The 272,286-nt window shown below is 36.5% G+C and overlaps 2 protein-coding genes, 1 long non-coding RNA gene and 2 pseudogenes across 4 annotated transcripts; 3 read left to right on the top strand and 2 right to left on the bottom strand.

Moving 5' to 3' along the window:
• Positions 1–18,350: 18,350 nt before the first annotated feature.
• Positions 18,351–18,459, bottom strand: LOC120608612 (uncharacterized; annotated as a pseudogene).
• Positions 18,460–44,310: 25,851 nt separating this feature from the next.
• On the top strand, positions 44,311–213,536 carry SYT14 (synaptotagmin 14). Its single transcript, XM_039870318.1, has 8 exons — positions 44,311–44,335; positions 55,146–55,193; positions 94,683–94,847; positions 101,541–101,756; positions 162,493–162,764; positions 167,149–167,598; positions 207,782–207,971; positions 211,830–213,536. The coding sequence occupies exons 1-8, from the start codon at positions 44,323–44,325 to the stop codon at positions 212,141–212,143; spliced, it is 1,668 nt and encodes a 555-aa protein (XP_039726252.1). The 5' UTR covers positions 44,311–44,322; the 3' UTR covers positions 212,144–213,536.
• Positions 48,930–49,045, top strand: LOC120608655 (uncharacterized; annotated as a pseudogene).
• A 39,990-nt stretch (positions 213,537–253,526) lies between the features above and the next one.
• Positions 253,527–254,901, bottom strand: LOC120608496 (uncharacterized). Its single transcript, XR_005654406.1, has 2 exons — positions 254,767–254,901; positions 253,527–253,838 (listed from the first exon to the last, which is right to left on the bottom strand). It is a non-coding gene; the product is annotated as an uncharacterized LOC120608496 (long non-coding RNA).
• A 22-nt stretch (positions 254,902–254,923) lies between these two features.
• On the top strand, positions 254,924–266,062 carry SERTAD4 (SERTA domain containing 4). Of its 2 annotated transcripts, none has more exons than XM_039870320.1 (4): positions 254,924–255,081; positions 260,059–260,250; positions 261,481–261,596; positions 263,556–266,062. In XM_039870320.1, exons 2-4 carry the CDS (start codon positions 260,076–260,078, stop codon positions 264,309–264,311), a joined length of 1,047 nt encoding a protein of 348 aa, XP_039726254.1. In that variant the 5' UTR covers positions 254,924–255,081; positions 260,059–260,075; the 3' UTR covers positions 264,312–266,062. The 2 variants fall into 2 exon arrangements, with proteins under 2 accessions (XP_039726254.1, XP_039726253.1); XM_039870319.1 differs by lacking the exon at positions 254,924–255,081 and adding an exon at positions 258,399–258,702.
• The last annotated feature ends 6,224 nt before the right edge of the window (positions 266,063–272,286 follow it).

Consider the following 272,286-nt stretch of genomic DNA (forward strand, 5'->3'; position numbering starts at 1 on the left):
AAGAGTCCTTTGGGTTATCACTAGCTCCCATCAGTTTTCTCCAGTCCTGCCTCAGCTTGCCGGGCTTTGTTCTATTACAGAGATCACATATGCCAGTGAAGCCACCTGCAGACAACCACATACCACCACACATGTGCCAAAGCCACCGGCACCGGGGGCACAAATCCCCTGTACCGTCTCATGCCCTCCACGCCCCTGCCAGACTGTGGAACAACTCACTTAGTCTTCATGCTTTCCTCGTTGCAGCCCTTTCGCTGTGGGACTCGGGCACCCATCCTTAGTGCCCAGGGCGGGAACCATCACATTTCTCTGCTCCTTTTGCGTGGACCCAGATTTGTGCAACTCTACGCTTTGCTCCTAAAGATGAACTCTTTCCTGAGAGGCCCAATCCGTGGTTCTCCAAATGTGCCCAAGGGCGTCTGAATCCAAGGTGAACAGAGTTCCGCTTCAGGTTGAGACCGGAATGGACATGCACGGGAAACAGGATGCCACCCGTCAGCTCTGAGAGGCTCACGGGTATTTCTTGACGAAGCAGAGGAACTTGGGACAGTTCCCTGGTTGTTCCAAATCCATCTTCAAAAGGAGCTTTTATTATTCAGGTGAAGAAAAAGTAGAATATTAAGGAAGAGAAACAGGAGGTGGAGACCTTGAGTGTCATCTCAGCTACACTGTGGATGCGTCTGGCCAAGTCATTTCTTCTCCTTGGCCTCATTTTCCTTACATAGAAAATCAGAGTGGTACTCTGTCTAGATCAGGGCTCGGCAAACTCTTTGTATACAAGGCCAGGTAGTAAGTATTTTAGGCTCGGTGGGTTATATGGTCTGCTAAACTCTGCAGTTGTAGCATGAAAGCAGCCAGAGATAATATGTATATGTGTTCCAGGAAAACCTGACCTACAGAAACAGGCAGTGGACTGGATTCAACTCACAGGCCACAGTTTGTCAACCCCAACTTTGGGTGATCTCTAAAGTTCCTTTAAGTTTCAACAATTCCTTTAGGTTAGAAGTGAATTACTTTGATACCATACACAATACATTTAATGTAAGATCTCAGATATAATAACATCAACACTTTGCTCGTTTTTTTTTTAGATGGCAACTTTTCTCCAGTGAAACTGAATTTCCGCAGCATTTATCAAGAGTCTGGATATGCCAGGTGATGCTCTTGCTGTAGAGGAATCTAACAACATACACGATTAAATCATGTACCTCAAGTTATTTACAAAAAGGACATAAGTAATTACATAATTATAAAACATTACAATTATTGCTATAATTGTGCTATAATCGATTATAAAAACTGAAATCAAGTTCCATTACGTCCCAAGTTTAGATGCTAACGGGGACCAGGTTCAAGCACAGTGTAGTGTCACGTGTATAGGATATACAGAAGATTGGTTGGGCCATCTGCAGTACATTTTTGTGAAAACTGTTGGTTATGACTTCTCAGAGAAGTCTGGACTCAGACTAGGACTGGTCCAATGCTGTGACAGATTGCACTTCAGGCCCGAGAGGGGGCCAGTTGTAGTAAAAATCAGACCTTTGTTCAATTACAGACAAGTAAGGAGTAGCTTGTGATGCAGAGCACGTGAGGAGAACTTCTGGTTCTACAGTGTGGCATATGACATTCCACGTGAGTGGGAACATCCGGTAAGCTGCCTTTTGACATTCACAGGGCATGATCCCTAGCTCCACAAAGCTTTGTATTTCTTGTTACATTTCTTTTTTCAAGGGAGATGAAGTGTTGGTAGAGGAGATGCTTAAACCACAGCAGGTTATTGTGCCCAGAGTTTTGACTTTGACGTTTTTATTTCTAAAATGTCATCAGGACTTGATATATCCTTTCTGTAAAACCTGCGGTAAACTTAAAGTTCCTTTGACAATGTGATAGGTGGATCAAAAGACTTATTCAGTCAGGTCTTGGGTAGCCACGTGGATGTCATTGGAGGAGCAACTGTGCAGGTACTTCAGAAAACCTTCGATCCATTTCTAGTTGACTTTGGGATGTAGTACATTTTTGCAGGAATACATTTATATTTTTCTTGTTTTATGGAATCACAGATGTTTAGAATTTTACCAGAGTTGTTCATTTTTCAGATGCTGAAAAGAAAGTTTGGAGAATGGACATTAAGTACTTGCTTAAGGTCACATAGTTAACGGAAGAACCAAAATTAGAACCTCGGTCTTCTGATGCCAAATTTAGAGCTCTATGAACTAAAGTAAGAACTACATTTTACACCGCGACCCAGTGTTCGTGCAAGAACACACGTACCATCATGAGCCGGTGTTTTCTCTTCTTTTCTGTTTGATTATTTCCTTTGAAAAGTGCCCACTCAATTGACTTCACGACCCCATAAAAGGTCTCAGCTTAGCTCAGTTGTCAATAAACACTGCTCAGATGACAGTACTAAGCATGTGCCATCATGACCATAAATCGAACAAAAAAGCAACGCTTTCTTACAACAGTGTGAGCAAATATTTCCCTTTGAAAGATTATATTTCTCTGCCACTTTTCATAGGTGATTAGGAAGAATTTGTAGCTATTTGGTTTTCTTGGACAAAAAGTTTAAATATGCGTACGGGAAGCCACAGATTTGTCAAATATTTTCCAACCGTGTTCAGAACTCTCTTTGTGAATTCTTTCCAGACTAATCTTATGGGGCCCTGAGCCTCTCAATACTGATGCACAGTTTTTGCAGTACATTTGGCCACTAATCGTAAACCTCATCCTTATTCCCTTTCTTTCAGGAAAATTGCACAAAAATAAAAAATTCCCATTGGTGCCTTGGGGGCTCTTGCCCTGCTTATTCCCGAATTTATGAGGGGGGATAGAGGCTCCTTTGTATGATAGAGAATGAGATCATCTCTACGGATCAAATTTCTGTATATTTGAGTGCTGAAAATGTGATGGGGATGCAAAAATGTCAAAATCAAGCTGGTCCAGCATGGAACAGAGGCTTAAAAATAAATAATCAGATTGCCAATGCTATTTTAGAACCTTTTCAGCCTCTGGATGGCACAGACCCAGCTGGATTTAACCTCCCACTAGCCCTCCATCCCAAATATCCTTCAGAGTTACACACTTCCAACAAGGATCCCTTTGAAATTCGTTTTGTGTTTTTCAGCCACCAGGGCTGCAGGAGGTCGTGGCTTGGGGTGAGGAGCAGCAGGGAGAAGTACAAGAAGTAAAAGTCTTTTAAAATTTTTGTAAAGGTGAATCAGCCTACAGATTGGCGAATCACAGCCTGAGACGGTGGACTCTCCTTACCTTACAAAACGGCCCTCAGGCCTGATCTGTCTCCTTGTCCAGCTTGAACTGTTCTTTCCTAAAGTGGTTTCGGTTTCTTCCTTGTCTAAGAGGTGGCTGCAGAAAGGAGGCAGCCAAATGCTCTTCTCAGTGGCTGCCCCAGCCAAGCCCTGACAACTGAGCTGATGGGAAAATGGCTCCTAATTAAATCACTTCGTAAAAAAGAGACCGTTTTCCATCTGAATGCACTCCACAGTTCTCATGTTGGATAATTGTTCTAATAAGCTGGAGAGGTTGAATTCCAAGGTTGCAGCCGCTGATGGTTTACAGAAACAGGGACTATGTTTTGGCAGTGCCCTTGCTCTGTTGAGGGTACCAAGGAAAGTTGACAAATGGTGATTTCTTATAATAATTCTGTTCACTGGAGACCTGGGGGCTGAGAATTGTGTTTCCCGGTCTGTAGGTTTAGGATAATCCTATGCCACTGAAATAAAACAAAAACAAGCTAGAAAAAGTCCCCTGTGCCTTTTGTTAATTGAAAAATAAGCAGGGAGGGCTCCCCTTCTGTAGATATTGGCGTGATGGGGGAGGGAGCGTGCTCCTCCAGCTGTAATTGAACAGAAGCATGGAAAATCTCCATCTTTGTTCTGCTCTGTGGTTTTAGGATAGCTGGAGAGGCGATGCCACCCAGTTTGGGGCTGTGGACTCTGAAGTTAGACCAAGTGTCTGTTCCAGCTCTAACACTTTCCAGCTGTGTGACCTTGCACAAATTGTGGCAAGCTCTCTAAGCCTCATTTTCCTCATCTTGTTAAAAGATTATAATAATACATCTTTGGGTGGTGGTGAAGAGTAAAAACGATTGTTATTTGTAGAGTGCATAGTGTCTAGCGATAGAAAATACTCATTAAATGGCAGAGAGAGAGAGGGATGTTTTATCCACTTTACAGATGAGGAAATGAAAGGTTAGAGAAATTAAGTAGCTTGACTGAAGTCATAAAACCAGTGAGTGGTGGGGTCAAGATTCTGTTTGACACTAAATCCAGGTACCACGGTTTCATTTGGGGCAAAGATGGAAGCAAGCATTTAAATGCATAGAATTTTATTGGCTGTGAACGGAGCAGAATTGTTTCTGATACACTTGTCTAGAGCAGGCCAATCCCAGTATATCTTGGCAAAACTGAATGCCAATTCCCTTTGGTTCTTGGGCCTATCTTTTTCAAGGATTTCATTGCTCAGACTGCCTGAGTCCATTTCTCTCTGAATTCTGGAACATTTGGTCTCTTGGGTTACCTGGAGCCAGAGTCTGCTACTTTACTTTTCTTCTTTAACATCTAAAAAAGACTTCTTCACTTATTTCCTGAGACCCAAAAGAAAATTGGTGGTCCTGGCTCCCTACCTCCTGAACTCTGCTTCACTATCAAGTTTCCATTTTGGTTTGGCTTCAGTGGAAAATTCCACTGCAGCCTTCTATGGATGAATGCAGGCCCTTTAATTATATTGACTCTCCAGAGATCAATTTTTATAACCCTAACAGAGTTAGTCTCTGAGTTCCTGTGATCATTAGATATCTTGGACCCATTTTTCTGGGTATAGGAGTCCCTTAGGGAGGCTAATTGATGGTGGCCAGTCATCTGTCATGAGTCATTTATATCGTGCTGGAAAATAGAAATGTATGGCTTCGATCAGGATCTTTCTTTAGGGCTTGGCATCTCCTGGCTCCATTCTCTTACTGACAGGCTAGAGCAGCGGCATCCTCCCCCTCTCTCCTGGAATAAATCCCTTCTTGCTGCAGTTTCTCGGAGGGCCGAACGGCAAAATGAATCAGAAACTGGACCATAATTTGAGGAGAGTTTAGTTCTCTTTCTCTCTCATTCTCATTTCCTTTCCTCCCCCTTCCTTTCCTCCCTCTTTCCCTCTCATCTTTTCTCTCCCTTCACTTCCCTTCGTCTCTACACCTCTCCCTCCCTCCTCTTATCCTCTCTCTCTGTATTTCTCCATTCTCAGTTCAACAAATGTTGAGTAGGTACTCAATCGTTTAGGCTAGATAACTGAGCACCCCAAAATGAGATAGTTTTTGCTCTCAAGGAACCCACAGTGTACAACCTAGTAAACATTTTTCCTATATGGCCTTCTTTTTTCCAGTGTATATTGAGGACTGAAAAATCTAGCTATCATTTATGGCTAGTAAAGATTCTCTTACAAAAACTCTTTAAGGATTATGTGTGAGTTAGTCATTCACGCATTAGTATGAATTAATTCAGTAAGCTTGCTTTCTCTCTCATCCCTGGTTAAGCAGCTGCCTTGTAAGAGTAAAGATTCTGGTTGGAAAAGGAGAAGTAGGGCATTTGGGTTCATACAATAATTTAGAAGCTTGGCACCTTCAGGAAAGTACTTTGAATAGTATAAGGGTCCTGTTCATCAAGATAGAGATTCTTTTCACTCAAGGCTTGTCAACACCATTGTGACCTATAGTTATTATTTGAACCAAGGCTGAATCAGAGAATTTGAATGGCCTGTAATTTTTATTTCTTGAGCTATAAAAAATTGGACCCTATTCTCAGCAATGATAGGTGGAACTTGTTCACTGAAACTCTTCCCCTACTAGACTGTAAGCTCCACAAGATCAGGACAGATTCTATCTTGTTCATAACTGTCCTCACTGCTTAGAGCAATGCCTGGTCTACACATAATAGCTGCTCAATAGATACTTGTTGAATGAATGAATGAATGAATGAATTAGTGTAGTTACAGTAGGGTACAAACTGGTATAGGAGGACAAAGGAGGGAGAAATTACATTATGTTGAAGAGTTTGGTTTAGAAAGAGCTGCATGGAGGAGATTTTTCAATGAAGAGTTAGTGGACTATTTGCCTGAAGTGAGGGACAACTGAGGAAGAAAATAACTTTGCTGAGAACCAATAGGAAACAGAGCCAGTTGGAACAATAACACTTCGAAAGAATGAACACTCTATTAACTCTTTTTTGAGTACAGTGGGAAGTAGAGTCAGACGTGTGCACGTGTGGGCTTGTGGGATGATTTAACCTCTCCTCCGACCAGTCTAAAGATTGTCAGGAAAATGGAAGTAGCTTCGGGCCAGGAGGGGATTGCCAGGGAAACTACCTGGTGGCCTATAGGCTCACCTCATACTCCACAGGGCAAGGCTTCTCATGGAGGGCTCCACTGACCATTGAAATTCTCACAGAGGATGACGGGTGCTGTCTTTCTCCAGGGTTGTCACTCCTTGAATCCAGGAACCCGCCTCAAATTTGTTCTGTGGGGTTGTGCCTGCCCAGAATGAGGAATGAAAGGACCATGCAGTCTCCTTTCAGAGAATTCTTCCCAACCCAGGCTGGCGTAAATGTGGGCCTGATTCAGACCCAAGGTAGGGAGGAGACCAAAGGTCTTTCAGTGAGCCCATTCAGCCTGAGAATCCAGGACTACCGTGTGCAACTGACTGCACACTGATGACCTTTTTTTCAGCTCCCTGGGTGGTGGCAGGTGTGGTTAACTCAACGGTCTTCTGTCTTCTTCTGTGGATTACCCTCCCCTCTCTCAGCCTAAACCTAGAGATTATTCTTTCCTTCCGTCCTTTTTTTCTTTGTCTCAGAAATAATGAGATGTCATGAATCTGCCATACATCACCCTCTCAGCAGCAAGTGGCAACTTCTGATTAGTGAGACTCCACAGGAGCAGTGGGAGGGACCGTGGCAACAGTGGCTGCTCTGCCTGGCAGCCCTGTCGTCCCTCAGAGGCTGGAGTTCCGTCTGTGTCAACAGGAATCTGTCTGGGGATTATTCATGTAGCTGGACATAATGAATTCAGCTGTTTGCTCGCGCAGCAAATGGTTTTTTTTTTTTGCCAGTGATATTAGGATCAAGCTGAGTAATAGGATGCGTCTGTACCAGAGTAATGTCCATTTATTAGCTTCTGTGGGAACACACACATTAAGAGAATCGTATTTTGTGTGGCTCTGTAGCTGAGGGAACTGCTCGTTAAAAATTTCCACTCAAGCAACCTCGAGCTAGGGATTTGTATTCCAAAGAGCTGGATTTGTTTAACCAAAAGTATTAACTTGAGAAGCAGAAAAATCCCACAAGCTCAATGAGCACAAATGAATGCTTTATATAAAATCTCTATGGATAATTTTACCTTTGTGGAGGAAAAAAGCTGTAGGTCTGCAGAAAGGGCAACTCAGGGCAAATGGCTGATGCACACTGTCTTTCAACATCATGTCAGTTGGTACTTTTTAAAGACAACATGGAATTGACTTCAGTTGCCCATGAGGTTACACAAGGAGCAAGAATAGCCTGCTAAGTCATCGGGAGACGTAGCTGCCCATTTGGTTCCGGGGACCGAGGAAAGATTCCTTTAGTCCTCAGAAACCTCTCATCTGCTCAACGGAAGACTAAAATCCCACCATTCAGATTTATCCCTTGGTTTGAGATTTGCGTTTGCCCAGTGAAAACTATCACTAGGAAGTGTCACACATTAAGCCTCTTAGAATTGTACGGTGCCAACCTGCGCAGTTGTCTGTGGTGGCCCTGTTAAGCATTGTCAGTATGAATGATCTGAAACTCTTTCCTGTGAATGAGTTTTGATGGACAGCTCCGGGACCTGGTGGAGAGGAAGGAGAATGTAGACATGGTAGAGAGGGAGTGAGTGGCAGTTCCAAAAAGGCAAGGAAAAGTGGATTCGAGGACAAATTTTGCCTATTTCATGGTCTTGAAACGGAAAATTTAATAAGAAGTCCCAGTCTTCCAGTCTTTGTCATTAGGGAGCTTACAAGTCTGGGACACTTTAAAGATACATCTCATGCAGCCTACATAGCTGGTCTCCACAAAACTAAAAGTGATAGGCTTACAAGTATCTCCATGGTATATATTCTCCCAGTAGGGAAGGAAAAAGCAGATGGGAAGGTGAATTTCTGGAGTGAAAAAACCTACCTCTTCTTCTCCAACACAGGGGGCTCGTGTCAGTTCTAGGGGAAGGGGTGTTGAATGATTCCCTGTTCCTCCGTGAGCCTGTCAAGCCGTGTCTACCAGAGAAGGAAGCCCCCTGGGCACCAGCGTGGCATTTGTAGCAGACTTCAGTGGTCTGGTGACATGTTCCCTGGAAGACAATGAGGCAATTCCTTCAGCTCAGACCACCAGGTCAGAAAACACAGGGGTCTCCTGCCAGGCCAGCTTCTCTCTCAGCCCAGCTCCAGGGGCTGGGGTTCCCCTTCCATCATTTCCCACATGCCCCTTCAGGGATCAGCTTGCTTTTCTTCCCCTTCACAGGTGTTCCTCATACTTACTCTTCTCAGACCCCTTTTCAAGACTAACTTCTAAGTAGGTCATTAGCTCATCAGCTACACCCTTCCTTGCCATCCTCAAAGGCAAATATCAGGGCCTTTTGTGTTTTTAACCAGTTGCTACTAGGAAGACACAGCCAGGGTGCAAAGATGTTACAAACATGGAATGAACACGGAGGTCCCAGAATTTTACTCTGTTCCCCTGAGCACTGTCCCACAGCGCTGTCACCAGCTTATTCTCCCCATGACTGCTCAGTCCTTGGCCGCCTGTTCTTCTTAGACCATCACATGAACCCACTTCATCTGTTCTCTTTAGGCTGGAACCTTCCAAGGCTCCATCTCTGGTCTCAGCTCTTTGAGCACGAATCCTCCCACATCCAACTTCACTTCATGATGGTCTTACGTCAGTGTTCTCCATCCAGCATCAACTCAGCATGTCCAGAACAATTCATTAAGGTTTCCCTGATTATTTTTATTGGTTTCAGCATCTATCCAATCACGTCAACCCCAAACCTGGGAACTTTCCCAGAAAACTCCTCTTTCATCCCCATTCCCCCTTATTTACCTACAAAGTCTTACACCTTCTTACCATCTCTGTTCCTGAGTACTTCCTTCTTCTCTACCACTGTCTCCAAACCTAGTCTGAGTTCTCATTATCTTTCCCGTGCTCTGCTTCAACAGTAAGAGTTGTCCCTGATCCATCTTTGGTGATGCTGCCATAGAACTGTTCCCAAGAGGCAGATCTGTTGATGTTATCCTCCCGATTAAAACCCTCAGCATACAATCCAAGTTTCTTAGGATGGTCTTTGAGGTAGCCTATGAAGTGTCTCTGCTAACTCTTTGACTTTACCTTTAGTGGAGCTCCCTCCTGCCTCATCCCATTTCCCTTGGACGTCTTCCAGGCCGCCCGGCCTTCTTTATACCTCTATGCCATATTTATTGTGTATCTTCTGCCACTCACTGATCACAATGTTTTTAAGTCACTCTTTCTAAGAGGGCTTCTTCCTTCTCTAGCAAGTAGGTCTGAAGTTAAATTTAGGGTAAGAGAATAACTGTGTTGTAGACAGTTCAACTGTTTTGTCAATCTAAGGTCCGTTGTGGTAGTTTGACATAATGAAGGTGGGCTGACCTTCCATGTCTATTATAAATAGAAATATTCTTTAGCTTAGCTAGTGTAAAGAGCTTAAATAGATAGAATAGCAATCTCCAGAGTCAGAATACTTGGATTCTAATGCACATCATGTAACCCTTAGTTTCCTTATCTTTAAAATGGGAATAATAATAATACCTATTTCATAAAGTTGTTGTGTGAATAAAGGAATTAATATAAGTAAAGATCTCAGTTTTAGAACAGCGCCTGACAGAGAGTACTTGATAAATACCAGCCATTGATGTTGTTATTAGTAGTGGTAGTTAATATTTATAGAATTCCATTTCCCTATCATAATCGGAAGGATCTGACTCTGTATCTGTTGGAGAGATCTTGGCGTGACTGGGTGACTCAGCTGTCACGTTTGCATTCTGATTGGTGGCAGGAACTGATTGGCAGGTGCAGTGATGCAAATGAAAACACACAACCCATTCCTCCCCACCCCACCCTGCTTTATATTTTATAAAGGGAAGTCATGGCCTGGTAGATCTGGTGTTAGGTAAAAGTATTTCCTGCCTTTTTAGGCTAAGGCCACCAGAGGTTCCCACAATTCAGCTGGAACCCAGGCTATTCTACATCATTTCATGGTCCTCCATCTCCATAGGCTATAGTTTATAAAGCACTTCTACTTCCATGATCTGTAATTCGCGGTGTCCCTCCCACCCTCAGACACTGGGTCACAGACCTCTGGAAATGCTCTAGTTGCTGCTATTTGAATAGACCCTCCGAAGACACCTTTTCTGATCTAAAATATTTGCTTTGGTGGTTTTATGTAGACCCACCAGGGGAGACCCATGGCAGGTAGGCTTAACTCAAACCACTGGGCAGGGAAAATGCCTGGGAATTTGGTCTGCTTTATAAGGAGAGCCATGTTTTTCAACTGAATAGGAAGAATCTTTAAAAAGGAATAAAGGAAGGAAGGAAACTAATGAGACATCTCTTTCCCACAGATAATGGGGGCAGCTCACCGAGTGGTCTGTAGTGGCGATAGCATCTTTTACACTTCACTGACAACCAAATGCCTTGGAGATAAGGCAACAATTATGAGACCTCAGAAGAAATGAAAGAAAACCCAATAGCAGCCAAATAACACTGCCATCTATTAACAAATTATTATAGGCTGAGGCAGGCTTTAATGAGATTTTAACAAAAGAAATCTAGTCATGATCCTCTGGGGCAGAGATTTTATTACGATCTGAATGATTAAGCGGGTGAGAGGGCCTCCCTCAGAGCCTCAGTGCAGAGGAAATGTGCGAGCCTATGCCCTCGCGTTCCGAGGGCTTTGACACCCATTCAAGATGAAGAGCTCCTGGAGAAAAGGACCCAGGAAATACTGTTCCATAAGAAGTTTCTATTTGGTACCTGGCCTGGTGAGCCAAGTGAGTCTTTAGGAAAATTGTTCTAGACCTTCGTGTTGTGATTCCAATACTTACTTCATGGTGCTTTTGGCTTTCTGAACTGGCATTGTGAAATTCTCAAAGAGATTCTTAAGTCAGAGTACGGGATAGTGGCGGCATTAATTTGGGAAGACAATGAGTCTGGCTAGAGTCAGGATCTGCCTGCCCATGACCTTGTCAAACCACAGGAGGGGCAGAAGAGAAGGTGATATCAGTCTAATGGTTTGAGAGAAGAAAGAGAAAATAGGCTGCACACAGTAGGTCAGAGGGAGGGAGGTGAAGGCGCGGTTCAAGAAGCCTGTGAGTACTCTGCTCAGACTTGCTGGACCGCTCACATGGAATGGGGTTTTCCTTTTGTTTCTCCCACCCCTTTCATTTATCCACTAAATGAAAACTTTGAGGCAGTTATAATATCAGGGAGAGGTATAACCATCTCAGTGCTAATATTTCTGTTACCCAGGAATTTGTTGTGTTTGAAATATGTGCTTCTCATGCCTCATTGAAGGAAACCGAGGAACCGGAATGATCTAATGATGCCTGGACTATTAAGAAGCGTAATTTCTTAGGAAGGGATGTTGGACTGTAGTAGGATAGTGAAGGAACAGTGAGTAAGCTGTCTCTTTCTGACAGATTCTTTACTTGAGCAAATTTTAGTCAGGCTCCTGGACCTTCTTCCCAAGCCCATCTGTGCACATCCTTGTAAAATCTAGTTTTAGCAAGAACCCTGCTGAGTCAGTTTAGCAAGAGCCCCTGCCCGACCCTCGGTACCTGACCCGGTTCCTCATCCTCCACCATCCTGCAGGTGATGTCGGTCATGGCGGCCTGTCTTCAGCAAGAATCTTGTTAGGACAGTTTAGCCAGAGTCTCCCTCACCCTGATGTTTCCTCTTCGTAATTTTTCATCTACCGACCCCCACCTTCCTCCTCTAAATTCCCACTTGCTGTGCTGTATTTGGAATTGAGCCCAGTTCTATACTGAGGTCTCTTTTCTTTTATTGTAATAATCCTGAATAAAATCTGTCTTGGCCACTTTAACTACTGTCTAGCTCTGGTTTTCTTTGACACCCACCTGCCTACTCAATGATGAATCAGGGAGGCTGACCCATTGGCAGCTGGGGCACAGTGTAACACTATGTCACCTTTTGTGGCGGGTAACAACCAGAATAGCTGTAACCTCTGCTGGCTATACTCCCCTTGGGGCCAATGGCAGACACTGGCTGTTAAAATATTTAGTGTCTGATAACATATGACAAATGAGTAAGGAATATAGTAGCACTTCCCTTAATGGCTTACTCTGTAGGAAAGAGAGTTAATAGAATTGAGGATGAACTTAAAATGACATGGAATATAAATCTCAGGAACATACATCTTTGGGATAGAATATCGCTCTGTTATTACTATAATTTTCTATCTGTCATAGACAAGTACTTCTGTAGAATTCGATAAAAATTAATTGCTACAAAGTGAAATATTTTAAAATGCAAAATTCAAGTTGCATTTTTTTTCTTTTTTAATTACATTTAGATTTAACAGACAAAAAATTACTATGGCAAATTGCAGTAAAAGTTTCCAAATGCTTATTCTTAATTACTATAAGTATCTCCCATGGACTGGTACAGACTGGCACCTATTGAAGAGGACATATGTTATACTAACTCATTCGGCCCTCATGAAAATCCTATGACGTAGTTAATGTCACCACTCTACTGATGAGGAAGCTGAGGCACAATGCAGTTATCTTGCTGATGAAGCCAGTTTATGTCCTTTATGTCAATTAGCTTTGCAAAGAGAAAAATTTCTATTTTATGACCATAAAAGTATAGTCTATGCAGTCACTGTAAAATTAAGAGTGGCTTAAGAAAAGCATGCCTTAACCAGAGGGTATGAATGGAGCTTTATAATCTAGGCCACTGTAAGGAACTGTTAGAGCAACAGGCCACACATTTTAGGAGCGTCGTCTTTCCTATATTGAGCCATGCAGTGAAGTGTTTAAGAGTGCGGCCTAAGAGCTCGGCTGCTTGGCTTGGCCACCTATTTGCTTTATGAACTTGTTAGTTCCTACCTAAAAGGCTAGTTAGAAGGAAAAACTGTGTTAATATATGTAATGTACTTAGAAAAATGCCTAGCAATAAATGTTATTATTTTTTACATTTGAAAAAACAATACATCGCAAGAATTTCAGATTCCCTAAGTGCTTCCATTTATAATGGCCTGACTTCTGACTAAGAAAGCCAATCATCCCTGCCTTCAGCTAGAGCCACTGGCACAACTCAGCAAAGCTGCACTGGTCCCTGCCAGAGCTAAAGTACAGAGTGGGGTTTCTCGACCGTGGCACTATTGAAATTTTTGTGGGGTTCATTTTGCTGTCGTGTGCACTGTAGGATAGCAGCATTCTTGGCCTCTACCCACCCAGTATCACTCCCTTCTGGTTGTGACAACAAAAAATGTCTTCAGCCATTGCTAAATGTTCCCTGGGAGGAAAAATTGCTCCCAATTGAGAATCACTGTTACAGAGAAAAGAGAATACTAATAATAGTCTTTTATATTTTTATAGCTTTTCAATTCAAAAAGGCTTCTGCATGTTTTAATGCAATTGAGAAAAGGCAAAAGAGAGAAAGGATGAAAAAGATTAGAAGAGGAAAAGAAAGAGAAAGAAGGAAAGAGGGAGGAAGAGAGGCAGGGAGGGAGGGGGCTTCAGAGAGTACACGGAGATGAAGGGACAGGTGCTAAGTATAGGAAGGGATGACTGAACGGGTGTTAGTGTGATCTCCCATGGGTGCATCTACGTCTGCATATCCTGCCAGCACCTCCGACTCAACGTGTTCATGTCTGAACTCAGCAGGTTTCTCCCTAAACATGCTCCTTCTTTGTGTTCCAGTTTCTGTTACTGACCTCACCATCTACCCAATCACCCAGGTCTGGAAATGTGTATCCTCTTCAAAGGATACTTCCCACTAGCCCTCCAATGCTTAGTGATCAGGTTTGCTGCTGCTACTTCTCTTGTCGTCCTCAGGGTCAAAGAGTCATGCATGCACCCGATGCGCATGCCAAAAAGGACCTCAGACCTAGTCTATTACTATCATTTTAAAGATGAGGAGACTGAAGCCCACAGAGGTCTGGGGCGTGGCCTTAGACAGATTACTATTCTGAATCTAATTTCCTTGATTGCAAAATGGGGACAACACCATGGGCCTTATAGGATTGTCATGAGCTGGCACAGAGCTGACCTATCACCATGAGTCCACCTGTCTCATGTCAGTGAGTGACAGGGCTGGAACCCAGTGCTCTTCCTCCTGCACCACACTGCCTCCTGGATCATGGTTCTGTCCCTCCACGGGACCCACTGCTCCTGTCCATTTCACCCTGCCATCCTGTCCCATTGCTACTGCCTCATTCATTGCCATCCCTCAGGACTGCCCACCTACTGTGTTGTGAGAGCTCCCTAGTTGGACTTCCTGGCTCCAGACACCCAGGCCAATCCACTGTGCACATTGCTATTGGATGAATGCCCTACAACAGCACTGGGATGAAGTCACTCTCATTCTTTAAATCCTTTACTGGTTCCCCATCACAAAATCTAAACTTCCTGACTTACCATTAAATGTCATCCTCAATCACATCTCCCACTATCTGACCTCAACCTGTCTTTATAATTTTCACTCTCCATTTTGCTTATCTCTTATCAAATGGAACCTGCGGTTTCTTCTTTCTTTTTCTTTCTTTCTTTCTTTCTTTCTTTCTTTCTTTCTTTCTTTCTTTCTTTCTTTCTTTCTTTCTTTCTTTCTTTCTTTCTTTCTTTCTNAATGAAATTCAATTAGTTTCTGATGAACACTTTAACAGTAAGGCATATATATATATTTAAACTGCGTGAACGCACAGTTTAAATATATATATATGCCTTACTGTTAAAGTATACATACACCCTATGTTTCCCTGCCTCTGCCCTTTGCTCCGGCTATTCATCTCCTGGATACCCTTCCTAAAGGGTATCCAGGAGATGAATAGCCGGAGCAAAGGTTCATGTGTGGACATTCCACTTCTACCCATCCCGCATTTCCTTCGTGAAGTATAATTTCATCTTCCTGGTTCACATGTATTCATTCAATCTCTCTCTTCTCTGGATTCTTAGAGCATTTTGTCTACATCTATTGTATGGCATTTATGTCTTTCCACCTTTTTCATAAATATTATAAATATCTACATACTTATTTCATTTCCCCCACTAAACTGGAGGCTTCTTGAAGCCCCAGTATATACAGATTGATTTGTTTTTTTATCTTCCATGGGGCCTATTACAACAAATACCCAAATGCCACATATTTAACTGTCATATTTATTTATCCCTTATGGAACCTTTACCTGTCTGTCTGTCTGTCTATCTAAATTTGGCAGTGCTTTAAAAAAAAAACAACCTTAACAAGCCATAGTAGCATGAAGAGAGTCCCAATGACAACAAAGATTCATAAAAGAGACACGTATAAGTCAGGAGTTTGTGTCATATGAACGGCCGATCCATGTGTGTGCACATGCATGTGTGATGGTGCAATACAGTGGCACAGGGTTCTGAAATCATACAGGACTGGTTTTCATTCCTAGCTCTAATGCTTCAGAGCATATGACCCCAGACAAGTCACTCTGCACGTCTAACTTCGTTTCCTCACTTGCAAAATAGAGATAGCAATACATACTTTACAATGTTATTTCGAGGATCATTTATTCATTTCATCAACAAGTTCTTACCAAGTCTTCACTATGTGCCAGGTTCCTGGTAGGTACAAAATAATACGCATGATATATTCATCCAAGTACTTGGTACATATTGAATACTTTAGTATATTTAGCATTTAGCATTAGAACATTTGAAGTAATGTGAGAGCAGCTACTCTCTTACACATACTTGTACAAGTAAGTAGAGAACTACAGGTGCCAACTAAGAGTCTTTATTTTAAAATCTAGACCGAGCAATATACAGTTTTACTCTTTAGCCAGACTTTTTCTTTTCCAGAAAACGTAAATATGTGTTTTCTCTTTCATTCTCTTAGTATCTGTACCCATGGACGAAATCAGGAGCCATTAATAATGCTATTTATTGAGTGTCTACTGCTTGCTATTAATCTTGCAGCAGCTCTCTAAGATAGATTAGCTGGTCTCCATTTTATGAATGAAGAAATAGACTCAAAGAAGGTAGTATTTTCCAAGGGGCATAGTGGAAACCTTCTCCAGATTTCACACTTGCCCTCGGCTCTACTGGTGAGGCATCCTCAATGCCAGGCCACAGTGAGGAACAATTATTTGCTCTATCAGTTTCCTAGTAGTTTCTGTCAATAATTCTTCTGGCTTCAGAGTTCTCTGAAATACCGAAATAACATCGATTTCAAATCTTATCTAAAGAAAAAACAACATTTTCAGTTGGAAGGAGACTTCATATTACTTTCCCCACATTCTTACATCTTCTTTGAGGAAGTAACTTCCATCAGTTGTTCAAGTCTCTACTCTCTGCTGGTTTCTCCCCAAACAGGGAAAAATGATTAATTCCTGACTTTTTATAGCAAGCAGAGTGATTGGCCTCAAAAACAGGAATAGTCCCAGCAGGCCATCTGGTGTAGGCTTCCACATCTATCTTCCTAGGTGAAGCAGAGCCCATTGTATCTCCCCTGTCAATTTGCAAAAGAGAATGGAGCTTGCCCTGCTGCTGTGTGTGGGATCTACAGTGCTCAACCTTGCAGCCATTTGCTTTAGGGGGTTCACTCAGGCCCGGACCCCCCTAACCCCACACCTCCCAGATCCTCGTGCTTGTCCCAAGGCCCAGATTCCAGTGTGGAGGTGAAAGTCTGCATCTGGCATCAGTTCTAAGCAGCTTTCTTGATTCTAAGTTGTGCCATCGATCCCCACATTGTGGAGATTATAGGGCACTTGCCAAGCCATTAATAAACCTGATATTTTTGTCCTTTTTTTTTTTTTTTTGGCTAGTGGTGCTTATATATATTACCTAACAGTCAGAAAGCAGAGGAAGGAAGAGGGTCATTTTAGGGCCAGAACTCTTGGCTCCATTACTAGGTCAGAGTCTTTCTGCATAGCTTTATGCTTGTCTGTCCTATATCGAAGCTAACCTTATTTTCATAGATCAGCTCACCCGTAAGACTCTTCAATGATTTTAAGCCATACTCATAAATGCTATCAAACAACCCTCAAAAATGGCCTACCGTTGTAAATCTGTTTATTTTACAGTTAACACAGGTTGGGATGATGGAGACTTTTTTGGTAATTTTTGTTTAGGGGCCCAGAACTCAAAACTAAAAACCGCTTATTCTAATTTTGTCAGAAATAGCTCATACATGTTAACCAAATTAAATCTGACTAGTCAGTCTAGGCGGTTTCACTTATATTTCTACTTATCATCTTAAAAATAAAGGTTTAGCTCCAACTCATCAGCCACTTGCTGTGACTTGGACAGGTCCTTTTCTGGGCCTCAATTTCCTCATCTGAACAATGGGCGTTTTGATCCTGACCATCACTGACACCTGCCCTACTTCCATATTCTACTTATATTCAGAAGTTAGTATTTGGGCCTGGATTCCTTCAGGGTGTGTTGGTGGTTCTGAGAGGTTTTGGGAGATGAGTGAGTCTGGAGGAAAAAAAATTTAATAAATGAAAAGGGAGAAGCTTGCCAGATGCATAGTGGGAGTCAATTCTAGGCATATTAAATTATCATGAAACACATCCATCTACATTTATTAAGAACAGGAAACTCAGCTCTGCTTGCCTAAAGCCTTCATTTCCAAAGCATTAACAAATTATTCATTTCCTTCATAAATTCTTTAGTCCTTGGGGTATTTAACATCAGGAGTCTGACCATATTATTACTTATCCTCATAACGTGCGATAAAAATGATACTAAATATTTTACACAAATGATGGTGGATATAGTTTATGGATCCTCATTAATTTATTTTGCTTTTAGCCTAATAGCTTAATACTTTGCCATAGACTTTTTTCACCCAAAACAGAACTGGTATGTCTTAGATTTGCAATATTTTTATAGATAAATACCACTGACCACATAACAAAAATATTCTTCTTTTATGCAAACTTGTGTCAAGGATTATTCATACGAGAAAGCATTTTACTTTCTAAGCCATTTTAAAAAATAAAATTTTGTTTGTTTGTTTGTTTGTTTGTTTGTTTGTTAGGCTAGGCAACCCTTAGTTGACCTCATAGATTGCAAGGACCTTGTCAGTTTACAATCTCTTATTTTTTATTTTTTACACCTACAGCATCTGGTCTTCCTAGGTGGTCTCCCATCCAAATACTAACCAGGCCCAACCCTGCTTAGCTTCTGAGATCAGACGAGATCAGAGTGGTATGGCTGTAGACAAATATATATATAATTTTAAAATAACTTATATCTCTATTTAGCTGTTTACTCTGTATTAGTTTTCTATTGTTGCATAACATATTATCACAAACTTAGCTGCTTAAAGTAACATTTACTTATTAGCTCACACTTCTGTAGGTCAGAAGTCTGTGTGAGTTCTACAGAGTTTTCTGCATAGAATCTGACAAGGTCAAAATCAAGGTGTTGGCCATCTAGCTCTTGTCTTAAGGATCTAGGGAAGAATCTGCTTCTACATGTTCTATATTTCAGTTGTTGGCAGAATTCAGTTTCTGTGGTTGTAGGACTGAGGCCTCGTTTTCTTGCTGGCTGTTGGCAGGGAGCTGCTCTCAGTTCCTTAATGTTGCCCACATCCTTGGCACATGACCCCTTCCTTTTTAAGCCAGCAATGGTGTGACAAATCCCCTTCATGCCTTTGACTTCTTATTTTGCTGCTAACTCTGCTTTTAGAGTTCATCTGTTGGGTCAGGGCCACCTGGATAATCTCCATATCTCAAGGTCGACTGACTTTGTATATCTGTAAAATCCCTTCTCAGCATTACCTAGATTAGCATTTGACTGAATAACTAGGGGACCAGAATCTTGAGCAGCCAATTTTAGAATTCTGTCTATTACATACGCTAACACAAGTAAACAAATTACCTAACCCCTATAAGCCTTGGGTGTTTTAGAATCTTGCTGACAGCTTTGATGACTAGAACTTCAAAGGGGTTATACTTACTATGACTTTACAGCACCAGCTAATTAAAAAAAAAAATAATTAAAAACTAAAAACAAACAAACAACCTCTAGACCGGCTCTACGAGATGTCAAAACATGAATGAAAAAGAATCAGATTTAATTATTATCAGTTTTACTCATGGCTATTTGCCTAGCCCTTAAAACAGTACCTGACACAATGTTGGTGCTGATTAAGCATAGTATTTGCTGAATGAATGAATATATAGCACTAAATGGAGCCCTTTAATCAAGTCTTTATGGAGTGCTTACAGCATACAATGTATTTATGCTGAGTTAAGTGAAGAATACAAAGATTCATAAGGCTTCATCCTCCAATGTGATGGTTACTTTTATGTGTCAGCTTGGCTAGGTTATGTTGCCTGGTTGTTTGGTCAAATGCTAGTCTTAAATATTGCTGCGAAGGTGTTTTTTAGATCTAGTTAACGCTTAAATCAGTACACATTAGAACCAGAGACTAGAATGGTTGTTGCTAGGGGCTAAAAGTGGAGGAAAAGAGGAGATGTTAGTCAAAGAGTTCAAACTTCTAGCTATAAAATGAGTAAGTTTTGGTGGTCTAACATACGGCATAGTGATTATAGTTAATAATACAGTATTATATACTTGAAAATTGCTGAGGGACTAGATCTTAAATGTTCTCACCACAAAAAAGAAATGGTAATGATGTGACATGATGCAGGTGTTAGCTAACATGCAGGTGGTAATCATTTTGCAACATAAAAGTGTATCGAATGAACACTTCGTACACCCTGAACTTTCACAGTGTTATAAGTCAATTATATCTCAATAAAGCTGGAAAAAAATCAATCAGTAGACATTGAGTAAAGTAGATTATCCTCCATAAAATGGGTGGACCTCATCCAATCATCGGAAGGGTTTAAGATTGAAGATTGAGGTCCCCCAAGGAAGAGAGAAGTCTATCTCTGGGCCTTCAGACTCAAGACTGCAATATCAGCTCCTCCCTGGGTCCCCTGCCTACCAGCCTCCTCTGCAGATTTTAAACTTGCCAGTCCCTATAATTGTGTGAGCCGATTCCTTAAAACAAATCTTTCCCTATGTATATACATATGTATAAACATCCTTTCGGTTCTGTTTCTCCGGATAACCCTGACTAATACACCACTCTTAAGAGGTTAGAATAACGTTGGGAATATTGAAATGTGTACAAAGGAAAACAACTAATAACGTGATTACTCATAAATGGATGGGAACAAACTGTCTTGCAGTTAGGAGGATTTGTTATCTAAGAAGGCTTATGAGCAAAGTGGGATTTAATCTGGAGCTTAAGGAATGGATATGAGATGAACGGATAGAACAAAGAAAGAAGGGTGTTGCATATAAGCAGACCCAGAGAGGTGGGCAGGGAGTGCTGTGTTCTGGTAACAGGGAGAACAGCCTACTTAAAGAGTCCTAAAGGGCAGAGGGAAATGCTCTTACAAAAGTTGCAGAGAGCTCTGATAGGCCCTGGGCAGCCCTGGGCATAGGAGATAAGCTGCAAAGAACCTTAAAAGATTCTCCTTTTAAATAAACAGTGCTAAGTGTCTCCCCTGTGGCAAGCTAGAGTTCACATCATCCTGTCCAAGCCTCTCATTTTGCAACAAGGAGACTGAAACCCAGGGTGACTGTCCTCAGGTCATACAAAAAATCAGTAGCAGAGCCCGGGGGAAACTGCAGTCTCTCAGGGCCTCAGCCAGCGCCCTGGCTTCCACATCTTTCTGCTTCCCACTTCTCCAAACTCATCTCCTACCCTCTCCCCGTTGCTTGCTGCATTCCAACCACGCTTGCTCTATTGCTGTCCCTCCAACACTCCAAAACCATTCCCACCTCAGAGCCATGGTACTTGTTCCGTCTGCCCAGAAGGGCCCTGCCTTAGGTTTTCACACGTGGGAGCTTCTTGCCTCAGGTTTCGGTCAGCTGTTATCTTTTCAGACAGGCTTTCTCTGACCACCAGCTCAAACCGCAACTCCTCCGAACCTGTCCTATTACCCTGATTTACTTTCTTTATAGCACTTATCAATGTGTAGAATTGTCCTTCTATTTTTCTTCTCAATTATTTGTCTCCCCAAGTAGAACGTAAGTCCCATGAGAGCAGACATTGTTCACTCATGTGATTTGTTTACTACTCTAACTCCAGCACCTTGAACAGTGTCTAGTGCATATCAGGTCCTCTCCAAATACTGAATGAAAGAACATTGACTGTAGATCTCAGTACATCCTCGCTGAGTGATGGAAAGGGGAAAAGAGATCAAGAGACACGAAGAGGCACACTCCTGGGGCGCGTATAGCAGAGGTGCCTACAGTCGTCACGTCTGGTCCCTGAGACTTGCTCTTTGCTTTTCTTTTTTTTTTTTTTTTTTGACTTTTTCTCCAAAGCAGATGCCTCTAGACTATACTGCTCAGGTAACAATCTTGCTGGATAAAAAGCCCTAATCGGACTTCAGCTGATCATTCAAATTCCCCAGGACACCAGTTTCACACTAAACTGCTTTGCCAAAGAGGAAACCTCATGCTCCTCCCTTGTCTCCCTCTCACTGGAGAAGTTGGAGACCATCTAAAATGAACTCTGTGGGCTTCCCTCACCTCACTTCACTTTTCTGTCTCCTTTATCGCCCCCTTTTTTTTAATAAATAGAGTTTTATTGGAATGCAGCTATGGCCATTCATGACAACTTGTTGGTGCTGCTTTCACACTACAGTGGCAGAGTTGAGTTGTGACACGCTCTTTGACCTGCAAAGCCCAAAGTGTTTACGATATGGTCCTTGACAAAAAAAGTTTGCAAAATTCTGAAGATTAATAAACTAAGAAGTTAAATCGATAGGGTTTGTACTGCCTTCATCACCAACTCTTCTTTTTCCCGTTTCTGCCTTAAAGGAAGATGTGCCCCCTTCCATTCAGAGATTTTCCCCTTCACTTGTTGTCTTCACTCCTTCTTAAGCGACATTTCCCTTGGCCCATTCACCCTTCACATTGCTGTCCACGGATCCTCTGCATGTTGCTCTCTCTCTCTAGTAGCTTCACCAGCAACTCAAACTCCAATCCTGAGTATGGCGCGCAAAGCCAACCTAGTAGGCAAGTCTACCTTACCTATTGAACTTTACTTCTTCTGCCTCCGAGGCTTAGGCTGGTGTCAGAGCATAAGCGGGGTAGCTAATCACTTGCAATTTTGATGAAGGGAGCTGTGGACCTACAGTTGTGACAGTAAAAGACATTTGACCACAGGGAATCTGGTGTAAGGGTGTTCTGGCAGAGCAAATTCCACGTCAGTTTTACTGGTTTCCATGATGATGTAATCCATCCTGTAGAGAGTCCAAATCAATTGACTTCATCCTTTAAACCCTTCTTAGTGGTCTAGCAGTTGGCGTGGGGGTGTGACTTCATTACTGAGTGTACAAAGCCTTTCCACTCCAGGATTTGGGGTTTCAGAACTGTCGTTTATTTTAGATCAGTCTAAACCTCCCCTCCCTTCCGTTAGCATGGGTAACCGAAAGTAGATTGAGTGTTAGAGTTGCACAAACGAGATAAATTCATTCAACAAATATTCAGCAAACACTCATTAAGTACCTAATGTGTGCTACTGAGGAGTAGCAAAATATGCCATCCCCAAATATGCCACTTTGGTATATTGATTATATTGAGCAAGAGGGGTGCTCAGATCTCCCCTTTCTTCCTAAAAGCAAGGGATTGAACCCTCATGGGAAAGATACCTTTTGCTCCTCTATCAGGAGGAAAGGAACATTCTCATCAACAGAGATAGGGAGTTGAGGCCGAGAGAAATCTGTACAAACAGGTCTCATCAAAATAACCCTTATCTTCCTTTAGCCTCCCATGTATTTTAGTTACTTTTCCATGCTTACTACTCTTTGTTCAGCCTAATATATAAACGCTTAGGCCTAACTGCCTTTTGGGTCTTCATTTTTCTGTAGACTCCCATGTTTATATAAAAATATTCAAGAAAATTGATGCTTTTCTCCTGCTAATCTCTCTTATAGCAAGTTAGTTCTTCGGCCCAGCAGCCCTAAGAGGGTAATTTTTGCCTTTCCTATACTATCTTGAGAAGCTCTTAGTATAGAATGGAATAAGAACATGTAAGCATCATTACTTCAAAAGAAGAACTGCTGTAATTAAGGTCTGTGCAATATTATACACACCGAGGGAACAGAGAGACAGTGTTCTCATAGGCTGAAGAGGACTGGGAAGACTTCCTGGAGGAGATGCCAGGACGTGGAGGGTGTGAATTTGAGGCAAGGCTAGAAAGGGAAGTAGATTTTCTAGATTTCAATCGTATCATCCATATAATTTGAGGAATACCTTCAAGCTTCATGACAGAACAAATTTTTTAGTGCATTACTTTGGTCAGATGGAATGATGACTACATGCCTTTCTTTTACTCCTTCGACCAAGGTGTCAGCAGAGGTTCGCAAGCAATAGCTAAAAGAATGTTTACGGTATATCAGTATGCAGTTTTGAATTAGAGGCTTTCGGGTTGTGCTGAACCTGGAGGTTTTGTAAGCTGAGAAAACACATTGCTAAAGCTGTGAGACAGAAGCAGAAGGAAACATGGCAGGGCTAAGGAGGAGGGAGCCCAGAACAGTCCTAATACAGAATCATAGGACTGGAGCCTGAGTCATTCAGGGAATTTTTGAAAAGCAGATGCATCAGGCTGTTTCTGGAAGAGCATATCATTTAACTGAGAGAACTCATACACTTGTAAAATTATAAGGCTGTGATTAACCACACAGACAAGGAGCTGGAGGGAGGGAGCCTTCTGTTAGAGACTGACTATGTAATTTTTATTTAACAAAATAACTATGGATACATTTTCAGGACTGGCGGCAAAAAGTGAAAACAAGAGCACATCCAACACGGCATTCTGGATCAAACCGGTTTTGTTGCCAAAGGACACTTCACAGCACTGGTAGAGCTGCCCCTAAGATTATCATCTAAGGTCAGAGGTATCCTGTACCTTCCTAACTTCTTTCTATGAATTTCCAATTTCGAATGACTGAGTCATAAGCAATAAGCATTTGAACCATTTTTGATAACTATCTCACATTGCTTTCAAAAGGGCTGTATTCATTTACCATGCCGTGTATACTGGATTCATCACAGCCTCCACTGCATTTAGCCAAAGTTGTTGAGTGAATAACTGATGGTTAAGTAGATTTAAAACAGTAACTCAACATTGGTTTAATATGCATTTCTTTGGTCACTGGGGTTATCTCTTCAGGTTGGCACAAAGCCACTAAAAGGTTTTCTTGAGGAGCCGTGGGCATTTCCATTTGAACAGGGCGGCATCTTTTGAACAGGTCACCTATTTGATGACTCCTCCCTTTCCTTAATTCGCCCTCTGTAGGAATCAACACACCCAGTCATTGGATTCTTCTTTCTTTCAAAGATCTCTGACATCTAGCTATACGTTATTTTTATTCCCACTACCGTCAGTATATTTCAAGTCTTTCAAACTTGAATCCTGTGCTGTTACAGTTGTCTTCCACAGGTCTCTGTGCCGTCAGTCTTTCCCATGGAAATAATAACTCAGTTCTGAGCAACCACTATGAGCTGAGCAGAGTGCTAGGTGTTTTATAGATATTATCTCAAGACGCTCCCCTAAGGCAGATACTATTAACTCCATTCTACAGATGAGAAAACTAAAAACACTGAAAATTAAGATAATCACCAAACTTTATAACCACTAAGCAGAAGACCTGAGTTTCAACCTGGGTTTGACAGATTCCCAAACCTGAGTCCATGTTGGAACACTTACTTCTTCAATAAGTTCTCTAACCATCCTATGCATTTCTGTACTCATCAGTAAGTCATTGTCTCTTAGCTCCAAACCTAAGCTTTTATACTCTCCTTTGTGATGCTGGAGCTGGGCCCCTCCCTGTAAACTCATATTCTGCCTTGCCAGCTATCTCTGTGTTGGGCTCTGTCAATAGGGGCACTAGAGAGAGAAACCAGGGACTTTATTCTTCCTCCTTGTGGGAGCTTAAGTTCCGGTGAGCTTCACCCTTGTAGTACTTCCTCCCCCCGGCAGCGGCAGGTCCATCCCAGAACAGCAGTTAAATTCGGTTTGCAGTTTTCCAATGATTGTGGAAGTTTCATCACACCCTCCTCAGAGAATCCAGCATCAGCCTGCAGGTGCCTCTGTTCTGAGTTTGGGTCCCAGCCCCACAGAGCCTCTCATCCTGACTCAGAGACTCCAGCATGAGCCAAGCAGTGTCCCCTCCTCGAGGTCTGAGCTTTAGCTCCTCAGAGTGGCGCCTCTTGTTTTTAAGATTGAACAATTCCCACCTCTTCCATTTGTTCCCTTGGCCCTCGGGGTGGTAGTGCTCCCTGCTACTGTTCACTTCCTAATATCTTAGAGTTTTCTTTTACCCTTTCAGGTACCTAGTGAACAATTTGATACCTTGTTAATTCCGGAGAAGCTGTTGCCAGGAAGCAAGAGAGCCTGAGGGAAGCAATGAACGAAACGTGTTGGATGTTATGTTCCTTCACCCAGGTCCCCTCTTCAAGGTCAAAGCAGCCATCTTCTAGCTGCTGGGAATATCAGTTGCTTATGTCCCAGGACTGTATCCCCACAGGGAACTACCTCAGTCAAGGCTCCATCGCTTGCCAGAGGTGGCTCATGGCCAGTGACTAGCTGAATGAAGGGATATAAGGCCAGCCCTCCCTTGCCTTAATTTGGGCCCCAGGTTTCCTGTAAAACCAGCTGAGTCCTTAGGAGATACCTCATGTGGGCCACTTTCTCCCTCTGCCCTACCCAGCTTTCCTCAGTTTCTTCTAGTTGTGTCTTCCTAGAATACTACCAATAAACTTCCTGGAGGCACCTGTCCATATAGGTTTTTCCCCAGGTAGCCCCAGTATGCCGGCCTAAGTTAATGACGTCTGGCTCGAGGGTCTGCAGAGATTCAGATGGGCACTACGATTGAGCTTGGAGTGGTGGAGGCAAATAATGAGAAACTACTATAGCTACAGGAATGGTTCATAACTGCATTGCTGTAAACCCCGAACAAAATAAAAACAAAGTATAAGATTGCAGTTCCTAAGAAATAGCCTAACACGGAGGGGCTGTGGGTGGTCGCACTTCAGTATCGCTCAGGACATTTTTGTTGTTCTGTTTTCACTGACTTTTTAGCTCTAACAAATCAAATTGCCTCGCTCCCCCGGGGCCAGTTCATAATGCATATGACACATGGGCACTGCAAAACAGCACGTCTTATTTTTCTTTTCCACTGCCGATAAGTCTACAAATAAAAGAGAAAATAATGGATGAAATTGCTATTTATTTTCAGTTCACATTATATAGAAAAACATTAACTTTTGGTGAGAAAGTCATTTTAAATTATTAAAACCCTAAAAATGCTAATGAACAAAAGTCATTTTCCATAACATTATGCATTCTAAAAAGTTGCTACTTGAGTTTTTCAAAGGCTTATTCATGGACTAATTTTCTTAGTCTGCAAATAAATGTAAGCGTTCATAAATGCCATAAAAATTATATCCTGCAGTTTTGAAACAATATTCAATTAGTTTTTAATGAAAGAAAATTTATACAAAGAGGATAAATTATTCTTCAATTAACTGCATTGCTTTACCTCAAGCAATGAGGTATAATGAATGTCCTCTAGACATTTTCATCTAGGAGAATTGACTATTTTTGGTTTATTTTTAATATCATTTTAAGTTATAACTATATTTTGTTAAGGGGAGATAAAAGTTTATAATAACTAAATATTTAGCTGTTAGAAATTTGGTTATCTGAACAAATTCAGGATGAAGAATATTTGATATGTCACTTAAAATCAATGACTTGAGAGGTCTCAATTCAATCCTAGATTTAATGATAACTTATCATGCTTCATCTGATATGATATTACTACAGTCATTCTTAAAGCTTTAAAATAGTGCTGTGAAATAGTCTAGTCTGGTTATTTTTATATAGTTTGCATTTTGTTTAGATAGATTTTATATATACTTATTTATGTACTGGATTATACACCCTTCAGTTTTCCATTTTAAATTTGATTATAAATATCCTCCAAGTAATAGTTTCTTGATTTTTCTCTTTTTCATTCCTCCACATTTTCCCTTCACAATAACCTCTCAATTTCTTGTCTCCATGGACAGCACAAGAAAGTCACACTGAACAAGGGGGAGGAAGGAAGGGGTGACAACGAGCCCAGGCAGAGGTACAATGGTCAGTGGAATATTCTTGCCATCCAGCATCTTCTCTAACATTTAGAAAGGTGTGATAAGGCAGCTTGTCTGCAAGAGTAACAGAGTGAGAAGGCTGAGCACATATAAGCATAGTTTAGTATTTTAACCATGTGAAAACTAAATTTATATACAAACATAAGATTAATATGATTACTTGTTAATAGGTTCCATAGCAACTTAATTAATTAAATTAATATAATTATTGTTAATATGCTACATAGCAGCTAGGCCTAGCTGGTAAGTAGTACACATGAGAAACTTGTTTGAACTGTGTTGTTTTCTTGAACTGTGTTTAAGACCCTCTGATAACATTTATATGTGTATGTGAATATTTGTGTATGTGTGTATTCATACTGTTCCCCATTCTACAGTGGATTTGAGGAGACTTTCCAGAACCATACATAAAAGGAAATAGGAAAATTGAATTAATAAAAAAAAAAAAACCAGTGTCCTGGTGTTTGCTGGCTACACAGCAACCAGTCCCCTCTTCCCTTTTCCTACCATTACCATTTTTTTATTTGGTTATACACTATTCCCCCCACATGACTGTGTGAAAACTCACCGCACTTCCAGGTCCAGACTGACTAGTCTAAATCAATCAGGGCTGTGCCATCTCTCTTGCAGCAATGAATGGTACTCTCCCGTTCACAGTTTTAAAACATGGGCCACAAATATTTTGACAGCCTAAAGATTAAGGTACACTACACAAATGTGACTCCTAGGGTCTCACCCCTGATGGTTGGGAAAACTATTCTCAGAAAAGGGGAGATATCTCATGGAATAAGAAGATATCTCAAAAGATTTGTTTCTCTAGTGTTTCTTACTGAGACATTGAGAAAGTAGTCTTCAATCCTTTTTATACTTGAAAAATTTAGTATGTGTTTGCTGAACTTAAAATCATCTATAGAAGAGAAAATATTTTGCATTTAAAATCAGCCTTTATGGAGTAAAGCTTTGCTTTAGAAAGGGTGCTTTTTAAAAATGTGAATCCTCAGGCCCTACTGTCCAAAGGTTCTGATTCATTTGATGTGAGATGGAGCCTGAAATTTGTGTTTTTAACAAGTCCCAGTTGGTATGATATAGTAGTAAGGGCCACACTTTGAGAAATACCTGTAGATAAGGTCTTTTTTATTCCATGTTGAAAAAAAATCTGATTTTATTTCAGGAGTCAAGAAAACACATGAATTCATTAAGGCAGGTATTTTTTTAAAAAAAAGACTTAAGTATTTAAAACCTTTTGGGGGACATTTTGCTTAACTCACTAGTTTGGGCGGCCACCAAGGTAAACTCTTCCTGGCAAGAGTTATGAGATTGCTGCCAAAAGTTCTTAGTAAAAAATTCAAATTGAGAATTCAGATCAATGAGGGCATGACACAATATCGTAATTATCACAGCTACTTCATCACCATTAGATTAATCAATTTTCTGAGAAGGAGGTTTCTTATCTCTTATTAAAGAGAAGTCATATATATTTTTAAATTCTGTGTCCTTAAATGTATCACTGTTATAACTTACATTTTTTAAGACAAGTGCAAGATATGCTATCATGTGACTTAGAAACAGGATTCATAGAGGTAAATTTTAAAAAATTTAATCCATTGTTGACTTAGTTTTATGATGAGTTAGGATCCAATTTCCTCCTTTTCTTAGTTTTTAAAAAACAATTGTGATGCCAAATCAGTAGAATATTTCCTTCTTGCTCTTCATTCACATTCTTTCAGTTATATGAAATTATTATTTAAAGTAATTATAACTTTGCCTCTTCACCCTTCCCCACAGAAAACACTTATAGTACACACTATTGTTTAAGTTATTTAATCATTATTTTGGATTTAACCTTGTCTAAACTTTGTTATAACAAATAAAACTATAGTTAATTTAAACTAACTACCAAATTACATTAATGAAGGATATGTATGTTAATAACAATTTCATAGAGGTTATGCAAAATAAAAAAAGAAGATACAAAATAAAAGATACAAAATTTAAAAAAAAAGAAATGATTATCTCATTACACTGCAAAAGCCCAATATACTACCTTGGTAAACTGATTTTACATTCTAGTTTCAAGTAGTAAGTCATGCTGTATCTGTATCTTGTTTCTGAGACCTCTCCCTAAGGCTTCAATCCTTTTTTAACCCTAATAACCTACAGCACATTTTTATTTGTGTATCCTGTTGAGACTCAATCATCTCCTGTAAAATGTTTCTAATTCCCATATTTTTGTGAATAGCATCATATTTTGGCCTCTTATGCTCATAACATCAGAACTAATTTTTTTCCCTATATTTAATCCTATATCTTTTTTGTCACTATATATATTAGTTAGGAATCCTTTGGTTGCGAGTGATCGAATTTGAAACTCCAATTAGCTTAAGAAAAAAAGGGAATTTGCTGGAAGGATCCAGAGGTAGTTCACAGAATCAACGAAAGAGCTGCAGGAAGTAGAACAGGTGTAGGAACTTCCGGAACTGGAACAAGCAAATTGGTGCCACTAGAATGTGGTCTTTCTATCTGAATGATAGCTATACTTTCTGGGTGTTTTCCACAAGACTGGGACACTGGTAGAAGACTTGATATCACATGCCTGCAGCTCAATGTGCATAAAGAAAAACTGAGTATGGCCTCCAGTTTAAATTCAGCCAGTATTCTTTCATTCATTCATCCATTAAAATATGTGGGGTGACATTGGTTAATTCAGCCAGTATTCTTATTGGACCACTATGGGTCATGTGCTTATTCTTTGGACCAATCACTGTGGGATGTTGTCCGAGGTTTGGGATTGGCAGTTGTATTAGTCTTTGTCCTCTAAGAATCAAATGCCAAAACGGGATTAAATATACAAGGATTTTATTTGGGGAAATGCCTGTGTGAAAGAGAGGGAGGTGGAAATGGCTGGAAGCCATCAGACTCTGGTGCAATCTGACCTTGAGGGAAAGAGAGAGCAGGTTACTAGATTACTGTGCATTCTTCAGAAGGTTCAGCAAGGCTATCTGGTAGTTCTTGAGCCAAAGTTGGTTGAAGAGGAACTCCTTTATCTCTCAGAAACTGATCTGCTTGGTATTCTTGACATAGTCATTGGCAGGAGCAGCTTGTGGAAGGTGTGGCCTCAGTACAGACACAGACATGGCTTTCCAAGTGCAGCAGCTGGGGCCCTAGTCAAGTGAGCGTTCTCATGGCTGCACCTCAGTCCTCTCCAGAATCATGTGGCTGGTATGGGAGGTAGGCAGCTCCTCAAAGAAGGTACACATTTTTCCAACAGATAAAACAATAACATCTAGTACATTAAGTATTGCCAAAATTCTTCTACCATGTCTCTCCAATCTAACCCTTTCTCTTCACTTCCACAGCTGCTATCATTGTTCACACTTTTATTATCTTATTCTGGGACTACCAAAGCATCTTTAGTTAGTTTCTGCCTTTAGTCTCAACCTTCTTCAGCCAATCCTATACTCCAGCTTATAATTCTCTGCCCAGAACACCACTGTGAATGTATCACTTTCTTGCTAAAAGATTTTGGTGGAGTGTCAAATTCCCCGCACGGCATTCAGAACCTCCTAATATGAGTCGCACTATTCCCTAATACAACTTTTGTATCTTGCAAATATCACTGTCCTTCAAGCACATCGTTTACTTCCACCCCAAGCTTGTTTTAGAATCGCAGAATCTCGGAGGTAGAGAGTCTACATGAGCATCAATTGTTCTCCACGTTAGCTTCTTGGCCTTAAGAAGATTAGAGGTAAATTTTGGGAGGTTAAAGCAAAAGTATAAATAAAGAGGAGGAAGATGAAAGAAAGAGAGACAGAGATAGATGAGAGTGTGTGCAAAGTTTAAGGTCTGGTCTATGTGACAAAACCAGCATGTGGTCCTTATGATTTTGATAGCGAGTGGCTGGAATAAAATGAAGGCTACTGGGAAGCTAGACTGTGGGAGAGGGAGCGGTAGAGAGAATATGTGATGAGTTCCAGGAAGTGTCTTGGAGCAAGAAGAAAGCCCACCTGGGAAAATGTCATCATCTTCAATTACGCCAAGTGCCTCCACAAACACAGGGTGAAAAGGATAAAAGGAAAAAAACAAAAACAAAAAAACCAAGCGAATAAGAGGAAAAGGATAGAAGGAAGGAGGGGTGGCAGCTTCTCAAATCTGCCATCCACCTAATGTTTTGTTGACTAGGCCTGTTAGCTTTATTCTCTTCCAACAGAGCTTACATGTCAGGGTATGATTGCAGTCTGATTTACTGTGGTTAAAAAATCCAATTATTTTACATATTAAACCAAGAAGGATTATCCGTAACATCAATAATCTGGGCACCAGGGTTTATAACAAGCCAAGATCCGTTTCAGTGCATCTGCCACCCACTGGTTTTGGCCCTAATCTTTGTGATCCTACAGAATAAGCCTGATTCCTTTTCATCTGGCAACCATTCAAATATTTGAAAACAGTTATTATGGAGTTCTTGAGTCATTTCTTTTCCAGGCCAAACATTATCAGCCTTTTAAACTTTTATTTTACAATATAATTAAAAATATCTTGCTGCTGGATTCACTCCAGGTATTTTCATACCAGGGCAGGGAAGAATGGGATTACTGCTTTCTTTGTAACAGATAATAAGCATCTAAAGTTGCAGCCTAGAATCACATTGATAATTTTAGTAGGCCCCCTACATATGAAAATTAGACTTACTCTCAATGAAAACTCTAGGTCTTTTCCATATGTACTGCTTTTGGCTTAGGACTTCTCTATTCTGTTAGTTTTTTTTTTTTTAATTAAATTTATTGGGGGTGACATTGGTTAATAAAATTATATAGGTTTTAAGTGTACAAATCAATAACACATCTTCTGTATATTGCATTGCATTTTCACTACCCAATGTCAAATCTTCTATCACTATATATTTGACCCCCTTTACCCTTAACTGCTCCCCCTTCCCTCTGGTAACTTTAGACTGTTGTCTGTGTCTATCAGTTTCTGTTTGTTTGTCTTGTTCATTTGTTGCTTTTAGTTTTTTATCCCACATATGAGTGAAATTATATGGTCCTCAACTTTTTCTGTCTGACTTATTTCTTTTAGCACAATAATCTCAGTATCTACCCATGGTGTCGTAAATGGCAGTATTTCATCTTTTCTTATGACTGAGTAATATTCCGTTTTTATTCATTTATTGGAGGACTTTATTGAAGACTTCTTATTAATTAAACACTTTGTTACTAATGGGGAACACTGCGGACTTGGCACTGGAAGTGGAAAAGATTGATTCCTCTCTCATTGCTGTGATCTAGGGAGGCTAGAGTTGGCAGGATCCGGGGTCAGGACTACAGGTGAGGTAAGCAAAATGTGTAAGGTGCAAAATTTAAGGAGGCACTCACTTTCAGGTTTGTGTAAGTGTATTCTGAACAGAGTTCTTATCCAGTCTTCTGTCTTTGGTTTATTACTTTGGATAATCTGAGAACACAGATCAGGTACGCTAGTATAGGTATTGGCCATTTTAACTACAAAAGAATTTTGTATATTCTGCACAAACAACCACCCAAGCATATACTCTTATTTAATAAACACTGGGGAAAATGATAGAGGTATAGGGTCAGGGTGAGGGAATTCAGAATAGAAGATTGGGGTTTTTCCTAGACCTTCCTATATAATAAGGAGAGAGAGAGGAGAAGCATACCAGTCTAATCTTTGTCCCCAGTTTGGAGATATTTATACTCAGGGGTTTCCTTTGGGCTGTGGATCTTTGATATCATTGTCCAAATTTTTCTTTCAAATTGTTCCCTGGATCCAGATTCTCTCATTCTTCAGAGACATAGCTCAGAACATTAAATGACTTCCCAATGACTAGCACCAAAAGAAAAGCCCTGCATAGGAGATTTGGACAAAATAAAGAGCTTTGGCTATGATTATATAACTAAGCCTCAGGCATAAAAGGAAGCCAGATCAAAAGGGAATGCTCCCTAACAGAGAACAGTAAAACCCTTTCCAGGAAAACAAAGAGAAGGAGAGCACAGGCAAAAGTGGGTTGAAGGCATACCTCCTCCTTCAGGTTAGGTTGTCCTGTCTAGCTCAAACCAAATCTTTTTGAGGAACTCTCCATTTTAGCCCTTTCAGTGAAAGGAGACCAAGAAGACAGATGAAACAAGGTTACTGATTTAGAACTCAGTCTAGGGCTCTTTCAATTATGGAGAGATACTCTAACTTTTATAATACATGTAAATGCAAAATATCAGAAGTTTTCTCATCTCTGATTGGGGGGAGGGGTAGGAAGGCATCACAGAGCAGGGGAGGAGCCATTCGAAAATTTATTTTCGTAATATAATTATATGCTTTTAATTTAAATGCTATTCTTGCTAGTTGTGAAAAATACAAAGATCACAGATTGATAAAATGAAAGTGAAAGTCTATTCTATGCTTCTGTCCCCCAGAGGAAACAGCTGTTAACAGTGTGGATATATTCACCCAACACTCCTGTGCCTTAAAAATGTTTTATTTCATGTGTATTAATATGGATTCTCCAAAGAAACAGAAGCAATAGAGTATATATATATAATAGATAGAGAATTAACTCACATGATTATAAGTTTCAATATCTGCAGTTGGCAAGCTGGAGATTCAAGAGAGCTGATGGTGTAAATTCTAGTCCAAAAGCTGACAGGCTGGAGTCCCAAGGACAGCCAGTTTTCAGTTTGAGTCGAAAAGCAAGAAAACATTGCTATGTCAGCACTAGGCCATCGGGCAAGAGAAGTTCCCTCCTACTCAGCTTTTTTGTAGTATACAGGTCTTCAACTGATCAGATGAGGGCAATCTGCTTTACTCTATCTAACAGTTCAAATGTTAGGGAGGGCAATCTGCTTTACTCAATCTAACAGTTCAACTGTTATTCTCATTCAGAAACACCGTCATAGACACACAATAATGTTTTACCAAATATCTGGGCACCCCATGGCCCAGCCAAGTTGATACATAACATCACAACATATATTTATTGTATGTAATAAATAGGCTTATAGCATATGACCTGGCCTATAAACTGTATACAGTATGGCACTGATGTTAAGAACATGGCCCTTGGCATCAGTAGGCCTGGGTTTAAGATGTGACCTTAGTAATTCACCAAATGTCTCTGAAAGTCTGCATCCTTATTTGTAATACTGATCTAATAACATGATGTAATTTACAGAGCTGTGATGAGAATTAAATGAAATGTTGCAATTAAATTGCCAGTGAAGAATAAGCCTTCTAAATGCTAGATTAAAAAAAAATCCTAATATATCATAAATGTCTTTGTATGTCAACAAATGTGGCTCTACTTTATTCATTTTTGATAAATGCACAGCATTCTAGTGTAGGAATGAATTCTAATTTATGAACTGACTCCTACTGATGGACATTTAGGTTATTTCTAATTTTTAGTGTTATAAACAAACAAACAAAAAGATAGTCTTGCCAATTTAATTATTTATTTAGGAGAAATTAATAAAATTAGAATGGCTGGGTCAAAAATATACAACATATTTTTAATTTTGATTAATATTGCCACATTGGTCTCCAGAAATGTTACATCAATTTATCTCTGTCACTCCCCTCCCCCATCCCCACATTGGGAAGCATGCTCATTTGCCTATATTCCTGCCAAAACTAAGCACTATCAATCATTTAAATATTTGCCAATCTGATAGTTAAAAAAGGTCTCATTTGTTTTCATTTGCATTGCTTTTATAAATGATAAACGAGAGTACTTCTTTTTGAACTGACTCTTCATATCTTTAACCCCTATTTTCTAGAAAATACTACAGTATTGTTTTCTTATTGATTTTAAGTGCTCCTTAAAATTCTCAACAATGTAATAATATCTAAAACTTATATACCACATAGTATATGCCAGGTGCTGCTCTAAATGCATGAATTCTGGGACACAAGCTTGGAAAGGTCATTGGAACTAGATTGTCAGGAACTTTGTAAGTATGGATTGTATCCTGAGGGCAGTGCAAGTAGGAGCCGCTTATGTTTTTGTTTTCCATAAAAGTAAAACATTTGGGTATAGAATGGTATAAAACAAAACATAAATAAATATTTTCCAATTAAGACTCTTTGTACACCTTCCATATTCCCAAGAGGTAAGCTTCTTTTACATGTTGTTTTGGGTTCTTGCAATTATTACCCTGATTCTAGAGAATATACTTATAATTATATTTTTTGATTTATAAGTTTAGACAACACCTATTGACTCCAGGTTATAAAAAAAAGGAATTTGGCTCATATATACTATTTCCCACCTCTTCTCCCTTGGTCCTCTCCATACACACACACACACACACACACACACACATATACATACACACACATATGTATATGCTTATATAATAGAATAATATATACATATATATTCTTCTATTGTTCACTTATATCAAGTAAAATATATATAACTTCTACTATCTTTCATCAATTTTTAATAACGACTTCTAATTTTTATTATGTAAGATGAGGGAAATTACCCCTAAACTCTTCATCTCTCATTCCTTTGCCTCATTTCTTAGCCTCTGATGGCTATATCCTTACTTCGATGTTGTCAGGATTGATAACATTTACATCTGTTATGTACAGTAAATAGTCTATACTTTTTCTAACATCTTAGAACAAATAAGTGGTACTTATAATATTATGATTAAATAATATTGTCTGTGATCCAAGTTGTATGACTAGAATCCTAAAATTGAAAAGAATATTCCAAGTGTCAAGGTTAAATGGATTTTCTTGTCTTAAACTCTGACAGCTACTCAAAATCATGCCATATTTAATTTTTTTCATATGTGGACCAAATGGTTTTCCCCCTCTATAATATCTAATTGCCTTTTTTCTATTGAGAGAAGAAAACATATGCCTTTTTTATGATAATAATAAGATCTTCCAGCTTTGTAGTAGATTAGTTGTTGAGGGAAAGAATTTTCTTCCTGAACATGTTCTTCAGACTTTCTTTTCTAATTCGAATTTGTCGCTTTCTAGGCCTGCTGCCCAACTGTCATCTATGATTTCTTTTCATTGTAGTTATAGGTTATTTTCATTGTTTCTTGGATCCATAGCTTCCTCTTCCTTGGATTCTGTTCTCATTTTGTTGGGCTATATCATCAAGTTAAATTTTAAAAACTTAAATGTGTATGAGAGTAGATTTTTTGAATTCATGCATTCCTTAAATAATTTTGTTGTTACTCTCAATTGAGTTTGATTTCACATGGAATTTGAGTCACATCATTTTTCCTAGTGTTTCGTGGGCATTGGTCCATTTTTTTTCTAACATCAACTTTGTCATTGAGATTTCTGATGCCAATTTGAATCTCATTGTTTTTGGAATTGACTTTTCTTTTTGGTTTTACCTTTTTCCATTTATGGTAGTTTTAAGAATATCTTTAATCTGAAATTTGATGGGATGCGTCTAGATGTGGCTTTTTATTTATTCATCTTACTTAGCTCTTTGATGGGATGTGTCTGGATGTGGCTTTTTCTTTATTCGTCTTACTTAGCTTATCTGAAGTCTAGAGGCTTTCCTTAGATCTGGGAAATATTGTTTCCATTGTTCCTTTAACTATCTGTGCTCCATACTCTGTCCTTTCCCTCTGGAACTCTTATCAGCTAAACATTAGACTTCCAAGATCGACCTATGAATTTTAATTTTTTCTCATATTTCCCATTCATTTACCTTTTTTCTCTTCTAGTTCTTTTTTCCTTTATATTCTGTTCTTTCCTTTTTTGTTCAAACAGCTTTACTGAGATATAATTGACCTGTAATTATAATTGTTATATAATTGACATAATTATATATATTTAAAAAGTATAATTCGATAAATTTTGAGATATGTATGTACCCATGAAACCACCACCACTATTGCAACCCAAAGCTGTCCTCTGCTTTCTCGTAACCACTCCCTCCTGTCCTTCCCTAGACCATCTTTCCCTCTCCCAGACACCCACTCATTGGATTTCTGTCAGTAGAGACTATATCATTTGCCTGTTTTAGATTTTTGTGTAAATAGAACCACACAGTATTTTTCTTTCCCTCTGACTTCTTTAACTTAGCATAATCAGTTTGAGATTCACCCATGATGTTGTATCAATAGTTCATTCCTTTTAATTGTTACATATTATTCCATTGTATGGATATACCACAATTTGTTTACCCAGTCACCTATTAATGAACATTTTGGTTGTTTCAGGATTTGACAAATAAGCTGTTATGAATTCTCGTGTACAATTCTTTATATGGAGATATGCTTTCTATTCTTTTGGCCCAATACCTAGGAGACATATGACTAGATCACATGGTAGATGTGTTTAACTTTTTATGCAACTGCCAAACTGTTTTCCAGATTCCTGGTGTCATTTTCATTCCTTCCAATAGCAAGCATATTTTTAAATTTCAATAAGTCTTTTTGTTCTTGGATTTCTTTCTCTTTTTTCTTTCAATAGCATATTTTGTTTAATGGCTTGTAATATCCCTTGGGATCATTTATCCAGTTGTTTACCTTGGGCCTTTAAAAATGTCTAGGGATCCTTGCCTCTGCTCATATATATATATTTTAATCATTTAAAATTTTTTTCTCACATCTACTTACGTTATTATGGCTTGTATTTTCCTTTTAATTTTTATATGTCTTTCTCCTACTTAAGGGTCTCAGAACAAATAAATACATACATGTGCATGTAAATGTTTATATTTCTAGGATAATAAAATTATGTGTATTCTCCTGCTCCCCTGGTTAAGGGAATTAGGGGTTAAAATGTAGTAGGTAGTGGCATGCCTCTACTCATATTTTAAAATAAAGGACCAGGTTAAATAGCACAGGTCGCTACTATATCAAAATATGGAGGGTTTTTTGGGGGGTGCCAACACTAGGAGCCTTACTACTTCCTAGGAAGATGTTCAATTTCTTTAGAGTTCTCTGATTTTATCATAAGTACAAATTCCACCTCTAGAGTTAAGTTTGATGAATATTTAGTAATATAGAAATAAATTCAATCAAACATATTTTGGTTGGGGAAGTAGTCTGAGTGGAGAAGGAAAAAGGGCTTAGCATCTAGTAAGTACATATTTTTTTCTATGGAAATTGATAACAATAAGGTACAGTAGACAGAAAGTGATAGAAGTAGCAGGTACCCTAATAGCATATATATTATTTTTATATTATCTTTTCTATTGAAAGTCAAACAAAATATCTGTGCATATTGTTTTAGGAGAGAAATCAGATTGCTAATGAAGTTACTAACAAGTATTTTTTAAATCAGAGTTTATAGTGTTTTTTAATTCAACAAGCATATTCATGAAATGCAAACTTTACCATGGTGATAGAAACATAAATTATGCTTAGAGTCTTTACTTCTAAACTTTAAGATATCAAGTAAAACTAAGAAATTGTATCCTTATAAATCATTGTCTTATAATTGGTTGTTGTGGCCCATTTTTCAGAATCCACAAAAGATGTTCCATAATTCCTTTAATAAATTGCTTCACCTTTAAGTAAAAACACAAATTAACTTTTTATTCAGAGTATGACATGTCATATTATGCTAAACTCTATGAAATTTTTTCCTTTTATCCGTAACAATATACAGTTAAGCAAAGAGAAGTTCTATATTGGGAAAAAACAATTGGGAAGATGATAATGAGAAATATGATACTAGATAAAGAGGTCTTTAAGTTTCTCTTTATCACGATCATCAACGGCTATTTTATCTGTTGTATAGAGGAACACATCAAAGTTTAAGAACTACTAATATAAATAAACCATGACACCTAAGCCTATTATGATTTATTTATTCATTTAACAGAAAGTTATTGAGTATCTGCTTTTATACAAAGAATTATGTTTGACATTCTTGTATTTGGTAAGACTTGAATGACTTTTTCCAGCAGCAGATGATTTTTCTCATCTTAGTCAAATTATCAATTTATTTTTTAAGTATAGAATTCAATGTCTTTCCTACAAATGTACATTGTTGAAGCCTTCTACAAGTCTCCTCCTGCTTTATACACGATAGGTGGCTGTATTTACTTATGTGTGACATATTTGTCATTTAAAAGGTTGTGGCATATTTTTTGAACTTTGAGTAAAAATTATTACATAACTGTCACTTATTATTATCATGGGACCATTCAGCTGTGAAAAAAGGTTTTAAATATAATCAAGTACTCCTATTTAGAACAAAATAATACACTTTTTTGTTGTGAATAACAATGGTTACCTACTGTAGTTTCTATCCTACTAAGCCTGTATTTGTTGAACATTTTTTTGTTAAACTGGTCTATGCGTTTGGATGTTCTGTTCACTCTTCCATGCTGACAAGCCAGTATCATGCTGTGTTGTAATTGTGTCAACAAACCACAGTGTACTGCTCTATGCAGTCAGTCAATAGAAATAACTTCATTGATCAATAAGAAGATAGAACAGAGATTATATAAGAGCACATCATATTTAGAGAGGAAAAGGAAGAAAAGTGTAGGTAGCCCTTCTGTCTGCATGAAAGGCTCAGGAAATTAAATGGAAAGGATGTGTAGGCTAATAAATTAGTATCTGCTATTTGCTCTGTTTTCTCTCTTCTTTGTTAGAGCTTATGCTATTTCTAAAGCTTTAGGTAGCAAGAAAGAAAATTATCACTTGACCTAAGTGAATAAAAACAACTGTAGAATGCTCCATGTTTAGTTTTTCTCTTAGCTATTACTGTGCTGTCTACGGTGGGGTAAGTGACAAGTCTTAAGATAAATAATTGCTGGAAGAAATGTAAGAGAGAAAAAAAGAATTATTCTTGTTTATGTTTATTTATATTTTCTTCCCATTTTAATCTTTAATTACCTGCACACAGCAAGATAGATACATTTCTTACTCTCCCAAGTCATTAGAGTATCCACACAAGGGAAAGTACTATTGTTCTCCCACCAGAAATGTTACAGTTTATCCCATCAATTACCTATTAAATAATCTTTGACAGTTTCTTCCTGAACATCACCATGCCATTTTTATAGCTCCAAGACTGTGTTGTCTGATACAGTAGACATTAGCTGTATATGGCTAGTGACCACTATGTTATACAGTACAAATATAGAAAATTTTCATTATCGCAGACAATGCTTATGAACAGATCTGCTCTAAGGGAACCTCGGGGGAAATGTGCTGAGGTAGAGTACCCTTGTAGTCATCATTTAAGTTTTCTCTGTCCAAGAATTCCCTTCTGGGAACTATCTTCTCCTCTCCCCAGTTGATCCATATAAGTCCCATGGGGGCTGCTGTATTCTTTTATTATGGCCGCAGAAGTTTCGTCAGAGGTATGTACCTGATCCAAGTTGGGCCAATTTTAGTACCTGGCCTCCTGATTGGTCTGGGGTAGGGTATCTTATTTAAGTAGAGCCAATGACACCCTCCATTTTTTGAAATTTATGACCTTGGGGCCCAGAAAATTGGCAAAACCTGTGAACTGTAAAACTTGGAATTTTTCAGGGGTGATATTTTCCATAGGGATAAAGTTGGCCCATGGAGAGCAAGCAAAATGAAGCCAAAGTGCAGAGAGAGGTAGAGATGAAGCAGAAAGTATAGTAACAGCATTCAGGTCCCCAAGTCTAGCTGATACTGAGGCCCAGCTTTATTGCTATACTCGTATCTTTATAATTAACTTTTCATTTTCCTTAAGCTAGTTCAAGTTGAGTTGTTCTCACTAGCAAAATTACCAGAATAAATAACTAATATTATAACTGTTTCCCTGACATGATTTCTGAAAGGAATGCAATATTAATGGTTTTAACTAGATTTTTCATGAGATCCTTATATCCAGCTACATCTTCTCAGATAATTGCAACTGCTACCTAAGCTTAAAGTTTTAAAAAGTCTCTCTTACTCAAGAACTCAAAATCTCTGGATAACATAATTTAACACCTACTAAATTTTCTAAAATGTAATTTTTTTGATATAGGTACTTGTTAAGTCTTCGATTTTATATATGCAACTATATATTGCTAGATAGTATTTTTAAAAATTCTTGTAGTGATTTTGGTCTTTTTCTATTGAATAGCTTAAACAAAAGAAGTTTCCAAATTTAAAAATCATTTGTTTCTTAAAAGTACATTGGGTACTTTTGTAACTGGGAACATATTTTTCCATCAAGACAGTATCACTATTAATGGTGGGAGGTTATTTTGGTTGGCACATGAAAACTACTTATCTAACATAGATGAAATTACTTTTCACTTTCCTTTTGAGTTGGTCTTTCCACATGATTCCTATTCAGTGCTTTTTTCTCCCACTGTTTCAGCCACACCACTGGATAATTAAGCTTTGTCAAACTATCATTTTAAATAATAGTTCTATAAAATATTGAGTTGAAACTTAAAAGACCAAAAACACATTTCCATTTCCTACTCTCAGGGGAGGGAATTACTTTGACTTTATTTCTTTTTCAACCTGAGCCCCTATCTCCACAACGCATGATAGGCAAACTAGATAATTACTTGAGATATATGTCTTGCAAATAATTCATTAATGAAGAACTGAAAACAAAGCAGTTCTTGAACATCCCCTAGTGCATAAAGGTGTATAGACTAAAGATAGTTTCGAGGTATAAGGTCAAAATTTTTTTAAAAATTGTGTCATTATGTAAGATCTGTAATTAATAAAATATAAAACATTTAAACTATAAATAATTGACACTCCCTAAAATTAAAAGTATCAAATACATAGCATACTTTAAAAATAAGAACCCAAAATCTCAATTCCAAGTGGCTGCTAAGAAAACTCAGAATGTTGGAAAGTTAAGGTAAGCCATATGATATCCAACATTAGTCTCATAGAAGTTTTCCAACTAGTATTTGGAGAGCACATTTTTGTTTATTTGTTTGTTTGTTTGTTTGTTTAAGGCAGTGTTGGCAGGGAGAATTCTGCATTCTATTCTAGGGGAAGATGTTATCAATATTGAGTAGTCATGGCCTAAACTCCCAGATTTGACAAGTTCGAAGCTCAAATTCACACACACACACACACACACACACACGCACACATACACACTCATTTCTGAGCAAATTATGGTAATATGAACCTGGGTTATGGAAGCTCTCATAATTTGGTCACATATATATGTATATGATATATAGTAACTTATGTAATTGGTGATGAAGTGATAATTAAGTTTTTCTTTCAGTATGAAATTCTTACAAAAGTTTGAACAATTGGATTACTCAGAGACTCAGGGCCAGCCAGAAAACACAACCCAGAACTGTAGTTTCAAGTTTAAACCAATGCCTTAGAGTTCAAGACTGTTGTAATGGAGGTTGCCTGGAGAAAATATCTTTGGCATGATATTTGTTTTACTTGAATTTCATCGTGACCTATGGTAAACACACACACACACACACACACACACATCACACACACACACACACACACACACAGAGCTTTCCTAAAATACAGAAATTTTAGTTTTCATTTGCTCCTTCAATAACAACTCTTGATTGTAGCCAGCTTTTAAAAGTGCCTGGTTCAGTAAATAGTCACTGAACTAAAAAAAAAAAAAAAAGATAAAGAATGATGTTTATTGAACACAAACCATGACTGATGGAGAGATTATATAAAAGCAATGAAAGACAGTTTCTGCCCTAGATTTACAGGCCAACTTCACTTACATAAGTGCAAAAATATTTTCTTCTTTGCGTTATTCCCCAGTATAGCTATTTTGCACTAGGAGTTAGCATTTTCTTCACAAAAGAAGAATCACGAACTCCTTATTCCTCAGTATTGCTTATGCCGTTGATAGTCTAGGTCCTCAGCAGTACCAAATGAAGTTGGGAGTGGGGTACATCGTTGAGTGGTTCAGGTACCACAGGTAAAAATTAAGGAGCCAGTTGTTCCCGTGTTCAGGGTTGCCCTGTGGTTGTTCACATGCTCATAGGTTTCTGAATTTTAAAAACCGGCATGTGACATACTTTTCAGGCCCTTTGTCAAAACGTTTGTTTGATTCTTGCTTTTGTATGGCCCCAAATGCGTGTTTATAATGTGTAGACAAATGCCAATTCGTACTTCCAAAGGGAAAACGAAGCTCAAGGTGGTGGCAAGCTTTATTAGGAGCGAGGCCAAGGGGTGAAGTGTGCGCGTGCCTGTGTGTGTGTTGAGAGAGAGAGAGAGAGAAGGCGAGAGAGGTGGAGAGAGGCGGGGGGAAGAGGGGGAGAAGCTGCTGTCCTCAGGATCCCTTTCCCCAGTTTGCTGTTTGCCAACTAGCTGTCTCTCCATCCCACAGCGGAGATATAAGGCGACTATTAGGCCGTTTCAGGAAAAACAAAACAAAAACAGAACAGACCTTCAGATTACAGAAACTGAGGGAGCCACTGAGTGGGAATCCTTGAGCCCAGGTCTCAACCGAGACCTGTCCATGGTCCTGACCACTTCCTTCCCCACTCCCCTCCTTCTACGACTTGGGCTGTTGCAAATGCCCGAGGACCGGACGCCGCCGCCCTGTTCCTGGGCCTCAGGAAGCCCGGGCCGAGCGGGTCGAGCCGCCCGCACATGCTCAGTGCGCCTTCGGCCGGTCTCGGGCGCAGGTGCCCGGGCTCTGCCGACCAAGCACCTGTTTTGAATCCCCGCGCGGGGCTCTGTGGGGGCGGCGGGGTGGGGCCGGGGGGGTTGGGGCGGTGTCACGTGCCGGCGGCGGCGGCGGCCCAGGAAGGTTCCATTTCCTCCGCTGCCCGCGCCCGCGGCGCTCGGGGCCCCTCCTCCGCCCCGCCCCGCCCGCGGCTCCCCGCCGGGCCCCGCCACCCGCGAGTGCGGGGCGGCCCCGCCCCTCCCGCTGGCGGCCTCGGCGCATCCTCCGCGCTCACGCCCGCCCGCCGCCCCCTCCATCCAGTTGGTGCGGTCCATGGCAAGCACATCATGGCGATTGAAGGTAAGTGGAGGCCGACCGCGGGCAGGGAGGATGGGGAACGCCCCGGGAGCGGGAGGTCGGGGGCGCCCCGGACGCCCGTGGCGTGGGTGGGGCAGTCTCCTGCGGGCGGGGAGCGGGCTGAGGAGGCGCAGGGGTCCCGTTCGCGTCCTGGTAGGCGGAGCGGCGCCGTGGGTCGGTCAGCCTCGGCCCGTGGCCGGGCGCCGAGAGGAGCTGGTCCGGCCGAGAGGTGCAGTGCCCGGGCCTCTGCTTCCTCCTGGCGGCGCGGAGTGGGGCTCCGGTGCGGTCCTGCAGACCTCGCGGGATGGGCTGGGAGAGCAAAAGTGTACCCGTTTCCATTGACCTCGCCCCAGCAAACCATCCTCTCGCAGTGCCCGCCTTCCTACCAAACTGGGAGTCCAGTTTTGCTGTCCCATTCCTGTCCCTCCTCTGGAGCTCATGTTGGGCTGCACTCCCCGTCCATTCCCTTTCTGATTGTTGTGGGGGATCAGGAAATTTGGGGCGCGTGTAACTTCCTTCTCAAGTGTTTTTTTTTTCTTTTCTAACACTCAAAACTGCTTTTTCTCTACGAAAGAGAAGGAAATACATTTTTCAACAAATACACACTCTTAGAATCTAGTATATATTTCAGTCCATTAAGTATTAAAGTACAAAGAGTACTCATATTTAGTTGGCACTAAAGTGTATTTTTCTCTTGTTTCAAAAACGTAACTGGAACGAACTGTCTATTTTGCTTTGTTTGTAAGGAGACTATTTTGAAAATTAATATCACATGTCTAGGATATTTATGTGAAGGACTGCAGCATCTTCCAGCTCCTGTCTTTTAGGTTAACTGAAACAGTGAAAGTAGTTTGTAAAATTTCTCCATGTATGTGTGTTCACCTGTACAAACGTGCAAGGTACCTCTAGCTATATCATTATTAGCCTGAATTTGTGTGCTGCTTTAAGTAAAACCTCTCAGAGCACTTCCCAGCTTGATGACCAATCACTGGTAGTACGCATCCGGGGGCTCCTTTTTGTCAGATCCCATGGACTCCAAAATTGCTTCAGCTGTGAACCCCAAGAAGTGGATCGTCCTTCCTTTGTATAAAAAGTCAATGACGATGAGTTCATTGAACTCATACGCCAATGAAAATTGAACAGTGTATGTCAGTGTGGAACTATTCTTATAGTTCATAAATCTTTGTGTTTGACCAAAAATCTTCCATCCAGTAACTTCTGTCTAGCTGCTCACCCTAGTTTTTCTTTCTGGAGCAATAAACTACAAATCCACTGTTCTCTGTGTACCATTTGTAGACAACTCTTGACCATTTTCTTTTCTAGACAAAATTCCAGTTCTTCCTCGGGATGGTATGTGGTTGTATGTTTTAAAGTTTGGAATGTGGTTTTCTATTCCAGATGTATTGTTGAACAGCATACGTTAAAACTCATACCACTCCCTGACTTGCGTATAATCCTATTAATGTAGCTTAATGTTTGAGTAGCCTTTCTGGAACTTCATGTTGACTCAGATGGAGTTGGAATCAACCAAAACTACAGAAAGAGTCTCTTTCACGTGGACTACTTTCAAGTCATGTGTCTTCAATCCCTCATATAGCTAATCAGTGTTTTGAATTGCAAAACATAACTTATACCTGTTAAGCATACTCTTATTAGCTCTTGCCTAAAATTTTAGCCCATGAGTTTAGATTCTTAAAGTACTAAGGGTTACTTTTATTTCCTCCTCTGTGTAAAACTCTTATTCGTATTGCCTTTTATCAGTCAGATCACTGGTAGTCAGTACTTCAGACAAATGTAAGATGATGGTGTTACCACAGTGAGCTAATATAATTCTGGTCAGATGTGAAGAAGTTAGGCCTCTCTTAGGTAAAGTACCATTTTTAACAGCATTTTGAAATATTAAGAATAGTTTACAGATCTTTATTTTTACCCTAAAGGTCTGGTGATCCCAGGTTGGGAATCATTGGTGTAGCCTCGCCGATCAAGACCTGTGATTGTTATCCAGTGTGTTAACGCTTCCAATATTGGCTTCTGTCAGTCTGACGTTCTGTTCTTTGAAGTTTTCTCATCCTCTCTTGATTACTTCTCAGTCTTCTCTTCATCTTCCTAAGCTAATGTTCTTTGTGTTTCCATTCTCAACCCTATTCTTAGTCTCTATGCATACTGCTGTAATTGCACACATTGAATAATTTTATAATTTTTATAAATTGTCTCCCTGGTCTGACTAAATTACTAGGGGATAATGTCTCATTTGTTTTTGTACTCCTTAGATTTTGCACTGTACCTGAATATAGTTTGTGCTCAACACATGGTTTTTGAATTATTATAATAGAATTCTATGCATTATCTTACATGGATTGCATCCATTTAGCAGAAGTATTTGACTAAAAATCTGCCATTCAGTAATTTCTGTCTACTCATCCTGGTTCTGCTTTCCAGAGCAGTAAATTCAGTGTCCACTATTAATAAATTAAAAGTATACAGAACTTTCCAAGTTTACATTTCCAGAAAGTAGCTCGATATCTTGGATGTCCCACAGCAATCCGAAATGTTTTGCTTAGGGACATTCAGAATGTCCTAAAGTTGTCATCACAGCCACCAAATCCCAGCCTCCATACTCCCCACTCCATGCAAATTTACCATCTAAGTAGAATTTTTAAATAACCAGACATCCAAGTTAGAAATCTGGAAATCAGTCCTGCCTTATAATTCATCCCCCCTCCTCTCCCCACCCATCTTGTTGATGACTAAGTTTCGCCAGGTCTACATCTCAAAATAATTTTTGATGTCTAGTTTATTCCCTTATCTCATTAAGGCACTTGTATTAGTTTCCTGGATAGTCTTAGTATCAACAATCTTAAGATTCCTTATAATTCATTTTCTAAACTATTGCTAGTTCTCTTTGTAAAATGCAAATGTAAATTATTTAAAATCTCAGGATAAAGATGGTCTTTAATGATCTGGCTTATGCCCTTCCTTTATCCAGTTCACGTTTTTCTGTCTCTTCCATAAGAATATCAGAAGACTTCTTGCAAAAATGTTTTGCTGAAGTAAAATTATTCACCTTTATTGTTAATTTGCTATATTTTAACTTTACTTAACCCATCTGGGTAGCATTTCTTAAAATTGTAAAAGAGTGAGAGAGAGAGTGTGTGTGTGTATGCATGTGTATACTTTTCATTCATAATGCACCTTATAGTTAACCACTTTCACATATATTTTTAAAATCACTAGTACAATTCTGAGATGCTCTTAAAAGATTTGTTATGACTCTTAAGATTTCTAAGGCAGAATTTGGAATATTAAGTCATTTGAATTTTGAATTTAAAAAAAACTGATACAAACATGTCATGTAATTAGTCTGGAGGGAAAATATCACGTCTTTTCTGCTTTCCATGTTGTTAGATGTCATTACATTGTAATATGTTACACCTATCCACAGTCTGTGACAGAGCGGGGAAATTTATTGAACGGTTTATTTTTGGAGAACTTACAGTTCAGTTTAATCAGTGATGTTCCACAAGGGATACTTTGACTTTCGGCAAGAATAAAATTTTCTGTGGTTTCACAGAGATTTAAGATGTGTTTGGATATTAGGTAGATTTTTTCAGGGACCTCTGCAAGTACTTTTGAGTAATTTACAGTTTATTTAAGGTTCCTTTTCTAATTCACTGAACAACAAAAAAAGTAGGGAACACTAGAGAAATAGTTGTATTTCATTTTTTCTTTTAGGTAGTAGAATGCCAGTGTGGAAAGCAGAACCACATGTTAACTTATTTTTACAATTTGTTGAGTAATAACTGTTTGCAGTGTCTTTAAACTGATTATGGTGTCTCTACATAGAATATGTATAGTAGTGTAGTAGATTGTCATCATGGATTTGACGTTCATTTAGCTGACTTCATTCTTTCCCCTTCAAATCTTAGCCAGTTAATACCTAATATGAAACTGCCTGTATAGGGATAACATAAGATTGGACAAACTACTATAAATAAAACATTACAAGATGTTGAATAAAATGATTATATGCATATTTTGTATGTACATGTAAAATCTTAATTGAAACCTGACCAGTTGGAGCCTCGATTTACCATTTTTTAGGAGAAAATAGTGACAACACAGCAAGCCATCATTAGGAATTTATTTAAAAACAAACTTCTTGGATCTGTATGTATATTCAAAACAGTTTCTTATTTTCACACTTTGAGAGCTGTATTAGGATTAATATTTACAGCAATATTGTGAGTCATCAAGAGGTAGAGGTTTTTAATGAAATATTAAATTATCTTTAGTATACTGAACTTACTAATGTAGTAATGTATATTAGTAGCTTTAAAAAACGATCTGGTGCAGTAGTCAAAACAAAAAGATATTCTCAGTTAACAAGAAAATTAAGTAGAACACCTTTTTGTAAGGATACACTTATTCAGGGTTTTGTGGTATGACCTTAATGAGCTGCTAACAGTCAAAAAACAATGAATTAAAACAATGAATTAAAAAGTGGGTCAAGGATGTGGTTCCATAGTGTAGCGGTTAGCACGTTTGCTTTACACACAGAAGGTCCTGGGTTCACACCCCAGTGGAGCCACAGTCCATGGTCTATGGCCATGCCATCCTGAACAAGCCTGATGTCTGATCTCAGAAGCTAAGCAGGGTCGGGCCTGGTTAGTACTTGGATGGGAGACCACCTACGAAGACCAGGTGCTGTAGGCATAAATAATAATAATAATAATAAAATGGGTCAAAAGTGGGAAAAATGGATTGCATTTGTGAACAGTAAATTTACTTTAATACAATAAAAGTTAACACCTCTTAGAAAAATTATTAAATAAATTCATAGGCATATATATGGATCAAAAGAGGTACTTATGGATCAAAAAGTATTTAATATGCTTTGCAAATTATAAAGTACTCTAAGATAGTGTTATGAAAAGAGATAATAGTTGGTTATTCTAGGTGATGCTGGAGTGGTGGTATGTGTCTTAAAGTTTAGGCTGTTATTGAATAGGAATGTTACGGATAAAATGAATTTGTAAAAGTAAATATAGAAAAGACTAATTCAGACTATTTTAACTCGACAGTAATTGCATAGTAACAGCAAAAAGAAAGTAGAGGAATTCCAATTTGGGAGGATAACTCCTAGAGAGTTGGAAACCTGAAAGTTTTTTAAAAGAAAAATTCTGAAAAGAGGACAAGTTGAAGTTTAAGATTAACGTTTATTTTGGAATATTTACACGGGAGAGTGTTTGAAATTCAATGATAACTGATGCTGTGGAAGAGAAGAAGGTATACAGAGTCTTCTCTGTTTCCAGGGTATAAATCTGAGTTTTCTCTGAATTTTGTATTCTACTTGTGAGGAATGCAAAGGAAATTAACATATTTTGGGTGCTCACTGTGGACCAGGCGTCATCTATCCATCATCTCAGTTATGGATAGCAAGTGCATGGTACTACTTCTCCCTCTCTTGACTGTAGCAGACATCTGTTTTGTAAAAGTATCTTTTTTTCCTACCAGTTATGGACTTGGTTTAAGAATCCTTCACAACATTGCCCTCCACCTCAACTTTAGCAGCTACTTTTATAGGATTGGTATATGGGATGAAAACTATTTTCTATCCTGGGGAGGTTATTATTACTACTTTACAAATGACTTTATTTATTTTTATTTTTTTCTTACTTCAAAGATTAGGTAGCAAGCACAAGGCTTAGACAATACTAGATGATGTTGACTTTAAAATTGAAGAAACCATGTTATTTCTACAACACTGTGTTTTCAATGAGGGACTAAATTTGATACTATTTCTTGAAGGACATAATTAGGGACAGAACTAAAAAGTGTCTAGAGATTATTGACTTGTCTAAATAGAGGGAAGTTGTAAATATTAATAGGAAATATTTAAAGTTTCATGCTTATTATGTACAGTATAGATGTCTGCTTAAGAATTAGCTATAACAGCTTTTCAGTGTAAGCTAGACATTAAAGGCTGTGGCTACTTTAATGCATGTGTTTTGGAAATGCATCTTTAGATTAGATGGAACTTAAGCTATTTCTAAAGTAGACTTATAGTGTTTGAGAAGAAATTAATAGAACCTGTAAATTGTAGTGATTTAGGCTAATAATCAAAATAAATGTGGTAGAAAAAGTCAGTTTTTAAAAAGGACTCCTAGATTCAGTTTGAAGGAACTAATAAATCTTTGGGTTTAATTTTTAATTCTAGTTTTGTATACCTGGGTATATTTTGATGGGAATACAACATCATTATGTATTTTCCTTCTGTAGATGTGGAAAATCACCTACTTTATAGTAAGTCCCCACATCTCCACTTAGAAACACACTCATTTATGTTTGTGCTCATGTACAAACACGCACATGCACACATTCACAGCACACTGGTGTGCCCACACACATCTCTTTCTTCTTACACCCCATACGTAATGCCAGTTGTAGAGGATTATGCCAGTTTACTATTATACTCCTACATGGGTTTGCCTGAGGGAAAAGATGGTAACTTTGACTAAGCTTGTCATTTTCTCTCTCTCATTTCCATGTCGCTGAGATGATTATTTCAAGAGCAACGCTACAGTATTATCTCCAAGAATAGTTATGAGAAATTTACTTTTATTTAAATTACTTTAAAGGATTAGAAAACAATTGTATAATTTTAATTTTTTTCACAAAAAGTGAAGAAAATCAGTTTTTGCTTTCTCAACCTATTAAAAACCTAGTATTTTAATTATTTTTTCCTGACAATTAACTAATGACCTGGGCAACTTAACCTTGGTTTGCTTATCTATAATGAGCTAGAGAATTTTATTTCTGAGTTTTAGTCTCCTATATTCTGTCATTATAATATGGTCTCCAATTCTTCATTATTGTTATATCTTTAGAGTAAATATGATCTTGAAAAATATACAAGAGTTTTTTGGGGGGATCATTTTAGTGGAACATTCATCTCTTTCTAAAGAGATTGACTAACAGATTAATCATCCCCTCACATTGGTTCAGCTAGTTAAAATTTTTGGAGGTTCCTCAAAAAATTAAAAATAGAACTACCATATTACCCAGCAATCCCACTCCTGGGTATGGTGTATCCAAAGGTAATGAAAACAGTATATGGAAGAGATAGTTGCAGTCCCATGCTTATTGCAGTCTTATTCACAATTGACATGATATGGAAACAACCCGTGTCTGTCAATGGATGAATGAATAAAGAATATGTGGTATGTATATATAATGGACTATTATTCACATAAGGGAAAGAAGGAAATCCTTCCCTTTGCAGTGAGATGAATGGAACTTGAGGGCATTAATGCTAAATGAGATAAGTCAAACAGAAAAGATAAATACTATATGTATATCATACGTACTTGGAATTGAAAAAAGCCAAACTCATGAAAACAGAGAATAGAATGGTGGTTACCAGGGACTGGGGGTGGGTGCAGGAATTGGGGAGCTGTTGTTTAAGGATATAAGTTTGCAGCCAGTAGATAAATAAGTCCTAGAGATTAATGCGCAGCATAGTGATTACAGATGACAATTCTGTGTTATAAACTTCAAAAGTACTAGATCTTAATTGTTCCACATGACAGAGGTATTAGCTAATACTAAGGTGGTAATCATATCATAGTTATAAATGTATCATATCAACAGGTTGTATACTTTAAACTTGCATAATGTTATATGTCAATTATGTCTCAATAAAAATAGTCATTCCCCTATATATTAGATATATATATTTAATTATGTGTATCAAATCACCACATTGTATACTATCTTACAATTTTATATGGCAGTTATGCCTCAATAAAGCTGAATAATTTAAAAATCAGTAATTATTCCCCTTACACATTATACTCTTAAAATCAGGGAACAGACTTTTGGGTTACCACCATATCTAAGTAAAGGTATGACTTACCTTTTGCTTAAAAATGGGACATTTTTCTTGGAAACTTTTCAGATTTACTTTTTAGAGATTTAAAAAAAAGCATAAAATTTGTACAAAGTTCACTGTATCTCTGATCAAAAAAATATTTAAGCCTTTTGATTCCCAAGCATATGTATTTAACATATAGAATTCATATTTTTTTCTTTATACTGGAGTGTTGACTTCAGTGTGCAATATTATAATGAAGTTTAACTTTTCGTGTTTTTTTTTTTTTTAATACTTTTGAGAGTATGTTTTTTCCTGAATTTTACTTTATTGTCTGGCATTTATTTTTAATATTCCTTACTTTATTTGTCTGGCATTTGTTTTTAATATTCCTTTCCATTAATGATAGTGATTTTCACGTGAACATCAGTGAACTTTCACTTGTTGGTTAGAATTTTCAGAACAAATATTAAGAATAGTAAAGCGCAGTCTTTTTCTAGTTATGTGATTTTTGTGCATTACTTTGGCAAATTTGACAATTGTCAGGTGACTAAATTAAAACAGTAATTATTTAACTGAGCTTTTTATTTGATTCTTTCATTTGCTGTAGATAAATTGGGAGTTAGCTTTTTTAAAATTAAATTTGTTGAGATGACAGCTGATTAATAAAATTATATAGGTTTCAAGTATATAATTTAATAATACATCATCTGTATATTGCATTTGTGTGTTCACCACCCAAAGTCAAATCTTCTGTCACCATATGTTTGACCCCCTTTACCCTCATCTACCTCCACCTCCCCACTTTCCCAGTGGTAACCACGAAACTGTTGTCTGTGTCCATGAGTTTTTGTCTTGTTCATTTGTTGCTTTCAGTTTTATATTCCACGTGTGAGTGAAATCATGGTTCTCAACTTTTTCTGACTTATTTTGCTTAGCGTAATAGTCTCAAGATCCATCCATGTTGTTGCAAATAGCAGTATTTCATCTCTCCTTGTAGTTGAGTAATATTCCATTGTATATATGTACCACATTGTCCTTATCCAGTCATCTGTCGAAGGACACGTGGTTGTTTCCATGTCTTGGCCACTGTGAGTAATGCTGCAGTGAACATCGGAGTGCATATATCTTTACAGATAAATGTTTTCAAATTTGGAGGGTAGATACCCAAAAAAGAGATTGTTGTGACACATAGTAATTCTAGTCTTAATTTTTTGAGGAACTTCCATACCGTTGTCCATAGTGGCTATGCCAGTCTACAATCACCAGCAGCATTTGAGGGTTCCTTTTCCCCAACCACTTCTCCAACACTTGTTACTTGTCTTGTTGATAATAGCCGTTCTTATAGGTGTGAACTGGTATCTCATTGTGGTTTTGATTTCATTATCATTCTGCAGTGTTGAGAAAAGTGTTAACAATAGTTTTTATTGTTACTGTTAATACGAAGTCTTCTAAAAACTATGCAGTTATATTTAAGATTAGATGTGTGTAGTAAAACCTAACCAATTTATATTAAATACGGGAGAAAGTCTAGTTTTAATTACAGGCTTTAAAAGGTGAATTAAATGTGTAACTCAAACTAAGCTACAGGTGTTACCTTCTAGAGAACAGGCTTTAATGACTATGTAAGAAATATTTCTAAGCCTATGCAAACATCAGTGATGGTGTCAATATACATTATAGTTTATGTTATGTTATTGTTATTACATGATTCTTCTAAATTTCTTGAAAATGTCTTATAATTTGATGAGTATTTTCCTTCCAGTCGTTCGACTAGTGTCTTCTTCATTTAAAGACGTGGTGTATAGGTTTCGTTCATTCTACCCTTCAGCAAGTGATCAGTGGTTGCTCATTGGTAATATTTTAATTAATAAGGTTTCACTGTATTTACACTGAGGTTTGCTGCATAATAATTCTTTTATAATCATAGCTAAGTTATGTGCTTCTTCTTGCTTAGTCTGTATTCCTGATAATCAATGATTCATCTGTAGTGTTGATAATAAGGAAGCAATGGCATGTTACAACCAAGTTAGAATGTAGATCTAACCTACTTTAGTGATTGAAATACTGTTTTCTAGTTTTTTAGCATGCTTCCTGGATGACCTACTTTTTTTTAGTGGATATCATGGTTTTTATTTCTCATCTTATTGCTGTAAGGTTCATATTATTGCTGTTTCTTATAACTTAACTGTTCATACTCATCTTTATAATGAGCTAAGATGATTAGATTATTTAGTATTACGCAAAGTCTAAACATAATTTACAGCATTATAATGTCATGAATATATGGAACGCTACAAAATTTTGTTCAGCTTACATTCATTTAAAGTAGTGGTACTGTTTCAGAGAGAAGGAAATATCTACTTTTGTAATAGCTAATTAATAGTATTACTCTTATGATAAAGTCATTTCTGATAAGAATTATGATAAAATAATGTTTTGGTTAAATTTGTTAGCTTTTGTCATACAGTCTATAAAATTTATCTTATAGATTTATAATAGTGAGTAGCTGGAGAATGGAGAAAGGAGCACATTTCATTTTATACAATATGCGTATATGTGATGAAATATAAATAATATTTTTATAGGTTTGACCCTTCCATAATAACTTATCTGTGGGCCCTCCCTTGCAGTGTTTCCGCCTAGATGATATGGAGAGGAGCTTAGGAAGTGGTGATTTGATTTTTGCTCTTGAGAGGCTTGCCATTTAAAATAAATAATTGAACAAAGCTTTTTCATTCCAAGACTCTATGAGATCTTAATTTATAGCTTCAGGAAAATTCTGACTATCGAGTTATATTCATATCGTTAAGTTTAAAGAGAAGAGTTAGGAAACTTTTCTTCTGGGGTAATTTTATGAAGGTAATTAAAAATGGCTCTTTGTAACAAACTCAGGCCGTTTTCTGTTTTTAACCTCTAACGGATTTTTTTTGTTTTTAACAGGTGGAGAAAGAACCTGTGGAGTTCATGAACTTATCTGTATTAGAAAAGGTAAGTCAGTGCTCTGCATGGACATTTAGATACAAAATGAGCACTTCACAGTGTATGATAAATTTTAGTAATATGACAGATAATTTGGACTTATAAAATTTAATAAATATTAATATTTATTATTTGTGTTACAGACTTATGCAACCATAAAGTGCATATTGCTTATTATGTGGTTACTGAGAGTCATTACTTTATGTTTAGTTTTGATGGACTGATAAAGCCTGGTTTCTAGCATATTGGTTGTTAGACATGGTGAAGAGGCAAAGAATGGAGGGTTTGATTTTTGTTCCCTTTCAGAATCTGGAATCTGGGTGCATGCTGATCTCCCATTGACTTCTGTTCTATTACTGTACCCCATCAGAGAGATGTGAGGAGTTGGTTGAAATTCAAATCGGGAACATGTCCAAAGACCACAACATCTTTTGACACCAACAACTGTCTGTGCTTCCTTAGAAGGAGCCACCTGACAACTGGGTGGTTCAACAAGGTGGCCCCAGGAAAGGTAATTCAGTTTTTAGGTGGGAGGCAAGGAATCAGGTATTCTCTTTATTTGGAAGAATCAGGAGAAACTTGGGAGACCCCACACTCATAAGTAATCAGGAATCTGTGAAATGGTGTGTGAAGAAAGGAAAAGATGCACCTGGTGAGGTCAGGGGAAGAGATCCTCGTAAATTTACTATTTTTTTCCTTTTTAAACTTGGGGGACTTTCTTTTTCTTGCATCTTTCTTGAAAACCGACTTGGCCCTCCTGCGTCCGGCCAACTAGCTGCACTCCCTGCTCTAACATTTCACCCTAGGGAGGTTCGAGGCAGTGTCAGTATGTGACACATGAGTATGATTGGCATGCCAGGGAAATGTCGGCATATTTTCAGTAAATCTTCAGCCGGCCTGGAAAGTTTCAGCTTATTCAGTGTGGAGAAAAAAATTAGTGCTTTTTCGGTCAATTTGACATGGTCGTACTAGTTTATGTATATCATTGCTTACAATTGCTATTCATTTAAAAACAATCTCTTTTCTTTATTACGGTATAGTTTATCTATATACCTTTTCTCTGGTACCATAAAGGAGAAAATTGAAATCAGTTCCCTGAAATCTCAAATTTAGGACTGTGATTTTCATGCTATAAACATTGTTGATTTGTGCTTCTCTAGAACGGGAGAGAGAAGGGCCACATTTTACATTATTTTCTTCCACTACATAAACATTTTTAGACTTCTATGACATAGTAATCCAGAGTTAATAAAAATGTTTAAAATAATTTTAGTTATTACCCATCTCACTAAAACTTCTAAAACACAATTTATTTGACTGGACAGCAAATGTCACTATGCAAATCAGTTGGAATCAAAAGTTATTAAAACTGTAGTCAGGTGAAGAGAGAGTCAAGCCAAGAACATAGATAACTAGAAGGGAGAGAAATAAAATGAGCAAAGGCCTTTTGTAGCTGCAGTGAGAACTGAAAGCTACAATGGGAGAAACAGCATAGATGGGGATCGATGACGACCGCTCCTTTTTATTATGGCCCCTCTTGCTATTGTTTATTGTGATCTTCATTCCCATCCAGGTAGTTCTCAGACTATGCCTTGCCCACATTTTCTACATGAGTTTAATCCTTTTCACTTCCTTTCGTTTTTCTGTAGGATTTAAAATCTATGATTAAAAACGTTTAAAATTACTCCACATCGTAGTCATGTCATGGAAAAGTTTCTGAATCTCTTTGTCTCCCCTCAGCATTCAGTACAGCGTCCTGTTCTAATGGATGTTCCATAAGCATTTGAATCTTTTCAAAGTTAATGCTCAGAGGTAAAGCTTTTGCATTTTAAGCTGGACTTTCCTAGAGTAGAGCATATGACAGTTATATAAAGCAGAATAATTATAATTAGTCTCAGCGATTCTGTTAAAATGGCATCTCTGACATTATATTCCATTTCTGTTTACCTAATTGGCTGTTCCTTCTTTGTCTCCTTTGCTGGCTTCTTTCCTCTGTCAGACCTCTGAATATTGGAATATACCAGTTTGGTCCTGGGTTTGCTTCATTTTTCCATCTTTTCCCTCTGTTTGATTTTATCTAGTTCAGTTGTTTTAAATGCCACACTGAGCCCAGCTGTCCTTGAGCTCCCGGCTCTTAAACTACTTACTTGATATTTCTGTCTGGATGTCTGTTGGGATAACAACTTGACAAGTCTAAAATGCAAGACTCAGTTTCTTCACAGGAGCCTGTACCTTCCTCAGTCTTCTCCATCACAGCTAATAAATAGAACATTCTACGCAGTTGCTTAAGTACTAATTTAAGAATTGTCCAATATTTTTCTCATTCTCTTATCTTTCACATTTAATTTGTTAGCAGGTGTTGTCGGTTCTGCCTTCACAATATATTTTTAATCTACCCTCTTTTTTCCATCCTGCTGTTATTATTATAGTATAGGTCCTTTTTGTTTCTTGTCTACATTACTGTACTAGTTTTCTAACCGGTTTCCCTTCTTTCCACTTATGCCCTTACCAGTGATCTTTTAAAATGTACATTAGGTGATGTCACTTTGGTTGGAATTCTATTGTGGAATTCCATTATACCTAGAATAAAATCATAGTCCCTTACCCTGATCTACAAAGCTTTACGTTATAGCATCAACCCAAAGTCCAAAATGTCATCTAAACATCAACTCAAAAGTCTCATTATTGAAATCATTTGCATCAGGTATAGGTGAAACTCAAATGATCCATTCTGGTTCAGAATTCCTCTACAGCTGAAGACTTGTGAAACCAGAGAACAAGTTACCTGCTCTCCAAATTCAATGACAGAACAAGCATAAGTTAACAATTATAGACATTTCTATCCCAAAAGTGAGAAACTGGAAGGAAGAAAGGAGTCACTGGTACCAAGCAATTTTGAAATCCAACTGGGAAAAAAAATTTGGTTTCAGAGGCCTGGAAATACCACTCGGTGGCACTTAGCTCTGAGGGCTGAGTGAGGCTCCACCCTCTGGGTCTAAGACTACCCAGAGCCATCCTTCCGTTTTCACGGTAGGTGGTTTTATTTGCACCTAAGTAGAACTTGCAGCCTGTTTCCTGCCTGTAGAATTTTGGTGGACTGTCAGTCTTCTTTCATTTTGCCCTCTCTTATCCCTTTCAGGATAATAGGCAGTGTTTCTGCCGGCATAATAGTCTCATAAAAGATGCTTGTGAGTCTTCTCAGTAAGTCGTGAGGATTCAGTCCATTAGACGAGATGCTCCTCCACAGATCTTTCCTAGATAATTCCACCTCTGTTTTTTGGCTTCTGCTCAGATGGCTGAGGGGAATCCATGAGTCACATGTCTTAATTTCTTCAGTGAGCCCTCTGTGTCACTGAATATTATGACCTTTTTTTTTTTTTTCCATTTTGAGGCACTGGCGAAAGGTCTAGCCACCAATCTGGTAGATTTTAGAATGTCCCACGTTCTAGATTATTTGTTTACACATAATACAGAAAAAATAAATAAGATATATAAGTTTATATGAGAAATAAGTGTGTGTATTCTTATTTCTCCTTTCTACAAAAGGTAAAATGTTGTATATTTGTATCTTGCTTTAAAAAAAAAACCTTACTGTATATGCTAGAGTTAAATTCAAATCAGTAGGTAGAGATTTCTTACAGTCTTTTTTTCTGGCTGCATTGTACTCTCATTATGTGAACATACCATAATTCAACTGATTTCCTACCAATAGAAATTGCTCCGTTTTAAAATATTTTACTGTTAAAATAATGCCGTGGTGAATACTCTTGTGCATATGTTATTAGAGATCTATCTTTAGGTAGATTCTGAGAAGTGGGGTTGCTGAATCAAAGATTATTCTTACATGATTGTATTAGAAATTGCACAATTCCTGTTCTTATGCATTGTACCATTTTGCATCCCCACCAGAAATACATGAATTCACAGCCCTGTCAACAGAGTACCGCAAACTTTTGGATTTTTTTGTTGTTGTTGTTAGTCTGGCAAGTAAAAAATTGTAGTTTGGTGTCAAATTTTCATTTTTTATAAGTGAGGTCGAATATCTCTAACTTCTGTTTATAGAATATACAGATGTCTGCGTAGTATGATTTGAAGGACACTAAAAGAACATACTTCTTCTGAATTGTCTTTCCCATCAGTGTTCGATGGTTTCTCATCTTGACATTTGCTACAATTAGGATCTATCTAAGCTTTAGAAATTCATTTCAAACCATATTCTGTGAGAAGAGACGGTGGGGAGCTATTCCTTGGTCCTCTAGCCTTTTCATCGAAACACCTCAGCATAGTATATCAGGTTTTTTTACTTTCATTGTGGAAACTGGGGAATTATGGACCTGGAGGCACGATACCTAGGACAGTATGGAGAAGGGTTTGGGTAGGTGGGTGAAAAGCAGAAGTGGAACAATCTTGGACAGTGTCCACATGAGCAAGTCTTAAATGCCAAGGGCAATCTAAATAGAGGATGCTGAAGACATACTGCATCTATACTCTGGTTTTCTTGTGAGTCGCTTGGCATTGTCTCTTTTCATCTACATCTGGAGGAGACCCAAGCCCCTTTGAGTATTCGCATCCATTTTTTGACTTGGAGTGAAAAAAGAGTCTGAAGGGAAAGGTTACATTAGTAATATGGTGTTTGCTAGATCCACGTTTAAAAGTGAAGCTGCAACAGGTCCAGACTCACACGAAATTATGATGTATGTAACATTTGTCTCCATTATCTCTTTTCTTTAAATGTGAAAGCTCTTATTTTTAAATCTTAAGTAATACCTCTTACATAGTTAGTAAGAGCATTCCCTAGCCCTTCCATTCTTTATACTAGTCCCACTCCGCAGAGACAGAAGCTTTCAGCTCTTTTAGCTGCCTTTTTTTTCTTGTATACCTTCATATTCTAAATAAAGCTTCTCTGCTGTTTCTTGATTTTGAAAATATTTTTAGATCTCTGTTTTCCTGGTATGGCAGGTGACAAGTTGGTTATAGTAGATTAGCACAGTGATTAGGTATGTGGTTCCAGAGGCAAGACTGCTGGGTTCTAATACCATCCTGCTATCACTTAATGACTGTGTGATGCTGGGCAGACTTCTGAGCCCTTATGTATCTCAGTGTTCTCATCTGTAGGACGGGATAGCAGTATTGCCTTCCTCACATGTTGTTATGAAGATTAAACTAGTTAATATGTAGGAAATGAATATCAATCAAAACCAATCAATAAAAGTAAATAGTAAAGTGCAATAATTTTAATCATTGTGAAAAATAATAAAATAGTATTTCATCCTCCTCCATGCATTTGTCCACATTCTCTTTCCCCAGTATAGTTGTATTTGGTTGAGTCAATTTTCAGAATTTAAATTTTTATGATCAGTATTGTTTGCAGTAAAGACATATACAATATTTATATTTCCTTTTTTGTACAATTTTCACCTCTCCTCTAAAAATATCCTCTCTCTTCACCATCCACTTTCAGGCACCCACCTCAACTTCTCATTAACCAGAATTCAGAATCTCTGCTGATTCCTCTGTCATTCACATTTTCCTTCTGCTGCCGCCTCTCTTGTATTGATATACACCTCTTCTGTATATCCATAGTTAAGGTTTTTCTGCTTCTCTAGGAAATAATTAGCCAGCATATTGTCTTACTTAAGGTACTGTTAGCTGCTGTCCCAGGCAGACCGCAAACAAAACCTGAACTGGATAAAGGTTTCTTTCTCACCGGGGTGAAGCCTGAATCAGGTGTATCTATTTGCCACATGACCCTCCTCTGAGCAGCGATGCAGGGATCTGGCTCCTTCTGTCTTGTGGCTCTGGCATCTTTAGTGTGTGGGTTCAGAGGATGCTGGGTTCGTCTGCTTTAAGCAGGGGCTACACAAGAAGGAAGAGGAAACGAGGATGGTGTCTAGGAGATTATTATGGGTTGGGCCTGGATGTAATGAACATGGCCTAAGATCCGTATCTCATGTTGATAATTCAGTCACATGGCCACATCTAACCTCATAACAAGCTGGGAAGTGTTAGTGATCCAGGAGCCGAAGAAGTATGTTGAGCTACTTTCTCCCATTTATCAATTAATCCCCCTAATATTATATGTTTTCCTTTTCCTAATCTTATATATGTTCCATTTATGTTAATGGTAATAATCTGGATAAGTCTCTAGATGTAGTTGTGGGACTTATAAGGGGCAACTTCAGTGAGAAAATTTCAGACTGGGGGAAGATATAATAGGGGTTTTTGTTGAATTGTTTCTGCAAAGAGATTGCAGAATCCTCTCAGATCTCCTCCTTGGTCTTGTGACTCTATCCATTGCTTTTACCTGTCTCACCCCTTAAGATGGTTTCCTTTTTCTTTCTCCTGCGAAACCAGGCCTTTGTCGGCCCACCCCTTTCGCGTACCATTCTCCCATATTACTTCGAAGTCTTCCCGTGCTCAATTTCAATTTTTAAAAAATGATTAGCTCGAGATGATCTTATTCTTTCAAAAGGATCACCCTTTCCCTCTTCTTCCATCTCATTAGCGTTTCGTCTTCCTTTGCTGATAAGAAAACCTTTCGGCGGGATTGGAGTGGGTAGGAGCGTGAGAAATTGTGTCCTACAATTTAGTATGTTTTATCTTTTATTAACAACTATATTGAAATTTCAGCATTCTCTATATTCAGATTATTCTGAGAACATGGTTTTAATGAAGATTTACTTTTTCCTTCTTGTTTTATACAGTTTGGGGAAGAGAAATTGGAAGGCATGGAGCTTACATGGCTTCTGTTTTTTTTCAGCTACTCAGATGTCAGTAGTGTTTTGATGAACAAATATTTTAATGTTAATTCAGTCTTCTAAATATTCTTTTTCTTTTCATTCTTCTCCTCATTCTTACTTTTAAAAGTTTAAAGTCTTACTTTTAAACCTTAAAGTCATATTAAGTCATTAATCCATCTAAAATTAAGTATTTAGGTGGGTATGTGTGAATGGCTAATATGTCCAAGTCATATTTACCTGGAAGGTGGTAGCTAGTTTTATGATATAGGACTCTCTCTTTGGCTCACCGTGTAGTATTTTCTATGTACTGTATCTGTCTTTATTTCATTACTGAATTAAGTTTACTTAGTATAGTTGACCCTTGAACAACATGGGGATTAGGGGTGCCAACCACCCACATAGTCAAATATCCGCAAATAATTTAAGTTGACTCTCCACATATGCAGATTCCCAACTGTGGGCCAAAAAGACCGTTGACCCTTGAACAACATGAGTTGGAACTATGTGGTTCCACTTAAATGCAGATTTTTAAGTGAACCCACACTGTTCTAACCTGCATTGTTCAAGAGTCACCTGTATACACAAGTCAATGTATAATATGCCATACGAATGATAATTTGTTTACTAAACTCTAGAAAAAAAATTCTTGTCTAGAGTATAGGAGATATCAGTAGTGAATTTTTTCTTTTTTTACTTTAAAAATGAAAATGATTTTATTGAATCCATGAGGAAAATGTATAGATGTTCAAATTTATTACCTGCTACATTTTTTCACATATTATTTAAATATGTTTTATATATTAATATATACATCTATATGAAAAATTTATATTTGTTGATAGATGATAGTATTACCACATTTCTATTATATTACAGTAACAATAGGAGTATTTTTAAATATTTAATCAAGGCAGTTTTGCCATGAATTTTGAAATTTGCTGACAATACAATCAAATACATAATGTTAAGCATCATATTCTTCCATTTTGTCAAGCATATATTGGTCATTTTTTCTTATTTTTCTATTGTGGTATTTTATTGGTTTATTGGTTAAAATGAGCTTTGACTTGTTTTCTATCATTATTTTATAATACCATCATTCTTAAGTTATTCTAATATAGATAATATTTTATTCACATTAATATGTAAATATAATATATAATGGTTATATTCCCAAAGTTAAAGTAAGATTACGTTTATCAGATTTTAATGCCTGAGTTGCTTACTTGGGTCAGTCAGGGTAAAGAATTGTAAAATATCCCACATATGAGTGAAATCATATGGTTCTCAACTTTTTCTGTCTGACTGTTTTCAATTAGCATGATAATCTCAAGATCCATCCAGGTTGTCACAAATAGCAGTATTTCATCTTTTCTTAAGAGGAAATAGGGTAGAGGAGGTCAATATATGGTGATGGAAAGAAATTTAACTTTGGATGGTGAACACACAATGCAATATAAATATACATTTTTTTCTTGACTAGAAGAAAATCACTTATTTAAGCCAGTGAATTATAAATATCTAATAATATAACAGAGACCAAATTTCTAATCTTTTATCTCTTTTGAACCAAAGACTGTGCTTAAAGCTAAGTCACCTCTGGTTCTTTGTGTGCTGCTCATCACTCTAGGTGACCGTTATGATTTCTTCTAAATATGTTCCTAAATAATAACTTAAACCTCATCAGTTAACATCTTAGGAGGTGTTGTTGTGACCCATCCGAGAGCAAAACCTTATATGATTGTTGACGTAGGGCTTCTTGGTAAGTGGTAAGTTACAAATTATGGGGCTAGATTAGATAGTGTCTTATATCTGTTCAGTTCTAATAGTTTCTTTTCCTAATAAAGTTGCGAAGAGAGTACAAGACTTAGGAGATGAGAATTTGAGACAATAGCTATAATGATTAGAGTTAATAGCCTGGGGGTGGGGTGGAGCTGAACTTGGTGCTGCTTTTCCCAGCTTATGACAATGAAAGGAGTGTTTCTGTTACACCTTTTTCCTTTGAGTTGGCTGCTATTGCTTTGTGGGTGAATGATAATCCAGTTAGGTTTTCATACTTTACTGCCTGTGTCTTTAGATTCTACCTTGTAGCTGGGCAGCTTTGTTCTTTTTTCTTTCTCTTCTCCCTTCAGTACATCCTGGACTTTTCAAAATTTCTTTTGATGGTGTTTTTAGATGTCTTTTTTGAGGGAAACATTAGGTATCTGAAAATGTGGGTGATAATTTTGAATATAGACTTTGCATTTCCCAAAACTATACATGTGTATAGGGAAGTGAACTATATTTTGACTTTGAAGGGGCTGGAGTTGGGTAGGAATTTTTTGGTTAGTTACCAAACTTGACTTTTAAACCTTTGTAGTTCTAATGATCCAGAGTAGAAGAACAATAAGGTACTTTGCCTTCTTTCTAAAGTATTTAGTAGGAAGAAAATAAGATCTGGAATCAGGAGACATGTCTTAAATCTCCTAATTTGCTTCATCCAGGCTAGGCAACTGAATAAGTCACTAAATTGTTTAAGTTTCAATTTTCTTACATGTAAAATGGTACAGTTAGTGCTATCTGTACTAATCCCACAAGACTTTATGAAAACAAAATGAAATGAAGTACATGAAACCCTCTGTAGCCAGTAAATTGTATATACATATTATTATCTTATTGATGAAGAAGGTAAGGGACACTCTGGGAACTTGTAGACTTAGGGATGGGCCAGACATATTCTATATGTTTGAATTTGGAAGAAATGTTCTGACTGTTTTCTGTTGCTCATTTTTCAATGATTTGACATTCAGGATTTTCAATATTTGAGAATTAATAGTGAGCTGGTAACATGAACCTTCCACAAATGTTTCAGTAATTTGTTTAAATGATGAAATAGGTACACAGGAGACACTTTGCTGATCTCTGAACAAGGAAGTGGCTCCTAGTATGAAAAATTCTGACCCTTAATCTTCGGATCTTAGCATATAAGCAGACCTCCATGTCCAATTTCTATGTAAATCCGGTGAAGTCATTCTTCTTCTATTGTTAGATCCACACTCAGGTGTGAAATACTAAAAATTATGTAAAAATCATAATTTTGTCCTATTCCTCTGTTTGTTATAACTAAACAGTATGTTATAATTTAGTTGAATTTATTTTAAAACTATCTGAAGCAGTAATATAGTTTTCCCTTTGGTAGAGCTAAGTGACTTCTAGACAGTGCTAATAGATTTTCTTGAATTGAAGTGACCAGTATATTTTTACAGTTGCTTCGTTGGAGTACATTTTAAGCTTTTTTTTTCCCCTGGCTCAAGAATTTCCAATTAGGTTGTGAATTTATACAGCCTTGATGGTAACAAACAGTAGAGCTTTTGCTACTATAATTAAAATGACACTTTCATTTACGATTTAATAGAAGGTAGAAATCATGGAGCTATATTTATTTTGATTCATTCTCAGCTTCTTTGAACTTCTTAATGAGAGGTTTATATGCACCCAGAGGGAAAAGGGCCTACCGGCCTACCGCATTGACTCATGCTTGTTATTTTTAGTTTTATGTTCCAAATTGAGGCTGCTGTAAGTTAATATCAGTATTAAGTAAGACAGACCCTCAGCATTTGAGTGGGCGGGGGTGGTGAAGTTCAAGAGATAAGGGGAGAGAATATATTGTGAAGGTCACAGGAGTACAGACTCGAATGAAAATGGGGAACGAAGTCATGATGAAGACTCTGAGAGAATCAGTTCTGCACTTCACCTTGCCTTTCTCTGAAATACTTCTGTCTAAAAGTACCATTTTCTCTCTTCTCTTCTTTTTTGAATCCAGTTTTAGTTGGAGTTTTGTGGGTATAAAACTAAGGTGTTTTGCAGAATGATATCTGTGGACCAACTTCACAAAGTTAAAGCCTGTTTCAGTTTTTCTAGCCCATATGCCTCGTTCAGGTGTATTATATACTCTTTTCACTGACACTGAAAAAGGAAAAAGAAATTCATTTTGGGTGCTAGGACAGAAGGACCAGGATGTTTTAACTGCTCAGCCCTTGGCCCAAGGGAAGTGGTCCATGCATACTTTTGCTCAGGATAGATGTCTTCCTGATCTGAAGCTGAGATGTCCAGGATGTATGTACCTATCTTTTTTTTTTTTTAAGTCTTTGAGAGGATTAGAGATGGATTTCTGATACCATCCTGACAGAATTGATGTCTTACATATAAGGCCCTATAGCTGCTTTCAGTGATAAAGAGTCTAAGCATTTTTCAGAATACCCCCATTACCAGTTTAGTTGGTTTCTCTCTCCTAACGTTAAGGGAGAATTTTTTTTAATTTTTAAATTATAGTTGACATACAATATTATATTAGTTTCATAGGGATTAGACATTTACATAACTTACACAGTGATCACCCAATAAATCTAGTACCCATCTGATACCATATAGTTATTACAGTATTATTGACTATATTTCCTATGCTGTACTTCAGAGTAACTGTTTTGTAATTACTAATTTGTACTTAATCCCTTCCCCTTTTTCACCCATCCTCCCAAACCCTCTCCCATCTGGCAGCTATCAAAATGTTCTCAGTATCTGTGAGTTTGTTTCTGTTTTGTTTGTTTATTTTGATTTTTAGATTTCACATATAAGTGAAATCCTATGGTATTTGTCTTTCTCTTTCTGACTTATTTCACTTAGCATAATCCCTGTAGAGCCATCACGTTGTTGCAGATGGCAAGATTTCATTCTTTTTTATGGCCAAGTAATATTCCATTGTATATACGTACCACTTCTTTATCCATTCATCCATTGATGGACACTTAGTTTGCTTCTATATCTTGGCTATTGTAAATAATGCTGCAATGAACATATGGATGCATATGTCTTTTTGAATTAGCGTTTTGGTTTTTTTTCAGATAAATAGCCAGAAGTGAGCTTACTGGGTCCTTCTTTGTCTCTTGTTTTAATGTCTGTTTTGTCTGCTATAGATATTGTTACCCCAGCTTTTTTGTTTGTTTCCATTTTCATGAACTACTGTTTTCCATCTCTTTACTTTCAGTCTGTGTGTGTCTTTCAATCTGAAATGAGTCTTTTGTAAGCACCTTATGTAAGAGTCTTGTTTTCTTATCCGTTCAACCATCCTATGTCTTTTGACTGGAGCATTTAATCCATTTACATTTAAAGTAATTGTTGCTAGATATGTAGTTATTGCCATTTTATTATTCATATTTTTTATCTTTTTTTTCTTCCTTCTTAAAGAAGTCCCTTTAACATTTCTTATCATACTGATTTGGTGGTGATGAACTTTAGCCTTTTCTCGTCTGGGAAGAATTTTTTTCTTATGGACCTGTTTCATCCTAAGAACAAGGCAGAAGAGTGGGATATACTCTGACTGATATTAGCTTAAATACTTACTTTACTTAAATGAATTTCTTATATAAAAATAGGTATATGGTTGGTTTCTTTTGATCAGCAAATTTGATTTTTTGGTTATTAATGCTGGCCTATGACCATTTTCAAGAGGAGGGAAAATTATTTGAGGAGGACAGTTCTATATATCAGCTAAACTATGCTTCATTTTCCCACTTTTTAACCCCCAAAATTAGACAGCCACAAACAAACCTTTAAGAAATATACCCACAAAGTTACAGCAATGTGTCTGGTGTTATGGCTTAGGTTTGGAATTGATTTCCATTAAGACTTGGTGGTTCAATTCAGTGAATTTCTAATTACTATAAAATGTGGGCATCAGGAAACATTTAAGTCTTTAATCCACTTAGAATGTATTTCAGCCTAAGGTGTGAAGGAAGGATCCAGCCTTTCATTTATCTCTGATTAGTTACACAAATGCCAGTTATTGAATAAGTCTTCCTTTCCTTGATAATTTGAAAAGCCACTATCATATCCTAAATTATTATATATATGTGGGTCAGTTTCTGTATTTAAATTTTTTCTTTCACTCATCCGTCTTTTCTGGAACCACTAATTTACTGCTTTTATTATTATGGCTTTTGTTATCTGACATAAAAGGGCTTTTTTGCATTAATGTTTGTTTTAAATTTTTCCTGGTTATTCTCTTGTGTTTATTTTTCCAGATGAACTTTGGAATCACCGGTTAAGAATCTCTTTCCACAATTTATGTTCTACTCTCTCCCCATAAAATGATCCTAATGGGATCAAGTTAAATTGTTAAATTTATCTTTCCATTCAGGAACATGGCAGCTGTTTTTTCTTATGTCTCCCATTAGAGTTTTATAGGAATGCACATTTCTTATTAAGTTATTTCTATTGTATTTTATTTGTTTCGTATGAGATTTTTTTATTTCTACTTAGTTATTTTTTGCATTTAAAAAAGTTACTGATTTATATATTTATTTTGCAGCTGACCAGGACTGTGAATAAATGCATGGTTTAGTTAGGGAAATCAAATAGCGTGCTATAGTGTTGATTTAATGTTTTGTGTTACAAGGTGTTGAGGGACCCCAAAACCAACCTCTGTGTTTGATAATTTGCTAGGACTCATGGGACTTAGCATATACAGTTGAGCCTTGAACAACATGGGTTAGAACTGTGTGGGTCCACTTATGTGTGGGTTTTTTTCAATAAATATACAGTTGTCTTTCTATATCTCCACGTTTTGCATTTGCAAATTCAACCAATCGCAGATTGAAAACGCTATTCTCAATCCATGTTTGGGAATCTGCAGAGGTAGAGGGCCAATTGTATGCACTGCTCTACACCATTTTATATAAGGGACTTGAGCAACCATGGGTTTTGGTATCTGCAGATGTTCTGGAACTAGTTCCCTTTGGATACTGAGAGACGACTGTAGTTAGTTTTTCGGGAGTCAAAAGTTATACATGGATTTTTGACTGTATTGGCGGGGGACGGTCAGTGCCCTTAACTGCCATATTCTTCAAGGGTCAACTGTAATTTTACTTTCAGCTAAGATTTATTACAGTGACTTAAAGATGCACAATTGGATCATAAGGGGGAAAGACACAGATAGAATCTCGGGGAACTCATGTGCAGTCTTCCTTATGCTCTTTCCCTCACACGAAGGGTCACGCAGAGGACATACATCTGAAAGCAACAACACAAAAAATTCAGCAACACATATGTGATGGTGCTTTTTGTCTGTTAAAAACCCCGTTAAAGATTCAAAGCCTAAAGTTTTTACTTGAGACTGATCATATAGGCACACGCTAGTTTGTAGCAAGATTCCAGACTCCCAGAAGGGAAGCAGAGGTTCAGCATAAACCACAGTGTCTACACAGACAATCTTGGCAAAGGGAACCAACCACTCTATCAGTTAATTGTCGACTAGGAACACTTCGAGGGCCAAGTTCCGAGATGCCAGCCAAGCACCAGCCTTGTAAGCAGGTCTTTCTAAGGATAAGTCTTACTCCTGCTGAGTTAACTCTTTTCTGTACTAAAGGACAGATTTTGAAGAAAGCCATTTTGAGTTAATTTTTATATGTAATCTGACATATGGATCAAAGATTACCTTTTTGCGTACAGATATCTAATTTTTTCAGCATTATTTGTGTGAAATAATTGAAATATCTTTATCTCTTTGGAGAAAATCAATAGATCATATATTTATGGGTCTATCTTTATACACTGTTCTTCTCCATTGATCTATTTATCTGTCTGTCTGCCTTGTTACCAATACCAAACTGTCTTGATCATTGTAGCTTTATTATCAGTCTCTTTGTAAATTGAGATATAATAGATATAAAACATATTAGTTTCAGGTATACAATTTATGATTGAATATATGTATATATTGTGAAGTGATCACAGTATATCTAGTTAACATCCATCACCACACAGAATTTTTTTCTTGTGTTAAGAACTTTTAAAATTTATTCTCTTAGCAACTTTCTAATATACGATACAGTATTAAAACTATAGTCACTGTGCTGCATGTTACATCCCCAGGACTGACTTATTTTATAACTGGACGTTTGTACCTTCCGACCACCTTCACCCATTTCACCCACTCCCATTCCTGTCTCTGGTAACCAATCTGTTCTGTGTCTCTATGAGTTGGTTTGCTGGGGTGTTTTTATTTATATTGGGTATAGTCCATGTATAGTCACCATGCTGTACATTAGATCCCCAGAACTTACTCATCTTATAACTGGAAGTTTGTACCCTTTGACTAACATCTCCCCATTTCACCCACCCCCTTGGCCCCCTGTAGCCACTGTTCTGTTCTCTTTCTGAGTTTGGCTCTTTTAGATTTCAAATATAAATGAGATCATATGGTATTTGTCTTTGTCTGAATTTGCCCTCAAGATTCATCCATGTCGTTGCAAATGGTGAGATTTCATTTTATTAATAACTGAGTAATATTCCATTGCATGTGCGTGTGTGTGTGTGTGTGTCTGTGTGTGTGTGTACACATATCACATTTTCTTTAATTATCCATTGATGGATACTTAGGTTTTCATGTCTTGGCTATTGTAAATAATGATGCAGTGAATATAGGGTGCAAATATCTTTTTGAATTAGTGTTTTCATTGCTTTCAGATAAATACCCAGAAATGGAGTTGCTGGATCATATGGTAGTTCAATTTTTAATTATTTGAGGAACTTCCATACTGTTTTCCATAGTGGCTGTACCACATTACAGAAATCTGGAGTTTTCTTTGTGGGAAGGTATACATAAACCCATTTAATTTTTTAATAGGCCTATTCAGGTTATCCGTTTCTTCTTGAGTGAGCTTTATTTGTATCTCTGAAGGAATTTGTTCATTTCATCTCAGGTGCTACATTTATTGACATGAAGTTATCCATACTATTTCTCTTATTAATATCAGTAGACTCTCTAGTAATGTAATCATTTCTAATATTGGCAATTTCTAATATTAGTAATGTAATCATTCCTAATATTGGTAATTTCTGTATTCTCTATTTTTTCCCTGATCATTCCATCAACAGGTTTATCAGTTTTCTTGGTGTTCTCAAAGAGCTAGGTTTGGTTTCATTGATTTTTGTCTAATTCGCGTCTGTGTTCTTAATTCAGTGATTTCTGCTGTAAGTTTTATTTTCTCTCCTGTTTACGTTGGGTTTTATTTGGTCTTTTCCTGATTTCTTAAGGTAGATGTTTAGGTCATTGATTTGAGACCTCATTTTCTAAAATAGGCATTCAGTGATATAAATTTTCCTTGAAGTACTGTTTTAGCTGCATCACACAAAATCTTTTATGTTATTGTTATTTTCTTTCAGAGAAAAATAATTTCTTATTTTCTTTTGATTTTTTCTTTGACCTCTGGGTTATTTAGAACTACATTTTTACTTTCTAAATATTTGGTAATTTTCCAGATGTATTCGTGGGTTTGAATTTTAATTATATTCCATTGCAGTTAGAAAATATACTTTAAATGACTTGAACCTTTTATCATTTATTGAGGATTTTTTTATGGCTGAGAATATGATGTATCTTGGTAAATGCTTTGTGTGCATTGGAATAGAAAGTGTATTCTACTGCTGTTGGGTGGAGTGTTTTATAAACATCAGTTATGTCAAGATGAATGATAGTGTTTCAGTCTTTTGTATCTGAATGATTTTCTGTTTTTCTATCAATTAGTGACAAAGGGTTGCCAAACTCTCCAGTGATAATTGTGGATTTGTCTGCTTTTTACAATTTTATTATTTATTGTTTCACCTATATTGAAACTTATAAACATTTAGAATCGTTATATCCTTCTGATTAATTGACCCCTTTATAATGAAGTGACCCTTTTATCTGGTGATATTCTTTACTTTGAAATGTATTTTATCTGATATCAATAAAGTATAGCTGTTTCAGTTTTCTTTCGATTATTATTATGGAATATTTTTCTGTCATTTTACTTTTTAACCTATTAACTTTATATTTAAATTAGATTTCTTGTAGTTAGATCTGGCCTTTTTATTGTCTCACAATTTCTGCTTTTTAATTGGGCATTTACATTTAATGTGTGTTTTTTTTATAATGGTTGGCTTTAAAGATATATCATCTTGGTATTTTCTGTTTGTCTCATTACTTTTCTTTGCTTTCATTTGCTTTCTCTTGGATTAATCACATATTTTTATTCCATTTAATCTCATTTTTTGCTTGTTATGATTTTTTGTAGTAGTTCCTTTATGATTTATGGTATACACATTCTTATCACAGTTTAAAAATTAATGTGAAATTTTACTACCTCATGAGTAGCACAAAAACCTTAACACTGCATATTTCTATTCCTCCATGCTGGCTTTGTGCTATTATCATATATTTTATTTCGACGTGTATTTTTTCATTACATTATTATTATTTTTGCTTTAAAGTTGATTATTTTCCCCCACTTTGTTGTAAAATATACATAATATAAAAATTTACTAAAATGACTTTTAAATATACAATTCATAAATATTGGTAAAAAGTATACTCACTTCATTGTGCACCCATCACCACTATTTCCAGAACTTTTTTTATGACCCATTAATCAGTAATTCTCAATTCTTCCCTTCCAAGCTTTTATAATCTCTAATCTCTCTGTCTCTATATATGCCTATTTTAGATATTTTATATAAATAGAATTAGAAAATATCCTTTTCTATCTGGCATATTTCACGCTATATAACATTTTTCAAGATTCATCCATAGTATAGCATATATCAGAGCTTCATTTCTTTTTATGGCTTAATAAGATTTCATTTTAAATGTCTACCACATTTTCTTCATTCATGTGTTAATGGACACTTGGCTTGTTTCCATTGTTTGGCTGTTGTAGATAATGTTAGGAACATTTGTATATAGATGTTTGTTTGAGTCCCTGTTTTCAGTTATTTTGGATGTTACTTATGGATTGAAATTGCTGAGTCATGATAGTTCTATGTTTACTTTTTTGAGGACCATCAAACTCTTTTCTGCACCCTTTTACAGACCTCCCCAGCAATTCACAAGAGTTTCACTTTCTTCATATCCTTATGTGCCCTTGTTATTTTGTTGTTGTTTTGTTTTGTTTAGTAATTATCCCAGTAGGTGTGAAGTAGTATTGTGGTTTTGATTTGTATTTCACTCATCATTAATGATATTGAATGTCGTTTCATATGCTCATTGGTCATTTGTATATCTTCTTTGAAGAAATGTCTTTTTAAGACCTTTGCCCATTTTTTGATTAGGTTGTCTGTCTTTGTTATTGAGTTGTAGGGGTTCTTTATATATCTTGGATATTAATTCTCTTTTATATCTTATTTGCAAATATTGTCTCTCATTCTGTGGGTTGTCTTCTCACTCTCTTAAAAGTGTTCTTTGATATACAAAAGTTTTTAAATTCTAATGGAGTCCAATTTTTTAATTTTTCTCTTTAGGAGTCCTCTAAGAAACCATTGCCATGTCCATGGTCATGTAGATTTGCTTCTATATTTTCTACTAAGAGTTTTATAGTTTTAGCTCTTAAGTTTATGTTTTAGTCTATTTTGAGTTAATTTTTATATATGGTATAAGGTATGAATTCAACTTCATTCTTTTGCAGGTAGATATGCAATTTTCCTAGCATCGGTTGTTGATGAAACTTTGCTTTCCCCATTGAATGGTCTTGGTGCTCTTGTCAAAATGAATTGACCACATACAAGGGGGTTTATTTCTGGATTTAATTCTGTTCATAGGTCTATATGTCTCTTCTTATGCCAGTTTTGATTATCGTAGCTTTGTATTAACTTTTGAAATTGCAAAGTGTGAGTCTTCCAACTTTATTCTTCTTCAAGATTGTTTTGGTTCTTTGGAGTCCCTTGAAATTCTATATAAATTTTAAGATCTGTTTTTCTATATCTGCAAAAACAAACAAAAAAAGTTGGGTTTTTGATATAGAGTTAATTGATTCTATAGATTACTTTGGGTAATATTGTCATCTTAATATTAAGTCTTTCAATTCATGAACAGGGGATGTCTTTCCATTTATTTCAGTCTTCTATTTCTTTCACCAGTGTTTTGTAGTTTTCAGTGTATAAGTCTTGTGGTTTCTTGGTTAAATTTATTCCTATTTTAATCTTTTTTGATGCTATTTTAAGTGGAATTATCTTCTTAACTTCCTTTTCAGATTATTGAATGCTAATGTATAGAAATACAACTGATTTTTTAACATTAATTTTGTATTCTGAAAAATTACTGAATTTTGTTTATTAGCTCTAGCAGTTTAGATATTTTTTGGGGGGTGAGTTTTTTAGAGTTTTATTCATATAAGATCACATTGTCTGCAAACAGATAATTTTAGTTCTTTTCAGTTTGGATGCCTTTTATTTCTTTTTCTTACCTAAGTTCTCTGGCTAGATCTTCTAGTACCATGATGAGTCAGAGTGGCAAAAGCAGGCATCTTTTTCTTGTTCCTGATCTTAGGGGGAAAGCTTTCAGTCTTTTATCATGAATATGATGCTATCTCTGGATTTCTCAAATATGGCTCTTGTCGTTTTGAGAAAGTTTTTTTTTTTTATAGTCATAGTTTGAGTGTTTTTTTAATCATAAAAATGTGTTGAATTATGGTAAATGCTTTTCCTGCTTCAACAGATCATGTGTTCTTTTCCCTTCAATCCGATAGTGTGGTTTATCACATTGGCTGATTTTATATGTTGAACAACCCTTGCATTCTTGGAATAAATCCTACTTGGCCATAGTGTGCACATTTTTTTAATATGCTGCTGAATTCAGTTTACTAGTTGAGAATTTTTACATCTGTATTTTTATGGATTTTTGGCCTCTAATCAGTTCCTCATAAAATTTGCAGTTATTTTATTTTGGATCTTGAGAATAGGCACTATTTCTTGTCCTGTGTGAGATTCGGTCATTCTTTTCTCTAATTCTTTTGAGAGACTCCTTTCCCAGCCCCTGATAGTCTCCTCCCATTAACATCCTGAGCAACCCCCAGCAGTATACTCATGGCACACTCAAAGCAGATATCCAAGTTCTTCCTCTGTGCAGTTCTTTTTTTGGTGGGGGGGGGTACTCATTCATGTGTACTTCAGCCCTCTTAGATTTTTTTGTACTCCCAGGTTCATCTCCTCAGCTCAGGGAGATCGCTGGGATCTATCTGGGTTCCTTCTGTCTTTGCTGTTGCTTGGAAACTCTCTAGGCAGTAAGCTTAGAGAATAATAACCTCATTTCTTATTTCTTCCTCAATGAGCACTGCCCTTTCTTGCCTGTTGTCTAAGTGTCTTGGGGCCATTGTTTTATATATTTTGTCTGTTGTTTTAATGTTTTCGTATGGTAAGGTAAATCTGTTATTCTGAGATCTTAACTGGAAGTAGAAAAAATGATTATCAGATTGGAGTCATTTTTGGTATGTAAATAGACTATGTAAAAATCTGGAGCAGATGATTTCAGGGTAGAGACTGAGAAACTACATTAAATGGTTAGGAATTAAGATTATTTATTTTAAATCATAAAGTTGCAGAAATATGATACAGTGTAGTTGCTTATATCGTTTTCCTTCACTTTAAAACTTAAATTTTAACAATGATAAAAAAATAATGCATATTTTTAAAATTAATTATTTTTTTATGGTGACATTGGTTAACGAAATCCAATGTTTCAGCTGTACATTTTAACAGTAAGGCATATATATATTTACACTGTGTGTTCACCTCCCATAGTTAGATTTCTTTCTGTCACATATTTGACCCCCTTACCCCGTGTACGTTCCCCCTTCCCCCTCCACCCCATCCCCTATCCTCTGATAACCACTAGTCCATTGTCCATGTCCATGAGTCTTTGTTTGTTTGTCCTGTTCATTTGTTGCTTTTAGGTTTCTATTCCACATATAAGTGATATCATGTGGTTTCCAACTTTTCCTGTCTGACTTATTTCATTTAGCATGATTATCTAGAGGTCTATGCATGTCATCGCAAATGGCAAAAAAAAAAAAGTATTATATTTACTTAAAAGTTAAATATATTTTATATTTTTAAGCATGTTGGAGAAATTAGTGCAGTCATGTTAACTAGTAAGTATATGGTGCCATCTAATGGCTAATATGGAAATGTGTTAAATAACAATGCTTAGCAGTTTTATATGTTGACTAAATTTAACACTGAAATTTTTGGTGGTTTAAATGTCGAAGGCACAATTTTTATTTAAACATTAAGGTATTCACATTTTTATTTCAATTTGTAGTATTTTTAAAATTCAGCTACAGGAGTGTTTTCCATCACATATAAAGACATATGTACACAATTAGCATATTGTTAGTTGTGGTCAATATAAATTTTGCAAATAAAACCAATTATAATAAGCAAATCAAGTTTACAAACCTTCCAGTCTGCTTTTTCATTTCTTGTTCCTCTTCCTAGTCCCAATATGTACTCAGCCCAGTGTTTTCTAAATGCATTTCATCATGGAACCTTCTTTCTTTCTTTCTTTTAAAAAAAGAAATTATTTTAATTAGTTTCAAGTATACAGCACATTGGTTAGACATCTATATGGTTAGTAAAACAATTGCTCCCTCCTTCCCCTGGCCCTCCACCGAGCCATCATATTAATGCTGACTGCGTTCCCTCTGCCGTGCTCCCCATCCCCAATTCCTTTCTATTTTTTTAAAAGTGTTAAAATCTTGTTGATCTGGTACTCTTTAGACCTTATATTAGGAATTGTTGTTCTGTAAGAATAAAGGAATCCTTTGTGTATACACACGTACACAAAAAAAGGATTTTATTTATAGTTTTTATCTGGTCATATAATAATCCTCATTCATTATCAAAAGTTTAGAAAATTCAGAAAAATATTTAGAAAATGTGTAACAAACATAATTCCACTTGCCACAGATGACAACTACTAATATTTTAGAATATTAACAAATAGCCTTTTTATATACGTACGTACATACATAATTTAAACAAAACAGTATCATATACTGTAGATTGTTTTGTATCCAGAATTTTCTCTTACTTAATATTATGATTATTTCCCCTGTAACTGACCATTTTTCATTTTATTTTCATATTTATCTGATTTTTTAATGATCATGTATGGTATTCTATTATATGGGCATACTCATTTAATAACTATTATGTAATAATCTATTTCTGGATTTTTAAGTCTAGAAATTCTCATACTGTTACTAATAGTGCTTCAGTGAGTACAAAAAAATGTATAATGTTTGCAATAGTTCTGATTATTTCCTTAGAAAAAATCTTTTATATTGACAAAATATTCTTGGAAGTAGGACAATCTAGGTCAAAGAAAATTTTAATTTTAATTTTTAATTTTTCTCTACCGATTTGAAATTTCTTATCATATATCAATTTACTATGCATACTGGATTATATTGAACTTTTATATTGTTTTAATGTTCTATCAATTCTTTTGTTAATATCATGGTACTTAATTACAATTTGATAATATATTTTATAATGTCTAGTTTAGTGAAACCTAATTGTATGTCTTTTTAAACATCTAGAATTGTTTCGCACGTAAATTCATTTCTCCCCTCATGCTTCCGATTTTCCCAGCGTAGTATATTAAAAAGATGGTTTTTTTCCACTGCTCTGCAGCCATTTCTGTCATACCTCAGAATCCAAATGTGCAGGTGTCTGTTCCTTGCCTTTCTATTCTGTACTATTGATAATAATTCTTGATGTCTCGTAGAGCATCACTAGTCAGGTTTTTATGCTTGCTAAGCAACTTTTTAATTGCTGTTTTAGCTTTTCCGGTACTCTGATACCAGGAACATGAGTGTTCTGAATTGACATTCTGTTAACATTCCTGTTACTGTAAAAGACTTTTCTCCAGTATAAGTTTTAAAAGTTGTTCATCTATCCTCTCCCCATTTGGATTTAGCTGCTGTATACCAGAATCTAAAAGATGGGTTGACCACCTCTGTGCCTAAATTTATTGTTATCCTCACGTAGGTCTTCTAGGCCCTGATAAAAGACAAGATTTTGCCTTCTAAAAGTGAGAACAAGACAGTAGACAGCAATGAACTCAGCAAAGATAATGCTATTCTGAAAAGCCGCTTACAGGCCAGTCACTTGCTGGCAGCGCTCCCTAACTTGCTCCACTTAAACTATTAACGTTACACTTCTTAGCAGTGTTAGGATTTGTAAGTAAAATTTCTAATGTGAATTTTTTGAGCATAGGTTATGATTTTTTATGAAACAAGTTATTCCTCATTCCAAAACAAATTCTTACTGAGTAACCACCATATCTTAGGTCCTCTGCTAGGCTTTGGGAAGGGAATCAGTGACAGTCTCTGCTTTCATGGAGCTCTTTTGGAGGAAGCAGACAAGTACACTGGCAATTTTGATCCATTGTGATAAGTTCTATGAAAGAACATGTTGAGGACACCATGAAGGCATATAATTAGGGCCTCTTAACTATCCATAAAGTCCAAGAAAGCTTTCTGGAGGAGCCCACATCTGAGCAGGGTCCTGAAAGGTAAGAGATTTGAATTGGCAAGGTCAAATGAAGAGAGAAGGGAGGCAGAGGAGGGCAGTTCAGTCAAGTATGTGGAGAACACTGGAATTTCACAACCTGGAGTTCCTGCTTCACAAAGGAGAGCTTGAGACGTATTGGACGCTTATAAGTTAGCAACTCTGTCTTAGAAATTTTCATTCCTGATTTATAGGGCGTAATCACTGATTTATTTACTAATCACTGACAATTAGTAAAAGATATTTCTAGTTTTTAACAGTATTTTTACGGACTCCAATTCCCTTTTAACTGTAAAGGACATTTGCATATAAAACATACAAAGGGATTACTATAGTATTATAAGACATGTCACTGCATCGCATATATGTGGTCCCATAAGATTATAACAGAGCTGAAAAAATTCTGTCATAGCTGTCATAATGTCACAGTGCAAGGCATTACTCACGTGTCTGTGGTGATGCTGGTGTAAACAAACCTACGGCCCTACTAATCATTTAATAGTATAGCACACACAATTACGTATGGTACATAATACCTGATAATGATAACAACTGGCTGTCACTTGTTTATATATTTACTGTACTATATTTTTTATTGTTACGTAAAAGTGTACTCTTTCCACTTAAAAGTTTACTGTAAAACATCATGCCATGTTACACCAATAACAGTCTTATACATCTTCTGTTTACTATGTCTCTTGAGTGCACCACTTTCTCTTTGCTTGATTTAATTTTGTGTTGTTTCGTATAGTAAAATGCCATACAGGCTTGTAGCCTAGGTTTGTCTAAGTGCACTCTGTGATGCTCACACGACGACGAAATTGCCTAATGACACATTTCTCAGAATGTATCCCTGTAGTTAAGTGGCGCATGACCGTACGCCCTGTCCCTTTCATCTTTCAAACTTTTCACTCTAAAAGATCTGAGGGGACTATGTAGCAAACTTCATTAATAATTGACTTCAGTCATCATTTAAACAACAGATAGTGACTTACTCAAAATAGTATTCCAGCAAGTATCAAAGTTAATTGAAATCTAGTTCTCAGAAATATTCTCCTTTAGGAATGTTTCAGTGCTTTGAAGTTAAAGGCTAAGTGGATGAATATATATGTCTTAAGATGTCGAGAGGAGCAAAAACATGGGAAATAATTTTCAAGTGATTTAAAGAGGTTTGGCTGTCACTCACCTGAATTTAAAGAATATTGAAGGGGAGAGATAATAAAAGAGGAACGAATACGACACAGGAAGAAGTGACATCTTTCTCTTTAACTTAATGGTCTGAGTCGTCATAGACCTCATCTGGCCTTTATGTGTTTTTTGCACTAGTAAAGACCTAGAACTTTATTTAGAAAAGATCGGGTTCCTAGCAGTACTTATTCCAAATTGCATAACAAAAAGTGATGTTTAATAGTCTAAAGTTTCTATAAAGGGAATAATACTGTATCTATACCCTATTTTTGTTCTATGACATCCAAATTAGTTTCCCTCTAAAATTTATTAAATTCCGCCAGATTTTTACAAATATTAGTTTTTTAATACTTTTTTCTTTTATAAGCATAGTTTCATTGACATATCCTTTTTGTATATTGATTCTGTGTGTGTGTGTGTGTGTGTGTGTGTGTGTGTGTTTCAGCACTCAGTCACATATCACCTGTTTGCTATTCCCTGACTTCAAGTTGCTGGGCCAGAAAAAGAGATTATTCAGTTAGGGAGGGAGTGACTTTAATGGCCTCTATGGCATTTGGTCTATTCACTAATAAGGGCAAATGTGATAAACCAGCAAGGTCGGTACAAGGCAGACAAAAACAAAACTGGCTCTAATACCGGTGCATGCCTGAGAGGTATCCTAGGTGGTGTGGCCTGCCACGAAGCCTCATGGTTACTTGGGTTTTCAAATCTTAATCTAGAATTTAGGTCCTATCTGTAAGTTTGTTGATTAAACTGAAGTTTCATTTTAGAGAAAATTATAAGATTTATTTAAGAAAGCTGGACCTCATATATATTTTCCTTATCTGTATAACTAATCACTCTTTCACAGAAAAAAATAGTTATCTGGATTTATTTTACTGAAACAAAAAGAGTGCTTCTTGGTGTCACATTTTTCTAGATAGTGAAAGTTGGTATTTTGGTAACTTGTACTAATATTTTCTCCCATAACTTCCATGGTTGTTTTTAAAAAATAATAGCATTTGACATTTAGTCCACAATCTATATTTCATTTTCTTGAATATCAATATGATCTTTATAAAAGAAAGATTATTTGGTAAATCATGTGAATGAACTACCTTTTTAATATGTTCATGAAATCAATAAATAATTTGTGTTTTGTTAGATGCTTGTGATACAATGCCATGGATTATAAATTTTCTCTCTATCATTGGAAATAGAAGCATTAATGAAGCAGGTACAGAAGAAGCATTTAAAAAATTAATATAGGTTGTTATATGTGTTTATACCTTTACTAGTTTGTGTATGTGAGATAGCTTAAAAGATCAGCTCCAAGAAGAGCCTCTTTCTTTCAGCCTGTTCAGTTGAGGCACCTAGTTTGTCAGGCTGTCATCATTTCTTGCTGGGATTACTGGTTACGTTATAGACTGTCATACTAGTTCTCCTCCATTCCCATCCTTATTTCTACAGCTGAGTAATCTTTTCAGTTCCATGCTTGAAGTACTTTATTGAGTCTCCATTGCCTTCAGGATAAAGTTCAAACCTCTTAACAATTTTTATAAGGACCTTCATGATTTTACCTTGGTTTATTATCCAGCTTTGTTTCTTTCCACTTGGCATCTTTTATTCTATTCCCTTAGTGTGTCATTATCTCTTGCCTCTGGGCCTTTTTACTATAAATACTCTTCTTTCTTTTTGCTTTGTCCCTTCCTCTTTCTTATTCTAGGCTCTTCATATTTCGGTTTAGGAGTCACTTTCTCCAGGAGGTCTTCTCTTACCTCCCACATCAAGGTTAAGTGTCCCTGTAGTATTTTACTAAGTCTCCGAGTTCAGGAACCAATTTGTCTTGTTCAGACTTGACTCCCATTGCTTAGTATTTATTGAGTAAATTAATGTAAAGTTAGTACTTCTCAGACTTTTTCACTGACAGAAAGGAGAACATCTACCCTCTAGGCCAGCGGTCACCAACCTTTTTGGCACCAGAGACTTATGTGGTGCTCCTATGAGAATCTAATGCCTGACGATCTGAGGTGGAGCTGAGGCAGTGATGCTAGCGCTGGGGAGAGGCTACAGATACAGATGAAGCTTTGCTTGCTGGCCCGCCGCTCACCCCCTGCTATGTGGCCCAGTTCTTAACCGGTACCAATCCCTGGCCCGTGGTTGGGGACCCTTACTCTATGGGTATACAAAGGCACCTGCTAAAAGGATCAGAGTTTCTTAAAGTTTTGTAATTTTTTTTCCCATTTAAAAATATTTTTTCTGGTCAAATGACTAGTTAACAAAAGTAAATTTAATAAACATGCTCTAATTGTAAGTCACTGTATTAAGGACATGAAAATAAGAACTGGTTTTAGCTTACACAATATATACAGTTGAGCTGCATATATTTTATTTTATAAATTTCAGCAATTTTAAAATTTTGTTTTATTTTTACCAGTTTAAATAGAAAAACTTTCTTATTAGTTAAATTATATAATGTTCCCATAAATCGCCGACTGAAATAAACACTACTGAAATACGTGTCATGATACACCACCAAATTTCATTTCTCTCAGTTTTATCATTCCATTGCTTTTCTCTTTTCGATTGCAGATTCTTTCTTCAGTTATGTGATTAATGCTGATTTTGTTACATGTGATTTGGTTAACTTGAAGCACCATTCCTTATTTTATAAAACATTTTAAGTTGAAATTACTCCCTTCTTTAATGATTTAAAATTTGTATTTACAACCTCTAAGGACTAAGACTCAAACCCCTTTCTACTTGCTTCTGTTCCAGCACTGCCATGCTTGTTCAGTGATTGTTCAGTAACTCTATCTTCAGTTTAAATTAGAGGGAATTTTTTAGAGCTCTTCTACAAAGCTTTTAGTGTAATTTTTTTTTAATTTCAAGTATTTTTGCTTTAATTGTATCTTGATATTTAGATAGCAACAAAAATGATAGAAAGACATCACTTTCCAAATGGAGCTCTGCATTCTTTATTCAGTATACATTGGAAATTCAAGTAAATAAATCTTAACACTCAAATTGTTCTATGGCAGTAGGAGCACAATATGTATGTCATGTGCTGGACTTGTTTAGTGGTAATAAGAAAACATATGCCTTTAAGGGAGATGGACTTTTGATTGCACACATATGTATTCAGACACAGTAAAACAACATACCTTGAACTCTGTGTAGTGTTTTCAGCAAAAGCTGTGTCTTCTCAGAATGGATCAAGTTTAGGGCCAAAAAAAAAAAAAGATGTTTTCAGGTGAGCAAAGGGTATTTTAATTTGACAGAAAAAAAATAGAGAGTGACATCGGTGAGATGACAGGCTAGGCAGTCCCAACACTTGTCCCCCCACAAAAACAAAGAACCGCCGATGAAAACACCTCTAAGGGCAGGTCTGGAATACTGTGAAGAAGTTGCAGCAATCCAGTGGAGCATAAAAACAGAGTACAGCCACATAGGAAAGCATAGGGAGAATTTTCCTTACATCACCTCATCCTCTAGTCACAGAGCTTGACACCAAGGGAGATTCCCTTGGCTATGACCTCCTTTTAGAAGAGAAAAGAATAGCAGACAGGCTGCAGCAGCTTTCACCACTATCATCAAGGAACTTAGTAGTCTCACGCCTGCCATGGACACCTTCAGCTTTTGCCAATGAGGACCTTCACAATCTTTATCAACACTGATTTCACTTGACAGAGCTGCCCAGATTCCACCCCACTGAGCTTCTCTGGAGTAGCCTCCACTGTATCTCCCCTTCCTTAACCCCAAGAATAGAGCCACTGCAGCACCCCCCACATGGGGTCCGGAGCCACCTCTTTGGTCCTTCCTGTTCCCAGGCTGGAGCTGTTATCACCCTCTTTACCCAACTCCTGATCCTGGTACCACTGTGTTCAAGCCCCAGGTCCTGGCTCTACAACCATTCCATTTGCACCCATGCAGTGGTGCTGCAGCTGATCTGCTTGTGCCTGCGCCCCAGGGACTGGTGCTGCTGTGCATGTGCCCGGCACACCCATCTCCAGGACACTGGTACCACCACTGAACTCATGTACATGCCCTGATGTCAAGAGAGATACTCTTGGCTACAGCTCCCCACACTGGCGAAAAGTGTAGTAGAAGGACCCAGCAGCACTTAAAATCATCTAATTAGAAGAGAGAATAACCACAAAAAAAACAAAATAGTGAAGAAAGCCTATAAAATTTATGGGATACCATCGAGGGAACCAATATATGCATTATTGGTGTTCCATATGGAGAAGGTGATTAGGGGAGGGGACAGAAAGTTTACTTAAATAATGACTAAAACCTTTCTAAATCTGAAGAGAGAAATGGACATCCAGATTTATGAAGCTCAGATGTTCCCAAACAGGATCAACGCAAAGAAGACCATATTGAGATACATTATAATCAAATTGTCAAAAGTCAAGGACAAAGAATTTTGAAAGCATCAAGAGAAAAGCAATTTGCCACATACAAGAGACCCGCCATAGGACTATCAGAAGGTTTCTTAGCAGAAACCTTGCAGGTCAGCAGATAGCGAGGTAATATATTCAAAGAGCTAAAAGATGAAACCTACCAACCAAGAATACTATACCTGGAAAAATTATTCTTTAAATAGGAAGGCAAGATCAAGTCCTTCCCAGACAAACAAAAACTGAAGGGAGTTTGTCACCATTAGGTCTGCTATTCAAGAAATACTTAAGGGGGTTCTTCAAATTGAGGCAAAAACTTGCTAAACATCAACGTGACAGTAAATGAAAGCATAAATAAAAATTTTGTTAATGGATGCACAATATAAGAAGCAAACTCTGACTACCAGAACACAAATGCAGGGCAGGAATAAAAGCGTAGAGTTTTTCTATGCAAATTGTTATCAACATAAAGCAAATTATTATAACCACAAGATATTTTATGCAAACCTCAAGCTAACCAAAAATATAGAACCTATAATAGATATACGAAAGATAAAGAGAAAAAAATCAAAGCAAATTACTAGGAAAAACTGTCAGATAACAAAGGAAATCAGCAAGAGAGAAAGAGAGGAACAAAACATCTGTATGACGGACAGAAAACAGTTAACAAAATGGCCACAGTAAGTCCTCACCTGTCAACAGTTACTCTTAACTCTAATGGATTAAATTCACCAATCAAAAGATACAGAATGGTCAAGTGGAATTAAAAAAAACAAGATCAAGCAGTATACTGTCAACAAGATACTTTAAATTTAAAGACACACACAGGCTGAAGATGAAGAGACAAAAAATATGTTGTATGCAAATGGTAACCAAAAAGAAAGAGATTGCATTCATATCAGACAAAACAGACTTTAAGTCAAAAACTGACTTGACACAAATTTCATTACATAATGATAAAAGGGCCAATTCAACAGAAAAAAATCATTATGAATGTATATGCACTGAACATCAGAGCACATAAAGTAAATATTGACAGATTTGAATTCACAAATTGACAGCAATACAATAATAGTAAGGGACTTGAATACCCAACTTACAGTAATGGGTAGAAAAACAATGAATAACTCACTTGAACAGTGTGCTGTGAATCAAATGGACCTAACAGACATGTACAGAAATTACATCTAACAGCAGAATTATTCACATTCTTCTCAAGCAGATACAGAACATTCTTCAGGATAGATCATGTTAAGTCACAAAACAAGTCTTAAATTTAAGAAAATCAAAATACCAAGTATCTTTTCTGACCACAATGGAATGAAATCATAAATCAGTAAAAGCAAGGAAATGGGTAAATTTACAAATGCATGGACTAAACAACACACTTTTGAGCTACCTTGGGTCAAATAGAATCTTAAAAGAAGATTTTAAAAGTGTCTTGAAACAAAAGAAAACAAAAACCAAACATACTGAAACTTAATGGGATGCAGCAAAAGCAGTACTAAGATGTTTATAAGTGACAGATGCCAGCATTAAAAAGGAATATGGATATGGCACATATATACAATGACGTATTAGCCATAAAAAAAGATGAAATTTGCCATTTGCAGCAACATGGATAGATCTTGAGATTATTACGCTAAGCGAAATAAGTTAGAAAAAGTTGAGAATCATATGATTTCACTCATGTGAGATATAAAACTGAAAGCAACAAATGAACAAGACAAAAACTCAAAGATGCAGACAACAGTTTAGTGGTTACCAGAGAGAAAGTGGGGAGGTAGGGAGTTAGATAAGGGTAAAGAGAATCAAATATATGGTGATGTAAGGAGATTTGACTTTGGGTGGTGAACACAGTGCAATATACAGATGACATATTATTGAATTGTACACTTGAAACCTATATAGTTTTATTAATCAACTTCACCTCAACAAATTTAATAAAAAAAAGGAATACAGATCACAAATAACCTAACTTCACAGGTCAAGGAACTAGAAAAGGAAGAAAACCTAAGCCTAAATTTAGCAGACGGAAGAAAATAATAAAGACTAGAGCAGAAATTGAGAATAGAGAAAAACAATAGAACAATGGAAACAATAAAACTAAGTTGTTTTTTTTGAAAAGATAAACAAAATTGACAAATCCTTAACTAGAATAAGAAAAGAGAGAAGGCTCAAATAAATAAAACAAGAAACGGAAGAGGTGACATTACAACAGAGCGTTAGACAGTTATGACTATTATGAATAATTATATACAAACTGTATAACCTAGAAAAATGGTTAAATTCCTAGAAACATACAACCTACCAGAACTAAATCAAGAAGAAATAGAAAGCCTGAACAGATCAATAATAAATAAGGAATTTGAATCAATAAGAAATCTCCCAACAAAGAAAAACCCCAGACCAGATGGGTTCATGGGCGAATTCTACCAGAAATTCAAAGAAAGATTAATAACAATCTTTCTCAAATTCTTTTCAAAATATAGAAGAGGGAACACTTCCAAACTCATTTTGTGAGACCATCATCCCCCTGATATCAAATGAGGCACAGACACTTCAGAAACTACAGGCCAATATTCCTGCGGAATATAGATGCAAAAAAATCCTCAATAAAATTCTAGCAAACTGAACTCAACAGCACTTTAAAAGGGTCCTATAGCATCATCAAGTAGGATGTATCTCTGGGTTGCAAGGATGGTTTAACATAAATCAATCAATATAGTGTAATACATGAACAAAATGAAAAGAAAAATAAAAACACAGTCATCTCAATAGATGCAGAAAAAGCATTTAACAAAGTCAATATTCATTCATGGTTAAAATTCACAACAAAATAGTTATAGAAGGAACGTACCTCACCGCAATAGAGGCATATACATATTCCACAGCTAACATCGTAATCATTGGGGAAAAATTAAAAGCTTTCCTTCTGAGATCTGGTATAAGGTATAACACAAGGATTCCTATCTCACTAGTTCTTTTCAGCATAGTACTGGAAGCCCTAGCCAGAGCAATTAGAAAAGAAAAATAAAAGGCATTCAAATTAGGAAGAAGTAAAATTGTCTCTTTTGCAGATGCCATGATCATGATTATATACATAGAAAACTAAAGACTCAACCAGAAGAAAAAAATGTTAGAACTAATGAATGAATTCAGTACAGTTTCAGGATACAAAATCAACATACAAAAAATTCATTCATTTTGAGCAGCGCACCCAGGAGGCTGGGCCTGCCGGACAAGATGGAAATCCGCGGCCATGGCAGCCTTCGAGGCTCTCTGCAAATTTTATTCAGGGCAAATGATGTGACGGTGGTTACATTAGTGGGGGAAGACAAAATAGAAACAAATACTATGAAAACAGCAAGCAGGTTTTTGGCCGCCACCAATGGGTTATATATATGCTAGTGAAATGAATGGCAAAACATTCTGGGATGTCGATGGAAGCATGGTGCCCCATGAATAGAATCGTTGGCTTCACTGCATGACTCATGATTCTCCAACAACAAAACCATGTACTCAGAAGTTTATTTGGACAAACCATAAATTCAACGTGAATAGCACTCCAGAACAATATGTACCTTATTCCACTGCTAAAACTATTAAGGAGCGAGTCCCACCTGTCTTTTACAAGTAAAGACAATGCAAAATAATTTAAACTTGTAAAATATGGCACTTTTTGTGTAATTGCACTTTTACTGCTTACTATTAACTCAATTAAAATTGTTTGAATAAAAAATCAGCCATTTTTTTACACAGAAAAAATGAACTATTGAAAAGGAAATTAAGAAAATGATCCTATTCACAATAGCAACTAAAAAAATAAAATATTTAGGAATAAGTTTAACCAGAGAGAGAAAAGATTTGTACACTGAAAACATCACTGGTGAAGAAATTTAAAGACAAATAATTGGAAAGATCCTGCGTTCATGGATTAAAACAATATTGTTCAGATGTCCATACTACCCAAAATGACCTACAAATTCAGTGTAATTCCTATCAAAATCCTAATGGACTTTATAGAAGTAGAAAAAACAGTAATAAAATTTGTATGGAACCACAAAAGACCCAAAATAGCCAAAGAAAGTTTGAGCTAGTTGAACAAAGGTGGAAGAGCATCATACTAGTTGATTTCAACTTATGTTACAAAGCTACAGTAATCAAAACAATATGGTACTGGCATTAAAAAAAAAGACATGTAAACCAATAGAAAATATAGAGAACCCAGAAAGAAATCCATGCACCTACAGTCAACTACTCTTCAGGAAGGGTGCCAAAAACATGATGGGGAAGGATAGTCTTTTCAGTGATGGTGTTGGAAAAATTGGGTATCTACATACAGAAAATGAACTGTGGGCCTTCTCACACACCATATGCAAAATCAACTCGGAATGAATTAGAGACTTAAATGTAATACATGAAACTGTAAAACTATTAGAAGAAAACATAAGAGAAAAGCTTGACATTGGTCTGGAAAATGATTTTTTTGGATATGACACCAAAATCACAGGATATGAAAGCAAAAATAGAAAACTGGGATTTTATTAAACTAAAAAGCTTCTGTACAGCAAAGGAAACAACATGGTGAAAAGGCAACTTGGAATGGGAGAAAATATTTGCAAACTGTATATCAGCTAAGGAGTTAATATCTAAAATACTTCAATAGCAAAAGAAATTTCAAGATTGATTCAGGATTTTTTGTTACGATATTTGAATGAAACCAGTTTATTACAGATACTTAGAAGAAATATTGGTTCAATCTGGTTTGACATTTGAAACAAGTTGGGGAGCAATTTTCTTACCAACATCAGATAACTCTTTCCCAGAGGGCAGTTTTACTTCTAAGATCCTAGGCAATGTCCCACATCACTGCCATCTGTGCCATCCCCTCTGTTGCCCCATAAGTTACTCAGAGTGAATTATATTACTTCTGAGTAATGTTTTTTAACTGATTTTTAAAAATAAGATCAAGTTAATAGTTACATATTATACTCCTTTTTTTGATATATATGTCATCTTTCCAGCTTTGCATCATTTATATCATATTGTAAAAATTTCAAGGAAAATTTTATTTGTGTAAGTAGCTGTTACAAAAGGAAATTTAAACATGAAATTAATCTTTTCTCTTTATACATTGTTTCTCAGAAATACTGATAAATTCTCCATTTTAAATTCAAACCACAGCAAATCAAATCGTAGAATTTTTCTGATTAGAATATCAGAAAAAATATTAAATAAAAAGCATTTCTTTTAAAAGGAAAGTTGACTTCCTATGTAGTTCACATTTTGTTCAAGAGATGGAATCGTATCTATTAAATAAATTATTAAAGTCTCCATGACATGTGTTTAGAGGATTAGTATTTCATGCCCAGCAGGACAAGTCAGTAGTACAGACCAGGCCACATAATGCAAATTGTAAGTTGTTTCCCTTTATTCTTGTTTGTTAAAAGAATTATAAGAAGCATAGGTTCTTTTTGTTTAAATTCACATTTAAAATATGACTAGAATAGTTTTGTAAAATTTATATTATAATTTATACTTTGTTTTGATACACATTTTTACTTAGAGAAGAGTATTATTGTATGTATAAATTAATATTGAAAATATGTTGGCTTAATATTTCCCTTATGCTTATTTTTATGTATATTACAGTATTGTCTCATAAACTACATAGAAAGTGTTCTTTTGTAACAAAATGGCAAGTAGAACTTAGGTGAGTTTTACAGCGCTTTCAAGTCAGAATGGATCTGCTCTTGCTTTTACTATGTAAGACTATAATTTTGTCATTTTCTTTCTATGACCAATTTATCTGTAGAAATTTACCACTATTATTGAAGCTTGAATTTTGACAAAAAATAGTATCTTTTACAAATTTACCTTTTGCAAATATATATATTCATTTCTAAATATATAGTAAAGATAGCTACTAAAGGTAGTTAAATATAAGTAACAAATAATTATTAATATTAGGTAACCTAACTTTTTGTTATTTTTTGGTGAAAGATTATGCCTTGTACTCTTTTTTGCTTTGCATTTTGTCTTTAGGTAATTCACATAGAGGATTATATTGCTCACAGAAACCTTATCTATATTTAATCAAGCATTGCTAATGAGCATCAACATACTGTTTTATAGAATACTTTTTTAAACTTTTGTTTATTAACTTTTCAAACATGGCATATAGGGATGTACCATTGATTTTGGTTTCTCAGCATAGTGTTAAAACGAACTTTAGACTATTTCAAAAAGTATCTTGAATAGAAAAAATTATTCGTTTTATGATTTATATATTTATTCTGAAGAAAGCTAGAATCAGTTCCTATCTTTTGATGTATATAAAAGCTAACCCATAAAATATTTTTTCATAATAGACATAGTGAGCTATATTACTTTGCTCACATAGCTTTCCCTTATTTTTTATATTGCAGGTTGGCATGTAAGAAAGCAGTATTGCTTGGTGTTTAAGACGATGGGCTCTGGAGTCAGAATGCCTGGGTTCAAATGCAGGTTCCACCGTTTCCTAGATTGGTGCTTTAGACAAGTCAATTACTCTCTTGGCCTTAGTTTTCTTATCTAAAGACTAAGATAATACACAGTACTCAACTATCATAAAATTCTTTGAGCTTTAAAGTTTAAAATGGAAAAAATTATAACAGTGCCTGACAGGAAGCAATAGGGTTTCATGTTTAACATTTTAGGCTCAGGGATCAGTGCGTCTGCATTCAAAACAGGATACTGTCACTAAATAATAATTTTAAGATCTTGAAAATTCTGCTTACTCTTTCTGAATTTCAATACCCATATCTATAAAACTGGGTTGTATTGAGGTTGTAGCTTTGTGCTGTTAAATAGGGATTTTGAAGGTCCTCCTTAAGGGTAATATGCATTTTAAAATAGCATTTAGTTGCCTGCAGTGGATGATCTAGAATGTTTGAAAAAAGTAGGTTTATGTGTAGGTAGATTAACCATAATTTCAGAAATAGTTATTCAGAATGGCTTTATAAGCAGTTTCATAATATAAATAAGACTTTAGGGGTAAATTCCTATTTTATATTAGTGAGGTCTAAGCCAGTATAATTTTATTCCGTTTTTTAATGGTGTTATAGCATTCATGTTTTTAGTTTAATGCAGTATATTTTTTATTGCAGTTTTATACACAACTGGGCTTTTGTCAAATATTTTTATACTTAGAACTGTTATTGGCCAACTTCTAGTATCATGTCATTTGAAATAATAAATATTATTTTAATAAGGATGATAATAAAAATCTGAAGCTTTCTGATACTTTGTTAGAAATGTTATTTATTTCTTGTCTACAACCATATCACCATTTAAAACTTTTAAATACATGAAATATTTTCAATGAATGTAGGAAATGAGCATTTAGTCAAGTGATAGATAAAAGGGAAGCTGTGTGAGTAGTTTATTTACATTAGGCATTTTCACCTTTTCTTAGTAGGGAAAGATTTTAAAAAAAAAAAATTCGTCCAAAGTCACAGTATATATTTATCTAAAAATTTGTAAAGTAAGAGATTTACTATTAATAAAGCTTAGCACCAATCATTTGTCAGTTCGGTTTGTATTTAGTCAGTGAAATCTTTCACATGGAATAAGATGAGCAGAAGAGAAAACTCCCAAATCTTTTATAACTAACCTGATTTTCACCAGAACACTATACTCATATTTCTCTCCCTTGACTAGGCATCTACACTGAAACGTTCTGCTAACGTTTCTAATGTAACGTGTCAGACACAAAACTCATTATCCACCTTTCTTTCTCTGTTTTCCTCTTATCCCCCATTCCCTAAACCACATACCTTTCTTATCTCTTTTCATTTTTGTTAAGGGTGTTACCCACTGAAGCTAGAAACTTTAAAATTATCCTAAACTTCTCGTCATTCATGTCCTCGACATCTAATAAATTGGGTTATTATAAATTTTCCTTGAACAAAGACTAGAATTCACATCTCTGTCATCACCATTACTCCTTGATTTAAGAACTCATTTTGCCACCGTTTATTCCCTGTCGTATCTCAGTTTTCTCATTGTTTTAAGGAAAGTAGTTCAAGTGCAAAATCTTTAGGATGGCACTCAAGGTTCTTTGACAGTTTGGACCTTGCTTTCATCTCCAGTTACAGCTCCTCTGGTATATTCTTGATCTTTCCTGAACACACATTCATTCATTTACAGACGTTTAGGTGGCATTGTGCCAGGTGCTTTGAGAACGCACAAGTCAATAAGACAGCCATGACTGCCGCCTGTTAGCGCTCATAGACTGCATGCACATTGTTTCTGTGTCTCTCACCATGCTGTTTCACCTGTCCTTTACTGTATTAATCTTTCATGCCCAACTCAAGTGTCACCTCCTTTCTGAAGTGTTTGTAACTTCCCCAGGTATTATTTCTTCTTTGTGTTCCAGTAATACTTTATATTCATACCTCTGCGATAATACTTACCATATCATACTTGTTTATAGTTGATCTTTCTACCTAGATTAAATTTTAAAGTGGGAAGGAGGGAGATGAGAGGAACACAAAAATAAGGATTGAGGCACAGGATAGGAAGAGGCAAAAAGGGAAGGAGAGAAGGAAAACAGGAGAAGCAGTATGAGCAGTAGTTAAAAGGACAGAGCCTGACAGGGTTTGAATCCTGACTCTTCTTAATAGCTGGCATGTTGTTTAATTTCTTCATATCACAATTTATAATGGGGATTATAATAGTATAATGGTGAAGATTAAGAGTTAACATACGTAAAGTGCTTAAAACAATAAATAGCACATAATATTTGCTATATGTGCTTGTTACTATTTTTATTAGCAATAACTAGCTTTCTTAAATCAGGTGAGCTATGTTTTCTCATTGAGTTTTCTAAGAAATGGAAGATTTTTTTTTAGGCTGCCTTTTCTCTAATGCTGTTTGTTCACTTAAGGCATCAAATTTCTTAGTGTGTTTTGGGCCTGAGCTAGAAGGAGCTCCTATACTTATTTGCTATTTACAGAGTAATATCGAATATAGGTATATGGAGCATTTTGCTTCTTCGTAAAATATATGGAGCATTTTGCTTCTTTATACCAGATTCTGTCCTGCTTCTGACATTCCTAGGTTTTAGAAAGCCTGATGATAATTCTTCTGTCTTCATTTTTACCTCATCCTTCCAGCTTGATGCATACCACTGTTTTTATGTCATATACTTAGATCCTTTTATTAAAAGACTGTTCTCTTTCCTGATTATTCTTCAGCCTGATAACAGGACGGGCAGGGCTAATGTCTGGGCATAACTTCTTGGTCCTAGTAGCAGGACCTGTTCCTCTGCGCCAGCCTGATACTCAGACAGCAGTTCCACCACTCCCGCCCCCTCCTCCCCTCGCGCTCACGGCCCCTCCCTCACAGTACCACCCTCTGCGCCTTCCCCTACCGCAGTGCTGTCGCCCCAGCTTTCAATAGGTAGAATGTCATGTCAATTCTATGCCTGGGATGCTTGGCTTTCACAAATAATGAAAATTTAGGAGATTAAAGCACTCATGGACTGGTTGGTGACTTCGTTTTACACAAAAGAGTTAGATGCTAATTGTCCTGGCTCTTTTTGATTAAAGAAATTATATTGGAGATGACATTTTAGTTGCTACTTGAGCAGTGGAGGAAGAATGAGTAGGTCATAGGTTGTAGAGGGTATTTGAAGCCTACGATTCATTCTCAGTTAATACTTAATATTATATGTAAGGCACCGGGGATCCAAAAATTTCATTTCTATTAACTCCAAATAACATGTAGTGACAAATAATGCAGACGTTGAAAGGAAAGAGAGATTGCCGAGGATTGTAGAAATCGAAGACTTTGTTCTCACACTACAAAATCCCCTTGGATGATTTCATGTATTCTCTTGAGATCGGATTATCTTGAGAATGTGGTAGTTCGTCATTAAAAGAGTTTCACTGAGTTTCTGGACTACAAAGTGATCTCCTGTCTCTGGACCTTTGTACATGCTGTTTCTTCTACCTGGAATAGTGTTAACTTGGCTAATTCTTACTAATCCTTAAGATATAATCATACAGGCCATAACTTTCAGAAATGCTTACTTGATCTTTCAACACTGGATTAAGTGTTTCCATGGGTCTCACAGCCTCCATTCTTCCCCCTACTTGTAGCCTTTATTGCTCCATTTCATGACTGTCTTCACCAGCCTGTTCATGGAAGACAGGAACTGTGTCTATGATAATGCCTGATGTATGGCTGCTGCTCAACAATACTGGTTGGTTGAGTGGGTGAGTGGGATACAGTAGAGACGAGACTTGGTCATTCTAGGCAAGGGGAAGTGGATGAACAAAAACAAGGTGTGTGGTAATACATGTAGCTGATTCTGAGGCGATGATTAGAGCCATCTAATTGGTGTATAATGTGAAAAGAGAGGCTGGAGCTGTGAACACCAGGTTAAGAAGCCAAAGTTTGTTTTAATAAGGGGCATTAAAGCTTTTAGAGATAAGAATAATAATAAACGTTCTCACAAATTTGATTAATATATCCATGCATAGAAAATAATTTTTTCTAATTCACGAATTAAACGTAACTGCCTATTTTGTAGACTCCTGTCTTTTAAGATTGTTTCAACATAATTTATATGGAAACTTAGAAGATTTAAATAAATGCCTTTATTGAACAACTCATTGAACTGCAGTTTGTTTTTATAAACTAAACTCTTGTGAACTATGACAGTTTAAAAATGTAATTCAAAGAAGGCAGTGATCTAACATTTCTGTGGGGGTTTCCTTCTTATTTGTAGCGTAAAGAAGAATAAATGCTTACAGCTGTGACTTTTTTTTCTCTAGTATCTCCAGAGGCAGTTGGATTTTTGTCAGCTGTTGGGGTGTTTATTATCTTGATGCTGCTCCTTTTTCTCTATATTAATAAGAAGTTCTGTTTTGAAAATGTTGGCGGTTTTCCAGATCTTGGTTCAGGATACAGTACAAGGAAGAATTCACAAGATAAAATTTGTAAGTATCATCACTGCTTCACTTGTTTGTTCTTTATATCTATACTACCCTATTATTTTTTTAAATATATAGTAAAAAGGTTGGTTTTGACGTATTGTAAATTAACATTTGAGCCACTGTTCTATGAGAGTAAAAAATCTATTAAGTAAATTATTTTCAGTTATCTTTCTGTTGCTCACAAATTGCTAATATGTTACATAAAGATTAATTACACACTTTCACAAAATAACATTTTTATTTTTCATATATAAGGTTTGCTTTTGAGATTATAAGTAGACATGCTTTAACAAGGAAGTATCTTGTTGCTTTATATAGATTAAATATATTGTCCAAATAACTCTCTGGAGAGCTTTTTTCCTGTTTCCCTAGAACACTTTTGAAAGTATTCACCCTTTTCTTTACCTACTGTTGACTTCTCAGCTGATAGATAATTTTATTGTTTGCAGAAAGTGTTTTCTTTAGTAATTTAGTATATGGTTAAAGTCCGATTATAAAAATTAGTGTTCCTCTTCCTCCCTTGGCACCATAGACATTATATCACTTACTATGACTTGATATACTAGGAAAGATGAGGGCTGTAATGTTCTTTCCCTTATGGAAAGGTTTTCTTTGGTGTTATTAAAATTTTTTTTCTTTCTATTAAATTTATTGGGGTGACAGTGGTTAATAAAATTATATGGGTTTCAAGTATCCAAAGAGTTCTTTATTTGCTGTTTCCAAAGACCGGCTTGTATAAATGGTGGCAGGAGCAAGTCGACAATTGTAAAAGCAAGGAAGAATCTTGAGGAGCTCTAGCAGAGGAGCTTTGCTTTTCTTATCTGTGTACATACATTCGAGAGATGTCTTCTCTTCCGATAACTTAAAAAAATGATAGCTTCATTGTTTATAAAAACCTGTTCATTGTTGAATTACATCTCTGACTTGCATTAGGGAACTATAGTACTGGGTGTGGTTTTGATTTGATTAAATTTAGGGTTTCTCATACTTAAGTCCTGCTGTTTTATCATGTGTATAGAATGAACTGGTTAAAGAGATCTCTTTGGGCAGCCTCCAGTAATTCTCCGGTTCAGCTTTTCTGGTGTGTTTGGTCTCATCACCCCTTTACACTCTTAAAATTTATCGAGGACCCCAAAGAGCTTTTGTTTATGTGAGTTGTATCTATTGATATGTAGCATATTAGAAGTTAAAACTAAGAAGTTTTAAAAAATATTTTTAATCAATTCGTTAAAAAAAGCAATAAGCCTATTACATGTTAATATAAATAACACTTTTTAATTAAATAATATATTTGTTATGGGAAGAGGGACATTGTCTGGCATTTTTGGAATTTCCCTTCAACCACCAGCACAGAAGGAAGAAACAGCTGGATTCTCATATCTGCTTCTGCATTCACTGTGTCATGTAGCCTCCGGAAGACGGCAGTGTCATTTGTGAGCAAGTGGAAGTGGCAAAGCTAAATATCTCAACTGTTATCATAAAAATTGTTTTGACTTTGAGGATCTATTGGAAAAGTCTCAGGAACCTTCTTAATTTTTCTGAGCCGTGGTTTATTTCACTTATTTAATAGGTATAATAGTATCTACTTCCTAGAGTTATTATAAGATCAAGTAAGACGGAATTTGTAAATCATAATGCTTTGCATGTCCTAGCTACTGAGCAAATGTTCGCCCTCTGCCTTTCCCCATTCTAACCTCTGCGCAACTGTTTAGATATTTTTTCCTTAATATTTTTCTTAATTTGAAATGATATTGGTAGTTTGTTAATAAGATATAGTAGTTCCCCTATATAAAGTATTAATAAATGAACTGAAAGTATATAATAAAAATCCTTTTTATACTTCTTCTTGCAGGTATAGAATTAAAAACCAATAGTATTTGAGGGGAAAATATTGTCTTGCTGCTGTTATGATAGCTATGGAGTAGGAAAAAGTGTCATTATATTTAAGCCACGTGGTTTGATTTTTCTTTTTTTGGAAGAGTCTTTGCTTCAACACGTTTCCGCCAATGCATAGTGCATTTACAGAAAGATTTAAAAAGCCACAATGTGAAATACTAATATTGAGCTCATGAGTAGCGACATTTAAGTAAATGTTAAATTCAGATTCCAAAGTAGTTATTTTAAGAAGAGAAAATTTCATTATTGCACCTTTTAGGGACAAGGAGATAGAAAATGGCATTTTTCAGAAATTTTCAGCAGAATCTGCCTTCAATGTCTTCTCTGATGGACACAATCAGTAATGTCGTAGAAGATTTGACCACTGCCGTTGGGGAAGTCAGCTATGCTTTAAGTGACTCAGTTGCTGAACAGGTAACCAGTATGATAAATGGCTTTCGCCCAGAAGACGAGAGCTCTGCAGCAGCAGAAGCTGTCGATACTTCTAAACAAGGAAATGCCGTGTCACCAGAAGTCTCCGAAAACACTAAGTGTCAGAAAACACAATCCAATTTAGAGCACAGAGCAAATCAAAGAGCTTATTGTAGTACTTCAGTTTCACAAAGGCAAGATCAAGGAATAAATGAAGAAAGAATATTTAAACATATTGATGATAGGCAGCAGACTCTGTCAGACAATCAAGAGACTGATAATGCTGGTGATTCTTTGAGAGACCATGTGAGTGATGGCAGGACATCAGTTATCAAGCAGAATGCAAAGGCTGGATCTACTTGTCAAGAACTTGGACATACTGACAGATATAAAAAAATAGGATTAGGAATTTCCAGTCATGGTAAGAATGATTTAAAAGAGGTAAGGTATCAAGAAATGAAAGAAAATCATATAAGGAAAGCTGAAAAACATATTAAAAGTAAAGGATCCAAGGGGAATGAGCGTATAGGAAATGAATGTTCTCCAAAAGATATTTTGGCAAGCAATAGACAGTTGATACAGAAACCCATTATGAAAGAAGACATGCATCTAGCACCATCAACTAATTCTAAAGATAAGTTACATGGAAAAATCAAAGAACAAATAAATCCAACAAAATGCTACAAAGTGGAAGGAGTTATAAAAACAAAGAAAAATGAAGCCATTTCTGCCAAGGAAGAAACAGCAAAGAGTAGAGATGAAAAATATTCTAAGATAATACCAGAAAAAGGTGAGGTCTCCTAATGTGGGTTTGAGTGATAAAATTTCTCTTGATTTATTTTTTTAATTAGGAAAACACCATCCACATTTCTGAATTTTCCTGTTACATGCTTATATATCTATTTTAAGACTTTCTTTACTGGAAGACTTTTTTAAAGTAATTCATTTTTTTTCTTTTTTCTCATGGTCATTTCAAGACCATTTATATTATTCGTACACCTCTTAGTTAAGTATTGCTTCTGGTTCCTACATTATTTGGCCAATTTTTCATCAGCCTTAATTTTTCTTAATGTCCATTTATTTTACAACCAGAAACTCAATGGTTTTCTTAAGTAGCGTGCATGCTTTAGTTGGAGTTTATTTGGTGTGCAATAGTGCATTTTAAAATTTTATATTTTTGTAACTAACACCAAAATCCTTTATACAATGTTGCTCTTCAAGTCTGTCCCAGTAACTATCTATATTAACTGTTTTATCTTTTTCTTTCAGAGCAGATTTTATTTTAAGTAACATGCTTCAGGATATGTGTCTATCTGTTTAGCCATACATTAAGAATTTTATATGTCTATTGTGTGTTTACGTGAACAAATCTATTATTATTCATGAGTTCTCTGTGTAGAATTAAGATTCCAGCTAAGCATTTGTACTTTTCAATCACAATATTTGTGACAGTTTTCAAAACAATTAGCCAACAGTTACTTGGTTTTGGTTGCAGAATTGCTTCATACTGCTAGTAATTACTTCTGGTAATACCGTCATTTCCATTTATTGCTGATCTGATCATAAGGTCAAAAGTACACTGGCTTTTATTTACAAAATATGCACCTGGAACTTTTCTATAATTTTAGATTCTCATAAAATAACAAAAATCTGAGTAACAGTAGATATGAGGAAGACTTTTTTAGTTCTGCTACATGACTTTATATGTAGTAGAGATCTGCTATTTATCAATTATATAATACTTTTTAAATGATTTACTAGAGGCTTATCCAGAATGAATGAGCTAACTAAAGAGAATCGCCATTTTTTGGAAATACAATCAACCCTATATATCTGTGGATTCCGTATCTGTGGATTCTACCAACCACAGATCGAAATTTTTTTTAATTTTATGCTGTTGCTAACGCATACTTGTATATAGTTATGCCTATGATGATTGCATCTGTACTGAACATGTACAGACTGTTTTTCTTCTCATCATTCTCTAAACAATACAGTACGGCAACTATTTATGTAGCATTTACATTGTATTATTATAAATTGTCAGATCATTTAAAGTATAGAGGAGCATGTGTATAGATTATATGCAAATACTGTATATAAGGGACTTGAGCATCCTTGGATTTTGGTATCTGCAGTGGTTTTTGGTAGTTTTATTACTTGAAGTAGCAAAAATAAAGAAACATACAAAATTAAGTAGAATAGTTTATACATTATTTTATTCAGAAAATAACAGTAGAACATACACTAGTTAGTAATAAATACTTCACAAGTAGCAATATAGAGTTTTTAATTTCGTTTTGATTTGTTTTTATTAAGAAGCCTGCTAGTACCTAAAGAAACCAAATACCTCTCAAGTTTTCCAGATTATAGTCAGGACTAAACTTAAAAATGTTATGTTCTAGAAATTGTTTTAAAAATTATTTGACCCATAGATTATCCTTTCGTATAGCTGAACTGTAATTTACTAGTTCCTGTTTTCTAGGTTCTGATGTAGAGCTTATAAGGTACAGAAAGAGGAGGAAGCATTTCCTTCTCTATTTCTGAATGCAGGGCTTCTCTAGGCGGTATTATATAATAGATGAAGTGTGACTGTAGAATTTCTAGTTATTGTCCTCAGTGCTCTCCTGCTTTAAGACCACCACCATGGTATCCACAAAGTGCCGGCATCTCTGAACCGGGAGTCACAATGCCTGCGTTCTAGACCAGATCTGCCATCATCTCTGCCATCATCTCTGCCATCCAATAGAGCTTTCTGCAATGATGGAAAAGTTCTGTATATCCATATTGCTCCATATAATAACCACTAATCACATATGGCTATTGAGCACTTGAAATATGGCTGGTTAGCACTGGGGAACTGGATTTTAAGTTTTATTATTTTTAATTGTTTGAATAGCTACATGTGGCCAGTGACTACACATTGGGTAATGCAAAATATGACATTGGTTATATTTTCACCCTTTTATTTTACTGGTTTTATTTAACTGAATTAAAAAGTGAGATTTAGATTAGTGACATCCTGGCTTCTTCTAACTCCAAACATTCAGTTTCTATCCCACATTTTAAAATTACTTATTCTGTCTCCCCACTTGAATTTCAAACCTCTATTTCTTTAGTACAAATGATCTCAACTAAGTATAAAGAGAAAAATATCTAGACTGAACTCATAAATTCTACCTTCTGTTGTCTCTTCATCCTTCTAGAGTTAATTTTCAATTCTAAAAGGTTACATCTTAGTTTAAATGTTTCTCGGCATGTTGCAGTTTCAAATTTTTTACCTTTTTAAAAGATAATAACTAGTGCTTTAAAAAATAATAATAAAATTATACTCCCTAAAAATTTTATGTGAAATTTAGGTATATGTAAGGAAAATTTTCCTGGTAATTCTACTGTTCGCAGATAAAGTTTGGTGTATACTTTTCCACACATTTTTGTATGTGCATACAAATATATGCTGCATGTATGGGTGTGTTTATTGCATGTAAGCGTGTATATACATATTTTTCAATGAAACTATAAATATACCTTCTATTTTATAGCCTTCTCTTTTCTCCTAACATGATGTTATAAATTCTTTTCCTGTGAGTACTTGTAAATTCACCTCATTTTTAATGACCGTGTAGTATATCATTGCATAGATATATCATACATAATTTACGTAAGACCCAGTGATGGATGTTTAGGTTATATTTTCTCTTACTATTAAACAGAATGCAGTAAATTGTCTGAAATACATATCTTTGCTCACCTATTAATTATTTTCTCAGGCTGAATTCTTAGAAACGGAACTGGTAAATTCCTACAAATGGATCAAAGACCGTGCAGATTTATAAGTTTGTTGCTCTCTAGAAAAATTTGACCTATTGTAATTTCACCAATAATATCTGTCTGCTCATTTCTCTCTTGCAATCCTAGCACTAAGCATTGCCAGTGTTGAAAAATTTTGGTCAAGATGATAACCAGAAATATCTCGTATCATGAATTATTTGAATCAGGTCTATATGTACTGGCAATACTTAGAACTACCTTTGTGTACTACTGATCCTTTAAAAACAGTTGCATAAGATGGCGAGTTCTTTTATTTTCTTTATGTTTAACATGGTCGGAAAACCTCTGTGACTAACATTATTTATATAATTATAACAATTCAATCTTTATTAAAACTTAATATTTAAATCTTAGCCTACTTAAATTAAAAAATTATAGTTCTCTAATGCTGAAAATTCAGATTGTGTGTGTATTTGTATATATGTTTATATATATCTGTGTGTGTATATGGGTATATATGACATATATATCTTTGTGTATATGGGTGTGTATATATTGCAAATTCTTCATAGTTTATTGCATTACAATTTGATGTGCTTTCTTTGTCATTGCAAATAGATAATTCCTACATGGACAAAGATGAGCATGGTTCATCCTCTGAAAGTGAAGATGAAGCACTGGGTAAATACCATGAAGCCTTATCCAGAACACACAATTCCAGACTACCATTGGCAGATTCCAGACAAAAGAATTATACTTGGGAAACAAGACAAAAATATAGTCCTCTATCTGCAGAGTATGATGGCTACAGTAGTGAAGCATCAATAGATGAAGGTAAGATAGGTTAATTATTTTTTTAGATGACACACTGTAGTATTAGATTATTTGTATTTAAAATTCTAGATATCCATGGTTGCAAAATAAACCAAATAGCACATACGGTAGAGTCAGAGTTCTGGGAATATAATTTATTCAGATTCAAATCTTTGGGCCCAAGCCAAAAAACAAAACTAAAACCAAAACACCCAAAAGCAAAACACTAAATAATTTAAATACAGTGGTAATTCTAGCTCTCTTTCCACAATAAACTTCTGCCTAGCAAGCATTAGTTGGAAGATGTGAATCTGTTCTCTCAGATGACATCAGTTTTTAAATACCTGTTACAAGAACTGATATAGTCTAAGTATTTAACAGTGTTGAATATGATTCCAGTGTGTGAATGTATGCTCTCTCATTCAATATGGCCCCTAAACATGAGCCAAATACTTCACATGGCACATAGCAGAAGAAATGGTGATCTGTTCTGTATGGGAGGAAGAACTGTCTGAGGTGGATTTATTGAGAGCTGGTACTGCATTATGCTATGCTTTGAGGATGATTTAAGGAATTTTCAAGGATTATTTTATCTCTAATTTATTTTTGCCTTTTGTACTGACATTGACTTTAGAACTCAACCTATATAGAAGTTAAGTCCACTCTCACATGTTTTTACATCTTTCTATAAGAGAAAAAAGTTTTTGCCATTAATTAAAGCATATTTATGTCCACATTTAGTAAGCTGTTCATGTGCTTGTTACAATATATGACTACTTACATAGTAATTATTATCTTTATACCCAGATCTGAAGAAAAGAACAGTATATCTTAGCATCTTTTTATTATACAAAATACAAACTGTCCTTAATTTTATAGCTGTGGTTTGTGTTTTAGGGCTGATTACAATTGATGACTTAAAGTCTTACTCCAGCATATACGGTTGTCAAAGGAGCTACATCATCTTTTTTGTATTTGGCTTAATGCTAATTAAAGATCGATATACATTCTTTTTATTTCTACTAGTATATAGGTGTGATAAGAAATTAATCAGATCCTGAGTGCTTACTATATAGAAGGATCATTATGAGATACTAGAGAAGAAATAAAAAATATTAGACATGGACTCTATCCTGTAAAATACCTTTCTGGTACTAGAGAAAATGAGACATGTGCTTACAAAGATAACTAAATAATGCAAAGCAGTAAAGCTAGTCCTCAACTTATATACACCTCTGGCTTATGGCCAGTAGAACAGAAAAAGAATGGGTTTTGAAGCCTGGCCCTTGTTCACATTCTGGCTCTGTGACTTAACATATTAGCTATGAAACCTTGTGTAATAGAGTTAATTGTTTATAGGATTGTTTTATTGTCTCTAAAATGTGGATAATATCTTCCTATTAAGGTTGTCATGAACATTAAATGATACATGTGGTAGTTTTTAGCATCCTGTCTGGCACCTAATAGGTAAGAGATCAGTAAATGGTAGTTGTAGATGAGGATCGTGAAAACAGAGATGGCGATGATAATGAGTAGTCATGAGCAAGCCTTGAGTTTTATGTGATCTTGGGCAATTCCCTTTTTTGCAGCCTCAGTTTAGGATTTTTATTTTTCCCTATTTACTTCTTCCCATCATTCCCTACACTTCTCTGCTGTCTTGATTCTTCTCTGTTGTCCTGTTATTCTAGTATGGCTCTGTGTCTGTGGCAGATGCAGTGAGCAGGGAAGCATAATCTCAGTGGCTATTCTAGCCTTAACCTCTGGAGCTGGTTGGTCAAAGTGTCCTGGAATCAACTTTGTCATTTTATTTAACCTATATGTGTAAGACCCACTTGTACATTCCTGCCACTTTACCCTAAATTATTTGATAAAACACCCAGGGTAGATGATTTTAGGAATTCTAAAATTAGATTTATTTATTTCATAAACATTCATTGAAAGCTTTTTATATGCCATACTAGATACTATGGATAACAAAGCAGATAAAACAAGCTTATTTGAAAGAGCTCACACACTAAAGGAGGAAGACCATGACTATATGTGTAATATGATGTGATAAGTGGTCTGTTAGTTTCATGAACACAGTACTGTAGAAATACAGAGGAGGAGGTGACTCAGACTTTGTTTGGGAGGTGGGGATATGGGGAAGTCTCATTCAGTCTTCACAGAATAGGTGCACTGGACTTAAGTGAGAACTGTTTCAACAACCATAGAATAGTGATTGCGTGAAAGCAGAAGAGTGTATTTCAGTGTCTTTAATTTAGAATCTGTGTTTGGAGAACAGGAAGGTAATAGGATTGATTACCGTGCTCAGGATTTTGGACATTTATCGGAAATATAGAGTCCTGGAAGGTCTTTAAGCTGAACAAGGTGGCACTTTTAGATCAATGTATCTAAGAAAGATTATTTAACTATTGTAATGGAAGATGAATTGGAGGTAGGAGCTGCTGGGGGCAGAAAGACCAGTTATATAAACAGTGATGAGATCCTCGTTGATAGTGAATTTAGGGATAATGAATTTATATATTTAGGGATGGTCTCAATATATCTTGATGAATGACTGAATGTGTATAATGAGTGAGGAATCAAGATTTTTAGAGAGCATTAGAGAAACAAGTTTGTGGGAAGAGATAATTTAGTTTTGGTCATGCAGAATTTGAAGTGTCTGTGAAATATCCAGGTTGAGATAGATATCCTTATTGTTAAAATGTCATTGAGATTTAGGATGGGGAGATGACCAGGTGATAATGTAAGATACAGTAGACTAGGAGATTGGTTTTTGTATCATTGGTTATTGCTATTAAAAAATCAAAGATTACTATGAGCCCAGAACAGATTCAGTAGAGTGGGGGGGAAAACAGATAAATTTGATTGGAAATTGGGAAGAGCAGTTTCAAGAGAGAGTAAATTCTGACTATGCCAACAGGCAAAGATGCCGAAGTACACATAAAATGCTAAAAGATTTTTAAGGAAGGAAGTGAAATGCCATCTATTGGTGAAGATACGAGAGAGCATCAGAGAAAATGGCATTTGGGTTCAGCTTTGAAGAATGGGTAGAAAGTTGGTGAAGAGAATAGGTAGAGATATTTCAGATAGAGGGAACTTTATAAACCCCAAAGTAAAAAGTGGTAAAATGTAGGAAATATTTCAGGAACAGAGAGAAGTCTACTTGGCTTCAACATATGTAGGAAATAAAATGGAAAGAAAGATGAGGTCTGAAGCCTGGAGTGCCTCTCTGACTAAAGTTTGGATTGTTAGCCAATGAGAACCCACTCACCACGATCTGGGATGTGTTTTGGAAAGGTTAATTTAGCGAGAAAGATTATAGCAAAAGACACCAATTAAGAAGGTCTTCAGAATGGTCTATGTGGAAAATGCTAAAAATCTGAATTATAGTAGTGGCGATGGGAATATAGGAGGGTAAGAGAGATATTACAGAGGTAGAATTTGCTGGATTAGGGAATTGCATGTTTTTAGAACATTAGAAAGGAGGAAATGTCAAATATGACACTGGTTTTCAGCATATATGACTGGGAGAATGATGAGGTTGTTAATATAAATAGGAAATACAGATAGGTATCTGATTTTTGTTGAAAGTAGGGGGGTGGGAGACATAAAAGTGATTATATATAAATATATTTAAATACAAGATAGGATATTTAAGAAATTGGAAATGGCTATGGAGCTTGAAATCGTGAATGGAGTTAGGGAGAAAGGTTTTGAGATCATGTACACTTAGAGAATAGACACCATGGGAATGGATTAAATTGATGAGGGAGAATATATGGAGGGAAAAGATCAGAGAATCATTTTCTTTCATTAACAGGAGAATTAAGGGTATTGAACAGAGAAGAGAAAGTAAAAGCGACAAAGTGGCTAATCAGGAGAATGTTGTATTTTACCAGCGACGGAAGGAGACTTTTGAGTGCTGCAGAGAGATTGGGAAGGGTGAGAATGCAGATAGAAGTCCAATAGAAGTTGATCAAATAACTTTCAACTAAAGTTTTAGTTGCATACAGTAATAAGTTAGATTGAATGTTATTAAGAATAAGTAATAACAGTGTGTATATTTGCTGCCTACACTTTCTTACCAACTCCCCTCTCCTATCAACTTCCAGAGTCAAGAAAGAGGTAGTTGAAGGGATTTGTAACCCGAGTGTCCACCTTCTCCCTCCAACCCAGCAATCTTGTCCTCCTCTGTACATATTTGGGAAGCAAGGGATTTGGTTCAAATACACATTCAAGTCTCCACCAGACGGTTGTGCCTCTGCATAGCTGACTCGGCATAAATATTGCTCGCTTCAAGCCGGTCACCGAAGAGGACGACTGAGTACACAGTTCTCTTGGTGTACGATTTGGTTCATTTTCCTGAGGTACAAGTAAAGGGATGAATAGAGTAGATTATACTTACCCTTACTGCTCTGACCCTCTACTTTGCATATTATTCTGCAAGTTTATAAAGATCAGACTTGACTAATGTGGGTTGAGGTAACTAAATGGAAAGAAAAGTAGTTTTAAATGTACGTTTTTTACCTGATATACTGTTAACTCATTAGTGCTGGTAAGGAACCGTTAGTCCATTTCTCAATGCTGAGTAGATCCAGCAGAGAAGCATTGGAACAGCCAGTATTGGCAACATGAGTAGAGGAGGGTCAGGGAGGGCTGGGCAGGGGTCAGGCGAGACCAGAGCAGAACTTGTGCCTTTGATTGAGCTCCTGCTGTGTGCCTGACTCTTAGTTTCTGTACCCGTTGTCGTCTTTAATCTTCACTGCAGCTCACATGGTAGATGAAATTATCCTCATCTTGTAGAGTAAGAGATTTTAGATTGAATAAGAAATTTTTAACCGAAGGTCACACAGTAAGTTATAAAAACTGTACTTGTCAGGAACACTGCAAAATTAATATTTTAGCTTCTGTTAGATCATCACTGCTACTTTAATATCCTCCCTATTTCATTCCTGAGTAACCCCTTCAGTTGGGTCCTTTAGAACAGTTTATATGTCATAAGTCTGAAATACAGGTATTCTGGTAAAAGTAAGAAAATGTGATAGCATATCTGTTGATCAACTTTTCTCCTCTAGGTGGCCATATTAATCTTCCATTTTTTTGGAACTACAAAAGTGGATGATATCCATAAGAAAATTTTCTGGGAAAAATAAAATAATTTATTAAATTTCCTTTGTTAATAATTTTAATTTATTTTTACTATGTTCTTGAAATTAAGGGCATTTTCTGATATCCTCTCTTATTTTAAAAAGTTAAATAGTAGGTTGTGGATATTTTGTTTAAGTTGATAAGGTAGACTAACCTCTGAAATTCTATTCATACTAATTAATACTTTCTATTCTTATATTATTTAGGAGAAGCTTATTGAAGATTATTTTATATAAAGAGCAAATTTAGTAAAATGATTAGACTGTCTTTTTATTATTTATAGTTATTCTTTCTTAGTTCACCATAGAGATTACCAAGCTATATTTACATATTTTGCCATAGTTGTATTATTAAAATCATATGTTATTTGAGGGGGGGGTGAGTTAATTTAAAATTCTATTAAAAAATAATTTCCAGCATCACTTATGTCTTAGGGTGTATACCTTATAAATATATACATACATGATACCTGTCATTCTCTTTCTTATGACTACATAAGCTCCAGAATTTTCATATTATCTTAAAATTAGGGGCATTAAAACATTTTTTATTCCTTTTATTTAAATGTTACTTTTAAAATAATTTGATACTTGAATATTAAATTCTTTATATTTTCTTTAAGTGCATTTTAACTGCTTTATAAAGATTCCTCTATTAATTTCCACATTTTCTTTTGGAAGAAGGTAAGCACAAAAAAAAATCTGTATTTTTGACACAAATGTTTGGTGCCTTAAAATAATGAAAGATATTACATGGTTTATTTAGGTTTTTGTTAAACTTTTTCTTTGATTTGAGGTTTTTATTCTTGAACATTTCTTTTAAGAATTCTTTATTGTGTGTGTTTGTGGTCCATTTTTAATATGGTCCATTTGAAGAGAATTTGATTTCGAAGTCTTTTCCTGCATCTTTGTATTTTGGAGATCTCTTTTATGTGATGAAATCAATCACTCCCAGTAGTGTAGAATTCTCATATAGTGCTACTTTTGCAGGCCGCCTCTGATCTATAAGATGAGATGTGTTTGTGCAGTTTAGGTAAAGGTATAGCGTGCTGGGTAAATGAAATAGAAAAAGGCATCACCTGTGAACAGACACTCACGCCATGAGAATATAGTTCAATGAGCAGATAGCACCTGTATAAGAAGAAAAAGGCATCTCTTCCTCCATGTTTAAGATTTGACAAAGCCAACACCGGCTGTATTTCAGCACCCACCTCAGCCAGGTACCTTTTGCAGTGCACGAACTGCACAGCCTTACACAGTGGCCCTGAACATCTGTGCTGATACACTTCCAGCCTCAAAGCCAGTAGGTGAGATTGCTATATTTTCCATGGTGAATCTCTCTAGATTCTTCGCAGTTTGGGTGAGGGGGCTGAGATACTTGTCTGGTAGTGTGAGTAGCTAGAATAATAGAAATTAAATGATAGACATTAAAGGTACCCTACTCGAGCGATTATAAAACTGACACCCAGAGACATGCGATTTTACTAAGATCATCTGTTTCATTAGTGGCAAAAATGAGGCTATAAGTGTTTGTAAATAGAGAACAAGTTTACATTTTTCAGGCACTGCTGACATCTTTGTATAGAATATTTAATTTTCTCTTCATAGAGATCTTGGATTTTACTACTTATTTATCTAATTATTATTGTGCCAGTTTCGACAGGACAGCAGCTAAGAGTGGAGCCTCAGCGTGCGTGGGGTTGCACGGCTGTAAGAGCTGGGGTGCAGCTCTAGGCTCAGCCGATTCCAGTAAGGGTGCCTACCCTTAGCAGGTGCTCTCTGATGTAGCGCAAGGATAAAGAAACTGTTTTTTTCTTTCAAGAATGCTGTCTCATTGTTCTAAGAATTTCATGAAGACTTTGGCTACCTAGGAAAAGGAGGAACCATACTACTGGGAAATATCTAGGGTTTTGGTCTCAAACTCAGATGTGAAGCACTTACTATGCCAGCTGTATTGAGCAAAATCGGGGGCAGCTTTTCTGCAAGCTGTACCAAGCAGTGGGACCCCCGAGTTTGTATGCGAACTTCTTATGCTTGGAGCCCAGTACAGAACGTTTGAGGAAGTCCTGGAGACTTCTTACTTTGCTCACTAGGCCTGTTCCAAAAGAGCCAGAAGGGATTTATTAAGATACTATAAAACTTCACCGTGACAGACTCTTATGAGAATTCACTTGGATAAGGGGAGAGATTTTAGGAGTCGGTTCCCATGGGAAGTTTTCCAGTTATCTAGGATACAGATATCTAGAACAAGCTTCCTGTCACCTTGAGTTACCATCGTGCTAAGGATATCACAGCAAGAGCATGTGCCTGCAGTGTCACACCTTAGTTTTATTATTTTTTAATATCGGCAGAAATCTTAACTGCAGACCTGTGCTTTCGAGTTTATGATAGAAGATTTAGGAAGCCCCACCTAATATTTTAAATCTTTGTAATGGTCTCAGCACAATTAAAGGTATTACTGTCAATACGATGCACAAGTATAGATTCAGTAATAGTAAGAAGGCACTTGTTACGACTGTGGGCATCTCTGGTAAGCATAAACTAGTCAGCCAGTAAAAAGCTATGCTTTGTCATGAACTGGTAGGAACTTAAACAGTAAATACAAAGAAGTTCATGGCTTTCACATATGTTCATACCACCTAGAACCATCCATCATTAATATTTAGCTTATTTCTTGTCAGAAATTTTTTATGGTTATAATTTAAAACATTATATGGGAATAGCACGAATATATTTTCTTTAAAAAACTTAATTTAACGTGTTAGAAAGAAAGCTAAACGTTTTCTTATCTTGAGCCCTTCCCCCTTTCTCATTATTTTAAGTTTGGTATATATTCTTCTAGTCCTTGTTTTCATGTTTTATATACACATGTCAGCTCTCTGTAGAAAGTGTACTTTTGGGTGTTTTTAAACATATGAGTGGTTTTATCTTAGGCCCATGGAGGGAGAGAGGGAGAGGGGAAGAAAGAAAGTGTGAACTTGGGCTCTGTTGAGCTGCCAAGTTTGAATCCTGACTCTGCCATCTTACTCTCTGTGCTCGTGTTTTCTTACCTGGTAAATGGGCATGGTGGTGATAAATCTAATACCAAAATAAGCTGATAACAGCGCCAGTCACTGAACAAATGATAGGTAAGGGTCAACTCCCATTTTATTTAATAAAATTAATATTATTATCTTGCTGTTGACTAGGCATTCAACAAGTTGTGAAACTTAGCAGACTATTAAAAAGGGGTTCCCTGTCCAGGGCATCTCCTCAGCCGGGCTTCTCTGATCTCCATCCCGTTGTAGGCATGCCCGTGGTGCAACACCGAGACGGTGCCTACAGTGCCTTGCATTGCCTCCTACCCCGCTACAATTCTTAGTTCTTTCAGAGTCGGTCCTGTGGAGGCTGCAGCTACCATAAGGAGCTACATGAGGGGATGTAGACAGGCAACAGGTAGCTACAACCTAGGTAGACTAGATAGACATCGAGCATTTGTCCACTGGGGCGCCATTGCTAAGGCTGTCTCCTCTTGTGTCTGTGGGCATGCGTAAGTACTGATGAGTGGTAAGGCAGCCCTTAGCCAGAGGTTCTAAGGGAGCCAGATAGGTCAGTCCTCTAGACTGCTTGTGGTGTCCAGGAGGTGGGACTTGGAGTGGCTTCTTGGTTAGACACCAACCAGCCTCAAAGAAGTTTCCAAATGAGAAAACCGAAGTTACACTGGTACTATATGTGGCTGAATGTCAGCCCTGAGCTGATTACTGATGGTGGTTTGATTATTAGTGAAATAAGTGAAGTCTTATAATTTACCAAAGCAGTATTTCCTAGACAAAGAATGTGGGAATGTGTTTGCATATGTATGTAATATGTGAATGCTTAACATTTATTCTGTTATTGAGAGATGTGTAGTATATGTTAAGTGAAAAAAAGTAAGGTGCAGAATAACTTGTGGACTATACTACTTTTCCTCTAAGAAAGGGAGAATATCTTTCTATTTGCTTATATTTTAAAACAATGGAAGGAAAAATAAAAACTTTAAAAAACAGTTAACTATAAGGGAGGGAGTAGGGTAGAGGGGATGGGGATGGAAACTATACTCCTGACAAAACTTGTTTTACATAACTATAAACCAAAATTAAATTTAAAAACCTATTTCCTAAAAATCAAAGCACAGTGCAACAGAGGGACCTAACTGCGTATTCAGTTAACTGAACCATTCAGAGAGGGGTGTTTACTTTTTTTAAGTGGAAGTTGGGTTGATAGGAGGATGTAGTTACTGTAATCCAAGTGGCGTATCATGATTGTCTCAACTACAGTAGCAGCAGTGAGGATAGAATCGGGGAGATTTGAGACATGTTTTGAAACAAGATCAACAAATTTTCGATTCAGAATTTTGCAGGTAACAGAAAGTGAGAAATCTAAGATGGATTCCTGGTTTTTTGGTTGATCAATGAGGATGGTATGAGAAAAACTAGGCCAGGCTTAAGGACTTTCTGGACGTGTTAAGACAGCTTTGAAATATCCACTTAGAATGTCAAGCTGATAGTTCATGATATGAGTCAATTTCTCAGAGTGTAAAGGCCTGGGCTAGAAATAGGAACTTGGAAAACAATTGTATAGGTGGTGTTTTAAAACCAAGGACTCCATTTAAGCATTGCTTCCTTATGTACCACACTGCTCTCAAGCCTGCCTCACAAACTATTCCCGATTTTCGATTAAGATATTATTGACAAGATAAGTTTCTGTACTGTGGACATGGAATGTGTTTTCTCAATTTAAAGCAGTTTCCTCTTCTCTGGGAACTACTTACTACTACTCTAGGGCTAGTCCCCAGCAGTGATGTCTGTTACTCATGTGGCTGTGGTTGATTGATCCCATGTCCTAAAGAGAAAATGCATAAACTTCTACTTTTGGGTCTCTGGAGGATTCCTGGTTCATGCCCTTTTTAAAGTTTAGTTTTTCAGCCATTTCTTGGGTTATGTGACATATTTTTGCATTTTTCTTATACATTTATTTTTTTTTTCAGTTTATTGTAGCTCTACTTAGTTTTTGTTTCTAAAATACAGAAACGCATACAGAGACACTTGTGTTCTATGATCTGAAGCTCTGTAATGAATTTAGGTAATTTTTGAGATCTTTTAGAAATTTCACTTCGATTTTTCTTCCATTTAAGCCATTGCTGGTATCTTGTTTCATGGGAAGCTTCTATTGCTTGAGACAGTCTTTTAGTGAGTCAAGCCCATAAGAATATTTTGTTTCAATTTCAGAACTTACGATGCCTCTAGCAAATGCGATAGATTTATTCTTTCTGGATCTAATAGCATTGATGTTAAAGATATATTGCTGCTCAGACATTTTTATTCTGAAAATAAAAGTATCTTAAAATTTTCCCCTTCCTTGGAATTTCAAGAAAGGGATTCTCTTTAATAATAGTTCAAATTATTGAATATTTATAATTTTTTATGCATTTAGGTTTTTAAGTAACAAGCATTCAGTGGTACTACACATATGTGTTTAAAGATTTCTATTACATTGAAAATTGTAGAAGTTAATTTTCATCGGTATAAATTAATCCACAATATATTTTTCTAATGTATTGTAAAACTTTGTCAAAACAAAGGTGTTTATTCAAAATATTTTGGTGCTAAGTACAAAGTAAATGCTTTTCCTAAATTAATTAGGTTTCTATAAAAATATATGAGATGCTTTGAATACAGTTAATTTGAAGTTCCTTTATTTCAGAACTTAACATTTCAAATTAACACATTTTAAAATTTGTAAGTTTGTATACTTTAAAGAAAGACATACTCGGAGTGTGTGTGTGCGTGCGCACGCATGTGTGTGCATTCAATTAAATTGAACTTTAAAAACAATGATGCTACCAACATTTTTAAAGGAACACTCTTTTCTATGAGGTGAAGGCTTTGGAAAAAACTTCCTCTAGCCATTTCATGTCTCTGATGTAATAGTAAAGTCATATTAATAAACAAGAAAGACTTTTACCAAATGAAACATACTTCTCATCTTCCTCAGTTTTGGATTAGAATAGCATATGAATGAGACCTACTCTCTCAATTTCTTAAGCTCTCCTGACTTTTTCTTACCAAAAAATGAAAAAAAAAACAACAAAGAGGCACGAGGAAACTTTTGGAGGTGATGGATATGTTTCTTACCATGATTGTGGTAATAGTTTCATGGGTATATGCATATGTCCAAACTCATCAAATTATATAAACCAAGTATGTACAGTTTTTGTCATATAAGTTATACCTTCATAAAGCTGTTAAAAAATAAAAATAAAAAATAGTAGAATAGCATTTGGAGGTATCATTTTGAAGGTGTATTTATCAATAATAACTAGTAGACTATATGATATTAAAGGCAATAATAAATGAGTAAAATTTTGTTAAAACAAACTAGATTTTGTTAGGCCTTTAAGGGAAGGTTTGATATTTTTTGTTTCCATTCTAGCTAGGACATATTCTATAGGACTTTTAGAACTTCTAAATCTTTAGAACATTATCATGTTTTAATTAATTTGCTAATATTTAGCTAATTTTATTGTATGTTCTATTTGTCCTTGAGAAAACATTCTTTTATATATTTATATATGTTTGATAATATAAATTACATAATATAAAGAAAATTACTTGATTTATTTAATAGTACTAAAATTTATTGAACACATTTTTCAGTATTGTTTAAATATTGAGATGATTTTACGTGTAAAATTTACTCATTTCAAGTGTATAATTTATTGATTTTTAGTAACTTTACTGAGTAGTACAACTGTCGCCATAAGTCATCTCTCGAACATTTTCATTCCCTAATATGATCTCTTACGCATACTTACAGTTAATCCTCATTCTTACTCTCGGACTCAAGCAGTCACTAATCTCCTTTCAATAACTGTGCCTATTCTGGACATTTCATATAAATGGAATCATAAAATATGTAGTCTCTTGTGTCTGATTGCATTCACTTAGCATAATGTTTTTGAGTTTCATATCTTGGTGCAGATACGTCAGTGGTTTGTTCCTTTTTATTACTGAGTTGTATTTCATTGTATAGATATACCAGTAGTCTCTATGCAGTCATCCGTTGAACATTTAACACATTTCCAGTTTTCAGCTATTCCAGCTGCTATAAACATTCACATTCAGGTCTTGGTATGATTGTCACTGAGTGCGCTAAGATCTTTGTGTGCGTCACAGTCTTCACAACGTCTCTGTGAATTAAGTGGTATGATCAGCCCCATTTTACAGATGAGGAAACTGTAAAATTACAGTGGGCCAAGGATTCGACCAAGCAGTCCTATTCTAAATCCTGTTTTTAATCACTATATTTTCTACTTCTTTAATGAATCAGTTAATATAATATTTATTTTATATTACTGTGGCTTTATTATATTGATTGATGTAGTTAAATGATGATTCTAATTAATTTAGATCCACCATTATCTAGTCCTTTAAAACCAGAATTTAAATTGATGTTGTTTTTTCATTGGATTTATTATGATTAGAGATTTTTATTTCTAAGAATAAAGGCAGCAGTTATTTTGCCAAATTCATCCTTGTTTGCCTAACACCTGTCAAAGAGTATAGCATATAGAAAGGTAGCCTGTAACTGTGTTTTGAATTAATGTAGACAAAAAATTTAAAAATTGTTTTTCTCTAGCTTTAGGTATAATTTTTTCCCTTTTATTATTTATTCAACCTTTTTCTACATATCCTAATTTGAAGAATTTAATGTAGGTTATATTTTCAGTAGATTCCGATTAACTATCCTGAGATTATTACATATGTTTTAAAATACAAACATAGGTTGGCTATAGCTCAAGCATTGGGAATGTGAGTTACATATGAGCACAATATGAATAACAAAATGCCTACTTTTTCAGGTTAATATTTTTTGCAGGAATACTACATGGGTGATGTGGCCTCTGTGTGTTATATTAGGGGCCACCTGATCTGTTGTCTCATTGGTGCTAACTTTGTTTAATTTAAATGGTGTGGTGTCCACTAGATTGCCCCATTTTAAAGGTTTCTTTTTCCACTTTGTAATGAGTAATAATTTCTGGGTTGGTACATTGAGACTGTGTGAATACCCTGTTCCCCAATATCCAATGGTTTTAGCATTCACTGGTGTCTTGCCTATATCAATTACCATTTTTTAGCATTAGTACTCATAGGTTCTTTTGGTAGTCATTGTTATAATCTATTCCTATCGTTCTTCATTCAGATGCTCAGTCGCCCAAGATTTGGCTCTTGGTTGCTCATGCATGTTGACTCCTGTATCTTTTTGACACGACCCCATCAAATCTTGAGCATTTCTTTAAATACTTTTTGACAGAAAAAGTTCTATTTTCCTCTTCTATTTTCCCTGCCGAACCCAAGGATAAGTCATTTTTTATAGTAGCTCTGGTTCCTTTCTGTGAGGAATGGTATTTAGAAACCAAGATCTAGATGTGTTTCATACTACTGGGTGTTGTTGCTTTTAGGCCCTTTCAGATGACAGAATTCATTCTGATACCACTGATTTGACTTCGGTACCACAGGGTTCTTCTTTCTGCTTTCCCAACCCTATTATATAGCTCCTTTCACCCATAGTAAGAGAATGGTTCCCAGCAACATTCTTGTACTTATTTATTTTGCTCAGTCCTACAACACACACAAAACAGTTTGGGAATTCCCACACAGTAGTACTTTCAACAATAAATCTATTAAATCAAATTCAAGAATTGTTTGCATTACATCTATCCTTGGAATACATCCTACTAATAAGGGTATATAAGTAATGTGATCAGAAGTTACCTGGATTAATTCTTTTTATTTTCTTCATCGTGGTTAATTATCTATTTGGTATAAATATAGTTCAGTGCATATTTTTTGTTTCATTCAGTTAGGTTTGGTATCCATCTTTTCAATTATATTTTTGAATGTGTAAAAAAACATAGCTAATTAAAAAGGTATATTCAGATAAATCCCATTTCCTGTTTATTTCCTCCACTTCATTACCACTTACCTGTATAGATAACCTCTTTTATTAGTTTCTGGTTTATCTTTCCTAAGTTTTGTTTTGCAAAAATATGTGTTTTGTTATTTCCCTTTCGTTGTTATATAAAAGATAGTATACTCTGTGTGCGTATATATGTATAGGTATTCTTTTCTTTCTCATTTTCTTTTGTCATTTAATATATTTTGGAAATCACCATGTGAGGTCATAGAGATCTTCCTTTTTTACATCTGCAGGTTATTCAGTCAATGTCCTACGTGTAAAGGAAATATCTTTCAGACTTTCTATAGAATATTAATGTCAAATTTCTTTGTAAGACTAGCTTTATATCTGTTACTTTGTTTCCTTTATAATACTTAACAGGATTGAGACTGCTCACTGTATCTTAATTATTTTTAGCAAATCACTGAACTTTTTTGTTGTCTTCTCTGTATAACTTTCGGACCCTTCTGCGTAATGTAGACAAGTTTCTTGTTTTGTATTCTAGACTGAAATCCATCAGGAGCATCCTATTTTCAAACAGATTGCAGACGATGGCTTACTGAATTCTTTTCAAGCTCTTGTTAAGTTACTTTTTAAGAACAATTTATTTGAACTCTAATTACAGATTTTTAGTATATTTAGGCTCTTGGGGGTTTTTCCCCATGGTAAACTGTTTGAGACCAATTTTAGGTATTAAAAACTCTTTATGCACAGAAACAATAACATTCTTAGGAATTTAATAAATAAAGAGTTGACAAGCAGGAAGCATTATAAATGATTAGGGGCCCATTCAGCAGGTTGCTAACAGGAAATTAATGAGGTCTGTTAATTAAAAAACAATTCCACTTTGTCTATTAAAAATTTTTAAGTTTTCCCTTTTAAAAAATTTAATGTGTTATCTTTTAAGTTTTAGGTGTATTATGAAATGCCAGGGTCATTCTGCTGTATTCTCTACATTTTCTTATGATTTCCACTATTACAGTTTTATACAATACCTGCTACATGACTATAATTTTCTACTTTCATTCATTTACACATAAATACATTGTCCAGTTCAAAGAAGTCCAAATTACACCAAAACATGGAAATTTGATATCCATACATACAATATAGATAAAACATTTTTACATAACTTTAACTCTTTATGTCCATACATAGAGGATATGATTATATTGTAAGAAACTCTTTGCCCTTTTACTACAGTGAATCACCAATTTGTGCCACAGTATTTTTTGGAATGTCTGCTGCACTGTGCACAGAGATAGAAAAGTAGCTTTTTAAGAGAAAATGAACTTCTTTCTGCCGAGTCTGAGAAGCAGCAGGTGGTTGTGTATTGCTGGAGCAGTAAAATATGAGACTGAAAAGTTTACTTGATATAGATCATTTAGGTCTTAGCTGCTGGCTAAGCAATTTGGACTTTATTTTTGGCAATGAAGAACCATTAGAGATTTTTAAATAGGAGCATTACATGCCCTGACATTTGTTCTAGGACGATAGCACTACAAAGTCTATTATGGATTAGAGATGTGAAAAATTAGAACTAACATAAGTTAACTGTTGAGACAAGAAATTTTTATGGTTTAGCAATAATAGGAATCTTGTCAAGTAGCTAAATGTAACAATTCCTAGCATTCATTAGGCAATTCTGTGGATTATGTCTGTAGAATGAATGCCTTAATGTTCAACTTCTGGTGCCAGTCTCATTAAAACCTAAAGCCGTTAACCATTTTTCTAACCCTGGTCTAATCATCAGAATGCCTTTTAGTTTTTATGAAAGTAATTTATGTACATAAAAGTATATAAAAAATCAACAGTCTTATTTGGCTTGCTTCCTCATTTTTGTGTGGAATGTATTTTCCAGTAGCATCCAGAGGAATAGTGTATTGGGGGTGAGCTTTTTGAAGTGCTGCACTTATGAAAATATCTGTTTTATTAAATTTATTGAGGTGACATTTATTGATAAAGTTGTATAGGTTTCAAGTGTACAATTCAGTACTACATCATCTTTATGTTGCATTGTGTGTTCACCACCCAATGTCAGATCTCCTTTCGTCACTGTGTGTTTGACCTCCTTTACCCTTATCTGCTTCCCCCACCCCCACTTTCCCTCTGCTAACCAATAAACTGTTGTCTGTGTCTCTGAATTTTTGTTTGTCTTATTCGTTTGTTGCTTTCAGTTTTATGTACCACATGTGAGTGAAATCATATGGTTCTCAACTTTTTCTGTTTGACTTATTTTTCTTAGATCCAAGATCCATTCATGTTGCCACAAATGGCAGTATTTCATCTTTTCTTATGGCTGAGTAATATTCCATTGTATGTATGTACCATGTCTTCTTTATCCAGTCATCTATTGAAGGACATTTTGGTTGTTTCCATGTCTTGACCACCATGAATAATGCAGTGAACATCGGGAACGCATATGTCTTTACAAATACATGTTTTCAAATTTTTTGGGTAGGTACCCATAAAAAGGATTGCTGGGTCATATGGTAATTCTATTCTTAATTTTTTGAGAAACTTCCATATTGTTTTTCGCAGTGGCTGTACCAGTTTGCATTCCCACCAACAGTGTATGAGGGTTCCTTTTTCTCCACAGTTTTTTCCAACACTTATTATTACTTGTCCTGTTGATGATAGCCGTTCTAATAATGTGAAGTGGTATCTCATTGTGGTTTTGATTTGCATTTCCCTAATAGCTGATGAAGTTGAGCATCTTTTAATATATCTGTTGGCCATTTGTGTGTCTTCTTGGGAGAAATGTCTATTTGGGTCCTCTGCCCATTTTTTTAATTGGATTGTTTGTTTTTTTGTTGTTTAGTTGTATAAGTTCTTTACATATTTTGGATCTTAACCCCTTATCAGAGGAGCTGATTGCAAGTATCTTCTCCCATTCAGTTAGTTGCCTCTTTGTTTCATTGATAGTTTCTTTTGCTATGCAGAAGCCTTTTAGTTTGATATAGTCCCATTCATTTATTTTTGCTTTTACTTCCCTTACCTTTGAGGTCAAATTCGTAAAATCCTCTCTAAGACTAATGTCCATAAGTTTAGTACCTATGTTTTCTTCTATGCAATTTATTGTTTCAAGCCTTACATTTAGGTCTTTGATCCATTTTGAATTAATTTTGGTGTATGGTGATAGATAGTCTAGTTTCATTCTTTTGCATGTGGCTTTCCAATTTTCCCGGCACCGTTTATTGAAGAGGGTTTTTTTGTTTTGTTTTGTTTTTTTACCATTGTATGTTTTGGGCTCCTTTGTCAGCAATTATTTACCCATATATATGTGGGTTTATTTCTGGGCGCTCAGTTCTGTTCCATTAGTCTGTGTGTCTCTTTCTTTGCCAATACCAGGCTGTTTTGATTATGGTCGCATTGTAGTATAATTTGAAGTCAGGCAGTGTGATACCTCCAGCCGTGTTCTTTTTTCTCAGGATTGCTTTTGTGATTCCATGCAAATATGATGACTTTGTTCTATGTCTTTAAAAAGTGACTTCGAGTTTTGATGGAGATTGCATTAAATATGTATATTTCATTGGGTAATATGGCCATTTTAACTATGTTGATTCTTCCAATCCCTGAACATAAGTATCTTTCCATTTCTTTGTGTATTCTTCACTTCCTATTTAATTATGTCTTATAGTTTCAGTGTATAAGTCTTTCACATCCTTTGTTAAATTGATTCCTAGCTATTTTATTCTTTTTGTTGCAGTTGCAAAAGGAATTGTTTTATTCTAATTTCCTGACTGATTAATAGTTTGGCCAGGTATGGAATTTTAATATGGAAATCATTTTCCCTTAGAATTTTAAAGACCCTGCTCTGTTGTCTTCTTACTTCAGTGTTGCTATAAAAAGCCTGTGCCATTTTAGTTCTCAGTCATTTTTAGATGATTTATTTTCTCTGGAAATTTTAGAATATTCTCCTTCTCCCCTATTGTAAAATTTTGTCATGATGTACCTCGGGCACAACTGTATTGTGAGTATGGTCTGTGAGGCAATTTTGTTTTTCAGACAAATCCTCCATTATCCTTTTGGTTGGCGTGTGACGTATTCTTGACTGCCAACGCTTTTGGAACTGAGTAATAAAAGTTAGCTGAGCATCTCACCACTCGTCATACAGAGGTGCATTTAATTCTCTGTTTTCAGTATGATGCCTCTCCCTCTCTCCTTTCTGTGCCTAATGTCCCTTAATTGGTTGTTTCAGTGCTTAGTATGAAGGATGCAGTTTGGGGTAGAAGGTGGTGTTAATTATGCGGGCTTTCATTCACCTTTTCTTATTTTTAGCACACACCTCACCCACCACTCTCCATTGTATCTGAGCCTTCTAGATCTCTGTGGAATGAATTAGTTTGTTTCTCATCATATTCTGACTTAGTCACATGAGTCGGGAAATGAATATTCTGTGGACAAACTTAATTCAGATTTATCTTTGATCATTATTATCTATGTGACATAATTAACTTTTCTGAGTCTAATTTGTTGAAAAAGGTAAGAGTTAATAAACTTGGAGCTATCTTAAAAAATTGGGACAGCTGGCTTTTTATTGATATTTTGTTAGTCAAGAAGGCAGAGTAGCTCATTTTTTACCTATCAGAACGTTACTCTTAAAATTTTTAATTGAGTTTCCAGTTACCATTTATTTTCACTTCACCTCTGACAAACCTTTTAGAAACCGTTTCTAAACAAGGATGTCTCTCTTCGTACAGAACATTTAGAAACACCACTTAAATAAGTTTTTTGATGCTATGTTTAAAACATATTTTGCTTTTTTGCCTAAGACTAACATGGATTTTGGTAAAAGTTCTGTAATTATACAGGTAGAGGAAATGTTTACTTATTTTTAAGTCACTTAAAATACTGATGTAAATTAGACCGAAAGCCTTATTTTCATAAGTTTATGTTCTTTAAAGTTTGTTTGAAGACATTGTATTATGAAAGTTGTACTGACTTAAATATTTCTAATGTTTAATTAGCCTTTGGAGTTGATGTCTCAAGAGCTTGCAGCAAAACCATGAATAAAGGAATCTATAGGGTATGAAATTAGATAAGAATTAGACCAACTAAAAGATACTTGAGACCCAAAAAGTATTTCACTTTATTTTTAAACCTGTGCTCCATGGATGAGTCCTGTGGATTATGGTTAGTGGTTTGCTCTGGGAGTAAGATAAAATGAGGGTTGGAAATAAAAATAAGGAGAATAGAGATGTATCAGCTCCTTATCTGTTCTTTTATTGGTTTAAATAAGTTGGATTTTTATTTGAACAAAGGGAAGTTTTTGGTGTTTTTTTTTTTTTTTTGGAAGCCATTAGTTAAGAGTATTGATAGGTGAAATTAGAAGATTGAAAACAAATTTGAGCATGAAGTAGTATAAATATCTAAATTAAGCTTTCCTTGCTCTCCTGTTGTTTAGCACCTTCAGCTGGTCTCTCTGTTGTTCCCTGTGGTCATCATGCTTATGTCTGACTTTGTACTTTTGTTGATATTATACCCTAATGTGGAGCATCCTAGTCTCTTTCTGCCTGTTGAGCTTGATATTTCAGGTCCGAAGTTAAGACTAGCTCTTGTCATAGAGATTCTTACTATCACTCCCGCACATTGATCTTGCGATTCTAGAATTTCTGTGGCTCTTGCTTATATTGTTTTGGGTTGTTTTTTTGTTACATATAATAATTTATTCACTTTACTTCAGTGTGAATTTCTAGTTTCTCACATAGTGCTCACTGGATACAAATTTAATAAATCAATTATTTTTATATTTAATTGAAACAAAGTCATGAACCCGATTTTTCCAATTAAAAGCTGTTTCCCTCATTACTATGAAGCATTAATTCTGTTGATTTATATATTTGGACTTCTCGAATGTGATTCTTTAACATGCTTTGTGCTTTTTCTCATTTTGCATTCATCTTGATTTGCCCACAGAATGGGCTAATAAATTATTCATGTTTGACAGCCGTTCTCCTGCTTCCCTATAGGTTGACAACAGGATCCTTCTTTACATGTGTAGATTACTTATGACTAGTTAGGAGTAAGGAGGATCATCCTTCAGAATATATTGAATACGTAACTTTCTGTCCCTGTCTACCCTCATATGGGTATTTGATCTTTTTAGTTGGTACATCTGGACCTATACCTGCAACAGGTTACAGTGATGGTTGGGAAAGATAGTTTACCCCTATACCAGGATGATTAATGGGACTTTCCTTGGGACATTTGTTATTCTGGAATTGGTGACTAGCGGTGCAAAGATGGAACGAGGACGAGGTAATACTACATCCCCCCACACTCTGTCATAAATCTAGAGCTAACACCCACTGGCAGCCTGAGTCGGACACTTTCTAAGTATTTATCACAAGGTAGCCCAGAATGGTTCTCTTACCCCCAAATATCATTCTGTCTCCCACATCTCCACTCTCATCCCTGAGACTGAGGAAGGGAAAGAACTAGAGTTTGAAAGCTAGGAGATGGTATATTAACAGCTCTTTTTCCCCATCCCAGTTTGCAGAGGGCACCTGAAATTCTTGGAGGGCATGGAGATATTTTTGAGGCTTCATGACAAGGAGCATGGAAAGCAGAGGAGGAAATAAGAGCTGTGGGGGACAGGCATGTCAAGCATCCAGCAAGCCAGGAGACGTCCTGGCTGTTAAAGGGATTGGGACCATGGAATGCTGATGACTGGGGAGAGAAGTCTTGGCTGCCCTCTTCTGGGGAGGCTTAATGAAGCTGAACAGATGAAGTGCATGCATTACCTGTGAGGCAACCACCTCATCAGCAAAGATACTACAGCAGACCAAAACTAGAGTGAGATTTTGGAGTACTTTCCTACCACCTACAGGCAGCCAGTAAGGCAATCCTAGCAATTTCTGTGATTTTTTCCCTCTACACATAGTAATGAGTTGGAAGAGAGTGGGGAAGAAAGTATCCCAGACCTGAGCTACTAAGGTGCTGGAGTACAAGGAGGTTTAGAAGTACAGACCACACTTTGTCTCTCACTCCAAGTACTCTGAGCAAACACTTAGCTGGCATCCAGGGGAAGGAGTAAGGAAAGCTAATAAAGCGTTTACTATGTAGCTGGCATTGTTTTAATCTTTTAACAGCTCTGTGAGCTATGGACTATTATTACCACTGCTTTACATTAGAAAACTTAGGTATAGAAATGAGATTTGAGTTAGACCTGGGGATGGAGTTTTTAAATTCTTCTAGTTTGAGATTCTTTGCTAACAGAAAGTAACTGGAAATGTATGAAGTCTGCCCCAAGATCAAATGAAGGGAAATCCAGTGCACAGGTAAAAGATAGAGATTAGAGTGAAAATTAAGCTGCTTCATGTTATATTCCACTGAATACAGACTGTTTAATAAAGTGCTTACATATTTAAAACCAACTGGACTCAGCTTTAGTATATTTAAAATATATTTGATAAATGTAAATATATATATCATGAAAATCAACTATATTAATATGAAATTAATGAAATCCAGCATTGGAATTATATCGAGCATATATTGAGTAATTTGGGTGATGGAGAGTTGATAAATTTCCTGCTGATATGAATGAAAGAAATCATGTTTGTGTGTATGTGTATACATAGGTATAACCCAAATATTGTCAGATTTCTCCGTTATATGGACATAATAAATAGGATCGTGTGTACATTCATGTTCAAATCTTCATAATACCAGCTTTACATACTCATTCATATGGAGACTCCAGTCTCTTGCATTGCTCATTCCTTCAACTATTTTAGGCAGCTCTTAAGGGGTGCTATTCATTAACTCACAGATTAAGCCAGGTTGCTATTCCCTTTTTGCCCTGTGTTGCTCTAAACTGTTCTTCTCTGGCCAGAAGTGCCACCCAAGACATGTCAGCACTGCTCTTAACTGTACTAGTCAGCCTCCACCACCATGGCACTCTGTTATCCCCGAGACATGACAGACAGCTCAGCATTCTTTTGCAAGTGAGAAAAATAATTTTGCATAATGCTTAGTTTGGGGAATGCTCTATCTCAGAGTTGTAGGCTCCAGCAGAGTTTAAAGGGGCTGTGCTTTCAGTTCATTCACAGCATGTTCTCTGCTCAGAGTGTGAATGCATGGCCACAGTTGTTAGGCAGGATGGGTTCATTTACTCACCATCACCTTGCATTAGGGCCTCCACTTTTCTCTGACGTCAGGCCCTAAAGCTTAGATTGGTTTTCTATGACGCACATCTCCCTTATTGTGAATGTCAAGAGTCTCCTCATTCCTTTCGAAAGTTCGGATTGTCTCATTCACTTCTCCCTCCAGTATGCCAGACGCGTTTACGTACAGTCTTAGCTTAAGGTGTTTCCTGGGAGGCTTTGCACTTCTGTATATAAATCAGTGGGTACAGGTATATCCACGGGAATGAGGGAGTAAGTTGTGTAATAAGGATGTCACGTAATCCATCTACAAGCTGTGTCTACATCTGAGCTATAGTCTGGTTTTGGCCTCTGCTATATTACCATTAAAACTTTATAAGCAACTTTTTTTTTCTTCACTTAAACCTACTTAAGATAAATGCATGGTTGTACAGATCAGTACTCAGCGGTCCTGTAAGTGCAGACATGGCTTCTGGTCTTACTATAAACTTACTTTGGGCAAGTCACAGATTCTCTGTACTTCTTTTGTAGAAATGATGGGGTTGGGCAGTATGATCTAATGTTCATTCTAGCCCATTTTCCGAGGTCCTGTGGTCTTAAGTAGAACTATTAAAATTTCATTTTATTGCCTTCATAAATTTCAGTGTCATATGTAAAGTTAGTTATGAAAAATAAATTATTTATGCATGCGTTTTATAGTCTGTAAGCATTCTTTTAGTTCTTTTTTGTTGGCTACTTTTCTAAAACTTATCATTAGTGTCTGTCAAAATTAATATGAAAATATTCTGCTCTTCGAGACTTGGTGCTGTAATACAAATATTCTCCTAAGTAGGTTCATAAATATTTGGGGGGAAAAACTCTGAGCTAGTAATTTATTTACCTTTGGAGAGCATTAAAAACATTACTTGGTTGTAATTGTGGGCAAGAAATATGGACATTTAAAGGGTGATGTCCTCTAAAGAAAAGGGGAAAATTCAGTCCACAGCCCATGCTACTGTTACTGCTAGGCGAGACTGAATTTCCTTTTTTAGGGTAGTTTTTAATTTACTGTTGCTATTATAATTTTGAATTTCTGTGCATCACTTTCTCTACCATCAATCAGTGGTTGAATTGCTATAGAACTTTTTTTAATACTGCTTTCTTACACAATAGTTACTGGACAGATGTGGCTAACACTGTTATCTATAAGGTCCTAATTAAATTCAGGTCTTAGGCAATGAAGACATCTTTGATTTATCCACTCCGTCATTTGAACTTTTGTTTAAATTTTCCACCTCTACAAGGAAACTGAAAAGATATATTCTGTGTACCTGAACTGATTCTCTGTCTTCACTGAAAGGACTTCCATGCCTTTACTGTATTTCCCAAAGGCCTGCCATTTAATCTTTTTTTTCATTATCTCAGATACCATTGAATCCTTTCGCCTATCCCATTAATTTCATCCTTCATATTACTGCACCTTGACATTAATGGACTGTCATTGTAGAGGATATTATGTTTGGTATGTCTGTAATATTGAATGGGACTAATATGAAATTTTCATAATTGAGTTGAGTTGCCCGAGCAATGATGTCGTTCATATCTGGAGGGTTTCTTTAAATGACGAGTCAAATTTGAAGCTTCTAAGAGGAAAACTTTTAAAAATGTATACATTTATTCTTAAAAGAATTTTAATCCAGAGGCTAACCAATTATGTGTCACATTTCAAGTTATTGGTAAATATTTATGTTTTTAGTAGCCTCAAAAGTAGACTTTTATAGATTAAGACCCAGTTATCTGTCTTTTCTTATTTTTTAAAGTGCAAATATTCCACTGTGAACATGACAGAGACTGGAGTCTGGTATAGTAGATAGTCAGGATTATATCTTGACATACTTATCTTATAAACCACAATTTAAATTCAACAGACTCAAGCTTTTCTAGACCTAGTCCATTTCTAGACATATCCCTAGTTGTAGAAATTCAGTAAAGAAGTTTTTATTTAAGGAATTTAAATGAAACTAACACTACTGATATTAAAACTATAATTTGAATTTAAGTTTAAAAAGAACCTCCCAATTTACGGTATAACTTAGATCCTTGATTTTGTAATTTTATGTACATTCTGGTTGTTGGCAAAACTTCATAAAATCTATTGTTATATTGTGAGTGTTGCTGTTTGAATCTTGTTCAGCTTTATCTCTTTCACTATTTAGAATTAATTTTCTAAGATTACTGTAGTTGCCTTATTTATTTTTTCAATTATCTCTTTTTTTCAATAGCGTAAAGATCTATTATACGGTGGCTTTGCATTTTTGGCATTTCATTGCAGAAAGTATCAATTTGTCACATAAAAAGAAAAATTAGATATACTTTATTCATGTTAAAGTCACACCCTAGCTTTTTTAAAGGCAGCTTTGACTTAGAGTTGCAAGCCTGAGGATATCGATTTGAATTATGCATGACTGTCTGGTGTGCAGTTGCATTAGCCTGCTGGGTGGGTAATGTAAACATGTTCTGAATTTTAACTACATGACTGTGTATGAGTGGCAGGTTAAAAATAGAACTAATAACCAAGTGCATATTTGGAAATTTGATTTTTACAATGTAAAACTACAGGGATGATCTCTGCAAATGGTTGACTGCTGATTTAATAACTTATTTTATATTTTACAGATAAAGAAGTTACTGTCTGTAGTGTTCTAGGTCAGTGGTTTTTTTCCTAATTTGTTGACAATAGAAAACAAAAACACAGTAATATATAAGTGAATGAGGATTACCTTTCACAGATTATGAGGTGATTGATCAGACATGCCGTTTCTAATATTTTTTTAAAATAAATAGGAAGTTTTTGTTGCTAGTTATAGCACCCCACTATCAACATATCCATTTTTAATGCTTGAATCGCAAATGGCTACAACTAAACATTGTAGTTTACAAGTGAAATTTGACATTCTAGTCTCATAAAATTGTGTACTCCCAGGGAAATTGGAAAATAAGTCAATTCAAAGTACAGTCCATATCTTTGACACCTATATTTTATTATACATTTCTAAATATTAATTTCCTCTAAAGCTATAATAATAGCTCTTTAATTGAGAAACAAAGTGCTAGTTCTATCATTTGATAGTAAATATTTTGGTTTCTAAAGTTTATGTGCTTATATATGAAGTATGTGTATATATTTCTTTGTGACTGTTGGTAAATTTGACCCATTTTTATTTTTCATTGATAGTACTTGATATTTTTCTTATTGATTCATAAGAGCTCTTGAAGCTCTGTTGTATGTTAAATATTTTTGGATTTTTATATTATTGATAGTGATTTTCCAACTCAGAATTTTAATATTAAGATTTTTCAGTGTTTTTATTTATGGCTTCTGGATTTTATGTTATGTTTAGAAAGACCACTGTTTTAAGATTTGAAAAGTTTTTTTTATGTTTTCTTCTAGTATTTTTATGGTTTCATTTCTTACATGTAAATCTTTGAATCAGCTGGGAAATATTTTGAAGTAAGGGCCGAAGTGGAGATCTAGCTCTCTCTTCTTTTCCAAATTATTAGCCTTTGTCACCATGTTATTTACTGAAAAATGTAATATTTTTACCACTGATTTGAAGTACTACTTTTATCATATACTAAATTTTTTTGGACTTTTGTCTGTCTCTGAACTTTATTCTGTTCCAATTACTTCCTCTATTACAGTGTCTAACGACATATTGTAACATGATTTTTTGTCAAATTTGTTTTCTGGTTAATTTTGTACATTCTTCCAGATAAACTTTAGAGTAATTCTTGTGCTATTTTGACTGGAATCACATTGACCTTATAGCAAGGGTTTTTCTTGATTTCTTTTTAACACTGATTTTAATTACCAATGTGAAGTTTTTCACTGCCCCTCCTTTCCATTTCAAAGTATCTTTTAATCTGTCATCTCAATATTTTAAGAGGTCCAACAATTCTTTACCTTTGCTATATTCTCCATTTGGCCTTCAGCTAGGATCATTTATCAGCAATCACTTATCTTTTTTTATTGCACAACTTAATTCTTTCCGTGGTTCATTTCTTTGTATTCTTAAACAGTCTTAGGTCTCCTTACATGAACAATGTCTATCATTCTAACCTTTTTCTGTGGGGTTTTTTTAGGGGGGAGAAGGGTTAGTATTTTTTAAAAATTCAGTTTAATTGAAGTAATATCCTTTTAATCTCTTGCGTTATTCTGTACTAAATCCTCTTTTCTTGTCATATAAGTTCTCTTTAAAGGCTAGTTACCAACACCTTCATATCTTCACTAGTCATTTGAAAGCTGGATTTTAACTTCTCACTCCTGTGAAATTTTTGAAATTTAATGTTATTGTGATAAAATGTGCATAGCAAAAAATTTACCCCCTCAAAGTAGAACCTCGTATAAATGGAATCATACAATATTCGTCTTGTGTGTTTGGTTTATTTTACCTTACATAATGTCTTTGAGGTTATTCTTTGTTGTGCCACATATCAGAACTTTATTCCTTTTTATGGCTAACTAATATTCCATTATATGTATATACCACATTTTGTTTACCCATTTATCTGTCAATGAACCCTTGGGATGTTTCTACTTTTTGGCTGTTATGAATAATGCTGCTATGAACATTGGTGTCCAAGTACCTGTTTTAGTCTTTGCTTTCAATTCTTCTAGATATCTACCAAGAAGTGAAATTGCTTGATTCAGTTTTTACTTGATGTATTTGGTGCTCTGTCATTAGGTGGTTATATGTTTACAATTGTTATATCTTTCTGCTGGATTTAGCCTTTTATTATTATAAAATGTCCCTCTTTATCCCTAGTAACATTTGGGGGAGGGGTTAATGTCTACTTCTCTGATATCAGTATAGCTAGTCCTATTTTCTTTTGGTTGGTTTAGCAAAATATATCTTTTTCTCACTTTTTATTTTTAACCTGTTTGTGTCTTTTAATCTAAAGTGTATCTCTTGTAAACAGCATATAATTGGATCATATTTTTAAAATCCAATCTGATAATCTCTGTATATTGATGGGATTATTTAATCTATTCATGGTGAATATTATTGATATGATTAGGATTATATGTCTGCCATTTTATTTTTCTGTGTACCTCAAGTCCTTTTTGTTCCTCTACTCCTTTACTACTTTCTTTTGTATTATGACATACTTAAAATGTAGCATTTTAATTTCTTTAATCACTTTTCACTTTATTATTTGAGTATTTTTTATGATTGCCTAAGGATTTACTATTTACATCTTAACGTATCCAAGTCAGCTTCAGACTTATACTAACTTAATTCCAGTGATATATGAAAATATTACTCTTATACAGGTCTGTTCCCTTTCTCTCTTTTTGTTGTACTATATTTATACATGTCATACCTATTAATGTTATAAACCAAAGAATACGCCGTTATAAATTATTGCCTTACCATTGTAGTCATCTTCTTAGCCCGATACAGTTTTGCTCCCACCTACCCCCTTTGTGCTGTTACTAGTAAATATATTATACATATCTTACATTTCTATATGATAGATCCAGGAATATATTATATACACATTATTTTAATATATTTCATTTTTAAATAAAAGAAGAAAATATATATTTTATCATCTTTTGTAATTAATTACCTTTACCGTTAATGTCTATTTTTTCTTGTGGATTCAGATTACCATCTAGAGTCACTTGCTTTCAGCCTGAAGAACTTCCTTTAGAGTTTTCTGTAAGGTCAATCGGCCAGTAACATATCCTCTCAGTTTCTGTTTATCTGGGAAAGTCTTTATTTCACTGACCCTACCAACCCCCCTTTCATCTACTAGCAATCATAATTGCCTTTGTATCTATGAGTTTGTTTCTATTTTTGTTGTTATTATTGTTTATTTTGTTCTTAGATTCTATGTGTTCATGAAATCATATGGCATTCGTCTTTCTCTGTCTGACTTATTCCACTCAGCACACTACCCTCCATCATGCAATATCTTTTTCCATCTCCTTACTTTTACTCTGTGTGTGTCTTGTTATCTGAAGTGAGTCTCTTGTAGGCAGCATATGAATATTTTGTGCCAGTCTCTTCTGTCCTGCAAAGTTTCTTTTAAGAAATCAGATGCCAGTCTTATACTTGCCCTTGTAGGTAACGAACTGCTTTTCTCTTGCTGCTTTTAAGAGTCTCTCTTTGTATTTAACCTTTGGCATTTTAAGTTGATGTGTCTTGGTACGGGCCTCTTCGGGTTCCTCTTTTTTGGGACCCTCTGAGGTTCCTGGGTTTGTATGTCTATTTCCTTCACCAGGTTAGGGAAGTTTTCTACCATTATTTCTTCAAATAGGTTTTCAACTTCTTGCTCTCTCTCTCCTCCTTCTGGCACATCTATGATGTGAATGTTGTTACGTTTGATGATGCCCCATAGGCTCCTTAAATTATCTTCATTTTCTTGGATTCTTTTTTCTTGTTGCTGTTCCAATTCGATCCTCTGCTTCATCGACTCTGTTGATTCCCTCTAATATACTCTTCATCTCAGATATTGTATTTTTCATTTCTGACTGGTCCCCTTTTATAATTTTCATCTCAATTTTTATGTTTTTTTTTATCTCTTTGTCAGAGTTCTCACTGAGTCATCTACTCTTCCCCTAAGTTCATTGAGACCCCACGCTGTGCGTATAGTTGCCTCAAGAGGCTACTCCAGAAACCGTTGCCAATTGCCACGAGTGTGGGGCTTGGAGCTGCTCAGCGAGGGGCATGGGGCAGACCAAGGACACCACTGGATGTGGCTTTGTTAGGGCCGCAAGTTGGGAGAGGCGGAGTATCAGGGAATCCTCTGGGTGGAACAATCTCTGATATCCAGTTTGATGACATCTCAGCCGTGGCTACACTGCATCCGCACACTGAGGGCGGGGAGGACTCAGCAGAGGAATGATGGTGCTGCCAGCGCTTCTGCCTAACCTCCAGCCCTTGACCCCAAAGCCCCCAGTATGTTCCCGGCACCCCACCCCCACCTAGCAGCTGACCTGGCACTGGAGCTCAGAGTGAGTGAGTTCGTGCAGCTGCACAGCCTCTGTCTCGCTCAGCCACGTTGGGACTGCAGCCTCTCATCTTTGCCCCCTCCTACCATTGCAGGGACATTTCTTATTCTCTCCCTAGCTGTAGCGCCTCTGTTCATCCAGACCCCAGGTGACTCTGCTTGCTGTTTGCTCTGTGCTTTTGTCACAACTCCGGTGTGGTCACAAAAGGAGGTGTACAAAGCCTCTATCCTCTACGCCATCTTGCCCCTCCTCCCTGTTTGAAGTTTGCTGAGCTTCCTGGATGTGTAGGTTATTGTTTTTCGGTAAATTTGGAAAGTGTTTTAATATTGCATCTTTGAGTTTCTTTTTCCGCTACCTTTTTTCCTCCTCTCGTTCTGGTATTCCCATTACTTGTCTGTTGATGCTCTTAATGATATTCTACGTTTCTCAAAGACTCCATTTTTCATTCTTTTTTCTCCTGGATCTTTGGTTTGCATAATCTCTATGGATTTTTCTCATGTTCCCTCATTCTTCTGCCGGCTCATATACACCGTTGAGGCCTTCTAGTGAAAAATTTATTTCAGTTATTGTAATTCAAGTCCTTACTTTCCATTTGGTTGTTTATGATCATTTCTACTCTTTAATTATATTCTCTATTAGGTGCAACATTCTGATCATACCTTCCTTTATTTCTTTAACCACAGCTTTCTTGAATACCGTGAGCGTGTTTATAATGACTGCTTTAACGCGGTAACTCTGACATCTTGTCTTTCTCACAGTTTCTGTTGCCTCCCTTTTTTCTGGTATGTGATTTATTCCTTCCCATTTCTTTGAATGCCTCATAATTTTTAGTTAAAAATTAGGCATTTTATATAGTATAGCAGCAACTCTAGGTACTGGTGACCCCACCCACCCTGGGGCTTGTTATTGCTATCTGCTTATTTATTCGTTTGACAACTGACTGGGTTGTTTTAGTGAAGTCTGTTTCTCTGCCAGTATGTTCGCTCTCTGATGTCGTTCCTGAGGAGCCACAGCTTCGGGTATGTCCACAGGCACCGTGGGTTGCCACTGGTTTTGGTAGGGCTCTCTTCCCCCTTTTCCCTCACCACATACAGCTATTAAACTCCACTAATCTCTAGGTGGTTGCTCTGGTGCTTTAAACAGTGCTCTGAGGCTCTATAAACTAATCCAGTCAAATTCTGTCTCCTTTCAAGGGACAGCATCTGAGATCAGTGTTGGATTTTTTTTCCGACCTTAGCTCTGCTTCTCTCAGTTATCTTAGTCTCCTGTTCCTTCCTGCAAAATAGCTGGCCTAGAGTTTACCTGCACCCTTATTGAATCTGTAAATCTTCCCATTGCCTTTTATCGCAACCTCCTCGATTCTCGAGAGCACCTTTAGGCTTGACCTTCTTCACTCTCTGTTGCAAAGAAGTCAGTTTTGGGGGGGAAGAGATTAGGAACTGTTTTATGGCCTGTTTCATGCCTAACCCCCCAGCAACATCTCTAAGCCAGGGCTTTGGAGATAGCAATGGGGACAATGGCAAGCTTCTCCCTGAGTGTTCACTGTGAGGGAGGCAGCAACCTGAGGTTCTTTTGCAGTGCCTCCCCTGGTGTGGAACTATGGCTCACCAGCTACAGCAAAGATGCTCGAAGCTGCAGTATTCTCAGCGTGGCCTGCCCAAGATTAGAGCCCTCTACTTCATGATTGGAGTCTGGGCAGAAGAAGGGAGCCCCATCCTTTAATTGCACTTGCCTGGACCGAGCCTCAGCAACAGGTAGCTGGAGATGGGATGAAAAACGCTGACATTTTGCTCCTCCTGGGCAAAGAGATAGAGCCCCTTGTTCTTAGCTGCAGCAATGTGGAGTAGAGCTACTTTGCTCCTAAGCTGGGAGGGGTGAGAGAGGGAGCAGTCTTGGTTCAAACACCATAGACGCTTATCTTTCTTAGTAAATTTTCATAGATGTTCTTAAATAAATATTTCTTCGTTTGTTCATTTCTAGATACTTTAAAGAATCTTTTTTATACAATAGTTTTCACCAGTTTAATTGGGGAATGGATCTGTAGAGCTCCCTGTACTGTCGGGGTAGAAGTTGGTCTATTAATTTGTTTTGGTTCTTTTTTCTTTTTCAGTAAGGGAACTTTTTATTTCTAATAATAATTTTTATTTTTCAGTTATAGTTGGCATACAATATTATATTAGTTTCAGATGTAGAACATAGTGACAGACGTCTATATATCTCACAAAGTGATCGCTCCAATGTATCTAGTGCACCTCTGAAACTGTATATAGTTATTACAATAGTATTGGCTATATTCCTTATGCAATACTTTACATCCCCATGACTATTTTGTAACTACCCATTTGTACTTCTTAATCTCTTCCTCTTCTCCCCTTTTTCACTGATGCCCAACCCCCCTCCCATCTGGTATCCCTCAAAATGTTCTCTGCGAGTTTGTTTCTGCTCATTTGTTTATTAATTTGTTGTTTTTTTTTTAATTAAACGTTTTGAGCATACAAATAAGTACAGATAATTTTATAATGATATATGCATTCTCTGGCTTTCTTAGATTCTAAAATTTTACTATAGTCCACGAACCTTTTATAAAGAAACGAAACATTAGAGTTGAAGACTTCTGTACACATTTTTATAGTTCATAATTTAATGTATATCATTCTCATGCATTTTTTACATATTTAAAAAATTTGCCCTCTGCTAACAGTGTGTGAGCATTGTTACTGATCAACACTTGTAGTTGCCAGACTTCTACATTTTTGGCAATCTAGTAGATGATATTAAATATTGTGGTGGAGTTCCTAGAAAGAACAGATAAAAAAATGAAATTTGTAAAGATTTGAAAGGAAAGAGTATGATTTGGAAATAATATGATTGCCTAGAAGAGGAAAGAGACTGTGTAGACAAATTAATAGAAAAGATTTTATCCAGCTTCTTTGCTCATTAGTTCTCATAACTTCTAATAATTCGCCTCTAGCTCTGGCTAGGAACTCTTGTATAATATTGAATACTAGTGAATGCTTCTTATTCCTGTTTTAAAGGGGATGCTTCTAGTATTTGCCTTTTATGATGTTTGCTGTAGGTATTTGAAAGATATCATTTATTAAGTTAAGAAAATTCGCTTCTCATTTTCTAAGATGATTTTTTAAGCTTATTAATTGATATTTAATTTTATCAAATGCTCTTTCTCATCTTATGAGATCACTTGATTTTTAACTTTTATGTTTGTTTTAAAGTATATTAAAAGATGTTCCTGTGTTCAACCAACCTTGCATTCCTGAGATAGAATCAAATTTGTTTACTCTTGTGTTTCCCTAGGTTTTTTTACAATTATATTTCTAAAGGAGCTTACTGTAAACTTTTCCCTTCTCATATTGCCCTTGTTTGAATTTTAGAATCAAGTTGAGTTTCATAAAATGAGATGTTTTGGATTACTTCCTCTTTCTCATTTTTCTAGAACATTATATAACATTGAGAGTATATATTCTCTAAATGTTAAATAAAATCAATCTGTAAAATTACCTTACTGTATGATTTTTTGTGCATAGATTTTTTTTTTTAACGTCTACAGCACCTGGTATTCCTAGGTGGTCTCCCATCCAAGTACTCTGCTTAACTTCCAAGGTCAGATGAGATCAGGCGTGTTCAGGGTGGCATGGCCGTAGTCTCATTTTTCATTGATTCAGTACCTAAATGTTGTAGGTGTAATTGGGTTCTCTAAATTACTTCTTGAGTCAGTTTTGGTAAATTTTGTTTTCCCAAGAATTCTGTATGTTTTCAGAATTATGACTGAAAGTTAGTAGTATTTTTTTTTTTTTTTGCTTACCCTTGTTAGAAATTTTCTTAGTTTTTTTCAAGGAATCTAGGTTTTTATCTATCTTCTCTATTGAATATATTTTAAAATTTTCATTACTTCTGTGTTCTTTATATTTCCCTTTTTCTGTTTTCTTTGGAGTAAACTTTTCTTTAACTTCTTGAGTTGAATACTTTATTGTCTTTCAGGGTGTTTTGTTTTCTAACATACATTTAAGGATATATATTTCTCTATTTTAACTGTATCACACGTTTTGTTATATAATATTTTTACTTACATTTGTTTTTATGACTTCCCTGATTTCTATTTTTTTTTTTTTTTAGTTCATAAGTTAATTCGAAGTTAAAAAAATTATCAAATATAAGGAAAATTTCCAAATGTAAACTTGCACTTAATGGCTAAATTATTTGGGGGGAGGGGGAGCTTATCAGTGTTCAGTATGTCCAGCAAAAGAATATGTGTTCTTAAATTCTCGGTTGCAAAGTTCTAGAGATGTCCTTTAGTTAAACTTGTTGTGTTCACATCTGCTGTATCCTTCCTAAGTATTTTTTTGCTTTACCTTTTAATTATTAAGAGAGAGATTAAGTCTCTCACTACGATTGTGAATTTGTCTGACTTTTCTCTTAGAACTCTGTTCATTTTTATTTAACTATTTTAAAACTATGTTTTAAGAGTCTTACATGTTTACAAGTTTATTTCTGGTAAATCATTCCATGTGTCACTACATGGTAATCTGTATTATTTTTTATTTTTACGGCTTTTATAGGAGGAACTCAAAAACTATTTTATTTAACATAATATACATATAGAGCTTTTTTCTATTAATATGTGTCAGTAGTATCTTTTTCTATGTTTTAATATTCAATGATTCTATATTCTTAGTTCTTAGTATATTTCATAAAACTTTAGTTCCTATATGTTTATTGCAACGCTTATTATAATTATACATTTTAATTTATTTCTACCATGTTATTTTGTTTTATTCACTTCACTTTTTCTGTGCTGCTTTTTCTTCCTTTTTTTTTTGCCTTTGTCCTGGTGTAATTTTTAGGAGTATAATGTAGTATGCAAAAATTTTTGAGAGTCTTCACATTTGATGGTATCTGTCTCTCTATAAACATCATCAGGAAAGAGGATATTTCTAAACATTCTGAACTGCTTTAGAAATTTAGAAACATTGAAAGAAAACATTGTTCACATTGAAGTTGAAATTACTTATAAGATCCAGCATATTATGTACTAATATTTACTTTATATAATTATTATTATTAATGTAAAATGTCTATAAAATGTAGTGGTCACTTTCATTACTTGGTATAAACATCTTATTCTCAGGAGAGCAACATGGTTTTTTTTTTCCTTCCCTCTTTTAACTCTTAACATGCAACCTTTCTTGCCCAACTTTCTACCTTTTTTTATTATTATTATTATTAATTTATTATGGTGACATTGGTTAGTAAAGTTGTATAGGTTTCAAATGTAGAATTCAGTATATTGCATTGTGTGTTTACCACCCAAAGTTAAGTTTCCTTCCGTCACCTTGTATTTGACCCCCTTTACCCTCATTTACCATTCCCCCTCCCCACTTTCCCTCTGGTATCCACTAACCTGCCATCTGTGTCCATGAGTCTGTTTGTATTTCTTTCCATCTTCTTTTGCATTGTGCGGTCACCACGTGTTTAGTTGTAGAATTACAAAGCAAATAGGATCTTGAGAGTTATATCCTTATGCAAGAAAATCTACATCTCAAATATAAGAAGGTAAAACTGTGTTTGAGCAAATAGACTTCAAGGAAGGTGATTCTCTAGTACTCTTTCATAAGCCATTGTAACATTAGCAGTTTTTACTCTAAGGAAATTAATCCCTTATTTTATACCAGTTCCGAAATGAAAATGTTAAATGTTATAGATTCATAGTAGTTCAAATTGCAAGTATTTTTTTTTTTTTTAATTTCAAGGATCTTAGTGATCTGGCTTACTCTTTTCACTTTATGTACAGAGGACCAGAGTTTAAATGTTTAGTTTCTTAGTAGCATACCATGGATTCTACTTCCTTCCTGTTTTGTGTTCCTTATTTATTCTCCTTATCCCTGACGTAAACGCTTCATAAATTAGGATTTCTTTTGAGGTACTTTGCATAGTGCCTAGCATAAAATAGATACTAAAATAAGTGCATGTTGTTTACCATTTTCTGAGAGAGAAAGACAAATAAATTTGGAATTGCTCTGTTTTAAGCGATGTGGGAACAAAAGAGGCACAGTGAAATCAGATGGGTGCTTTTCAGTACAGGTCTACACGTTATTTTCTCAAACCACTCTTAACACGACATGGCACCGGGTCTCTGGCAATCATGAGAAACTGATTTAGGTGGATAAATTTTCTCTGCTATTCAACTCAATTCAGCAAGGATAGTTTGAAAATGTAATTTTTTCCACAGACTTTTGCTACAGTTCTTAGTGATAAGAAAAACAGGTATTAAACATTTCCTATAAGTACCGATAAGACTTTCAGGGATGTATTTTTTTTTTCCTCTCAGCTAATTCTGATTTAAACTGAGTAATACCATTTTTTTTAGCTGTTCTTATGTTTTCTATTTAGAAATATTTTATAACCTTTCAATAACTACAAAAGATGCTTTCCCCTCTAGAGATGGAGAAACTGAAGCAATATGAGGTTTGACTTGGAACCTCTATATGTAATTCACTGTATCAGACTGAATTTGTATATTGTATGTGCTGTTTGTAAATTCAAGAGCTTTCCCTTAGTAAATCAATAGTCACATATTAGGTAATAAAAACGTTTGTGTTTACCATACACATTTGATCGTTAGATCACAAGTCCTTGTAAAAGGAATAATATGTATTACTAGGTTGATACCTATTAATTATAAAACAGAATAATTAAACCTTCATTCAAAGGACATATCTGTCCACATTTAATAATAGAATTCTTGTGAATCGTTATGTCATATGAAGAGAATGAAATTTATGATTTGTGTATGTACATTGTCTTAAAAAGTAAAATCATATATCTCTGATAGGAAGTCAGCTCACCACCCCTTACTTATTAATACTGTTGGATATGCTGAAAACATTTCTTATTGGAAGTCAAATTTGATATTCAATTTCTGATTTTTAAAAAATGGTTTATTTAGTAAAAGGTTTTAGTATATTAAGAAATAGATTGCTACAGTAAGAAAGAAAAAAGTAGATAGAATGAGATGATTTAGACATAGTCCACATAATTTTTGCTGATAATTTTGCCTGATAATAAAAAAAATGCTCTTCTATTTTACAGTGTTGTTTTCGTTACAAGCCAGCAGTTAATATTGGATATTCTATATGTTCTAACAGATGAGTTCTGAAAATTTTTATTATGGGCTATATAATATGAAGGTTGCTTTAGGTTTTACTTTGGACCCTGATGGACTGTTATATTGGTCTATTTTAATGTTTATATCTTTTCGTTTTTAATCTCTCTTATTTTTTTACACAGTGATTGAATATCTCCTCAAATTTTTAAAATAATTTTTCAGTCAGCTATTTTGTTTAATTAAATATATATACACACACACATACTATTATTTTTAAAGCATGAATAATGCTTTGGTACAAACAATTAGAAATTCATGATGTCTAGATGGCTTGATTCCTGCCATGTCAGTTTTCTTGTGTTTGATGAGACACATAAAGCAGTTGTAGGAGAATGCTTGTCACTGGTATCCATGGTAACTCCAAAGATACTTTGGAACTCAGATGGATAGAGTAAGCCACAGTAATAGGTCTCATTATAAGGGCAAAATACATAAAAGGTTCAGGCATATGCTTTTAATTAGTTGCCAAAAATAGCTAGAACTGGAGAAGATGCAGTGAAATAATATATTTCACTGTTAGAAATAGTATGGGCCGCATTTGAAATTTAATGATTGTCTTTTACTAAAGGAAGAGAGATTTACACTCTGAACACTCATAGTAGTGTAGTTTCTCAATCGTAATACAGACATGGGAGTGCACACTGATAAAGGGAGGCTTGGTTTCATATCGATAAAAATGTAGAATTTGCTTATCATTTTTTATTCTTATCCCTACAATATAGTTTATTCATAACAACACCCTTTAGGCTTTTCCTTGTAGGTTCTAATGTACTTAGAGAATGTACTTTCTGTCTACACAATGTACAAGAATGAGTCCATGCGTTTTTATTTTAAAATGCAAATAAGACAGTAGCCAAAATTCTTATTGTTCAGATATATTAAATTTTTGATCTCTTTTGGAACAGATTAAATTTGAATGAGTTAAAACAAGGTTCAAGGAAAGTAGACTATAATAATTAAGTATTTTCTGTTAGAGAATTATTATGGATAAAAGATTAATAACTCTTTTAAGACAAAATTCTTTCAAGATTTTCTTTTGAATTGCAATCTGTAAAGAATAATCTTGTATTGCATTGCAGTTCAACACATTATTTCTTCCTGTTGCTATAGAAACTAATTCTGGTGCAGCTGTGATTGCTAATCAAAATTCTAACATACAACCTTTTTCCCCCTTAGTGCTTCATTTTATTTTTAGTTACAAAGTAATAAATTTCGATGGTGAGTGGATAACAATGGTCAAAACATTAATGTAACGATTTTTAAGAAGTTGAACCCTTTTTTATGAAAATAAAAAGATATTCTTACTGTATAGGTTCAATATGAATAACAAGAAAACAAAGCCTTTTTGCTGAATTACAAAGATCTATAATTGCTATATTACATCAACATTGTGAAGCACTTAACTGCTTCATAATCCTAAATTGCTACAATTTCAACCATCTATTTTTGAAGTGTCTGGTTACTTGGTGTTATAAAAATGAAAAAAGAAAAAGTCCTCAGAATGCCCGAAGTCTTTTAACACAAAATGGGAATGAAAACTGCCTTATTGTTTTATTCTAAAAGAATTGAGATCACATTTCCAGTTTATGTCATAAGTAAAAGCTAATTAGTTGTTCTCATTCTTGTTTTTATTAGTATATAACCACCACTCCCCACCAGACTACACCATTCATATTATCCAGTGTAAATCTATGTATATATTATAGGCCAGAACTGAATTACATTTTTTGTCTTTCTAAGAACATAGGTTCTTTTACATTTCATAAAACAAATGTAAAAACTTCTCACCAAATTATTAATAGCAAAAAATACAATATATATAAACTCAACAGGACCTAACCTAATTCAAAGATTAGATCTTTGGTGTGTGTTATAATATCAATTATAGTATATCATTACATATATTGCACTTAAATTTTATTATCTGGTCTATCCAATAAGTCAGTTAAAGCTGAAATTTATTTCAGGTTATTGATCGATTTAAATTATAACTCACGTATAAAAGCTATTATCTGTTACATGAATAAAATAAAACAATGGGAAATATAGCAGATATGATTTAATATAATTGTGTTAATTTTTTATCTTCACTACTGATGAGTATATTTTATGTGCCAATTGACAAGAGCATATAAAATTCTAGAAGCATATAAAGTCTTGGAGACTTGAGAAAATGCCAGATATCTAAAATTTGCACTTGGAAATAAAGTCAGCTATATTTTATTAGGTTTGTTGCATCTCTGATGTAATGTGAATATTATAAACCCATGGTTATCTGTATACCTCACAGATAACTGGGAATTTGTTCCTTAAACATGAGAATTCTTCAGTTTTTTACTGGAAATCTTTCTAATTTGTATTTTATACTTAGCTTAATTAAATCTTTAATGATAATATAGGGTCACGATTAATAAACTAGTAGAACCAATGTGGAAGTGATGAATTAAAATGCTCATGCTTATATAGATGGCATGGAGTATATTGCTAAATGGCTTTGCTATGAGCAGTAATCTTATATCTTGTTTTTTGAAAAATCCTTGATTACTTTTGGCCTCTTGTGAGTTGGAATAAGGTGACATAACATTCTATACAGTTTTACAGGGTAGAATTCCTGTAGAATTAATCTGTACAAACAAATTTAAAGTTCTGTTGCTTTTTCTCAACATTAAATGAAGAATGAAAAATAGCTGGTTCTATTTCATTTATCCTTTCTAAGTCTTGCATACCTTATAGGATTATTGTATTAAGTAGTGCTAATATCAATAATATAATAATATTTACTATTACTATGAAGGACTATGCTAAGCACTTAAAACATTAACTCAGGTAATCCTCAAAGTTTTCAATGAAATTGATACTGTTACAATTCCTAATTTACAGGTGAAGAAATAAAGGTAACAGAGATGTATATAAATTGCCCATAGGCAAACATCTAGTAAATGGCAGAAGTAGATTTAGAACTATAAAGTCTAATACCAAAGCCTACATTCTTATGTGTTAAGTATCAAGTATAAAGTATTATTAAGTATTGTATAGACCATAATGTAGCGTATACGCATAAGGTGTTGATACAAACATAGGCATCTCTTTGTCAGCCTTCAACCCCTACCCTATCGTTCACATTGTCTATCATTAATGTTGGAGGAAGTATCTACACCCTTTCAAAATTTTCTGTTAGGATGTTCATGAGAGACTGGTCCAAATTTTATGAATTCTTTTCTATCAGAAGAAAATTCCCCCCAGAAATGCATTTCTTCTAATTCTTCATAATGTTTCCTTTGTATAGATTTTATGATACCAAGGGTATTTCTTTGATGTTGATATGGGACTTAATTTGTGTATAGTAATGCCTGTATCATATTTATTTTTAAATATTATAAAGAGTTATGTTTTATATAATTTCCTTTCCCATTGGTTCATTCCTTCAGCAAACAACTTTAAGCAGGCCTTCATCTTATTTAATGTTGCCTACAACTAGCATATATTTGGTATTCATAAAATATTTATTTATCCTTTGAGAACTTACATTGTAGACTTGGAGAATACTAAGATTCAGTTCCTCTACTCAGAATCTCAGAACAAGTAAGAGATGTAATTCACATAACCATAAAATTCTCTCATGTACAATTCAGTGGCTTTTAGTATATTTACAGAGTTGTACAGTCATCACCAGAACTTAATTTTAGAACATTCTCATCACCTTAAAAGAAATCTTGTACTCGTTAGCAGTTTCTTTTCAATACCATTCCCCAGCCCTAGGTAACCACTAATCTTCTTTCTATCTTTATATATTTGCCTGTTTTCCACTTTTTATATAAATGGAATAATACAATAAATCGCCTTTTGTGACTTGTTTCTGTCACTTACCATGTTATTAAGTTTCTTGCATGTAGTACCATGTATCAGTAAGTACATTTCTTTTTATTACCAAGTAGTATTTCATTGTATTGATAGATATCGTGTATTTATTCATTCATCACTTGATGGACATTTGAGTTCTTTACACTTTTTGAATAATGTTGCTGTTAACATTGCGTACAAATCATTGAGTAGACCTGTATTTTCATTTTTCCTAGGTACATCCAAATGTAGGAGTGGAATTGGCTAGGTCACATTGTAATTCTTTGTTTAACATTTTGAGAAACTGCCAAATTATTCTACAAAGTAGTTATATCCTTGTGCGAACATCTTCAGTGTATGAAGGTTCCAGTTTTTTCAAATGTTGTGAACAATAATTATTGTCTGTATTTTTTTACTATAGCTAATCTAATAGGTGTGAGATGGTGTCTCACTGTGATTTGGGGAAAATATTTTTTAAACAAAGAATTGCATAGTGTGCTAAATACTATGGAAACTGGGTACAGAATGTTGGCACAAAAGATATTAAACAGAGCAGAAAAGATTTTATGCTAGAACTGAAGTCTTGGCTATTGCAAACAAAGAATATCCCTAGGTTGACATTGGAAACAAAGAACAAGGTAATGAGCGCCACGTGCAGTATTAGTGAGGCATGAAAATATTTCAGGGGACCATAAGTAGTCTTGCAAAGCTGGTACATTGATTTTCAAATTGCATAGGGATCATGAAATCAAGTCAGTGGATCTTGACAAACGTTTTTGAAAATGAAATTGTATTGTCTATAAAACAGTTTTTGCACATAGTAAGGATAAGCATTATTAGTGATACTTTTTTCTAGAATTTAAAACATACATTTGTAAAACGTATTTATTGTTGTGTGGGTATTGGTTCAAGAGTTTGGAACCCCTGGTCTAGAGTGCATGTTGAAGGACAAAAAGATGTGGAAACATGTTTTCTTAGTGTGTACTCTAGAATTATCAACTAGTTAAATAGAATGTCAGGGGAAAGTTTCATGACTCTCTTGTGTAACATGTGACACATATATGAATGCTTAAAATGCTAGGATTATAACAGTTTTTTAATCCCAAATTTTTTTAGGCTCAGTAGAATGACTGAAACTGTCTAGACCAGTGTTTCTCAACCTTAATCCATTATTGCCTCCATACAGAGACAATTCAAATTTAATTTTTAATATTCAGTTAATTAACTTAATTTGCATTGAAATTCTGCATAACAAAAGAAAATAAATACTAAGTAATTAAGATTTTGTTTGGTAGGGTTATATTTTGATTGGTCACAAAATTTGTGATAGCCTCACTTTTACCCCCTACTCCCAAACTAATTTTAACCCCTTTGGGAGTAACATTGCCCCCATTAAGAATACGTAATCTAACTTATTCCTGTTTTATTCAAAATTAGAAGACTTGAAATTTCGACTTCAACCTATGAAGGAGTACCTGGCATAGGACTTACTTTTCTGATAAATAATTAGAATATTGTGGGAAAAAAATGTAAGAAACAACTGTCTTGAGAATTTGGACAATAAGCAGGGTAGGACTGTAATCCATGAGAGAAGGCAAATAAATGAGATAACTAACATCTGTTGTGGACTCAGTTTATTGCCTGGAGACAGTTTCCTGACTGCAATACAAGGAGGAGAAACCAGAATGGACTCTGAAAATTGCTTGAGTTGAAAAGACAGAGATTGAAGTTCAGGAAGACTGAGGAAGTTAGAATTTGTGGGCCAGAGTGTTGGAGAGGAGACACGGTGAAGTTCCAGATACCTTCAGTGTGGTTCCCGCAGGTCGTTAGCTGATAAGTGCATGCATGTGAAGTAATTACCCGAGACTTGGAAAAGAACCACCAGAAAGCAGTAGACAACAGTTCCCAGAACTTACACAGGGCTGAAAATAATTCGCAGAATTAGTACCCAGAATAGAGAAACCTTATAATACATGAGGAATTGGATAGAGTCCTCAGAAGGATCCTACCTGTAGTAGAGCAGCTAATTCAGCATTAAAGGATGCTCTAATAAAGTTTAAAAGGAAGTTTCAAGAAGATTAAACCAATCCTCAAGAAATTTCAGTGCGTGCCAGCACAAAGACAAAACACTTTTTAGTAGAATACAACAAAATCTATCATTCAACAATGTAATATTTGCAGTGCCCAGTATCAAATTAATAATTTCCAAGTATGCAAAGAAACAGGAAACTTGAACCCGTAACCCATGGCAGGGAGTGAAGATAAACAATAGAAACACAGACAAAAATAACAAAGATGGTGGAATTAGCAAACAAGGATCTTAAAACAACTAATATAAGTATATTCAGGAATGTAAACAAAATTACAATGAAAAAGAAGTGAAAGATATAAAAAAGACCAAAATTGAATCTGTAGACATGAAAAATGCAATATCTGAAAGGAAAAACAGCAGCTAGACATTAAAGAATTAAAGATCAGTGAACTTGATTTAGCAATAGATACAATCCAAAGTAGAGCACAGAGAGAAAAAAAGACTGAAAATTAAATAAAGTTTCAGTAATCTGTGGGACAGTATTAGGTGCACTAACATAAGAGAGAAGGGAGGAAAGGAACACAAAAAGTTTTTGAAAATGTAGTGGCTGGAAATTTTCCAAATTTGAAGAAAACAGTGTTTCTGCAGACCAAGAAGCTCAACAAGACTTAAGCAGCCAGAAGAAAATGAAAAAAAAAATTTATAGATAGACAAAGATAAGAGATAATAACAGACAACTGAAAAAGCTGGAAAATAATAGAATGACATCATTAAAGTGCTGAAAGGAATTTCTAAAAAGCTGTCAATATAGAATTCTATACCCAGCAAAAAAGTCTTTGAAAAATAAAGGCAAAGTAAAGACTTTTTTTCAAGCAATCAAGATGTTGAGGAATTTGTTGCCAGCAGGCCTGAATTACACTAAATGTAAAAGGAAGTTCTTCAGGCAAATAAAAAATTAATAGATGGAAATTTCGATCTACAAAAAAGAATGTAAATATAGAAGACTTTTATTTTCTCGAAACAGTACTGGTCGATTGTGGGGTTTATAAAATATGTAGAAATAAAAATAGGACAAGCACAAAGTGGGGGAGAACTATTCTATTGTAAGATTTTTATGTTATATATGAAGTTATTTGCAGATAAACTGTGATAAGGTAAATAAATGTTATAAATCCTGGAAGAACCACTGGGAAATAAAACACAGCTTATGGTTAATAAACTAACGGTAGAGAGAACATGAAATCGAAAGTACTTAATCTAAAAGAAGTCAGAAAATGAAGAAAAATACACAGAACAATTAAGACAAATAAAAAGCAAATTACAAAAGGGGGAATTTTGCACTCAACCATGTAGATCAGATGTTGGCAAAGTATGCTCTATGGGCGAGATTTGGCTCACAGCCTGTTTTTGTATGGCCTGTGGGCTAGAAATGATTTTTACATTTTCTTACATCGTGGAAAAATATACATAACATAAAATTTTCTGTTCTCAGTGTACAGTTCATTGACATTAATAAATTCACATTGTCGTACAACCATCACCACCACCCATACATCTTCATCTTCCCAAACTGAAATGCTGTACCCATTAAACTGTATCTTCTGTTCCCCACTTCTCCGAGACCCTGCCAATCATCATTATCCTTTGTATCTCTGTAAATTTGACTAAGTAACTCATATAAGTGGATTCATGCAATATTTGTATTTTTGTTTGGCTTATTTTCGTTAACATAATGTTTTCAGGAGTCATTCATGTTGTAGCATGTGTCAGAATTTCATTCATTTTTATGGCTAGCCTATTTTATGTGTATACCAGATATACAGTTATAAATCACTATAAAACACAATGAATATATGGTAGATACTATATATGTGACCTACAAAGTTTAAAATATTTACTGTATGATCTGTTACAGAAAGTTTGTCAGTCCCTGATATAGATAATTAAACTAAATGTAAATGGTTTAAATATGCCAATTATAAGACATAGATTGTCAGATGAGATTAAAAAAAAAAAACAAGACTACAAATTTACATTATGTATGAGAAACCTAATTTAAATATAAAGGCATAGATAATTTAAGTTAAATGATTAAAAAAACATGATTTACCATCCAAACATAAATTCAGGGAAAGCTGAGATGGCTATATTAATATCAGACAAAGAAGACAAGGATTATTAATCAGAAATAAAGAGACATTTTCACAGTAAAGGTTAATTCATCAAGAAGACATAATTCTAAATAAAAGTTTCAGTAAACTTGAAGCAAAGGAGAAATATAGACATTCACAATTATATTCAGATTTTAATACTTGATAATGAAAAGGAGAGCAGAAAATAAGGCTACAGAAGATTTTAGCAACAGAATCAACCAACTCTTCTAATTGATATTGACAAAACACGCCACTCGATAGCAGAATATACACTTTTTTCAAGTGTATATAAACATTCTCCAAGAAACACCATATTCTAGGCCATTTAAAAAAAGTCATTAAATGCAAAGAGTATTGAAGTCTCAAAGATTGTGTTCTCTGTCCACAGTGGAATTAAGTTAGAAATCAATTATAGTAAGACACCTAGAAAATGTGTAAATATTTGGCCATTAAGTTAAAAGAACTCTTGAATAATGGTCAAAGAAGCAGTCACAAGGGAAATTAGACAGTATTTTTTACTGAATGAAGATAAAAGTACAACAATCAGTATTTGTAGGATTCAGCTATAAGCAGTGCTCAGGCAGAAATTTATAACATTAATTGCTTATAGTAGAAAGGGAGAAAGGTTGAAAATTAGTCATAAACTGTAAGAAATTAGTAAATTACAAAACAATAAGCATAAGGAAGGAAATAATAAAGAGTGGAAATCAGTGAGATAAGGAAATGCACAAACAAAATAGGAAATCAATGAAACCAAAAGCTGGTTCTTGGAAAATTAATAACATTTATAAGCTTCTACATATATTGGCCAGGAAAAAAGAGAGAAGACATAAATGATCATCAGGAATAAAACAGGTATATCATTGTGGATCCTATGGACATTAAGAGCAGCGGTCTCCAACCTTTCTGGCACCAGCAACTGGTGCTTCTATGAGAACCTAATGCCTGATGATCTGAGATGCAGCTGAGGCAGTGATGCTAATGCTGGGGAGCGGCTGCAAATACAGATGAAGCTTCCCTCATTTGCCTCTTACTGTGCAGCCTGGTTCCCAACAGGCCACAGACCAGTACCAGTCTGTGGCTCAGGGTTGGGGACCCCTGATTAAGAGGGTTAAAAGAGAATATCATGAATAATTTTATGCCAGTAAATTTTACCTAATGAAATAGATAAATTTTTTGATAGACATAAATGACCAAACCTCACTCAAGAAGAGAGATAATTTCAAGTGCCTTGTATTTGTAGTTAAAAGCCCTTCCACAGAGTCTGTTTTGAGTACAGCAGAGGGAATGCAGTGAGCATTAATATGATGGCGAGGTAGAGGGCCAGGGGAGGGAGGGAGCAGTTGCAGAGATCATTTTATGAACTATATAAATATGTAACCAATGTGTTGTATACTTGAAACTATTTTAAATAAATAATTTTTTTAAAAAAAAAACTTCCACAGAGAAAACTTTGGATCCAGATAGCTTCATTGATGAATTCTACTAAACCTATTTAAGAAGGAAATATTTCCAATTCAGTACAAACTTGGAGGAAAAAGAAGGGAAATTTTCCAAGTCATTTTATGAAGCTAGAATTACCTAGACAGCAAAAACAGATAAGGACAAGAAGGAGTGGGGGGAAGACCAGTGTTGCTCATGTAGCTAAATGCAAAATCTTTTTAGAATATCAGCAAATTAAACCCTGCAATATAAAGGTAACTTATCATGGCCAAGTGGGATTCATCCTAGGAATGCAAATTTAGTTTAACATTGGGAAATCAATCCGTGCATTTTTTCACATAACAGAATAAAGTAGAAAATCATAATCATTCACTCACCTTGATGGAGAAATACATTTGACAAAATTCAGTTTCCAGGCATGATAAAACCTTTCTGCAGACTTTCTCAGTCTGTGATTATAGGCTCTAACAAAACAACAAAGTAATACAAAAAAAATCACAAAGTTAACACAAGAAATATTGAATGCTTCGTTGTAAAATCTAGAATATGGCAAGGAGTTTCACCCTCATTGCTTTTATTCAGTGTTTTTTAAATGAATGGTCTAGCTCTTGCAATAAGACTAGAATGAGAAAAGTTATAGAAATTGGAAAGGAAAAAGTCAAACTATATTTGCAGATGATACCATTATCTGTAGAAATTTTAAGAAATCTACAAGGAATTTTTAGGACAACAGGTGAATGTAAAGATACCAAATGTATTTCTGTATATTAGCAAAAACAGTTGAAAAGTATAGTTTTAAAACCATTTTGTTTATAGTATAAAACAGAATTCTTAGGAATAAGAACAATAAAGAACTTTACACTGAAAACTTGTAAAATATTGTTGAGAGAATATAAAGAAGATTTAAATGTAGTGGTGTACAATGTTCAGGGATTAGAAGACTCAACACTGTTAAGATGTCTAATGACCTCAAATCGGTCTATGGATTGAATATGACCTTAGTTAATTCCAGCAGGCTTTTTTTTTCCCCCCCCGGTAACGTGACAGGCTAAAATATTTATGGAAAACAAAAGGGCATAAAATAGTCAAAAACAGTTGTAGAAAAGAACAAAGTTTAAAGGACATACTTACACTACTTGATTTCAGGATTTAGTATAAAGCTATAGTAATCAATAAAGTGCTATTAGCACAAGGCTAGAGATATAAATCAATGAAACAGAAGAGAAAGTTTAGAAAGCAGACTCATACATGTGTGACAATTACTTTCAACAAGATGCCCAATTAGGAAAAAGAAGTCTTTGGATAAATGGTGCTGAAACAACTGGATAGCCATATTGAAAAATAAGAAGTATCAAGCCTTGCTTCACACCTAAACAAAAATTCCAGATGGATCATAAACCTAAACGTAAAAGCTAAAACAATTACGAGGACAAGATATAGAAAATCTTTGTGACTTTGAGTTAGTGAAGATTTTATTAATAGGAATGAAATCACATGAGTCATAAAAGAAATCTGAAATGACTGTGACTACATTAAAATAAAAAACTTTTGCTCTTCAAAAGACACTATTAAGAAAATGAAAAGGGAAGCCACGGACTTAATATACATTTTATAAAGGACTGGGACCAGATTATACAAAGAACTCTTACAAGTCAATAATAAACAAAGAACCTGATTTAAAATGTTCAAGAGTTGAATGATGCGTCACGATAGAAGATGTATGAATGACTAATAAACTCATGGAAAGATGCTCAAATCCTTAGTTACTTAGGGAAATGCAAACTAAAACCACAATGAGATACCACTACACAGCCATGGTGAAAATTTAAAAAACTGACAGTCCCAAACATTGGTGAAGATGTGAAACGAATGGAATTCTCATACATTGCAAGTTTGAATGCCAAAAGGTATAGCCACCTGGAAGACAGTTTGAAAAGATAAGTTGTATCCCTACAACAGAAAACAACTTAATAAAAGGTAAGACACTTCTGTTAGATTCAGTGATATAGTTGAATTGCAGAAGCATTTACAGGAAGTAAAAGATGCCAGACACATGCATTCTATTTATATGAAATTCTGTAAAGGCATAACTATTGGAAAGAAAGCATATTAGTGGTTGGCCTGTGGTTGGACTTCTGGGAGACAGAGGGACATGAAGTAATGGAGGATGGAGATGTTCCATATCTCCTTTGTGGTGGTGGTTACAGGACTATACATTTGTAAAGACACATGCAGATGGGTGGATTTTATTGTCTATAAATTATACCACAATAAAGTAGATTTAAAAAGTAGAGGATTTAATTGGGATACTCTAAGCAACCATCACAGGAAGGCACTCTGAATTCCCCAGCACAGTTTTTCTCCAGCACTGATTGGCCTCTAATATCTCTGTGTCCCTGCTACCTAGTGAGCCTTGGGCGCTTTGACATGTACAGCCAGCTCTTGGTACGGACTCATGAGAGCCCACCACACAGACGTTTGAGGCCACCTTTTCTTCAAAGTTGCTTCATATATTTTGTTCAGTTTTATGCTTGCTTACAGCATGAGGGCTAACTCAATACCAGTTACTCATGCATTAAAGTAGAAATCTCTTGATATTATTTCTAATCATTTATTAACAAATATTTTCTCCAGGTAAAATGGAGTAGCGTTGAACACAGAAAAAATGAGAAACAAAAATATTGATTGAAATTAGCATCGTAATTTTGGGCAGGTTTTCTTTCAAAAGTCAACTATGAGTTTTATCCGGAGTCTTGTATTTTTAATATAGTTGAACAAAATAAAAAGAAGAAATCCCACTGATCACTGTTGATATTGAGTTGTCCTTATGTTATTTTAAAGGTGATAAATTATGTATTGTTAATTTAACCCTAAGATTTTCCAATTTGATTCTATAAGGTTTTGTGAGGAATACCAATCATCTTTTTTATTTTCAAAAACTACTGTGTTATTTAGGATGATTCAGTGAATTGATAGCAATAAATTTAAAATATCTGCTCTAAATATTTAAAATAAAATTAGTCTTGTAACAGGAGCAATAGTATAAGTATTTCCTATATGTCATCTCATTTAATGTTTAGGCAATTTCGTGAGTAAAACTTCCTAATATCTCCTGAAAGAAATCCTAAATCATTTTCAGATTCAGATTTATATGACCTAATCAGATTATTTTAACTACTCCTGTTGACTTTTTCACATTTGTTTTTGGAAGGAAATTTTTAAAATGATGTTTTTCTTATTCTCTTTTCTACATTGCCTTATTTCTGTGACATGCTTTAATTAGAAGAGTTCTAAAATATTGGGTAACTTCTAACATCTCTTAACATTAGCTGCTTTTTCATTTCTTTCAAGTTGAAACAAAAAATGCAGTTTGAGTTCATGGTCTGTGAATCCAGGTTTCACTGCTCTGCCAGTCATGTTTAGCTCATATCGAAGAAATAACCTGTGCGACAATTATTTTGCCCTTTGTTCAACAAAGTTTTTTTTTTAAGCAATACTGTGTTTCAGGCTTCGAGTTGCTAGGCACTGAAGACACAAAGATAAAAAGAGACAGTACCTGCTCTTCTCAGGGAGCTCACTGTTCATAACATCTGAACAAATAATTACAGGGTAAATGATGGAAGCAAAGTGTGTGTAGAAATACTTAGTAGAAACACTTAGCCCAGTGCGCATGCAGACATGCACATGTTTGGGGGAGGGCGATGAATACAACTGGGAAGGATAGGAGAGAGGATACCTTTGAAATTTTTCAGAGGGAACAACTAAACCGATCTTTGAAGGGCAAAATGTGAAATTATCGAAAAGGGAGGAGGAGGTGAAGGATATCCCAGACAGAGAAGCATGTACCAAAGGCGGCATAAAGGAGCATAGCACCCTGAGGACACGGCTAGACTATTTCCATGACTGGGTTGAAGGATGTAAAGGTTTCAGGAAGGGAGAGGGCTGAGCAATGAAGCTGGAGCAGTAGGCAGGAGCCAGGTGACTGAGCGGTTTTTGGAGCATGCTAAAAATCATTTAGAATGTCGTCCTGAAAGTGATGCGTGGGCATTTCGTGGTTATAGAACTGGCCCTGTAGTACTATCATCCTGTAAGATAAGAACAAAATATTTACCTTCATGACCTGAACAAGGCTAAGTCTGCTTCTGGGTAGAGTTAAGGATGTAGGTTTTAACATCATATGAACACAGTTGGAAAAATGAACATATGCCTTGGCATTGCGAACGTCATGAACTAGCCAATTATATTAACCCGTGCTTAATTACAGAATACCTAGTTCTAGAGCACATTCACAAAACACAACATATCATCATCATAATATCGTCTGTAGTGAGTTTGAATTAGAACCTGACAATTATGTGATCGTGAAACATCTGGAAAATCTTTTGATTGAAGATTAATATGATTAAGGATAGGATCAGAGATTCATTTGGACAAGTCGTGCTGAGCTCAATTGTGAATTCTTTGATGCTATTCCTAGAATGAATAGAAAAGTTAATGTTAAATGTTTATATTTTTTTTCAGTTGCTATTAAATAACAGAAATTCACCCTAAGGAGCAAAGCCAAGTAGAGTAATGCAGTTGTTATAAGATTTGGAAACTTTTAATCTGGAAGAATTAGACTTAGAATATGTGAGGTTAAATTTTAGAAATTGTAGTATTTGATGCATTTTGTGTTCTAAATTGTATTGGATATGAAAACATTTTTAGGCCCTAGAACCATTCTAGGTGACACTTGACTTTCTCCTCCCAATTCCTTACATCCAGCCAGACTGTTGCCAACCCAGTAATTGAGACCAACTTTTATTCTAAGCAAAGTTGAAAACCAAATGGATTATGAAGAATTGTATCCACTGAGAAGGTTTTCCTTCACTATGTCTTTCAGGGCTACCTCTGGAAGGATTATAGTATCAGAACATTTCACTTCTGCTGGTAGATTTGGCCTTTCATTAGACATAATTTTTAACCCTCGGTTAACTAGTCATCGTGTACTGATGAGGCTGTGCTTGCAGGTTAAGCAGGATACAACAGGCGTAACTGCAGTACCTTCAGACACTGCGTGGCCCTCGCTCAGCATCTGCCAGTCCCCCTCGATGGTGGAATACAGCTTGGCATGCCAATTTTATAGCCAGGTGATCACATGCTGTCCACTTCATAGCGGACAGCTCGGATCACATTGTTACCTGACGTCCCTTAATCCTCCAGTTAGTCTCTGTCCAATACCAGAAGTACACCAGGAGCTGTTTCTCAAAAACAAATAGACAACTTTTCATTTCACTTGCTGAAGTGAGTACGATCTTTTATCAAAACCTTAGAGTCAAGAAATGAGAAGCAATGAATTAGTTTTTTTTACCCAGAAAACAGATATACAGCATAAGATGGTACTTGGTAAAAGTTGCTAGCTATATGTGCAGTATGGTTTGAATCAAGAATTATTTCAAATCATCAGGAAAATAAAGCAAGAAAGGTTAGAGTTTCAAGGCATAGTACAAAATAATCAGAACTCTTCTAATAAAGTGGTTGGAGGAGCAAAAAATCTTATTAAAAAAATCTAGAGGCCTCCAATGCAATTTTGTCATCAGAGCGTCTCAGTAATACTTCTGAGCATGTTGACCTACAAACCAAATGACCATTTGGTTTGCTGGCTCTTAAAGGTCAAGTGTAAAGCTTACTCCATTGTATCCTGGATCATCTGGAGAGATTTATCTTACTCAGGGTGCTGCTCGAAGCTAATAGCTTTTCACTTTACCTTTTAAATGGATCATAGCTGTGTACTCAGATGTAGCATGTGCTACTTTCAAAGTGCGAAGAGGCCAGCCAGACATTCTGTCTCCTTAGTGGGAGGCGGACAAGGGATAGTACATTCTCTTTGACTTTAGGAGGAGTATTCCGTCACACCACTGGATCTCAGGAACTTTGTCGAGGAGGCAAGCCCCTGCATTTTCATAAGATGTGTTCTCAATTCTGTCATACGTGTGTATTTACCAAGGCACTTCATCTCTCAACTCTTCCAGTCCTAATAGCTCGCTGTCAGACACAGCCGGATCAAGGGGATGCAGTGTGGAATGTTGAGGCAGCCAAGGACTCTGCAGAGCAAATCGTGGCACAGAACAAGAAGTTTGCTGCCCTCACCCAGTGAAACGACCTGTTACTTTCATTCTCTGGATTGAAAGAAATAGCATTTGCTAAGTTAAAGCTACGTATCAAATACCAAGGCAGTCTTCATTTGCTCAGGAAGACTCCATCTGGAGTGGCAACTCCAGTTGAAGTCATATAATTAAGTTTATGATAATCTGCCATCATTTATCAAGCCTGTTAATTTTTTCAGTGACCAAACTAGTGAAGCCATTCACCAGACCTGCAGCCCTCAAGTCTCTGATGATAGATTAACCTCTGCTTTTCCCTGGGGATGTCTTGTTGGAGGAAGGAAGCTTCAGTGGTTTCTACCTGTCCTTGCTCTACCACGTAGCCACTGACTGCTTAGAAAAGCGAAGAGTGGGTCTGCCAGTTGTATAGTTTACATTCTAACTGTAAACTCAAGAACTGGAAAAAAAAATAACAGCAAGGTGATTTCTTAGATTTATTCTTAGGTATTTGATGTTATCTGATGCTATGATATGTGGGATTGTTTTTAAATTTCACCCTCTAATTGTTCATTGCATGTGTGTAGTAGAAACTGATTTATTTTGATGTTGATCTCATATCTAGTGACCTTGCTAAATTTGCTTCTAACTCAATCTAATTTATCTCTAATAAATTATTTTCATATTTCTGTATCACAGTCATCTAATAGTAATGTTTTATTCTTTCTTTCCAATCCTTTTACATCTTCTTTTTCTCACCTTATTGCACTGTCTAGGACCTCCAGCACATTGTTAAGTAGAAGTGGTGATATCAGGCATCCTTGTCTTATTCCCTATCTCAGAGGTAAAGCTTTCAGCATTTATTTCACCATTAAATATGATGTTTGCTGTAGGATTTTCAGAGATACCCTTTATGGGATAAAGAAAATTGCCCTCTATTTCTAGTTTCTGCAGAGATTTTTATCGTGAATGGATAATGAATTTTATAAAACGCTTTTTTAATCCATTACAATTATCACATTACTTTTTACCTTTATTCTTTCAATACAGTGGATTAGATGAATTTTCTAATGTTAAATTCTCCTTGCATTTATAGAATAACTTCACATTCCTAGTATAAACCCAAGTCAGTGGTAATGTAGTACTCTGTTTATACAACTCTGGGTTTAGTTTGCTAACATTTTATATAGAATTTTTGTATATATGTTCACAAGAGAGATTGGCTTATTTTTTTTCTGTAGGATATTATATCAGGCCCTGATGTCAAGGTTATGCCGGCCTCCTAAAATAATTTCAGAAGTGTTTCCTCTTTTTTGTATTATCTGAAATATTTTGTATAAGACTGGTGCTTTTTCTTCCTTAAATGGTAAATTCACCATTGAAACCATCTGAGCCTGGAATTTGCTTTGTTGGGAAGGTTTTATATATGAATTCAGTTTCTGTAACAGATATAAGAATATGTAATTTTCCTGTTTCTTCTTGGATTTGTTTTGATAGATTGTGTTTCTCCGGGAATTTGTCATTTGCTTTTCAAATCTATTTTCAAAAGGTATTAAGATGTCTTTTTTATGGAGATGTATTTTAAAACCATGCACAAAATTAACAAAAGTTGGAACAACAATACAATGTCCTTTTTAACCTCTTTAGCCGTTTGAGGTTAAGCTGCCCGCTGACCTGCTGCTTCATCACCCTCAGATGCTTTAGTGTATTTTCTTTAAACAGAAATATTCTCTTAACCACAATACAACCATCAAAATTAAAATGTTAACATTGATATATTATTACCATTTAATCCTCAGAACCTTTTCATGGTCAACAGTTTTCCTAATAATGTTCCTTATAGCAAAAGAGTCTCGTTCAAAATCATGCTTTACACATGTTTGTCATGTCTCTTTAATCTCCTTCAGTCTAGAGCAGTTCTTCGGTCATTTCACTTTGAAGATTACAAGCCAGGTTCTTTTGGGGATATTTGAGTTTGATATTTCTTCTGGTCGGATTCAGGTTATGCTCCTTTAGCTAGAATACCACAGAAGTGCTGCTGTATTCCTCTCATTGCATGTTATCAGATGATGCACAATTTTGATTTGTCCCATTACTTATAATGTTTACTTTTATCTCTTCATGAAGGAGGTATCTACTAGGCTTCTCCACTGGGAAGTTACTCTTGGTAATTAATAAGTACTTCATCAGAAGGTCCTTTGTAACTGTGTACGTAACCTGTCCCTTAAGATTCTTTCAATTTATTCATGTATTTATTTGTATCTAAATGGGCTCATGGTTTCCTCATTTCCTGAATGCGTTCTTATCAGTTACCATAATTATTTATTTGGAAGCTCAGATTGGTGGTGGGATTTGGTCAATGCTAACCGTTCAAGCCGGCTTCTTTGTCCTTTTGACATATTCCCGTCATTCTTTGCACATGTCCTTACTCTCGACACAATAGGCTTTTCTGAATTTGTCTTGTACTTTCCCTTTTCCAACCCTGGAATTAGCCATTTCTTCGTGGAGTTCTCATTCTTTTAGTGAAGAACAGATTTAGAAGCCAAGAAATGGGCACTGGATATGCTCACTGCTGTTGAGGTATTTTGTTCTTAAACCCTCCCAGTGGACAGAGCTAGGATGCTCTCAAATGGGTGTGTGTCTGTGTACACACATATATGAATATTTACTTCTATCTATTATTTAAAAACTGAGTTCACACTGATACCTTCAGTTCTAACAACACCACAGAGTTTGTTCTAGTTTTTCCCCTTTCCGTAATTATAACTTCATTCTCCAGCACTGCAGGCTGGCTTTCATGAACCTTAATATTATTTGATCAGTCCCCCTCTCTCTGTATGCATGTCTCCCATTCCATTTGGGTTCTCAAATTCCATGCAGACTTTCCCACTCATGCATGTCCTCAGGACCCTCAGAGCATGGGTCTGACAGTCCAGTCTAGCTCGACCCACACTGGATGTTCTCATCACTATACCTAAGCTCAGATTGCCTGCTCGGGGTCTGACGCCACATTCTAGGTTACCCTCATATGGGGATCCCCTTCCCAGCTTGTGTAGGCTCTGGTTTTCCTACATCAGGCCACTTGTCTGTGTGGATGCCTGCCTCCTTCACCAGGTACACCTCTGTATGGAGGTCCTCCTCGGCCTTCCTGGGCTCTGGCAGTGCACACCAGGCCCCCTTCCATGGCTCTGATGCTACATGGCTGTGACTCTCGCACAAGGTAGACATGCTCCTCACCCTGTTGGAGCTCTCTTGCCCCCTGCTGGGCTTTCTCACCCAGCTTGGCTCCAACATGCTATGTCGGCTGCCCACGTGTGGATGCCCCTTTTCCCTGCTCGAGCTCTGGCACCTCACTTCTGGCTGCTCCCTGAATGAAGGCCCTCCTTACCACACTTGGGCTCTGACGCTGCATGCCGTGCTGCCCGCATATTGACTTGGATAGCTTTTCATCTCTTTTGGTCACCAAAATAGCACACTAGTGGACATCCTTATCCCTGTCTGTCTCTGCCATGGCTCTGGGCCACGGCAGCTTGTCATGCTACCACCAGTGCAGGCCACCGTCTCCCTCTGCCCACTGAAGAGCTGTAGGATTGAAATTTTCAAAAGGAAGAACAAAGGAGAAGCTTGCTGTCCTTTTAATGTCTGAAGGATTTGCAAATTAACTCTTCTGTTTTATTCCTGATATTAATAATTTATGCCATCTTTCTTCCTGATTAGTCTCTTCCAGTGGTTTACCAATTTGTTAGTGTTCTCAGCAGATTTTATCTTGGTTTGCTGGTTCTCTCTGTCATATGCCTGTTTTCTGTTTGACTTCTGCTCTTTATTATTTCATTTCTCCTAGTTTTCTCTTGTGATTTTTTTCATTGATCCACCGGTTATTTGAAGTATATTTTAATTTCTTGTTATTTTATTTAGATTTTTATAGATTTTTTAATTTCTATTTTTGTTCCCAATTTCTAGTTTAATTCTACTGTGGTCAGATAACATCCTTTTTACATTCCAGTTTTGTGAAATGTGTTGAGCCTTTATTATGCACTATCAAATCAATTTTGGCAAATTTCCACAGGCACTTGAACAGGGAATTCTACAGATGTATATTCGCCACCATTTTAGAGCTTCAGTTCTCAAACTTTAAAAACCACTGTCTTAAAACATAATGTTAAGAATTATAGGTTGTATTCCAGACATCCATGCATCCTACTTTTCCCACGGTTAGAAGGCACTTTGTCTTGCTTTGTAGGTGCTCTGCAATACGCAGATGGTAGATTAAAATGCTTAAAATATATACATGCATGAACCTTTTTATGGATATATCATTTCTGTAAAATAGGGTATGAAATTACATTGTAAAACAAAAGATAAAGTAATAGTAGGGCATCATCATTTTGGTGTTTGATCATCCCACTAGAAATTTCTTCTTAGGGTTTGATGTTTACAGTGTAATTTAACAACTATATTATAAATTGTTACTTTGTAAAACAATTATCTTAAAATTTTTCCAATTTCAGCTAAATTTAAGCCAATTCTTAGTTATTACACTATGTAGACGATATGAAGAAGTCAGAGAAAAAAAGATTATTTCAAAAGTTTTTAAAAAGGTGAAATCTTCTTAATTGTATCATTTTAATGGAATTTCTATTCGACATACATTTGTACAGAAGAAAAGGTATTTTCAGAACTTTGAGGATTTATATAATTATAATGATATAATTTATAACTTATATTGCTGTATATAATACATAGTTTTATATTCCAAATAATTTACATATTTCAATTTGCAGCTTTAAAATTGTTTCTCTCAAATCCAGAAACAGTAGTGAGGTCTACCTATGGAGCCTACTTAGCATCTTTAAATGTCACTACCCTGTTTTGAGTAAATTGTACCTTAGTCTCTGGAGCAGTTACACTGAATCTAAACTGTGGCTCAGCTGTGTAAACACCCCAGTTGGCAGGCAACTAGACAGGGAAAAGTAAACCGAAGGAGTAAGGTGTAACATTACCAGACAGAAATTATATTGTGCTGATCCCACATCAAAAGGAAGTCGAGAAAAGGGAAAAGAGTCACAGAAAGAGAAGGTATTTTAATAAAGGTGAAAACAAATCAGATTACCCGACTGAAGGATAAAAAAGGCGGGAACTTGATCATGTTGGTTTTTCTAGCCAACATCTTTTATGCTCCTCTTTCCTGGACCCTATATGCTTTAGGCATCTACTTTATTTATTTATTTTTGCTTTTGATTCATGTGTATTTATTTTTTACTTTTCTTTTTCCAGTTTTATTGAGGTATACTTGGCATGCAACAAAGTATACAACATAATTATTTGATACATGTATGTACTGCAAAATGTTTACCACAGTAAGTTTAGTTAATATCAGTCACCTCACATAGTTATATATATTTTTCTAATAAGAACTTTTAAGATGCCTCTTAGCAACTTTCAAATATACAATACAATTTAGTTAACTCTGGCCACTGTGCTATATACATTACATTCCCAGGACTTGTTTATCTAGAAGTTTATACTTTTTGACAACCTTCACCCATTTCTCCTATCCCCCCACCCCACCTCTGCTATCTATGAGTTCAGTTGTTTTAGATTCCACATATAAGTGACATCATATAGTATTTATATTTTTCTCTCTGACTTATTTTGCTTAGCATAATGCCTTCAAGGTCCAACTATGTTGTCACAAGTGGCAGGATTAGTTTCTTATGGCTGAATAATATATCTGATGTGTGTGTGTGTGTGTACCTGTATCACATTTTCTTTGTCCATTCATCTGTCAGTGGACACTTAGGCTGTTTCTATGTTTTGGCTATTATAAATAATGCTGCAGTGAACATGAAAGTACAGATGTGTTTTCAATGTAGTGATGTTTTTTTGCCTTCAGATAAATATACAAGTGGAATTGCTGGATCATATGGTAGTCCTGTTTTTAGAGGAACCTCCATACTGTTTTCATAGTGGCTTCACCAGTTTACATTCCCACCAACAGTGCACAAGTGTTCTCTTTTCTCCACATCCCAATCAGCACTTATTATCTCTTGTCTTTTTGTTAATAGTCATTCTAACAGGTCTGAGACGATACCTCACTGTGGTTTTGATTTGCATTTCCTGATGATTAGTGATGTTGAGCACCTTTTCATGTACATATTGCCCATTTGGATGTCTTCTTGGGAGAAATGTCTATTTAGTTCCTCTAAATTTTTAAATCAGATTGTTTTCTTTGCTTTTGAGTTATATGAGTTGTTTATATGTTTTGCACATTAACCCGTTATCTGATATGTGATTTGCAAATATTTTCTCCCATCGGAGGGGTTGTCTTTTCATTTTGTTGATTTCCTTTGCTGTAGAGAAGTTTTTTAATTCAGTATAGTTTTACTTACTGATTTTTGCTTTTGTTGCCCTTGCTTTTGTTGTTAAATCCAAAATATCATTGTCAAGGTCAGTGTCAGGGAGTTTACCCCCTGTGTTTTATTCTAGGAGTTTTATGGTCTCAGGTCTTATGTTCAAAAAAATCTGCTAGATTCAGTCTTAGTAGGTTGTCTGTTTCTAGGAATTTATCCATTTCCTCTAGGTGGTCCAGTTTTTTGGCATCTAATTGTTCATAGTAGTCTCTCATGATTCTTTGTATTTGGGATATCAGTTGTAATATCTCTTCTTTTTCATTTCTAATTTTATTTATGAGTCTTCTCCCATTTTTTCTTGGTGAGTGGCATCTACTCTTTTCCATATAGATATGAACAGTGAAATTGACTCTATCCCAAGCTTTAATTTGTTGGCTTCTGATTAATCTAAGCCAATTATGCTAATCCCACTCCCCCTACCAGAAGTGGGTTTAGAAATAGACATGTGACCTGGTTCTGTCTGTCGAGTAATATCCTGAGAGACTTCTGGGAAAGATCACCTCTCTTGAAGAAATAAAATAAAAGTAAAGGAAATGATGGTATGCTGACTCCTAGAACCACTACATTTGAAAAATTTTTATTAACTTCATGTTTTATTAACAGTAAATATTCTCATTTAATTTATAATTCAATAGATGATTAAATATACGATCTTAAGGGAAGGGATTCAAGGGTATTAAACCAAGACCGGTTTAATGATTTAAAAATTACCAGTAGAGAATATATTTGGAAACAACAGAAATCCAACTATCAGTTTTTTGTTGCTGGGTTTTTGTTTGTTTGTTTTGGAGGTTTTTTGTTTTGTTTTGTTTCTAACAAATAGGGATTTGTCTCAGGCACCAAGGAACTAGGGACCTACTGATATTTCAGATGCCCAGATGCTTTGTTTTTCTGCTTTTCCATCCTTAGCTCTCATTTCCACGCTTGTTATTTCATGGTTACAGGATGGCTGCTGCACCTCCAGGCAGGAGGATAGGAAAAGGCCAGTGGACAAAAGGAGCATCCCAGATCAGTCTGCCTGCGTTTATCAGAAAACAAAAGCTTTCCTGGAAGCTCCACTCTGAAATCTGGGATATTGTTTTTTATTGGCTGTTACCTGTAGGATATTTAACCTGTCTTCTCTTTTCAAGTGCAGCTTTCACTATATGATTTCAGTAACTTCTATTTTTTGCATATGTTTTATAAACTGTATGTTAGACTCACTAGGTAAGACATTTAATTTTCCTTTTTTCAGAATTAGGACTTCTGAGCAAATATGCAAATTTGTGCTGTTCCTACAAATTAACATTTTTCATTTGAACCAGGTGTTGTAATCATTTTAAAATGAGTTTTATAGTTCTTGTGTTAAGTTTTCTATCTGAGGAAGAACAGAAGACCTATTGAACATTTTAACTAAACTCCATTATAAGAATTATAATATAAGCTATCTTTTTTCAGGGTCCCTCTTTTGAGAAAGATTCATTGTCCATTAAAAGAAAAACTGAGCACTGTTTAAATTTAATATCTGGTATGGCATTCAGGATTCATCTACAAAGACTTAGCTATTCTTAAATTGTATACTGAACTCTATTTCCTTACATCCCCCTCATGCTCCGACCTCTGTCCTATTCATAGACATGTTTCTTCTCAGTCATTGAGAAAAACACTAAAAGGATAATTTAAGAGTGAAAGAAAATGTGGTTTCAAATTAACTGCTGGAGGTGGAGATGCCTGCTTCAGACAAGGGGGAGCCATACTTCAGAAGGAGTACAGACGTAGAATAGAATGAGGCAGGGAGTGACCTCCTGATAATGGAGTTGGAATCAGATGGAATGCAGCCTTCAGCCTTTGCTGATCGATGGGGAGTAGGCCTTGATTCACAATGCACTTCATTTTAGGCTTCGGGTTCTAACATAGATGTGGAAAATAGTTTCTGTTAAGCTGAATGTTAGTATAAGTTCATCTCAGTAATTTAAGAAAATAAAGTTTTTATGTTTGTTTTACCTACTGTATTTTTACCTATTGGGACTAAAGAGGCCACAGATCTAAGGGAGCAGATGCAGTATGTATGCTTCAGTATTGTTTTAAAAGGAAAAACTAAATAAATATGTCATTTCACTAATATTTATCACTCTTATTTTTATAGTATATAACAGGATCTATCTTAGTTTATGACTTTTATTTTTCCTGATCTTATTGTCCAGTAGGAGAGGAGTGGGAAACCAGATTAGTTTATTTCTGCATCTGAACTAGGAAAGAAAACTCATTAGTAAATCTAATAGTTACATTGCCACACATTTTTAATCCATTTAACATTTTTAAGTTATTTACAATTATTGTGGACTGTACTGCATGTTGAGGCTAATTGGAAACAGTGACCAGATTCTTAATCATTATCAGGAAACTGCATTCAGAGAATGAGAAGAACACCCCCACTGGATGAATTGCAGCCACCACCATATCAGGATGACAGTGGTTCTCCCCATCTCTCATGTACACCCTCAGAAATTGGGGACAGTAAATGTGAATTTTCCCACTGCAGCAACAGTCCAAGATGCTCATATAACAAGTGCCCAAGTGAAGGAAGCACAGGTCATGAAATAGAAAGTTTTCATAATAAAGGATATGAAGAAGATGTTCCAAGTGACAGCACTGCAGTCCTGAGCCCTGAAGTAAGTAAAAGCACATAGTTTTTTAAATGAATGTTATTTGGAGGATAATTATCCCGTGCTTCTCTTCTTGGTAAGAAGATTTTATCACTATCTTATCCTTTGTGGCTTATGGTACCAGTTTCTATCTTAGATCTGATCTTTATCCAGCAGATTTATCAGGGGTGTCCCAACATTCTTCAGCTCCCCCCACCCACAAAGGAAGATGGGTACCTAAAACTGAGAGCAGTACACAAGAAACTGAAAAATGATCTTCCCCCAAGTTTCAACCTCATTTAACATTTTATAGAAAACATTTTGGAATTATTTACCTGTTTCTTTGATCTTGAGGTTCCTATTTATGTTTCTGTCTTTTTAAAAGTTATTTTATTTTGGCTATTTTTTCTGTGGGGAGGGTGCCCATTAATGCTTTACAAGTCTTTCAAAATAAAAATTTTGCATTTTCATATCATAGAATATGGAAGAGATAAGTCATGTTCAGCTTTACTAATGAAATTTGAATTCATGACATCATGCATTCAGAGCAATTGGTTGTGTTTTAAGTTACTTTCTTTTTTGGAGCAAAAATATGAAAATGACAAAAATAAGGGTGTTACACTTTTAAAGTCTTTCATGTTCTAAAAAGAATTTATTTTAATCTTTATAATGATAAAAACTATAAAAGTAATCTATAGGTTTTCATAAGGTAGTGTTTACTTTTAAATTTTATTTTCTTTTAGATTGCAAGTTTTTACAACTTTTGTCCCAGACAGTATTTCATAAAACTGTAGTGTGTCAGTTTTATTACGAGGTGAATTTTCATTTACTGCCAAAATTAAACAATGGAGGGAGCGCTAGGAATAGAATTTCCGTAATTTTAAATTTATCTTACATAATTCTAAAAACACTTTTTACCTGTTTTTCTACTTTTCTACTATTTCTTGTATTATAATATAATATCTAACTTAGAAGAAAATTCTACATTGGTATTGTAAGTTTAATAAATCGATATTTCATGATCTTTCACATAGACTGTTTCTCGGTGTTCTATATCTGAACACGTTAGAGGCAGCTGTCTGGTAGGTTTGCAGACTATGGAGATAGTTAGCAAGTTAATGGTGAAGCCTGGAACTCGGAATTAACAACAACAATAGCTATCACCAGTTGTGACAGAAATTTTGCTGTGAACTTTACGTAACTCATTTAATTCTAGCAACCTCGTCTTCAGGAAGTTGTTGTTTCTGTTTTACAAATGAATACATGAAGATTCAAATTGTTAAGCCATTCACCCAAGTATAAGCAATTCTCAAATGGTACAACTGTAATTCAAACCCAGGTCTGCCTGACTGCAAAATCAGTGCTCTTAACATTGTATTGCCCCTCTTGACATAACTGTGTGGGAAATTACTGCGATGCATTGGAACCTTCCAGGTATACCACCAGGCAAGCTATCCCAGAGGACTCCCGGGCCAAATTAAGATGCTCAGATTACACTGTGTGCATGTGCACGTGTGTGTGTGCGTGCATACGTGTGCGTTTTAATCTATTTCAAATTTAAAGTGAGAGGATGAAGATGAGGTAGGGTAGCACACTTAGGGTAGGATGCCAGTAGGTACAGGTGGCAGAACCACGCTATATGAATCCTGGTTTACGTAATGCCCATATGTCCCATCTCACTCTTTCTGCTCCATAACATTCCCCAATTATGATGGTGTAACGAGAACGAGAGGTGAGATTCGCACAGGCGCCTAGGGCCAAAAACATGTAACTTGTTTTATGGGAGAAAGGCAGAGGCAAGTATACCTGGTCACCAGTAAAACTTGCCAGTTGGCTTTCTAAATAGCCATAGGTTTTATCTGCATTTCCTAAATAGAACACATGGGTGACAGCTATCAGCCCAGAGATGACATGATCATGTCTTGGGCTTTCTATTCCTTTTCATAGGTAATACTCATTTGTTATATCACATTTTCTATTTATTCTGTCTTTAACATATCTTACAAGTTAGTGACTTAGTTACTGTCTATATTTAACACATCTTCAGAATTCTGCCTGTGTCTCTTATTTCCTTGATCATTATCTATAGTTAACACAGCCTGTGAGTTTTGCCCATATATCAGAAGCTGCTAACTTGCTATTTGCATTAACACTTCTTATGAGTTTCCTCTACCCTGCTCAGTTTTGTGTCTTCTATAGCAAATGCACAATACATAAATATTTGGGTGCAGATAGCCTATGTTAGTATAAAATTCACTCGTGTTTTTTTCAAGTTTATGTCACTTTTCACTTTTCCTTTAATAGATATTAATCAGATACAATATTCTTACTTTCCTCTTGGTTTAATTCAGGGTAGCTATCTTAGAGCCTGCCCACATGCCCTGTTGAACTGGGAGAGCACCCAGGGTTCAGAAGAGTTCCATGGTAAGGAGTTCAGAAACTCTGGTATTGACCTGTTGCCAGCTGAAGATTATTCAAAACTTTGATTAAGACACCTTGAAAGGAAAGATGATTTTCTAATTGCCTATTTGCAGAATACAAATATTAGATCCATCTCCAAAGGTCCCACTCTTAACCCTCAGTTTCACGAGAATTGTCAGAATGCCCAGGAAAAAAATTGAGGAGACACCAAAACAAAATTCAGAAATAGCTGTCTAAAACCTTATGAAAATTTTTATTGCCTTAAAATCTTAGCTGTTGCGACTCTATTTTAGAAAATATTTAATTGAAAAATCAAAGCCATGTAATTAATCATCTTTAATTACCATTATGAAGTGGCATGCATTAAAACATTTTTGTCTAAATGTAAATTTTTTTTTTACAGAGTAAGGATATATTTATCATGTTTAATCTTATTGCATTGAAAAACAAGTCTTGTATGAGACTTTGTTCCCTCTCCCAAGTATTGTACTTCATTTGTCATCTTTTTTTTCATGTTACCAAGTGGGTCACCAGAGGTAAACATGTAAGATTTATAAGGTCAAAGGCTTGTTTCTTTTGGGGTTTTTTTGCTGCATCTTGCCTGGCATGTAGTAGGTGTAATAGTGTACGTGTTAAGCTGCTATACCAAGGAGTCAAATGCAGTGGCTAAAAACCACTAACGACGACGGTCCAGGGTGAGTAGGTAGCTTTGCTCTACAATATCGTTTGGGGCCCGTTCCTTCTTTTTTTTCACTCTGCCCTCCCCTAGGGTCGTGTTCTATTCCACAGGGTCCATGCTGACCCACACACCCTCTGTGTATCTGCTCTTCCGTGGGAACAGCACGAGAGAGAGTACGCCCGATCTGGATGTTTCACGCATAACTTCTGTTTGCCTCCCATTGGCCAGAGCTGAGTCTCATAGTCATATCAGCTAAAGGAAATTTTTGAAGTATAGTCTCCTGTGAGGCAGTGTGTTTCTGGCTAAAACTCAGGTAGTCTTCTGGGAAATGCAAAAACAGAAGACTGGGAGTCGTGACTATTAGCAGGCACTAAATAAAGTTAAGAAAAATTTAGAAAACTATAAAATCGGTGTACATTGTAAAATGAAAAACATTTAAGATTTATTAAAATACTTGAAGGAGCAAGTGGTATAGTTGAAGGGTCAGAGACCTGGGTTTGGCACTGTCATTACTAGCTGAAACTCCTGTTATGTTCCATATATTTACACTGGCAGGAATTAGACACAATTACAGGTAAAATGGGTACAATTTCTTTTAATCTCATAATTAAAATGAACAGTTTTGGTCTTTCTTAAACTTCTTTGAAGTGTGTATTCTGCCATTTTCAACAGTAATTAGTATTAGAAATAATATGTAGTTTAAATTCTGATTAAAAATTAAATAGTATATGTTATGGAAAATAAGTATTTGGCTGCAAATGTTTTAAGGCCTTTGTTTTAAACTCTCATATTTCACATTTCCATTGATTTTTAAGCTTAAATGTGTTTACATTCTATTACAAATGGGGGCATTTTAGAACAAACTTTGAAAAGGGGACCGTTTTTATTCAAAAGCATAATACTTTTATTTATGTTCTCTTTTTCTCCAGCTAATGTTGAACTGTCAGTTGCATTGTTAATAATGTTGAAAGTAAAATTTAGTAGTTTCCTACGAAAGAACAGAGATACACTTTGAAGTGTGTATTTTCAGTTCTAATTATAGAAACATATCAAACTTTCTCAAAATTGTAATGGTGAACATCAAATTCTGTGTCTTTATGATAATTTTTTGAGTTTAAATTACCACTTATACTACCCTGGCCCTTTAGAGTAGCTTCTGATTGTAGTTAACTGTTAATATTATTACTTACTTTGCGATAACAAATCAGAACAGTTTTCACATCATTTTTCTAAAGAATTATCAGGTGTTTTTTTACATGCTACATTATGATAGAGTTAAAAACTGAAAACATTTAAATTTGCTTTTCTTAGGACATATCAGCCCAAGGATCATCTTCACAGCTTCCTAAACCTTTTGATCCTGAGCCAGAAGCTAAGTATGGCACACTGGATGTGACTTTTGACTATGACTCACAAGAACAGAAGCTTCTGGTAACAGTGACAGCTGTCACAGATATCCCAGCATATAACAGGACAGGTGGCAACTCATGGCAAGTACACCTTGTTCTTCTCCCCATAAAGAAACAGAGGGCAAAAACCAGCATCCAGAGAGGACCATGCCCCGTCTTCACAGAAACATTCAAATTTAATCATGTCGAATCTGAGATGATTGGAAATTATGCAGTTCGGTTTAGACTGTATGGTGTACATCGCATGAAAAAAGAAAAGATTGTGGGGGAAAAGATTTTTTATTTAACAAAATTGAATCTTCAAGGGAAAATGTCATTACCTGTGATATTGGAACCTTCTTACAGTCATTCTGTGAGTATCTGATCAAATAGCCTTAATACAGTTTAAGTTCATGGTATATAATATGCACTATTTTAAAAAATCTATCATAAACCCAACAACTTTTTCAGTCTATTTTTTACATAGTAATCATACCTTTACAAAGTTTCTAAGCCCTGATAGGTAGATATAATTTTTTCTCATCTGTAATAGTGGCCCTTGAAGATTATATGATTTATTTTATGTATTTTATTTTATCCTGTACAGAGTCTAGCCCAGTGTCTTAAACATTTGTTCCTTTGTTAAACATTTATTAGATGCTTGACTATGACATCATCTGAACTCCTTATAGAATTTATTGTTTTCTTTCCATGTTAAAACAAGGTAATAATAATATTAAGGACTATCTAGCCCTATATCTTCCTTGATATGCTGCAGAAATTATTTGCTCTCATAGAATATGTTCTGCTGCCTGGGACATGTTTTTAAGCTTTTAAATGTATAAGCATAAGTACAAGGTTAGAATCTCATTGAACTTATTCCACGCAGCATTTGTTCTTTAGGCGCTTCATTCACAGTAGAACCATATCATTTTAACTAGTGATCACTCAGAGCAAATAACGAGAAAGTTTAAAAACCATATTAAGAATGGCAGAACATTCAATTTGTCTTTTTACATCTGAAAAATTGCCTACACTTTTTTCTCTCCTGATAAACTGCCAGTATCATTTTTTTAGAAAGGCATTTTCTGAAAATGTCGACTCTGAAATTTAACATTATACTGAGTTATCAACTTTCTCAGTAATGGCTGGTATCATCCTACAAACCCAGAGGGGGTTATACTGTATTTACTATCACCTTTTGGTCTTAAAATTTTTAAACGTTGGAAGCATTGTGGCAGACAACTTGTCTCTTTAGTTACGTAGGTCCATAAGTAGGAAGAATTTTTCCCAGGAGTTATACTTAATGAATTATATGAATAGCTATATCCTCACCAGATTTAGATGATTTAGATAAGATTTTGGACTTTAACGTAATGAGATTTAGATTCTACTTTGAACTGATAATATAATAGGATGAGACTTTTAGGAGCCTTGAGCTGGGGTGAATACATTTTACATGTGGGTTGAATGTGACCCATGGGGACCACGGCACAGACTGGTGGCCATGACTTCATTCTCTGGTATTACTCCTGTGACTGTGTTCTGTTACAGGGCAAAGGGATTTTGAAGATGTAATTAAGGTTACTAATCAGTTGACATTAAGGTGATATATCATCTGCATGGGCCTAACCTAATTACATGAACCCTTTAAAAGAAAAGAGGTTTCGCTGATTGGTAGCAGAAAAAATAAATATACTGCATGAGAGGGATTCAGCGTGAAGTTCTCTGGTGCTGAGCTGGAAAGGCCTGTGGTAGAAGAACCTGCGAGCAGCCTCTAGGAGCTGACAGGGAGGCCTCTAAGAGCTCTGACCACCTGCCAGCAAGAATGTAGGGACCTCAGTCCTACGGCTGCAAGAAACTGAATTTGGCCAACACCTGAATGAACTTGGAAGAAGAGTCTTCCCCAGATCCTACAGATAAGAAAGAGCCCAGCTGAGCCATCCCCTTGAACTCAGCCTTATGAGATTCTTAGCAGAGAAGCCAGTTGAAACCCTCTAGACTTCTGAGGTACAGAAACCATGAGATTATAAATGGGTATTTTAAAACCTACTAAGTTTGTGGTAACTTGTTACACATCAATAGAAAACTAGTATAGCCCACAGGGCCTAAAGTATTACTATCTAGCCCTTTACAGAAAATGTTTGCTGACCTCTCCTCTAGACAAGTAGGAATTGAAGTTGAATATTATATGTGCGTATGACTTCTTTAGTTGAGGTGCATACTCATATAGTCAGATAACACTCTGTAAGTCTGCTTTCATCTTGGTGGGATATTCTTTACCAATTCATGAAGTTTTCAGTAAATACCCTTATAGAGCTATACACACATGCAAATCAAATCTGCAGGTATTCTCTGTTTGCAACCTAATTATTCCCCTTTTATTCCTCTTCATAACTGTTCTCTTAGCATAGATGTATTAACTTAGAAAAACATCATTTATTTAGAAAATAATCTCTCTGTGAAGAAGAAATATTTACATAAAGTTCAATTATTTTATTTCATTTTCTTCTATTAAATTTATATAAAGTAAAATGGTTTTAAATAAAGAACTGGTTTGATCCCATTTTTTATAAAAATATTTCTATTCCTATTTCTGTACATATTTATAGAATATCTGCAAAATGTTTATCTAATAACAATTTATGGATGGTAAAGTTTAAGGTGATTTTTTTGCTTATATATTTGTTTACTTCTGTATTATTTGTATTATTTATGATAATCATTTGTTAGTTTAAAGAAAAATAGAGAGTCAGAAAGGGTGAGGGTATTTGGCCCCTGGTCATTGTGGCGAGGATGAATAAACAGATGTGTTTCTAGCTAGAGGGAAGCAAAGGGCTGAGAGGAAGGACGAGGCCTAGTGGAAAACTTAAGTTTTCTTAAGTTCTAATGATAGCGTGTACTTAATATGTTCTGAGATGTCTATATTTCATTAAATTCAATTCCATTTTATAGTTGTATGTGAACACAGAATTATGGGAAGTAGACATGGGAGTGGATGGGATTGGCTCAGGAGTGAGAAGAGAAGGTCCTCAGGAACTCCTAGATTTCAAGGTTGGAGAAAGGAGAAATAAGGTAGGAAGAAAGAGGTAGTAAAATGGCACAAAAGCCAAGAATGAAGTTATGGAGGAAGGTATAATCAGCTTTGTTAAGTGCCGCCAGTGGGCCAATAATCTGAGTAGTGAGAACTACCCCTTGCATTTAGGATATGGAGGTAATGGGGAGCCTTGGAGGGACTAGTTTAAGTGGGGTAGAGAGGCCAGAATCTGAAATAGAGTGGCAATCATGTAGACAACTTTCCCACCAAGTTTGGCTGTGAAAATAGGAAGAGAGGGGGGACAGTATTTGGAAAGTGGGGATTCAGGAAAGATGTTTTTGAAATTAAGAGAGATTTAGGCATGCTTAAATACTAATGTAAATGATGTAACAAAAAGATGGAGTGTAAGATATAGGAGAGTTACTTGAAGAAAGATATGAATTGATGTGTCTGGCATGAACAGAGAAGCACAAATAGTTTCAAGGTGTTTATTTAAATTGTGGACCATGAAATCTAAGTGGAATAAAGAGAGAAGCGAAGCTGGAAATGGACTGATAGGAGGAAGAATAAAGGTTAGTAGACTGAATGCCCAAGGATATCAAAGAACAGCTATGAGAGGAGTAGTTGAGCAAGGAATGTGGAAAGATGGGGACTGTGGTCAGAAAGGAGAATGTTTTCACCTAATGTGATTTGATGACCAGGGTCCAGAGTGATGGTAAGAATGGACATCTGAGATAGAATAAAGGTAAAAATCACTGGAGGTAGATAAGTTGGTCAAGAGAAGCCAGGTTCTTGGATGGATTATCCACATGGACACTGAAACCACACAAGACGGTAGCAGAAATTGAAATATAAAGGAAAATTGAATCAAAGTCATTATTCTCAAAGAAGAAAGAAGAAATGTTCAGGGAATGAAGATGAAATGTTCAAGACAGAATGTCTATGAGGACAGGATAATATGAGCCTTAAAAGAAAAAAGTCATTTTTTCCCCCACAATTTTAGAGGAACAACTTTAGAAAAAACAGCAGAGAACTTTGTTTCCTGACCCTGAAGCTTTTCAGATATGAAGGAATAATCAGGAGGAAAAGTCTACAGAGGATGATGTATCTTCAGGGAAGAATTGGGTTTCAACAAAAGCAAGATGTTAGGGGTTTTGAAAAGAAACTAAAGTTCTGGATTTTATCATAGATCAGGAGTACCAGAAAGCATATTGAAAAGATTCTGAAAAGGAGGAGAGTAGTGGAAGTTTGTCTTGGTGAAGAAGTACAGACAACAGAATAAACATTAAAGTAAAAGAAATGACCAGTATCAGGAATTGGCCTTCATTTACATGATACCAAAATGTCATTGGTATTTTGATAGGGATCACATTGAATCTGCAGATTGCTTTAGGTATTGTGGTCATTTTAACAATATTAATCCTTTCAATCCATGAACATGGTATACTCCTTTTATTTATTCATGTCCTCTTCAGTTTCTTTTTCAGTGTCATAGTTTTCAGAGTACAGTCTTTCTTTCACCTTCTTGATTAAATTTTTTTCTAGGTATTTTATTCTTTTTGATGGAGTTGTAAATGGGATTGTTTTCTTAATTGCTCCTTCTGATTGTTATTAGTATATTGGAACTTGACGGATTTCTTTATATTAATTTTGTATACTGCTACTTTGCTGAATTCTTTTATTAATTTTTGGTGGATTCTTTAGGGTTTTCTATATATAGTATGCCATCTGCAAATAGTGACATTTTTACTTCTTCCTTTTTAATTTGGATGCCTTTTATTTCTTATTTGATTACTGTGGCTAGGACTTCCTATACTGTATTGAATATAGTGGTGAGAATGGGCATCCAGATGTCAATACCAATCATAATTTGAGTCTATTAGAATCTCAGATTTCATTTAAATCTGATTTAAATCCCACCTTTATAGAAATTTGTTTGATTATTTCTAATATAACTTAAATTAGTTGATCTTATCTATCTTTGTATACCAAATTTTTAGTACTGATAATTGCTGTATACGTGTTGGATGGGTAGATGATTGAGTGAGTGCATGGAATACGATACATGTTATTTCTGAGTTATTGCTTCTTGTGCTTGTTTTTGCAGCTAGTCTTTTTATTCTTTCTGTCAAACTTGTTTTATGTCTTCCTTCTAGATTTTAAACACTTCGAGAATAGCGACTGTATGTTTTACTTATATGGTATTTTTCATAGAACCTAGAACATAGATGTTCAGTGAGCACTTGTTAAATTGATTCATCAACATGTTCAGATAAACTTGATCATTTAAAATTTTTTTTCACCAGTTTCTTTTTGCATTTTTAAAAATTTTATTAGTTTCAAGTATACAGTACATTGGTTAGACATTTATATAATTCATAAAATGATCCCCCTAATTGCTCTTTCTCTCCTCTGGCTCTCCACCTAGCCGTTACATTAATGCTAACTGCATTCCCTTTGCTGTGCTCCCCATCCCCATGACCATCTATTAACTACTAATTTGTACTTCTTTAACCCTTCACCCCGTTCTCCCAACCCCCCAACATCTCTCCCCTCTGGCCATCCCCAGATTGCCTTCTATATTTGTGAATCTGTTTTTGATTAGTTTGTTCTTTTTGTTCCTTAGATTCCACATGTAAGTGAAATCATGTGGTATTTATCTTTCTCTGTCTGACTTATTTCACTCAGCATAATAACCTCAGTTCCATCCATGTCATTGCGAATGGTAGGATTTCATTTTTTTAATGGCCAAGTAATATTCTATTGTCTATATGAACCCCAACTTCTTTATCCAGTCGTCTGTTGATGGCCATTTAGGTCGCTTCCATAGCTTGGCTGTTGTAAATTGTGCTGCCATGAACATAGGGGTGCATAGATCTTTATGAAATATTGTTTTGGTTTTCATTTTAAATTCTAAGTTTCACATAACATTATTATGTGATAGATACCAGTATCTTTAAAATAGCCCTAATAGGAATCTTTTATGACCAAGAATCAAGTAGTATGCATCTCAAGGTAACTGAATAGGAACCCATCAGGAATCATTTTATTTTTAAATAATAATTGATTAATTAGGGACATATATGCTTATATAATTTCTCATTCAAGACTATAATGCCACAGCCTCTGAAAAATGATCAAGTTCTTCAAAACTTACTGATCTTTTAGTTACTTGTAATTTCAGCCTTTAATTTCTAAAGTCCCTGTATCTCAAAAATATCCTATCTTTATGTTAATAGATTGAATGAATTTAGTTTGATATTTGTACTATTTTATTTTTAAGAGAGGTAAGTTATTGTTTACATCTATAATTGAAACATACATCCCTCTAAAAGTCATACTTTAGGCTTGTTGCTCGCAAATGCCTTTAAAAACTTAGCTTCACCTATTTCAGGATTCACTGAAATTAACATACTACCATTATCAATAAAAATCCACATTTTCTAAATGTAGATTACACTTCATCATAAAGCAATTTAAAATAAATACTTCTTGATAAACTAATGATCACAGTTAAAAATTACATGAAGGAGACGGCTACACGTGTGCAATTTAGGTCCCTAGATGACAGCAGTAATATGAGTCATGGCTCGCGTTAGTGTAAAACTAGTTATAGACCTGTTTAGAGACAGTTATTCAAAGAGAAATTAAGTGAGTATATGTTATTAGTAGAGAGGAAAAACTAGTCTCACAAGACTTATTATCAGATAAATCAGTGAAAGGGAGAAGCTAAATTAGCATAAAAGGAAGTTTTTGTTTGAATTAGATTCTTAGTTCACAAGATAAAAAGAAGTCAACTTGAAATGTTAAGTCTGAAAAATTTTGAAAATGCAGGAAAAAGGAGAAAAGTTAAGTTTTTGTGATTAAAACTTTTTTTTAATATTTAGTGTATGGACTAGAAAACATCAAGGACCCTACCAGGATTCATTTAGTTCAGCTACGCAGCCGCTTAAACTGTAGGCCACCAAGGACCACTGTACACCTCATTCTTGTTTTGTGTGTATTACTTTTTCAAAAATAAACCAGAAAATTAAAGAATAAGCTTAAAGTACAGGTATTACTTTTCTCTTCTGCTATATTTTATTTTATGCAGTTAACTTTTCCAAGATACTGATTTAAGTTGGTTATAATACTAACAAGACAGATGAACACAAACTTTACAGAAAGTACTATTTGATCATTTTAGACTGGAGTCAAGATTATGACAGGTAAATTCAGGTCCAAGTGAGCAGCCTATTCTATAATTAAGGACACTCTAAAATGTATCAAATAGAGCAAGAGCGGGTAAAATAGTGTTTTTACAGATACATAACATTCAATTCTAAATATTGACTACTATTTAAAAGTTGTTCCTTGGAAGATCTAAATGGTGAACATCCTGAATACATGCCTTCATTATTACAAACAGCTGTGAAATTATACTTTTTTTTACTTTAAAGAAGCACTTTATTACATTACCATGAGCAATTATCTTCTGGATTGTTTCACAATAATAATAAAATAGTTGTATCCACTGTGCTTCTTATTTGTTATCTTACCATTTGGTGGGTGGATGATAATTAATGAACAATAACATTGAATGAGGTTGTTCTTGAGGTCTACCCTTTACAATAAGAGAAATAACAAAGAGAAACAACATTTTATTTTTTCTTGTCATTTTTTCCCATCATGTTTATGTTAAATAGCAGGGATTTTCACATTTAAAGTCTTGAAAGATAATTTAAAATAGGTTCTTCACTGAAGAATTATTAAAGTAGTACTAGTTTTGAAAAATGGTAGATATGAAAATGTATTTTATCAGAATATGTTTTTATAAACCAACCAACAGAAATGATATTGCTTATACTCTTTTCCCCTGAATTAATAATATCTGCCATGACATATATTTTGAGATTGGCAGAGTTTAATGTTACTTTTTCAGAGTAACGCCTATTTAGACATGCAGTGAGAATTTGAAGAGAACTGATACTCATTACAAAAATGTTTTTTTCTTTAGATAACTTGAAATTTAGAAAAGACAGAGTTTTACACATGATACACTGTGTTCTTATAGTAGACTGTGAGCTTAGGAGATACTGAAAACAGAACATTGTAAATAGGTAAGATATATCTGTAAAAACAATGACAAGCCTAGTACAAAGGAACTTAATTTTTTAAAGATTAAAGTTGAAGGAAATCTTTTATTAGTGAGGTTTTAGTCTTATCTTCACATTTGTTCTGTGGATGCTGTAGAGACATGTAATGAGCAGAAAAAAATATCTATTTGAAAGTGACACTTTATTTTACTCTATTCAAAGCAAAGAATAATTCTGGTCATAAAACGAGTGTACATGATAACCCTTGATATGAATTCCTGATGCTGTTTATGTTAAGCGGGTAGAGTTAAGTGATTTCTGTCACCGAAAATGAGCATAGCCCTGCAAGTGTGCTCATTCACTCCCAGGAGCTCCCGTCTTAGCAAAATACATTTTTAGGTGTTGAGCGTGCAGAGACGTTTTGCTGAAAAGGCTAATTCTCCATAGTACACTTCTTAGCAATTGGGGTAGTAATGCTCCCTGGCCTGAGGACATCAGGTCCGTTTCATTTAGCATCATTTTGTTATGACATTGATGAGATACTCTAGAAACTTAACTCTTGTTTATATCAATTAACCTATGGTAAAATCAGTTTTGTTATATGTTGTTTGGCTTAAAGTCTCAGAATCTATCAACATTGTTAAAAGTGAGGACTTACTGTACTTCACAAGGTCATGATGATTAAATGCAATAAGGTATGTGAAAATCTTTGTAGAATAGAAATATTGTTACCCGAATAAAAATAGGTATCCTTAATTTAATTTGAATTATTCTACCATGATTTATTGTTTTATAGTATAAAGATATTCTCTAGTCTTAAAAAACATAATGATTTTTGTCTTTCCTTTACCTCATAGAATTGTTTACATAGGCTTACCTGTTTATAATCTTATCTATTTACAATGTTCTTTTTATAATCTGTCACTGGGGCAACTGATGCTTAGAATGGTACTAATTATATTTTTTCTAGTAGAAAAAGCTAGAACAGCTTATAGAAACTGAGACTTAGTAAGTGATGCACATAGATTTTTAATTATCTAATGTCAAAATAAAATTATATAACAATCAAAAGTTATATATCTCAGTATTCTACAATAAAACTTAAAGTGAACTACAACTTTAATTTGGCTCATTTTTAAAGGAACAAGATACCATTTAGTTCACGGAGAACAGCATATAGTATAAGTACATTTTTCATATCAAGCAATTTATTTGGGGGGTGTATTTTTTCTTGAAATGAAAGCTGATATTGTTCCTTAAAGTTGCGTTCAAGCTATAAAAATGGTTTCTTTATACCAACTCACTTGTGATTTGTCATAAAAGATTAAGTAATTACTAGATAATGGAAACTACAATTTTAATGCTGAAAGTGTTAGACTTTCACGACCAAGTTTATATTTGCGTTTGGGAGCATTGGTGTAGCATTGAGGTTGGGAATATTTACAGTCCCTGCTTTCACATCTTGGTTTCCTGCTTCTTCTTAACTGTTTGTTCTTGGGTATATAATCAACTTCTCTGTTCATTTTCTTCATTTGTAGAAGGGGATGAAACAATAATAGCTGCCTCATAAAATTTTTGTGAAGGTTAAAGGAGAAAATCTATGTAAACAATTTGGAATCTCTCTGGCACAGAATAGGAACTTGGTAAATATTAACTAATGTTTATTTGGTCTTATTCATGTGTGAATAAATTTAGTGTTCTAAAGTAATCTTAGGTGCTACTCCATAAGTAATAATTACTACGATGTGATTTTCAAGTTTCAAAATCTAAAGAACATAGCAATCTGGAAAAGAGAGCAAAAGCATTTAATCCAACAGTACAAAAAGTGTTTATTCCAGCAATACAGGCAGCTAGTAAAATAACTTTTTTCAGGAACTAAATATAATTCAGGCCTTGAATGATTTTAAAATTTAACTTTATAGAAATATATTTTGAGTAATATTAAGAAGTCTGAATTATAAATATTCTTTTATTAGTTTCAAGTATACAGTACATTGGTTATAAATACCTAACCAATGTACCGTATGTACTGTATACTTGAAACTATTAAGGTAGTGTAGTTTTATTATTATTTTCAGGAATAGAGAGTAACTCATATTATGTTAGCAAAGTGTATCAGGCAGCTTAAGCTAGGTTATTCTGAGATAACAGCCTTGAAACTTTTAATGGCTTAAAAACAACAAAGATTTCTTTTTACTTGTGCTGCATGTCCACTGTGTGTCTCTTCCATGTTGTCTTCTCTCTGGGATTCAAACTGATAGCGGAGGTTCTTTCTGAAACTTTGCTGGTTGTCAGACAGAGGATGTAGCAAACTGATCCTTGTCTCTTACAGTTTCAGTCCAAAATTGACATGTGTCACTTCCACTGACATTTCAAGCAGGGGTTGGCAAACTTTTTCTATATAGTGTGAGAGTTGATTTTTTTGAGGGGAAGGGCTTTGCAGGCCAAATATGATTTCTATCGCATATTCCTTTTTTTTTTCCTGTTTTAGTACCTCCCCCCCACCACCAATATAAAACCATTCTTAGCTGTTCTAAAAAAACAGGCCACAAGTAGCATGCAGTTTGAGTGTGTAGTTTGCTGACTTGTGGTCTAAAGCAAGTCATGTGATGTCAACAGTGAGGGGCAGTGAATAATCGTGAAGATGATTCCATACAGAGAATCAGCTAAGACTAATATCTGTAGATTAACACTATTTGTAATTTGCATAGCAGTAGTTTGTAAGTAAAGTTTTGTTTTGATAGTGTAAAAATTTGCTCTCTTGAAGCATTCTCTTTTAAATCATATTTAAGTCATAAATTTGCATAGCAAAGTCTTTTCTAAATATTTAGCCTTGTCCAGGGATCACAATTTCACAATCCAGGTTCTTAATTTATAAAAATATTGGACTTTAAAAACTTAGATATATGACAAGTCTTAGTGTAGATTAAACAGGTTTGCCTGAACTGGCACTACCAGTAGAAAATGCAAGGAATGATTTGTTTATCCTTACAATTAAAGATAGTGGATTAACCACATGCATTTATTTCCTCTTCTTTTTGTAACCTCCACTAAAGTGATAATATCAGAGTTTATAAAAATAAATACATACGTGTATACCCACAAGGTCAAGGGGAACTGGAATGAGGGCATTAGCAGATGTGAGAGATCCGTTTCTGGAAGACAGCGTGGACGGACGGTGGCACCTGATTCAGCAGAATGGAGGAAAGCTAATAAAAGTGCACGCAGAAAAAGGAGAGAACTGTTCTGACCTGCAGGACCATACATACTTCCAGGTCCCGTGGAGGACAGCATGAGTTGGGGTTAAAAGTGAGAGTCTCTAAAAGTCTAGCTGTCGTATATCCATCTAGCGTGAAGAATAGTGGCAGGCTTGTAACTAGACCTTGGCCAGTAAATATAGGTTTCTTCTCTGGAAAAACTCAGTAATTCTGAAGGAAAACCACCTCATAGCAATCTTTAGGGTTCTCCAAGGAAATTGCCTGGTCCCCATGTAATCACATTTATGCTAATCAGTGAACAAGCACTGTTTCAGTGTATAGTTTTGGATCACTTTTCAGTGATACATTCTTAAGTATGAACAGGCAGTCATGGCTCAGGAGACACTAATGGGAAACTTCCAAGAGGAAAGATAAAACCCAGGATAAGCAAACAAAAAAATTTACTCTCCAGAAAGAGTATATAAAGCAGAGATGAGAATAAAATTAAAAATTAATTCTAATTAGTTACTTATCATATAGAATGTATATAAGATTCTATATACATTTCTTCTTAAAGAGCAAATTCTCTGAAAAAGGAATAATCATAGAAGCAAGGGCTTTTATAAATTGCAAATATGGTTGCCAAAATAAAGCATGTAATAGAAGTGTCAGAGCAGGGATTGGCAAATTATGACCCATGGGCCAAATCCAGCTTGCCACCTGTTTTTGTAAATAAAGTTTTATTGAAACACAGCCATCTCCATTTGTTCACATGTTGTCTATGGCTGCTTTTGTACTACAGCAGCAGAGTTAGTTGTGATGAGTGAGATCATATATCTCATGAAGCCAAAAATATTTACTATCTGGCCCTTTACAGAAAAAGTTTGCTAACCCCTTAGTTAAAAGATAGAAATGAGAAAAATCTCCAGAAATAGAAAAATAAAGTAGAAAAATAAAGACCAAAAACAGATGAGACACTTAGAAAATCTAGGAGGATTTGACATATGACTAAGAAGTGATTCATAAAGAAAACGGGGAAAGGAGTTGTATTAAAATACAAAAAAAAATTGCCAAAGCTAAAGGGCTTGAGTCTTCATATAAAGGACCTGAACAATAAATGAAAAAGGCCAGACTTAGACACATGGTTGTGAAATTTCAGAATACCAAGGGTAAAAAGAAGACCCTAAAAGTTCCCTGGTAACGTAAAAATAAATGAAGATCAGAATGGCCTCAGAATTCTCAACTAGAAAGCTAGATGCCAGAAGACAGTGATGCTAAGGCTTCAAAATTGCAAAGGTACAGTTATTTCACTATAAAAAGTGTTTTATATGTTTTTTCCTCCTTAAATCCTCATCACAACCCTATTAGGTATACTTATTATCCTCATTTTACAGATGACAAAAATGACCTTTAGTGACTATCCCAAATTCACTGTGTTACATTTAATGACATGGCAATCTTTTTTTTTCTTTAGTGTTTTTATTTTTTTAATTTTATTAATTTTTAAAATTAAGTTTATTGGGGTAACATTGGTTAATACAGTTATATAATTTTAAGGCATACATTATAATTTGACATCTGTGTTTACCACCCAAAGTCCAGTTTCCTTGAGCTACCATATATTTGATCCCCTTTACCCACTTCACCCTCCCCCGTCCCCTTATATTTGACCCGCTTTAACGGTCTACCTCTCCCTTCTTCCCCTACCCCCTACCCTCTGGTAACCACTAGTCCATTGTCTATGTCCCTGAGTCTCTGTTTGTTTGTCCTGTTCATTTGTTGCTTTTAGGTTTATATCCCACATATAAGTGATATCATGTGATTTTTAACTTTTTCTGTCTGGCTTATTTTGCTTAGCATGATTATCTTGAGATCCATCCATGTTGTCACAAATGGCAGTATTTCATCTCTTCCTATGGCTGAGTAATATTCCATTGTATATATGTACCACAGCTTCTTTAGCCAATCATCTATTGTAGGACACTTTGGTTGCTTCCATGTCCTGGCCACTGTGAATAATGCTGCTATGAACATTGGTGTGCAAATATCTTTTCAGATATGGGTGTTCAAGTCTTTGGGGTAAATACCCAGTAGAGGTATTGCTGGATCATATGGTAAATCAATTCTTAGTTTTTTGAGGAACTTCCATACTATTTTCCAAAGTGGCTGTACCAGTCTGCAGTCCCACCAGCAGTGTATGACTTGGCAATCTGTAAGTATTCCCAAACCCTTCTAGTTTCTTTTCTGTACTTCAGAGGAGTACCTTTCCCAAATTCCCTAGAGTTCTGAATGTTAATCAAGTTCTACCAATTAAATGCATTCATGCATGATTTGCAAGGTGAAAAGTGAAGCAGAAGCCATCTTCCTTCTGTTTCAGGGCAGGCAAGTTCAAGGAAAGATGTTTTTCCCCCTCCGGCAACATTCTAATCGCTAGTTTCCGGCTTCATGGATGCCAAGAGGTAATTGCAATGGCAATGATGACTTCCCAATCCCTTGATTGAACTAAAATAATTGTTTTTCAGCTCATTATTTTAGTATCTCCCCACCTTCTTGTAAATGTAGTAGCTCCTTTGGTGGGTCAGTTTTCAGTGTTCAAAGAGTCATTCCTGCAGACCTAGCCTAGCCCCTGCTCTTACAGCTCTTCCAACATATTTGTAAGCATCTAATTTCTGAATTAAATCTCTTCTACCTGAAGTGATTTCTGTTTCCTTCACTGAACCCTGACTGACACAGTTCACAGTAAAGGATTAGTGTTAGCACTGGAATAAGATCTGAGATTTTTCAGATTTTTAAATGTCTATCTAGGCAGTCCATGCTATACAAGGCCACTGTCAGTTATAACCAGGATTTGATTCTAGCTAAGATTATTTTTAACATGTAATTTCTGAGAATAATTTCATTAGTAAAAGAGGGGGGAAAAAGCAACATTCATTTACTTTCTTCTGTTATAATAGTACTTCCTTGTGTTGGGTACAATTTTTAGCACTTGATGTATATTAACCCATTTAATCCTCACAATTACTTCTGTTAATAGATGTTTAGCCTTAATTCATAGCTGAGAAAGCAGGCACAGAAAGGTTAGCTGAACTGCCCAGGATCACACACCTAGTAAGTAACAGAGTAGAGATTTAAATCCATCTGTCTCCACACTCTGTGCTATTCTGTAGTTTATCATTACACGTTATATGACTAAATTTGACCTAAAAGAGGATTGGATTTGTCTAGGAATGGTGATCGGACCAACTTTAAACTATGAGCATGTCTTTACTCCCATGTAATTTGTTTTTATTAGATATAAAAAGTTCAGAATCTCTAAAATGTCAAGATTGTGATTTTTAGAGAAAAAAGTACAATGTAAAATAGATCCAGAAATGAAAACTAAAATTGCTTTTTTATAATCAACACTGCTATCCTGCTGAGAATATAACCAAAACAATTTCATGAAGAGTGTTGGATTCCCTCTTTGCTGCTGTGTACCATTTCTTTTTAAATTTTGTTTTGGAACTGTTACATTTCTTGGGTGTTATTTCCTTCTGTAGCTTTTATGATTCTGAACCCTAGACTGTATCCTGAAGTATGTTAACTCATTAACAATCCTAAAATCTCACAGCTCAGATCAATTTAACAGTTTGCTAAATTGTGTTGGTTACATATATAAAAGTAGAGGCATTTGATGGTGTTATGTTCTTAGTGAATGGCATTCTCAAAACAGCGATTCGAATGTTTAAAATGGGAAAGATGATAAAGTTTTCGTCTGTTTTCTATATTTCATCAGATCTTTTCATCTTTTATTATCTTTGGTTTCCTTTTCAAATATTTAGCAATGTATATTCTTTGGACATTAAAAACATAAGAGGGAGAGGGTAGAATTATAAAATGTCCATGAAATGATAGTAAAAATATGAAGTTTCCTTTTTAGATAATCCCACACCCTCATTTAAATAACTGAAATTACCCATGAAAAGATAGAGATTACATGGAGTAAATAGTTGCATCAGTTAAGATTCTGTTAGTCTCAATTGAATGCAGACCAACCCAAAACAGCTTGAACGATATGGAAGATCCAGAGAGTAGGCCTGTCTTCAGGCACGGCTTGATCCAGCGACTCAATATCTCTAACGTCCTAGATTCTCTCTCTCTACTTCTTTATAATCAAGGTTCTACTTCATAATCAAGGTTCCACACAGTGGCTCTCTTCAAACTTTGTGTGCCTCACTAGGTTACATGCCCCTCCCGGAATCAGTCACTGTGGCTACAGAGATGGGCTGTACTGATTAACTTAAGCTGGGCAGTGGGTCATCTCCCAAACCACATAAGCTAAGAGACGGAAAGGAAGGAGTGCATTCACTACTGGAAGGAAATGGTGGATCGATGCTGGGGAGGTAACCAGCTAACATCAATATAATGTTTATTTAAATTTTTTAAAATAAAATTTACAACTTTAGTAATTAGACATACCATGGGTGAAATCCAATTTTAATCAGTTTGAGACTACCTCACAATCAGGCATACTTTTCTGCACATCACTTTAGGAATCTTGAGTTCTGTGTTTCATGAAATTAGTGTCTTTCTCATATGCTTAATTGGCTATGAGCTAAATCCTGAAAATGATGATTCTCAATCCTGCTTACACCAGTATGACTTAAGGAGTTCTTAAAAATAAAAGTAAATAGGTTCCCAGTTAGACCTGTTGAATCAAAAACTTGAAGAATTGAGGCTAGAGCATCTCTATCTTTAAAAAGCTCTACAAGAGATTAATACCTGAACAGCATTGATTGTCATTGCACTATAGCATCTATCTTATCTCCACATCTTACTCATCACTGTTATTTTCTGGATAGCCATAGGGCTAAAATGAATCATTGCCAAGTTCTGAAACATCTGTTGCATCTGACTATAAGATTTAATATGAAACACTATATCATTCAGAAAACTCAAAACTAATTAGTAGTATAAAATATTTTTCCAAAACTATCTGTTCAAATTACAACCAACTAAACTATTCAAAAACCACCTCTAATACAAATATTTTTCTTTAAAATATTTTTAATGAGAACTGGAATTTTTATAAATTATTTTAAAATAGGCCTTAATAGGAAGAAATGGTATGCAGACTAGTTAGTGTTAAGTTTCATTGCCTTTGGCTTCTTTCAAAACTTTATTTTCAGATATAGTATAAAATGTTAAAATTATTTTCTTTATTCATTAGAAACTTGACGTATTTCAAGATCAGGAAAAAAAAATAATTTAAAGGGGGATTAAAGTTATTATGGCTATAAGAAAAATGTTTTAACCAAAAAATATTCATTATATGTAACCTAGACTCTACGGGTTAGATTTTCTTTGGGTTCAGTTTATTTAAAGTTTATATAGCACCAAGACATTAGAACTAAATTTATTCAGAAATTGACAAATTCAGCATTTCCTGGGCCTCGCTGGTCTTTCAGGAACACAAATTTTGGAAAATATGCCAAGTGGCCCATTAGCAGTCGTCAAGGCCATCTTTAGAATGTAGTCCCAACTGGGCTGTCTTGAATTTCACACTAAAATGGCATAGATAGGGAACAAAAATAGTGTTTAAAAATTTGTTCCAGAATAATACACATCACGATAGAGTGAAATAAGCAAAACTGTATCTATAGCTGTTAACATTTCATTTCCTAGGAACTGCTTTGAATGCTCTATGAGGATATATACAAAAACAGCAGTAATAACAGGTGAAATAACTCACGTAGCTAGAGAATTCACTATGAAGGCCCGTTAAGACTCAGACATATCCTATATTCATATTTTAATGAACATATAAATTGTATTTTGCTATTCCACTTGTCATTACATTATTCATAACATTCAAAATTTGAATCAGAAGTAATCTTCGAATAGTCTGTTTTGTGGCATAAGAGAATTATTATTGCCATTTTAAAGTTTAAGAAAGGAAATTTGAAACTCAAGGTGTTGATAAATTTAACTGAAATCATCATTGGCCTAATATTTTAGTGCAAGTGTCTTTAGGATTTAATTAGCGTAAAGTAGTTACACAGTACCTGGGACTTCGTGTGCACTCAGGACATAAGATGCTAATATCGTCATCACCGTCACTTTGCTACCACCATCACCATGACTACTTTCACCTTTTACCTATTTTTTTCTCTAAAAAGAGTTTAATTTGGTTTTTCTTTGGTGAGAATCCACAGTTCATTGTTTTCATAATCCATTTTGTCCCTTTTAATATTCTACATGGATAATTTTTTAAAATATATTGTTTACTTTTGATATAGATAGTCTTATTAATATATTAATTTCATATTGTTATAAAATATGAAAGAAAATGTAAAATTTTGACGTTTCAATTTTATACTAGTGCAGTATAAACCATACTAAATATCTTTCATGGCTTACACCAGTTTTCCTAAAGGGAAGACATATGAGTATTATTATTTCTTTTGAGTATTATTTTTCTAGTAATATATATGTGTATCTTATATCACATACATATTTACATTTGTATTTATTTCTATATCTACATATCGAAAGCCATGCAATTCACACTGAGATCACCAATTACAGTCCAGCACCACAGGCTTCACTTAAGGAACCTTGAGTTCTGTGTTTGGCCTCTGACATCCATACCAGTCTTTACCCCCATCCCCAACCCCCATCTCTGCATACGTGACCTCACCCTGCGTAGGCCCCAGATTTCTATGCCAGACTGCCCTTGGTGCAGTGACACCTGCCTTGCCGTCCTTGGGCTGTGATACCCCACACTGAGGCACCCTTCTGGGGAAATAGCCTCCTCACCCTATTTGGGATTTGACAAGCCATACTGACTCACCCCTCTGAATGGATGCCCCCATCCTGCTAAGGCTCTGACAGCCCCTCTTTTGTCACCTCTCAATGCCCTCAGCAGGACATCCCGCTTACACAGTGGAGGGCCCTTACACTCCGAGGCCACCCCTCTGTGGAAATGCCCTCTTTGTCCTGCTCAGGATCTGGTAGTCACCTCCAGGCTGCCCATCTGGGTTCTCTCTCTCCACACTAAGTCACCACTTCATATTTCTGCCCCACTCCCATCACGGACACTCTCTTCATCCTTCCCCGGCTGCTGTGCCCCTCCTCCATGAGGACGTCCTCTTCATTCTGCTTGGACTTAATAGATTTTTGTAAGTTAATGACCCCTTTACAATTCCTCATGAGAGCAGAGATGGTGATGGTGATGCTAATGATTATGCTTATGCTGATAATGGTAGCAATTACCTTACGTTGGCCATGATACAGAGCACATGGCTATCCTCTATGTCACCAGTAATTGAGATACTTATTATTTCCAGATGTCTTATAATGTCCACCAAGTACAAATCTCATTGTATTGAAACTAGGTATAATTTTTGGCCTTCTGGAATTAAAGACTGAGAGAAACCATTTGAGCCATGGAACTATCCGTGGCACTGACAGATCCCTGACCTCTTGGATTCACGGGTAGCTGGCTTGAATCTTCCTCACTTTTATAGAGTCTAAGTATACCTCTTACCTGTTCCTGAGGCTTTTTTTTTTTTCCCATCTTTGTTGAGACCTAATTGACATATAACAATGTATAAGTTTAAGACGCACCTTGTGTAGGTTTAAGATGTACCTTAAAGTGATTCGATATACAAATGTAGTCCGAAATGCTTACCACAATAAGGTTAGTTAACACATTCTTTACCTTTCATACTTACTATTTTGTTATTACGGTGATAACTTTAAAGCTCTACTCTCAGAACAGTTTTCAAGTATATAATACAGCATGTTTATCAATAGTCACCATGCTGTACATTAGATCCCTGGAACTTATAACACCTTATAACTGAAAGTTTGCATCCTTTGACCAACGTCTCCCCATTTCCCCCACCCCTCAGCCCTTGGAAACCACCATTCTGCTCTCTTGTGTCTATGAGTTTAATGTTTTTAGGTTCCACCAAAAAAGTGAGATCGTATAGTATTTGTTGCTCTCTGTCTGACTTATTTCACTTACATAACGTCCTAAAGGTCCATCCGTGTTGTTCTGGCAAGATTTCTTTACTTTTTAAGGCTGTATAATATTTATCTCTCTCCCTCCTCTCCCCCCGCCCCCATTACATTTTCTTTATCCATTTATCTATCAGTAGTCACTTAGATTGTTCCCATGTCATTACTGTGAATAATGCTGCAATGAACATGGGTGTGCAAATATCTCTTCAAGATAGTGATTTCGTCTTCTTTAGATACAAACCCAGAAGTGAGATTACTGGATCATATTGTAGTTCTATTTTTAACTTTTTGAGGAATCGCCATACTGTTTTCCATAGTGGCTGTACCAATTCACATTCCCACCAACAGTGCGCTAGGGTTTCCTTTTCTCCACATCCTCCCAGCACTTGTCATCTCTTGTCTTTTTGATAATGTCTGTTCTAAAGGACGCGAAGTAATACCTCATTGTGGTTTTGATTTGCATTTCTCTGATTAATCAATTAACGGTATCTTTTCATGTACTTGTTGGCCATCTGTGTGTCTTTTTTGGGAAATGTCTATTCAGGTCCTCTCCCATTTTTAAATCAAATTGTTTGGGTTTCTGGTTTTGCTTTGTTTTGTGTGTGTATGTATGTATGTATGTATGTATATGTATGTATTTGCTGTTCCATCATAGGAACTCTTTATATATTTTTGGATCTTAACATGTTATCAGATATATGTTTTGCAAATATTTTTTCCCACTCCATAGGTTGCCTTTTCATTTTGTTAATTGGGTTTTCTTTTGCTATTTAGAAGCTTTTTAATTTGATGTTGTTGATTTTTGCTTTTGATGCTTATGCTTTTGGTGTCATATCTGAAAACCTCATTGCCAAAACTGATGTCAAGGCTCTTTTTTCCTTATGTTTTCTTCAAAGAGTTTTATGGTTTCAGGTCTTACATTTAAGTTTTTAATTCATTTTCAGTTAATTTTTGTGAGTAGTGTAAGATAGGTATCAGATTTCATTCTTTTATATGTGAATATCCAATTTTCCCAGCACCACTTATTGAAGAGTCTGTATCTTATCCATTGTGTCAAATATCAGTCGCATATATATGGTTAGGTTTTTTTCTGGGCTCTCGATTCTGTTTCATTGGTCTATTTGTCTATTTTTATATCAGTACCAGACTCTTAATTTGTATAGCTTTATAGTATGACTTGAAATCACAAGGTGTGATGTCTCCTGCTTTGTTCTTCTTTCTCAGGATTTCTTTGGCTATTGGGGGTCTTTTGTTTTTCCATGTAAGTTTTAGGAGTTTTTTTCCTGTAAAAATTGCCACTGGAATCTTGATTGCATTAACTCTATACATGGCTTTTGGTAGTGTTGACATTTTAACAATATTAGTTCTTCCAGTCCATGAACACAGGATACCTTTCCATTTATTTGTGTCATCTTAGATTTCTTTCATCAGTGTCTTGTGGTTTTCAAGTAGAGATCTTTTGCCTCCTTGGTTAAATTTATTCCTAAGTATTTTATTGTTTTTTGTTGCAATTGTAATAAAGGTGGACCCAGATAGACCTGCTGATGAGATCAAATGGGGGCACCTCTGCTCCACATGGTCACTCAAGGGTCCATGTTTCTTTTATTATGTTGCTCTATCACATACTCCTTAGGACATGAGTCACCAGACTTATCCTTTAAAGGGCCAGACAGTAAATATTTTAGGCTTTACAAGCTGCATATGGTCTCTGTCACATAGTCTTTTTTTTTTTTATTCAAACCTTAAAAACTGTCCATTCTTAGTTGCTGGCTATATAAACAGGCCACAGACAAGATTTGGCTCACAAGCTGTACTTTACCACCTCCCACTCTAGGGCACTGTCATTATGGGGTTGTTCAAAGCTTAATCTCTATTTTTCCAGGTTCCAACTGATGAAAAAGGGGAAAAGAAGTTAGAGAGGAGTCATGCCCAATGTCTTAAGGCTTAGACCTAAAAGTAGGATTCATTTCTTCTACTTACGTTTACAAGAGGTCAGTCATGTGTTTATACCTGATTCCAAAAGGATCTGAAAAATGTGGTAGCCATGTGCCCAGAGGGAAGTGGACAGCAGATTTTTATGGATAATTAGCACTTCTTGTCACAACTAGAAAAAGGAATTGGATAAAAAGAAGAAGAAAACAAGAGAGGATGGTGTCACATAAGCCAAGGATTGACTTTCAAACAGGAAAGGGTAGTTGACTTTTGAATGTTACTACATTGGTTAACTAACATGATACTTAAAACCTATTAGATTTAACACGCACATATCACTACTTGACCTTAATGAGAGTAGTGTTGGTGGAGTAGTGGGAGCGTAATGAGTTGAAGGATGAGTGGGAGCTGAGGGTATGGAGCTAATGTAGACAAACTCTTTAACCACTTTTGATAATGAGGAAAACATAGAGGAAAAAAAGTGGAAGGAGAGTAGAGTATCTGGAGGAGGGTTTGGGATCCAAAAAGTGTTTTTTAAAAATGTGAGCGCAATGAGTATATTTAAGAATAGACAGAAATCTAGTGAAGAGAGAGATTTAGGATATGAGAGAAGTAGACACATATAGTATTTTTAAGAATGTCGAGGAAATAAAATCCAGACAACGTGGGGAGAAATTGGTCTGGAATAGAAGGGATATTTCCTCTTATAACAGTGGTAAGAAAGAAGAAGATGCAAATGTAAGAAGGCTTGTAGCTATTTCGGCAGGAAATTGAGGAAGATTCTACATAGGGTATGTGTATATGTACATGTGTAACAAGAGGCAAGAATGAGTGAGGAGAAAAGGGATCAGGTGATTTTAGGAGAATGGAAAATGCATAATCATTGAGAAAATGGAAAAATAAATTTACTGGAGAATTATAACAAGATTATAAGTATAACCAGATGAAGGCCCAGATAAGGTTCCAATCTGCCCCATTGTGTGATAATTTCCCCAGTACAATGAAGGAGTTAAATTCATCCAGGATTAGCATTTTGCCAGCCAGCCAAGTATGTTGAATGGGTAGAGAAGCAAGGAAATTTAAGGCCAGAGAATGAGTGAAATGATAGACTTGGTATATAAACTTGATGGGGGAGGAAGTGAGGATAGGAAGGGGCTGATGAACAGGAAGTACAGTGTGAAGGGACTGGAGATCCAGTCATAGTAAGTGAGTAGTTAGTTGAATGAGCAAATTAGATGGAAAAGAAGTTGCACTTAACACCCAGGATTTTTAGTTAGTAATTTTGGTGAAGACTTCAGTGTAGCCTCTAGTGATACTGAGATTGAAGAAATAATGAGATTGAGAGGAAGAGATCAGAGAAAAGAACATCAGATAACTTAGTGCCCAGGGGTGTTTTCCTTGGTGTCATTTGTATGGAAACTTAATTCACCTTAAATCAGAGAGAGATTAGAGTAGAGGGGAAGTTTGTGGGCCAGGCAGAAATCTTCCAAAAGTGAGCAGGCCTTGCTAGATGATTGCTGGTTGTAAACATTGCTGAGGGGAAAGAGGATGGTCCAGTCAGATGGCAGGAGTTTCAGACTGAACCGTGAGCTACCAATGTTTCAGGGATTATGGAACGGAGACACATGCTTCAAAATTTTTATAAGAATAAATTTGTGTCAGTGTTATAGGCAGGTTTGAGGGGACTTTATCCTATTCCATAATTTGTATCAGCTCCCACCGAAAGCCATCTTAAGTAACAATGGGAACTCTGAAGAGGAAGAGGGTGTGGGCCCCTCATTAGAGAGAAATGGCACAGGACACAGCCCCCAGCACCAGGACTCACTTTCTTGATGAGCTGTGAGTCCTGTGCTCCCCACTGACACATTGCCACCCCACCGGTGGTCCTCCAGCAATTGCTTCCCGCTTCTGACTCAGTAGAAATTTGAGACCTCGCTTCTTTTACAAATTATGGAGAAAAAAAGTATAAGTTTGATTATTTGGGTAAAGCCAGATTATAGAGATCCTTGAAAACCAGGAGATTTAAACTTATTAGTAAGAAATAATCCTGAGTTCAGGAATTGCTGGTAACTCCATGCTTAACATTTTTAGAGCTGCCAAACAGTTTTTCAAAGTGACTGCACTGTTTTGCTGTCCCACCAGCAATGTATAAGAGTTCTCATTTATTCACATCCTACCCATTGCTTGTTGTTGTCTGTTTTGTTTTCTGTTTGTTTGTTTGTTTGTTTGTTGTGGCTTTCTTTAGCTATCCTAGTGAGATAAAGTGGTTTTGATTTGCATCTCCCTAATGACTAATGATGTTGAGCATCTTTCCATATGCATGATGGTGCTTGATGGTGTCTCAGATTTTTGAGGCTCTCTTTCTTTTCTTGATCATTTTTCTGCTCTGACTGGACTGGATAATCTCAATTGACCTATCTCCAAATTCACTGATTCTTTCTGCTGCCAGTTCAAATCTGCTTTTGACCCCTCTATTGAATTTCTCATTTCAGTTCTTATACTTTTCAACTCTAGAATTTCTGTTTTTAAAAAATAATTTCTATCTCTTCATGGATATTTTCTATTTGGAAAAACATTGTTTTCATAGTTTTCCTTAATTCTTTAGATATGGTTTACTTGTTTGAACATATTTTGAAAAGCTGACTTAAAGTCTTGTCTATAAAGTCTAATATCTACGATTCTTTGGGACAGTTTCTGTTGACTGCTTTTTCTACTGTGTATGAACTATAATTTCCTGTTTCTTTGGATGGCTTATAACTTTAGTTGAAAACTAGATATTTAAAAATATAATGTTCCAACTTTGGAAGTCATTATATCGTTGTTGTTGCGTTTTGTTTGGTGACTTCCCTGAATTAATTCTGTAAGGTCTGTATTATTTGTCATGTCCAACCACTGAAGTCTCTGTTCACTTAGACTCGTTGTCAGCTGGTGACTGGACAAAGATTTCCGTCAATATCTGGCATCAGAAAAGCTCCCAGCCTCACTAAGGGGCGCTTTGTGTGTTGGGGCATGCCTTTAATGCTCTAGTGTCAACTTTACAACCATGCCTTAGCTTTCACCTAATGTGTGCACAGTTTCAAGGTCAGCTAGAGGTGAGAGTTTAGGATCTTCGCAGGTCTTTCCTAGGAATGTGTTGGAGCTTATCCAAGCCACCTATCAACCTCTCATTCTCAAGATTTTCCTCATAAGATTTTTTGGTCAACCTCATGTTACCCCCCACTGGTACTCCTTCCTCGGGTAGCCCGTGATGTTAAGCAATTGCCACTGATTGTTTCCAACAAGTGTCCTAAGGATATAGCTATATTGTACACATATATCAATCTCTGAGTAAGGTCAACTAAAAACTAAGCCTGAGAATGGAGGAGCTCTTTAAGGAGCTGTCAGACAAGGCAAGTAGTGGTAGTTCTCTGGAAATCAGACTTTGGGGAAGCTCCAAACCTTTTCTTGCCCGTCCAGTGTCTGCTAGGCACGTGGTTTTATTATGACTATAATTACTGTAGTCATGAGGCTGCTGGTTTTCAAGGATACCATGAAACTGGGAAAAGGGGGATTGGAATAAGGCAAACTAAAAGTGCCGCAAAGCTTATTGTTCTTACTGGTATATTTAGCCATTTTTCTTGAATAAATACTCCTCAGATTATTGCAAGCCTTTGGTTAATTCAGAGTTCTGAAAAAGCTGATTTTGAGAGTTTTTGTCAGTGTCCTAGTTGTTTTTATGGAGGAGCAGATTTTCATAGATCCTTACTTCACTATTCTGCCCTTAAATATTTGTGAGTAGCAGTGTGTCACCATCAAAGCCAATTTTATAGAAGTCTGGTTTACCAGTGTTTGATTTCTTGTCCTTGTCTTGGTGACACAGTGTGGTAAGCTAGTCAGAATGATCATCCAATGAAGTGTAAGACTAAAGAACATTATTAGAAGAAAACTACAAGTTCTAAAAATCAGAAGTAAGTAATAGATTGAGTGAACAAGAAGGATGACCTAATTGACCATAGGATACTTCTCCTGTTCCTGCTCTCTCCCCAACTGTCCCATCACACATTTCCCACTCCATACATCCATAGCAGAGTGCATAGGTAGTGGTGTACAGGAAGCAGTAGAATGGAGAAAAGCTAACATGCTATTGCATCGTAGAAATAAAGTGGTCTTATAGTGATCTATTTTCAAAGCACTTATCACAGGTTAGCTCTTGTGATCTTATAACTGGACAGGATATGAACAAGAATCTCTGTTTTACAGTGGGGAAAAAATGAGTTCACAATAGTTAAGTTACCCAGAGCCTTAAGGCTAGCGACAGGTAGCATTGCTCTTAGATCTTCTGCTTTCTTTGAACTGTTAGCTGAGAAGACTCTATTAGAGGACTTTTCATAGGAAGGATAATCCAATTTTGAGATTATTTCTGGAGGAAAATCAAATCACCAGGTTGTGTCTAGTTGCATATATGAAATTAAAAGAGAAGATGTCCAAGATTTCTAGCGCGCAAAGTATAATTTTAGTACATTGCAATTAGCCAGGATACAAACGCTATTCTAATGTAGGGAAATAAAGATCAAGTTGCTGTTAATTCAATGAAAGAATCAGGGAAATAATTACTGAAGATTTAATTTAAGCCAAAAATGTATATAGTTTGTTAATTTTCCACAAGGTGTCAGCAGTACTTTAAATAAAAGCAATTTAGCAGTTTTTTGGAATGGGATATCTGAATTTGTTAAATATTACACAGTTGGGAGTTTATTATTATGTTTATTTTTTCTACCATCATATTGTTTGTACTTCAGTATCTCGACAAATTTCATGTATTATTTAGTATTTAGTATTCAGTGTATTACCACGTGCATTGTTATAATCTTCCAGCCTACTGCAGGGTTACTTAACTGTAACACTAAAGTTTAAGTTTTGACTTCTCTGAAGATTCAAAATATGTCAGAGAAACCAGGTCAGCAGGGGGCAGCACCATCTTACAATGTTTAAGTTTTGGTCATTTGAATGGACCATTTAGAAACAGAAGGATCTGAAGAGTGTGGACCCCGGTCTTTCAGGTTTTTCAAGCATTCGTGCCCTCTATTTCAAATGAAATATTATTTGTAGCCCAAATATATGAAGCAGATAAAAGTGATATTTTACAAACAAATCTGATTTTATAATGTTTACTTTTAAAGCCAAACACTGAAAATATGGAGCTGTTTTGATTAACAAAATTTAGAATGAAATTTTAGGGATGGTACTATTTCTATCTTCCTCTTACAGATAAGGAAATTTGAGTCTCAAGGGAATTTTAAAACATGGCCATCTACAGCCATACCCCCCTGAACGTGCCTGATCTTGTCTAAAACATGGCCAAGGTCACATATAAACCCAACTGTCGCTCCAAAGCACAGATCCTACAATTAAACAACTTTTGATAACAATGTTTTAGTCTGAGTTCAGCTCTAAAATTTAACTCATTTTTTTTCTTGAAATTACACTATGTATGGAAAAGTCTGAGTTACACAGATTAAGGAGTTACAGTTACAAATGGTAATTTTTTTAAAACAGCATGCCCTGCAATCTCCAAATACTTCTCAATTAAACAGAAACGGCAGGTGACCCTGTAGTCCAAAATGTAAATAATAACGAGTTAAACCTGTAATACAAGTAAATACAGTGGTGTTCTCTAATATGTTAGCGAGTGGTATAATCACTAAGGAGGTGGACGGTTATTCCATGTTTTTAAATAAAGAAACTAGAACATGGAGATGCTAAATACCTTGCCCAAAGTCTCATTCCCATTAGTGACAGACCCTGGTAGTCTGACTCCAGAGCTTGCTTTCCTTACCACTATATTGAACTGCCTCTATTTTAATACTAATTTGTGTGCATATATTGTTGTTTTTAAATAGTTAAAACTATAGTTTAAAAATGAAATTCAACAGATTCCACTAACCACAGTTGGAAAACTAGAAGCTGTGGATAATAGAATATAAACTTAGAAGGCATTTAAAAATAATTTGGGGCTATTATTTTCTCATTGTCATTCTATTTAGTTTTCCAGTAGTAAAATTATATGTGTGTGTGTGTGTGTGTGTGTGTGTGTGTGTATACACACACACACACACACACACACGCACATATTTCTGTTAAAAAGATAGAATCAAGCCATCTCATTTGAAACAAAGAGAACATTTAAGACATTTGGAATATACCAACTTACATAGGAATAACTATGATTCTAGCACTCTAATAGTTTAGTGACCAATTTTTAAAAGCTCATGCCTCCCCCAGATGTATATTTAAGGTCATTCTTGAGTGTAGAGTCTTAACTACCTTAGCAACCCAATATATGTTGCCAGTGACTCAGATATCTCAGAGAAAGAAAACTTTTGCAATTTTCAGAAATGTGACAGACGAAGTCAGCTACATGAATTTTAAAACAAAAATCATAATTCTTAATATGTGCTAATGCTGTTAGGTTACAGAAATCTTTTACAATTACTCCTACTATGTTTCTAGATCTTCAAGGTTAATTACCATAAATCAGATCTTTTTAATTCCTGAAATTGTTGATATGACTCGTTTCGGAACTCACTGAGTTTTTTCAGAAGTACCATTCTGAATTCTCTGTTATTTGAGTTGTGTATTTCTATATTTGTAAGCTTATTTTCTGGAGATTTTTCTCTTTCTTTCTGAGATGCCTTGTCATCTTGGTTGTTCATGGTGTTTAATGGACTGTTTCTCCACCTGGGCATTAATGGAAATGTATTGTTTTTTTTCCCAGAAAGATTTATTATATAAAGGTCTCTCTTTAGCCTGCTGCAAAGAAGGCGCTTTTCTTTTGATTTCCAGTAGGTGGCATCTAAATCTCTTGGATCCCTGCTTTATATAAAGCCTTAATAATGCGTTTTCATTTTCTTATAGATATTTAATCACACTCGCTACTCTCAGTTTCAGTCCCTCTCAGTGTTGGCAACAGTTTTGGTAGCGTTTGCTCAGATTCTCCTGGGGCTCCACAGTGTTTGGTCTCAGAGGGTAATGGGGGAGGAGCCCTCTGAGTTGGGAGCTGGGAGTTGGGGCTGCAGCTCAGCCTCGGTTTTGCAACCCTAGCTGATAAAAATCAGCTGTTGTTTTTCTGCCTTCCGCTTCTCTGCTTTCTGCCCTGATGACTGAGCACTGCTGCCAGCCGCGTGGAGCTCACAGCTTTCCCAAATAGGATTCAGGGATGTTGCCACACCTTCACCCCTCCCCCTCCTCCTACAGGGAGCTCCGGAGGCTGCAAGAGGCAGCTTCTTTATCTCTCCCAGTACACCGCCCGACACCCAGGGTTCTGACCTGTGGTAGCTCTTATGCACAGATCCTACACTCAGATGTGCTGGTGTGTGGTTTGGGTGTTTTTTGTTGAGTTTAGATGTTCAGCTTATTGTTGTTTCAAGGGGAGAGATCTGGGGACATCTCTCTGCCATGTTTCTCCAAACCTCCTCATAAATCAGATATTTTTAAAGTCTGTTGTTTTGCTACAGAGTAAAAAAAAAAAAAATTGCAATTTGAGGGGTAAGATGTAAAATGTACACAGACAGACTACAAGTTCTATCTCAGGAAGAGACTATCACTAGCACAACAGAGTAAATTGTGACCTCTGCTCAGGCACTTGGTCACACCGTATGTTTGGCCTTATGTTATTTTTCTAAGACATAGATCTGAGCATGGGACTACCCAGTTTAAAATGCCACGCTTGCTTTCCACTGCTTATAGAGTAGGTCCAGTTTTTCTTACCACATTTTACGTCTTCCACAACTTATTATTTTATTCAACAGTATTGATTTAATGCCCACTGAGTGATAGGTACTGTACTAATTTGGGGACATGCAAAGATGAATAAAACAAAGGTTCTGCCCTCAAGGGAATTATAGTCTAGTAGGAAAGACAGTGCAATGTGGTAAGTCTCTGGCAGAAATGTTACCAAGTGCTAGGTGAGTAAAATTTGGCTTCAACCATCCTGTCTAGTTATATTTTCCACCCCTCTCCTCACATACACCAGCCACACCAGATCAATTTACATGTACCAAATCTGCTTTTGAGCCTTAGCTCATATTCCCTGTCTGAAAAGTCCTTCCCTATGCCTGTTGAAATCTTTTTAGGGCCAACTTCAAATCTCTCTCTCCTCAGGAATATAGTTTCTGATATCCCAGAGTTAATCACATTCACTTATATTCCCCCATAAAACCTCTCTAGGTATTTTATCACAATCTGCCTTGAAATTGGTTCACCTCCTCCCTAGTACAGTACCTCGTGCAGAGCAGACGTTCCATAAACTTTTATACGACTCAGTTTCCAAATAGTTCTTTTGTGTTTTCTATTGTTTCCTTCAGTATGATAAAACAGTGTGTGGTCTATTAATTACTTTTTGCAACTAGCCTGAAGTCTGGCCACAAATAAATTAAGTCATGATTGTGAGATGAATATGAATGTTTCTAAAAATTTTTGAACAGAATGTAAAAATTAGCTATGAGGATGTAATGGACACTGTTGGTTTTCTACCAATATGCTATCCTCATTACTTCTCACCTTAAATGACATTGTTTCGTCCAGGTAGCCAAACCTAGACCATACAGAATTCCTACAGAAAAAATACACCCCCTTAAAGATGAACTCAAATTTTTAAAAAGTCTAACCAGAAAGAAATGATCCACAATGAATGACAGTCAGGAGACCCAAAAGATTAGTATATTGGCATCTCTAGGACATGAACTAATAGAACATTGTGAAAAACATAAAATAAATATGCTTTAAGTGAATAAGGAGCTAAAAGAAGTAATAGAAACCATAAGGAAAAAAAACATGACAATATGGGAAAAGAGGCAGATTTAAATAATGACCATATGGAACTTCTAGAATGAAAAATAGAGTCCTTAAAAATAGAATCAATGAAAAATATGAATAAGAGGGTAAGGAGAATGGAGGGTGGAATGAGAACGTTAAGTAAATTTCTTAAAAGAACTCCAGAATGAGAGACTAGAGAAAATATGAGGCAATATTTGAAATACATAGATCATCAGATTGAGAAAGCACAGGCCCTAAGCAGGATTATCAGAAATAAATCTACACCTATAAAAATAACACTAAGAGGATGAAACACAAAAGACAAAATGATAGAAGTAACCACAGAAAATATGAAGGAACAACAGTTTGTCTGACAGAAGGCCTCTCAACAGCCTCCAAGACCAAAAGTCAGTGGTATAATATCTTCGAGGCGCCAAGGCAAACGAACTATCAACTTAGAATATTATAACCACCTAATTTGTTGTTTAAGGGAGAGCGCAAACTCCAGATATTTTCAGGCAAAGACCAAGAGAGTTTACCACTCAGACCTTTGCTGAAATAATTACTTAAGCATGTACTTTTATAAGAAGAACACTGAATTCGAAAGGAGGAAACGAGATGGAAGAAGTGATGATGAGCCAAGAGGTTGGTAAACATATACAAAATCTAAATAAGCAGAGATAGATCAAGCTGAAAAATACTAGTAAGGATATGGAAGACCTGAGTAACACTTAACAAGTTTGATTTAGTGGATATATGTGGAATCTCTATTTAATAAATGTAAGCATATGTAGAACAGTTTCAAATGTCAGCCATATGGCTGACAAAGTCTAGGCCACAGAGGAAGTCTCTACAAATATCAAAGAATCAATATATAAACTTCATTCTTTGACCACATTGCAGTGAAATTAGAAATTCATCCAACAAGTATCTGTTGCACATATACTGCATGCCAGACATTGTTCTAGTTATTTAGGGTACATTAATGAAAAACAGAAATAAATTTTGACCTGCGTGGAATTTAATTCCTTCAGGGGAGGAAGAGAGCAAGATACCATAAACATAATAAATACAATAAGTATATGGTATGTGAGAAGGTTATAGTTATTATGTGGGGCAAAGAAGAAACGAGGTGAGTAGGATCAAGACTGCCAGTGAGAAAGGAGATGTAAATTTAAATAAGAGGTCAGGGTAAAGCTCATTGGGAATGTAACACGTGAGCAAGGACTTGGAAGAGACGTGAGATTAGCCATGTCCTTATCTGAGGAAAGAACATTGCAAGCAGATGGAACAGACAAGCCTGAGAGCCCAGAGTGTGTGTGGTTTTCAGGGAATAGCACAGAGACCCTTTTAGCAAAAACTCCATGATTAAGGAGTAGAATAGTAGATGAGGTAAAAGAGGCAGTCCTCCTACCACTCCCATCACCTGAATCTGTATATTTGCATAAACAAACAGAAAACTTTCTAAATTAACTCATGATCAGAGAAGAAAACATAATGGAAATTAGAAATATTTAGAATCAAACAAAATGAAAACACTATTAAATGTGGGGTGCAGCTATCACAGTATCATAGGGAAATGTATAGCCTTAAATATATTTGTAAGAAAATAAGAGTGTAAATTGGTGAGCTAAGCATTCTTCAACTCAAGAAGTTAGAAAAGGAAAACAAATTAATAAAAGAAAATAGTAAAGAGGTTTAACAAAAGCAATAGCTGGTTTTCTGAAATTAATAGTAAAATACATAAACCCCTGGAGATATTGATCAGGAATGGAAAAGAAGCACTATGTTAAATGAAAAGAAGGACTTAATCACCAATTCAATGGAAATTACAAAATCATAAAGAGAATAATGGTAGGAAAATAAATTTGAAAACTTCAATGAAATGAGCAATTTTTTTGAAAAATGTAAATTTCTAAAAAGTGACTTAAGAATAATAAAAACTTATTACCATTAAAGAAATTCAATCAGTAGTCAAAAATATTCTCATAAAAGAGAAAAAGAAAAAAGATGGCTGCATTTCAAAGGGAAGTTTTACCCAACTCTCCTGGTGTAATGTGTATTTGATGAAAAAAATACATATGTGCTTGTATGTGTGTGTGCTTATATATGTATGTATATGTGTATATATGTATTTTGCTGAATTCAGTGCTTAGTTTGGAAATTCCGCATCTGTATGTTTATAAGTAGGATTGTTTTATAAATTTTTTCTTATTTTGTTCTTGTCTAATTGGTGTCAAAATTACACAAGTCTCAAAAGAAAAGTTAAGTACTTTTGCTTTTCATTTTCTGAAATAGTTTCTATAGCATAGGAGTTATTTGAGAGCATGAAAAAAATTATAAACTTTATAAACTGATCTCCCAAGACTATGTGCAGAAATACCAAATTAAATATGTTCACATTAAATACAGCAAAAAATTTGTGCATGTATACATACATGTATTTACCTTATGTGCAAACATGAATTTTGATCAGAGCAGGATTTTTTCATGATCGTTTCTACATAAGGCTGTAGTCAGATATTGGTAACATAAAACATTTTGTTTTTATTTGTTCCACGATTAGTTTTTTAATATCTTAAATCTTATCAATATGTTTTCTGTGTTGACATGAAAAAACTTTCTTTATGAAAGAGAAAGTGAGAGTTTTTTTTTTTTTTTTTTTCACTCTGTCACCTAACCTGAATGTCAGAGCTGTGTTCACAGAACCATCTTTTCCTCATCCTTGGCTCCTGCAAGGCTAACAACTACAGACCAACCCAGCAAAGAGCGTGAGGGAAGTAGTCTCAACTGGAGCAATGGTGGCGACATTGTCAGCTCCTTGATAATGTGGGTAATAGCCCTCACTAAAGGCCCAGGGGAAAAAGCAGGAACAACTCAGTTGAATGGGCTCTGTAATAGACATCTGTTTTTTCTGCCTAGCATCCATGTCTTCTTCTTGTGGCCACAGTATTTTACTTGGGAGACTAATCTGCCCCTGTACTTCTGATGAAGTGACTTTATTACAAAGCCCTGGAATTAAATTTCATGGGCTCCAGCTAGCCCGGAGAGGGGTTTTGGTTGGAGCCATCAGGATGCTGTCTTCCTCTTTGTCACAACACTCAGAGCTGCTAAAAACTGCCTGGCAGCTAAGAGGGAAGAATCTACCTGAGAATAATGCCAAGTTTGGGAAATAAACCTGAGAAATGGAGAGAGAGGACTAGTTCCTGGGGACACAGCTTGAGGCCTGGATCAGTGAGTGCCTGAAGCTACCTACCTCTGTACTAACTATTGTGTTACAGGAGCCAGTGAATTTCCTTGTGTCGCTTAAGCCAGTTAAAGTCAGATATTCTGTTGCTTGCAACCACAAGTATCCTGATTCCAACACCACTCTGAAATTTAAACTATCTAAGCATCTCCTGCTCACCCCAGTAAGTTATCCTTTAGACTTTAGAGTCAGCGGATGTTTTTACGCCTACCAAAATACAGAATGGCTCTCCTTTACACTGGGCTGGGGAGGGAGGGGAAGATTTGGAGCGGTTATGCTGTTGTTGCCTTTGGTAATCTCTTCCTTACCTGGCCTGATAAATACTCAGTGCCTTGGGGCTAGGAAAGGGCCCCAAGGAGGCGCATTGCTGCTGGAGAGGAAACTCACCATTGCTGCCAGCTCCAGCACTGCAGGGTGACCTCTCTCTTGTTACACTTCGAGACTCTCGTGTCCTCATCGGCACTCATCGGAAAAGACTAATGGAAGCGTTTCATGTGTAAAATAAATTAGAAACCAGAGAATATCTTCCAGCCACAGTGAAAATAAATTCAAAAGAAACTATTAAAATTTATAGTAATTATCATCAAATGGTCCGGTTTTACCTTAAAAATATTGAGTACACATGGTTACAAGCAAAGTGGAATCAGTTTCATATGCAGATATTTACTTAATAAGAGTTCTGTTGTATTTTTAATCTCATGTTTTTCTCTAATATTTAAAAGTCCTCACATATTTTTAACCTGTTAGCACCATTTAGGACATCTAATGGCTTATAAGCACAAATTCTGCTTATGATAAGCAAATATATAGAGTTTATTCATTTCTCTGAAAAATTAGTTTTTTTCTACTTTCACGGGATTGCACCTAATCCTTCACCCTAGGGCAGAGGACTCAGGAGGAAGGAATGAAGTATTAAAAAGAAATGAAATATTATGTTTGATGGGAAGAAGTTATACTTTTACTTTGGGGAGCCTGTGGGACTATTCCTTTAAGTAGACCTAATTATGATTGGGATTTGTATGACTTTGGATTAATCACCTGCAGTTACTGCCACCTAAGCAAGCCCCAGTTACAAATTAATGATGGGTCTGCAAAGAGAGTAGGTAAGATTCCCGAATACAAACCAAATGGAGCAGCATGCCCTGAGGAATAGTCAGAGGAAAGATGCCACTGGAGTGTATTATATCTGTACTTAATTTGTCTTTACTGCAATTACTCTGTGAGTCGTTCTATGCTACTTTAGTTGTGCTCAGTGATCTTAAACGGCCACTCCTACACCCATCTTGGACAGGCAATTACGCTGATGGCAATGGAAAGGCCGTGAGATGAGCACTTTTCCAAGGTATAAATTCAGAATGGACGCTTTTAGACCATAGTTTTCTTTCTGTTAAACACGACTGTATTTCAGCAGAACTTACTAAAATAAAACGTGATCACCAAGGATCTTATCACTCTTGCTCTTCCGTTGGGCTTGAAGACAAGAAAGGCCTTTCCCAGGACTTTGTGGGGACATCACTCTGTTCCTCAGAACTGGCAATGCGTCTGTGTGGATAAGAAAATATTAGATTCACATTTTTTATTATCTGACAGGTTAATGTGAAAAATACTATATTGTGAAAAATGTATCTCACAGTATTCTAACAGATGCTGCGAGTATAATAGCCTAATGTAGCAAGTGCACCAACTGTGCTCAAGCATGTTTTTGACACTATTTTCATAAGTGATGATATATCCTAATTGAAACTTACTAAAATTATGTTTTCTCCTCCAACTGTCATGAAAACATACCAAACTGTGTTTTGTGTACCCATGATTTACGAATACGAGATGTTACATTTCGTATGGCTTTCCCCTCTGGAGTTTAGAGTTAAATTTGAAAATAAGGTTTTATTCTTCTGAATATTCGTCCAGTGCATTAATTCAGTTCCCAGGTATGTAATACTTCTCTTTCATCACATATATCCAGCAGTAAATTCCAACTTGAAGATTTGCGTAAAACATTTTTAGATTTTTTTTATATCTATCTCTAAAACTTTTTAAATTAAAATCTGTTATAACAAATAATTTATAGGTTTTTTTTTTAAGTCGTGGAGTGAATCCCTTTAGGAATCTTCAAAGAAAGTCCTGAATATTTCTTTTTATCATTGCATATTAATTTGTATGTATTATATCCCTGCATCATGTAATTCTTTCATTAAATCTTTTTCTCATAAAACCTAGCACATGTTAGAAAAATGTAAAAAAAGAAAACAGAAATGTACAACCCATGTAACTGCCACCCAGGTCAAGAAAGCAAATATTACCAGTAACCCCAGAAACCCCAGCATGCCTTTCCCAGTCACTATTTCTTATCTCCCCAACCGTAGAAATAACCACAGTTTCGACCTTTTTATATTGGTCGCTTTCTTTCTTTATAGTTTACCACCTGTTCCAGCCTCTGAGATACTGTGGTTTACTTTTGCCTGGTCTCTGTTTTGTTGTGGTTTTGGTCTTGTTGAAATTTACATAAATGGAACTGTACAGCTAAGTATCCTGTTAGGTTCGGTACTTTTCACTCAAAAGTCATGTTTGTAAATATAGCTGTAATTATTTTTTGTTACTGTATGACGTATATAGACTGTATGTACAGTATAGTTGTATGAACTCACCACAAATAATCCATTCTGCTGTTTGGGGCCATTATAAATAATATTGATGTGGACATTCCTTCATATGTCTCTTGATATACATTGCACATATTTCTGATGGGTGTATATACATATATAGAGAGAGATATATGTATTATGAGTGGAATTGCCAGGTCATAAGGTATGTGTATTTTTAATATTTTTAAAAGCCGTATGACTTTGCACAACCACCAGTGGAATATGAGAGTCCCCATGGCTTAGCATCCTCCCCATACTGTTGTTTTGGCTGATCTGTTTGTTGTGCAGTGTTACCCCAGTGGTTTTAATTTCCATTTCCCTGATTACTAATGAAGTTGAATATCATGTCATATAGTGATTGGCCACTCCTTTATGAAATTCCTGGTTTAAGTGTCTGGCTGTTTTTATATTGTGTTGTCTTTGTCTTATAGATTTGTAGGTATTCTTTACATATTCTGGATTTGAACTAATTATGGAACTATATGTATTAAGCAGCAGTCCCCAACCTTTTTGGCTCCTGGGACTGGTTTCGTGGAAGATGATTTTTCCACGGACCAAGGTAGGGGATGGTTTTGGGGTGATTTAAGCATATCACATTTATTGTGCACTTTATTTCTATTATTATTACCTTGTAATAGATAATGAGGTAATTACATAACTCACCATAATACAGAATTAGTGGGAGCCCTGAGCTTGTTTTCTTGCAACTAGACGGTCCCATCTAGGGGTTATGGGAGACAGTGACGCCCAAAGTGTGTCTCTTATGCCCAGTCTACTCCATAATCTCGTTTTGGTTGCTGTCACTGCAGAAAACCCTGCTTCACAAAGGTAGGATGCTGGAAATGGAAGCAGGCTTTTCCGTGCTTTTGTGGCCATCTCAGGATATTCCACCTTGACTCTGATCCAGAACATATGGAGATTCGGAGTTGTCTCAGTCTTTTAAGGTCACCGTCATTCGCGATCTCAAGCAGTTGGTCCTCTTCTAGCACAGACAGAGTCAATTCACCTGGCTTATTCATAAATGGGTCGCGGGTCCATTCCTTCCCAGTTCGGGGTATTTTGCGGCTGGGAGGTAATGCTCAGACTCTTTTGAAAGCTGAGACAGGTGATCATGCACGAGCTGGGAGAAAGAAGGCCCTGGCTCAGTCACTTTCAAAATCCCCACTAATGTTGGAAACACGTCAAAGATCCCAGTGTTCACTCATCACCCCCATAATTCCAGTTTGGCTTTGAATGCAGCCACTTTATCTGCCAACTTGAACATAGTTGTTCTCCCCTGAAGTGACAGATTGAGTTGGTTAAACAGGTTGAGTATGTCACAAGTAAGCAAGTTTTGGGACCCATTCTGTGTCACTGAAATGTGCTGCCAGTGGTGACTGTCTTTCTAAAATCTATGGAGCGGCTCTCGTAGCTCAGACACGCTGGCCAGTGACCACCTGTAGAAAGAAGACGCATGTGCTCTGCGTCCATCTCTTAGAGCTGACGTGAGTTAAGGTTGTGTCCTGTAATGCGGTTGTAATTTTAATCACCTCCTGCAAAACATCGTTAAGTTCGAGTGACATTTTTCGGCTAGCCAGCATCTCTCTATGGATGACACAGTGCGTAGACTCACATTCAGATGCGACCTCTTTGACCCCAGCAGTGAAATCAGAAAGCCGTCCAGTCACAGCAGCCGCTCCGTCCATGCATGTACCAACATGAAATGACCAATTTGGCTTTCCCGATATGTAATCATTCGAAGACTTGAATAGTTCTGCAGCTGTGGCGTCGGTTGGTAGGGGTTAATTTTCATTTATTTCTGTGTGGATAACCAGTTGTCCTACCACTGTTTATTAAAAATATTATGCTTTCACCAATGCCTGGTGGTCCACCTTTGTTGTAAATTGAGTGTCTATATATGCACAGATTAATTGGTAGGCTTTCTACTTCATTAGTCTGTTTTACATTGTTTTTGTCACATTATCTTAAATGATATAGCTTTATAATAAATTTTGATACTCCCTAGAGCACAGCCTCCTACCTTATATATTTAATTTTATTATTTTATTGTGGCTAGAACATTTAGTATGATATCTCCCTTTTTAAGTGTACAATACAGTATTAACTCTAGACGCTATGTTGTATAGCTGATCTCTAGAATATATGCATCTTGTCTAACTGAAACTTTATAGCCACTGAACACAAATCTCTGTTTCTCCCTCTACCCAGCCCCTGGTAACCATCATTCTGCTATCTTCTATGAGTGTGACTATTTTAGAAACCTCATGTAAGTGGAATCATCCAGTATTTGTCTGTGAATGGCTTATTTCACTTAGTATAATGTCTTCCAGGTTCATCTATTTTGTCACATGGTAGTATTTCCTTCTTTTTTAAGTCTGAATAATATTCCATTACATGTATATACCACATACATTTTCGAATTAGCTTGTCAAGCTCCACAAAGAAATGTGTTGAGATTTTGATTGCGATTATATCAATTTAGATCTGTTTAGAAGGAATATTACAAAATTGAGCCTTTTACTGTATTAAAATATATCTGTGTAGAACTTTTAAATTTCGGTAATATTCATAGTTTTCTGTATACCGGCCTTGCATATCATTTGTTATATTTTATTCCTAGGTATTTTATATCTTATCTTCTAATAAATCCTATTTTAAAATAAATTTTATTTTCAGATTTGTTGCTGCCATTCAACAATGTATAGATTTAAAATTTTTAGCGTTACATGCAACTTTAGCTTATCTACAGACTTGTTTAACTTCCCTGTTTACATAATTACATAATCTGCACATGACCTCTGTCACATCTCCTCCTCTTTCAGATCATTATACCTTTCTATTTCATTGCATTGCCTTTAGTAAGGCTAGGACCTCCACTTGCTGGGGTCTCCACTACAGTGTTACTAAGAGTGGTAATAGATGACATCATTGTCATATCCCCAATTTCAAAAGAGAAACATTAAAACATTTTTCTATTAAGTGTGATGTTACAAGTTGTTAGATTTGGTTTGCTAATAGTTTATTTAGGGTTTTGACTCTAACGAGAAAATCCTAAAATTTTTTATAATGTCCTTGTCAGGTTTCAGTTTGAAGGTTTTTCTAGATCCTTAAAGGAAACTAGGGAGTGTTTCTGCTTTCCCTACTATGTGAAAGAGTTTGGGTAAGACTAGCATTATTCATTAGAATTCGCTAGTGAAGCCATCCAGCTAAAGTTTTCTAGTTTTGTTCGTTGTTTTGGACAGGTTTTGATTTGCAAATTTAACTTTTTCAATAAGACTGTTTAAATATTCTCTTTTTTCTTGTGTACATTCTGGTTAGTTACAGTTTTCTAAGAATATGTCTGTTGTATAAAAATTTCAAATCTGTTGCAAGGAAGCTGTTCATACTATCCTTTCATCTTTTTATGGTGTGTAGAGACTATGTAGTGATGTCTCTTTTTTCATTTCCGATATTTGTTATTTGGGCCTTCTCTCTTTTTTTTCTTAATTGGTGTCTCCAATGTTTATCTATTTTTATTAATCTTTTCATATAACTTATTTTTATTATTTAATTACTCACAGGTTATTTAGAAGTGTATCCTTAATTTCCAAGTATATAGAGATTTTTTTTTTTTCACTAAAAGATAGCTTGAATTTCTAGTCGATTAACAGTCATTCCAAATGATGGCCATCATTTAAAATTCATTGTTATCTGCTTAATTTTTGTAAATATGTTTGTAAAAATTCCACTGCAAGCTTGAGAAAATGTATATTCTGTAAGGTATGGTGTTCTACAGATTACCACTAGGTCAATTTTGCTTATTGTGATATTCAGATCTCCTGCACCTTTACTGTATTTATTCGTCTGCTTGTTTGGTCACTTGCTGAAGGAAGTGTGCTGAAGTCCCCACTGGTTTTGAATTTACGTGTTTCTTTTTCTAGTTCCGGAAATTTTCGCTTTGTATTTTGAGCCCATGTTATTAAATGCATGCAAATTTGGAATTATTTTATCTTCCTTGGTAAATCAGAAGTTTTATTATCGAGTGTATCTCTTCATCTCTAAGTAATGGTTGTTGCCTTCAAGCTAACCTCTAGTGATACTAATGTATCTACATCAGTTTTCTTTTGCTTATTGTTTGGATCTAAGTATTTCCCATTTTTTTCAACTTTCTCTGTGTTTTACAAATTGGTTTATAAATAGAAGATTGTTTTATCTTATTTTTTTTGAATCAAAGTTTGCCAGTCTTTGTCTTTAAAGACACAATTAAGACATTTACATTTAATGTAATTTGAGTCTAAACCTTTGTCAGTCTTTTAAGGTCAATAAGTCTTTAAACAATGTTTCGTATTCAGAAAATAGTTCATTAACACCTATGAGTTTAAGAAATTTATCTTCTCTGATTCGTATATAAATATGCAGGTATTTATGAAACCTCATCTCTTATTATTTCTTTGACTGCTGTATAATGAAGAGAGATCCAGGGACTAAAATATGCTAAGAACAACATTAATAATCCTAGTGTTTTGGGTATTTTGCTTGCAACTCTTGTGGTCATTGTGATTTACCTACCTAATTCCAGTAAACACAGCATTAACAACAAATCTTTTTTACAAAATACTATAAAGATTTCACTTTTGATTACAGGGCTGCGACTCCCAAATGAGCATGTCAGAGGTGTCCTGTAGTGAAAGTACATCCTCATGTCAGTCTCTTGAACATGGCTCAGTTCCAGAAATTCTCATTGGCCTGCTTTATAATGCCACGACTGGAAGACTATCAGCAGAAGTCATAAAAGGCAGCCACTTCAAAAACTTGGCAGCAAACAGACCACCCAGTGAGTGAAAGACATTTTTTTAATTCTCATGTTTTCTGCACTTATGGGACTTTCAATGGTAAGGGCTTCAGTCCTATCATTTAGCCTTAACTGATCAAAATGAAATGGTGTAATCAGCTAATCTGTTTCATGTGTTCTATTTCCAGTCATTTGGGAAGTAGAAAATTTGAAATGCAAAATATTAATTGTACAGCGACAAGACTTTTAATTAATTTTTCATAGTGTCAGCAGAATAAATTATTCCTATCATAACCATTATCTTCTAAAGCCAGAAAAAGTTACAAGGTTTTTTAAAGTTAATAATATTCCACAAATATGATCAGAAATATATGTAGCTATTGTTACCTGAAGATTGATGTTGTGTTTTCCGTCTGCATGCTGTACTATGAAATAATGTATAAACTTCTGTATTTTTCCTTCTTTTCTCCCATAACAATATAAGAAGAAATTGTTTCTTCACATTTTTCCTCCTTTAAAATTATAAATTCATACTGCCACTAGAGTCTTTTCGTAAATGGAATGTACTTTGCCTCTACCAAGACAAACAAAATAAAGAATAGTTTGATATTTACCCTAAATGCTAGGAAGGGGAAGCTAGATGGTCTCCCTCTGCCCTGCCTATGTTCCTCTCACTCTTCTGTCTTGTCTCCTCTCTCCCAGCTCAGGGGGGTGTGGGTAAGTTATGGGAGTACAGAGAAAGTGTCACCCAGCATACCTGCAAAACTGTTTGTTGACATCTATAGAACTATACTGGGAAAGTAACAGTTTCTTTATACTCCTCTAAAATTACAGTTGTTGTTAATGCCCTAAACTAAAAATCTGAAATGAAATCTTAAATAATAATGGCCACCTTAAATTTCTTTAAAGATTTCTTACAGACTGGCTTAAAGTAATCTTTAAGTATCAAATAATTCTTGAAGGAGACGAAGCTTTTTCTACCCTCGAATTAAATTAACTTCTGAATGTCCTAAAAATTATTTTTTCAATCAATGTGAAAAGTCATAAAAACATATTTGGTTTGCTCCAAGTAGTATTGGAAACCTTGCTTCTTATATACATCACAGAATGTATCTATCCCTGAATTAAAGTCAGTAGGCCAAAATTATGTTTATATTTCTACTTTTGGACAAGTGACCTAACTCCCCTAAGTCTGTTCCCTGATCCATAAAATTAAGATTGTGTCTCTCACAGGGTAACTGTGAAACTCAAATCAGATAAAGGTGCATTAAAGAAGGACAGAATTATTATTGTCCCCTTTCTCTTTTCAGAAAGAAAAATTAAGAGGGAGGAAAGAAGCAATGATTAGAATAAACAGCTTTGGAAGTGTGACTTGGTTATCCTCATTAATACACACTTAGAATGCAAACTCAAATGACCTGGAAAGTAACTTATATGAGCAAAATTTGCAGATGAAAGATAAGGAGCATGGAGGCCTTTGACAAATGCACGGGTGCACACCTGCGTTAAGACATTCAGATTTAAAAAAATTTTTAAGCACTGAACCAGATAAACAAAGTAGTATTTGGGGTTGCATTTAGCCACAAATTATCAGTTTGCCATTCCTACTTAAGCCAATAGTTGAATTTTTTGACAAATATTTAACTTAAGATGCTAAAAAGTAGCAGAATGAAATGAAATGCCTTTCTGTCCTTGTTCTACCCACTCTGACAAAAACAGAGAAAACCTAATCAGAACTAAAATGAAGGGAAGTGGGTAGAGGTGGAGGTGGGGGATAATAAACAGCTTGAGAGATTAGAATCCACAACATAATGTAGGTCTTTCAGGTTTTAAAGAACAGGTTATAGCAACATCCATTATTTTAGAATTAAATCTTCAGTATCAGGATGGTTAGCTGGGAGATAGCTAGTAGATAAATATACGTCAACATTAAAATTAATTACATGAAGTAATTATATAAAGTAGAATATAAGGCAGTTTTATCAGTTTGTCTTATACAGTGTATATTATATGAGATTGTGACCCTTCATATATACCTAGGGTCTAAGCTTTGAACTGTGTTGTAGACTAAATAATGCAATTTTTATCCAAAGAAACACTAGCAATATTCAAGAGTAAACATTTTGATAATTCCATTTTATTTTGCATAACTTAATTTTATGTCATATTGAGAGTAATAAAAGTATTTGAAATATTAAATATTGCATGAATAAACTTTAAAATATAGCATATTAATAATAATGATTCTATAATGACTTTGATTCAGTCTTTTATAATCTAGTAATTTGCATGATTCTATGTTCAATGTGCTTTAGACCAAGAGGGTATCATTATAAAGATGTCCCCCTTTAAAAGAGTGTAATTTTTGTTTAAGATTACACAATGACCTTAAAAATTCTCATTCCATGAATTTTACCCAACTACCCTTTTGTTCAACCCTCTACCTGAATTAAAATGCTAAAGTTTTGTGTTCTTCCACTCCAGTGAACAGTGTTTCCTCTTTAATTCTAACCTTTGACCCTCTTTCACCCAACAATTGACATCTGGTCATTATTTCTTTTACTGCTTTCCACCCCCTGTTGTCAGATGGACTGTTCTGTTGTCTAAAACACTTGATAGGTGGACAGGTTTATATAATCCGAGGTGAGTTCCTGTAGAGGCTAATTGGATGTTGTCTTTTCATGCGAAAACAAAATACCCTAAAACTTGCCAGCAGTGAAGCTGTCCACCATGTTGGTTTCAAAAAAAAATGCACATTTATTATCTGTGGTACTTTAAATAAAACTAACTTAGAATTTATCTCTGATTATGGATGATGGTATTCAGAGTATGTATAAAATAAGCAAAACTTTTTAAAGTTTTATTTTTTCATTCATTATATTTTGATTCATACAACAGAAATAGTTACTTCATGAGAAATATTGCAATTTTCATTAAAATTAATTGAAATTTTGATATGAAGTACACATGATGGATCAACATGCTGAAGATCATTTGCATGAGTTGAAAGAACTTGAAAACACAGTTGTTTGAAGAGAGGGTTTATCTCCCAAATAATCAGGCAGTGAACCGTCATGTTTCACTTTGTACACTAAACATCACATCCGTTTTCTTTTATAATTCATGAAAAATAGTTCGGATACCATACCTGAAATTTGACACTGAACTGTGCCTAAAAGGAATCCTCTAGTACTTATTTTAACGATCCAAAAAGCACATTAAATGTACTCTTGCATGAAACCAGGAGAAAGTCTTACTTGATTTGCTGAACTTTGAGCCCCTAATGCGTTTGGCTTCACGTTGGCCCGTAAATATTTTTAAAATATAATTAAAAACCACATCCATGCAGAGATTTTTTTGACATTTCATCCTAAGCTGTTTCGATATCATCTTTGCATTCTTGTCTTCTTCTTTTCCTCTTCACCATTTGCCTTCATTTCTATTTGTTCGTTTATTCTTCTTCTCTGAAAACACAGTGGAATGCTTTACAGTGTTGTGGCTAATTGAGCTTGCTGAGTGTTTATCAATGCTATGACGTCCTGCTTAGTGAAGCTAAAGGGGGATGGGGATGGGCTGGGAGGCCGCGGGAGGTCAAGGACGGGGTGGAAGGGTGGAGGAAGGATTATGAGGTATACCTTCAAATTCTAACTATAATGTAGAAATAGTGAGGTTAAGATACTAGTAACCCCAAAAGATTTTCTGCCTACTTAGCATCCTCTGTACCCGTTACATGTTATAAACATTTACATCAAATGGAATTAGTTCAATTTCCATTAAACATGGTATACACCATATCCTTATAAAGTATAAATACTTAATCTTCTTAGCAAATATTACAAGAAAGATGTTTTCAGTTTGTTTCAAATGATATTTGTGGTAAATTGTTGTTTTTTTCTATAGATACATATGTTAAATTAACTCTACTGAATTCCATGGGTCAAGAGATGTCCAAATGCAAAACTTCCATCCGCAGAGGGCAGCCAAATCCAGTATACAAGGAAACTTTTGTTTTTCAAGTGGCCCTATTTCAACTTTCTGATGTGACACTCATACTGTCTGTGTATAACAAACGCAGCATGAAAAGAAAGGAGATGATAGGCTGGATTTCTCTAGGTCTGAACAGCTCTGGAGAAGAGGAACTCAATCACTGGACTGAAATGAAAGAGTCGAAAGGACAGCAAGTATGTAGATGGCACGCACTGCTAGAGTCATGATGACCAGGATAAACAAGCGACTGCAATCCCAGGCAGCGTTGCTTCCTATTTCGGCATTACTGTTTTTACCTAGTCACCATTAGAGGAGTTATTCTTTGAAGAATCATCTCCAGCATTCTACCACATGTTTTCAATCCTGTGGGAAGAACATCTAACACTGACATGAATGGAGAAAGGCCGTGTCTCTGGTAGAGCTCGTTTGGGAAAATGAAAAACTTATGTCGTCATTGTTAAACTAACAGTCTTTCAGAGCTTTAATTTAAGAACATGCTTTCGAAGTTAATTTTACTTTAGCAAAAAAGCCAGTCATTTCGTGGAAAAAATCAATATTATAAATGATTTTTTAAATCATAATTTTTCATTGCAACAGTATCACCCTACATATTACCCATAAAACAAATTTTGACTGGCTCATCCCTGGTGTTTGAAATGTTCTTTAATATGAGAAAGTAGTTCTTCTCGACTCTGTCATAATCGTATCTAATACTGAAGGATTTCCATCACATTGAGAATTGTTTTATTTCTGACATTTTCCCTTTGTGCATTTAGTTTCGTTGTGCCTCAGTTTTTTTCCAGTAGCACTAAATCTAAGTGCAAGCAAGATTTCATTTTCATAAAGGAGTTTTTTTAATATATTACTTTAAAAACCCGTTTTTTCATTTGCCTCTGCTTTTGCCTGATCCAAAGAGACCAAGTCGCTGTACTGGTCCCTTGCAAGTCTTTTAGACAGGTTGTACTGTAGAACTTGTAACTTTCTGTTGAAAGCACTTCCTGTATTCCTGTATTCCAATGTAGGAAGCTAATAGAGCAGGACCTTACCTTAAAATTTCAACAATTGACTCTTTAAAGTTGTAGTAATGTGCAAATGCATTTTTTACAAACTGAAAAATATAGTAGATAAGGTGGTGAAAATTGAAAACAACTCAAAGACAATTTTAATGATCTGCTCTGAGTATTTAGTAACCAACACTGCGTAAAGCAGGTAGCATTCAAATAAGAAACCATTCTCTCTCAATCTTCTTCACTCTGACTTCAATTTGTATTTGTGATGTTAAAGACTCTCCAGTTCTGTTTGAACCAGAACATCATGTTCGAAACAGTCCTGAGATTCCTTATGAAGTTTCTAGTGACTTGTGACTAGATTTTTATGAAATTTACAGATACGTTCTTCAACGTGATGTCATCCTGTGCCTTTCATGTAAGTTAAATTTGCTCATACAGCTTAAAAGTTGTATTTGCAAAATTAGGCCTTCGATTTTTATAAATTTAAAGATTCCTCAGAACAGTGTCACAAGCTCTTTATTTCCTCTGAAGTATGTAAAAGTTGTCAAATGTGCTGTTTTTTAAATGGCAAGGCATTCTCATTTGTTGTTTTTATATTTAGGAACTCTGATTAATCAGGAATATTATAAGCCGTTTTCTTTTTAATTTTGCTTCTTACCTAATATATAATTTTATGCATATACTTTATTAAATAGAATGTTTTATATAGATGAAAAATATTTCTTTTTTTCTCTTTCTTATTTCTAGCTAAATGAAACAAAAAACAAACTATTTAGCAATTACTGCAAAGCAGTATATAACTTTGTTCATAGTCTCAACTAAGTACTATATATTATCGTAAGCTAGAACTTGTTATTACCATAATAACTAAACCATGTACAGATATTATTATTTCAACTTGGCTGTACTGAGGGCCTTAAAAGAAATCCAAAAAGACAGTGAACTCCTAATATTTTTAGTTTTAAAAAATGGCAGCTCTATACATTAATACACATGAATTATAAGATAAAATACAGATTCTGTATTGGGCGATATGAAGTTTAAGAATGTATGTGATATAGAGTTGCATTAAAGGGGAAAATTCGTTTTTTATTGTTACATTAATCATCCTTTCTAGGGTTTTTTATGAGTCAGATTGTAAAGTTAGACTGTGAATCAAATGGCAAAATATCTCTTTAAAGTATTTTCAGCAATGGTGTGCAGAGATTCGAAGGGCGGGTGTAGATTTCACTGAGAAGATGGTTTCAGGCATTTGATGCTGCAAGTATCTGTTCTGGCTTTGAAACAACTGACTGCATTGCCAACAACTGGCATCTTCCTAATAAAGTTACGGTCTTATTTGTAGCCATTACAAAGCCTGATCAAACATATAAAAACAGCTGGGTGCTTTTTCCTTCAGTAAGGAAAAGACCTAACTAGCTGTTACATGTTAAATCTGTCTTTTTTCAGACTATGCCCAGAATTGTGTGTGTGTGCTTTGATATATCCTTAGGGGCTTGCCTGGTATAAGAATCAAATCTAATATGTCCTAAAAATTAATTAACAATTTAAAAACGTTTAAGAAGGACCCTACCTCTACCCTAGCCACCAAGTCCTCAAAGATTATGAATTACATGTATGTGCATCTGTGTGTACACACACACATGCCTGGACGTGCACACACACTGCACATACACACACACACACACATACACATAAAGGTGAAGGCGCCCTGGCTTTTCCAGATAACTAAATAGAAAAACTTAGCAAGTATATGGATCATTTTTCTCTTTTCTATATTTGCTAGAAATTTATTTGGTTTGGGTGCTATTTGCTGCCATCCTCCTTTACACACAGCAAAATATATATCTTTTTATCCTGTGGATTGACACAATTTAGAGTAATTACTCCCAAAAGTTTGTCTATTCTTTTAGAAAAATATTAAATAGGACTCAAGAGACCCACTTCACTCTACTGAATCTAATGTATGAGACAGTACTCCTGCTCTTTTGTGTGCTCGAATTTGCATGAAGGCTTAAAGGCAAAATCTTATATCTCAGTAATTATAGCAAATAGGGGCCCACCGGTGGGGAGCAGGTGTTGTCTCAGAAACTTGAGAAAGACAACCCACTTTCTTATTGTTCTCTTAAAATCTCCCACGTTTTAAATAAAATGAGATAGTCCAAATGTGGCAATTGACTGGCATTCATGTAATTCCTGAGCCTAGAATTACAGACTTTGTCTCCCAAATGAGCTGCAAAATGTAGTTTTTTTATTACTGCCCAAGAAACAAAGTGTATTTCAAATCAGTAAAGAGTTTTAGTGTAATATCCTCGTACCTTTCAGAAGCTTTCTTCTACAATTTTGGTCTTCTGTACTATCCACATTTTGTGTGAAACCATTTGCATATTTTCTTACTATGCATTCAGTGAATTCTCAACGTATTTAGTGACAAAAATAATAAATGGACCACAATTTTTTTTAAAAAAAAAAAAGGGAAAAACTGAAGAGAAAATATCTAAACTACCATAATTAATATGCATGTATTTAAGTGCAGGGCCTGGGAGGGCAGTCTCATCCAGTGCAGATGCCCAGGGCTATATGTTAAATCATTTTCTTAATACCATCATCATTTTCATTTCTCTTATCAAGTGAATCAGAAACATAATCAGTGATTACAAAGCAAGAGAGCTGCATTAGGGAAGAGGTCAGAGAATTGAGGGTGTTCTTCAAGGTGAAGATGGAGACCACAGGTATCATAGTTTTTCAAGTGAACTGAGAGATAAGCTATTTGAAGGCATAAATTTTAGATTAAGAACAGTAGTCACCAACAAATTCTGTTGAAGGTCTCTATCCAGACATGAATAGAAATGACACAAACTCACTTGCATAAAATTGCCGTTTGCCTGCATAGACTAGTCAATTCATGGAGATTTTTCTCATTAATAGTTATTATATTATTTCACATCGATAGTTGTTATCAAAACTTTTTCTTTCTTTTTTCCCATTTACCGTCCCCATTTCACCCATGGCCAATACTGAATGTTATCAGCATCACCAACCAAACTCTATATTGTACAAAGTTAAACATCTACGAAGTATTTTTTTAAATTAAAATATTATTCGTGTCCACCGAAATGTATAATAAAGATGTTGATAACTGCTATAATTTACTGAGATCTGGCACAATGATTCTCACAATATTATGAGGTCAGTAATATTATCAACATTTTATAGGTGAAAAAACTGTAGCATAGAGGTTAAACAGATTTACCCAAGGTCATCCAGTAAGTCAGTAGTAAAATTGGGATTAAAACTCAGATATAAATTACACTAAGACCTATAACGTGCATCTTGCAGTCACATCCCTCTCTACTAGCTGCGAGAGAAACAGAACAGCATCATATTCATCAGTAATCCACCCACTTTAATTGAATGGCAGAACTAGAAAAAGAAAAGAACAAACAGAGCTTGGGAAAGAGAAATACAAGACAAAATAAAAATTAGAGATTGTTTTTCTTCTCAGGACACAAATGGTACTTTGGTGTCATATTCGTAGATGACTTTGATTTTCAAAGGCTTGGAGATTTAATTTTACTCTGCCAGTTTAGGTTCTACTTACTTATATTCTGAAAGTGCATTAATTTATTCTGCTCCTTGTCCACTTTTGGGAATCTAAGATATTTTAATTGTGTATGACCACCTTTCTACCCTTTAAAGTGGATAGTCTATATCTGTTAGCATATATCTTTCCCATACTAGTGGTGAAAGGAAAGATCTGTCTTCCTTTGTGCTCTCACAAAGAGAATTTATGTTTCTTCTGTACCCTTTATTAAGGTTTAACTGGATTACAGCTAATTTTATTGCATATGTCTCTCTTTTCCCCTTGGTAGTAGTTAATGCCTTGTCTTATTACCTTTATGTACCCCTTATTCATGATAGGCACGTTATAAATACTGAATTGAACTAAATTCCTTATGGAAGAAATCAATAATACTGTTATATAAGTCTCAGTTTTAATGAACTTGTGGTATGCATGGGTTCATTTATTCCCTCATTTCATATATATTTATAAGAGCACCTACTATGCACCATGTAGTATTCTAAATACAAAAATGCAAAGATAATAAGTTGGACAACATCTTTGCCCTCATGGAGCTTGCATTCTAAGGTAGGAAAGCAGCCATAGAATGATACAAGTTCAGTAGACTAGGAGTACAACATGGAGTTCAGACAAATTTTCCTGGAGAAGATAACCCCTGAGTTGGGTCTTAAAGAACAAATACAAATTAGACTCTTATCAAGAAACATACTCTCTCCAAGGGCAAAATTTAAAACAGTGGTTCCCAAACAGAGCATGTTTAAGAATTACCTTGAGAGCTGAATTTGTATTCCAGTCCCACCTCCAGAGATTCTTTCATTTGATGTGGGGTGGAGCCCAAGAATCTACATTTTCTTAAGCTCCCCAGGAAATTCTGTTTGAGATTTATTGGTAGAGAATATTGAGCTCATTATATTGAATTATTTATAGCAATGTTTCAGTGCCCGTAGATTAGATTTTTACATGTAATAGTGATAATTAAGAGATTAAGACTAGTGCTATTGACCTTACTTGTGCTTCCTTAAAAAGAAAGACATTTAATGAAAAAAATTAAAAGTGCTATTTAATTATGAGTTCCTGTACATTCATTCGCATTCCACGGAAACTTTTCAAAGTGTTCCTTGGTACAATAAATAAATTCTGTTATGTTGGTTTTATGATTCCTGGAAATTCCTTTGGATTATTGTTCAAATATTTCCTTCCAAGCTGTTTTTATGATGGTAGATATAAGACAGAGAGCCTGGGGAGATAGTTATCTTGTATATCTCTGTCAGTGTTCTAAACGAAAAAAGACTGAGCTTTGCGTAAACGTGTAGTAGCAGCCGTAGGTGACGGCAGTTTTCATCCCTGTGCATAGTAAGCTTTCTTGCCTTTTATAATCATCCTATGTGGCTTCATTGTCATTACACTCAGCACATGAACCTCATTCCTGGGATTCTTCACTATGAACAGCGATGTTTCTATCACCTGTGCCCTAATCTCTAATTCCTTATTTGCTGTGCTCTTTCTTAGCATCGTTTATTTCAGATAAGAACCTCAGGTCCTCCTCTTTCTCGAAAAATAAATGCTGCAGACAAAGTTTATCAGAGATTCTGTTTTTCTTCCTCTCGAATGTAGTTGTACCTCCTCCTCTGGTGCAATATTTTGCAGGAATATATTTTATATTTTGAAAGTTCTTTTTTTTTTCCAACAAAGATCTGTGACTAACCCACTGGAAAATGAGGTTATTTGAAAATTTGAAATAATATGGTTATGGAATTAGGCTGTTTTTGTTACTGCTGCTGTATCATTGTGTTTGGTCTGGTTATAGCTTGAGATTCGCTTAATCTTAATTTGAGAGTTCGATTATCATTATCAAAAATGAATGTAAGAATCTTGCTCTTTTCCCTCCCTGTTTAGACAAGTATGTATCTCTTTTTTAAATGTTCTTTCCTCCTCCCTGCCTTTTTCCCCCCCTCTTATGCATATACATTCACGCTGGATACCAGAGTTCATCAAGGCTGAATAACACCTGTTGAAAAGTGATACCTGGCTTTTTCCTCTTAATCACATGGACTGGGCAGCAGGGAGGACCAAATGGGTTTTCTCAGAGACTAGAGAGAGAGCAAAATGTGATTGATACTCTTTAAGCCATTCGTTACAAGTTTGTTGTTGCTCTTGTGCTTGTCATTGTTGTGCTCTACTGCTGAATGGTGTGAAGTACCCAAATATCACATGGTGTGGGTTGGGAGCAGAGAAGGAAACCTGATTATTAATCTGACAAAAGTTAGGCATAATTTTATTGTAGAATTTCAACACTTGGTACATAAAAATTTCTAAGTAATTAATTATGAGAACAAAGTCACTGCTATGTCAATGGTTTTGCAAGATTTTCGACATTATTTCAACGTCAGTTTGACAGTCTGCATCTTAAGTTGTCCTATTATTTCACGAACCCTTTCACCCTTTTCTTTATTATTCTGATTACTATTTGATATTTGAGTTTGTCTTGTAAATATTCAAGACTGCTAAAAAGAAAAACCTTAACATCTTTCTGTTTATTCCTTTAACATGTGATCCCTCACCTGACACTTATTGTGTTTAAAATGAATACCCAATAGATGAAATATAATACTCCATTATACACTGAAAAAATAATTTTCTGAAATTTGTTTATATATTCAGATCTTGCTAGAATGCTTATTTCCATAAATCTAAGTAGTTAATATTAAATATGACTATTTTATTTAATGAGAAAACAAATTTTTCCTTATCTCGAGATTCGTTTCTCTCGCCTTTCACTGGTTGAAGGGGGATGATGGCTGTGAACCTCTTTTCAACACTTTGTCACTTTCTGAGTGTGCTCACCTCCTCCAGATAATAGTGTCCATAACAACCAAACTTTTTATACCCTCAGACTAGGTCCTCACCAGTGATTCCTGTTCATAACCCCCATTAACGTTGATGAAAGTAATACACAAGCACAATAGGAGAAGAGACTCCTAAACTTAGAGGGTCAGCGTCTTAGAGCCCTGGCATGTAGGGCGGCACCGTTAGCACCTAACTGTGGTTTCAGTCATAACAGAGAAGCAGAAGCCGACTCTCTGGAAATGAGATTTTGGGTCATGTCCAAAATTCTTTCCTTCAGCACTTCGCTATTTCCTCTCTAGCTTGTGCTTTTTTTTTCTTTTTCTTTTTTTTTCATTTTAAATTTTGTGATAAAGCCTTCAAAAGAAAATCTGGTTTTAAAATTTTCAAATGTTAATAACCAAGCAGTTTCAGAGGAAAACTGAGGTGAATGCCGTAAAGTCGTAGGAAGCCTTTCTTTTTTCTTGAGGTGGGGTGGAATGTGGGAGATGGTGCTTGTTTTCGTTCGGGGCAGTCTTTTTGGATAAATATTGGGGATGTTTTCAACATTCTATAATTATGGCACCTTTGTTTTGTGAGGGGAGACCAGGGTAGCTTTTGCATATAAATTGGCTCTTTTAGTATTTGAGTATATTTAAACAATTTTTGAAGCACAGCTAGAAAATATTGGTGATACTTCAAACAGTATTTTGAAATTATAAATATTACTTTACTAAGAACGTTTTCAGTAGTAGCTTGCATTACAAAATTAATTTGTAATGTTTCTCCATAATTTTATTGAGATGACTTGTCTTTGTAATGAAAATAAAATAGTGGCAACAATTTTGAGGAATCTTTAAAGCTTTCAGAGAGGGAACAGCCAAACTTTGGATTTTTACTAGAATTTTGAAATAAGAAAGTATCGATATTACTTTTCAATTAGTCTTGATGAAGAACAGTTATATAAGTTTTAAAGGTCTCGATAAATGTTAGGATTTATTCTTTTTCTAAAACTCCTGATGTTCATTACTGCTGAGTACTCTCGCATTATGTTTTATTTCTCAAAATACTGTAATTTTATGGAAAACTCAATTATTGGAATCTTTTATTCAATATCACCTTACTTTCCTCCCTCCCCTCCTACCTTTCTATTTCTTTCATTTTTTGAGGCAAGAAGCTTCCTTAATACTATAGTTTCTACAGAGCTTTCTTACTTATTTTTCTAATAATGGATATAGCAGTATGATGATGTTTAAATGCTCTGTGAGCAAAATTCTGTTAAACAACCTGAAGAAATGCACTGCTGGTTAACATCTCCCTTGGTCTTCAGTCGTCTCCAGCATATTTCCCAGTGACTCTACACCATTAATGGATCTTAGTAATATATACAAGTGTCTGTATGATTAGCAAGTGTTGTATTATTGTCACATATTAATATGTATTTTTGGTCAAAAATATAAACAGATGCGTGTGAGAAACAACTCATTTTATAGAATGATCGTGTATCTAATTATTTTCACGTAATTGAAATTGTGCTATGTGTTGCATTTTATTCTCATATCTACTTTTCTACTACACCGATTGTCTCGGTGCCTTTTTCCTTTTGTATAATTGTATTACAAAAAGAAATGACTAACCTCTGTGTAAACAGTGTAAAAACAGTTAAAATTATTAATCCAAGGAGATTTTAATGGCAGTTTAATTTTCCAGAGAATAAATTTTTGTGTGGGTTAAAAGTTATTTTTTTCACTTCTCTGTAAGAAATCTCTTCACGTTTTAGTACTCACTTGGAATGGGTAAGCATCCACATCTGTGATGATGATACACAAAAATCAGCCCTAATCTTCATCGTTGACAAATAAGTGTTAATATGACTGTTACAAAAAATAAAATAATGTCGATTGCAAAGCAAACATCAAATGGATATATGTAAATGGTATTAAGATATCAAATTTGAAAGGAATCTCATTTAAATGTGCTGTGAGATGTTGCTATCAAAATGTTTGGGTCACGTTATTTTCCTTAATTCTAAATCAAATCTGACCTCCAAAGAAAATATGCCACAAATTTTTAAACATTTTAAAATAATCTTCTTTAATGTTCACAAATAAATGAAGACTGAAACTAAGTAGCTTTAAAATGATCTCAGTATCAGTAGATGAAATATGAATATATACACAATATTATCTAGCTTGCTCTTTCATGCACATTTGTCATAATTCATATTGGTATTGTGATTCTGTTTAACAAAATCATTTTCTATTTGGCAATAGTAGTTTGTTGATTTTTAATTCTTTTTTATTAGGTAGCTATTGTATTGTTTCCCAAAAACCCTGAGTTTAGATATTTTTCAAATTCCAGTACCTTCATTACCATTTTTTTTCCAGGAACAAAGACTTATAACAACACAGTTAACAAGTACTATTTTCCCTATTTAAAAGAACTCAAACTTTTGGTGCTCTAAAATTGATAGAAATTAAAGTTGCTACATTATGTGATCTCTGATGGTCTTTGAATCCTTAGTTCCATAAATTAACCAGAGGCCTTTTTGGTTACCTGTTTTTAAAGAGTAGAGTACCAGTACCCTATTGGTATGGTTTAATTTTTTTTCTTTTTGTAAGAGTTCTGTGTACTGAAACAGTAATGAAAACATGAAATACTTCTGCTTAAACTAAATGGGTTCATAATTTAGTCTCCAAAGTTTAAGGAATCTGTATCAATTCCCAGTATTCTTCCTCTTCTCTCAGACATTTTTGGCTTTCATTATTAAGGCATTTAAGGTTGAAAAAGCAAAAATAATAGACTCGCTTATGAGTTTACTCCAAAAAAAGAGTCATATTTGTCTGAGCCATGGCTTATTGGCTTTCACAGAATTACAACTGATATAAAGTGAAATTTTGGCAGAAAATAGGCACCTCTGCATTCTTACTAGCAAATTATTAAATTATCGTTTTTCATTTTGTTTTGTTATGGGGGAGTTAGGTAATTATTCATCAAACCATGTTATAGACTTAAGATTATATTGTAATTGAAAACAATTATAACTTGTTTGATTTCCAATATGCAAAATAATATTTAAGTCAACTTTTTCCATGGATTATCAAAATATTCTATATTTTCTGTTTGAAAGGAAGTCATTCCCAATTTAGAAATAAAAGGCCTCAGTAAAATATATGAAATATTTTTGGTTGATTAGTACTTTATAATGAATTATAATAGTATAATAATACACTAAATGCCTCTACATAATTAAATGCCAAATAATGGGATAAATTATATAAAGATCTTGTAAACTTATATTAATAAGAGAAAAAATGAAGGCTTATTTTCAGGTGGCATAAGGAAAATATATCTATTGGAAAACCTTCCAAACAATACATTTACTATGTAGAAACTGCCCACTCTTGACCAAAATCCATGTTTTCCTCTTCTTTTTGGTCATATAGCTAGCTTATATTTCTCAGCCTCCCTTGAAACTAGGTGTGGCCATATGACCGAATTCTAACCAACAGAATGTAAGCAGAGGTGATAGCACCAATTTTGAGAAGGCATTTTAAGACACAGATAGGCCTTCTTCATGCCTTCTTTCAATTTCCACTGGCTGGATACAGAAGAGAATGAAAGCCAAGGGAATGGCAGAGCCACAAGAAAGATCGTGGGTCACCGAGTCACCTCACCGAAAAGAGACAAGGTATCATCCGCCTTGGAATGTTAACATAAATGAAAAGAAATCCTTGTATTTTAGCCATGCATTTTAGAGTCCATTGGTTACTGCAAACAAATACTGGGACCTTCCACTGGGTTCCTGTGAGAATGATCACCTCTGTTTGTATAGCAGCCAGCAGTGAAGAAATAGAGCAGGCTGAAAAACTGACCCATATATGCAGTGGGAGGTCATTGTGGCTACTGAACCTGTGGATAAGGGGAAACAGATGGAAGCAGCCAGAGTAACCGTGTATTTGAGATCTTTTTTTGCTAAAAGATACTATAAGAAAGCAGTAAACTCAGTCAAGAAAGAAATAGCTTTCAAGCAGAGATTGAAGGGAATGGAAAAACTAAGTGCCTTAGGGATTTGAAAAGTTTAGCTTCTGAACCCAAAACATTAAGATTTAAGACTAAAAAGAGTCTCAAATATGAAAGGCCTGTTGACTGCTCAGCTAAACAAAGGGACCCGACCATGTGGCAAAGCTCGGAATTTTTGTATTGCCTCTTTTTCAGAGGAACTCAAGGCAAACTTGAAATGCTCATGAAGCAAGCTGTGAACGTTGTATAGCCCTCAAGAAAAATAACTCTCAACCCACTTCAAATGACATTGTAGTATATAACAGAAAAGGAAAGCTTTCCCAGACTCAGAGCACGGTGCTGCTGAAAGTAATGGACAAGGGAGTTCCTCCTAGAGAACAGATCCCAAGTAAATCAAAACTCTACTATGAGAAGAACGTGTTTATACTACTACAAATCAGTGACTGCTATGTTTCTCATTCTTTCCCTTTTTATCTGAGTACAGTTATCCACTTCCTGCTCTACATTGTATATTTGGTAGAGGTTGGGGGGCAAGAACCTGTCTTTAAATTCCCAGGTCACCAGACTTACTGGAAAGGAGATTGCATCCCCAGAGATAAGGGACTTTGAAAATATTGCAATAGCTGGATGGGACTTGAGGTTGTCTTATTTAGTGAGAATGCAAGCTATTTGTCAAAAACTTTGTTCTCCTCTTCCTGGACACATGCTGGACTACATTTCCCAGCCTCTCTTGCAAATATTTATGGCTACATAACCGAGTTCTAGCCAACTAGAATGTGAGTGGAAGCGATATATGTCTTTTGTAGGCCAAATGTATCCATCACAGGCTCTTTCCCCATCCAATAGCTAGTCACAGGTGATCACAAGTGCCCAAGGGAATGGTGGAGCCACAAAATGAAAGGAGCCAATGTTCTGAAATCACTGCTTGGAGATCTTCTTAGCATCCAGTAATATTTTCTTCAGCATGTCACAGGAGCAGAAAATAAACATCTATTGTGTGTTTGAGCTATTACCCACTGTGAGCCTATTTTGTTACTGTAGCACCTACCTTATCCTAACAGGTAAGCTCATGAATTCCAAGCTAGTAACTGAGCGAAGTCTCAATGGCACTGTAGCCAAAAAGACAAAACTTCTGTACAATATGAGGAAGGACAAGATCTGACACCTGATTAGAGGTCCGAACCAAAGAATGATGTCTCAAGAACACCGCCTACCAACACTACCCGAAGAAGATATTTTTAGGAACAGCTTTTAAAGCTATCAGATTCAAAATACTATCTTTCCAACTTCACCTAAGAAGTGAGTTTAACTGTGACCCAAGAGATGAGATGAGGTGATGAGTTGAAAGCCAGAGAAGCAGCCAAAACTTAGGCATCAAACCCAGAGACACAACTGAAGCAATAAGAACCTTGGAGGAATATAGGACAAGAAGAGGAAGAAATCAGGCAGTGAACAGATAACTCAGCAGAGTTAAGGCAAGGGCACCAGAAACATTTTGAGGGATTAGATGAGAGCCAGATTATTTACACACACACACACACATGCACACACACATCCAGCCTAAGACTTTTGGACTTAAGCCTCTAAGGTTTAGAGTAAAAGAGCGAGTTTAAGAAGGCTAGTCTATTAGGAGATAAGAATCAGGAAGGAGAGCAGTTAGGAAGCTGTTTTTAAATCCAGATGTTTAAAAATGTGAAATGACCAGATATGAGGTAATAACAGGAGCTTAGATTAGCTGGGTGAAGAATGTTATTTTAAATGAGATGAGCGAGACATCGCAAAGGAAGAGTTTCTGGGGGCGAAGACTAATTGCGGGGAGAAGTGCATGAGAGAGGATGGAATTAAAACTAAGTGGTTTTGAGTAGCAGGTGAGTAGCAGGTTTTGAGTAACTCCAAATAAAGGAGTCCAGAGAAGAAGCTAGTTTTTTATGGGTTGAGTTTAACTATGTTGACTTGTGACATTTTGTGAAAAATGCCCACGAACTGGAAATGAAGGTCTGAAATTTAGGAGAGATGTAAGGACTAGAATGAGTTTGGGGAACCGTGCAACGCACTAGAATGACTACATCACAGGAGCCAAAAGCCAACACATCCTCTCACTAGAACATGAGTTCTTTGATAGCAGAAACTTGTTTCATTCACAACTGCATTTCCTGTGCCTAGAACAGTACCCAGGGCATAACATATTAATCTTGTGTCCTGTGACCTTGCTATACTTGCTTATTAGTTTCAGGAGGGTTTTGTTAGTTTGTTTTTTGGTTAATTCTTTGAAATTTTTTACATGGATAATCATGTCACCTGCAAAGAAAGACAGTTTCATTTCTTCCCAATATGTTATTTTCTTTCTTTCTTTTTTTTTTTTTTATTAGACTAGCTAGGAATTCCAGTACAACAATGACTGGAAGTGGTGACAGATGACATCATTGCCTTGTTCCCAGTCTTAGAGGGACAGCGCCCAGTTTCTTATCATTAAGTATGTTAGCTTTAGGTTTTTTGTAGACGTTCTGTATCAAGGAAGTTCTCCTTTATTCCTCGTTTGCTGAGACTATTATTTAATATATTAAATATAGAATTTACTGGGTTTATTATAAATAGGTGTTGAATTTTGTCAAATGCTTTTTCTGCATCAGTTGATAATCATCAGATGATTTTTCTTTTTAGCCTTGAAATAATGGATTACATTGGTTGATTTTCTAATGTTGATCCAGCCTTGCATGCCTGAAACAAATTTCACTTGGTCATGGTGTATAATTCTTGTTATACACTGGTGTATTCAATTTGCTAACATTTTGTTGAGGATTTTTGCATCTATGTTCACGAGAAATACTGGTGTGTAGTTTCCTTCTTTGTAATGTCTTCATCTGGTTTTGGTATGGGAGTAATGCTGACCTCATAAATGTTTGGTAGACTTAATCTGTAAAACATATGGGCCTGGTGCTTTCTTTTCTCGAAGGTTACTAATTATTGATTTAATTTTTTAATAGATTAAAGCCTATGCAGATTATCTTTGTGCATGTGAGTTTTGATAGACACTAGGCAGTGTCTTTCATGGAATTTGTTCATTTTGCGAGATTTATGGACAGAGTTGTTGATAATATTCTATTATTATCCTTCCAATGTACATGGCCCCGCTTTTTGATATTGATATTTTATTTCTTTTCTATCTTTCTCCCCCTCCTTCCCTCCCTCCCTCTGGTTCCTGTGCTAGCTAAGTTAGAAGTTTATCAATTTCATTGATGCGTTTTCTGAGACCATCTTTTGCTTTTGATAAATTTTTCTATTGATTTTTTGTTTCCAATTTCATTGATTTCAGCTCAGTTTTTATTATTTTTTTTATTCTGCTTGCTTTAGGCTTAAATTGGTCGTCTTTCTCTTGTTTCTCAAGGTGGAAACTTAGATGATTGATTTTAGATCTTCCTTCTTTTCTAGTCTATGCATTTAAGGCTATAAACATCCCCCTTACAAGCACTGCTTTCTCCATATCCCACAGATTTTGATAAGTTGTATTTTTCATTTCCATTTAGTTTAAATATTTTTAAATTTCTCTCGCGACTTCTTCTTTGGCCCACGTGTTATTTAGAAGCATGTTGTTTAATTTCCAAATCCAGAAAAGTAGTTGATTTTCAGTTTGTTCAGCTTTTTCTTGTTTTAAGGATATGGAGACAATTTCCAAGCTCTGCATGTTGGAGCTGAAACCAGAAGTCCTTAGAAAAGTTTTTAAGCACTTGAGCTCATTTTCTCATCTGGAGATATGACTTACTCAGCACAGAGTTATGAGTTTGAAGTGGCTTGACTAGGGCTTAGTTATCTAGCACTTACTAAGTAGTGTTTATGTAGTTTTATTTCTTTATTTCCATCTTTTCCTGTGTAATGAAAGGAAACTCATTATCTTTAACATAGCAACTTTATATGCTTGACAGACATTATTAAATCAGATATCTCTATTCTAAATAATACTAACACCTTCAATAAATCCTGTTTTCCAGCTTTTCCATCCTCTATTGTCTTAATATCTTCTTAACCTATGAAATCTGAGCCTCTACCCAGTTGTCTATCAAGAGTCAGAACCCCATAAGGACTTACTTCAGCAGTCCCCAACCTTTTTGGTACGAGAGACCAGAGCTCCTATGAGAATCTAATGCCCGATGATCTGAGGTGGAGCTGAGGCGGTGATGCTAGCGCTGGGGAGCGGCTGCAAATACAGATGAAGCTTTGCTCTCCTGCCTGCCGTTCACCACCTGCTGTGCAGCCCAGTTCCTAACAGGCCATGAACTGGTACTAGTCCTTGGCTCGGGGGTTGAGGCTTGCTTTATGTCTCTACATTTTATACTGCTTATCTTTTTCTTTCTTTTTGAATCACAAAATGACTACTAGAATTCAATTTCAATTTTTTACAGGCTTTTAAACAAAACTTTTATTGAAACAAAAATTTTGAGAGTTATTTTTAACCGCTAGGCAGTATTTTGCTACAGTTGCTCTTAGACTATGCAATACGGATTTTCACCCAAATTAGTTTCACATTTTGTTAACTGGAAGTTGTCATATCTTTCATACCATACCAGCATATAGATACCAAGAGAATTTGAAAGCAACAAAAAATATGTTACGCTTCAATGGAGATATTTTTTAAATGAATCAGAAACAGTACCCTAGAATATTTATTATGAATACCAGCTTTACGAGCAATAGGATTTCAGACTAGATGTGTGAGTAGGAGAGAGAAAAATCTTCTTTGTGAAAATCTTCATACTTGTTAGAGGGCTTTAATAATTTATAATCTGGATCTGTACTATAGATTTTGTGACATCAGTTTTTTTTTATTATTTACCCCTTTCATCAAAGTAGAATATCAAAGAAAACCTTTTTACTTGGTCTTTGATTTATTTAACAATTATTAAATACCTGCTAAGTGTTAGGGACATCTAAGAGATATAAATACAAGTAAGATATGTTTCTTTCCCAAATGAAGTATGTGGTCTGGTAGAGGGAGACAGACCTCAAAACAAAACAAGGCAAAAAATTGTTAAAAATGCAATGACAGAAGCCCGTCAGTGCTACCGAGGTCTCATAAATGCTTCTCCTTTGGGATAGGAGCACATCAGAAATAATTCAACAAGGATCTGATTCCTGCGTGCAATCTACAAAGAGGAGTACGTATTTTCCAGGGAATTGGAAAGAGAGAGGCTGCAGATTGAGCACAGGCGCAAAGATGTAAGGCAGTGTGCTTCTTCATGAGTGCCGTAAGCATAACACGTGAGGACAGTAGGGTGAAAGATAATGCTGGAGAGATAGGCAAGGAATGGGTCATAGAGAGCTTTGTCAGTGTTGCTGAGAGTTTCACATTTATCAGTAAGCAGTGAAGAATCCTTGAGAAGTTTTAAACTAGACAATAACACAGTGAGATTTTCATATTATGTGGAGGGTAGGTTTGAGCAAAGGGAAAAACTGGAAGCACTATCTCCTATAAATAGGCAATTGCAGAAGTCTAGGTAAGAAATGTTGGAGGCTTGAACTACGGTGGTAGCAGAGGGAATGCAAAAGGAGATAAAGAGGAAATGCTCAAGAAGACAGAACAGGCCTTGGTGACGATGTGGAGAATTCGCAAGAGGGAGAAGTCTGGGAAAATACTCAGTGTCTGCTTTAGGCAGTTGGACAGAGGATGTTGCTGCCTAACTAGAGAGAGTGGATGGGGCAAACCTCTCTGCAGGGGGAGAGACTGAGCAAGTTCGTTTCAGAGGCCTGTGGGGCCGTCCCAGAGAAGATTTCCAGTAGGTTGTTGCATATAAAGGTCTGAAGCTCAAAAGAAAAATCTGAAGACATGGATGGATTTGTGGTTCATCAAATTTCAAATAATCTGGAGTTGAGATAAATGGGGTTAGTTATATGCCCATAGTATATAGTATAACCAATGTATGTTCCATAGGTGAACATTGAAAAGATCATTCAGGCAATACTAAACCCAATGGGATGATATCCAACATTCCTACCACTCATTAAAAAAGGATGATTATAAAATAATTAGAAGAGATTTTTAATAAGTTAAGTGGCATATAAAAAGTTCTCTCTAGACTGTAAAGAGCCCCCATAATTAACGTTATGCTTCCTTAAGCTGCTTTTGCTCCTCTGCCAATTAGATCATTATTAGAAACAATCTTTTTTTTTTTTTTTTTTTTTTTTTTTGTTTGGTTGGTTTGTTTTTGTTATTTTGCTTGTAACTAGTTTCTACCACTAATGTTCTAAAAAATCTGGGATGAATAGACATTAACTACTAAATAAATAATGAATATTACATGAGCTGCTTAAAGTAAAAGGTTGAACCATATAAAGGAATAAAACTGATTTTAAAAACAAATATTAACATTGCAGGGGGTGGCTCCACAGTGTAGTGGTTAGCACGTCTGCTTTATATGCAGAGGTCCTGGGTTCGCGCCCCAGGTGGAGCCACAGACCATACCCTGGGTGTGCCAGGCTCCCCGGGTGTGCCAGACCCCCTGGGTGCGCCTGGGGTGCCAGGCCCCGGGTGCACGCCACACGTATGTAGGAGGAGACACCTTGCCTTCAGAGATCTAGTTCTTAAGGGGAAATGGCAACATCCATAGGTCGGGGTGGAAGCGGGGGTGGGGAGAGAACTAAAGGGACGGGGAACATTGCAATGAGCATTATGCTTCAGTAGTCTTAAAATGTGGTAAGCTACTCATCCATTTAAACAATGCTGCCTTATTCCTTTGGTATTATTTTCAGAAACTCCGCAGCAGCCATATAAGAAAAATGCTTCATAAAGAATAAAGAAAAATGCCTCATTGCTTTATAGCCAAACCTCATTTTTGACAAAAATCGGTACTGTTCTTTCTCTGTTTTTAAACTTTTTGTTATGGGGAATTTAAAACCTATGCAAAGTAAACAGTATAGAAAAATGAACTTTAACGTACCACTCATCCAGATTTAATAGTTACCAACATTTTGTCATTCTTGTATCTTCTATACCTTAACATACTCCCCACTCTCACTTAATTTTCATTTATTTTTTGTTTTTAAGGTAAATTTTACATACATTGAAATGCACAAATGTTAGCTATACAGTTTTGACCAGTGTAGGTAATTTTGTAACCCACACCTCTATTGTGATATAGACCAATTTTATTTACCAAAATTTTCTTGTATCCCTTCTTAGTTGCCCCATAAAAGGAACCACTATTCAGTGTATCCATCTTATAGTAACTTCGCCTGTTCTATAATTTCAAATAAATGGACTCATGGTATGTTCTCCTCATGTCCAGCTTCTTTTACTCAGCATAATATCTTTGAGATTCATTCATGTTGTTGCATGTAGCAGTACTTTTTTATGGCCAGATAATATTCCACTGTATGGATATGCTGCTTTCTTCATACCTGTTGGCCATCACAGTCATATAGTTCTATCTAGGTTCAGAGAAATAGAGCACAGACTCTATGACTCAGAAGGGGTATCAGTGTCACACTGTTAGGAACACGTGGGATAAGATATGTCACAATAGCCATCTTTGGACAGTACTTTCTGCCACAGTCTCCTTTCTGGCCACAAGAGTTAACAGCCTTCCCACATACAAAATACACTCAACCCCTCTTCCAAGAGCCCTAAGTGTCTTACTATTACAACATTAACTACCATCCAGGATGTCATCATGTCGGTCAGGTCTAAGCGTGGATGAGGCTCCTTAAGTTGAACTCTGAAGAACTGTGAACTAAACAGACAAATTATCTACTCAACAAATACCCATCATACAATGATGGGACATGCAGAGGATAACCACTGTAAACCCTACTGATCAAACGCGTTCTGTCCTCTGAGTAGTCCTTCTTTATCTATTAAATGCAGCCCACATTTGTCCTGAGTGGTTTTATCAGACTATTTCCTGCCCATAGAAGTTTAGGGGTCCATTGGCTTTTATTCCTTTGTGCTGTCTTCATTTAAGTATGGTTTTTGAGAAAAACTGAGTTTCCTCTTATTTATATGTGAGCCATCTTTAAGAAGGCAGCTACAGCCTCTCAGCTTCTTCTCTTAACTTTAAGCATTAACTTATTTTCAAAGCTGTATATAGTCTTCTCTTTTCATTGATTCTTTGGTTCACTTTATTTTGTATTGAATTTTCTAGATAATAAAACTTTAACACTGTACAGATTATCAGTAGCCTATAGGAAATCTTAAAAGGTGAAAATGAATTTGGTTATTCAAGGTTTTTAAATCTTTATTTCTTGCAAACTATTAGTGGCTGGTCATCATTACCTACTTATTGCCATTACAAACATAATCACTTTGCTCCCAATAAAGTTATTTCTGATTCTCTCTAAATTTTGATTTTGTTCTAAATGGGTCTCTCATTGACAGCTACAGAGCGAAATGCCTAGAAGGAAAAATTGCTTCATAGAGAGTTTTGAAATAAAATACCTGCCAGAATGGATTGACTGGAGGGTCTGAATGCAGCAATATTAATATTAAATAAAGAAGATATCTTCCATGAAAAGCTTTGGGTGAAATAATATATGAGTCATGGGGCTATATTTCAAGATGTCAAATGGGAGTTCATGGTATGAAAAAGAAATGCTAATTAAGATAATACCAAATGCACTACAAAATATAGAAATGCCCTTAGAGCTTGAGGAATAGAAAAGAAAGAAAAATCATTTTGGTTATCCAAGCCTCGTTAGTCTTTATTTCTTGAAAGCCATTAGTGGCTGGTCATCATTACCTACTCATTGTCACTACAAACAATCATTTTGTTCCCAATAAAGTTATTTCAGATTCCCTCCTCAATTTTGATTTTGTTTTAAATGAGTCTCTCTTTAATAGCAAAAATGAAATATCTTGAAGGGCTTTTAGGAGGTTAGGGGGTGGAGAGAGACATGAGGAAGAAACAGGTTTCTCAGTTCTCAAGATTTTATGTACTTAAGATTCACCTGAGAATAAAGGTGTGTAAGTATAGATTTTTCAGGCCTCGTCTTCACAGAGGCATCTTGAGGCACCCCAAAGATCAATTAGCTTTACCTGACTTCCTGACTTCTTCCTCTAAAAACATTTTAAATGATTCTTCTGAAGTAGCCTGAACCTGGGACTAAATCCTGATATGACATAGAAACTTCAGGTACAGAATCTACTCTCCAGCATCTTCAGTCTTTAAATCAGCGGTCCCCAACCTTTTTGGCACCAGGAACCGGTGCTCCTATGAGAATCTAATGCGTGATGATCTGAGGTGCAGCTGAGTGATGCTGGTGCTGGGGAGCAGCTGCAAATACAGATGAAGCTTCGTTTCGCTCTCCTGCTGTGCAGTCCAGTTCCTAACAGGCCACAGACCGGTACTGGTCCATGGTCTGGGGATTGGGGACTCCTGCTTTAAATAAATGTGTGGTGTCTGGAGATCTAAAAAATGTTACCTGGCTTTAATGTTAATTGTAGATATAAAATATATTTATTATATATTGAATATTATTTTTAAATTGCTACAGTAATTTATGTGTTCGTTGAATATGTTGGTTCATAGTAGAACATTTTATTTGGTCAGTAACTTTTCTTTTTACCCTGCCCTGCCAGAATCTTTTTTGGGCTGAGCCTAGTTCATAGATACATAGATACTTAAGTGTAGATTCAGTTGACTTAATTTCCATTGACTGGCTTTGAATCTACTTATTTACATATGAACCTAGGAGTCCCCTTGATGGGGGAAGAGGTGAGAATATAACTGCCATCTACCGAGGCATAAGAATAAAATAACACTTCTAATGAACTGAGGTAGACCCAAACCAACTCTGGATCACAGGAAATGGTAATGGGGTCATTAAGAGTGAAAAGGCATGTTTTAATTATCTATTGCTAAAAACAATCTCAAAACTTCATGCCTGATAACAACAAAAAAAAAATCATTTATTTTACCCACAAATCTGTGGGTCAGGAATAGGGACAAAGCACAGAGAGAATGGCTCATCTATGCTCCATGACGTCTGAGGTCTCAGCTAGGTTGATCCCGAAGTTTTGGAGCTGGAACACCTGGCCACCCAGGTTCCCCACCGCCCCCTGTCTCTCTGCACACAGCCTCTCACATGGCTAGCTTGAGCATCCTCAGCATGGCAGCTTCAGTGTTATCAGACTTCTTACATGGCAGTCAGAGCTCCAAGAAGCTGCAAGGCTTCTTATACAAGACTTCTCACAATGTCACTTCTGCCACATTCTATTAGTCAAGTAGGTCACTAAGACCAGCGCAGATTCAAGAAGGAAGTAGGCTCTGCCTATCAAAGGGAGGAGTAGAAAGGAATTTACAGCCATCTTCAATCATCTGCAGTTTGTCCTCTGGCCACAATTACTTAACATTCATCTCTCTCACCAAATACACTTACCCCCTCCCAAAGCTCCCAAACCGCTCATCCCAATTCGGCACTGACCCAAAGTTCTCTGCCTCCTCCACACACCCAGTATTCAGTGGTGATACAAGAGTAGAGTAACTGCAATAAACACGGCCATTCAAAAAAGGGGAGGACAGAATAAAAGGCTCCTAGTAGTCGCTGGTCCACAACATTCATGAACTCCATCTAGACCCATCTAGAGTTCCTTTGCTCTGAAGCCATTTCTTACATCGAGAATCTTTTGCTGAAAGACATTCGGGATAAGGCACAGTTTTATTTTCAAATTCAAAAAAGACCTGACTCTTTAACATTTCCTCTAGCTTCTCAAAAATTGAACAGTTTCTTTTTAAAATGTTTTCCTCACTTTTCCTATTTTATAATAGGCAACTACAAAAAGCCAAGTAGCACTTTCAGCATTCGGCCTGGAAATCCGCCACGCCAAACCCTCCAGGTCTTTCTCTTTCCCACATCACCACAGGCAACAGCCTGGCTGCTCTGCCAGGACACGCCTTGCATGCCCTTTCATCTCTCCTAACATTCTCTTCTCCGTCCTTTGAGGCCTTACTAGGAGTTCCGGCAGGCTCTTCCGGTTTCCACCAACCACCCACTCGCAAACCAATGTCATGCGTTTTAGGTTTTCTTAAGGCAGCACCCCACTCTTGGCACCAAAATCTGTTCCAGTTACCTATGCTGTGTAACTGCTCAAAACAATAATGATTTGTTTTGCCCATGAATCTATGGATCTGGAATTCAGGCATTGCATAATGAGGATGGTTCATCTCTAGTCCATGATGCCTGGGGCCTCAGCTGGTAGGACCTGAGTGTCTGGAGGCTAGAACAGAGTAGGAGCTAGTTTGGTAGCCTCCAGGTGGTCAGACTTTTTAAATGGGTAGCTCACGGCTCCAAATGAGTATACCAGGGCAGAGGCAGAAGCTGCAAGCCTTCTTATAACCTAGCTCAGAAGTCCTAGACTGTCACTCCTGCCACATTCTATTTGTCAAGCAAGTCACTCAGACCAGCCCAGATTCAATGAGAATGAAATTAAACTCCATCTCTTAATGGGAGAAGTAGCAGAGAATTTGCAGCCATACTTCCATACTTTTATAATATGATTTTGTTACTTGGAACATTAACGGTTTTCTATATTGCAACACTAAACAATAGCACATAATGTAGGAGCCAATGGAAAGTGAAATGGGTGATTGAATATAATCAAGAAAATTCGAACCATTGGAATGGTGAAGCAGAGACAGTCATATATTGGGTTTCATATTTGGATTCCTTTAGCTTTGCAAAACTTCTCTCAAATATATTTAGACAGAAGGTGTCAGCACAACCTTGAGCTCTATTAATTCTCATCAAAATATCCAGAAAATTGGATAGGGAAGATTTGGTCTAAAGACCGCAATATAACTTAGTTTTTCTATTTTGTGTTAAGTATTCTGCTTAGTTATTTAGTACTGATGATTCTTAAATGCTGTAATAAAAACTCAAAGGAGTGCTCAAAAATAATATTAAGACAAAGCAGAAAGCCATAGGAAAGTAATAAAATTTATCCAATGGGATTGCATAATAAGTCATATAGATTTTACAGAAACCATTTAAATGGTAGTAAACCCCTAATATGATCATGAACAATGTGTAAAGTTTATGTTGTTTGCTTTCTACCTAACTAGAAGTCATGCATCTCAGACTTTTAATAATAAAAAGCTATTTTCTACAGATATATGTTATCAATAACATGTACCTGCTCAGGCTCAAACAGAATCCAAGCAACTGTTTTCAATAGCAAGTTAAAGAATATGTTTGTTCAGATTTCCACTTCTTACAATAGAAATGTATTTATTTGTAGCCTTCCATTGACTGACAAACTTACTCTACCTACTGTGTTTTAGAATACAGCAGGATGTGACATACTGATAAAGGGATCAATTCACCACAAAGGTTCAATAGTCTTAAATGTGTATGAACTAATAGCTAAATCTTTGCATTCATCCTCAGTTATCTTCTTAGGATAAATTTACTGGATCCAAGTATGTATACTTTTAAAACTTCTGATAAATCATGCCATAATTGCCCTCTAGAAAAGTCTTGCCAATTTTTACTCCTAGCCAGAAATATATGAAAAATGCCTGCCTCTCTTCATTTTCACCAAAACCAAATGACTGACCATTCCATCAAAACAATTTTTAAACATGGTTTTATTTACTTTCAATTTCTCCTACTAATAGCAGATACAGAAGTATTGAGATTTTTTTTTAAGTATGGATTCTCGTATCTGCTTTCAAAAACAATGAGAATGATGTTATTTGTATGTAAACCTAGTACTTCAAAAATGTTTAAGAGTGGTTTAAAGTTTCTCTTTAAAATTTTATGTGGTATGGTCATTTCAAACAAACTCTGTGTGTGTCTGTGTATGTGTGTGTGTGTGCATGTGTGTGTGAGTTTCAGTAGCAAGGCAAATTCTCTCCCCATAGCCTATGTATATTTCTATCCCTGAATCGTCACATTATTTTACAGTTATCAAATCATGTGTTTTGCCTGATAGATTGTGACTCTCCTTAAGGACAGAGATTTTTGTTTTGTATGTTTTTGAGTTACCTTGAAATTACAGAGCCTGGTGTAGTTACAAATGTTTGGTGAAGGAAGGCTGGAATGAAGGAAGGAATGAGGGAGAGAAGATGTAAACTTCTACTTGGCCTTACCCACATTATCACAAATTTCAATTAGCGTAATCCTTTTGAAAGGGGTAACGGTATTCTTTTCTTTTAATGAATTTGTTGGCTTCTAAATCAGTCAACTATGATAAAATCTGCATAGACAATTGCAGATGCCTACCTAGAGCCCACTGGAAAATTCTCTCTCGTCTAAATTTTTTTAATAAACAATAGCTGATAATCTGCATTTCACACTAGTGAAAGAGTCTGGACTGACAGTTGTCAGAATGCTGTTTGGGAACTTCCTTAGCCCGTATACAAGGCATTTAAATCCCTTTCTTTCCCGGTTAATTACAGGATTGGGTTTTGTTTTATTAAAAATGAGGGTAAATTTTTTTATTACAATTAAAATTTTATATTTGTGCAAAACATTTTAAAAGCTAACTTAATGAGGATTCCATTATTCTGAAACTTCTGTTTAATCAGAACTTTTTTAGGCATTCATAGTGATGACTCTAAAGCATGCAGTGTTTTGAAATGGATTCTGAATTATCAAGAATTTCATTGTATTTAATATAAGTTTATACATCATATTCAAATAATTTGAAAATTGATGTTACATGCAGAATCAGCAGTGATTTTAGAAGTGTAGATTTTAGAATTTTAGATATAAAATTCAACTGCATCATTGTATACATAAGAAAGCTGAGGCCTCGGATAGGTTGAGTCACTTGTCCAAAGTCACACAGCTAGTTAATGTCACAGTGGAGCTGGAGTTCGAGTCTTTTGAATCCCAGCTGATTACTATATTCATTGATTGGCCAGATTGACCAGTTCTTTCTTACCTAGAGGATAAAGAGATTTTTCTGTAATAATATGTAAAAGAATGATAGACCAAATGGCCAATCACATAAAAGATATCAGCTCTCTATGATGGAGAAAAATTAATATCCTAAGGTCCGAATATTTTGCAATGGAATCTCTTAGAATGAACTCTTCAGCCTAGGATTCTCCTTTTTATGACTCTAGTTTTGGCACAATGCTAAGCACCTGCTACCTACTTGTTAGCTAACAATAAAGAATGATAAGAATTAACAAGAAGTAACTCGATCCCCATTCTTCTCCATCTTAATGATCAAATTGAGCATCTTTATCTCATTAATGTCTGATTGTGAAATCCCTTGACACCTGAAGAGCCTACCCATATCCTTTATTTATAAGGATATGGTACCTGATTGTAAGGCTTTCTGCCAGGAGAGATTTTTCAAAGAGTATTCTTTCTCCTAGTGTAAATATCATATTTTTAATTATTCATAATGTTTCTCCTGTTTTACCACAAGCTTCCTCAGAGGACAGGGGTGCATTAAGGCTCTTCTGTTGCTATAAGAGTGTGAAATGTGAATAGAATATGTATATATATATTCACATATATAATTTAGCATTTCATTGTTATTCTGGGCAAACAAAATTAAACATGATTTGCAAATGCTGCCATCAGAAACAACAAAAGGTATAAAGTGATGCAACAGAATTTATACTGTATGCACACTGGAAAACCTAAATGAAAAATGCTCATACTCAAAGTGTAAGCTGGAAAGATTTCACCTTCTTAACAGCTATATTAGGGAGGTAAAAATGTGAGCGTGCCTATAAATACGACCAGAGAGCTTTATTTAGATTTATGCTAAAAAGATACTCTTCGATTGTGAGTGTCTTCAATACAAGCTAAGTTTCTTAACATTCCTTTCCTCCTATGGAATACTTACTAGTCAAAAAAAGAGATACTTTCTCCATATTGCAAGGTCACCTGGAACCATTAGGTTACTATCTTACACATGCTTAAGTTTAAAGTAGTCCTATAGCCTATTCTTCCAGGTTCCTTGAGGAATAATTTGCATACAGTAGAATCCATCGCTTTTAGTGAACAGAGTACAGTCCAATGAGTTCTAACAAACTCTGGCAGTCACGTGACCGCCATTACAATCAAGATACACAGCATCTCCCTCTCCCCAGAACTTTCCTTGTGCTTCTGTATATTCAAAGTCTTCCCTTGCTTTCAACTCCCCAGGGCCACCAATCTTGTTTTTTCTGTGCTTTTACCTTTTTAAGATTGTCATATAAATGGAATTATACAGTATTTAACCTTGTGAGGCTGTTTTCTTTCACTTAGCAGAACACATGTGAGTCACCCACATTGTCCTGTTTATCAGCAGTCTGTTCCTTTTTATTGCCGAGCAGTGTTCCGTAGTGGGGATGTACCAGTTTGTTAGCACTCACCACCTGATGGCCATTTGTTTTGTTCTCGGTTTGGGGCAATTATAAATAAAACAGCTATAAGCATTCATATACAATTTTGTGTGTGTGAGCATAAGTTTTTCATTTCTCTTAGGTAAATACCTCAGAACAGGATTTCTGAATCATATGGTAAAGTATATGTTTAACTTTATTAAAAACTCCTAAACAGTTTTCCAAAGGGTGTGTAAAATTTTGCATTCCCACCAGTAATGTATGAAAGGTCAAGTTGCTTTGCATCCTTGCCAGCACTTGATATTGAAAGGCGTTTTCGTTTGTTTTTTAACGTTATCCATTTTAATCGGTGTGTAGTGGTACACAGTATGATGTTCATTTGCATTTCCCTAATGATAATAATGTTGAGCATCTTTTAATGTGCTTATTTGCCATTTCTATATTCTCTTTGGTGTAATGTATGTTCAAATCTTTTGTCTATTTTCTTATTGAGTTATTAGTTTCCTTATCATCTGTTTTTAGAGTTCTTGATATATGTAATGTGGTTACCAGTCCTTTAGGAGATAAGTGTTTTGTGAATAGTTTTCTCCAGTCTATGGTTTCCTTTTCACCTCCTGAGCAGTGTTTTTGAAGAGCAGGACTATTTAATTTTAGGGTGTGTGTGTGTGTGTGTGTGTGTGTGTGTGTGTGTGTGTGTGTGTGTGTGTTTCGCCTATGGATATCCAATTTCTAGCACCATTTCTTGAAAAAACTATCTTTTCTCCATTGAATCGACTTTGCACCTCTGTCAAAAATCAATTGACCATAAAAGAGTAGATCTATTTCTGGACTTTCCATTCTGTTCCACCGATCAATAGGACCATTCTTTTACCAAATACCACACTGTCTTGATTATTATAACTTGATAGCAAGTCTTGAAATCGGGTAGTGTGGATCCTCCAGCTTTCTTCATATGTTAGTCAATAGGGAGTAATGAGAAATGTAGGTAAAATGGAGAACACGTGACCAATCTATAAACATTCAAACTTAATTTTTAAAACGTTGTGCACGCCAACAATACATGCCTGCAGGCCGGTTTCCATCTGTTGCTGCCAGTTGTCTAGAGGGGGAGTCGAGCCCTGGCAGAAGTCTTCTTCAGCCCTCGCAGCAGCCCGGGCCTGACCTTGGCAGCATTTGTGAGTTTTCCCCAAACAGAAAGGAACCATGTGGCACAGAGAGCATGCGGCCCATCTTCGGTGAAGGCCTCGAGCACTGTACAAATTACCCTTGAAGAATGAAGTCAGTTCACATTGCTCACTGCTGTTCGAATTCCTTTAACTGAGGAAAAAGACATTAAATTCACATTCAGAAATGAGACTTAACATGCAAGTACAGAGGACCCTTGAACAACACGGGCTTGATGGCTCGGGTCCACTTACACGCAAATTTTTTTTCAATAAATACACAGCCCTCTGTATCCCCATGTTTCACGTACATGGATACAACCAACTGTGGATCAAAAACAGTATTTTTGACCTGTGGTTTGAATCCACAGGTGTGGTGCCAACCATATGCATATAAGGGACCTTTGAATCTGCAGATTTTGGTATCTGCAGGGGGTCCTGGAACCAGTCTCCATGGATACTGAGGGATGACTATAGTTTGGTTTTAGAGGAGTCAAAAGTTATAGGTGGAATTTTGCCAGTGTGGAGTTTGGCGCCCCCAACCCTCTCATTATTCAAGGGTCAACAATAGCTGTTTCTTAAAAAGTTAAACTTACCATATGACCCAGCACATTTACTCCTAGATATCTGTTCAAGAAAAATGAAAACATACATCTTACACAAAGACTAGCATGTGAATGTTCATAGCAGCATTATTCATAATAGCTAAAAAGTGGAAACAACCCAGATGTCCACCAACTAGTGAATGTAGTCTAGCCACGCAATGGAGTACTATTCAGCACTAAAAAAGAATGCGTTAATGAATGCTACCACATCTCGAAAACATTATGCTAAGTGACAGAAGCCAGACACAAGAGATTACATGTGAAATATCTTGAAAAAGCTAATCTGTAGAAACAGAAAGTAGGTCAGTGGTTATCTGGGGTTAGAGGTGGCTACAGGGATGAGTTACAAGTACACTGCAATTAGTCACACTCTGAACTAGTATAGATAGTTATAAAACTTACCCTCTTGTTTGGGGCAGGGACGAAGATAACAGAAAGACTGTGGGTGAGGGTAGAGGGGAAGAGTGGGGCACAGGAAAGAGGCAGCATTGCAGAGGGATCAAGAGCTTAGACAGCTAGATCTTGGTTCCCATCATGGCTCTGACCATTCCTAACTGTGGGCAAGGTATTTATCTTCTTGAAATCGTGTCCCTTATGGAACTGCATACTATGATAAAACAGTAAGATAATCCACATAAAGTACTTAGCATAGCGCCCAGACCATAAAAAAGAGCTTTTAAATTACCTATTATTATTTTTAAAAGCAGTAACTCATGTAAAGTTTCTTTTTATGTCTTAAAAAACATACCTGTATTAAGGAAGATGGTGGAGCATTCAAATACATTTTTAGATAAAACCCCAGGAGATGTGTTCATTCTTCACTGTTAGAAGATACTTCAGAACAAAAATTAAGAGCGGCTACTAGAAGTTACTTTAAGGATAGAGATTTGGATTAATTTAGCTGCTGAGTTATACACATGGTCCCAATGTCATCAGAGCTTTTGGGAACTGACTGTCTCCTCTCGAAGACTGCTTGGTCCTCTAGCTCTTCCCAAGTATATTATCTTTCAATTCAATGTGTCAGATATATGTGTATATTGAACATTTAATATGTGTGTTCTGGATTGAATTGTGTACCCCAAATTCATACATGAAGTCCTAACCCCAGGACCTCAGAATGTGACCTTATTTGGAACTAGGGTCATTACAGATGTAATTAGTTAAGATGAGGTCATTAGGATGGGCCCTAATCCAATACGGCAGGTGTCCTTATAAAAGGAAACTATGGACATAGAAACACACACAAGGAGACCACTTTATAAAGATGAAGGCAGAAATCAGACTGCTGCTTCTACAAGCCAAGAAATGTCAAAGATTGCCAGCTGACCACCAGTAGCTAAGGGCTTGGTATGGAACAGCCCTCAGAAGGAACCAACCTGTTGACACTTTGATCTCAGACTTCTAGCCACCAGAACTGTGAGAAAATAAATTTCTGTTGCTTAAGCCACCCAGTGGGTGGCACTTCCTTATGGCAGCCCTGGCCAATTAATACAGGTTGTAATGTGCCTTCTCTCTTAAGTGATGGTCTATTCCTCAGATGATTTTCTTTTTGTTACAAATCTTTTCTGGAGTCGATGTAGTTATGGTCTGTAGTTATGGTCTGTCTTCGAACATAATTGCATCATCAATTGAATTAAATTCCTCTGAAGAGTTACATTTGTATAGATGCATATGAGAAGTTGCTGGGGGAGATAGCAGAGAAAGAAAATGTTCTGTAGACTGAAGGAATAAATTTACTTTTATGTCAGAGAGTGGAAGGGATCAGAGTCACTAAGACTTTTCGAGTTGCATGCCTTACTTGATTTTCTAACTAATTCATGTCCTTCCAGTTTACATTTGTTTTGTAAGTTTTCTTAAAAGATGAATGTGCATAGTTGTATGTAAATTTTTTAGGATCTTAAAAGGCAAGTGTAAGCCCTCCTTTCCATTTAAAATCTTCCCTGCTGGCAAACTGCTGGGGACCTAACTAGACAACACTGTCCTAAGACATATGTATTACACAGAAGTTCAGGTGGTTTAGACATCTGTGAATACAAATGGAATTTAAAATGTTTACCTAACACAGAAGAAATTTCTAATCAATGCTATGTATGTGCCTTGATGCACGGTCAACCATGGATGTCTCTAGAATACATGAGCTATTTCAACGTGCACATTCAGAGTATCTCTAAACTAGGGGACAGAAAAAATTCTATTCCTCTTAATATTAAGAACTTAAATTCTGACACTTTAATCTATACATTCAAAGTAGAATTGAGAATTGTGATATAGCTATGCTGATAATTCAAGTTAAAAACACATTTTCTTTTATTATCTGGATGTTGCAGGCAAATGTAAGAACATATTAGCATGAATTATTATCCAGAGAATTGACTCAATTTTCCATTCCATTTTGCTCATGTAAGCGTGGTCTAAATCATTGGGTGAGAAATATTCCTAGCAATGAACTGCATTTAAAACCTTGGTAAAAAGTCATTTTTATCTAATGGCCAAACATAATAAATAATAACAGTGATTCTTTACACTTATGTGGTTTTGAATTTACAAGCATTTCCCTATGCATTATCTGATTTGATCTGCTCAGATTTTTTTTTTTTTTGAGGGGGGCATTAGTGAGAAAAACAAGGAACCTAAATATCAAGGGATTTGATAGAGATTATACAATTTCAGACTCACGACTCCTGGTTCAGTGTTCTTTCCACTGCACCAAGGATTCTTAAGCTTTTCGTTCCACAGGCTCACTCTTCGGGAAACTGCAGAAGCCTTTGGACCCATTCTCAGAAAAATGTTTGTAATTGTATTTCAGGAGTACCGTAGGATTACAAAGGAAACCAATTATATTAAAACACAATTATCAAAATATTTAAAATGTTTGATACAGTACACATATGCTTGTTAATGTGGTAAATATCAAGATACAATAGCAAATCTAATAACTGTCATCATTTCAAAGTGGTGAGTGTAAATAATATTTTGAGATATCTACAACAACTGTAATGTGATATGCAAATAGCTATGATTTCTACTGGTTACAGTCTCTGGTACTGCAACATATAAGACACTGGGAGTTCCCAATAAATAGAAATCCAGACAGGATGTGGCATTGGAGTTTTGAATTGAAGTAATTGTTTGATCAATTTCTGGAGTGATTCAGGAACTCTTGCTGAGTTCTGAAGACCGAGACTGACCTTGAGTAGCTCAATATTGAACTGGGATGCAGCAGGGTGCCTTCGCTGAAAGGTCTGGAACCCAAGCTGAGTTATATGTACCCTAGAGCCAGAAAAGTTCCTTAAGTGTATGTCGAATAAATGGTATTTATTCATTCAACAAGGATTACCTGCTGGGAACCGGGAACTGAGTACGCCCTTCCTCAGTGGCTTGATCCTATTTTCAGATATTCAAAAGCCAGTCGTAAAATTCCAGAGAACAACAGGAAATACAATTGCATTAATTCAAGAAAAAGTTATTCAGCTTGATTATTGGATTAGGTCTTCAAGACAGGGACATATATTCTACTTCTAGTCATGCCATTGGTCCTCTCAATAATCTTGGTTAATTTGTGTGTGTATAAATATTTTTATAGACTTTATTTTTAAAAACAGTTTTAGATTTACAAAAAAAAAAATTTGAGAGGATAGTAGAAGAGTTCCCATAAACCCTGCACTTAGTTTCTCCTATTATTAACATCTTACATGGGTGCTGTATGTTTTGTTACGATTAATGAACCAATATTGATACGTTATAATGAACTAAAGTCCATATTCTATTCAGATTTCCATAGTTTCCACTTAATATCCTTTTTCTGTTCCAGGGTCTCACATTACATTTTGTCACCCTATCTCCTAAGGCTCCTCTTGACCGTGACAGTTTCTCAGACTTCTCTTGTTTTTGATGACCTTGATAGTTTTTAAGGAGTACTGGTGAAGTGTTTTGTAGAATGTCCCTCGGTTGGGTTTCGTCTGATGTTTTTCTCATGATTAGATTGAAGTTACGGGTTTCAGAGAGGAAGACCACAGAGGCAAAGTGCCACTTTCAATAATACATCGTATCAAGAGCACATGCTATCAACAGGACTAATCACTGTTGATGCCGACCTCGATCACCTGGCTGCAGTAGTGTTTATCAGGTCACTTCACAGTAAAGTTACTCTTTTATCCTCCTGCCAACTCACTGTTAACATTTCTGTAATTAATTAGTAAAGAGAAAATCATTCCCGTAAAGTATGGTGATCTAGTCCTTTATAGAAGCATGGATCTAGAAGAGATTTGGGGAGATTAGTTAGTCCAGTCTCTGGGCCCAAGCCACTGAGCACAGATGGGTTTCTGGCTGGCCTATTTTTAAAGATAAAAAAGGAAGGAGACTCGACAGTGAAAGAATTCTGAACTCTTTACAGCTGCCTTTCTGCTGCTCAATCAACAAATTAACAGAATGTCCTACCTGCTTAGACACGTGCACAGCTCCAAGGCGTTCACACCATCCTGAATAATTCCTGGAACACGGTGGTATATACGTAAATAAATGTATGAGTGGAGAGACAGATGACTGAATAAAATATAAGGCAATATAACGCAGTGGATGTCAATATGAAAAAAATGTAGTGACTATGAACATAAGTTTTGGACTCATAAGAGCTAAGTTTATGTTCCAGGTCTGCTCGATTGAGGCATACGACTTTAGACCTTAGTTTCCTTATCTGCAAAACGGGAACGATCACACTCGCTGTTAAATGTTGTACAAATCAAATAGCATATAGAGAGCATCTGTCATGGGGAGGCCCTCCTAGGTATTGTCACCATGCTGGGAATAGGGACCCGGGCCCACTCTCGAGTCACTCTAAATTAAAGGGGTATGCTTTAGATGGGTTTCTCTCTGCTGAAACAGAGCTGGCGCTGAGGGAATGTACACTGAATAGTCTCCGCAGCTCTCTTCTCGCTTCTCACGTCCCTCCACTCTTTTTAAAGTTCTCGTAGGCTGCCTGTGCCCTCATGCCGTTCCCCACCGCTGAGCCCCCCTTTTCGCCGTTATTTCAGAAGCAGCAAAGCTTCTTCATGATTGGTAAGAATTCCTTCTCCCCCAGGTAGTCAGAGAGAGGCAGAGAGCTGGAGAGAGGGAGGATATGTTTCTGCGTTTGTTTGTTTTAAGTGGTTGCTTTGCTGATCCTATTACTGTAAAGGGTAATGATATTTGGGAATAAAAGTCTATGAATAAGTAATGATAACAGGAGTAAGAACCGGAACTGTGGGATATAAAGCTCGTGTTAAAAATAGTCTGTCATTTTCAACTCTGCCTACTAAGCCTTTTCCTAGACTGAAAGGCACAGATAGAGCTCGGTGAGAGGAGCAGACAGCATGGGAGCCCAGGAAAAACCACGCTCCAGAGCAAACCAGCTTCTCCGCTGTGGTTAGATGCTATCTCCAGCACCACCGCGGGGTTTCTCTGATGCCGGCAATGGAACTTTTCTTTTTTCAATGCCAAATAACCAGAGTAATAGACGTTCCATTCTTAAATCAAGTAATTATTGATTTAAGAATGGAAACTACAAAATGAGAACATTTGGGTCTGCTTTGAGAACTTTATGTTTCTTGAGACCCAGATGTTCTTCTGCAGAGCGTCCATTGTCATGTGCATTGCTGTAATGGGCAGGCCACCCAGGGGTCCAATTAAAGCACAGAAATGAGCAAAGCTGAATCATAAAGAAATATGAGGAGAAGAGACTGTAGATTAGGATGAAAATTCAAACCTTAGCATCTGAGACATTGTGCGTTTCATCACGTAGGAGACTGGTCAAACTGAAGTCCTGAAACCTCAGCACAATGGCTGCCAAACCCTGGCTCCAGTGAACTAAGAGAAAACAGACAGCTATGCAAGAGAGAGCTCTGTGCTCAAAACACTTAGCCTCCGGTCCAGAAAGGCCAGATCCTAGGACTGCACGCCAAGACATTACAACTGATGTGAGCCACTGCTCTGGTGTCAATCGTGGCCTCAGATTTATTGCTTTGATGGCTAAGGTCGCAGGCTAAGGCGTTCTCCAGATTCTGCTGTTGAACCCAGACTGCGCCACCCCTCCCACCTCCCCCCATCAAGTGCCAGCAGCCTGTTAGGGCAGACCTGCACAAATGGGAAACACCCATCAAATGCAGCAGGAATATTAACTTCACTAGGAAGCCTTTATGTGCCATTACTTTAGAAAGGATTCCTTGTTAGTCCTACCATTAAACAATTAAATTGTCAGAGATGAATTCTGTGCGTGTGTGTGCAGAGCGTGCGTGTGTGTGCAGGCTGTGTAATTTCCCACTCAGGTGATGTCTGCTGCAGGTCTCTCTCTCTCTCTCTCTCTTTCTCCCCCTACCCTATTGTATGCTTTACTCTTTATATTGTTGAAAATAAATACGTCTTCCTGATGGCATAAGCAGTTTTTGTTATGAACTTTGATATGCGTACACATTTTATGATGCTCAGAAGGTAGGAATACAAAATGAAATGTTCAAGGATGAATTTTCTTCGCGTGTCACCCCTCACCCCCGGCCCCCGCCATCAGAACGTGATTCCTTATTCTTCTTTCCTGACACATGTTATTGATACAGTCAGTTTACTCTATTGGCATCATGTACATAGACAATCTATGAAATAGCTCTAAATCCAGACAAGGGCGATGCCTACAGATGGGAAGAATGATTACCACATGCTATAGTTCTCTTCGGTCTTCATCCTAATGAGAGCTTTAAGCCTTCATAATACTTACTTACCTTAGGTCTCTATTATAAAATGTTTGACCTATGAAAATCAAACATGCTTCTGAAAAGTACACACATTTCGCTTATGCCCAGTGTTGATTATTTTCGTAGAGACCATACTACTTAAAACAAATTAAACAATATTAATACATAAAATGAAGATCACACTTAAATCTCTATAATTTTTATATAGCTTAAATTTTTGCTTAATTAGATTATATTCTTGCCTTTGCCAGCTACTAAAACTCTCCTTTGAAGCTTTAATCTTTTAAAAAATTCAAAAAACAAATATAGAACAGCTATACACCAAGATGAAAAGACTTCTAGAAATTACGGATATATAAGGCAAAGGTTGAGGCCAAGAAAATACTGCCAATACCTATAGATCTTCCAGCTCCTGCAAGAACCATGTTGAATTAAATATGTGCCAATACAACTGTTAGTCACTTAATAAATGCTTCTTGATATAATGACTTGGTCAGTGTCATAAATATGACCTGCTGTTCTGATATTAAGCCTCATAAAATGTTTAGCTTACTTGTTTTATAACAATATACACATAAGGCAAATAGGGAAGAAAAGCAGTTTCGAAATCAAGTTACAAGTAGCTACAGTTTCTCTACAGACTCCTCTCTTTAGGGGTTTCATTCTTGTTGGCTCATGTCTTTTTTTTTTTAACAGAATGACAAAATTAGGAATTTCGGAGCCTACCCTTGTTACATGGTGAGATTTATATTTAGGCTTAAAACTAGTTAAGGTGCATGCTGCTGTCTAACTCTGGGTTCCCTTACACAACCCTATATGGCCAAAATCTGTCTTTGGGTTTAAATGAAACACTACCCCTAATTCATACTTCTGAACTAGAGCTCTGGCATGGTGTGGACCTATGTGTTTAGATTTTTGGTCAAGAAAAAAATGTACAGGCCCTTCGTCCCAAAGGAAAGAAAAGAATATGGGTAGGAAAATCTCTTTAGAATAAGAAAAGGAAAATAGAACAGAAAAAAAGGTGATATTCCCAGAAAAATATTCAATCATCACATCAACATTTTTCTTATTTATTTATATATTTGTTTGTTTGTTTCAGTTCATTGTGGAAAATGTTTAAACTTGTCCCACCCTCAGTACAACAGACACATACACACACAACACACTTTGACCCTCTCTTGCTCAAATAATGCTTGCTTCTACTTTCTGTGCTTCTGACAGTAGCAGTACCATTTTCCAAATATTAAGATTTAGGCCTTCATCCAGTGTCCCATCTTGTGACCACTCTCTGCTCCTGCCCAAAGGATTGTTACCACCAAGGATTGTTACCCCTTAACTCTCCTGAAGGGTCCCCCCTCTCCTCCTCTCTGGTTATCCACCCAACTTTCATGCCTAACTTCTGACCCATCTTTTCCCTGAAGACTTGGGATGAGTGTTGGGGTGGATGTACACTTGATTGCTACATTTGTTTAGCCAATACAGTATTAACAGCATTAAAAGTATTTCAATAGAAATTTTTTAATTGTAAAAATTACCAAATATTTTAGAAGAATATCTCTTTACAAATAATTGTTACATTTACTGTAAACTGTTCCCACCTAGTCACTAATATGGGTCCTCCAAAACAGCGGCCTGAGCGTGGAACCATATATATTGTGTGATTCGCATTCAGAAATAATACTTATTAGCTTGTATTACATCTGAAATTATGTCATTAATTACTAATTACTTTGATTAAAGTTTTTGTGGCATTCAGGAGACGCCTATTAAAATACAAATATCCCAGAGAGAGAGAACACTCCAAGCTCATTATCAATGATTTATATCTTTTCATGCATTATTTCAGGAATCTTTGATGAAATATCAAATCCCTTTCCACCTGTGATGCTAAATCAGTCGATTAAGCCACAGGAGGAAGTACACCCTGTAACCCATTCTGTACTGTAATGCAGGACATTTGGGAGAAACCAACCCAAAATACACCATCCCATCCCAAGTTTCTTCTTTGAAATTTAAGCCAAACGAGTCTTTGTACACCATTAAATACAAATATCCCTGAAAGAGGTCACACATTAAGCCAAAACGTTATTTTCACCTCTGAATAAATGCATTTATCAGATTCTTCAAGATGCTGACCTAAGCTCTTCGCTCTTAATTCCTCTGTAATGTCTTCAAATATTTCATTAAGTACTAAGACTTCAACCCCAATAATTATTGAAATAATCCTAAATTGTTGTAATTTGCTCTTAAATTCTATCTTCGGCTAGCCAAGATATTCCGCTGTCTATTGGACATCTCTACCCATCTGTTCCATGAACACTTCATGCTTGAGATAACCAGAACCAACACACTATATTCCCTTCAAACTTGCCTCTACCCATTTGTTACGGGTTCGCTTAGCCACACAGTAACTCAGGTAGGAGCCTTAGAGTCGTCTTTCACTCTTCCCTTCCCAATAAGCAATGATTATATCCTAAAGATTCCAAACCTGTAATATCTCCCACCTGCATCCTTCTTCTCATTTAGGGGCCACAGCTCTAACACAGACCAGCCTTTCCCTTCACCTAGACAGCTGAAAGAACTTCCCAGCACCACTCTCCACTGTACGTAACCCTTCCCGACACTTGGCTTTGAGCCTGTCCTTCTCCAGTTCGAAAACCTTTAATGCTCCCCATTGCTTGTTAAATTAAAATCAAACTCATCTTGCTTTTTCATCATTCATTATCATATGGCCTCCTCCCTCATCTACTTTCACATACCTTACCCTTTTAGCAAAACTGGAATACTCACTGTCCTCTAAAGATGCCCTTTGCTTTCTAACCTATGTGCCTCAAATGATTTCCTCCACTTGAAATACTTTTCATCCATTCCTATTTCCACACATGGAAAGCCTACCTGTTCTTCAAAGTCAACTCCAGATTTTACTTTCTTAAATAAGTCTTTCTGGCTGCCCCAGCCAGATGTGATCTGTCCCACCACTGAACTCCCATGACATCTACTATGCCCTGAATTACTAAGAAGTACCATTATTTCTATGCTTGTCTTATGCTACTCATTCTAATGACAACTCCTTAAGTCTAGGAACAGTGTCTTATTCTTCTTTATTTTGTCTGCAGTGCCTAGCTCAATGCTTGCACATAAAATGCATATATTTATTGAAGTATTTCTGAGCAAATTTTGAAAAAGGATGAAAAAGACAGGGGAGGAGTTCCTGGATTCTGAAAGTGTGGCTTTGCTAAGAAGTGACATTACAGAGTCCTGGAGAGTGACTTTACACACTTTGTAAGACTATAGCTTAGGACAAGCATCTTGGCAAGGAATGGAAATCTAGATCAGAGAAAAGGAGGGCCGATCCAGAGCACCAGCATCCACCTGGATTAAACTAGGGACTCTAAGGCAGACAAGGCAGCATTAAACCATTGGGTACCTGGGGATCTTGAGAATGTCTTTGGGTCTTGAAATACTGCAGCCCAAATCAGAGCACTGGGCCAGAGAATTCTACAAGAGGCACACAAGTTGGTGATAAAACAAACTGGCTGTTTCACCATTCTATACACACTAGACTAGAGCAGCTGCATATACTTCATACACTAAAGTGTCTCCAGTAGACTTGTTCAGGTTGCTGTACATATGTGAAACTGTCAGTCAATTGTTCAATCAATCATCACATACTTATTGAGTTCTTTCAGTGTGCCAGGAATTGTGCTAGGTACTGGAGATACAGGAGTGAATGAAAAAGACAAAAATCCCTGCCCTCGTGGACCTTACTTTCTAACGAGAGGAGATAAATGGCAAGTAGAATAAATACACAATATACAGAGTTTATGAGGTGATACATTCTTTGGATAAAAATAAGATATGGAGATAAAGTGTTGGAATTTTAAGCATTGTTAAGAAGGTGACTTTTGACCAAAGTCTTGGAAGAGGTGAAGCATTGATACATGCAGCTGTCTTGGGAAAGGGCATTCCAGGCAAAGGGAATAACCAGTGCAAATGTCCTGAGGTGAGTACAGGCCTGACGCTTTGGGTCCAGAGTATGTGGAGACAGAATCAGATCAGAGAAGTAAAGAAGACTTCTACCCTGTGCATGCCATTGTAAGGATCTGGTTTTTACACTAAGTGAAATGGGAGCCTTCGGAAGAGTCTTAGCAAACATTGAATCATTGGCTGAACTGTAGAAAGGGCCAAAGACTGAAGCAGGGAGACCAGTTAGGAAGCTATTGCAATATCCCAGGCAAATAAGTGATGATGATGGTTTGGACCAGGGCAGTGGCAGGAGAGATGATAAGTGATCAGAATTTAGATAAATGTTAAAGGTAGAGCCTGAAGGATTTTCTAACGCATTCGATGTCGGACATGAAGGGAAAAAAAGAGTCAGAGATGACTCCAAAGTTTTTTGCATGAGAAACTAAAAAGATAGTGTGGTTTATTAATTGGAAGGGAGACTATTAAGGGTGGCATAGTTGGGGGAGAGAAGAAATCGGGGTTAGGGTTTGGATTTGTAAAGCTTGTGGTATCTAATAAACATCCTAGTGGAGTCTGGAGGTCAGGAGAGAGGTCTAGACTGGAGATCTAAATTTGGGAATCAGAATATAGATGGTACTTGAATCCACAAGAGAGTGGTTACAAGAAAGGGAGAGCATTCAAGGACTGAGCTTGAGACACTCCAGCGTTCAGAGGTCATAGAGAAGGGAAGAACCAGTAAAAGAGGCTGAGAAAGAAGAACCAGTGAGGCAAACCAGGTGAGTAAGTTGTCTTAGAAATAGAATAAAAAGTGTTTCAAGGAAGGAGTGATCGCCTTGGTCAAATGCTGCTTAGAGGTCAAGGAAGAAGCGAACCAAGAAAAGATCTTTCACTTTAGCCATGTGGAGGTCCCTGGTGACACAACAATTTCAGTGGAGTGATGGGATCAGAAAACCTAACGGGTGGTCTGAGAATGGGAGGCAAGGAATGAGAGCGGTTGAAGATAGATACTTTTTGTTGTAAAAAGGTTGCCCTTTATTTTAAAAGCCAGTAATTCAGACTTTTTACTAACTTAAATGATCACTGTGTGCACAGCAATCTGAATTAGTCGAATTTTACTTGAGAAATTCCCCTTTCAAATGACAAAAAGTTTTTGCGAAATGAATTTCAGCAGTTTTAAGTCTGGTACCCTCTTTTTTAACTGAAGAAAAATAACCATTGCCTTCAGTGAATTGGCAGCTCAAAGTATTTTAAGTTTTATAATTTAATTTCCATCTTGGAACTTCATACACACACACACACACACACACACACACACACACAATGATGACATCATAGTTCTCAGATTGGATATTGCAACCCGTTATAAATTACATTTGTTCATTACTAATATTTCATTATCGATTTATAGTTAGTTCTTGTCTTGTGCAGTAGCCATCACTTACTCAGTTTAAAGTTTTTAAATAATATTTCTTATTCCATGGATGTTTGACTGCCTTTTCTATATGTAGACACTGGTTCACGTTGTCAACGTTCGGGCACTGAATCTCAGAAAACATTAAACTTGAGATTAAAGGTAGGACAGGAAAAACTGTCAGTAAAACATGTTAACATAACGTACCTGCACAGGATAGGGTCAAGTTCATACTCAGAACCACAAGTGTGCTGTGAAGTACAATGATTTCATATTTGTGTTGTGATGTCATTATGTTGTAACATTAAAGCCAAGAATTCTCCCCACCCAAGGGCAATGCCAATTTCCCAGAAGGCTCATTTCTTAGAGCCAAAGCTCCAAAGATGCCAATGCAACCCATGCTGATACTTCATCTCATGTTACTTCTCAATTTTATGCTTAATTTACTCCTTTTGGTTTTATGTATTTTGACACAGCCAAGTGTATGTGGGGATTTCTCCATAGTCCTTTAAATGCTATAAAACTTTAATATAGGGAGATAAAAAACAATAATAAGCCATGCCTCCGAGCCCTCACATTTAGTTCTTTATTTGAGTTAGGCACTAACCACTTTTAGATACTGATTTAGATTTCCAAGTACTTGCACTACTTTAAATGGCCCTTGTGCCTTTGCTTGCCCTCCTCCCCCACCCAAATGAAAATTATATTCTACCCATAACCTGGGCATGCAACATCCATTGATTGTAAAGTAGCATCTTTACAGTTCTTAAATTATCATCATAATAGCCTATATCGTGCATGAGCCAATACAATTTAATATGATTCAGAATAAAGCCAAGATGAATGCCCCACTCTCAATTTTAGGCATGCAACCCTGAAAAGTCTTTTGGAAAAAAAATGAAATAATGCTCCTGGAAGTCTGTTAAGTTAGTCTGTTTTCAGCATAATTGCCTTCTCTCGGCTTCCTAATACTCTTAAAACCTCTGAGAGTCTTTAATGTACAAAGTTCAACAAAAATACCTTCAAAGCAGATTAGTTCTAATTATGTTTAATATTTGTTTGCTGCTTTATTGAATAAACTACATTTGCTTTTTAAAAAATTCACTTAACTGCATGTCAGTCACCCAAATTTTAAGTGTACAAATGAAATGGAAAACATTTATTACACAAATTTAATTACAATTCTAAGAAATAAACATGCAAATTAGATAGAGTTCAATTTGCAGATGCTAATCCTCATCCTCGATCTCGTTTCCTTTCCTCCCTGATTTTCAGTCTGTGCCTCTCCTTGATTCCTAGGGAGCCAGGCAGCCAGAGGTTTGGTTTTTCACAGTCGGAGGATCACTGTTTTAAAGAAGTGTTATATTTAGCACATCTGGCATAGTAGCAGTAAACAAACATTATAGTCTTTGTAACACCCTTGTGCAGGTGCCTTCCCCCCGATTTTATTAGGTCTATGCCATCCAAGCCTCTGCGTTCATTACACCTGAAATGACCCATCTCGACTCCAGAGGGGTCCCTAGACAGAAGTTATGAATTAATGTTTCAAAAAACACTCCAATTGAGCCCAACATAGGAGAAACTTACTATTTGCAAAATAATGTGATTCCGGGGTGGTTTAAATTACATTCTCTTAACCAAGGACAACCTCCTTTATTACATTTTTATTTCCTGGAGGTTTTCCCTTGAGGCTCCCCACCCAGAAAGTGTTGCCAATTGAAGTTGCAGCAGGACCAAGGTTGCTTTTTTATACACATGCAGCTCCGGAGGGGACCGGGCGAGGGCGGGTGGCGAGGCGGGGAATAACTGCTTGGTCCTGCAAAGACATCTGTTTCTCATCTCCGTTTGCTGTGGCAAAGAAGAAAGTCTTTTGCAAAGGGTGGGAAAGGCACAGTTGTTTTTTATTTTTTTTTTTTTTTTTTTTTAATCACACACACACGACAACAAAAAACTAAACCAAAAAAAAGAGAGAGAGAGAGGACATCTCAGAAGGTTGCCGAGTGCACACATTATTCTGCTGGAGCCGAGCCCCAGGGCCAGGCGGAGCCCAGGAGCGTGGGGTCTAGGCTGGCTGGGCTGGGCCCGTGTCCCCGGGCACCGGGAGAGGGAGGAGAGGGGGGAGGAGGCGGGAAGGAGGAAGGAGGGAAAGGCAGGGGCGGGCTGGGGTGGGGTGGGGTGAGGGGAAGGCGCCCGTGTGCTGCCTGAGGAGCGGCGGCGGCGGCGGGAGCAGAGGGAGGGAGAGCGGGCGCGCTTGTCATGTTCTCTCTCTCACCCTGGGGGCATCCTGCACAACCTCTCCTCGGAAATCCACGGGGAAATGGCAAACAGGATTGACGGGTTTCACACGCTCCTCGCTAGACAGAGCCGCTCATTACCATAACCGTCTGCAGCGACGGCGGCGCGGCGCCCCAGTCGCGGCGGCGGGACCTGCCCGGACCCTCGCCCGCCGCGCACCCGCGGCCACCCCCGACCGGGCCGCCGGGCGGGACCGGCGCGACTGTGCCCTGGCGGCCGGGCTGGCGCCGAGCCCCGAGCGGACGAGCGGCAGCCGGAGCGCTGCGGCCGCCGCCTCCCGGCCGACCCCGCGGTAAGAGCCGGGCTGGGCGGGGGCGGCGCGGGCGGAAGGGCCGAGGCCGAGCCCCCGGCGTCGGCTCGCAAGGACGGGCACCGACGCGGCCTCCCGAGCGCCCGCCGGGCTCCGAGGCTGCGCCGGGGTCACCGACTGGACTCGCGCCGGCGGCAGCGGGACCGGGGGCGGCTGGGGGCCAAGGCTCGGCTGGGCGCGGAGGAGGCGCGGGCTTTTCGCGGGTCTGGAGTGCGCCGCGGAGCCTCTCCCCGGCGGGAACCGCCGCCTCCAGGGCTGCTCCGGCGGCCGCCCGCGCTCACAGAGCCGAGAGTCCAGGGGCGGGTGAGAACGGCAGCTCTGGGGAGACCTCAGGGTCCTCGGGGGTCGCTCGTCCTCTTATCCCAGGGGACGGGGGTCAGTAGGAGGGATGCCCCCAGGGCTGGACGCCGTGGCGCCTGGCAGGTGGGGAGGGAGGGATGGTGGATGTCAGGAGCGCGCGTTTGCAAGAAAAAGGAATAGCTGCAGGAGCTGACACCTTCTGTCCCCCGCCACCTCCGCCCCCGCGCCCTCCTCCCCGGCAGCCGAGCCGCGCTGCGGGCGGCGGCGGCTCCTCTGTCCTCAGCTCACCTCCCCGGCGGGCTCGGTTGCTGCCCGCCTGGTCCACGCCTCCGCCTCTCTCCTCCCTTCCTCCCCTCCCGCCTGCTCGGCCCTCGCAACTTTCCCGAGTGTCCGGCTGAGCGACAAGAGGCGGAGGGCGGCGCGGACACGTCCCCGCGGCCCGGGTCCTACGGACGCGCAGGGCGCTCCCGCGGGCGCCGAGTGGGCTTGGCGGGCCGGGGAGGTAGGGAGGGTCGGGCAGGATCGGCTGCTGGCTGGAGCGCGGGGCCGGGGGCAGCCTCGCCAACTTCCCTGAGTCATTTCCTTGGAATCCTACCTTTGGTGTTTATTTCCCTTAGAAGGAAACTTGGTTTAAAAAAAAAAAGAAGAAGAAGAAGAAAGAAAGAATAATAATAGCCCTTATTCTTCAGGAGAGGCGCAGGACTCGGGCACCATGGAAAGACAACTTGCCTTTGTTCCCAGACACTTGGGGTGTTGTTTACTTTCTCCCGCGGCCAGGGGCAGGGAGAGCTCTGCTCGCTGCCCCAGAGAGGGGTTTAGAGGCTTCGGCACGGACCCCCCGGGGGTGTGTCTGTTATGCGCGCCAGGACGTGGTGGCGCTGCCAGCCTGCAGGGGTTTCCGTTCTCTAAACCTCGGACCCCAGGCTTGGGCCTGGGATAGAGACCAGGCACCGGGGCTTGGACACTCGGGCACCTCTACCACCCCCACTCCCGCCCCTGACCCCCTCAGGTCCAGGACCCGAATTCCCAGCACCAGGACCTGACCTAAAGCTCTTGGCCTCTTGGAGCTACAGCTGAGAAATGTACTTCCCAGAGCAGACAGGTGTACTGCAAGGACTGGCAGAAAAAGCGACATCTGTTTATTTAGCAGGGTTGAAGGATTTTATTCCGCTCATCCAGCCCCTTCACCACCACCACCATGAGCTGGTTGAGCCCTTGAGATCTTATTAGGGACGGTGTTGAGGTCAGGGGCGTGGTTCCATCTGGGCCGGATATTTAAGACTGGCAGAGGAAAAGGTGCATTGAAATTAGCAGCCTTTTACTTCCCTGCTTTTCAGTATTGGAATAAGACCTCTAACTGCTATAAGGCACTTAATAAAACGTTCTCGAATTTCCAATGATAGGTGGGGGGATGGATGAGTAAAGAATGACCAGGATCCCCTGTTAAATTCAAGGTGCCACTGAATCTGTAACTACCCTGTTCTGTGTGCCAGCCACTCCTATTAGCATCATAATGGCTCCTAGGAGAGACCGAGCCCAACTCATTTGGAAAAAACAAATTGTATAGAAATGCCTGGTAACTTTACTGTGAGCGTTTGCTGGAAAAAGCTTGACATTTAGCCATCAGCCTTCTGGGAATGCTTGAGGTGTCATTCCACTATATCCACTTGGCTGACAAAACAAACATGCAGGAGCCTGAGGATAAAAGGTTAGGACCTTTTTATTTTTTATTTTTTAAACTCACATATAGACAAAACGCACTTGAACACTCTTGAATTCACTCACCTCTGAAAAAAATTTTACCATTAATGTACATCTTTGGGACTGTATCTAATATTAACAGCACATAAATTTGTGGATTTAAACTTCTGAATTCAGTAGCAGAATTATAATGTAAATCTCATCATACAGAGAATAATGACAGTTTGGATCTGAACATGTAACACAAGTAAAGAGTCATGTGAAACTGATGCTTAGCGCGGCACGCTCAATTCTTCAAGAATGTTAAACTTGCCTTCTTAATTTGTTAACTTCCTGATGTAAATTCTAAATAGACTAGAAAGACTCAATTGAAAAATCTCCACTCTCCTAAATAATCCCAACCTGTTTATATTTTATTCAGACTTAACATAAATCATTTGTGGAACTCAGCCTCTCCACGTAAAGGTTTTGTGTATAAAAGTTTTCAATTCAGAAAAGAAAAACTTACTGAAATGAGGTATCATAAAGGAAAAAAATCCAGGATATAAATAATTCTGCCATTTTTCAAATTCATGTTTCAGTATTGGATTAAGATCAGTACTTCAAATACAAATGCGTAATGATGGAATTTCATGTGCTGAAAACAATAATAACAAATAGAAACACTGAAATCCTTAACAGCCAGGAAAGCTACAACAATAAGTCATTAAAATATAAACAAACTCTTAGTAACATAAAACAGCACAGGGTCCACATAATGTCCTATTAAACAAAGGTAATTGCTGCTAGGGGCCTGCAAATGCTTTTCTTTCTTGAGGGGCATGGATTTGTCAACCTGCTTTGGTTTAGATGTAATAAAAGTTCTACACAGGCAAAAAGCTTGGATCTTATTCCCAGAATCCGGCACAAAAGGGAATATAAATCTCAAGCTGGAAAATACTGTTGCAGTCACAGAGAGAGCTACTAACTCAGAAAAAAGCTGTACTTCATGTGTTCCTGGCAATAGCACTTCCTGATACAGTTGTCGTAGAATAGGTTAAGAATTTCCTTTTGGACCATTTCATGAGTCTTCCAGGGAATAAATTATCGTGAAGTCTGATACCTTGTTTGGATGCCGAGTTTGAGGGGTGATAGACAGAATGGCGTAGTTTGTTAAATCAATGTAGTCTAAGTTTTTTGGTTGATGACTCAAAGAGCAAAATTGGTGACGTGTCCCACCATTTCTTTTTAGAGAATTAATTAAACTTCTTTTTTTCTCTCTTTCTCATAATAAGATTTTCTAATAAGTCCTAACTGCTGCCTCTTTGGAGGGCATTTGAAAAGAGAAGGGGCAGGTGGTTTCGAATCCTAAATCAGCTGGCTCTTCATTTCGGCCACTGACCCGGACACCTTCTCCGTCTTCAGAAGGCCTTTCTTTATTCTTCAGTGAGATTGGGATGGACTTGAGGATCTCAACAAGAAGACTGAGTGAAGGATGGAGGAATTGCTGCCAGGAGCTGCTGCGTTAGCCAGAATGACATTATCACTTTAATGAAGCTGCTGTTTCCCTTGCCCCTCGTGTCTTTCCTCCTTTTACCCGGAAGTGGACCCTTGTTATCACATGTAGGTAATAGACTCCTACAAGACAATGAAAGGTTCACCCTTTCTCCAAAACATTACAGGCTATCTAATTTAGAGAAGAAAGCAAGAACTAGACCCTTAGTGTATATTCGAAAGACAGTCAATCTGCAGAGAGCAGGCCTGACATCATTCTTTATGACAGTTCTTTAAACTGCAAAGTGAGAATAGTGGAGGTTTGGCTCTCCTAAAGGAACTGGCACTGTTTTAATAAGGCACTGAGTCTGTCCTGTCACCATTGACCTATGGCCCCTAAATCTTTTTTACTTTAGCATCAGACCCTCTCCTACCTTGGACTCACTCTTGACCCTATCTTGAGCCCTACTTAGGACCAAGTGAGGACACTGAGTCCCCATGGCCAGGCTCCCCACCACCACCACCCTGACTTATGGAGGAGCCCAGGGTACATCACAGAGCAGAGAGGCTTCCCGTCTCCCTGGAGGCCCTGGGGAAGGATGTGAACTGGAGAGAAGGGCAGTGGTGTGTTGCCTCTTGGAAAGTTCCTGCCTTGTGTCTGGGCTTTGCAGAGTAAAGAGTTGCCGGCTGCCTCTGGCCCTGAAACCCTGGCTCCTGTTTAATATTCTGCCTGCTCCGTTGATGTTGTGCTTGGCTCCTGTGGGACTGCAACTCACGGCTTGAAACTGGAGCCAATTTTCTGTCTTCATCTCTCAGTGTTTTGACTGGAGGCAGATCCAGTTCAGGCCGATCAGGGCTGGTGGAAACAACTACCAAGTGTGTCTCTGTCTGCTTCGCTTTGGGAGAAGAAAGTAGAGGCAGCCCCAGAATGTCGTGGAGGAGCTGGCCCTACGGAAGCGGGAGGAGGAGGGGGCAGAGAACAGACCGAAACTGAGAGCATCAGTAGGGATTCCGAGGGGGAGTTCTGCCTCCCCCTACCCTCGTCTTTTGATTGATTAGTGGATTTCATCAAAGGAGACTCTCGGGGGATTGACTAGAAAATTGATTTCGCCTTATTAATAGAAAGGAAGTGCAAGGGTTTTGGCCTTGCCTCCTGGCAGTACATTTTCTGAGGGAAGGTCAGGAGGAAAATGTGTTTAGGAGGCAAAGCAGCTGTCTAGAGGAAGGCTGGGGGGGATCTGAGAACAATAAGAAATGGGATTTTAAAGATCCGCCCATGAAATGCAGATTGCTGAACACAGAGGCTGAGCTAATAGCAAGAGAGTTTGCTGAGGTTTTTTTTTCTTTTTTTGAAAAAATAATAAAATGTTTCAGGGTGAAGGGGAGGACCAAGAAGTAAAAGTTTCCTGAAGCGAAAGGATGGAGCTGCCAAGGCCACCCATCCGCTGGCTTGCTCTTGATTGGGGCTGTTCTCTGTTTTTTCAGATCTGAGGCTGTCAGAGATGACTCTGGTTCTGTCCATGAATAGATTCTGCGAGCCCATTGTCTCGGAAGGAGCTGCTGAAATTGCAGGGTACCAGACACTATGGGAGGCCGACAGCTATGGAGGCCCGAGCCCCCCAGGGCCAGCCCAGGCTCCTCTGCAGGGAGACCGAGGAGCCGGCCCCCCACTGGCAGGTACTGCTCTCGACCTTCCCCTGCCACTCTCTGAAGCCAGACTGGTGGGAGGCAGTGGTGTCTGGTGCGCCCCTCTGAGCTGAGCCTGGCTCCAGGGACTTCCCAGGCTGCCTGTGCCCCTCGCTAAGTGAGCCCAGGGCTCCAGGGAGAGAGGACCAGAGGTGATATTTCAATTGCATTCAAATCTGAGTTTGGCCATGTGCTGCTGCTTCGGGTATAAGTCATGCGTCTATATTTTTGAGAGAACCAAACCAGATTTTGAAACTCTCAGTTTGGGCTTTGGTTTTCTACCCTGTGGAACTGCATGGTTCTGTCACAGCTACATAGCCCTAGTGGGCTCGACAACGAAATTTTCATCCCATGAGACAAATAGGAATCCGCACTTTGGGCCAGCAGCTCTCTGTCTCTTCTTTTTATTAAGCACACAATTGGCTTTGGTATTATAGGGGGAAAATTTTCAAAGCTCAGAAAAAAACAAATATGTTCTTTCTGATTCTTTATTATATTTTAAGGTGAGTTCCTTTGGATATTTGTGTAGTACTGACTATCAAAAAAAAGAAAAAGAAAAAACTACCACATAAAATAAGTACTCTTGAATTGTTTTTCTAAAAAGGATTAAACCCTGTGGTCTTTAAAAGTTAGACCCTACTTGAATTCACGGTCGACACTGTACATTTTTGAGAGCAGAAATAACTTTGGTTACCTAAAATTTTAATCTAAAATTTTGAATTTCATATTTAGAAAGAAGGAATATCATAACTCCAGTGTACAACCATTTGTTTCCTCACCTAGAGCCAATAATATTTTAAACTTGTTTGATTATTAATGCTTACAGTTTAATATGTGTACATTTGAACAGTGGTATTATGATATCATGAATTTAATTAAACAATTTGAATAAATACTAATATTATTTCGGAGTTGTTACTCTCCTCCCCTTTATAAATTTTGCTGTTTGCCTATGCATAGAATTAAGGATCTGAGTATTTAGTAAATGCTGAAATATGTCATTTTTTTTTTTCTATCATTGTCTAGAAATTCTTGCCTGGCCTGGGTCACAGGATTCCTTACGATAGCGACTGTTAAGACAAATGTTTATTTTTAATCACCACATATACAGACAAATACGTAACCAAGTTATCTTCTAGAAAGAAAAGAAAGGAAAGTATTTTGTTTGGAAAACCTCTGGCCAACCGCATGTCATTTGTCATATCTGATTTATTACCACAGGATCACATTACAGGGGAATTTCAAATCCTATAACAACGTCCAAGATCACACACTTTAAGAGGAAGTATGTGGAAGAAGAGGATATTCACCCACCACTCAGCGGCTGTAACCATAAAGTACGTTTTTTTTAATAGCCGTTATTTTTATTACGAGTTTGAGATATTAGTAACAGTTGCTCGATCCATTTCCAAAAATTAAATTGTTCCATCCGAGCAATGAAAATGAGCCACTTCTCATCAGAGCCATATTAGTCGTTGTCACTTTTTTGGATCCTGTGTTATTTTTTACAAGGAGTTGAAGAAAGAGCCAGCAAGAGCTCTTCTACCCAGAAATAACAAAATTATATAATCCAAGGAATGTCTTTTTTACAAATGATTTCGTTTTTCTCAAGTCGTTTGAAGAATTGTGGTTATTCCAGGGATCCGTGTGTGCCAAAATATACCTGCTCTTCCCTGACGTGCTCCCCGCTCCGAGCTCCAGCTCCCGTGGGCCGTGCCCCTTCTGTGTGAGCCCCCATGGGGGTGCTTACCCAGGGCTCTTTCCGGGCCTGGGTAAGCACCCTTAGCGGTGGGCTCCCTTGAATGTGTACATGAAAGCAGAAACATTCATTACATGTGTTCAGTTTGTTAAAATATATCATTCATTCCCGAGAAAGGTCCAAAGCTAACTTTTTTTGCATGTATTAGAAGAAAAATAACAGGATTGGATAAGGATGTAGAAGTTTGAAACTGGCCATCCAAGCTTTTCAAATACCAGTTCTTTTTCCTTATGGTTATCTTCCTTCAAAAAATTGCTGATTTAAGCAAGCCAGACCATAGTTGTCTGATATGCAGAGAGAATTTTTAGCTTTTGATTCGTCTTTTTGTCTGATCCTCTTACCCCCCCGTCCTTTAGAAGTCACTTTGACCCTGCTCATAAAGACATTGACATGCATTGGCAGGTGCTGGGCTTTTCCCTACATGTGTAGTTCCTGCTTTTGGTCAGCCTATGCTGGTTTAGTTCACAGCTCCTTGGGTCATGCTACCAGTTGGCTTTCTTATGAGCTGGAAGAGCTGGTCCCAGGAGACAAGCAATTTATTTCTTTTTTAGTTTCTGTGTTGTGATTGTAATAGTTTTCCAACTGCCGCTGGATTTGTACCAACCATCACCCCGTGATGGTATCACCCAGCTCAGGAAAGAGTCCTCTCATTCCCTCTGCATCTTTTCTCCTGCCTCACCCCAGAAGGACACTTCCTTTGGCCCTTCAACTGACAGATATTTTCAGGTTCTGAGCCTCATTCCTTATCATTGTCCCTCTATTGAGCAAAGATAATTGGTAAGTATATAAAACCCAGAGGATGAAAAGAGGGACAGCGTTAAAAGCCAGTTCTCATGCTCCTTTGATGAAGGCAAGGCCAGGTTTTAAGGTATATCTGTGATGACTTGCCTCTTGGGATCTTTTTTTATTTACAGCTTTATTGAAATGTAATAGACAATTAGTTGCTCATATTTACGTTGTGCAATTCCATGAACTTTTTTTCAGTTATAGTTGGCATACAATAATATATTAGTTTCAGTTGTACAGCACCTGGGATCTTTTAAAAAATATCTCAATGAGTGTGTGTGTATTCGTATACATACACGTGAAAGCACAAGTATCATAAGAGAACAGCTTGATGAATTTCACAAAGTGAAAGTTGCTATGTCACATCCAGATCAAGAAGCAACATAACCAGAACCCAGCCCTCTGGTTGTGCCCGCTTCTAGTCACTACCTCTCTGCCCTCCAGAGAAACTGCTCTCCTGACTTCTGTAGTGTTGGGTGTTTCACAGCCCCCTCGCTGCTCCATAAAAGAGCCAACAACCTGACCTGTCGCTGCTGAGTTCTGTCATGGCTGGATTCCCTGGTGCTTGACCACGCCAGCGATTCAGGAAGCGGGGGCATTAGTAGCAATGGGGACAGCATCTCTAAATGAGCCTGGGGAAAACAGGATCGCAACATGCCCAGATCCAGAAACTACCAAGAGAAAAATATGCTGTGATGATATTCTTATGTGGTCCATTTCCTAAGCTTTTTCTTCCTTTTTTGATTTTTAGACTATCTCAATTTTTGAGGAACGAGCCCACATCCTTTATATGTCCTTAGAAAAGCTAAAGTTTATCGATGATCCGGAAGTGTACCTCCGAAGATCTGTCCTTATAAACAATTTGATGAAAAGGATCCATGGAGAAATTATCATGCAGAATAACTGGTGCTTTCCTACCTGCTCTTTCAATGGCACCTCTGCCCAAGAGTGGTTTATGGCTCAAGACTGTCCTTACCGAAAACGACCACGGATGGCCAAAGAGGAGTGTGAAAAGTTTCATGCCTGCTGCTTTTACCAGGAATGTGGTGGTCACTACTTAAATTTACCCCTTTCTGTCAATGCCAATGTTGGAAGTGCCTCCACCACTGGCGCCTCTTCCTCCTCACCTTCCTCTTCCTCTCCCCCTCTGCCTTTACCCAGTTGTTCCCACCAGGTGGATTTTGATGTGGGCAGTGCACCTATTTACAAGAGTGATGGCCAGATACCTGCCAACGAAATCTTTGTTACTAATGTCAGGTCATTTGGTGTTCAGGAAAAGGCCAAATTAAATGATGAGAAAGCAAATAATGATACCAACAGGGATGGTGGCCCACTAAGCCATGAACCTGTGGGAAATGACCTTGCTTTTGAGTGCAAAGGCCAATTTTATGATTATTTTGAGACTGGATATAATGAAAAAAACAATGTAAGCGAGTCTTGGAAAAAGTCCTTAAGGAAAAAGGAGCCTTCACCAAGTAACAAACTGTGCTGCGGCAAAAGGAAGTAGAATATGAGCCATCTTTTCACCGAAACTTTGAAGCATGCACAGCATGATCAATTAGCTCTCATAAATTTTATTTTGAATGGATTTTCTAGTTTTGTACGACTGATACATGAACATGCCGTGTCGTTTTAATGCCTGGAGAGCAGACTGCATAAAACATCTGTATGGTAGGCATCAGCAAGCTCCTTATAAATGTGGCGATTTTACCAAGAAAACAGTTGACTTAATGCTTAAAAGTCTATCTTAGTTTTCTTACAGAAAAGAACAGTAGATTAGTCTGGGGGGACAGTGTGCCCTCGTGATAGTTCCATTACCCCCAAGGAGCCTGTCTCTAGCTAAGAAATTTCAATGTTTGCCAATTCATTAGGTAGTTATTTGGTAAACAGATCAATATAACCAGCGAAGGATGTCTGCTTCGTCTATATGACACAGTATTTTTTTTCCGAGTAAAAGACTGAAGACAGGGAGCTAGGTGAAATGGCTTCATGGGGCTGTTAAGTGTTTGTATTTAACAGTCTTGTGTGACAGATGAAAATAGGACGTATCGTAGATGAGACACACCTGTCTAGGGGCGGCAATCAAGCGCTATGCGTAGAGAGCACTCCCTGCAGGTTTCCGCTTGCCTGGGATGGGTGGTGAGGCTTTCAGAGACGTGTTCTACAGGGCGATTTTTGGTGCCTTACTTTATCTTAATTTTTGCCGAGGTGAAAATTAAGGATAAATCAGAGTTACAGCAGGGATTTAACAAACAGGAAAAAAAAACACAGGGTGGATCAATATTGTTTGGAAACCGTTGACTTCGAACTATTGCGTTCAACTTTTGATTCGACATCTCTATTCTTCCTTTATTTTTGATGCCCAATTGCTTTTGAATTTGGCATTTTTAGAAAGGGATGGAGGAAACAATAGAGAGAGCTGTTGGAAACCAGCGCTAGCTGCTCGAGCTTTTCTATGGCAACGGTCCGTTGCTGGGGTTTGGGTTTTTTGGGTTTTGGGTCGTTTTGTTTGGTTTGGTTTTCTTGTCCAATGAAGTTCATGAACCAGTGGCATGCATTATATTTTAATCTGTTTTGCATCATTTCACTCGTTTAGATTATAAAAGCATGTGGTTTTTTATATATGACTTTTGCTGTTGATTAAGAAGCACAATGTTAATAAATGATGTGGTGATCAATAAGGTTTTATCTTAAAGAATGTAAAGATTTTAGGTTTGGGAAAGTTATTTTGGAGAAATGGGACTCATTCGGCAATAGCTAGTATGTATTTGGTCAACATTTTTCTCAGTAATTTCTTTAATTTGTATATTTGCAAGAGGGTTCCAAGTGCCCCTTTGGCCTTCCACTCCAGCCAACTCCTCCTGCTAAGCCGTGTTCCAATTTCCAAGGTTACTAATTGGCTTGGGCCTCCTTAAACAGTACTTCATAGGAACCAAATGCTCAATGGAGGAAATAAGTAAGTCCTCCCAGTTTCTCCAAGATAAAGCTTTTTTTATTATTGCTATTAATATTAAATATAGGTCTCATTCATACAGTGTATGAGTAGGATCATCATTTGGACAATGTCCACAAGGACCAATTTTTAAAACATGTTCTTGTGTTATGGCTAAATAGTCTAGTAAGGTTTTGTCCTTTATTTTCAATATTTGATAAACATTTGATGTTGAAAACTTAGATGATAGATGCTTGTATATGAACGTGTTGTTGTAATAAAGTGAGGTTTTCTTGATATATATTTATTAAAATGATCAAAACTCATGAAGATTTTCTTATTTTAATGATTATTGACTATGCTTCTCTTTTCCAAAGCTCTTTCTCCTTTAAAAAAAAAAAACTCAAAACATCTAGACACTGTAGTGGGCAGTGACCATATAGGCATTTTCAAAATTAAAAAGTACTCGAAGAGGTCAATCTGATAGGTGTTTTAGAATGGTCCTAGTTTGTAGGTTTAGATTTCTGTGGATTAAGAGCATAATGTTAATAAATGGTGTAGTTGGTGATCGATAAGGTTTATCTTAAAGAATCTCAAGATTTTAGTTTTCGTAAAGTTTCTGAAAAAGAAAAATAGCATAATATGAAGTTGTAAATGCTGAATCCTACTTGATTCCTTTAGGAAATGTCAAATTATCGAGAAGATGACCCATATGTAAATGGTTAAAACAGCTACAAATTATTGCTAGTAGTATTCCATAAATTCTGTGCTAATGTTATTCTTAGAGGCTAATATTTTATTTGCTAAAAGAGGAAAGCTAGTTGGAAGCTAATTAATTTGTCAAATGTAGCATTCTTAGCATGAGTGTAATGCATCATGGAAATTTAAATATGAAAGAAAGGATTTATCCTTTTGCTTTTTAAAAGCTGCAGTGTTACCAGATGTTTTTCTTGACGGCCAAATCTGTAAATGACGAAGTTGGTGATTTTCCGCAGCACTCACCTGAGCTGCTGGCTCACGCCTCTGCTCAGTAGAACCCACTAGAGCCTCTGCAGGAGGAGTGGCGCCTTCGGATCCAGCTTCATTAGAATTTGTAATTTTTAGTCATCAAGTTTTTGTTTCTAGGACATTTCCAGCATACTAAAAGGAATACATTTTCGTCATCAAAAAATAATCCCTAAACATCCATCTAAATAACAAAAAAGACTTCCGTTTTTGGTATCAGAGCATTAGGGCCTCACCTGTGCCTGCATCATCATTTCTATTCAGGAGATGTTAGATTTCTCCAGAGTGGCTGAGGCACCCCCCTCGGTAGTAAGTTAAATCTATTAACTGAATTCTATAGTTATATCCTCAGAGACTGGAAAAGCTGAGACATCCTCCATGCCACACTGCTGTCTACCCACCTGAAAGTAGCAACTTTTTCTCACTGCTGTGCTCAGCTTTAAGGAAAACCTGATGTGGCAGAATCCAGACTTTTAAAAGTTAAATAGGGGAAATCTTCATTTAAGAAAATGGCCCAGCTCCCCAAGAGTGCCTTTAATTGCTACTCCCCTGGGCATCTAGGTGCAGTTCATTAACCAAATCATTAACCTTTGTCTCTGGTCCTTCCTCTCTAAAAGTAGGTGATGGGGAAGATGGTCTGTGAAGGTATTTTTAAAGGGCCAAAAGGTAATCATCTTCATATGCTTCCACTCTTAAAACCCTGTTTTCCTATACTTCACTTTGAAGGGGACTTGGGGACAAAATTGCAGGGATAGGGACCTAGGAGGAAGGGATGAAAATTCAAAACCGGTGGAAGTGACTATTTGACAACCAACCCATCATTAGGATAAAGCGTCTCTAGCATGATCTTCTAAGACAATAGGAATTTAGACCTTTTTACAAGCTACTTTGTTGAATAAATGCTGAAGCAAGTGAATGAAGATATTTTTTGAGCTCGTAGATGTAACTTCGTCAAAGCATGGCTACCCACCTCTCTAACCGTGAACTTGTGTTTCAGCTCCACTTGATTACTTTTCTGTGTATCAAGAGGAGAGCCAAGAACCACTTGCAGAAAAATGGGCATTGCAGAAGAAATGTCACCCTCACGATAAATACCAGACAAGGATATAAGGACTCTTGTGGTTCAGCTAGGCTTTTATATCCCTCAAACAAATTGTGAGCAGAAAACGTTTTTGAAAATAATTAGTTGTACAAATCCATTTTTATGACAGCCCTTTAAATTTGAGGTCATTTCATTCATAGTTGTCATAGCCTTGCCAATTTCAAAAGCAAGGATTCTGCATGGCGTTAGCGATGATGGTTTAAACTGGGTGCAGAACTGTCCCATAACGAGAAGAATAAGATCACTGTTTAAATAATAAAAGAGACAGTGGATGGTTTCTGGTAATTCATTTTAAGCTTGCTGTGTTTTAATTTTGTGGTTTAAAATAAATGCGTTAAGGGTCTTTTAAGTTATTACACGATGCCTCCTTTGCTTCCTCAGAGTTATAGTGCATAAGCGAGGTATGTTCTCTTTACATAGCGAAAACTCCATTTTATGTGTTATAGCTACATGACCTGAGGTCAAACAATTACTAGTTTAGAGATTGTTCTCAGCCCTGGGTACATGCCTTATTTTAACTGGGAGAACTCACTTAGGAAAAGCACTTGCAAAGATGTAAGTTATGAACACTTGAATCTCACATCCTGCCATAAAGTGCATCAGCAAGTGAGTTTAATAAAACATGCTGTTTAAAATAGTCTGTAATTTCCTGTTTCTGCATTTCCCTTCAGTATCTGTGACAGGCTGAAGAACTATGACTAAACGAAGGGAATTTACACAAGCTAGTCTGCTGCTGTTTGCAAACCATCGCCATGAGCTTCATCGTCTTTGGTAAACAGTTCTCTGGTGGGCTGTCTATGGTTGTTTTTTTTTCCCTGGGTGTTGGTCCAATTTGTTAATTTTGAAAATGCAAACTACTTATTCATAGCCTGGAAACACCTGCCTTTGACCATAGTGAAACTGATAGAATGTATGGAGATGAATGAGTCATTTCTCATGAAATTTTCCATGTGTCTAACCCCATTTTTATAACTGTTCCCTTGATTTAAATTTATAAAATCTTATAAAATGCCATATCTTGGGTGGGGGAGAACACACATAGAAAAGAACTTGAGGAAACATAAGTTGTGATCTTGCATCCTGCCAAGATCCCAAGAGAGTGGGCAAATAACTGAACTTGGCGGGGGAGGAACACGGCCTTCAGCAGGCACTGCCACCATCCAGGTAATTCCCTGGCAGCAGCTGAGTCCAGGCGTCAGGCCTGTGATCCTCCTCTGCCCTCTCGGATTGGTCAGCTCACACGGGGATCCAGCCCAGAGCCTTCTAGAAATGGTGGTTTTCTGCAGATGCCTCCTGAGCAATTACAATGAGCTAAGCTCAGATGTGACATAGATCTTGTGTATTGCTAATCAAGAAGTGGGCAGATCTCTCTGAAATGCACCTGGCACAGCACTCAGGCACTCAGCACTCATCCTCAAAACTCACAAAACCGTTGAGTGCATGATAAGGAAAAGGCGGAGAATGACAGGCTACCAGGCAAATGGTTTCGGCAAAAGGATTTCTGATGGAGTAGAGCGGAAGAAGTTTAAGAAATACAGTGTTCCACATGCACTGTAGTGTAAATTCACTTTATTTAAGAAAAAAATCTAAAGATTAAAAAGGAAAGACTTTTTTTTTTTTTTTTGGTCAAACCTGTTTATGAAGACAAACATTTCAGGGGCTAAAGGGTTTCCTTTATGTTTTTGCAGGAAGAGAGAAATGTCTTGTCTGCTCTTTCTGGGAGCTGGAAGGGTTTCTCACTGTTGTTCTCCAAGCCCTTAGACGCTGCGCTTTCCAATGAACCCACCAAAATATCTCTGTGACTACATATAGGCATTAGCCCACGACACGTCTCTCCTTTTCAGCTCAGGCACAGTGATCGTGGTTTTCTCATGAATGTTGCAGACGTTAGAGTGTGGGATTTGGAGGCGCACCGGCTAGACAAAAATTCTAGCTTTGCAACTGTAGCTGTACAACCTTGGCCTTGACCAGCAAGCCACTTTACCTCTCAGTGCCTCAGTTTCCTTGGCTGTAAAATGGGGCGGCATTCTGCACCCACCTCGTGAGGTCGTCAGGATTATCGGGAAGGTGACTCCCCCTGGGTGCACATTATGGTTGTGTGATAACAGTATTCGTTAAGATTTCACTGCTCTCCCTGGACACCCTGAAGGCTGGACCTGGCAGTACCAGAGAGTCCTTTTTGTGGGGAGTGTTCAGCCTCCTGGATTGTGTACGGCAAGCATGAGATTAAATAGGGGAATGTGGTCAAACCTGGGGGCCCAAGACCCTTAGACAGCTGTGAATGTAGTCATTGATGCCCCAGAGGTACTTTTCATATTTCAAAAATCTTACTGGAAATCAAAATTTCCTGAAAGCAAGTATATAAGCTAACCCATGTCGGATTTCTTTACCTTCGGCTGGAATTAAATCAGTTCTGGGTTAAACAGCATAAACTGAAAAGAAATGCTGATTGAGAAAATGAAGGCATTATCCTTAATAAATACAGTTTATTTTGTAGATAGAATCTTTCAGAAGATTGGCTATGTGAATGGAATAAGAGGTGTCCCTTACAAGATTAAAACTGCTAAACTCTGACTCATCCCCAGGATTTGCCAAAGTTCAAGTTTATTCAATTACTGTACTGAATGATTCTCTTAAATCTAGTTTTCACTCAGAAAAAGTACAGAATTGAGTAAATAAATTCAGAGCAAACATGATTCCTAGTGTTCCTATATATAATAAAGGAGGCCAAAGTAAATTTTCTGTATAATCATAAATTTGAGGACATGGCCTGTCATAAAATAACTACAATATGGTTTCCACATATAAGACCTAAGTTCAAAAAGCTGATCAAGTTAGGTGTGGTTCTCCCTACTGCAAAATCACATCCATTTCTTTGTTCTCTTTAAATTTAGAGCCAAACTGATGGCTTCAAAATAGGATTCCACTTAAAATTTTTCATTTCTATGTCTCTCAAGTTTTCAAGAGTATGTATCTTTCCATTAGACGCGGTATACCTGTAGTGATGCTAATGGGTAGGTCTGAAATGCGAACAAAACTGAACCATATGGTTTGAGAATGAGAAATAGGCACCAGAGTGTAATGGAAGAAAACGCAGTGTTGTGCCATGATGGTTCCAGGACTTACCTGGAACGGGTTCTCCTCCTACCCTAAGAGGCTCTAGGATCTCATAATTGGCACCAACAGTTGCTGTACGAGCCAGCTGAGCGAGGCCAGGACATCTCAGCCTGCCCAGGGAGATCCAGGCAGGCCATCTCCAGGCCCTCGTCCTCTTCGTGTTAGGAAACTTCGGCAGCTGGATCAGATTTTTTATTTTCTGATTGGTAGGATTCCAGCCAGTAAGGATGATCAGTTAGAATTCTCAACCAGTCCAGCCTTAACCTAGCTGGTTTTAGCCAAACTGACTTAATGTACAAGGGACGTGAGGGATGGAGGGCATCATTCTGTCTGGAAACAGTATTAGTCCCTGCACAGAAAGGACCCATAAAGAAATCCTGGGGTCATCTATTCATCTTGGTGTTGTAATGGATGAATAAATAGATACAAGCTAGGAAGAACTCTGAGATGGCCTTTGTAAGAACTGATTGATTTCCAACTCAAAATCTCATTATAGATCCGACAAGGTTTAATTCAATCATTCTACATTTTCTAACTTTTTGCTTATTTTCCTACGCTTTATTGTATCAGTTTCCAGTCAAATGAATGCTGTTACTTAACTACAAAATTATAACCAAGTTAAAACTGAGAGCACTGGTTAGGTGTTAGGAGCAGGTTCTTGCCCAGCGCTCCCATCCACTAGCTGATTAACTACCAACAAGCCCCTTAACTTCTTTGGGTCTTAGTTTTCTATCTGTCAGATGATGAGGCTGCACTCCAAAGGGCCTCGAAAATTGGTCTCTCCTGGCCCTGACATTTGTGATTCTAAGAATGGTGAGATTTCTGAAGATTGTCACTTATATTTTCTACACATCATCCCTTGCTTTCTTTCCCCAGAATGCTTTTTTTTTTCTCTCTCTCTTCTCTCCTCTCTTCCCCTCCCCCGAAACTGAGAAATTGGTTCTGGATGTTTCTTAAAGAATAAGGCTCTGGGTTTTCCTGTCCAGAAGGATGATTTTCTGCATGTGTCTGCTAACCTATTGTCTGAAATGCATTCCTCCGGATAGGCCATGCTCCCCGAGGTGTCTCGGTTCAGTTACCACCCTCTCCCACTCCCACCCCCGTGAGCCCAGTAGCTCCACATCCCGAGCCAGCCAGGCACAGCGCTGCTCCTCCTGGCACGAGATTGTCCTTCCCTTCAAGCAACCATCCTGCCTGCCCCACGCAGGCGGGAGATCCGAGAACCCTCTTCTCACTCATTTATGGGTAATAAAATAGCGGACTTTCCTCCCCCCACCCCCTCTTTTTATGAAGACAGTCCTTGCAGCTGTGACTACAACTGTTGGG

This window comes from Pteropus medius, unplaced genomic scaffold, assembly GCF_902729225.1.
Source record: "Pteropus medius unplaced genomic scaffold, Ma_sr-lr_union100, whole genome shotgun sequence".
Lineage (NCBI taxonomy): Eukaryota > Metazoa > Chordata > Mammalia > Chiroptera > Pteropodidae > Pteropus > Pteropus medius.

What these genes read in the sequence shown, in the direction of transcription:
- SYT14 (XM_039870318.1), top strand. An exon ending in CTGCAGTCCTGAGCCCTGAA is followed by an intron (nt 162,765 to 167,148) that starts GTAAGTAAAAGC and finishes TGCTTTTCTTAG; the next exon opens with GACATATCAGCCCAAGGATC. An exon ending in AACCTTCTTACAGTCATTCT is followed by an intron (nt 167,599 to 207,781) that starts GTGAGTATCTGA and finishes TTTTGATTACAG; the next exon opens with GGCTGCGACTCCCAAATGAG.
- SERTAD4 (XM_039870320.1), top strand. Translation starts at nt 260,076, where the DNA reads ATGACTCTGGTTCTGTCCATGAATAGATTCTGCGAGCCCATTGTCTCG. An exon ending in AGCCGGCCCCCCACTGGCAG is followed by an intron (nt 260,251 to 261,480) that starts GTACTGCTCTCG and finishes TTATTACCACAG; the next exon opens with GATCACATTACAGGGGAATT. An exon ending in TCAGCGGCTGTAACCATAAA is followed by an intron (nt 261,597 to 263,555) that starts GTACGTTTTTTT and finishes TTTGATTTTTAG; the next exon opens with ACTATCTCAATTTTTGAGGA.